Source organism: Monodelphis domestica, chromosome 6 (genome assembly GCF_027887165.1).
Source record: "Monodelphis domestica isolate mMonDom1 chromosome 6, mMonDom1.pri, whole genome shotgun sequence".
In the NCBI taxonomy this organism is placed as follows: Eukaryota; Metazoa; Chordata; class Mammalia; order Didelphimorphia; family Didelphidae; genus Monodelphis; species Monodelphis domestica.
This window is the reverse complement of record NC_077232.1, coordinates 65,237,884-65,526,241: the sequence shown is the minus strand read 5'-3', so window position 1 is coordinate 65,526,241 and position 288,358 is coordinate 65,237,884. Positions and strand designations below refer to the sequence as shown.

The window sequence follows — 288,358 nt, the reverse complement described above, 5'->3', positions numbered from 1 at the left end:
AAATTGGAAAGAAACTCAGAAATCACCTAAATCAAACTCCTGCCTCTGGGGGAGGAATCCCTCTGCCAATTCTTGATTTGACCTAAGGGCGGCAAATGTCTGGTAACTCCCATTTGGGCCATTCTAAATGTGAGGAGTTCTCCTTTATTTTGAGCCAGCTTTTATCCCCTGCTCCTAATTTTATCCTGGTTTTTCTGGTCATGGGACCAAATGGGAGAAGTCGATTCCCTTCTTCCTCATAATCAATCAGACACTTGAAGGCAGAGGTCATGTTGCTCCCAAGTCTTCTTTTTCCTACTTTTGCCTTCCAAGTGGAGTCCCAGTCATTGGAATGATTATTATCCCTTTGGACCACAGAATGGCCCCCATTGAGACACACATTCTGTCATGAGTGAGCAAGACAATTCCAATTAAGCAGACTGACAAGCTTTGAGGTACTGCCCTATATTCTAGGCAAACTAGCATAATAATTTCTTATTATTTGTACTATATCATATTATAATTTTTATTTATATATAAATGATATATGATTATGTATAAATATAATATATAATATTATAATATTATATTAATTTCTTACTTTCAGCTCCCATCTCCTTGACTTTGCACAAAATGTCTCCCATGCCTAGAGTATGTTCCCTCTTCATCTGAATCCCATGGAACCCCTAACTGCCTTCAAAGTTCGCCTCAATAAAGTACCTTTCCTGATCTCCAAGTTGCTAGTTTTCTTCCCCAAAATTACTTTCTCTGCCAAAAAAATTTTTTGGATTTATTTAAGTATTTAAACTTACTTCTCTGCATACATATTTTTCTCCCAGGAGAATGTAAGTTCCTTGACAGAGACAAACAAACTAGGAAGCAGAAGCTGGGGGCACCTATGATCTGACATCAATTTGTCCCTGGGAAGAATACACCTTGAGATTTGAAGTGCGTGACATTTCTCAGATTTCTCCTAGTTCTGACATCCCACTCTAGGAATCTGTAACATCATAATGCTCCCAGATGAATAGAATTGTTTTTGTCAGTGGCCTTAAGGAAGACCAAGATGTACTGGCTGGCCATTTTGAGAAATTAAGTTGCAACACATAGGAAGGATGAAAGAAACAAAATCTCAAATAATCTGAAAGGGCTGGGAGGTTAAGATGGAACTCTGGTATCATGGTTCAGTGGAAAGAGAATTGAATCAGAAGTAATGGATGAATCCTGACTCTGCCATTTAATTACTTATGTGACCTTGGAAAACAAGGTCTCTTTTATCTCTGGACCTGGATTCACTTATCTTTAAAATGAGGGGGTTCCACTAGATAGTTTCTAAGATTGCTTCCAGAAATAGATCTAGGATTTTATGATTCATCTGGAATTGAATGGGAATCCATATCAAGTCTTACTCTGAAGTCCAACAGATAAGCCACCCAAAGAAAGGACATGGGAGAGATGGTTAGCCCAGCAACCTTTACTCAGATCCCATTTACCTTGAAGACAACTCATAGCTGCTAGATAAATTTAGTGTCCCTTCCCATTTTGGAGGAGAGAAAGTGATATCTTCCAATCTACTCAGAGTGGCCAACTCACTTTCCATTGAGTTCAAGAGATCTGCCCACTGAGAGAGCATGATGATCATTTACCCATGGTAGGGCCTCAGATCTTCAGCACCTCATATGTACATTCTCTTCCTATTTCTCCTCCAGTTTTATCCCTTATCAAGTCCTCAGTGACTGCCATGTCCCTGTCATAACCCTAATTTTCTCCGATTTCATCTCAGCAACTCCCAGGGAGTTTGGTTCATTCCTTGACTTGAATGAAGTTAACTTGTTTAATGGAAACTCTGGGGATATCCATATCCTTTGAGATTCTGACCCTAATCTGCTCTCTCCAGGCAAATCCTTAGCTACTTCTAGAATTGGTGTTGCCCACCAAAGCTTTTCCTATGTGATATCAGTGTTAGTAACAACCAGTGTGGAAACCTCTGCTGTAGATGGGCAATTCCTCTGTAACATATGTCCTGGGCTCCTGTGATGCCAAGCTTCTTGGCCAAGCTCAGAGCTTGAACTCAGGTCTTTCTGGTTCCAGATCTAGCCCTCTAGCCATTATATCACCATCAGTCTTTACTCACATTCCATTTAATTTGAAGAGAATTCATAACTACTAGAATAAATTGGTGCTCCTCCAGAAACTATCTACTGCTTGCTAAATTCCAGACTTTTACTTAAGTCTCAGAATGCTGCTTGGCACAACTTAACCCCCAAACCTGACTTCTCTAGCTTCAGTAAAATAAACTACTTCCTCTTCATCCTGCTCTTTGGGAATGCTAGGGCCCTCCTGGCTGGATTCCCACAGCAATCCTCTTTCCCAGTCAAAACTGCCCTCCCAGCAGCCCCAAGTAGATTACTCGTTCTCCCTCAGCAATCCCTCCACACAGCTGTTTCCCATGACCCTCCCTGTCTCACTTTCGGGAGCAGCCTCTCCATCAGTCTACACCTCCAGGGTCATTTCTCCCCTCTCCAAACCCATCTTGTGATTCCCAGCATCACTCCTCTTCAGATGGGGCCATTAGGCTCCCATCCATCAACCACCTATCCCACATTCAGGGCTTCTAGCTCTACCGGCTCCAGTTCACCATATCCCCATCCCCACCTCCTCAAATATCTGAAAGCTCCTTGTCCAATAGGAAATCACCCCCCCTTGAGCTCACATTTCCATCTCCTGTCCAACACCAACTTTTGCCTTCATTGTCCATTATTCAGCCAGTCCTCCCACCTAAATTAATGAGGGACTCTTTCTGCTTCTCTCCATCCTTCCATGGGATTTTCTGTCCTTCCCATAAATTGCCATTCAGGCTTAATCAATGAAAGAAGGGAGGAAGATAGAGATTATATATACCACAGATCATGGGTATGTATGCCTTGGTGTATGGATTGCCTATGAGTGCTTTGGGATCCATTTTTCTCCACTAGCAACAGAACTGTCTTAGCTATTCTGCATTGGCATTAAAACACAAATTTCAAACTTACATATACCTATATGTATTTATATATAGATATAGATATAGATGATATAGAGATAGAGATATAGACATAGATAAAGATAGAGATACAGATACAGATAGATACAGATAGAGATACAGATAGATATAGATATGATATAGATATAGATTAGATATAGATATGGATATAGATACAGATTAGATATAGATATGGATATGGATACAGATTAGATATAGATATGGATATGATACAGATATAGATTATATATGGATATAGATATAGATTAGATATAGATATAGATATAGATATCATGCAGATATAGATTAGATATAGATTAGATATGGATATAGTTATAGATATGGATATAGATATGATGCAGATATAGATTAGATATAGATATGTATATAGATACAGATTATATATGGATATGGATATGATACAGATGTAGATTAGATATAGATGAGATATAGATATGATACAGATATAGATTATATATGGATATAGATATAGATTAGATATAGATATAGGTATGGATATAGATATGATGCAGATATAGATTAGATATGGATATAGTTATATATTAGATATAGATATGGATATAGATATGATGCAGATATAGATTAGATGTAGATATGGATTAGATATAGATATATAGATTAGATATAGATGTGGATATTGATTAGATATAGATATATAGATGAGATAGAGATAGAGATAGAGATAGAGGTAGAGGTAGAGATAGAGATAGAGATAGAGATAGAGATAGAGATAGAGATAGAGATAGAGATAGAGATAGAGATAGAGATAGAGATAGAGATAGAGATAGAGATAGAGATAGAGATAGAGATAGAGATAGAGATAGAGATAGAGATAGATAGAGATAGAGGGCACACACTCAGATTTGCTCCCATTCACAGTTACCCATGCATGCATTCTTGAACAAACTTCTGTTAGAATCAGCCAGGGGAGTTTCATCTTCCTCCGGAGGCTGGATGCTCCAGCTCAGGCCCCCTAAATCCCGACAGAGAGAGGCTTTTACTCACCCACACAGATGGGAGAATTCAGAGAGGGGGACTCAGCAACAGCAGCACAAGCATCAGAGGTCTCAGCTTCTGCTCCAGGGCTGGCTCGGGACCCTTCTCCCACCCTGCCACCCCTCTGGTTCCCAGCCTTCCACTTTTGGATTAGAGGGTGCCTACAAACTCCAAAAAGTGCTTTCATCACAAGCACCATCCCCTCATCAGTCAGTGGCTGCATAGTTTCGGGCCGGCTCCCCTCCAAGAGGCCATGGAATGAGTCTATTTTGGTATCCCGTGGCAGTGGAAACTTCTTTCTCTGGCTCTGTGGTAAGGACCTCAATTGGAGAGTGGTCAGCCATAATTAGAGACCCTGATCAACAACTCTCCCTCGCCTTCACCCCCTCCCAGGGAAGGAGCAGGCCAGGCCACAGCGCTGCCAGCCCTTTTCCTGGAAAAGTTGACCTGAGTCATTGAAACGGACAGAGAGGAGGATGTGAGGCTGTGACGGACACACTGACATCTGGAAAATGAAAGCAAGGTTGCTGGGATCATTTCCCATGGAGCTTAAAACAACCGCAAAAGAAGAAAGGAACGTTTTTTAAACAGTGAAGGAAGAGGTCGATTTATGGACCACAAAATGCCTGGAATGTGACCCTGTTTATTCAATACAGGTGTTTTCCTTACAAAAGTCCCCACCCAACCCGGTCTCCAGATTCCCCAGGGCCCATAAACCCAAGTGGGTTTGCCCCTGCTAAACCCGAGGGATCCTCATTTCTAGGGCCAGTCAGACTGGCCAAGCCAAGTGGCCTCTGGTCATCTGACACAAATTCTCTGGTAATGAGCCATTCTTTTTTAAAGATTGGTAGAGAAGGATAGCCAGAGCTGTTTCAGCTTTTGCTGCTAATAAGCCGCCATCTTGATGGAGACCTACAATGAGCCATTCTTGAGCTGGTACCAGTTTCAGCCCCTTGGTCAGCCCAATCAAGTTATTGACCCTAATCTCAGAAGAAAAGGCAGGGCTGCCCCTGTTCTAAGACTTAGCCTCCCTCATGAATAGGGTGGACTCCCTGGGATCTGACTTAAATCCTTCTTGCTGTAGGCTCAGCCTATTTACTATCTGGAAAAGAGATGAAAAATGAATGATCAGTAGTGTGCTGCCATGGAAAAAAGCTCTAGATTTGGGGTCAGAGGACCTGAGTTCAAATCCCAGCTCTACTACTTACTATCTTCGTGATTGTGGACATTTTCCCTTTAGGGGATGTTAAGTTTCTCCAATTGTAAAATGAGGGGGCCAGTAGAATTGCTTGTTGGCTATGGGGTGGGGACAGGGGATAAGAGGAGGGAAAAAGTATGAATCATGTAACCATGGGAAAATAATCTAAATTAATTAATGAGATAATTTTTTAATTAAAAAAATAAAAATTAAAAAAAAATGAGGGGATTGGACAAGATGACTTCTCAGATCCCTTCCGGCTCTAAAGCTATGATCCTGTCATCTTGTCTTAAGGATACTTTCTTTTTTTATTTTTTTAAACACTTACCTTCTGTTTTATAATCTGTACTATCAGTCTCAAGGCAGAAGAGCAGTAAGGACTACTAAACAGTTGGTATTGAGTGACTTGCCTAAGATCATACAGCTAGGAAATTTCTAAGGCCAGATTTGAGCCCCAAATCTCCCTCCTCCAGGCTCCATTCACTGATCTACACAGCTGCCTTCTTTTCACTTCTATTGACTTGAAGACCATTTTAAGCACTCTGGGGGCCATGGATTCTTTGTCCTCTATTCTATGGGTCCCACCTTCCATGAGCCTTTTCATATTCAGGTTAAATGATTGGACCTCCTTTCATCAGTTCCATTATAGATTTACAGATCTCCCTTCTCAAGAGAAACAGCTGGCCTTGGAACCAAGAAGTGCTGCCTCTGGTAGGAACTGCCTAAAAAAAGTCACTTATACCCTCAGGATTTTAGGCCAAAGATGTCAGACACACAAGAACACACATGGCCCCACAACATTCTTGGAATGCCACAGAACCAGACTAAAATATAATTGGGAAAGTTAACAAAATAAATACAAAATAAAACATTTGGCCAGCAAAGATACTGTAGTGGCTTGCTATTTCCTTCTCTGGGTCATTTTACAGATGAGGAAACTGAGGCAAATAGGATTAAGTGACTTGCCCAAGATCACACAGCTAGTAAATATCATAATTGAACTCAGGTCCTCCTTACTCCAGAGCTGGCACTCTATCCACTATACCATCTAGTTGCTAATGTAAGGTTTCATGGCCCCCTGTTTCTATTTGAGTATAACTAGTTGTTCTAAGTAACTCTGTGTTGGAGAGGTGTTGACCTGTATTAAAAGAGAGAGTTGCCCATATTAATGAAATTACAGATCCATTCTCTATGATATACAACCCATCCATATGTTAAACTAGAACTCAAGTCTCGGAGTTAATAGCCATAAACCAGATGGTCCAGACCTCTGCTCTGGGGTGTGATACCTCATGTGTCCACACTCCTCCAGACTAGACATTTCCCAGATAGTTGCCACCCACAAAAAGTAATTCCAGCCCCTGAAACTATCTGTTTTCTCAGGAATTAGAAGGAAAAGTTGGGAGAGAATTCTTTCACTCATCCACCCCTTCCTTTACGCTAGACATGAACACTCATCAAACCTCAGTTTACCTCTACAGAGGAGAGAGTTCCAGGTTATACTTTTTTTCTAACTTTAAATTTTTAGGAGGCAGCATATTGTAATGGAAAGCAATTATAGCTCTGTTGACCTTGGGCAAGTCACTTAACTCCTCTTGGTCCCAAATCCCTATGCCTCCGAAACACACAGACATATGCACTTGCCCACTTACACATACTCTGCTTCCAGGTCTCTTCTGCTTGGTTTTGGCTCCTCGGTTCCATGGGCCCCACCTTCCATGACTCTCTGCCGTCTCCTCTCTGTTTCCTGAGAGGTCCCACTCTCTTGGCTCCAGGGGGGCTCTCATGACATCCACTCAGGCTCCTCAGGTCTCACCTGTCAGTTGGCATCCAGGACCCAAGATGAGAAGGATGCACTAATTTCCTACCAAGGCTCCCTCACTCTCTTCACTCCATCCATGGCCTCTCTCTGTCCAGCTAGAGCAGGCTCTCAGTGCCTCCCTGGGGCTAGACCAGGCAATCACCCAAGACCTTAGGGCTTATGTTCAAGCAGGGAGCTGGCCACTAGAAACAGGGTGAGGAGTGAACAGACAGAAGGCAACCCAAATGTTGCTTACTCCCCCCACCCCCAAGGCAGTCCAACTGCCTTGCTTAATTTTTCATTGAAATTCCATCCAACAGCCCTGTGGCTGGCCACCCCCATCTAGCAAGTATCCTAACAGCCACCTGCCAGGGGCCAGCCTGGTAGCAGCCACAGGGAGAGGGGCAATGAGGCAAGACACAGGTACAACTTTACCCTCATGTATACTGTAATGGTCTCTTACATTTGTAGAGCACTTGATCATCTGCTTATAAATGGCTTTGCCATTTATAAATTACTTAAATGTGACTCTGCTTGAGCTACATAACACTACATAAAGTGGTTTAGTTAGAGGAAGAAATTATTATCCCATCACATAGACGAAGAAACTGAGGGCCAGAAAGGTAAAGTGATTTGCCTAGGATCACACAATCAGTTTGTGGCAGAGTTGGACTCTTGAGCCAGAATGCATTCCCTACAGCAGCAGTGCCAAACATGCCACCCATGGGTCAAATGTTTTGGGCAACACTCATAAGGACTGCCCAACTATCTTAGAATGTAATTGGGGAAGTAAAGTGGGTGCTTTTGATTATATTAAATTTAAAAGGTTTTGCACATGTGTAACTACTGTAATAAGATTAGAAGGAAAAAAACAAATTGAGGGGAAATTTTTACAAGTTTCTCTGATTAAGACCTTATTTCTCAAATATATTGAGAATTGAGTCAAATTTGTAAGAACATAAGTCATTCCCCAATTGACAAAGGATCAAAAGATCAAAGGATATGAGCAAGCAGTTTTCAGATGAATAAATCAAAGCTATGGAAAAATGGAATCATATGGAAAAATCAAATCATATGGAAAAAATGTTCTAAATCACTGTTGATTAGAGAAATGCAAATGCAAATAATTCTGAGGTATCACCTCACACCTGATAGATTGACCAATATGACAGTAAAAGGAAATAATAAATGTTGGAAGGGGTGTGGCAAAAGTGAGACTCTAATGCATTGTTGGTGGAATTGTGAACTGATTCAACCATTATGGAGGACAATTTGTAACTATATCCAAAGGGCTACAAAACTGTACACATTCTTTGATCCAATAATACAACTACTAGGTCTGTGTCCTGGAGAGATTCCAAAAAGGGGTGGGGGAGGATCTACTTGTACAAAAATATTTGTAGCTGCCCTTCTTGTGGTGGCAAAGAATTGGAAATTGAGGGGATGTCCATCAATTGGGGAATAGCTCATCAAATTGTGGTACATGTTGGTGATGGAATACTATTGTACTATAAGAAATGATGAGCAGGATGAGTTCATAAAAATCTGGAAAGACCTACATGAACTGATCCACAGTGAAATAAGAAGAACCAGGAGAACATTGTACACAGTAATAGCAATATTATATAATAAACTATGAAAGACTTAGCTACTCTCAGCAATATAATGATCCAGGACAATTCTGAAGGACTTATGATCCCCCTCCAGAGAAAGGAATTTTGGTATTGGAATGCAGTTCAGAGCATACTATTTTTCACTTTAGCTTATTTGTATTTTTATTGGGGGGGGGTGTTTATAAGAGTATTCTCTTACAAAATGGAGGTATGTTTTGCATGATAATACATGTATAGCCCAGAGCCATGTCCAGGATGGGAAAATAAAGGAAACAATTTGGATCTTATAACTTCAGAAAACATGTGTTGAAAATTGTTATTACATGCATTTGGGAAAAATAAAATATTTTAATTTGGTTGGAAAATATTTAACAAAATAAATAAAAATTTTAAAAACCATAGATAATGTTACTATGTGGTTGCTTAAGGTTGAGCTTGCAGGGATCCCTAAGTAATATCTGTTTTTGTTGTTTGTCAGTGTTTTTTTTTTAAGTTCAATACTCTGTGTATTTCATTCCATCTGAAGTTTTTCATCTTCAGTATAATAAACACAGACACAATAGATAGCACCCCAGGAAGATCAGAGTTCAAATCCAGCCTCAGACACTAGATGCATGACCCTGGACAAGTCACTTAAACCTGTTTGCCTCCATTTCTTCATCTTTAATATGAGCAGGAGAAGGTTCTGTAGGGAAGGAGGAGATTCTGGTATAAGATATACTGGTATAAGTGAGCCATTAGACTCACCCCATTATCCTTTGCAGGTTTGTTTACTATGTCCATTCAGTGTCTACATATATAAAACCTTTATCTAATTGTTTGCCTTCCCAATGATGGGAGATGTGGAGGGAGGGAAGAAGACAATTTGGAACTCAAAACATTTTTTAAATGTTAAAAATGGATTTTACATGTAATTGGAAAAAATAAATTATTGTATAAAGAAAAATATGTTCCATTTCCCTGTTGTGAGGATCTTAGGCACATTTCAGCACAAATGAGCTTTTCAGAAGTTTTCTTCTCTGATAAACAAATCTATTCTGCCTGAGAACTTTGGAGGGAAGAGAGCAAGGGAAGAAAACTTTCTGCCATCTTTGAAGTGTGAAGACTATACCTCAGTGAAACATCAGGCCAGGACTCCTTTCCCTGCCCATAGCCTTTCCTCCATTTCTCGTCAGCTGATCTGGGAGCCTAGCATTGCCCTAACCCAGTTATCAAATGCTACACTTAAAAGATCCCGAAATAGAAGGAGAAGGAGGAGAAGGAGAGAAAAGTTTGAATGAAAAGAAATCAACCATCAGTGATGGCTAAAGGCATGGGGCTCTGGGCAACTCTATGGCACACACCAAGAGGCTGTCATCATGGGCAGTGCCATGTCATCTCCTTAACATGGCCCTGAGACTCATATCCTGTAGTACTAGACACACAGTCCTTAAAGGAATTTGGAACATAATTTCCTGAGGGGTCCTTCATGTCCCTTGATGCCTCTGTGAAGATTAAAGGCAAAGGGGGAACCAGATTTGAAAGTACAGACTTAAACTCAGGAATTCCATTCTAAGACACCAGGCTATCAGGGATTTAAAGTGGATTCAAACAGTGTTTCTTTGGGATTTTCTCCAACAAAGCCTGGTAGACAGAGAGGGAGAGGAGAAAGCGGAGGTGAAGGAGGAAATGATTATCATTACTCATGGGGAGTTGAGGATTTTCTGGACTGATATGAAGAAAAGCCAAAGGGGCAGTGGGCTCTGATCAGTAGAATGGCCAACAATAATTCCATAGGATATCTGGTGATGAATTCTACTCCTGACAGAGAAATGATGGTCTAAATAAATATACAGAACGAGACTCACAATTTTGGATGTAGTAGAATGTAGGGATTCATTTTGCCTGATTGCACATTAGTGACTTTAATTTTATTTTTTTGAGGGGGGAGAGAAAGAAAAAAAAGTTTGTTAATTGAAAAAGATGCCATTTTAAAGACATTCTTGAAGTAGCTGAGTATGAGAGCTCAAGCTGAAGCCAGAAATGGCATCATCTGGAGTTGGGAGAACAAGGAAGGGCTCAGAGACTGAGGGTTTCCAGGAGGGCAAAACAGCAGGAATAAAGATGTGGGGAAGGTGGAGGGCAAGAAACATGTGGTTGGAGAGGAGATGTCCAGGGTTTGAAATCTTGAAAATGGAGCAGTTCCAAGTGATGAAGGGCATTTCTGTATGGCATTAATTGAAGGAGAGTAGAGAGTAAGCAAGCCAAGGTCTGGGCATTGAAGCATTATCAACATGGAGCCTAAGATTGTGAAGGATGATGACAGGGGACAGGGAGGGAAGGATCACTGGGGGATGTGTTCCCATTTTTCTCATAGAATTAGAGTCTCTACAATAGTCTAACTCTAAGTCTAGTTGGGGTTCCTCCTCCCACCTTCGTGAACATACTTGAACCAACACAATTCCATCTGTCAATCTCAGTTTCTCCTTCAGTCAAATGGGAAAGACCAAATTAGGGCCCCTCCCCTACTCTATAGCCTTTTTTGTGTGTCCTGGACAATTTGGACACTCTGGTGAAGCCTACAAACCCCTCCTCAGAATGTTTTCAAATGCATAGAAGAAATGGGATCACAGCTAAATGACTCAGGGGCTAGAATAGAATACTGGAGTCAGGAAGATTCACATCTGACCTCAGACTTTTACAGCTGTGTGACTTCTATATCTCCTCTATCCTTCTCAGGGGCATCAAGGGGTAAGCTATAGATCACCTGTACCTGAAGTTGGTGATGGGAAAGAAAAGCAAGAGAAGTACATAAGGGATAGAGCCAGAAGATGATTTCCCACCCTATCATGTGACTTCTATCTACCTCCACTTACTCATCTATAAAATGGGTGTAAAAATAGTATCCACATCCCAAGATTGCTGTAAAATTCATATGAGATTATATTTGTAAAGTACTTTGGGAACCTCACAGCACTATATAAATTCTAGGCATTCTTGTATTGGAAATCTACATCAAAAAAAATTTTTGACAAGTTGGTAGCCCCCAGTTAGAACCTCTGCTCCCTAAGAACACTAGATGGAGAGAAGCCAATGGGATTTTGTTCTTTTCTAACCCCTACTGATCATTTGTACTTTGGGATTTTTCAGTGAGCTTTTCCCTTTATGGTGTGATTGGAATTCTTCCCAAAGGGTAATTTTCCAAACCAAAGAGATCCATACCTCTCTATCTCCCTCTCACTTCTCAGGGACATCAAGGGCCAAGTTGTAAGAGAAAGAGCCAAAAGCTGACCTCCCACCCCATCAGCTAGGATCACTTTAATCCTCAGGAAGTCTCCAAGGCAACTCTAAAGGTTGGTTGCTAAACTACAAGCCCCATCTTCATTTTCTGAACAACTGGAAAGCATTCCAGAGAAGAGGACTCTATTTTAGCCCTGAGTATATGGGACTCTCTTGATGCCCCAAGACGTGACCTGGCACTGCCAATAACAACCCACTGTCAGTCAGGGTGCCCAAGACAATTGTATGCAGGTTGTATCCTCCCTTTATGCAGGTGAGTTCCCTGAGGGCAGCACTGGGTATTACCAGGGCTTAGCACAGAGCTGACACTTATTAAATAATTGTTGATTGACTGGCTGAAGGAAGGAGAGGGTGACCACTTGGGTAACAGACCAAGATTATTCAAGGAATTGCATGTTTAGATATGGTATTCCCAGCAAACTTAGTGTACTTTGCATCAATATGAAATATCCAGAGCATCCCAAAATCTTAGTGTACTTTTAAGCTATTAAAGCTTTGAGGAATCCTTGTATAAAGTATAATATGGAGAACATTAGACTGGAAGTCAGAAGACCCAGGTTCTAGAATCAGACTCAACAATAAACAGTCATGTGACCTGGGGCAAGTCATCAACTTCTCTAAAACAAGAAGGTTGGACCAGATCACTTCTAAAAAGCCTTTATGAAAGCAATAAATGTTATCCTTCTAAGGCTGAGCAAAATACTCTACACAAAGTCCTGTCCTCATGACTTCACAGATAATGAGGCACTGTGGGAGCAATGTAAAGGAATTAGATTTGGAGTAAGAGGATCAGGGCTCAAATCCCTGTGATTCAAATTCTGCAACTTAATCCCCATATAACATTGGGTAAATTGGGTAAAAAGTCCCACTAGAACTCAGTTTTCTTCCTCTGTAAAATGAGGAGATTGGCCAGTGAGGTCCAGTCTGGTTCTATATCTTTGTCTATGTGCCCATATCATCAAAGAATCATATATTTTTATGGATAACTTTAATAAAGGAATAATGGGTATATTGCAAAAGTTACAACACATGATACCAACTATAAAGAAGCCCACTGGTATTTGATTGGTAGCTAATATATGCCAGGCACTGTGTTAAGTACTTTAGAATTATTATCTTATTTGATCTTTTTTGTTAATTTTATTTAATTGATTAAGAAAATTTTTCCATGGTTCCATGATTCACGTTCTTTCCCTACCCTCCTCCCACCCCCTCCCATAGCCAACATGCAATTCCACTGGGTTTTACATGTGTCATTGATCAAGACTATTTCCATATTATTGATATTTGCACTAGAGTGATCCTTTAGAAGTCTACATCCCCAATCATATCCCTGTCAAACCATGTGATCAAAAATTGTTTTTCTTCTATGTTTCTGCTCCCACAGTATTTCCTCTGGATGTGGATAGCATCCTTTTTCACAAGTCCCTCAGAATTGTTCTGGAACTCTGCATTGCTGCTGGTAGAAAAGTTCGTTACACTCAATTGTACCATGTGTATCCATCTCTGTGTACAATGTTCTCCTGGTTCTGCTCCTCTCACTCTGCATCAGTTCCTGGAGGTCATTCCAGTCATTTGATCTTTTTTTTTTAAGGTGATCAGCAAACAAGGAAAAGAATCTATATATTCTAATACGGTCTTCACAGCAACAATAGAAGGTAAATGCTATTATTCCATTTTACAAATGAGGAAACTGAAGCAAATAGGAACAACTTGATGTCCCTCCTTCAATAGAGGAAGTCCAAAAAGCCATTAAACAAATGAGTGCAGGCAAGGCACCCAGTAAAGACGGGATCCCAACTGAGGTGTACAAGGCCTTAAATGGAAAGGCGCTCCAGGCATTCCACATAGTACTGACCAGCATATGGGAAGAGGAAGACATGCCCCCAGAACTCAGAGATGCCTCCATCATAGCCCTATACAAGAACAAAGGCTCACGAGCAGCCTGTGACAACTACAGAGGCATCTCACTACTCTCCACTGCCTGAAAGATCCTCGCCTGTGTTATACTCAACAGACTCCTGTCATCTGTTTCAGAGCAGAACCTGCCTGAATCACAATGTGGCTTCCAACCAGATCGCAGCACCATCGACATGGTCTTCACGGTGAGGCAAATGCAGGAAAAATGCCTTGAGCAGAACCTGAGTCCCTACATTGTCTTCATAGATCTAACAAAGGCATTCGACACAGTGAACAGGGACGCATTGTGGGTGATCCTCAGCAAACTTGGTTGCCCAGCAAAATTCGTCAAACTGATCCAGCTCTTTCATGTCGACATGACAGGGGAAGTCCTATCTGGTGGAGAGACTTCCGATTGCTTCAGCATCTCCAGTGGTGTGAAACAAGGCTGTGTCCTCGCTCTGGTACTATTCAACCTATTTTTCACCCAAGTATTACAACATGCTGTGATGGATCTAGGCCTGGGCGTCTACATCTTGATAGCTCACTATTCGACCTTCGCCGCCTGACTGCAAAAACAAAGACAACAGAGAGACTCATCCTGGAAGCTCTCTTTGCAGATGACTGTGCTCTCATGGCCCACCAAGAAAATCATCTCCAAACCATTTTGGACAGGTTCTCCACCGCAACAAAACTGTTTGGCCTGACTATCAGCCTCAGCAAAACAGAGGTGCTGTTCCAACCTGCACCAGGGAGGCCAATGAACCAGCTGTGCATAACTATTGACGGCACGCAGCTTTCTAACGTCAACACTTTCAAGTACCTGGGCAGCACCATTGCCAACGACGGGTCCCTAGACCACGAGATTAATGCCAGGATCCAAAAGGCCAGCCAGGCACTCGGGCAGCTGTGCTCCAAAGTCCTCCAACACAGCGGTGTGAGCACTGCGACGAAGCTCAAAGTGTACAACGCAGTGGTCCTCAGCTCACTCCTGTACGGTTGTGAGACATGGACACGGTACCGGAAGCACATGAAACAGCTGGAGCAATTCCACCAACGCTCCCTCTGGTCAATCATGAGGATCTGATGGCAGGACCGAATCACCAACCAGGAAGTCCTCGACAGAGCCAACTCCACCAGCATCGAAGTCCTGGTCCTCCAAACCCAGCTACGATGGTCTGGACACGTCCTCCGCATGGACCCACAGCAAATACCAAGACAGGTATTCTATGGTGAACTGTCAGCTGGACTCAGGAAACAAGGCCGACCAAAGAAAAGATTCAAGGATCAGCTAAAGTCCAACTTGAAGTGGGCTGGCATCACACCAAAGCAACTAGAACTCGCTGCCTCTGACAGAAGCAGCTGGCGAACCCACATTCACCAGGCCGCCACCCCCTTTGAAGATGAGCGACGTCGACGTCTTGCCGCTGCGCGTGAACGCCAACACCAGGCCACAACCGCACCTCCCGTAACAACTGGCGTCCCAGGCCCCATGTGCCACAAACTCTGCGCCTCAGCCTTTGGACTCCAAAGCCACATGAGGGTACATCAATAGATGGTAATGCACAAAGATAATTGTCATTCTCGGTCACCGAGAGACTACCACTACTACTAGAGGGCCACAGAATTAGTAATCTTCTGAGGCTAGATTTGAACTCTGGTCACCCTGATTCTATGCCTGGTGCTCTTATTTTACTGTATTTTTACTATATTTTTTTACATTTTGAATTTAATTAAAAATAAAATGTACTATAAATTTTACTAAATTTATTTATTTTACTTACCTGTCATTAACAGTAAATTGATTCAAGAAGTACTGGCATTTTTATCATGTTCAGCCTTCCTAATTGTGAGTTTCCTCCAGTTACTCAGATTTTCCTTTGTTTCCATCATTAAGATTTCATAATTTCTTCATGAAAATAATATATATGTGTTGTATTTTCAAATAGATTTAGTGCCAAAATAAACTACATTTTTAAATTATTAAAAATAGGAATTTTCCTTTTAAAATTAATTCTTTTGTCCCTATTAGTGTTAGGTTTATAAATGACTTTGGGGGCCCATCCTACCCTTTCTTTAACCCCAATTTGTTTTGTCGCCAAATTCTTCAGATTTTCTAAGCATATAGTCATGTCATCTGCAAAGAGTTTGCCTCTGATTTCTTTTTCATGTGTTATTGGAAAATGAGCTGGACTCAGATTGAATAGAATTGAAGAGACTAGACTGGGTTTCATTTAGGACATTTTTCATTACTTTCCGTGACCCCAAACTGTTCCTCACATCCAAACCTCATCTCATTCATAACAACGGCCTCTTGCTAATGCTGTATAGTTGCCAACCAGCGATGACCACGATGTCAGAAATATAATGACAAATGGCCCTGGCGATGGCGAGATTCCTGTGGGTGGAGTGGGGGAGGTAAGCACACTATGGCATATTAATCCTGGCAGCAATGTGACAGCTGAGAGAACTGGTATAAAAGACACTACTAAGGATGCTAAAAAAAAAAGGTAAATGGGCTGCACCATGTAGTGGGCCTAGCTTGAGCAGTACAGCAGGATCCCAAACTTACTAGAGTATAGGTAAGTCTTAATGAAAACTCACATTTTGAGTTCACATTGCATTTTTCCATTAGGATGAAATCAATAAACATATTTTATATAATTATAACTTTGAAGATTATGAATTCAAAGGGACCTCTTTAAGGGATTCCTTATTCTCTTTTTTTTTTAACCCTTACCTTCCATCTTAGAATCAATACTAAGTTTTGGTTCCAAGGCAGAAAAACAGTAAGGGGTGAGGCAGTTGAGATTAAGTGACTTGCCCAGGGTCACCCATCTAGGAAGTGTCTGAGACCAAATTTGAACCCAGGACCTCCTGTCTCCAGGTCTGACTCCCTATCTACTGAACCACCTAGCTGCCCCAGGATTCATTATTCTTACTAAGTGGAACCTGGCTATATATAGTAGTTCTTTAAGGTTTGCAAAGCACTTTAAAAATATTACCTCCCCCTCATAACAAGCCTGGGAAATATGTGCTATTGTTAATGGCATTTTTCAAAATGGGAAACTAAGGCAAGCAGAGGTCTTGTCCAGTGTCACACAGCTAGGAAGTATGTGAGACTGGATTGGAACTTAGGTCTATGCCAAAGAGAAAATGGTATCCACTGCCCCACCTAGCTGCCTCCAGGTAAAATAGAGTGAAGAAAGCCTCAACATTCTGGGTAAATCCATAGGCAATAATGACCTAGGAGAAAAAGGCATGGATGACTGGAGAGGGTGCCATTATGTTGTCTATTAGTAGCAGAAATCACCTTCTGATGAAATTAGGGATCTACAAGAGTACTTAATTGTTATTGCTGACATTTCCAAAACTCTATCAAGGATGAAGAAAATGGATGGTCTTTTTTTCACTACTTCAGTTTCTTGGTCATGTGGAACAGCTTTTTGCTTTTAAATAATTGTTTTTCATATCAAACTACCAAGAAATTTTTTACTGAATTAGAAAAAATTATAACAAAGTTCCATTGGAAGAACAAAAGATCAAGAATATCAAGGGAAAAAATGGGAAGGATGGAGGTCTAGCAGTACCAGATCTTAAACTATACTATAAAGCAGTGATCATCAAAACAATCTGGTACTGGCTAAGAGACAGAAGGGAGGATCAATGGAATAGACTTGGAATAAATGTCTTCAGCAAGATAGTGTGCAACAAACCCAAAGATCCCAGTTTTGGGGACAAAAATCCACTATTTAACAAAAACTGCTGGGAAAATTGGAAACCAGTATGGGAGAAATTAGATTTAGATCAACATCTCACACTCTACACCAATATAAATTCAGAATGCACAAATGACTTAAATATAAAGAAGGAAACTGTAAGTAAATTAGATGAATGTAGAATAATATACCTGTCAGATCTATGGGAAAGGAAAGAATTTAAGACTAAAGAAAAGACAGAGAATATCACAAAATGTAAAATGAATAATTTTGATTACATTAAATTAAAAATGGATTGTACAAAATCAATGCAACCAAAATTAGAAGGGAAGCAACAAATTGGGGGGGGGGGAATCTTCATATCAAAAACCTCTAACAAAAGTCTAATTACTTTAAATCAATTGTACACAAAATCAAGTCATTCCCCAATTGAGAAATGAGCAAGGGTGGTGCTACTGTATCATTTATAATACAGTGGCAGGGATGATAGACAATGTTCTGGGGACATTAACCAATATGACAATGGGATGGGCACAGTTGTTGTCCACATGTTGGAGGGGATGTGGCAAAATTGGGACACTAATGCATTGCTGGTGGAGTTGTGAATTAATCCAACCATTCTGGATGGCAATTTGAAACTATGCCCAAAGGGCATTAAAAGACTATCTGCCCTTTGATCTAGCCATAGCACTGCTGGGTTTGTACCCCAAAGAGATCATAAGGAAAAAGACTTGTACAAAAATATTTATAGCCATGCTCTTTGTGGTGGCAAAAAATTGGAAAATGAGAGGATGCCCTTCAGTTGGGGAACATTGAGGTATCTGTTGATGATGGAATACTATGTGCTCAAAGGAATAATGATCTGGAGGAATTCCATGTGAACTGGAACAACCTCCTGGAAGTGATGCAGAGTGAAAGGAGCAGAACCAGGAGAACATTGTACACAGAGACTGATACATTGTGGTACAATCAAATGTAATGAACTTCTCTACTAGCAGTCATGCAATGATCCAGGACAATTCTGAGGGACTTATCAGAGAAAGAAGTGTGGGAGTAGAGACACAGAAGAAAAACAACTGCTTGATCACGTAGTTTAATGAGAATATGATTGACGATGTAGATAGACAATGTAAATGATCATTCTATTGTATATACTATATTATTATTATATTAATAATTACATTAATTATTAATTCAATAATTAATGCTTGATATGATCATTAATTAATGATATATTATATTGATCTGTTGTTACTATAATTATTATTATATTAGTATATTGCATATACTAATAATATGGAAATAGGTCTTGATCAATGATATATGTAAAACCCAGTGGAATTGCTCATTGGCTATGAGAGGAGAGAGGGAGTCAGGGAGGGAAAGAATATGAATCATGTAACCATGAGAAAATATTCTAAATTAATTAATTAAATAAATGAAAATTTTAAAATAAAAAATAAAGTTTTTTCACTATTCGGAGGGGGGAAATCACATATGCGCTTTGTTGTTCAATATTTAGATCATGACTTGGTACTGAGTCTTGTCAAGGCTACATCTATTTTAATAATGATGTGATTTTCTCCCTTATTGATGTATCATATAGATACATGTATGAATGTATTTTATATGCATATAGGGAAATGATCCATGTGATAACATTGGCTAAAACCAAGTCAAACATGCTTTCTGGGTGTAAATCTGACTTGGTCATAGTAAACAATATTTGTAAATATTCTACTTGCTAGAATTTCTCAAACTGGTATTGGATGTAATATTTTTGTGACCAAACAATAGGGGAGGTTGCCCTATAGTAGTATTTTTGTGTTTTCTTTACCTAGCTTAAAAATCAAGATCAATTTTGCTTTACAAAAACCACTGAGTAGCATACTAAGTTCTAAATTTACTCACAGAATACAGTTGGGAGCCAGAACTACTTCTTTCCTGGTCCAGCAATGTTTGATTCCCCTCCACATATCCCCACAGGAATTCAACCCTCAATTGTCAGTAAACTGCTATAATATATTTCAGAAGAAAATTCCCCTTTTTGAGTCACTAAAGTCCTCCTAATTCTCTCTATCCATTAGAAGAGAGTCTAATTTCTCCTACCCTGGGGTTCTAGTAATTCAATTTTCTGCATTCAAGTACACAGCAAGAGGTCAGTTATCAATATTCTCCAGGGCTTACTTCACCCTAGGTCAATTTAATACAACTTATAATATTGTCCCTCTGCCTACGCAGCCACCAGAAACTAATATAGCTTGTAGTTAACTTGGTTCTTTGGTAGTATGACCCACCTCTGACACCTAGATTGGTACCTACCCTGCTCATTGGGTTGATAAGTTTCTGGTGATAAGGCAGGTTTTTATCCATTTCCCAATGAGTAGAGTCAGGGACCTGGTGACTTTTGGCTCCAGCGGCCCTTAGTTCCTGAAAAGACCTACCAAGAGATCATAGATTTAGGACTAGATGGAACTTTAGAGGCCATCTAGTCTAACCTTTTTTACAGATGAGGAAACTAAGACCCAAAGAGAATAAATTACTTATCCAAGGTCATAGATCTAGTAAGTATCTGAGGTAGAATTTGAGTTCTAGTCTTTCTGCCTTTGAGACCAGCACTGTATCCACTATTTGATACTGCCTCTCCAAATAGATTCTGCTTGGTATCCAGAATCCAGAATGGGGAACTTCTCTGGTCTTCTCCACCCTTATTTCCTCCCATGAATTTTGGCTCTTTGCCTCTCTAGTTTTTGTATATTAATTTAAAGTGGCCAAATTAATTAAATTAAATTCTTTCAGTGCCCACTCTTTTTCTCCTCTTTCTCCTTCCTTATTCATCATGTTATATCTTTAGACTCCCTGGGACATGTTTCTGGTTCTACTCATTGCTTCTTGGGTGATTTAGATACCCATCCTTGCATGGAGATGTCTGTTTTTCTTGATGTCTTTCTCTTGAGAACCATGGGATCATTATCAGGGGCCAGACCAAGTGATTTTTACAGGGTTGGGGGAAAAAAAGAAGCAAGATCTTCTTTAGGTAGTGTTGGCACATCTCAAAAGCTGCCTTTAGGCATAAACATGACTTTTTTTTCTTTAATCATTACTGGAATTCCTTCCTCTGAACCTGTTCTATTTAAGCTGTTAATTACTCATTAGGTAGTTTTTTAATTTTGTAAGTATTCTTCCATTTCCCTAAAGATCTACAACTTATTTCCATCAGACCAGCTTTTCAACTTAAATTCTTTTTTAAATTTAGTTTAAATGTCTTTTTTGCATTGTATGTTCTTTGTGGGTAGCAGCACACTACTGCATTGCTGTCACTGTTTTAATCCATCCAGATACTTTTTCTTTTTATAATTATAATTAGCCCATTTGCCTTTAGTCCTTTTCCCATTTTTAGTCTATTTCCATTCTTGTCAAAAGAGAGTGTAGTCTTCCTCATTCTAACTACTCCAGTTACTATCAGTGAATCTACCTTCATAATCTAAACTACAGTCCTTTATTTTTTTTATTTTAATCATACCTTTTGTATATACATTGATCCCTTATGCCTTTATATTGATACCTTATCTCTATACATATAGTCCCCCTATCAGCAGCACCTACCTCAGTGAGTCTTACTCATAAAAAACAGTTTAGAAAAATCAACCAACAACATCAATGTTATCTGACAGTGGTTTGCCATTTCCTTTTCCAGCTCATTTTACAGAAGGGGAAACTGAGGCAAATAGGCTTGAGTGATTTGCCTACAATCACACAGCTAATAGGCCATATTTTAACTTGCATCTTCCTAACTCCAGTCTCAGCGCTCTATCCACTGCAGCACCTAGCCTCCTTGCAGTAATCTATAGGAAATTGAATATAAAGGATAATGCCCTCTCAGGACCATTTCGATCTGAATCCCATCCAAAGAGATGAGAGATAAAAAGAATTATCATCATCATCATTAGTATGTATCTAAATCTTGAAGGTTTGAAAAGCATTTAATATCTTATTTCCTTTCCCAGTGAGGCTGGTTGGTGCTATCATGATCCCTACTCTACAGATAACACTGATATTCTAGTAAGGTTTATGATTTACCCAAGGTCACACAGCTAGAAAGTATCTAAGCAGGATTTGAATTTGAAATAAAAGAATTCTGGGCATAGGGAAGGGAAGAAGCCACTAGGTCTTTGCCTGAAGTTTCCATATTTTCTAAAAACTTGTGTTTGCCAAAAGGTCCATAGAGCAACTGGGACTGTGCTTAGATTACAGAAAGTCAGAACTAGCAGGGATTTTAGAGATCATTTAAGCCAACTCTCTTTTTTCATGGGGAAACTGAGACCCAAAGGGTTTGCTGAAGATCGTACAGAGAGCTAGAATTTGAGATCTGGTCTCTCACCTCCTAGTCCAAGGCTTTTTATCCAGGACAACATATTAAAAATAGATCTCTGTCCACACTCCATTACCCTCCCCTTTTTTCCCTCCAGTTTCTTAGCCTCTCACCTGTCTTCCATGGATTCCATCTTCTGAAAGAAAGGTAATTTGTACCAACCATCCCTGTGGGGTCTGCTCACAAAAGGCTTTTCCAATTTACTACTCTCAGTAACACATTGAGTCCCTTGTATAATAAGAGAAAAATAGAATGCCAAATGGTGCATTGAGAGGGCATTGGGCTTAGAATCAGGAAGACATCTTCATGAATTCAAATATTATCTAGGTGACCCTGGACAAGTCAACTTAACCCAATTTGCCTCTGTTTCATCATCTATAAAATGGAGAAAGAAATGGCAAAACAATCCAGTCTATCTCTGCCAAGAAAACCCCAAAAGGTAGGGTCACAAAAGTCTAACATATCTGAAAATGATTGAACAATAATAACAGAAGACCTTCACTCCAACCTGCTCCCAACCTGAACTAGAGTCAGAAAGATGTAGGTTTGGAATCCTTCAGACTTGATGTCTAATTCTAGGCAAGTATCTTAAGTTTTCTGGACCTCAGTATTCTCATCTGTAAAATGGGGAAGTCAGACTCAATGGCTTCTAAGATCTTTTCCAGCTCTAAAGCTAGTTGGAATCTCTACTAAAAATCCCCAAGGGGTGAACACTCCACACTGTCCTGGGACAGTTTTCCTTCACTGGCACAGTCTCTTTGCTATCCTTTGCCTTTCCTGTTTCAGTCTTCATATATTTCATCTTTCAGTATTGAATCCCCTATGATGTAGCCCTCCCCTCTAGGACATTTTATGGGAGACATCAACACCTGTGCCCCTGACAACACACCAGCCTGGAAAAGAAAAGATTATCAAGATAAGGGATGGACATAAAAATAGCCAGATAGCCACAAAGACAACTGGACTCTCAGGGAATGGGATAACAGATCAAGGCATCATGCAATCAGCTTGCATCCCAAGAGAATGCCCAGTGGTACTGAGGACTCTGCCTAGAGAGATGAGAAGATGAGATGAGAGATGAACCAAAGAAATGGCTCTTTGTGCTCTGGGAACACTCGTCCCCCCACCTCCACCCCCGACGTTTTCCCTCTTTGTATTGACCTTCAGCTAGAGACACAGTACTAGAGGGGGAGGGAGATGATGGGGATACAAATTTGCAGAGAAAATACAGAGAGAGGCCAATAATTCATGATGACTTTGAACTCTTTGGGGATTTTCTATATAGACTCAGTGATAGACAAATTCTTAGAACTTTACTTGTCTGGGGCAGCTAGGTGGCTCAGTAGATAGAGAGCTGGGCCTGAAGTTAGGAGTATCTAGGTTCAAATCTGGCCTTAGATACTTCCTAGCAGTGTGACCCTGGGCAAGTGACTTTATCCTATTTGCCTAGCCTTTGCCTTCCTGTTTTAGAGTTCTTACTAAGACAGATAATAAAAGTTTTTTTTTTTAATGACAAAATTTTAATTAGTCAAAAGTAATATAATTTAAAGTTGGTGAGGGGCCTTAGAGACCATGTAGACCAGAATTTCTTAACCTGAAGTCAATATAAGAAACCAAACCATTCCTCAAGTAACAAATGGTCAAGAGATATGAACAGGCAGTTTTCAGATGAAGAACTCAAAGCTATCAATAATGATATGAAAAAATATTCTAAATCCCTCTTGATTAGAAAAATGCAAATCAGTCTTCTGGGTAAACATGGCCACAGGAATCTACCTCTCCTCAGCACCTACCAATATAGTAGTAGTAGTCTCTCGGTAACCGAGGATGACTATTGTCTTTGTGTGTTTTTGTGCACAAAGACACCTGTGCATGAAGATTTAAGTGGAAAAGTCGATGCACAGAAAGACAGCCCCACTCTCTCGGCGTTGGAAGCCTGGGTCCAGTGGCACGAAAAGTCATTACATCTGGAGACTTCCTCAGCTGCATTGGATGGCCATGTTGTCTTTTGTACTCCAACAGGGCCTGAGCACTCCACAGTGCCTTGCTGCGTCGCCATCTCAGCCGTTGAACCTTCTTATTGGTTTCTTCTGTCTGTTCAGCTGAAGCAGTCTTCACATGCTGGGTGAGCAAAGCCCTGGTTCACCAGGAGTCCACAACAATCCGATGGCTACCCTCACAAGGTTTAGCTGGCCTGTCGAAGCCGTTGCCCAGGGTGTGGCCGCTGCCACATGCTAGCAGCTACTGGGAGCCACAAGTGAGAGCTGGGTGTCAGATGAGGGTGAGAGGCTGGAGAGCTGCCCTAAGAGGGTATGACAAGCCTCCATACCAGAGATACTACCCCTCCCTGAGCACCCCATACACCCCAATATAGACTACCTCAAAAGGACAAAAAACCTAATACATATGAATGAAGGGACTCCAGATTAGGGTGCAGCATTGAAGGTATGTGGGATTTGGGCATTCCCATACTATAATGGGGTGAAATAGCTCCCACCAAAATGTGAGCTGATCTACCCTCCCCCACCACACCTACGGAACCAGAGTTAGAACCAGCACACTAAAATCAGTGAGCGAGCCAGAGGCACCTCTAGGTTCTTGGCAGCTGACTAAGATCACCAAAGGCCTACTCTTGAGAGCAGCTAGACTTGAGACCCCAACAGAAGGAAGAGTGCAGACCTCCGTGTGGAGATTAGCAGAGAAGGGTTGCAAACAGTAGAAGCCGTAGGGTCTCAAAAAGTGGCATCAGGCAAAAACTGCACTCCTTAGCTCCATACACACAGAGCCTGTCTTCCTCACTCAGATTTCTGACTGGAAAGGGAAGGAAAAACCAGCACGGTGATGGCAAAAAATCAACTTCCCAACACCAAGAAGAAAAAGAAGAAGAATTTGACCCTGAATAATTTTTATGGAGGAAAAATCCAGACTACAGAGGAAATAGCAGAAGAGGACAAACAAATAAATGCATCCAAACCTTCCAAAAACAATGGAATTTGGCCACAATCTCTTAAAGAATTTAATTCGGAGCTTATCAAAAAGATGCAAGAATATTGACAAGAAAAATGGGAAATAGTTCAAAAAGAAAATAACAATTTAAAATACAGGAACTCCCAATTGGAGAAAGCAGCCCAGAAATAAAATGAAATGATAAATAAATTAGAGACCAAAATTAAACAGCTGGAAGCCATGAAAAGCAGAATAGACCAAACCAAAAAGGAAAAATTAAAAGATTATAGCAAAAAATAAAAAAGTTATGGTGGAAAACCAGTCTTTAAAGACCAGAGTTGAGCAATTGGAAGCCAATGATCTTACAAAACAGCAAGAATTAATAAAGCAAAATCAAAAGATTGACAAAATAGAAGGAAACATGAACTATCTCACTGAGAAGATGACTGACCAAGAAAACAGGTCAAGAAGAGAAAATTTGAGAATCATTGGTCTACCTGAAAAACCAGAAATAAACAGAAACATTGACATCATACTACAAAAATTATCCAAGAAAACTGCCCTGATGTTCTTGAACAAGAGGGCAAAATAGACACTGAAAGAGTTCATAGAACACCCTCTACACTAAATCCTCAAAAGACAACCCCCAGGAATGTAATTGCCAAATTTAAGAGTTCCCAAGCTAAGGAAAAAAATTTACAAGAAGCCAAAAAGAGACAATTCAGATATCCAGGAGTACCAATCAGGATCACACAAGATCTGGCAGTTTCCACACTAAAGGACAACAAGACATAGAGTATAATATTCAGAAAAGCAAGAGAATTGGGTCTTTAACCAAAGATCACCTACCCATCAAAACTGACTATATACTTCCAAGGGAAAGTTTGAACATTCAACAAAATAGAAGATTTCCAAGTATTTATAAAGAAAATACCAGAACTAAGTGGAAAGTTTGATATCCAAACACAAAGATCAAGAGAAACATGAAAAGGTAAATAAGAAAGAGAAAGGAAAGGGGGGGAATGTTTTTCTTTATTTAAATTTTCTTCTTTAAGAGCTTCAATAATATAAAATTATTCATATGAATATATGAAAATATTATTTGTAACTCTCAAAAATTATATTCACTATTAGAGTAATTAGAAGAATCATTCATAGGTAAAGTTTGGGGTAATAAGAGGTTTAAGATGATATGCAAAAAAAAAGAAAAGAAAAATGCAAATCAAAACAACTCAGGGGTACTGCCTTACATCTACTAGATTGGCCAATATGACAGTAAAGGAAAATAATAAATTTTGGAGTGGCTGTGGCAAAATTGGGATACTGATGCATTTCTTGCTGGTGGAGTCATGCATTGATCCAACCATTCTGGAAGGCAATTTGGATTAGAATGCATGCCTTTTGATCCAGCAATACCCCTACTAGATATGTATCCCCAAAAGATAAAAAACATGAGGAAGGACATGTTAGTAAAAAAATATTTATAGCTGTGCTTTTTTGTGGTGGCAAAAATTGGAAACTAAAAGGATGATCCTCAATTATGGAATGGCTAAAAATGAAAAAATTGAAGTATGTGATGGTGATGGAATACTATTATGCTATAAAGAATGATAAAGCAAATGATTTCTTTAAGAACTGGGAAAACCTATATGAACTGATGCAGAGTGAAATAAACAGAAACAGGAGAATATTATATACAGCAATTGAAACATTGTGGGACAATCAAATGTGGTAGACTTTGCTACTAAAAGCAATGCAATGATCCAGGACAAATCTGAAGACTCATGAAAAAGAAGTCTATCCACCTTCAGAGAAAGAACTATTGGAGTAGAAAGTCATATGAAAACATGATTTATCATTTGTTTATTTAGATATATGATATGGGGTTTGAGTTTTATAAGATTACACTCTTACAAATAATAAATAATGTGAAAATAGATATTTAATATACATGTACCTGAGTACAGTAGGGGAGTGAGACACAGAATCTTGCTGAGCCTGATTGGGTCAGAATTCCTAGGAACAGTTGATTAACTGTCACTCTGGACCTGAGAGAGGAAGGAGACAGGTGTATATATGTGAATCATCTTGAAACCCATCCATCAAGATATTGGCCTTTTTAATATCTACTGGCTACGGTGTGGAATTATTCTTCAGTCTTCTGCTGGACAGTGATTGAAGAGTGGAATATGTACTTGGAAGAGCCCATCTGTTGACATTACACCTGGGATTCCTGTTTCTGGCTCACCTAGGACTCTTTGTGAGATACTGATCCCCTGTAGGACTTGCCTTTAGATAACTTAGATTTTAGTCTAGTATAAGTCAGATATTGTTTATTTAGTGGGTAAAAGAATTCAGAGTTCACCCTTTCCCATTTCCCTTCCCTTCATTCCCTCTATGTTAAATAAATTCAATATTTATAGGTTTTCCCTCTGTATTGCTTTCCTTCCCCCATCCAAATTATATATACTTTTAACAATATACATGAATACATGTATAAACCAGTTGAATTGTTTGTCAACTCCAGAAGGAGGAAGGGGAGAGGAGAGAGGAGGGAGAGAAAATGAATTATGTAACCATGGAAAACTTATGTGTAAATTTGTTACTGGAATAAAATAAAGAAAAAAATTTAAACCTGAAATCAACAGACCCTCTAAGAATCTGTACAGAGATTTCTGTAGCTTAGATTACATCTTTATTATCACCAGTTTTTGGTTTCTTCTCTAATCCTATAGATTGTGACTCTTTTAAATCATTATTCTGAAAACAGGCATGTAGGTGCTCCTAAATAGTCAAAGAAGTAGAGGATACACAAAATGGTTAGGAACCCTTGGTCTGATCCAATCAACTTGTTTTCTAGATGCAAAAAATGAAGTCTAGAAACGTTGACTTCTTCATATCACAAAGGCAGAAAATGGAAGAGGCAAGAGCTGAACCATGTTCCCTTCACTCTGTATCCAATGTTTCCTTTTTACTGACCCCAGATTCTACATTTTACAGATGAAAAAGCTATTGGATAAGAGAAGGAACTTTATGTCAAAGTTAATGCTGGAACCAAGGATTATTGTTGTTGTTGTTGTTGAATCTTGTCCAACTTTTCATGACCTCATTTGGAGCTTTCTTGGAAAAGATACTGCTCAATATTTGGACAGTCGGTATCTGGAAGGAACTTCCAGCCATCCCTACAATGTACCACCACCAGCATTCTTCTCCCCCATTTTCAGTCCCCTTTATTTGTCATCTTCTATTAGAACATAGGCTCCTTGAGGGCATGTTTTAATGGATTGCTTGTTCAGACAATTCTTACTTGATGTAAATTCCCATAAAAATCTGACTTTACAGTCTAAAATAAACACTGATGTTAAATTTAGTGTACAGTACTGTGCTCTCCCTCTGCTCCTGCCCCTTGACATGGCACTTAGTGGCCTCTGTGGAGAAGAGAGAAATTACAAGAAAATGCTGCAAAACAAGAAGCTGGAGATTGATTATTTGTCAGTCAAATGAAGATTCCTTTTGGAATGTGAAGGAGAAGAGCAGTTTGGAGCCAAGCCAATGGTGACTGTTTTTTCTGGACTGGTTTTGAAGGTCTTTGGTTTTTCTGGCTGACCTGAAGGAGGAAGCTGGGTTTATCTCTGGGACTTGGGATAATCAAGTTGGAGGTGGCCTGGCTGATTTGAAGGCAGAAGAAGAAGGACAATAGTCCTTATATCTCTCTTTGACTAGATCTGTTTCATGCTAGTGACTGAATTGGCATTTCTCTCACTATCCTCCAACATAAGACTCACTGTAGATAATAGGGAAAACCCTATCTCTCTTACCATATCCTCTATCTTTCCTGTTTCACCCAATAAACATTTACTTGATACAAAGAAGAAAAAGGAGTATTTCCTCTGAAACATCCTAGCTCACCCTGAGTGACTTAGAAGGAGACTGAAGAAGAAGGGGGAAGGGGAAACAGAAGGGAAGAAGAGGGGAGGAAAGGAGATATAAAGGGAGGAGGGTAGGCAAAAGAAGATAACTACCTGATCCATTAGTTATCTGGTATACCATCAAATATACCCTCCCAATATCATCTATTACACCTCCCACCACCCTCTGACCCCTTCAGAAAAAAAACCCTCCAAGTGAAAGCAGAAGCAGAAAGACCGCCACTACTGCTCAGGGATAGGGACTTGCCTTGAGACCTCCAGTGTGGTTGCCCCTGTATCTATCCTCTCCTGTCTGGATCCCTGTCCAGTTCTCATGGGTCTGGCCTGCCCCACAGTGTTTATCCTCTCATTTCCAGCCAGATCCCTACATGGTTGACCCTGGCCCCTGTGTTCCTCCTGCTGCTCTGACTTCTCTGACTCCTAGTCTCTAAGTGTGCCACCTCCCTTCCTCCGCTGGCAGCCCCCTTCCAGCCTCTGTACCTTTGGCAAGTTCTCATTACTAAAAACCACTTTATATAGAGGTCTCCAAAATGGTCCACTTTGTAAAGCGAGAACTGTCTGTATTTGATTCCTCCTGCTTAGCACAATGCCAGGCGCATAGTAAACACTTAATAAATGATTATCTATTTAGCCAGAAGCTTTGGTGACTTTTCTCTTCCAAGCAATGACTTCCTGGCCCCAGGATTCTCCTAAGCTCCCTAAGTTTAAAAAATAATTGTGGGTCCCCTGCCAAGGCCTCAATTCCCCCCTCAAAGAGATTTCTGCACAGACAGCCTGATGAGCTCAGCAGAGACATGATTGGGAAGAAACTCTAGCATCTGATTCCCAACTAATTGAATTAGTGACTCAAATCTCAAGCAATAGCACCAGACTCCCAAGGTTTACCTGCCTAGGATAAGAGGGCTTGGATTCAACCCAGGGCAGAGCCCCTTGGGGAGAAACTAAGTCTAGGAAGAAATCGAGAAGCTTTCCCTGGACACCAAAGGAAATACTCAGGGTGCTATTAGAGAGGAAGCTCTCCTAGAGACCCCTGCCCCAGAAACAGCCAGAACACTGCCAGGAAACGCAGGTTTTAGTTCCATCTTGGACACTCAGCACCCTCATCCATCTACCACACAGAGCAATCCTAGGCCATTAATTGTTCAGCCTTAGTAACATTTCCTTGGGTAAAGCCTTTGAAAACTGCCCTGTGACCTTTGTGCTGCATGCTCAAAGGAAATGGGACTCCTAATTGGCTGAAAGAGTGCTAAGAATGATGAGCACAAGTTGTATTTGTAATAGTCTTTCGTAAAACCAGTGTTTGGTGGGAAACAGCTAGCTAAGCTCAGGGCTCCTCTCCCCTTTGAAGAGGAAAAAAGAAGTGGCCTTCCTTCTGATCTCAGATTCATACCACCAGGCTACAGATGTTTTAAGGGGAGAGCCTGCAGAAGACCATCACTGATAGTAAATGTCAAGGAAACCCATTTATCTAAACAAAATGGCAAGTAGAAATAAGGATCCTACAGGTCAGGAGGTAAGGAAAACACAAGAATAATGAAGTCCAATCATAATTGTTTGCTGCATGATGTCTTCTCTTGTGTGGGGAGGGAAGAGAGTGACTGGTATACCTGGAAATAAAGTGTATTAGTAAAAAAAATTAAGGATAAACGAGTTCTTCAGCTGGGAGCAAGATAAAATTTAAGGTCAGTCCAGGAAAGAGAGGACAGGGAAGGAGAAAAAAGAGAGAGGGAAGAAGGAGAAAGAAGAAGAAGAAAGAAAAAAGAGAAAGGAAGGGGGAAACAGGGAAAGAGAAAGAGGGAGAGAATGATCTCACTCATGAGAGGTCCACTCTCAGCATCCTCTAGTGTTAAAGGCCAACGAGGTCAAAGGACATAATAGGATTAGCTTCCAATGCATATCCTCTGCTCTGAGGGTACCATTCCACCATTCAAAAGTCTGTGCCTCTTTCTCTCTCTGGTTCTCTCTATGTGTCTCTCCACAAATCTCCTCCCTTACCCCAGCATGGTGACTGGTCCACAGCAACAGTTGAATAAAAGTATATAGAATTTAATTGAATTGTCTTCAATGTCTCTTCCAGCCCTGAGAATTTATTTTTCAGTGAGTTTCTGAGCTCAGGGGAAAAAATACATTTCCAATTGATTGATGGTGCTGAATTCATCATCACACACAGATATTAGACCAGATAAATAAATTACTCTTAGTCTCTGAAAGGCCACAGCATCTCTCGTGTTTATATTCAGTTTTAGACAGGCTCAGATCTCCAGAAAACCTCTGATTATCTTCTTTGTTGGAAATCACCAATCTGCTAGCTATACTTCATAACTCTGAATGAGATGATGGACCCAAATCCAGAATCCCTGATCACTGGCCAGCTTTGAAATAATATTAGCACCATTTCTCCAGAGAATGTCAGAGCTGGAAGAGGGTCCTTAGAGTTCACCAAGCCCAATCCTTTCATTTTTGCAGATAGGGAAACTAAGCCCCAGAGATGAAAAGTATTTGGTCAGAGTCATGCCATGTGTCCTGGATTGGAATCCAGGTCTTCTGATGCCAGGTAACATCCTATTGTTTTTGTCTTTGTATTTAGTAGTGTAGTTTAGACTAGAAGCCCTCTGAAGTCCTGCTGCAATTCTATGATATTTATGCTTTCTAGCTATACTGACTCCTAAACATCCTCCCCATTCATTACTGCCTCCATGTCTGTGCTTATGATATTCCCTGTACAAGTTATCTCTTGAATCCAGGTGCTCAGACTCCATACCTGGTGTTCTTTTCTACTCTGCAACTGTATAAAGCTGATTTAAAGCTCTCTTTCCTTATACCTCCCCACCCAATAAGAGACAGCTATGGAAACTTCCAGAAAAAAACAAATAAATTAATCTCAACAAGAGGAATCCGAAGTTGTGAATAATTGAAGAAGCCCTGTCTGCCCATCCAGAGATATTATTGAAAATGGATGGATAATTGTCCAGGAAGGACAGATCCCTAAGAAGACAGTTTGCTCCAACCACAGATTGGGGAGGAAGAGATGAAAATGCTGTTTTCATTCCATTTCCCAGCAATTAAAACCCGTCTTCTCTCTATCCACACATATACCCACACCTCCCCAGGAAACCAGCTTCTCCTATGGCAAGTTGCTGAAATTAGTTCCCAGCTGTGGGCACTACTATCTCAGGCCAGCTGAGACCTTTCCTGCCTCTTAAGAGGACTTTGTATGATGGGATTTTAATGGCCTGGGAAAGATGCCCTATTGTCCTCCCAAAAAAAATGATAGCAAGAACACTGAATCTGAAGGGGAAAAATGAGCTCCATCTCCAATTGTGTGACCTTGAATATGAGGTCCTTCTGCTTTCTGAGCCTCAACTATCTTTGCCTATAAAAGGAGAGGACTGAATTAAACAACCTTGGATGCTATGATCCTTATGCCCTCTCCCACTCTCCAAGAAAAGTTTTGTTGATCTCATTGTACTGATCTCCACCAAGTCTATGCTTTGGCCAAATTGAAATCTACATAGAAAGAAATTCATTAGAGAGAAGCAGGGATTCAAAGGAGATGATACCCAAAAGGATAACCAGCAGTCTCAGAGGGCTGCTGGCAAATGAGCAAAGCCTGGATAATAAATAAGATAAACAAGAGAACCTTATGCCAACAGGCTTTTCGGGTCAACCATGGGTCTTGCAGAGAAGTGCAAACTAAAACAACTCTGAGGTACCACCTCACGTCTATTTAGATTGGCTAATATGACAGAAAAGGAAAATGATGAATGTTAGAGGGAATGTGGGGAAAATGAAACACTAATGCACTACTGGAAAAGTTGTCAACTGATCCAACCATTCTGGATGACAATTTGGAACTATTCCCAAAGGGCTATAAAGCTGTGAATACCCTTTGAACCAGAAATACCACTACTAGGTCTCTATCCCAAAAAGATTTTTTTAACTCTTACCTTCCGTCTTGGAGTCAATACTGTGTATTGGCTCCAAGGCAGAAGAGTGGTAAGGGCTAGGCAATGGGGGTCAAGTGACTTGCCCAGGGTCACATAGCTAGGGAGTATCTGAGGTCAGATTTGAACCTAGGACCTCCCATCTCTAGGCCTGGCTCTCAATCCACTGAGCTACCCAGCTGCCCCCTACCAAAAAGATTTTTTTAAAAAAAGCAAAGGCTCTATATGTACAAAAATATTTATAGCAGCACTTTTTCAGTGACAAAAAATTGGAAATTAAGGGGTTCCCAGTGTATGGGGAATGACTAAATAAAGTGTAGTATATGGTTATAATGGAATATTTCTGTGCTCTGAGAAGTAACAGGTAGGATGATTTCAGAAAAACCCAGGAAGACTAATGTGAACTGATGCAGAGTGAAGTGAGCAGAACCAAGAAAACATTGCACACATTGCACAGCAATATCATATAATGATCAACTGTGAATGACTCAGCTATTCTCAACAATACCATGGTCCAAGACAATTCCAAAGGAATTATGATGAAAAATGCTATCCATCTCCAGAAAAAGAATCGATGGACTCTGGATGCAGATCAAATCATACTTTTTTTAAACTTTATTTTTATTGGGTTTTTTTAATCTGTTTTCTTTCACAATATGACTTTTATGAAAATATGTTTTGCATAATGATACATGAATAACCTATATCAAATGGTTTGCCTTCTCAATGTGAAGAAAAGCAGAGGGGGTGAGAATTTGAAATTCAACATTTTAAAAAATAAATGTTAAAAACTGTTTTCACATGTAATTTGGAAAAAAAAAAGTTTAATAGAGGCAGCATGACATAGGGGGTAGAGAACTAATCTTAGAGCAAGCAGAGCCTGAGTTCAAGTCCTGTCTCTGATGCATGCTGGCTGTGTAACCATGAGCAAGTCATTCAACTTCTAAATATTCTAGGCAATTCTCTAAAGCTATAAATTGAAGAGAAATTATCACCCTGTATTGGTAGAGGGTTTCTTCACCAGAAAGTCCGCTCTTATTATAGCTCAAATTATAGCTCTAACCCCTATTTTCATAGATTTATAACCACTACTAATAGTGAATACTGTCCTAAGCACATACTATATAGCCAATGGTAGAATGAAAAACTATGACATTAATCAAGACATTTTAGAACTGTGCTTTTGTCACTGGATATTACTTAAGTTTGTCACAAATAAAAACTTTCATATATATGGCCAACTAGCATTTAATGAGTGCCTACAATAAAGATGATACAATAAATACAATATTAGATGATACACATAAAGGCCAAAAAAACCCTACTACACACACTAAAAAAACAACTGCCATGTAATCAGTGGAGGGAATGATAGGGTTGTTCTTCATTAAATAGTACAACCTTCAAACTAGAATTAGGAGAAAAATACAGGATCAAAAGAGAATTGGAACCAAAGAAGGGTATAAGGACTTGCTCAATGTTTGAATTAGTTCAGGTCTCAACTTGGACAAAATTCAGGACAAGTTCCTGAAATAATCTGCATATTTGAATGTCATTGTGATATGAGAATAAGTGGTGAAAATGTCATTTGCTCCTACTATGATGTTAAGAGTCTTGGGCTCAAAAGATCTGAACTCAATCTTCTATGTATGTTCACTGATCAAGTCTCCATTTCCTTGCCTGTCAAATGCAGACTAGAAATACACACAGCCTGCTGTGACTGTTCCATCATTTTCTATCCCTCTGACTCTTTGTGACCCCATTTGGGATTTTCTTGGCAGAGATACTAGAGTGATTTGTTGTTTCCTTTTCCAGCTTATTTTACAGATGAGAAAACTGAGGTGAACAGGGTTAAGTGATTTTCCCATGGTCACATAGATAGTTTGTCATTTCCTTCTCCAACTCAATTTACAGATGAGGAAACTGAGGCAAGCAGGGATAAGTGACTTTCCCAGCAACACACAGTTAATAAGTGTTTTAAGCCAGATTTGAACTCAGACTTCAGGCCCAGCACTTTATCCTCCAAGTCACTGAGCTGCACTGTGTACTGCCCATTCAACCAGAGAATGATTTGTAAAAATTAAAGGGTTAGCAATCAACAGGCATTTATTAAGTGCCTACTATTTGCCAGGCAAGTGCTTAGGTACTAGGAAGATACATGCAAAAAATGAAATCCCTTAAGGAACTTGCAGTCTACTAAAGAAATTTTGCTATAGAACTGGAAGTAATAAGAATGGTGGTGGTGGTAATGGGAGGAAGAGGAGGAGGAGAAGTGGTAGTAGTAGTAGTAGTAGTAGTAGTAGTAGTAGTAGTAGTAGTAGTAGTAGTAGTAGTAGTAAGTAATAGTAGCAGTGGTGGTGGTGGTGGAGGTAGGAATGCTATGACTACTATTATGAAATGAAATAACCATTCTTAGTGATCCTTGAAGGATTACTATGAGGATGTGTAAAAATTGAATATGAATGAATTTTGTAATTTTCATTTTCTTTTTTTAATACTGGGACTTCCTCTCTCACCCAGTCTGGAAGTCCAGTTGCCACTCACAGGTCTGATCCCACTATTAACCAGCTAAGGAGCTTTGACCAGCCCAGTTCACTCCTTCTTCAGCAGCCTCCAGTCCCAGGGACTCACAATATTGGTGCCAGACCTACTTCAGATATTCGATCACAGCTCACTGTAGCTCCCCAGCTCCTGAGCTCAAGCAGTCCCAAAGCCTCAGTGTCCCCACTAACAAGAAATATAGTCAAGTGCCATCATGCCTGAGACATCCTGATTTTCAAAAGAATAAGTGAATCTCAGAAACTCCTAGGTGATGAGCTTTAATTCCCAGAAAAATCCTCAAAGATATGATAAAGATGAAAGTTTGTGAGGACTTAGTAAGAGAAGCTTGGTAGAAGGCACAGAGCCAGTTAGGAAAGTCAGATTAACCTCATTTCCTTTCCTAATAAGGTTACTGGCCTGAGAGATCAGGGGAATGTTCTAGATACCGGGGATCTGGATTTCAGCAAAGCCTTTGACAGCATCCTGTGGCATCCTTATGGGCAATCGGGAGAGATTTGGGCGGGATGCAATTGTACACTGGTTCATAGAGAAAAGATTATAGGCTGCTTTTAATATACCAGAGTCAACTTGGACAGAGGTCTCTGATAGCCTGCCTCAAGGACCCATTCTGGGTACAGTGCCCTTTAACATTCTTCTCAATTACTTGGATGAAGACAGAGAAGGTAACATCTATCCAATTTCCATATGACACGAAGCTGTTACAGAAAAGTAATTTGTGGGTTGGCACAACCAGGATTCAGTTAGGCAGTCAATAAACATTTATTCAAGAATATATGAACATATGCTAGACATCATAATATATTACTTTTATAAGACAAATAATACATATCATAATATACCATGTATATACCATATTATGATATGTAATATTTGTCTTATAAAAGTAATACTTGTATTATAAAATATGTAATACTTGTATAATAAAAGTAATACTTGTATTATAAAAAATATACCATATATTATGATATGTAATATTTGTCTTATAAAAGTAATACTTGTATTATAAAATATGTTAATACTTGTAGTATAAAAGTAATACTTGTATTATAAGAAATATACCATATATTATGATATGTAATACTTGTTGTATAACAGTAATACTTGTATTATAAAAAATATGCCATATATTGTGATATGTAATACTTGTAGTATAAAAGTAATATAAGCTCTGGAGACATAAAAAGAAGCAAAAGAGAGTCCCTGCTCTCAAGGAGCTCACAAACTAATGGAATCAAAAAGCATTTGACAGGAAAGGAATTTGAAATGCTAGCAAGGTAAAAAATAATAATAATAAGTCAATTTAAGCCTAAATATCAATTTTGAAAAAAAATCAGTTGCACAAGGATAGCACAAGAGAGCATAGCTTAATAGAGATTCTTGTGAAAATGTCCCAGGATTCCTAGTAGACTACAAACTTAATATATAAGTCAATTTCATTTGATTTTGGTTTACATGATTTCAAAATTAGCACATCATTTTAATTCAAAAAAGCATTTCTTGGGGGCAGCTGGGTGGCTCAGTGGATTGAGAGTCAGACCCAGAGATGGGAGGTCCTGAGTTCAAATCTGGCCTTAGACACTTCCCAGCAGTGTGACCCGGGGCAAGTCACTTAACCCCCATTGCCTAGCCCTTACCACTCTTCTGCCCTGGAACCAATACACAGTATTGATTTCAAAATGGAAGGTAAGGGTTTAAAAAAAAAAAAGCATTTCTTAGGTGCCTACTTTAGGCAAGGGATGGTTCAAAGCTCTGGAGAAACAAAGACAAAAATGAAAAAACAGCCCCCCAAGTCCATTTAATTATGAACCACCTAAATAGAAGAAAGGTATACAGAAAGAAGACTGGACCTAGAGTCAGGAATCCTGGGTTCCAAATCCCACTGACATTTACTAGTTGTGAACCACAGACAAGTCACTTGAGCTATGTGTTTTTTTCAATTTCCTCATCTATCCCACCTGATGGAATTGTTCTGAAGCTCCGATGAGATGGTGCATGTAAAGCTTTGAATATTTAACATGAAAACCAGTTATTAATTTGGTTAACATTATCAGAGCATTGATGATGGTGGTAGTGGTGGTGGTGGTAATGATGGTGAGAGTGAGGGTGAGGGTGAGACGGAGGGGAAAGAAGGAGGAATTTGTTCTGGGTGACTGAAGGGGGCAGAACTAGAACCAGTGGGGACAAATCACAGGGAAATAGATTCAAGCCAATCAAAGGGAGAATTTCCAATTAAGCTGCTTGATAAAGAAATGGGTAGCCTATTGATAGTGAGTTCCCTGCCAGTGGAAGTGCTCAAGAAAAAGCTGGGAAACATCTTTGTCCAGAATATTGTAGGAAGGATTCTTGCACTGAGTAAGGGGTTACACCAGATTATCTCAACACTCCCAACATTAAGTCCTCTGAAGCCATTTTGTAGAGTCTGGCAGCAGAATGGGAATTGAGAAACCCTCCAGCTCAGTGCTCAGCCCAGTATCCTGCACACAGCACATATTTAAATTAAAAATTGTTGTATCAAATCATATCTAATTTTTCATTTTAAAGGTAAGGAAATGGAGGCTCAAAAGGGGGTATGAACTTATCCAAAGTCATAAGTGGCTGGGCTGGGATTAGAACCCAGGCTTTCTCACCTCCCAAGTCAGTTTATTTTGCTATTTCCCCTGAAGTTAAGACAATAAGAATGGAAACAAGGGCATACCATTGAAAAATGAACAAATTAGGATACAGATGATGAAGGAGCAGTTGAAGTTGACCTCAAGGCTCTGACATTAATACTATTCATCTGAGGACTAGCAAAGGGCATAGTCTGGCCTTTGTTATATTGTTTCTGTTTCCTCCCTCCCCCTTCACCCATCTCTTTTCCCTACCATCTCTCATCCCTGCCCCTGTGGTTCTTTGACTTCCAATGTTGATTTACTATAATAACTTCCTAACAATTAGGGGGAAATGGGAAAAGAATGCAATGTGAAGTAGGGAGTTCCCCATCACCAAAAGTATTCAAGAACAGATTAGATGATCCCAGTCAAAAATGCTGCCCTTTACAACTTTGAGATTCTAGTATTCTATGAATCTATGCCAAGCAGTAGTGCACTGGCAGAAGACTAGCCCAGAATTCCTGAGAGGTTCCAATAATCAAAGTGGGGATAAACCACCAGGGAAGAATCTCTCTGTACCTACCATTATTATCTCTCCTCTTGGTCAGGTAGCCAAAACCTCCCTCTCTTTCTCTTCATTATCATGGTGTATCAGAGAAGTGCCTTGAAAATCAGTGGTGCACCTTGCTCTGCCTCCAACTTTCTGCATGAACTTAGCCAAACTTGGGCCTTGGTTTCCCCCTTTGTAAAATAAGGGCATTGGTCTATATTGTTTCTATGATCTCTTCCAGCTCTGACATTCTGATCCTCCCTACACACCCAAGGCTTTGGAGTATTCCTAAATGCCTTTGGAGACCAGAGGGGATATCTGGGTAGGTAATCATGGGCCCTGGAAACACATATGCAGAAATGGCAGGTGGGTATAATAAATATAAGGATGCCCATTTCTATAAACTTTAAAGATTCTAGAGTGCTTTCCTCATAACATCCTTAGAGAGGAGATACTATAAATAGTATTGTCCCTATTTCCAAAATCATTTCTGGAGAGTCCAGGGTAATACAACTAATAAGCATTGAAACTAGGATGACACCCCCTTTCCCCCCAGTCTATGTTTTCACTGTACCATGAAGGACAGAGAACAGGGATGGGGAAGGAGGAGCATGAGAAAGAAGGGCATTACAAAGGGAATGCAGCCATTGTGGGTTGGGAGTGGCTTCTTTCAAATAAAATGGGCCAGAAGAATTGTTTCAGGTAAGATGAGTTTTCCCTTAAACCTGTGGATCCCACTCCCTCTGCCAAAGGCAGAGGCAGAGATTTGTGATCACTAAAGAGCACCTGGGAGGAAGAAGACTCCCTTGAGACAAACCACCCCTGAAATAGTCATAAACGGGAAATTGAGGGCTTCATCCAAGTTCATGTGAAATATCTGACCTTTATTTTAAACCTTGCTGTGGCGCAAACACCAAACAAGATTGCTTTCTCAAACATGCTATAAAACCCATCGCTTGTTGACCCTACATGAAGGCTTAGCCCATCCCCATGTTCCAACAGAGAGAGCTTATGTTTCCTGGGAGATGCTTTCCTCTAGGGGTTCCAGGGATCAGTAATCTCTGCTGAGACCCTGAGAGCTAAGAGACCAACAGTACAAGCTGCTATGATGTTTTATTTGAAATAGAATTGCATATAAAAAAGAATGTACAATAATTAACCAGAATTAGCTCATTTCATATTATACATGACAGCAGTTTTGAACAAAGAAAAATATTCATCCATCTCTAGGAGGAGGCAAAAAACTCAGGGTATCCACTTGGCCTTCGAGCTTCATGGAGGAAAGTTGCTTTCATTAAAAATTAAGTTAGCCACGGAGATTCAGTTTCTCCACGATCTGGAAGAGAACAAACACTGGTTACGAGCCTGCAATCACTGACCCAATAGCTTCCTCTCCTCTCGAGGACTTGGAAGGAGCAAATCTCATTTTTGAAAATACTGTTCTAGCAATAATAACCTATGGGTTTGGAATAAAATTAGACTGGAAAAGAATGCAGAATTGGCAGAAACTTTAGTGGACATCCAGCCCAGTCTTCCCACCCTCCTCGCCTTCCTCAGCCCTGTGCAGGCAAGGAGTAGCCATGGTATGGTGGAAAGAGATGATGGATTTGGAATCAGAGGCTCTGGAATCAAACATCCTGGTTCTAGATACTACCAATGTGACACTGAGCAAGTCACTTAAACTCTTGTGGCTCAGTCTCTTCTATAAAATGAACAGGTTTTACTAAATGACCTCTAAGTTGTCTTCTACCTTTGGATCCTGTAATACTAAGAAATGCCAGCATAAGGAGACTCCCTGCAAGTGAAGCTGCCATGACCTTAGCACTCACCATCCTCCTGGGTTCAGCCCAATGCCTAGATGTCCCTCCGCCGTCTGCCAAATGCTTTAGCCCCAACATTGGTTGGTACAAAGTCACTCTTGGCCACTCCTCCAGACCTGCTTAGGAAATCGGCTAACCGGTGGGTCACGCAGGTGGCAGTGTTGCAGCCTCGTTTCTGAGCAGTGACACTGGTTTTCAGAAGGGAAAAGAAACGTTAGGTGCCAGACTCTCCTAATAGGATCCCATTTGAGGCTTGCTATTGGCAGATGCAGACACAAGGATGGGATGAAGCTACTCACTGGCAAAACAACACATAACAGTAGGGATGGTTTTTAACTCAGTTACCAGCAGCAAAGACGATAATAAGAACCATGAAGAAGAAAGCTGTTCCCTCCAGCCCATCCCATAAATTTTTAGGGATTCTACAGTGAAAACTTTAAAATCTCCTTTAAATCAACCATCAGTCACATGCTAAAATTTCTCTTTGCTGGGTTCGCCATGGATTGCCATCCTTCCCCTCCACCCAACCCTTCTCCAAGAACCTATGCCCAGCAAAGACCTATTAGCCATTGTAAGAGAATCAGAAGGGGAGTCTCTGATACCACTGCTGGGTCACATATACCAGTCTATTTCTAGTTGATTCGAACACCCTGGCATGTCCCTCCTTCCTATCCTTTCCATAATAAACATGCTCAGCTCCTGTTACAGCCCAGAGCCAGGAGAGTACAGGATGATTGACCTCATTCAGCCTCCCTGGTGACTTCCCCAGGGCCACACCCCTAGCCACACACCACAAGGGAAAGGGCTTACCTGAAAGAGTCCCCAGAACCCCAGAGATCGCTGTGGATCACCTTTCAATGAATGAGTGCTTGCTTACCTTTTCTATAGCCCAGGAACATCCCAATGGTGGTGCTACAGAAAAAAGCTCATGGCCAAAAACTGTGTTCCGTCCTACAGGAACTCAGACTAACTCTGAATCCCCTCAAGTCTAACCCTTGATGAGATGATAGGATTCAAGGGGGAGGGGGAAAGGGAGTAAGACCAAAGCAATCATCTTGACATTTCAGAGCCTTTTCAAAAAAATAGGTTTATTCAACATGGCTAAGCATGGCAGCTGTGCTCATGGGTACACTTGGCAACCTGAACCGGAGAGTGTCCTTTGGAAGGGAAAGGTCCTAGACAACGAGTGGTACCCTCTAGTAGCTCTTTCAATTGATTCACCCATTAGATAGAAGTCTGAATGCTCCCCACACACACAACCTGGACTGCTCTGTGCATAATCTTTGCCCTTCTCCCTTCAGAGTCTCAAACATTCTCTGTCGGCAGTTATATCTAATGAACACAGCAGAATCAGCAATCATGGGTTAGAAAAATAATAATACATGCATCAAGGTAAAGCCCGAAAGGAAGCAAGTTAAGGAGGAAGGAAATTAGAAAGGAAGTTAAGAAGATGACACAGGGAAAGGCAGAAAGCCAAGCGAGTCTAGTTGCTCCCCAGGGCATCCTCATAGTTGGCATAACGGTCATTCTCCAGGTCGCTCAGAACATCTCGTTTCTTGCCAGGAGTTCGGGCCCCGACGTCAGTTCGAGTGTAAGTCTGCAGCCTGTGCAGTTCCTGCGAGAGCTTGCCCAGCAAACAGGTACTCAGATTACTGCACCGCTTAGATCTAGGTCTGTTCAGGCTGCAGGGAAAAAACATGCCAGAAGGTAACATGCAATGATAACAGGCATTTGCACACTAGGCTTAGACTGATTTCATGCAAAGGACCAGGGACCAGGGTTGTTTGAAGGCGGGGGGGGGGGGGGCAGAACCAAAGGAGTTGGGGGACGGGATTGTAGAGAGAGACCATATACTCAGAGTTAAGAGAACATAGTCCGTGGGGGGGATGATGCCATTTGAAAAAGAAAGGGGTACGCAATTGACCTAGCACTGTCACTGAAGGTTCTCTCTAAGTCTAAAGCATTCAGCGTGCTGGTCAGCCCATCATGCTAAGCAGCAGGAGTTCATCTAAGAGGATGCAAAGGGCTCACATGCCTCTGGCCTGGAGGATGCTGAGAAAGGAGGAACAGGGGAACTGGATCTGGACTCCATGCCTCTAGGCAGCATGCACAATTGCAACAGAGAATCTAGGAGCAACTTCTGGGTCTGATCTACAAACATACCTTGAGAAACTGCTAAATTTTAATGTCATCCTTTCTTTGCCAAGTCCAACTCACCCTCTAGGGACATTTTTTTGGAATGTCATTAAGAATCACAAAAAGATAACTGGAAGAATGTTGAAGGGGTGGGAATGGTCGGGGGGGCTCCTGTCAGGTCAAAGTGTCCATCCCCCAGCCTTCATGTTGATCACACCTAAACCAGCTCTTGTAGGTAAGGGAGGGAGCCTTCAATTCATGTATCCCAGGAAAAAAAGATGAGCAGAATGTCTAGTTCTAGTTCCTAACAACTCTCACAGCCATGAAGAGCTGCTTTGGACCTGGCCTCCATTTCCCAGACTGCAGTTAGAGCCAGCCAACTCTTCCACTACCTTCAGTAGATACCTAGAACAGCTGGTCCCTATCCCCTGGATAACAAGGACAGCCTAAGGCAACTTCTGGCCAGATGTGTTCTTTTGTAACCATCATCATTGTACATTGGCTTGGAAAATAAATTAACTCCCTTGTGTTAGCAGGGGGAAAAAGTTAAGCATCAGAGTTCAGGTCTGTGGCAGGTGGAGAGGCCAGCCCCCACCTGACTGGTTTTGTCTGCTCCTATGATGGTAAACCTTACCTGTTGTCCTCAGTCACCTGATCCAGCTCGTCAGCTTTCATCTGCACAAACTCCTTCACCAAAGCATTCAGCAGGTGCCGAGCTTCATCATCACTGAGAGTCACGTGGTCTGGCATGGCAGACTCAAAACCAGGCCTACGGGGAAAGGGAACTCCTACAGCAGAGGCCATTGGAGAGCACCCCTCCCCAGGAGCACTTCTGGGGTGGGGCTCCCTCTTACCTGAATGGAGCAGCCTGGAGGCTGTCCATCTGGCACACAACCAAGGCAAAGAAAGCCAAGAAGGAAGAGAGCTTTAGGAGGATCATCTCGTCCTCTGTGGAGCAAGAGACAAATAGAAACCTTTGCTTCAGATCATTCTAATACCAAAACTCCAATCTTTACTTCACACTTTTTTTTTCCATCGAGAGGCTTCCAGGACAAGTAGAAAAGCAACTGTTAAACACTCATCATTTTCCAAGTGCTAGAAATATAAAGGCAAAAGTATGGTTCCTGCCCTCAAGGAGCATATATTCTAATGAGGAGGCATGTAAACAACTATGTCCAAACCAAAAAGGAAAGAGCAGTGAGCTGGGCATGAAGAGACCTATGTTCTAGTCCTGGTTCTCCCTGAACGCTCTCCAATGAGCCACCACCTCTGAAAGCCTCAGTTCCTTTTACCTTTTCTAGAATGAGAACAATAAGCCCTGCCCTTTCTATTGTCAAAAAGGCTAATCAAATTAACTAAAGACTGTAAAATTGTTTTGGAAACTGGGAAGTGTTATAGAAATGGGAAGGAGTCTCATTAGAGTCAAGAAGGCATCACTCCCTGCTGGGCATCTCTCTTTGTCCTGATTGGTATAATCACTGCCAATGGCCAGGCACCAAGTTTCAGAAAACAGGGAGGTCCAGCAAGTCTTGTAAGACTTTCTCTTTAAGAAACTCTAAAGGAATGAGGAATAAGAAGTTGTTTATTAGCTGTGAGAGAATTCCTTACCTTTATAGGAAGGAGGGTCAATTTGTTCTGTGCACTGATTTTTTTAAACCTTTCCTTCTGTCTTAAAATCTACACAAGTATCCATTCTAAGACAGAAGAGCAGTAAGGGCTAGGCAATTGGGGTTAAGTGATTTACCTGAGGTCACACAGCTAGGAAGTGTCTAAGGCTAGATTTGAACTCAGGCCCTTCCAATTCCAGGCCTGACTCTCTCCACTGAGCCATCTAGTTTCCCCTCTGCACTGATTTCAAAAGGTGCCCTCAATGGCCAATTATTAAAGACTTGCCCTGACTTTCTTAAATAGGAGTCTTGAATCTATCTTCTGTGAGGAATTGTATTTGGAAAATATTATTCCATTTAATAATCATCTTTACATCTTTCCATTTTCACTTAGAAATAAATATTGCTAGCCCCAGGAAAATGCACAAAGGAAGAATACGTTACATACAGATTAAATAAATTAATTCAAGCTGATTGGTTATACCTCCGATAGGCTTTTATTTAAGAACAAAGATTTTTCAAACAAAATTATTTCTAGAACATGTTAAAGCTGAGAAAATATTTTTAAAGCAAGCACTAAAGGCTCAAGGAATTGTTAATAACCATGGCGTTCCCCTTTTTCCAAATAACATCCGTAAAATTAGTTTCCAGAGACTTAAGGCTAAATTTGTTTCTAATCAGATCATTAAGAATCACATCAAATCACAATCAAATAATTATGAACACAGATACCTTGGTTGGAGGTGCCTGGAAAATCAGCTAGCTATTTGGACTCCTAGCAAAGGCATCTCTCTGAGACCTTCATGGTTTGGACTGCTAAATTCTCTCAGCCATCAGAAATAGAAGTTGCTTTTTTGCTCACTCAAATGCAATTCAATGCAAATACATTATTATTTTGAAGATGCTTGCTCAGACTAAATTGATATAATCCAATGTTTTCTTACAGTGAAAGATAAGATCATTAAGGAAAGAGGGCTCCTGGGGGTAGTTCTTAAAGCCACAGGTAGCACAGTAGTCAAGCCACAGGTGGTAAAGTAGAATATCTTACTAACAGTCTATCCCTTCGGGGAAATTTTTTTTTCCTTTTGAATCTCATAAGTACAGCAATCTTCTCCAAAATTAAATATTGTCTGAGCATTTCTATAGAACAGCAGAGATTTTAAAAAAGGAGAAAAACGCCAAGTTGAAGAAAGAACAAAAAAGCACAATGGAGGCTAGCACTTCTGAAAAGATTTCACATATATCCAGAAGTAATACACACAATTTTAGCTTAGAGAAAAAAAATTACCTTACCTGGGGAAGCAAGGTTTCCTGAAGAACTGCAGCCCTGGTAGCTGAGAGGCAGGTTTCTGCTGGAGTTGAGCTTCTAATCCTGTTGCTGTCCAATGCTGAAGCCTTCATGGTTTATATCTACCGCCAGGCAGATGAGTGTAGGCGGTTGAAAAGCTCTTGCCAGCCAATCAGAAAGCCTCTTGACCAATCCACCCAATCTGAGGTAGGACTTGAAAGCCTAGGTGCTCAAATTACGTCAGCCTCCAGTCATTCCAGTATCCCATTCACAAAACGTGCCAGGCATCTCTTCATTCATAGGCTTACATTTGCATTGAGGTCATTGCAATGAAAAAAGAGAGAGAGAAGGGGGGATGGAAGAAGATAAGAAAAATAGGGAAAGAGAAGAGGAAAAGCTAATTAATTAAAAGTAAGGGAAATTGTTTGACGTCATCAGTAATGGAAAGATACACTTTCCTGGCCTCCTGAGACAAGGTGAGAGCCACATCTCTTTGGATGAACACTTCATAAGGCAGAATGATATAGGTCTCAATTCAAGTGACATCCACAGCAAAAAGCTATGCATTGCAAGGGGATCTTGTGTGGAAGTAAATTCTAACCTCCACCTCTCCTAACTCTGTGGGTAGAGCGGCCTACCAATAACATCAGGGACTGGGCACAGAGCAGCACTCCCCAAAGCCAGCCTAAGGCAGCCAGAATCCTTGGCAACTGGAAACATTCTTTGCCTAATGATCTCCAGTGGCTCTTGTGGTTGACACTATGTTTGATATAGGTTGACAGTCTATGACTAGATAGCTACCAGTTAGGGAGAATGTGGTAGGGAGACCTGAATGAACAAGGAAAACTGTACTAGCTCACCTCCCATGTTGTGAGTCTGACACTCTTATAACCACCATCACCATCATTATCATAGTTGGTCTATACAAGGATTCTTGTAACTTCCATGGAATCATGAGCACCAACTACTATTGACTAAAGTGTTTATTTGTGCCTATACTTCCCTTCCCCTTTTAATTGGTTAATGGAGAGTCTAGCTGGTCTAGAGTGCAGGGGAAGAGTATCTAAAGAATTCAAAAAGAAACTTGACTTTGGGAAGCCAAGGAGTCAAGGTGAGACTCCCTAAACCTCAGTGGGCACTCATGCCTTTCCAGAGCAGGTCAGACCCTGTGAAGGTCAAGAGATTCAAAAGAACCTCAGAATTTATCTGAACCAACTGCCTCCTTGTACAGGTGTAGGCAAAATGCAGAGCTTTTAAGTGGCTTGAACAAGGTCACATTTCTAATTGTGGCAAGGTAGAATCCAGATCTCCTAGTTCCAGGGCTCTTCAGCACATCCAGACCCACTCAGAGGGAGGAGAGCAAAGGAACAGACTCTGACACAGACACCCAAAGTATTGGAGAACTCAATCAGACTGGACTAAGTCTTAAGGAGAATTGTCTGGGCCTTTTGACCTATAGCTGCCACTGCAAGTCTCTGGTTTCTAGAAAGAAAGGAAGGAAGGAAGAAAGAAAGGAAGAAAGGAAGAAAGAAAGGAAGAAAGAAAGAAAGAAAGAAAGAAAGAAAGAAAGAAAGAAAGAAAGAAAGAAAGAAAGAAAGAAAGAAAGAAAGAAAGAAAGAAAGAAAGAAAGAAAGAAAGAAAGAAAGAAAGAAAGAAAGAAAGAAAGAAAGAAAGAAAGAAAGAAAGAAAGAAAGAAAGAAAGAAAGAAAGAAAGAAAGAAAGAAAGAAAGAAAGAAAGAAAGAAAGAAAGAAAGAAAGAAAGAAAGAAAGAAAGAAAAGAACTTGTTCCCTTCCCCTTCCAGAGTCATCTTCCTCCAGGTTAGTGACTTCCAACCTCCAGCTTGGGATGCTCCTTTGGAAAGCTATTGGTGCCTTTGCAGGGGAGTCGTGCATAAGGGCTCCTACTCTGGAGAGGGCAGTCAGTCATCCCAGGGAGAAAAAGAAAAAGAGAAACCAGCCCGTTGTCTAATCTGTTCTTGGGAAGTTTGGGAATATGGTGTCAAGTGCCAATCACCCCGAATTCAGAGGGCTAAGTCTCCAAGAGCACTAGCTTTGACTGGCAAACAGAACCAAACCGTCCCTTGATGTAGCCTCTCTAATCCCTCCAGCTTTCCGGGTTCCCTGACTTGTTTTTACCTTCCTCTGGGCTCCAGGGAGGATTGGAGTCAAGGTAAGGCTAGTTATCACAGGACTGAGCGCAGGCAGCCGTCCCTTTCCCAACCTCTGAGATGGTGGGGTCCCTGGCAGAAAAGACCGGCATTGTTTCAGCAGCTCCCGGGAGCCCTCCTGGGTTGAAGCTGCTTCACTCTCCCTATCCATCCTCGACTCCCACCCCTACCTCTACCTCCAGCTCGGGCCTGAGAGCTCTCACTGCTTCTTTGTCCGTCACAGGAGCCTGGGAGCCTTCGGTTGGAATCGCTGCCGAATGCCGAAGAGGATCTCTTGGCAGTGCTGCCCTGTAGGGCAGGAAATGTTCCTCTGTTGCTCCTCTGCGATTTCTCACTGTGATCCCCTACCGGTCCAGCGCCCTGCCAGGCTCTAATCTGCCTAAAGTGATGAACGGCTTCCATGCAAGTGTCTGCCCCTGGGAAGGGGAAGCAAAGGGATCAGGAATGGGAAAATGTGAGGAATTAGTAGTCCTGCTCGTGCACTCACACTTGGGGAAAAGCAAGTTTTTTTGCCTTCGCCTCCCTCCCCACCGTTCTGATCCCGAAGCTTTGGATTATCCAGTACCAGAATTAAATTGTCAGCCCTACCCTAAGGGACGGTGGGCAGACTCTTGTTCCTTTCCTAGTGTGCTCTTGGTGCACTACGACTGTGTGTGTAAAACGCTCCTAGGAACGGTGTGTGTGTGTGTGTGAGTGTGTGTGTGTGTGTGTGTGTGTGTGTGTGTGTGTGTGTGTGTGTGTGTGATTGGACGAGCGCGCTAGTGCTGTATGCGCTCTGCAACTGTGCATCCTGGCCGGCTGCAACCCAACCGGAGAGAGGGTGATCTAACCCGCGGCTTGTGGGGAGTGCTTGGAAGTGCTGGCTCGCAGAAGGGGGCCCTAGGGCTCGGGATTCGGAGGAGAGAGGGGGGGGGGGGGGGGGGGGGGGGGGGGGGGGGGGGGGGGGGGGGGGTCGGCGTAATCTGAGCCTGAGCAAGTCGGGACCCACCCGCTGAGTTCAAGAATGAGGTCCAGATCATCCAGCGCGGACTTGGGTTCGTCAGTCACAGAAAGAGGGCTAAAGTGGCAGTTTGTAGACGTAAGCTTCCCTCTCCATCCACTTGGGCTATGTGCTACCGTAAGTGCAGGGTGTGGCGTCCGTCTGTTTGTCTGCATCGGTTAGTCTCTGTCTACATAGGTCTGACTGCCCCGACGTAGCTCTAGCCTGGGAACCACTTGGACCCCTAACTCGACTCCGTACTCGGATGGCTGGCGACTTGCTGAGGGTTGAGAAGGGGGAGATGTTCCCCTTCTGGTGGAGTGGGAGGGCATGGGTGAGTGAAGGGCAAGCCCGCAGGGCACCCGGAGCTCCACCCAGGCCAGGAACTGTCCCTCTCTCTGCATCGCTTAGGAAGTCCGAGACCTTACTCCCTCAGCTCCTCCGGGCAGACTTGGGGTCGTTTCATCAGGTCTTTCCTTATTGCCAAACATAACGGGAAGTTTCGACTCTGAAAGAACCCACTTGTTCCGCCTTAACCTCCGCTCCGTCCTTGATAGTGGGAATCTAGGTAGCTCCCCTTCTGCGTGCCTCCTATCTCCAACCATCAGTCCACGCGACCTCTGTGTCCTACCTAGAAGCGGCCCAGCCTTCCTCTCTCACCATCTCCCTTACTTCCACACTGGGACCCTGCGAATCTGCCCCCTAGAACAAGGGAGGCAGGTAGTGTACAAAAAAAAGGGCCTGGAAGAGGCTCTCTCTCCCACCCGGTCCGCGGCTCTTTAACTGATTCTAACTGCGCTATCTTGCTGGGTGATGGGCTGGAGATTGAGCTGGGAGAAAGGTGGAATTCCCTTCTATAGAGATGACGAGATTCTTGGGAACATGTGGGGCTCTCAAATTTGGTCCTGGGGTTTCAAACCACCTGGACAAAAACCTAAACTCCCAATTCTCTGGGATGCTGATTAACTTATACAAGTGGAGACCAACCTGGATAAACTCGTTGTGAACCAGGGGGGCTATGAGGCCAGAGGCTGAGCGCTAGGTAATGAGATTTGGCCGTGTCCCATACACAAAAAGGTCTGGACTAGCGAGGTACCAAGGGACCCGATTAAGAGCTCAGAGTAAGTAAGTGGTTCTGCAGCTTGAACCAAAAATCCTAGACTCCTAGCCGGCAGGGCCTCTTCCTTGGGCTTAGGCAGAGAGCAGAGCTCCCCCTCAGAATCTTTAAAGACCTTGAAGGTGCTTAGGATTCTTCACTCTGTAAGGATGAGCTTTGGGGATTCAAAATCCTGAATTATACACACTTAAAAAATTGTTACAAAAGAAAAACCAAAAAATATTCATTTTTAGATAAAGACATTGAGTGCTGAGGAAGGGGATACACTGCTTGAGGTCATGCGAGAAGGACTTAATGGTAAAGGTCTCTTTCTGCAACCCCTTTACTTTCTGTCAAATAATGCTTGACTGTAGTTTCCCAGCTCACCTGTGTCTTACTTAGAATCATAGTTTTAGAACTGTATTACACTCTGGAGATCATCTAATCAATCTCCCTTGATTTTTACAGGAGGGGAAACTGAGATCCACAGACAGGAAGGAACCTGTTCCAAGTTCCATCCGAAATAAGCTTCTGGGTGAACTAGAACCTGTCTCCGAATTCCCAGTGAGAAGATTCCTCTGTCATGCTTCCCTTTTGGTCAGTGCAACATCCAACACAAACAATAGGGTTGTTAAACGGGAAAAACTGTCAGGGCTCCTCAATTCCTTCTCCACTGGACCTCCAAAGCAATCAGGAGGTAAGCTCCTGGAAGGGGGGTAAGGGAGGGCAGAGGCAGGAAAATTCCAAGAGTCTGCAACCAGATGCACCAGCCCTCTGGGGAGCTTGAACTAGTTTTCCCAGGCACTAATTTCCCTAGCTTAAGACATGAACGTGGAAAAAGAGTCCTCCATACATAGGATATCAACCCTTTCTTTCCTGGCCAAACAGCTCCGCCAGTTTCCCGGGGCCCTCTCCACAGCTTTAGGTTTAGTCTGACTTGGGGGAGGGGGTGGGGGAGAGCCCTGCAAAGTATGGACTTTGTTTGATCTATGAGGACAGAGTTAACATGGTTTAATCCCTGGATAGGGTGCTGAAGTAACTGCAGGAAGATCCAGAGAGACGGGTGCACTTACTAAAAAGCTATGTGAACTCAGGGAAATCTTCAGTTTCCTCATCCCCACAATGAGGGCGTTGGACTAGATAACTTCTACTGTCCTTCCAGCTCTAAATCGATGATCTTATGATTCGGCTAGGAAACCTTGACCAGCCAACTTCCACACCCAGCCCCAGCCAGACCGGAAACCTTGGAGTAATGGAACTGGGAGTCAGTAACACGGGTTTCTAATCTTGGTCCAGGCACTAACGCACTGTAGGAACCTAGGGATTTCCCTACCCCCCCCCCCCCCGCATGGGCCTCAATTTCCCCTTCTGTAAGGAGACTGGGACTAGACAGTTTGTGAAATCTCCTTCAGCTGTAAAGTTTTCTTTGACTCTGAGTCTTACCGTTCGACCTTACACAAGTGTTCGGTCTTTCCTGGCTTTGTTTTGCATTTGTTGGTCCCTAAAGTCCGAATCCAAAGTCCTATCGAGTGTATCGAACTCAGGCAGAGGGGCATGGGTAATTTACCACTACCCAGCCAAACTCATGCCTATACCAAAGGGCTCGCCTTGGAAAGCGAGTTTAGAAAAGCTTCCCCGGAGGGCTTCTGGGGCTCGGGTCTTACTCAATCCCTCTGGGTAGAAATGGACTGGGGTCGGGGATTCTGCTAGGTTAGGCTGCTTGGGGAGGGTCAAGTTCAGGCTCGGTTTTGCTGCGAGGAGCTCGAGGCCAGCAAAACTCCAGATCAGGAGGAGAATAGTCAGAACCCGAGCCCAGCAGCACCGGGAGCCCCTTCTTTCTTTTCCTTGTCCTCACTTTCGAAGCTGAGCTCTTAGTTCGGCCGCTACAGCTGGCGCTAACCTCTGGCGCCCTCCCATTTCCCCTGCCCAGTCACAGGTACCAAATCTCTGCAAACAGTCTGCAATGGCCACACATCCTTCGCACCCAACTACAGCTGTTTCTCGCTTCCAAACCAAGTTCCAAACCCTGGAAAAAGCAGCTTTCTTTAACCGACGAGCGATTTGTTTTTTTTTTTTTTTTAATGGTCCCAGTGACTGAGAGCCTCCTTCCTAGCCCTTAAATTCTGGTGTTCTCAGTTCCCTGACAAAGATAGCAAACCTCCCCCCATCACACACACACCTTCAAGGTCACACTCAAACACACACACACACACACACACACACACACACACACACACACACTAGCTTCTAACTCCCCAAACTGAGGGAGCTACAGCCAGTTAAGAAAGAGATCGCCCCAAACCCCCGCTCCCGACCCCCACCACCCCAGCACCACCTAAAACAGGCTGATCCAAACAAAGTTCCGCAGTCTTGGCAGATCATCAGAGGGTCTATTGGCTAGTGCCAGCAACCTCTGCTCAGAGCAAGTGCCCTGAGTGGGTGCAGTAGTTATGCATCCCCCCCCCCCCACATAGGCTTTCTTGGTCAAACAAGGGACAGTTCTCTTTGACGGAATTTTAAAAAGAATTGGGAAGGGGGCATGCTCCTATTGCTAGTGTTCAGGAATTCAGACTGTGGTTGCCCTTTCAGGGCTGGGGCAAGTCTCTTTGCTTGGAAAGCTAAGACCTGCTTCTGATTTGCATTCATTTTTGCATTACCATGTGAACTCAGTGAAAGAGGAAGAATTTAATAAAAATAATTTTCTTGAGATACTGAACAGCTGCCCTCCAGTAGGCCCTGGCTAGATTTCTGTGCTACAATTCATCTCTCTCTCTCTTAGTCATTCCTTTACTCCAGGGAAGGTAGGATGCAGGAAGATTCTCCAGGAGAATGGTGGACTTTAAATATTTTATATCATTCCTTTTTAGGGTGGGTGTTGGGGGAGGGGTGACAATTCCATTTAGTTCCTACAGTAATCTATTTATGAAGCTAGTTTCTATTGATTTTAACCAGAGTACTCCTCTCTCTCTGGAAATTAAAAGACAAATATGCAAACACAAAGATCACTTTTGCAGACAGTCAGCAGAAAGCAGATTCGGGTCTACATACATTCATAGGGCAGAATCCTGGCTGTCACTCTTTGAGACTAGCTCCTCACTTCTTGAACAGAGCTATAAATCACACCCTCAAAATGCCATCTTTTCAAAGTTCTCCTCCCCTAAGATTATAGGTATTGGAAGGCTGTTTTTCAGAGCCAAGGTTTAAAATATGACCTCTAGACCAATCCAAGATCGAGAAAGGCATTAAAGAAAAAGATTTATCCCACCCTTCTCCTCCCACCACCACTCCCCCTCCCCAAGATTTAAGGGCTATTTAATAGAATCCATCCTCCAGGGTCCCCAAAGAAGGCAGAACCTCTGGAAGAACAGAGCCCTCTTACATCAGAGGGCCTGTTTCTTCAGGATGATGGATAAAGAGGATGAAGAGTCACAACCATGACCCAGAAGTATCCTCTACCTACCACTAAGGTTCTTCTGCCCTTCCTACCCCAGGAAAACCTGGCCAGCCCAACATGAACAGACATGAACTTCAAGCAGGTAGGAATCCTCCCTAAAGCTCTCTTGCAAGATTTGGAAACAAAACTGGGGAAGGGGTACTGTGAATAAAACTTTAGCCAAAGAGTAACGATCCCCCAAACTTTACATCCAACAAGGAACTGCTTGTAGCTGGAAGGGAAAGAGAAAATAAAGGTGCAACATATTGGCTTGGTCTTTTTTCAATATATTAACTTTAGTAAGTGAGGATTCTTCCTGGGGTGTGGCTTAGATTAGATAGCCCCTTGTGGTGCCTTACAACTTGAACATTCTGTGACTCCTTGATTATGTAGCAATGGAGTCAAGCACTCGCAGGCAGATGGTAAACTGCTCAGCAGAAGCCTTAGCTTTGACTTCCCTCAATGTCTTCTTCTTATTAAATCTACATTTCAGCATTGACACTAATTTATGGGCTGCCTGACTTCTCCTGGGTTCAGGCTTGGCACAAAGAAACAGGTAAGCAGGTCTGTTTGCTTCAGACTTTCCCAGTTCAGAAGAGAGATGTACCCAATGATAGGAGGCAAATTGTCTCCAGGTCCAGGGTAATCATTTATATATTATTTATAGCTTTATAGCCAGGAAACATGGATTTTCTCTTTTTGTCCTGCTAAAACAATTTAGAGGAATTTTTAATGTTTAAAAGAAAATGTGAGGGAGAAATGCTGTAAGGGTTGCAAACAAGGCAATAATCTTAATTACTTTGGCTTGCTACTATGGCTTATGCTGGAAGTTCATTTTTTTGTGGACTATAGTGTTTTCTATTGCCTAAATTTTAGATTTACCATAGCTCACAAGCAGAATGAATTTGAAGTATAAAGAAACATGAACTAGGGAGGTAAGAGAACTGTATTCTAGACCTTTCTTCACTATTAACTTGTAAGTGACCTTGATTACAAGTAATAATACTAGCTAGATTTATACCATGCTGTGAAATTTGTAGAGCTTTCTATATTTTATCTCATTTGACCCACTGTGCCCTGTGTCCCTCGTCTTCCAAATGAAAGGTTTGGCTGTGGACCTGTAGAGAAAGAATAGATCTCTAGAGCAAAAGAAGATGGGTTCAAATGCCATCTCTGTTGCTTACTGTCCAAGGGACCTTGGACAAATCATTTGACCTCCTACTTGTTCACTTTCTATTTGAAAAATTAGGGGGCTGGACTACATGGTTCAGAGGTACCAGTTCTCCATCACAGTTTTCTCGTTTGCTTCCATTTCCAAAGTTCAATGAATATTTAGTGAATATTCGCTTCTGTCCCCTAGCAGCAAGGTCAGTCAGTTCTGGCTTCTGCCTGGTTAATATGTCTTGATTTATGGATGCACTATTTCCTCCTGGGAATATGGCTCAGAGGGTCAGATTGAAGGTTAAGGGAAAGATCTTTTCCATCAATTCCCCAGTGAGCCACACTCTTTAGTGTCACAGCATTGAAAGTACTAGAGATGAAGAAATACAGAACCAATACAACAATAGCTGGAGTACCAGGTGATCTGCACTGGTTTTTGTCCACCTGATAACAAAAAACAAAAAACAAGGAACAACCTCAGTATCAAAACAAAGTATTTTCAAATAATCAAGTAACTGACACAAATATGGAATACCAATAGCAATCCCACTGTTGGTAATATAACCCAAAAAAAGTTGAAGACAGAAACAAGATCCAATATAACAAAATATTCACAGCAACACTCTTTAAGATATTAACAAATTGGACACAAAGTATTTAACCATCTATTAAGGGGTGGTAGAAAAAATTTATTATTTACGAATATATAGAAGTGGCATTGTATAGTAGCATGGTAAATAAGACAGACTATAAGAAACATGGAAAGATTTGTATGAACTATTGCCAAACAAAAAAATATTAAAACAACTAATCTCTTTAAAAAAAAATAAGGACAATTAAATGGCTCCAAGGTTTGAGAGCCAGGTCTAGACATGGGATATCCTGGGTTCAAATTTGGCCTTAGCCACATCCTAGCTCTGTGACCCTGGCAAGTCACTTAACCCTGTTTGCCTCAGTTACTTCTTCTGTAAAATGAGTTGGGAAGGAAATGGAAAATCATTCCAGTATCTTTGCCAAGAAAACTCCAAACTGGGTCATGAAGAATAGGAGATGACTGAAAAATAACTGAACAACAGAAAAATAGAGATGGCTTCCAGGGTGAGAGTAGGAAGAGAAAAAGTGAATTGATTCCATTTCTTCCACTTCAGATATTCACTTTTTTTTTCAAATATCTATAATCTGAATAATTTACATGTAAAAATTAATTAGTTTGAGAGAGAGAAGAGAGGGCTGAGAGAGAGAAAGAGATGCCAACCTATTTGTAGAAAAGAGTACTCTCCTGGGAGTTCCCTGAATCAGTAAAATCAAAGGTCCAGGCCCTATCCTATGGCACAAATGCCAAAGGTGGCATGCAGAGACCTCTCTGTGGGCACAAACATACAGCCCCAGTTCCACCCCCACAACACAAGGGACAGGACACTGGGTCTCTGAGCCACCTCACCACCTAAGTTTCCCCTACCTTTCCCACCAGGCTTGGGCAGCAGCCCCCTTGCTCTATTCACCCCCAATGTGACTGGACACAGGGGCAGGAGGTGGCTCTCCCACTCACACAACCTGGTTGGGAGCCCAGCCCCCAGCCCCCAGTGAAAGGGGGCAGGGCACAGGTATAAGGTCCCTAAAAGGTTCCAAAAGGTTTGCCATTGCCGCCCTATCCTATTTATCAGTAATAGTTCCTGAAATTTATAAAGAAAAGGAATCAGTTTCTTATTTCCAGGATGATGTTCAGATGGCCTATTGACTTCCTTTTCTTTCCACCCTTGCATATCTCATTTCTAGAAATTGTCTCCCAAGGGATCTCAGCAGCACTTTGAAAAATCTTTCTTACATGTGCAGTAATCAAACCAACACTCATGAGAAGATAAACAAGCTTAAGAAATCAATACCCTCATACCCCCAATACTGCCAGTCAGTTTAAATTAAAATATTAAGGACCTCAGAGCCTAAAAGGCTCTGAGTACCTGAGAAAAGGTCACTGGTGAATAAGAGGGGATTGATTTGTTTTTTTCCTGATCAGATCAGCTCTTTCAGGTGGTAGGAAAGCCTCTCCCTCCCCATGCCCAGAATTGCAGGAATTTCCTGTGGCTGAGGCCTTCAGGGTTGATGAAAGGAGTGATTATATAACCACAGATTTAGAGCTCAGAGGGAACTTTTTTGTGTCTTGAACCATATTTTGGTGATCTGGGGAAGCTTATAGAACTATGGGTGCCTCCTTAGAGTAATTTTTTCAAAAGCACAAAACAAAATACACAGGATTATCAAGGAAACTCATAATGCGATGAAGTTATCAAAAGATTTTATTGCAACATAGTAACATATGTTTGCTAATATATTAAAAAACAAGACAATGTATTTTAAAATATAAACTAAAGGTAAATTTTACTTTTAAAAGACATTGTTACTTTTTAGCTGTGTGCTCCTGAGCAAATCACTTAGCCCCAGTTGTCTAGCTCTTCCCACTCTTCTGCCTTGGAACTGATACTTGGGTTTCATTCTAAGAAGGTAAAAATTTAAAAAACAAACAAACAAAAGACATTGTTACTTAACTTGTATAACAACATTAAACTATGTCCTTAACAAGGCAAGAGAAAGACAGAGGGGGCAAGGAGGATGGGGAGATGGATGGATGGATAGAGAGATAATCAAATGAACATCCATTCAGTTTTTAGTTTTTCTTTTCTTGGTTACAAGTATAGATAACCCCAAAATAACTTATCTTTCTCCTCCTCATTTATACTGGGTACCAGAGCGAAGGTAAAGAAATTCAAAATATCTTTTGTTTTCTGTCTCCTCCTATGCTTCACCCTCTTCTGGGTATAACAATGTCATAAAAGCTTAGACTCACGTCAAGAGACCCTTGTTCATATCCAAGCTGGATGATCCTGAAGATAACTTCCCCTTCTTGGCTTCCTCCTTATAGATACTAAACTCATGTCTCTGAAGTTCCTTCCAGCTCTGGATCTGATACAGAATATGGCTTCTGTGGTAGAACAATGAATGAAAAAGAGAACAGGAAGATGCCATGTTTCACTCCCTTTCCTAGCCATAAAATCAGATACAAAGCTACAAGGAACCCTAGGGATTAATCTAAACCTTTCATTTTACAGATATGGTAAGTCAGGCATAAGGGATTGTGAGAACAATATTGGCTATGGGTTGGGCATTGTGCTCGGTGCTTTTCATACAGTATCTCATTTGAGAGTACAAATAAGGATATTCTATAAGATGGCATCAAAGTAGATTTTTCACTGGTGAAATATCACTTACAGAAAGCAACCAGGTCATTGAATTCAGTGGCAAAAAAAGAATAAGTTTTATTTATTTTTATAATGGCAAAAATGTAACTAAATTGTAAATACAGTAATTTGCCTATTGAATCTATCAAATACTGAAGACTCCTTAGGAAGTACTAGAGGACCCTCAAATAAATTTAAAGTAATTTGTTCAGAGTTGCCATTAATGGTGAAATTTCAGAGATAGCTGATAGAATTTGGAGAGAGGAGGTAAGGACAGGGAACCTTTTTCATAGTGATGACTCAAACTTTCTACAAAGCACAACAACCCTGTGAGGTATTTACTACCCTTATTTTACAAATGAGGAAACTGAGAATGAAAGAGCAGTTGGTATAGCTGGGAATAGAAGTCTTCTGACCTCCAAGTCCATTAGACCATGATATATCTCTTTAGGCTGCCAGTGCTCTGGGGAAGGCTCCCATCTAAACAACAGGGAAACATTTATGAATTATTTAAAAGGTACTGGAGTGCTAAGGACATGATCCATCTGGGAATATAGTCTGGTTAATCTCCTGGCCACTGAATGGAAACAAATAGGAATGTTTGGCAGGATGGAATCAAAGCAGATTGCTCATTGGTAAAATAATAGCTTACAGAAAGCTATGGCAATGGTTAAAGCAATGGCAAGGAGAATGGGTGATGAATACAGTAATTTGCCTACTGAATCCATCAAACATTGGTGACACATAGAAGACCCTCCCTCAAAATCAAATAATTTTTAAAAATTTAAATACTAAGTGCAAGTCACTGGCACTATTACTTTGTGATATACAGAGAGAGATACTTACTTTAAGAAGCACAAGTACATTGTAAATATATTAAATACTGATGGAACCTTGAAATGACTCCAAGATGGGCAGATTAGCTTATGTCCCGCCCCTTCTTCCACAAACATGTTTTATATGATTTAAAAGGGTAAGTCAACATTGAAAATAAGTCTCTTGATGCCTGGGTGTGTTCCTCTGGGTCTTACTAAGTTTGGTTAGTCTTTTCATTTTTCTCAGAACGTTTTAAAATTTTTATTTGTATTCATCAAACAGAATGAGTATTTGCATTATACACAGGAGAAAAGGAACAGACTAGAGAGCAGTGATGGCAAACCTATGGAATGGTGCCAAAGATAGCACCACACTCTTTGTGGACACACATGCCACCCTCCCCTCACACCCTATCCCACCCCCAGAGTTTGTTACTAGAAAGGCAGAAGGGCTCAGACAGAGCTACTTCCCTTCCCCCTCCATTATGCCTGATGACATTTTTTTTCCATCACCCTCCCCTCTGCCTAGCAGCCTAATGGGAGTGCTTCCTTCCTCCCCTGTCTGGGGTAAGGAGGAGGGCTGGGGGCTGGATCTAGCACTCCACCTCTAAAAGGTTCACCATCACTGCTATGGAGGAAACTGAAATTCTCTATGCTATGCAACACATTTTTCTTTTTAAGTCAATCTGTAGCTTTCAAAGCTTCTATCACCTTCCTTCTGTTCTAAAATCTCCATTTAAAAAACACTTCAATGACTCTTGTAACAAGTATAAGTAACAAGTATAAATCTCAAGCAAAATGAATTCTCCCAATGGCTCTGTCTGAAAATGTCTTACTCTACATTTTGAGTGGGGCTTCAGTGGGGAAAAGGGTAGCAATCCCATCATTTTCCCAGCCAATATCCTTCCATCTTAAAAATGATATAGAGTTGTAATTTTAATATGTAGCTACTTTTCTCCTCAGCTAGCTGCCACAAGGATGAAAATGGGAGGGTGGATGGTTAGTGGACCATTGGGGAAATTCCCCTCCTGACTTTCAACACCATGATTCAACCAAATGCTTACCCTAGGGTCTTCTGCTTAAAAAAAAAAAAAACTCTTTCCTTCTGTCTTAGAATAAATACATTAGATACTAAATATTGATTCAAAAGCAGAAGAGAAATAAGGGTTAGACAATTGGGATTAAGTGACTTGCCCAGGACCACACAGCTAGGAAGTATCTGAGATCAAATTTGAACCTAGGTCCTCTGATATTCAGGCCTGGGTCTCTATTTGCTGAGCTATGTAGCTGCCCCTACCCTAGGGTCTTCACACCTTTGAATATGCCTCTGTTAAGTGCTCTTCATACATAGGTGAGTTCCTTCAGGACTTCCATTTTGGGGATAGGCCCAAGTCAACTATGCTTCATTCCCACTCTGAATGTGTTCTGTCTCTCAGGACTTCCCTACCATGTTCCCACCTTTTACCTTTTACCTTCTTCCCCTTTTATGTGTCATGTTCTCTTTTCAGAATATTTTGGGAAGTCATCATACCCCTGCTGTCTGACAGAGTTGCAGTCTGGGATGATGAAAGCTGCAGAGCAGCCTTCAGAAAATATGAGGCACCTACTGAACCTCCTCTGTGTGACTTCTCCCTCAAACTTCCCTTACTAATGGAATTGTTATGATTATTGTTCTCTTCCCAATACCAGATAAATTAGATAAGAGAAAATACTTATGGGGTTAATACTTTAACCCCCTTAGAATAGTACCCAAAAAGATTACATTCACAGAATTAAAACCCAAAGATCACTACCCATTACCTCTCCTTTCTTTCTCTCAGCAGAGGTACATTCAGAGGTCCCATACCCATTGCAGGCCAAACATCAATCATTCCTTTGAAACACAAGTTACAGACACACTTTACTGGTTTGTTATGCTTACCATAACCAGGCAACTTTTCCAGGTGCTTGAATCAAACACAAGAAAAATTCAGCTTGGAAATTGAGGAAAATTCCAATTGTGATCTGCTTTAAGTTACCCTCTAACCCTGTACCTAACTATGAAATGTTTTGTAACCCATCTTCTAAGTAATTGTGATTAATTGTGAAAGCTGATCAAAAGCAACAATGATTCTCCTAGCTGGTCATCCCATAGGTCAGGGGGAACTAACTTCCAGATCACCCTGTTTATGTCATTCATCTATTTCTGTTATAGCAACAATGTTTCCTTGACTATCTCCTTAGCCTTTGCATCTGTTGTATGGAAACATATATGTTGAGAAATGATTGTGTGCCATAAAAGTAGGTACTCACTGAACGTATAAAATAAATGCAAACCCTGTGCATGGCAGAACTCTGTGTGATGCCTAAACACAGGATTGAGCACATGATGTCTCTCACCTCTTATTCGACTCACCACCATACCTAGACAGAGGACTCTGAACCTTGAGAGATCACAGTCTCAGCTCTCCAAAGACTATACGTTCCATATGGGAAGGAATTTTCTTTCTTTTTTGCTTGTATTCACATTCTGGGTATTTAATACAGTACCTGACACAGCAAACCTGCCTGCCTGGGGTGCCCTAGGGATGGCTGATTCTAAATAACATTTACTCAGTAATTAACAGCAAAAGGCAAACTGCCTAAAATATTGAGGTTTTGGCATTAAAGGAATAGAGACATTTTTCAAGTTCTGAAATATACCAGAAGACAAAATCAGTACATATTGTTTTCCAGTTTGGATGAATTAATGACCTTTGATAATTGGGGCTTCCTGTCAAAACACTACTCAAAGGTTAAATGGAATTTAGATAACTGAAATGGCTGAATATAAATAAATAACATAATTGAAATATCATGAAAATCACCTATGATGATTCATATTGTAATTATGCCAATAGAAAAACATTTTCCCTCAAAAGAAGGAAAAAGAGATGATAAACCAAAAGGACAAATATAGAATCCAAAGTAGTTCTCTCTTGACTAAACAATCCCCCAAATCCCCCCCAAATGTTGTAAATTTCAAATCTCTTCTCTCTCCAAGCCACTGCTTTCCAGTTCTACTCCCTCTCTTTGAACTGATTAGTTAACCTGATCAGACTCACTCAAAAGAGCTGCAATTTCAGCAGGAGACTTCCTTAAAACCTTTTCCTTCTTTAAAAAGCAAAACAGAACTTTTTGGCTCCTTAGCTGAGACCTGCCAGTATGGGAAGGAAGAGTGAGTGCCTTGTTGTGGCTAGTAAGAATGTATGAAGAAAGGGAGACATTTCCAACTTTATCACCCTGGCCAGGTCACTTAACCTCAATCACCTAACCCTTACCACTCTTCCACCATGGAACTGATACCTAGTATAGATTCTAAGAAAGAAGGTAAGGGTTTTTTGTTTGTTTGTTTGTTTGTTTTTTGTTTTTTAATATAGGGGAAAGGGCAACCAGGTTGTTCAGTAGATAGAGAGCCAGATCTGGAGACAGGAGATCCTGGGTTCAAATATAGCCTCAAACTCTTCCTAACTGTGTGACCCTGAGCAAGTCATTTAACTCCAACTTCCTAGCCTTTACCCCTCTTCTGCCTTGGAACCAATATGTGGTATCAATTGGAAGACAGAAAGCAAAGGTTTAAAAAGTAAACAAAAGAGAAAAGAATGCAGTGGGGAGAGACAGTAAATGAGACATCAAAGTACCCCACCCCACCTAGACCTAGGGCTGGAAAGAATGTCGAAGAAAGCCACATAGATGACCCTGGAGGGGTAAGGTAAGTAAGCTGGCATCCTCCGGGACACAGGAAGTGGAGAAAGAGAATGTAGAGGTCAGACCCAAGCTTGAAACCTTGTTCTGCTCCTTGTAAACTGCTAACTGTGATACCTTGGTCAAGTCTCCTCTTTGTCGCTTCAAAAGTGCTCATCAATCAATGGTGGTTCCGATTGAGTAGCTCTCAGTCCCTACCAGTTTGAAAGTCTGGGGTCTCTTTACTGGCTGTAAAATGGGAACATTGATACTAGCCTATCCACAAGCATTTGTGAAGTGCCTGCCTGCTCTGTACTGGTGTGTGAAACATAGTGAAGTGTATTCTTTTCAGAGTGGATTTGCAACCCCATATTTTCAGGACCCCCACTCACATTTAGTTCTTCCCTTTAGAATAACCCCCCCCAAGTTACCCCGTCATTAAAACATTTGGCCTGTCTGCTTCACATTTCAAAGACCTTGGGTAGCTTCTCTGGTCCCGAGGCAAGCTTCAGGAAGGGAGAGATACAAGAACAAAAACTCCCCAACCAAGGAGAATTTCCAACTCCGTAACTTTCTTGAAGATATCATGTACACATTGTTCTTTCTCCAGCCCTACCTCACCATCTCTCAAGACGGAGCCTGGAAGGCACAAGTCCAATAAGAGGAATCTGACAGGATGAAGGGAGGGAACGAGGGGACGGCGGAGAAAGGGAGGGTCTTTTGGTTTCTTCTGTGATTAGAAATCCTATAAATTGGTCTTTTGAATTCAATGCTTTGGTATCTCTGCCAATCCAAAATTGGGGATGTCCCCTTTGAGCAAAAGCTAAAATAAAGTCTTCTTTTATACTTCGGCTTTCGGACTCCGAGATTATGCATTCATTTAAGTGGAGGGGTCCACCGTTCGCGACCCCGTCCCACGCATTGGGAATACAGATACGGAGAAAGCCCAGCTCGGGCCTTCAGGGAGGTCAACGTGCCCAGCCTTGGCTAGCCAAAGGGAGCCAGCCAGCTCACTTGGTAACCGCTCTGGACTAGAAACCAATGGGAGGCGCCACAACGAGCGGGCAAGCGTGACGTCACGGACCGGCGCCCAATTGGGGCGGGGAGTGAAGCCCGGAACAGTAGGGAGGATGGAGCTGGGCTCCCGGCATGCGGGTTCTTAGCGGGGGCAACGGGGGCGGTAGGGGGCCCCGGGGGCCCGACGGGCCGGGAGAAGCTGCGCTCGGTGCCTTCATCCTCTTCTTGCTGCTGCTACTACTGCTGCTGTTGTTGCTCCGATCCAGGCGGCAGGCCCGCTTCCCCCCGGGCCCTGCGGGGCTACCGTTCATTGGCAACATCTTCTCCCTGGCCGCCTCCGCGGAGCTGCCACACGTCTACATGGAGCAGCAGAGCCGCGTGCATGGCCAGGTACTGCCACCGCCACCAGGCCTGCCTGAGAGCACATCTCAGCCCTGGAGAATGGAAGATTGCCGGGGCTTGAACTGCACCCCAGCTGACGGCCCCTTTTCAACCCTTGGAGTCCACCTCTGGGGCCGTCGGCTCCTCTTTCTCAGTGTCCGTCCCTGCGCCACCATTTCCTCTCTTCCAGAGGCCTCCCACTGTGGACATAATCCTCCCCCACTGTCCCAGTGTCCAATCCTGTGGACATCACTTCCTCTCTCCTGGTGTCCACTCCTCGAGCCAGCATTTCCTCTTTCCTGGTGTTCAGCCACTGTAGTCATCACCTCCTTTACCAATGCCCACCTGTATCTATCACCTCTCTTCCAGGGTCCATCCCTGCAGCCATCACTTCCTCTCCCTGCAGTCGCCTCTCTTCTCCCAATTTGCCACTCTTACCCCTCCCCCAAATGCCTTAGGTGCCCTCCTTCGTGAGAGGTGCCCTCTAGGCTGGCCCCCCTGGACTTTAGAATGGGTAACCCTCCACTGTATCTGCATTTAGTTAATCGTTAATTTGAACTCTCCTGTCCTTAGAATGTAGAATTTGAGCAGCAAGTGAGTGAACTGAGAACATCTGGGCCAGGGGTTCTTAACCTGGGGCCTCAATCTTCCTTTTAGAGAGAGAGAGAGAGAGAGAGAGAGAGAGAGAGAGAGAGAGAGAGAGAGAGAGAGAGAGAGAGAGAGAGAGAGGAGGGAGGGAGGGAGGGAGAGAACTTTTAATATAATTCATTTCTCTTATAATACTAAGTAGTTATACATTGAAAAATATGTTTCAGAGAAGGAATCTGGGGCAGTTAGGTGACCCAGTGGATAGAATACCAGACCTAGTGCCTGGAAAACCAGAGTTCAAATATAGCCTCAGACACTTATTAGCTATGTGGCCCTAGGGAAGTCACTTAATCCTGCTTGCCTCAGTTTCCTTATCTGTAAAATGAGCTGGAGAAGGAAATGGCAGACCACTCCAGTATCTTTGCAAAGAAAATCCTAAATGGGGTCACACGAGGAGTCGGACATGACTGAAACGAATGAATAGGCTTCACCAGACTGCTAGGGAACAATGACATAAATCCTGAGATAGGCCAAAATGATTTTGCGCATAAGGAACCTGACTCTAGGAGTACACAGTGAATGGTGAATAAGGAGCACAGGCAGGATTTGAACTCTCTGCCCTCTACTCCACTGCCTTTGGTGGGGAGGACTCTGCAGAATGAGCAGTTAAGGCCTGGGAGCACAATCATACCTTTCCTGACAACTGCTTTCTAAAAGGGAGCTGCTGGCCCTTTGCTGCCATTTAAGGAGCCTGGAGCTAGACAAGTGTGTCCAGGCTTGCTAGAAGTCCCTCTTCTATCCTTTATTTAAGTAAGATGACACCTGAAATCTCATTTAATCCATTTTTTAGCTATATACCAGGTGCCCCTTCGTCCATCAGTGCTCGTTTATTATGGGGGCAGGAGACAGAGGCAGGTGACCTGGGCCCATCCCCATTCCCCTCTCTGATTGCTTCCCTGGGTGATGGATGGAAGCATGGCTGGTGGTTATGGCTATTTCTAAGGTCTTGGGTTTAGAATCCTGGGCTGTTTCACAGGGGTCTGAGGAGATTTTGTAGTTGAAGGAGATGGCCATGGTCTGACCTGCCTGCCCTATATGCCCCAGCCTATCCTTCAGGGCTAATGGCTGCTTCAAGGAGGCTGTAGACTTGACTGTTAGTGGTCATGGATCAGAGATTTATTAAATGGGATGCTAAGCTCTGGGGAACAAAAAAAAAAAAGGCAAAAAGCAGTTTCTGCCCTCAGGAAGCTTCCCATGTCAAGCAACTGCCAACAAGTTTAAAAGCACATTTAGAAGCCAAGTGGCTCCTAAATGAAAGAGCTTTTCAATATTTAACAAGGAGAATCATCACTGGCAAGAGAGGTAGCCAGAATGGAACTGTGGAAAGAGTGGTCACTAGAGGGGGAGTCAGGGAGCCTGAGCTGCTCTCTGAGCCAACGTCTTCTATTAAAGGACATTTTAACCACCTGATGGGACTGTTGTGAAGAAAGTAACTTAAATGCTTTATAGGAAGGGCAGCTATTATGAAGGGTAGATGTGAAACTTGTATACAGAGGTGCACTAGTCAATAGGTAACAATAAAAGCTGTTCAGTTGTGTCCATTTGGGATTTTCTTGGCAGAGATTCTAGAGTGGTTTGCCATTTCCTTCTTCAGCTCCTTTTACAGAAGAAACTGAGGGAAAACAGGGTGATGTGACTTGCACAAGGTCACCCAGCTGATAAGTACCTGAGGCTGGATTTGAATCTGATCTTCTGGACACCAAGGCCAGTATTCTGTCCACTATGATGAGGAATGAAATAATGAATAATACAAATAAATAAAAATCTGTGCAAATACAGCACGAGTAAAAAAATGTTCAGCTTTGCCTGGAAATGAGCAATAAGCAGGAATATCAGAATTTCTTTTCCCACAAGCCAGACTAACAACAAATGGGGCACCTTCCACTGACCAAAAGGATCAAAAGTAATAGGAACTGTGCTAGAGCTGGGAGGAATCTCTAACATTTTTTTCTGACACCTCTCCTCTCATTTTACAGAGGAGGGCTTAGTGACTTCTAAGAGGTCACCTGGTCAGAGGTAGCTCCCCATCTCCTGACTCTTCACCCTATGCTCTCTCCTTCAGCCCACTAGCCCAGAGCTGAATGGGGCTGCATCGTTGGGGCAGGTCCTAGAAGAGAGGAAGGTTCTGTGGTCCTGCAAAAACCTCACCTGTTTCCAGCAATGCTTGTTGGCAATTAATGAAGCTTGGAAAGGCACCTCACTTATTTCCAGATAGTCACTTAGACCTCAACAAAGCCTAGGAGAGAATGCTAAGATTTCCCAAGTGATCTTTCCCCAGAAGACCTTTAAATTCTGCCTTTCCCCCCTTTTTCTGTTTCCAAAGATTTTCAGCTTAGATCTCGGAGGTTTGTTCACTGTGGTCCTGAATGGCTATGATATGGTAAAAGAATGTCTCATTCATCAAAGTGAAATTTTTGCTGACAGACCTGCCCTTCCATTGTTCAAGAAGTTGACCAAAATGGGAGGTATGTGTATTTTCAACTATTGGAGGATTTATTAAAAGCTCTTAAGCCTATTTCAGGCATTATTTGGTTTGAGAAAGCACAATCCCAAATGCCATGCATAGCCCAAAATACCCTGCTCCTATGGACTTGGGCAAATGAGATATTTGTAAGCGTCCCACAGAGCCTGTGTAGTTATTTCCTACTTTTCCTCCCTCTCTCCCTCCCTTCCACTGAGCACCCTCCTGAGTTGTAGCTTCCTTAGGTGGAAAACGTAAACAATATTTGTGCAACCTTCTTTCTTTAAGGGGTTATTGTTGGTATTGGATGACATCATTTGGGTCAAGTACTTCATCATCCCAAAGCAACACTTAAACTCTAAGTGGGGATTAGAATTATCATCCATTTTTTTAATCTTAGAATATCCCAACTTATTAAAGGAAAACTGATGATTTAATTCATCTCAACAAACATTTATTAATAGAGGAAGTGACATGTATACAAATAACTTCATACAGACTGGACAGGAAGTAAAGATGATTCAGGAACAGCCACTTCAGAGGATCAAAAGAGACTTCCTGGAGGAGGTGGGACATGAGCTCAGTTTTGAAGAAAGGGAAGGATTTCAATACTAGAGGTGGGGATGTATTTGGTGCACTGGGAACAACATCTGCAAATATGGAAAGATGAGAGAGCTCAGAATGAAAATAGAGAATGATTCTAGGCCTGGTTGAGTTTATGAAAGGGCATGGTACAGGGGCAGCTAGGTGGCACAATGGATAGAGCACCAATCCTGGAGTTAGGCTGGGATTCAATTCTGGTCTCAGAAACTTTCTGGCTATGTGATCATGGACAAGGCATTTAACCCCAACTGCCTAGCCCTTACTGCCATTCTGTCTTAGAGTTAGTACTAAGACAGAAGGTAAGGATTAAAAAAAAATAAAAGAAGAAAAAGAAAAAGCATGGTCTGAATTAAGTTGAGAAATATAGGCTGGAGCCAGACGGGAGAATGCTTATACAGTGAATTTATACTTTATTCATTAGGCAAAAACCATCAGATGTATGAGAACAAGAGGATGGTATAATCAGGTCTAAGGTCTGGGAGGTTCATTTTATAGACAAGGACTTGTCTGAAAGATGCTGGATCAGAGGGAGCAGGTAGGTGGGAGTTGGTGTGTGTTAGACAAGACTGATAGGGGACCTGAGCAGAGGCAAATGAGACGGAGAGATTGAGTAACATAGCAGAGCTTTATTGTGGGTAAGGTAGGAGGAGTGAGGGGAGAGGAAGAGAGAGCAAGGGAAGAGCCCCGCAACCTGTAGATGGCTAGGAGTCTCTACCTGGGTAGAGAAGGGGGTCAATCTTTTATAGGGTGGGGGTCTAGGATGAGGTAACTTGGGTTGACTCTATTGGACAAAGTTGGGGTACTTGGATGAAACTCATTGGATGGCCATAAGGGGAGGGGAACCCCAGTCTCTAGAGGTGGGAAGTTCTCAGGCCTGATGGTCAATGATGTGGGAGGTCATTTGTCTAAGCCTGATAGGGAAGTCTTGGTGTCCTGTCAGGTTTTACTATTGGGGCAGTTTCTGTCCCAGGCTTAGGCAGGTGCTGGGAGTAAGGGGAAGGAGAGGGGGCTTTGGTCCCAGGATCTGTCAGTATGGGCTTAAGCCAATGGTGGCAGTTGGAAGACAAGAGAGAACAGATGATGTCAACCACATGGCAACTGATTAACATGGTGGATGAAAGTCAAAGAGGTGTCTGAAACTTTTAATCTGAAGGACTCTGAGGCTAGTGGGAGAACCTCAGAGCTTGAACAGCCAGAAGAAGGGATAGGTGGGGCAGAGAAATGATGACTTTCATCTTGAGTCTACTGAGCTTCTGGTTGGAAGCAATGTTCCAGCGTCCACCTGGGTCTACAGCTCGTAGGTTCAGAAATGATTTGTGTGGGCTCACATTGGATGGCTAAAGCTGGGTCTGGGTGAGAGAGGGAAAAGGATAAGAGATCATCAGTCTTTCTTTTCAGGTTTGCTCAACTCTACCTATGGCCGGGGCTGGCTAGACCATCGAAGGCTAGCCGTGAACAGCTTTCGTTGCTTTGGCTCTGGTCAGAAATCCTTTGAATCCAAAATTGCTGAAGAAGCCAAATGTTTCATTGATGCTGTGGATACATACCAAGGGAAACCCTTTGATCTTAAACAGTTGATAACCAATGCTGTTTCAAACATCACCAATGTGATTATTTTTGGAGAACGTTTTTCCTACGAAGACACTGAATTTCAGCACATGATTGAGATCTTCAGTGAGAATGTGGAGTTGGCTGCCAGTGCCTCCGTCTTCTTGTATAATTCTTTCCCCTGGATTGGTATCTTCCCCTTTGGGAAACACCAACAACTTTTTAAGAACGCTGCTGTGGTCTATGATTTTCTCTCTAAAATTATTGAAAAGGTATCTGCCAATAGGAAGCCACAGTCACCTCAGCATTTTGTAGATGCATATTTAGATGAGATGGACAAAGGAAGAAATGACCCAGGCTCCACATATTCCAAAGAAAACCTGATTTTCTCTGTGGGAGAACTCATCATCGCCGGAACAGAAACAACCACCAATGTACTACGATGGGCAATTCTTTTTATGGGCCTTTATCCTAACATTCAAGGTGAGAAATCTGTTTGAGGCTTTGGGGCAGCTTTTATGTGGATGATGGGGAGAGCTCAATTACCAAGGAAAGAACTCCCACAAGTTGGGTTTAAATGGCAGAAAAAGAAATTTTCATTTCTTTACATGTCAAAAATTTTAACCTTCATTTTATTTTTAAAACCCTTACCTTCCATCTTAGAATCAATATTGTATATTGGTTCCAGGGGAGAAGAGTGGTAAGGGTTAGGCAATGGGTGTTAAGTGACTTGCCCAAGGTCACACAACTAGGAAGTGTAACTGAGACCAGATTTGAACCCAGGGCCTACTGTCTCTGGGTCTGGCTCCACACTGAGCTACCCAGCTACCCCTTTAACCTTCATTAAAAAAATTTTTTTGGTCCAATTCTTTCCTTCTCTCCCCAATCTGGCCCCTCCCTGAGACATCGAACAATCTGATATAGATTTTCCATGTGCAATAATGTAAAACCTTTTTTTCCAATGTAGTCATTTTGTGAAAAAATGCAGAAAGAAAGTTAAATATAGTATGTTTTGGTCTGTATTCAGACTCCATCAGTTCTTTCTCTAGAAGCAGATGGCATTTTTCAACCAGAGTCTTTGGGGGTTATCTTAGATCACTATATTGCTAAGAATAGCTGTCATTCACAATTGTTCCTGATATAACACTGCAGTTTCCGTGTACAATGTTCCGGTTCTGCTCAGTTCACTCTGTATCGGTTCATGTTGATCTCTCTGGAGCACCACAGAAGCTAAGCAGTACATTTTAATTGTGCATATTATCAGCAGAACTCTTCTGATCCAAAATCTCTATTTAACAGATAGGGGGGAAGGCAAGAAGGAATCTGTGGGCAGAGGGCAGCAGTCTGAAATTAAGCAGCCCTTACTAATGAGAATATTCTCAATGTTGTCCTGTGGCATCTTTAATTTCAGGTTACAAAGAGTTTCATGATGGAGGTCAAAGTAATGGAAAACTTTATGATTTTCATCAGTGCCTAATAACTTGAACCCTTTCCTCTAACAGCGCAAGTTCACAAAGAGATTGATTTAATTGTGGGTCCCAACAGGACACCTTCTTTGGAGGACAAGCCTCAAATGCCATATACAGAGGCAGTTCTGCATGAAGTTTTGAGGTTCTGTAACGTCGTCCCACTTGGGATTTTCCATGCAACGTCTCAAGATACAGTCGTGCGGGGTTATTCCATTCCTCGAGGCACCACAGTAATTACCAATCTTTATTCTGTGCACTTTGACAAAAAGTACTGGAAAGACCCAGAAGTGTTTTATCCGGAGCGATTTCTGGACAGTCAGGGGCAGTTTGTTAAGAAAGAAGCACTGGTTCCTTTCTCACTAGGTAAGATCTGTCTGGGGTTGGGGGAGGTTGCTGGAATCCTTAGCTGGTCTGGAGCAAGAAGCTTCAATGCTAACATTCATCAAAAAGACTCGCCCTGTTGCTTTGCCTGAGAAGGTCTTTGTGAATGGCCGAGAAGCCAGCTACGCTAATGTCAAATTTGATCATTTTGTAAGCTGGTCTTTGGAACAAACACTGTGTCTGAGGCCAGGCCTTCCAACTTGCTAGGGTCTGCCCAGAGCGTTTACTCCCCTTGCTCAGGCTTTAAAACTTCCACACCTGAAGGAGGCCATGAAGGCAGATCTGATCTGATCATGAACTATTCCAGGACTGGAAGGTAGTGTTACCCTTCAGTATGAGAAAATGCCTTCGCTTAACTGTTTAAAACCTGCCTCTATTAAAAAAAATAACCCTGGCTTCTTATTAAAATCTTTATTTGGTTACTTTTTTGAAAAAAGAAAAAGAAAAACAAAACTATACTTTAATTTTTTTTTATTTTTTAAAACCTTTACCTTCTGGCTTAGAATCAATACTGCATATTGGTTCCAACACAGAAGAGCCTTAAGGTCTGGATAGTAGGGTTAAATGACTTGCCCAGGGTCATACAGCTAGGAAATGTCTGAGGCCAAATTTGAACCCTGGAGCTCCTGACACCAGACCTGGCACTTTGTCTACTGTGGTATCTAGCTGCCCCAGTAATAGGATTCTTAGCACATCCATTATCATCATCATCACCACTGCTAATGTTTATAGAGTGCTTTCAGTTTGCAAAGCACTCAACAAACATTACCTCATTGATTATTACAACAACCCTGGGGCATAGGCACCAAAATTATCATCACCCTTTTACAGTTGAGGAATGAGGTTAAAATGACTTGCTGGAGGACACCCAGCTAGTAAGTTCCTGAGGCAGGATTTGAAATCAGATCTTTCTGGCTCCAGATTTAGCACCCTGTCCATGGTGCTAAAAGGCTAAAAAGCTGAAAGGCCAGGGAGAACATCAGTCAATCAACTTTTGTTAAGTATCACTCTGTTAAGTAGCACAGGGGATACAGAAAAGAGCAAAAGACAGCCCGGCCCTTCCAAACTAATGGAGAACACAACATGCAAACACACAGAGCACAAGCTATATACAGGATAAATCGGCAATAACAAGGGAAGGCAGGCACTGGAACGAAAAGAGAGTGGGAACCACTTACTGTAAAAAGTAGAAATTTAGTTGAGATTTTTAAAAGAAGCCCGAGAATTTAATAGGAAGAGATTATGAGGAAGAACCAAAGACAATGCCAAGAGATGGAGTGTCTGGTCATGAAACAGCCAGGAGGCCATTGTCACTGGGTGGAAGAATGTAGGGGAGAAAGAGGTAAGAATGCAGGGAAAGAAGGAGGAGACTAGGTTATGAAGGGCCTTGAATGATAAACGGCATTTTGTATTTGGGCCAAGAGATAATAGGGAGTCCCTGGAGTTTATTGAGTGGGGTGGGGAGTGACATAGCCAGACGTGGACTTTAGGAAAATAGTTTGGGTGGCTAAATGGATGGGCTGGAGTGGGGAGGGTTTGAGGCAGACAGACTCCCAGCAGGCTAGTTCAAAAGCCTGAGTGCAGGGTGATGAGGCCCTGGACCAGGAAGGGGCAATGTCAAAGGAGAGATACTGCAAAGGTGAAATTGGTAGGTCTTGGCAACAGCTTGGATGTTGGGGATGAGAGACAAGATGGTGTTGCCCTCTACAGAAATAAGGAGGATAGGAGGGAGGGAAGGAGAGAGTGGAGGAAAACCTGTTCAGTTTTAGATATATTTTGAGTTTAAGGGGGCTACTGACCATCCAGGTCAAGAAGTCTGAAAGGCACTTGGAGATGTAAGATTGGAAGTCAGCAGAGGGACTGGGGCAGGGTGGGGAGATTTAAGAATTAACATTGAGATGGTAATTAAATCCATGGGAGTTGGTGAGATCACCAAATGTAGTACAGAAGAAGAGACGAGGGCCCAGGACAGAACCCTCAAAGGACATTGATGGCTAGAGGGAGATTAGATGAGGCTGGGGGCAGCTAGGTGGCTTGGTGGGTAGAGAGCCAGGCATGGAGAGAGAAGTCCTGTGTTCAAATTTTACCTCAGACACTTCTAACTGAATGACTGGTGAAGTCACTTAACTCCAATTGCCTAGACCTTATTGCTCTTCTGCCTTGGAACTGATACTTCATATCCATTCTGAGAGGTGGTAAGAGTTTTAATAATAATAATAAAGATTAGGCTGGAAGAGAATTAGATTTAAGATTGTTTGGAGAAGGATTCAGCAAAGGAAATGGAGGAATAGTCAGATGGCTCTAAGGAGAACCAGGAGAGTGTAGGTATTCTGAAAAATAGGATAAAAGAAACTATCAAAGATAAGAGGGTGAGCAACAATGTGAAAGGTCAAGGATTGAGAAAAGATTACCATTTAACAATTAGGGAAACTGAGTCTCAGAGACAGCAAGACTTACTTAGTCAGGGTCACACAGTAAAGAAGCAGCAGAATCCAACTCCGAATCCCACATTCTCTTCACCATGTTGCCTGACCTAGCTTCATTGCTAGAAAACAACTGAGCAAACAAGGAGCCTTGTGATCTGTTTAAAGAGACTGGCCATTTGGTCTGTGACATGGAAATCGATTTTATCCTTTATCTTTAGAACAAACTCATAGCTCAGCGGGGATGCCCTGTTATAGAGCAGCTCTGGAGTATGCTGCTACCCAGTAACAAAGAAAACATCTCACCCAGGGCTTTCTCTTGCTGCCTGCCTGCTCTGGGCAAGCTGGACTTGAGAATATCTGCAATGCTAGTCCTCAATCAGCACCTCTAAGGTCCCTGAGAAACAAGGTTGTGGCCCTGGACACAGTATCTGTGCCAAAGAACCCTCTTCCTTCAATAGCTGGGCTTGGCCCGTAGTAGGTGCTCAGTAAATGTTCACTGAATGATGGATTGGGACCACTGAATTCTTTGTCCTAGCACCTCCAGTTAAATGATGAATAATAAATGTTAAGGTGTGTGGTAGAGAGAAGGCATTGATTGATTGATTGATCTTGAAAAAAGATTGATTTTGTTTTTCTCCTTCTCCTTAGGAAGAAGACATTGTCTTGGAGAACAGCTGGCCAGGATGGAAATGTTTTTGTTTTTCACATCATTGCTTCAGCGATTCCACTTGCATTTTCCACCCGACTTAGTTCCAAACCTCAAGCCCAAATTAGGCATGACACTGCAGCCACTGCCGTACCTCATCTGTGCAGAAAAACGGTAGTGGTCACATCTGGCCAAAAACCAGATAGTATGAAGACTGGGATATTCAAACTCTGAAAGGTTCTGCCAGAATTTATTATTTTTTTTTTTAGATTTTTGGAAATTTTTATTTAATTTTTCCATGGTTACAAGATTCATGTTCTTTCCCTTCCCTCCCCTTAGCCCCCTCACGTAGCTGACACACAATTCCACTGGGTTTTACATGGGTCATTGATCAAGTCCTATTTCCATATTATTGATATTTGCACTGGGGTGATCATTTAGAGTCTACATCCCCAATTTCTTTATCTGAAAATTGCTTATTCATGTCCCTTGCCCATTTATTAGTTGGGGAATGGCTTGATTTTTTGGTAACAATTGACTTAGTTCCTTATAAATTTGAGTAGTTAGACCTTTGTCAGAGGCTTTTGTTTAAAGATTTTTTCCCAATTTGTTTCTTCCCTTCTAATTTTGGTTGCATTGGTTTTGTTTGTACAAAACCTTTTTAATTTAATGTAATCAAAATTATTTATTTTACATTTTGTAATTTTTTTCTATCTCTTGCTTGGTCTTAAAAAACTTTTCCTTTCCCAAAGATCTGACAGGTATACTATTCTATGTTCATCTAATTTACTTATAGTTCCCTTCTTTATATTCAAGCCATTCTGAGTTTACCTTGGTGTAGGGTGTGAGATGTTGATCTAAACCTAATATCTCCTATACTGTTTTCCAATTTTCCCAGGAGTTTTTGTCAAATAGTGGATTTTTGTCCCAAAAGCTGGGATCTTTGGATTTATCATAAACTGTCTTGCTGAGGTCACTTACCCCAATTCTATTCCACTGATTGTCCCTCCCATCTCTTAGCCAGTACCATATTGTTTTGATGACCATTGCTTTATAGTATAGTTTAAGATATGGCATTACTAGGCCATCTTCCTTCACATTTTTTGTCATTTCCCTTGATATTCTTCCAAATGAACTTTGTTGTTTTTTTTCTAATTCAGCAAAAAAGTTTCTTGGTACTTTAATGGGTATGGCACTAAACAAGTAAATTAGTTTGAGTAGGATTGTCATTTTTATTATGTTAGCTCATCCTACCCATGACCATTTAATTTAATGAGTCAGAATTTAAACAAAGGTCATATTGTCATAACTTTATTTGAAACAAACTATTTCCAGAAGTCTAAATTGATCAAATCTGGCCTTGGATAGTTCCTCGCTGTGTGACCCTGGGCAACTCCCTTAACCCCCATTGCCTAGCCCTTACTGTTCTTCTGCCTTAGAACCAATACACAGTATTGCTTCTAAGACAGAAGGCAATGGTTTAAAAAAGCCTAAATTGAAAAATACAACTGTAAATGATTTGTACATAGGTTTCTAAATATATAGTTGTACCCCCAAACCTATCTTTTGAACTCTGACCCCTTTTCATCAAGATTCCTGATCTACTTATAAATGTAAATGCAGGAGGAATATAAATCCAGAGAGAGGACTTCTAGACAATTTCCTGCCTCCTCCTTGGGGGCAGAGTTACAGCAAGAATAAATATGGAGAACAAAGTTCTAAGGGTGGTGTTGGTAGGCACCAAATGCTGGCCCTTCTCCTTGGCTTCAAGGTCAGGCCCTTGTCAAAGTAAGGTTGTTCCTTGCCTCCAAACTGGAAGAATTGAGTTAATGTTAACTAATGACGCTAAGGTTCATGAAATAAATAAAAGCTTAGGATTCCCTTGTTCGTACAGATACCTCTCTGCCTAGTCTTCTCTTTTAATGGTTGTTAGTAAGCATAAACAGTAATAGATTATAGTAATCATAAGAATGCTGTCTCCTTGGGAGAAAAACTAATCAGTACTATTGGTTATTTGGCATCCTGTAAAATGCCAGTTGACTTTAAAACTAGCTGTTTTCATGGCTGTGGGCAAAGTTCAAGTGGTCCCAGTAAAGAGGATGAGAAGGGGAACATCCTCCCCATAACAGAAGGCAAGGAAAAAGTCCATCAGCTGTAATGGCCAGAGAGGAGGCCTGTTTGGGGGAACCAATGGGTGTCCTCCTAAGCAGGACATGGATCATAGGTCTAGTGTTGGAAGGCATCTCAAAGGTCAGTTGTTCAACCCTTTGTTTTACAAATGAGACAAACCTGGGCCCTCTGACTACAAACCAGTGTCCTTGACACACTGGCAAATGGAAGGATGGCAAAGGCTTACAAAATCTGAGGAGCAGTTTCCTGTCTTTCATGAAAGGGAAGATGCTTCTCCGCTTTGGTTATTGAAAGAGATCATTTTGATCCTTCTTCCCCTCCATTAATGGGTTTGCCTCAAAAACAGAATCTGGGCATAGAAGAATGCCTTGAATCTTATAGCCCAAGGGGAGAAGCACAATGGTGGTCCACTCAAGTTGCTAGGTCTTCCCTGTCTTCAGTCCATCTCAGCAAAGCCCTTATCCTAGCTCTTCTCCACTTCCTTTCAGTGGTTCAGACCCAAAGTAGGACTTAAAAATCCATAGATCACAAGAGGGAATGGTTGTTGGGTGGGGGTGGGGGGTAGAGGACATGCTTAAGGTGAAGACTTTTACTCGGTTGCTGAGCCCCAAATTTCAGAATGTAGAAATGTTTGACAATAAGCAGAATGAGTTTCATTCACACAGCTCGGTCCTGGAGCTAAAGTCTTAGCTGTTGTTCAGGTCAACCATCCCCACTTAAAGCCTCTCTTTTGAGTGGCTGTGGTTGGGACATCAGCTGCCATAATTAACAACCATGGAGGCTACAGTACCTCCCAATCTGATGATCACCAGCTCAAGCCAATGGGAACTCTCCGTATTTACATATGGAAATACAACTTTGATTTCCCTTTGGAAGTTAATATTCTTTCATATGTAAATTTTTAGATCCAAGTTTACATTTCCAACTCCAAAAACATATTTTTCTAAAAATTCATTGTCTTCTTGTCTTCCTGATTGGTCACTGTCTTTTCAGATCCAAACTGACCACAATATGCCCAGTGCTTGGGGAAAACATGCAGGCCCAATCCTCTGTTTTTAATGGCGTGGCCTCAGTTTCTGTTGATAATTTTGTTCCCTTTTGTTTGGCAGCTTTTGAGTAGAGATGGTAGTCATTGAACATAAACTTAGTGTGAACCAAAGGGGGGTTCCAGCGTTAAGAACGTTCGCAGGTTTAGATTACATGAATGAGAAGTCTGTCTCTACTGTCCAAAAGGAGGAAGGTCTTCCCTTTGTGCCGAGATCAGGTCCTTGAGGAGCTCAGTTTGGGCCAGCCTGCAGTGGCCCAGAAGCCAAGAAGAGATCAGGCTGAAAAGAGACAGATTGTAATGCCCAGTTAGGAAGAGCACCCTGGCCCTGAGGGCCTTCTGCAAACAGATGGGGGCAGTCTTGGCATGTGGGAGTCATTCACAGAAGTGGTTCTTCATCTATGCATGGGGCTAGATGACTTCTGATGCAAAGACGGTTCCCAACTATGGAAATAAGCCTTCAATTTATATGTGCTTGTTATTATACATATATAAACACACAAAATGTGTATATTATGAATATGTCCATATATATATATATATATATATATAACACATCTATCTTGAATAAACCAATTACATTGGGAAATCTCTATTCCTGGGCAAAGTATGGCCTCAAAAGCACAGAAATCTGCTCTCTAGTGAGGGCCATTTCTTTTAATTACCCTGAGAGACCAAGTTCAATTTAGGCTCAGGAGAACTGAAAGGAGAAACAAGGCTCAAAAAGCCATTTGCCCTGGCATGGCTAAGATCATCTCCGTTTGGGGATCCATTCTTGTTTAGGCAGATGACAAGTGACCTGGTCTACAAGCACAGCGAGTTTGGACTAGACCAACTCAAAGGTCTAAGTCAGCTTCTAGAATTCTGGTTCTGTAGTTCATTCATTAATGCCCCTGTAGTCGTTGTAGACTTCCCAGGAGGAACAGAGCCAAGACGCTCTGGGAAAGGTACCCCAGAGGAGCTCACCATGGACTGCCCCCCCCACACACACAGCAGAAAATAAAGGGACACTTGGGAACAACGGGTAGCTTTAAAATATTTAATATAGGCCAGTTCCTTATGAATATGGAAGTAACAAATCAGACAAAAATACTTTGCAGAGTTTCTCTGGGCTAGTTACCTGTTTGTAAGCCATAATCAAGGAACAAAAAGTTGGAAAGCTCTAATGTTGAAAAATCAACAGCCAATTGTCAAATTAATCCATTATTTTAAAATAAATCCCAATAACTGAATATTCTAAAAGAATAAAAAAGAATAACACGCTTCTATTGAGAAGCTAAATGAAAGCTGTACATCAAATTCCCCCTGCCTCCCCTTCAAAATCCTAACCAAAAAGGCCCCTCTTGGAGGGTGCTTGGTTTGTCCCTGGCAGACAGATGTGCTGTGCAGAACTGGGAGCAATGGTCTTCCACCAAGGCTGGCTTCTGGAGAAAAAGAAAAACTTGGCACTCAAAGGTACAACTAGTTAACTAGGGGTGAACGTCTAAAAGGCACAGCGCTACCGATGGTGGAAACACTAAACTTTATAAATGTGATTGCTGTGATGGCAGCAGAAGGAGCCTTGTGTGTTAACACCCCACAAAAGTGTCCTCGGGGCAGGTAGGTGGCTCAGTGGATAGAGAGCCAGACCTGGGAGGTCCTGGGTGCCAATGTGGCCTCACACAGTTCCTACCTGTATGACCCTAGGCAAGTATTTACCACAATTACCTTAGGCCTTATACACTCTTCTGCCTTGGAACCCATGCTCAGGATCAATTCTAAGACAGAAGGCAAGGGTGTATTTTTTAATGTTTTCTACAAACCACATTCCAGCCTGATGGTCATGGGTCCTTTTGGGGTGACAGTTTGGGCAGTTTGGGGCTACAGCTCCAAGTCCCATTACCCTTGCAAACCAAACACCTACTTAAACTTCAGAGAGAAACAAAGAGCTCCCCCAGCACAGCGCGACGGCTTGGGTCTAGAGTGAGCTTGATCATGAATGACTCCACTGGCACCTGTCAGCATGGGCTTTCAACACTTTGCCCACACACTGACAATTAGCTTTGGGTGCTCTCCCCATGCAAAATCACACGTTTGCAACCAGAAAGGTTCAAAAGTGCAGTAGAAAAGCTGCATGTACACGTGTTCTGCAACCATCTTCATCACTGCTATCCAAGACGTTTCAAGGAATAAGATGGTGGGAAAATTTATTTTAGGTAGCAAGACCAACACAGAGTCTGGCCAGATGGCTATGGTGATCTGGAAACTAAACCAACGACTGGGCAATAGGGATAAATACATAGTAGTCATTTTAAGCTTATTCTTTTCAGGATACTGCCCAGAATGCACCTGGAGGCAGAAGGAAACAGATCAAAAGATGGTAGGGATGGATATGTGGGTCACTTAAGTATTCTGCCACTCACAGAATGCACTTAAGAATACACAACTGTAAGGGAGCTGGGTGGCTCAGTGAATAGAGTGCCAGGCCTGGAAACAGGACTTCTGGGTTCAAGTCTGGCCACAGACACTTCATAGCTGTGTGAACCTGAAGAAATCACTTAACTCCAATTGCCTAACCCTGACCCATAAGGTTTAAAAAAAACAAACAAAAACACATACTTAAGTGTACTGCAACATACAGAAAACATTCAAGAATTCTGCCAAGGGCACTCATGAAGAGAATTCTAATCCTGAGGATGATATCTCCAAGTCTTTATTTGCACACAAATAATATTTTTCCTTTGGCTTTTCATGACTTTTTGTAGGAATGGTTTGCATTTTATTCTGCAGTAAGGATTAGAGGGAATTTCAACTCAATAAAAAGAATGAGTTTCCCTTTTTTGGCTTTGATCTGTCTCAAAATTTATAAATGTGAAAGGAATTCAACATTAATGAGGTTACAGCTCGGGCTCAACAGTGGGATGTGATGTGAGTTTGATGGGTTTAGTGGAATATGCTTTAAAAATATTTATCCTGAGTAAGAGTGAAAAAATGTAGCATTGCTGAGTTTTTAAAAAATCTCTTTAAAGATTAAATATTCTACCACAGAGCATCAAGGCTTAAATTTAAAACAGATAAAATGTGATGTTCAATGCAAACCTGAACCACTTCAGTAAAACTGCAACATGTAGCAGATGATGCATGTCAAAGCCATCAGAAATCAATGCACCTCAGTTCATCTGAATCATTAAAAACAACAACAGAATATAACGTGGCCATCAATGCTTCCAGATGGAAAAACTGAGGTGGGAGGGTGGCACTGAGCACACCCTGGAGGCCCTCCAACTGGCTGTTCTGCAAATACCAACTTCAGTGTTAGACTGAGACAGCAGTATGTAAGAACAGAAGAGTGAACCCCAGACTCGCACAAACCAAACATCCAGTCTCCTTCACAAGTGCAAAGTTCTTTCTCAACTTGCAGGGGCTGTACAGAAAGGAAGAGCTCTGGATTTGGCGAGGTGGTCTTGGAACCACAAGATCTGTCCCCAAAGTGGGGCTTCCAGAGACTCTGCAGTCATGGGACCTGCTGATGAAGGAGGACTGGAGCCAGCTTTCTGTTCCATGTGGTGAAGTACGTGGGAATGGGGATGAGTCTAGGGCAGTGAGGATCCTATCACAGTATGAAAGCTTTCCCACCTCCCAAGAGATGAGTCAGTCTAAAGCCAGCACGGTGAAGAAAGGGAGGCCAGGGTGCCGAGTCCTCTTCAAGCCCAGCTCCTCACCCGTTCCCTGGATAACAATGGAGCCTTCCTTCCTCTCGGGGAGTGGAGGTGATGGCAATGACGAACGAATGTGAAGATGGTAGCATTTCTTCCTCATCTGCTTCCTCCTGAACTTAGAGGTCTTTGGTGGGAGATGGAAGTGGACCATGGCCCTCCCCACCCAGCTTGCTGTCTCCAGCAGAGTCCTGGCTTCCTCTTTCAACTAGTCTCTTCCATAGCTGATGATTTTCATTTAGATGCTGTGTTAGCTGGCAAAACTTCCGGTGCTTGACCTTTTTTTTTCGTTGTAGTTCTGTGAAAATCAAAATACAACTTTAATGACAAAGATTCGTGTAGGACCAACTTACAAATGAACACAAGAACTTGGCCACCTATAAGGAATTTTCTGAAAGCTACAAGGGTGATGGGTGATGCTCTACATGCCCTGGGATGGGAAGGGGGAGGGGCGAATGGAGGCAGCTTACTTGGCCTGGCACTAGAAGGAGAAGCAGCAGACGCTGTAGCAGCAGTGGCATGAGCATTGTCCTCTTCCAAAGGTAATTCTTCACCAAATTCCTCACCTGCAGCATCATCACACTCTTCCTCAATCCACAGGCCAGGAAGTAAGCCTGCTGCATTGTAGGAATTACACAGGGGCCCCACTATGTGAGAGATAAAAGATTCCTGTAGCTTGGCAAGCTGTGGACAGTGGCGATCCATGAAGGGACTGACTGGCAGCCCAAGACTGGCCTCTTCATCTCCCTGAATGGTTTAAGAAACAAACAGAAGATGAATTTTTACACATCTGCTTTCAAAGCATGCTCCTAAGCTCCCTCCCTCATTCTAAATCCCAGGCTCCAATATGGAACAATTTAAATGTCTCATCTGAAAACTGGCCTTGTACTGATCAATCAGCACTGCCTTTCAAAAGGTTCATGTGGAAGTTGGTTATCATCAGAGTTATGATTTCCATTTAATGATGTTGATGAAACTTGAGTAACGAGGTCTAGTTGTGTATTGTTTGTCAGCTGTTTCATTCTCTGTTCTCAAGACCAACCTAATATTTTATTCTCTTTAAAAACCATGCCAGAATAGTCAGGAGAACCTGGGCTCAAATCTATCCTCATATACTTTCTGGCTGTATGACCCTGGGCAAGTCACTTAACCCCAAATGCCTAACCCTTGTCATTCTTCTGCCTTGGAACGAATACTAGGATCAATTCTAAGACAATATAAGGCTTTTTTAAAAGACCGCACTAGTTTGCATCTTGAAAAGTTTGCTGCAGCTGTGATTCTAAGCACTTAATCACATTCGGGTCTTTAGAAAGCATCTGGAGAAATTGAGGGGATTAGGACAGCAAGTGGTTAACTGTGAGAACTGAGTGAACCACACTGACTCCAACTTGTGACCCAATTCTGCTAGCTTAGTTCCCTTTCTATTCAGTTAGAGAGGGGCCTCACTCAAATTCTGTCTTGTGAAAAATTTTTACTCAGTTACGGGAATTGGGAGGAAATTTCACTGCACTGCTTGAACCTAGCCTTGCAAGTCTGGGAAACTGGATCATCTGCGACTGTTTTTTTAGGGACCCCCTTAGAGTCCCAAGTAATGTTCACCAGAAATACAGGCAGACCCTAAGACTAAAGGAAGGACTTTTCTCATAATGTACATCTCAAGCAATTTAAATGTCTCATCTGAAAACTGGCCTTGTACTGATCAATCAGCTGTTATTGCTTCCATGTTCCTTTGATAGTTTACAGATAATTGCAGAAGAATAGGGTGCCTCTTTTCCTGAGTTTGGGAAATTGTACCTGTTCACTCTCTCCTTCCCAACTGGCAAAGTCCCTAATCTTTCATCCAATTAAAAAAGAGATTATTTAACTTTTTATTTAGTCATTTATTTAATATTGTATTCTTTCCTTTTAATTAATTGAACTTATTTGATTGTTTTTAATGTATAAAAGTCTGTCTCCTCCTGTATTGAGGGTATTGCCCTAAGCTGAGGAAGGGGCTTGGACCTGATTTGCTGTGCAATTGCCATTAAAATTGATATGCTCAGAAAATCAAACCTTTGTTTCCTCAGTCATTTCATCTTTTGCTCATTATAGCATCACATACATAAGCAGATGTATGTATCTTTTCCTCTGAGTTGGTCCCTCGGTTTTCAGCAGTTGTTCCCTGTTTTATGTTCATTCAACAGTGATATGACACCCAAAAAAGAGACTGCTTTTTCTTTGAGAATCAGCAGTATTGCCAATATCCCTCTCCCTCCAAAGCGCTAAAAGGTCGAGTAAGTGGGTCATGAGGGAAAGAAATGAACTCTCTCCCCTCTCAAGCCCACCCATTCATTCTCAGAGGCTGACAGCTAATAGCAATATGTATATTTTGTCCTAACCTACATAGAAGGTTTTAGGCCGTGGTGATTGCAGCAGTGTAGAGCAGTCTGGACAGAGCTCTTCTGAAGGGCAATTTGAGATGCTGCCCATTTGGGGGGATGTCCCACCCCATTTCAAGGAAGTACTTGTGGAGTGCAGGAGGTTTATATCTCAAAACTTAAGACTTTAGTATTTATATTTTCTTCAAAAGGCAACACTTTCCAAAAAAAAAGAAAAAGAACAATAATTTGTAAGTCCTTAAAGAAATAGTTTGATGAACCTGCTTTGCTCCATGCTTGGGGAATTTGAGGCTGACTAGACTGTTCTGTTGCCCTCCCTCTAGATGGGGAATCTGGATAAGTGGAAAGAAGTTACAGAAAGACAGTTTCAGCTCTGCATAAAGAAGAACTTTCAAATAATTGTTATCTCATGGTCTGCTCCCCAAGGCAATGAGTGCCTATCCCTGGAGGTCTTCTAGCAGAAACTAAATGGACATAGGATAGCATGAGACATATAGGAAATGGACAGGACTCCTATTTGTAATCAATGGAAGAAAGGCTCTGGCATTAAGGAGGATCAGAAAAGGCTTCTTAGAGAAAGGAGGATTTTGGCTGGGAATTGAAGGAAGCCAGAAGATGGCAAGAATTCCATGCATGAAGGGCAGCTGGTGAAAATGCTTAGAGCTGAGAGATGAAGGGTCTTATTCATGTAACAGCATGGAGACTGATGTCATTGATCATTGTCATTTGAGTATGATTACACGCTGATCACAGAGTGTATCCTGCAAAGCCCCATGTTCTGCTCTCCGCTCTAGCCCTCAGTTAGCCCACAGCAGTAAACTAGAATGGGGAATATTGGGATTCAAGTCAGGGGGCCTGGAATTCAACTCTAGTTTTGCCATTGCCTAGCTAGGTTAGTTTTGTCTCAGTTTTCCCATCTGGAAAAGGGGGGAGAATAAACTAAAAGATCTCTAATAAACTATAAAATCTTGCCCAGCAGTATTTTGGAACACATACTCTGACACCCCCCTCCCCAGACTTGTCTTCAGCCCTCTCCTGGCCTGGGCTATCCTAGGGCACTTCGACAGTTTATACAGCTTGTGTGAGGTGGCAACCACTATTCTTTCTAGGAAGCTGGAATCCCCCACCCCCCACCCTGGCACAGTCATTTGACCTCCTAGTGCTGCACAAGGATCCCATGCGCTTTGCCAGCAGTTACGCCTATAGGCCTTCCAGACCAAAGTCGGAGATCCCTTTGATAGACTGTTTCCCCCAGTAAGAGTGAGATCACCCTGAAAGTAGAAACAGTCTCACTTTTTCTCTCTGTATCCCTATCTCATCACAAAGAGAACACATGCTTTAAAAATGCTTTCTCACTCATTCATTCCTGTAACCTCAACTTGCCTCAGCACTGGACAGAACCAAGGTCAAACTATTCTGCAGGAATAGAAACTGCTTCTATTCTCACTCTTCTGGTAAAAGCCAAATGGGCTCAGAAAGGGGGGTGGAAAACGGAAGGCTTCCCTTTCCTTTCTCAGGCCTTGATCTGCTGAGCCCAAACATCCAATATGGCAGCCATTCCTGAAGAAGAGCTTACTTGTGATAGCTACTGCTCCATGGACCACTCTCCACTCTGGACTTACCTGGTCATAAAACTCACTGACAATCCCTTCCGTCCACCGCACGTGCAGGTCTTGGGCTTTTGCTGGGCCATTGATATCAGCCAATTTAATGCACACCTGACAAACTAAGAGCCGGTCATCCTCACTATTCCATTGGATGCCAGGACTGTTCACATCATTGGCCTATTGAAAGAAAAAGGAGTACTCTTTAAGTTTCACACATCTTTGTTTCCCAATAAGCCTTATTGTGATTCTTGTCCAAATGTGCATGTGTGTATGTTTGAGAGAGACAGAGACAGAGAGAGAAATTTTGTTATGTTCTTAAGAACCAGCTATGCCAAGACCTCCAAGGTTCCATCAACAGTTCTTCTAAGGGGATAGGTTTTTTGTCCCTCAAGAAAGCAAACTTCCCCAAGTATCTGTCAAGCTAAAGGGTTCAATAAACCATTTTCAGCAATAAATATTAGAGATATAATAGGACCTGAATCTATGATTTTACTAGTAGATGGAATTTCCAGATGAAGAAATACCGTCTACAAATGCAGAACAGTACCTTCTTGGCAACTGAAAGCCATGAAAGTTGACTGAAAAGTGAAGTGATTTGCCCAAAACCTCAGGGCTGGAATACATTGGGAAAAGGATTTGAGCCCAGCTGGCCCAGAGGCCACAAGGTCATAATTCCTCTCACTTGTGAGCATAACTAATGATGACAATTATAGGCAGTGTTGCATAGCAGAGTTAGTCTTGGAAGCCAGAAGTCCTACATTCCAGGCCTCCCTGTGATAACCTATTGGGTCAGGCTGGGTGATCTGAATAAATATAAAACCCTTCCCTTCTCACTGCTCCAGGGCCTGGACCCAGGATTCCCCTATTACAGCAAACTCCCTTATGAGGATCTCCCAGTACCAACACAGGTCTAGCTGTTCTCTGGAACTCAGAGTCTTGGAGAAGAGTTGCCTAGAGCCCTGAGAAGTGATCTGTCCAAGGTCATCGCCAGAATGTCAGAAGCTGTTGCCTGGGAAATTCTGGGCTGACTTGCCCAGTTATGTTGAGGCCGGGGAAATAAGAAGTCTGAACTTCATGATCACCATCCTTCCTGTCACAACTGAAATTCTCTATTTCTAAGTTTTTGTATAATATATGATAATTAAGATGACTAAAACATTAGATATAAAAGAATAATAGCAAAATAGCCACTAGCCCTTGCATGAAGAGAATGAAATAGCTACAACAAAAATAAGAGTACTGATGCTAACAATGCCACAGCTAAATATTTGGGAAAACTAGCTACCTTGGCTTTGTGCAATGATGAGGCAGGATAGGAAAATGGAGAGAACATCTGATTGGGGAGTCTAAGGATTTGGAATTTTTTCTCACCTAAACCCTGGGTCAACTATAGGACTGTGGACAAGTCATTTCATTTCTAAAGGTCTCTGATTTTTCAACTATAAAAGGAAGACACTGGACTTTAGCTCATACATTTCAGTTCAAAATCTTTTCCACCAGCTAATATTAATAATAATTTATTTTTCTCTTTCTTAACAAAAATATAGATATCTTTTGTTTGTTTTTTAACTTTTAAAAATTTATTCTTTATTTTATTTTTTTATTCATTTCCAAATAATTCTATCACTCTTCTCTACCCAGAGAACCACACTTAGGAACAAAAATTTTAAAAGGAAAAAAGCAGTCCAATAGAATTAGCCAACATATTGAGCACATATAAGCTACTACATGACCATAGCCTGGACCCACTTTTGCTACGGAAAGAAAGCCATGCCTTTTTTTCATTAGGACCCTGGAGCCAAGCTTGGTCTTCAACATCACATCGTTTTCAGGTTGTGTTGCCATTAGTGTTCTCACCAGTCATTATTATAAAACAACAATTGAGAAAGAAGCTTTTGTGGGGTGCCAGTCTTGTGTTCCTCCATCCAGGAGCCAGGAAGAAGCAAGTTTCAGCTTACTGGTGCCAGAAAAGTTTTCCCTAAGCTGCTCACCAAGGCAAAACAGAATCTTCCTGCTGTCAAAATCTCAAGAAGGTAAGCTGTTAGTTCTGATGAGAATGACAGAAGTAGAATTTGGAAATGTCAGGAAGAAACTCAGAGGCCTCAGTAAAGTCAGAGATACTTCCTGCCAGGAAAATCTCTGTAATACAACAGAACCTTTAATGTATTCAGAGACATATTCAGAGAGTATTTCATTCTTTATTCTAAACTAGGATGAGCATTCACCCAAACTTTTAATATAATTATATAGCAAGACACTAAAAAAATTATATTGAATATTTACACTATGCCAAGCCCTGCACACAGAAAGAGAGGCAAACAAAGGCCATCCTGATCCTGGAGGTAATAGGGGGCCACTGAAATGATATGATCAGAACTGCATGTTGCAAAAGTGTCTTTGGCAGATGAGTGGCAGATGGAGTGGAGAGGGGAAAAATCTGAGGAAGAGAGAGCAACTAAAAGGCTGTTGATGTAGCAGTCCTGGCAAGTCACAGGAGGAGAGTCTGACCAAAAGTGAGAGGTGCATGAGCAGAAAGTGACTTTTCTGAAAGATAATGAGAAGGTAGACATGACAAAATCTGTCAATTAATTGGAAATGTAGGATGAATGAGAAGAGTCAAAGATAACACTTGGGTTGTGAGCCTTGATAAGTGGAAGTATGGTGGCACCCTTGGCAGTGATAGAGAAATTGGGAAAGGGAGAGGTTTGGGAAGGAAAGATAATGGATTATGTCTTTGGACTTGTCAAACCTGAGTGCCTATGGAGCACTGGGTTTGAACTATACAAAAGACAACTGATAAATGACCAGTTCTGGAGATGAAAAAGGGCTGGATAAATAGATCAGGGAATTGTCTGCATAAAGGTGGTGATGGACCCCATGGAAACTGATGACAGTCACCAAGGAAGAATAGAGCCCAAGACAGAGCACTAGGAACATATGGTTAGTGGTCAAGACCTAGATGAAGATCCAGCAATGGGTACTGAGGAGTCCTGACAGGTAGAAGAAGGGCCAGGAAAATACAATATCATAGAAATCCAGAGAAGAGAGAATATCCAGAATAAAAGGGTGATCACCAGTGATAAAGGTTGAAGAAAGATCAAAGAGGATGATAATCCTGAGACTAGTTTTGGCAATTGAGGATCAATGATAATTTGGAAGAGGACATATTAAGTTGAACAATATAGTTAAAAGCAATATTAGAGAGGGTTTAAAAGAGAGCAAGACCCAAAAAGATCAAAGATGGGGGAAAGGACCTATTTGCACAGAAATATCTATAGGAGCTCTTTTTGTGGTGTCAAAAAATTATAAATTTAGGGGATATCCATCAACTGAGGAATGGCTGAACAACTGGGGAATATGATTAAAATGGAATACTACTGGGCCATAAGAAATGTGAAGATGATGACCATAAAAACTTATAAAGTGAGACAGAGTGAAATGAGCAGAACCAAAAAAAATGGCGTACACAGAAACTGCAATAATATACAATGATCAACTGTGAATAACATGATTATTGTCAGCAATGAAAAGATCCAAGACAATTCCAAGAGATTTCTAGAAAAAAGCTATCAACCACCATATAAAGAACTAATGAAGTCAGAAATGCAGATTGAAGCATACCATTTTCACTTTATCTCCTTTATAAGTTTTTTCTCATGTAAGTGATATATGCCTTCTTTCACAATATGACAAACATGGAAATATGTACTGTATGACAATACACATATAACTTATATCATATGATCTGTTGTCTTGGGGAGGGAGGAGTGAAAGAAGGGAGGACAGAGAAGGGAGGACAGAGAGAATATGGATCACAAAGTGCCAGAAAAATAGTTAAAATCATATCAATATGTTTAAAATTTTTTTAAACAAAACTAATAATAAAATAGCGTGAGACAAGACACTTAATGGAGACAGTTTTCTCAAGGAATTTTGCCAGAAAAGAGAGAAGAAATAGAGGACAATTGCTAGAGAGGATGGTCAAATCAAGTATGGACTCTACACTTGGAGAGATGTGAGTATGTATGTAAATAGAGAGGAAGGAGTCAGTACATAGGGAGAGAATGTGCGGATAGCAGGGTCAATGAGCTAGAGAAGATGAGTAAGGAGATGATCAGAGATTCATGTGAAAGAATTGGCTCTGGTAAGCAGAAAGATCATCTCTTCATCTGAGACAATAGAGAAGAGAGTTGAGGAAGATGTCTTTGTGATAAGGAGAGGAAGAGGAGAAGCTCTCAGTGAAAGAACTCAATATTTTCACTTCATTGTCAATGTCTTCAGCTGACAGAGTGGGGAGACTTGAGATATATGGTTTGGAACAGCCAGTATGGAGAGTAGGAGGTAATCTGATTAGGGAAAAGTTGGTTGAGGCAGCTAGGTGGTGCTGGGCCTGGAGTCAGGAAAACATGAGTTGAAATCCAGCCTCAGACATTTACTAGCTGTGTGACCATAAGCAAGTCATTTAACTTTTATCTGCCCCAATTCACTGGAGAAGGAAATGGCAAACTACTGGAGCATCTTTGCCAAGAAAACCCCAGGAATGGGGACAGTTGGGTGGCTCAGTGGTTTGAGAGCCAGGCCCAGAGATAGGAGGTCCTGGATTAAATCTGGCCTCAGACACTTCCTAGCTGTGTGACCCTGGGCAAGTCACTTAACTTGCCCCATTGCCTAGCCTTTACCACTCTTCTGCCCTGGAACCAATACACAGTATTGATTCTAAGATGGAAGGTTAGGGTTTAAAAAAAAAAGAAAGAAAGAAAACCATGGCCAGTACTGGTGTGCCACAGTCCACAAGGTCACATAGAGTCAGACATGACTGAATAATTGAACAAATGAACAGAAGAATAAGTGCTTTGCTAGAATGATGATTATTTAACAAATTTGTAGGGAACCCAGTCAGCAGAGTTTAATAATTTCCTCCACCTCTCTTGAGCAACGTGTATATAGCAGCAGCAAAAGAAGTAGATAGTTGGGAGACTTGGCAAGATATGATCAGTAATAACATCACTGAGTCTTAAAAAACCTTCCCATAAAAGATTTCTAATTTTTTGCATTAAATAGCATACAGACACTAATATATTTCTGGTGAAGCTTTGAAGTGGCCCAAATACTATAAAAAGTACTTAGTAATTATGCTTTTAAAAAAGCAACTAAACTTTCCATACACTTTGTGATATCCTATTGGTAGGAGGGATCCCCAAATAGGACAGAGACAGAAAGAAGGGTCCCATCTCAACCACAAGATTCAAAGTAGCACCTTCCATGTTGGCAAAAAAAACCCTGGAAAAATGTAAATGTTCATTGATTGGGAAATGGCTAAACAAATATCTAAATATAATAGACTTTTAGTGGACCATTAGCAACAATATTGAGAATTTCAGAAAAGCACAGAAAAACTTACATGAACTGATGTAACATGAAATAAGCACAGTCATAAAAAAAATAATATAAAACCAAATACTGAGAATTGGAAAGATCTAAACACTGTGAATTGGAAGGATCACACTAAGCCTCTAGAACCAAGTTTAAAAAATCCACTACAGAGACGAGGATAGGCTATTGGAATGAAATACCTTATGTACTTTGAGATACAATATATGTGTTGGTTTTGCTGAACTACTTTTCAAAGCTTTGTTCTAAGAGATGGGTCACTTGGTAATGGAGGGATATATTCAGAAATTAGTGTACAGTAAAAACAAATGACAGACAGATGCATAGCTAGATGAACAAACAACTAAGATGCAGAAAGGGGACTCCCTTTTCAATCCAACTTACTAAAAAGAAACAAAACGTTAAAATATTTCTGTCTCTAAGTTTAAGTAGCAACTCATATGACAAACCTTAGTATTAAAATCAGCAAGGAAATCAAAATGCTTTTTAAGATCTGTAGCCAGAATGGCTTCAATCACTAAATAACGAAAGTGCTTGAATTCTGGTTGATTAAGGTTACTAAGAAAGTTGAAGTCAGGGCGAGAAAGAAACAGGTTCCAAGCAGCAGCAGCATGATGATTTTCCAGGACGGACCGATCATTGTACAACACAGCCTAAAAAGGAACAAGAAAACACGTAAGCCGGCATTTGAAGATATGATATTTTAATAAAACATTTAAGAGGGTTTAAGACCAAGAGAAGGGAAATGCCAAAATGCTACCATTATTTGGAATCAAATCATCTTACTTCTACAAAAGAACTGTGAGGTCTCTCAGTTTAACTCCACCTTTCAGTTAATTATGGAACTCCTCACCTGTGATCTGCTATAGAATACCACCTGCAAGAAGCCCACCTGATCATTTCTCTCAAGTGCATCAAGGATTAATGTCTAGATACATAAAGAGATTACTCTCGTGAAGATTTTGTAGAAATGGAACCATGAGATTAGAGTTCACATATGACTGTGTTTTCTCTTTTAATTGAAAATTTTTATTTAATTTAGAATTTTTTCCATGATTCTTTCCCTCCCCTCCTCCCACCCCACTCCCATAGCCCACAAGCAATTCCCCTGGGTTTTACATGTGTCATTGATCAAATCCTATTTCCATATTATTTTAATATCTGCATTAGGGTGATAGTTTTGAGTCTATGTCCCCAATCATAATCCCATCAATCCATGTAATCAAGCAGTTGTTTTTCTTCTGTGTTTCTACTTCCACAGTTCTTTCTCATAAGTCCCTCAGAATTGTCCTAGATCATTGCATTGTTGCTAGTAGAGAAGTCCATTAAATTTGATTGTGCCATAGTGTATCAGTCTCTGTGTACAATGTTCTCTTGGTTCTGCTCCTTTCAGTCTGCATCACTTCCTGGAGGTTGTTCCAGTTTCCATGAAATTCCTCTACTTTATTATTCCTTTGAGCACAATAGTATTCCATCACCAACATATACCACAATTTGTTCAGCCATTCCCCAACTGAAGGGCATCTCCTCATTTTCCAATTTTTTGCCACCACAAAGAATGCAGCTATGAATATTTTGGTACAAGTCTTTTTCCCTATGATCTCTTTGGGGTATAAACCCAGTAGTGGTATGGCTGGATCAAAGGGCAGACAATGATTGTGTTTTCTTAATCACTGGGGAAAGGTGGAGAGGGTGGAATAACACAAGTGATTTTTCTCCAAGAATCTGCTGGTATATTCCTCCTTTTTCCAGATCTCACTCAAAACTGAGTCATCTATAGCACAGACCTCCTCTGGCTACAAATGGATGAATCTGTATGCCCCTCTCACTGTTTATAATTTTAGTGCTTTTTCTACTTCCTCATGTAGCCCACTGGGGACTATAAGGTTTGAGCCCAAGTATATTGTCTCCACCATCATTCATGTAGGGAATTGTTGGTTATAGTAATTTTAACAGTTCTTTCCACTTTTTGTTTGTTGTCCTTGCAGTATTATCCTTAAATATTCCCTAAACATTTAGCAGCAAGGTCTCTCTCAGCAACCCTTTTGTCCCATCTATTTTTGGCTATACCTCCTGCTGTTTTTTAAGATGCTTGTAACTTCTGGAAGATTTTTTTCTTAGGTTTAATGATATTTTGTTTTTATATTCAATTTGTTTTTCAATATGCCCTCTTACTCCTCCTGCCTAGAAACCTTCACTTGTAACAAATATTAAAAAGAAAGCAGTTCAGAAAAAAACAACAACAAACACAGAGCCATAAGATTTTATAAACAAATTTTATACTAAATCAGTAAAGCTAAGTACCATATCTCTCCACCTGGTAGACAAATATAGTGTTTAGTGGCTGAGATGGTTTCTAGGCTTTTTTAATCTCCTTGTTATGTTGACTGATTTGTAGTGTTCAAACTTCTTTAGAAAATGGTAAGACTCCATGTCAATTTTCTTTTCTCTATTTTGGAAGCTAAAAACTGATTGAGGATACTGCAGACTTTTTTTTTTTACTTTTTCTGTGCCAAATGATGATCTCTGTGCCAAATAATGATCTCTATGTCAAGAGTTGATTTGGAAGTGAGTCTCACATTGATAATCAATTATTTCCTATCTATCAAGATAAAATCAATTCTTAATGTTATTCAGCATCTCCTCTCTTCTTGAATAAAATATTAATGCTAAAAAGGCATAAGGTTTCAGTGTAGTCTAAAAGTCTCTGGCCCCTGTTGTTTCTTACTCTTGAGCCAACTTTTCCCACATTTCCAAGATGCTCTTATCCCACTCCTTTGCAATGAAGTCATCATTTTTTTAAATATATGGTAATTGAAACTGGAGGGTCTTCTTGTTGTCTTGCCAGGATCTTTCTTGCTGCTCATTCTCTACAACAAATATCTATCTTTTTACATATCACATATTCTGCCATTTAAAATGACAGTCTCATGACATGTTATTTGTTTTTGGATAAAATTCACTCTTTACTGGCCCATCCAGAAGAAGCCTGTGATCATCTTTTGGTTTTGATACATCTCTTTTTGGTCTCCTGGTAACTGGTTTCAGTTACAGAGAGAGTAAATAGTAAATCTTTAACCACAAAAGTTCATTTTACCAGTCAGATTCTCATAATTTTTTAAAGGATTCTTCAGCCTGTAATAGGGTTTATATCAGGTAGGGGGGTTTAAATAATGACAGAAACATCAAGAGGTATTTAAGAAGTGAAATTATCTGAAGTTTTATGTGAACTATGGGTTCTTAAGTTGATATTCTTATAGCTCTGTTGTTAATAAGATCAGAACCATAAATTTTAAGTCAGTTTTTGCCACATGAATTGGTTATTGAAGAAGCAAAACTAATTTAAGAGAATACAGTAAACTGTATTGAGTCTGTTTTGTGAAATATTTTAGTATGAAAATCTAAGAATCTACAATGGAAATAGAATCAGAGAAGCAAATTCACCAAAGGGAAGACTCCTTCACAGCTGCCCTGAGAACAAGATATATTCCAAATGTCCAAGAGAAGATATTTCCAAAAGAACAAATAACTACAGGGGACAACTGAGAACTAAGATGAAACAAACTGATGAAATGGATACTGGCTGTGGGATACTGTGATACCAGGAGGCATGATGTTAGTTGTTATGTTAATGTTGATAATCAATATTGTATTACTTTGGTTTTTGTTAAACTGTATGTTTGCAGAGTTTCCTTAGCCACATGAGACAAATTAAATCTCTCCTCTAAAATTAATCTATGGTTTTAGATATTCTTACTATGGCTTGTGCTATGTTTAATCTATCTCATTACTCTTATTAATCAGTCAAGAAAAATGTACACAACTAGCTACCTCAGGTGAACTAACTATTCCACTTGGTTCACTTAGCTATAGAGAAACAGCCCCTTTAGCCACCCTTGGCAAATGGACTTTATTATCCTCAGCCTTAAAACCTTTTTCAGCCTTTGTATTAGGTGCTATGTTAAAATCTGTTCTAAACTTATACCACAAAAGCTTATAATAGTATAAACTGTTAATAATGACTATATTAAAGACCTCATAAAATTGGCTTATAGATAAGTGATCTTCAAAAATATTTGGACCACTATTTTATGGTTAGACTCAAACACTGAATAGCTCTTAGTCATAGGGAAGGAGTGGATTATTGCTGGTCTTTCATTACCAAACTTCCAACCAATCATATTGTTCCCACTGCCTCAGTTATATATCCAGTCATGTTGTCCTCAAGTCCATTATGTCACCTACCTTGTTCTGCTCTTTGTTCTGTACTTCCCAAAGCCTATAAAAGAAAACTGTCTCCTTCATTTGGTCAATAAGCTGAGATTCTATTAACTGGCAGAGTTGCACTTTTGATTGTGCTTGGAACTTTTGCCTTATTTTATCTTATTTTCATCATAACAATATTTTCCAAAGGTCAAGTCTTTACTTGTTTATTTGAAGAATTCTGTATTCTTAAAACATCTGATAGACAAATATCCATATGTTCATCTAAAATCATATTCCAAATTCAAATATGAATGACAAATCATTTGTTATTTGGAGATTATCTTTAATTCAGTAAGATGGATCATTTGAAAACTAACTACATTAATTTAATTTCCCTAGTCACTGCTGACAAAGCACCTGACCTCTCATCAATGATGAGAACCCAGTATTATCATTCAGTGCAATCAGTCTAGTGCTACTCACCCAGCACCAGAATTGCTAATGGCTCTGAGGGCTGACTACCTCTAATTCTTTCTGTCTGTCACAGTGTGTACATGTGTGTTGACACAATACAAATGAAAGAATACTGGTCTTGGGGTCAAGTGTACATATACTATCTGACAAGGATGTTTCAAAGAAAGTCCTTTGTAAATTTGAATGTGCTTTAGAAATGGAAGTTATTATGGATACTTGTGGTCTAGTGGAAAGGAAGTTACCAAAATAACATAGTTTTCCTAGTCAAATTCCACCTTATTTCTTCCCCTTCAAAGTCCTTCTCCTCAATAACTCTCCTGAAGCTGCTTCTTTTCCAGAGTTGCTCACACACACATGGAATTTTCTAGAGGGATCAAGGAATTGCAGCAAAGAAAAGAAAGCTAAAAGGGAAAGAGTACAAGAGAAAAAGGCAGGAAAAATTTCCAGAGCCACAGAAATGAGATTCAAAGCCAAGAGAGAAAAAGAAAGGGAAGCAGTGGAGGGGTTGACTATCTCCATGGGACACACATGTGTAACACATTATCATCCCTTTAAAATCAACATAGGGTCCAATGAGGGAAATGAGTATTTAACTGTTACATGATTACATTAATTTTTTAAAGTTTTAAAATTATTCCTCTCCAAGTTTTCTGATAAAAAAAGATACTCCTACCTGAGGATCACCGGTAGCCACCAAAAATGCATTTGTTCGCCCTGGGTGATCATAGTCATGCATAGCAGCTGCCACATAAAGAGCCATCAGTTCCAAGGCAGGGATGTTCAATGCCACACAACCATAGTTTGGATCTGTCATTGGGCAACTCTTGGAAGAAGTATATGAAATGCGTATAGGAGAGAGTCCCGTACTATATTCTGGGAAGGATAAACAAACATCAGAAGTAGCTATCACTATTTTCACTTCAAAGCAATAAAGATTTATGAAGCATGGAGTATGTAAAATGAAAGCTTGGCATTGGGAGACATACAGAAAAATAAGATTTAATGCCTGCCTTCACATAGATCCTAAGGTCTAGTATAGACAGTATAATACTGTAACTCCACTGGAAATTAAAATATGTTAGGAGCACAACAAGCTAAGTAATCAATAAACTCTAGGAATGAAATGCCAATTTGACTTGGAGAAAGAGGGAATAAGGAAAGCTTTACAGAGAAGGCAGTATCTGAACTGACCCCTGTTAAACTTTTATCATATTCAGTCCTATTTGCCTTATTTTTCCATAAATAATTTTATCATTCTCTCCATTCAATTAATAACACAGAGAACTAAAAGTTATTGGGCTGGAAGTGTACATAATGAACATTTTTGTTGTTGTTGGTCTTAGGACTTCACTGGTATAGAATCTACCATAGCAGACTGGTAATTGCTACACAATTTAATAGTCTCAGAGAGTTGCCAGGAGCACTGGGAGGCTAAGCATCTTGCCCATGGTAATCTTGCCTTCTTAGTGATGTGGGTCTATATTTCATACAGGGTACTCCCAAGAGGAAAATTAACTTCTTGCTAATCATGTTAATCAGGTTAAAGTATGAGGATCCTTTGTTCTGAAATTTAATAAGCTTCCCCCAATGGGATAGGAACTCTCCTTATTCTAGGTATTCCTCAACTCATTATTTCCATTTTAAGGATAATAGACTGATTCATAACCAGCTCAGAACCCCAGACTTCATGCTTGGACTTGGTCTTTAAAAGAGAATTCAAAAAAAGAGGCAGAAATAAAGAGCTAAGTGACTGTAAGATGACGACTAGAGAGACTCGGATTCAGTTCCCTGGAGTGGAATCTTACATATTTGCCATGTCCAAAAAAATTACATGGACCCAGGAGAAGAGGAATCATGTGGTTAAACAGGTACTTACAGCCCAAGATAGTGACAGAATAATGGTGGTTTTCCTAAGCTAAACAGAAACCAGAGCTGATAAGTAACAAAAAAAGAGTCACAATATGGAAGTACAAACCCAAGCTTTGCCCTTCATTAATAATGTAAATTAGAAAGGAGTTAACTCCCTAATTAACTCCCTGCTCTATTTCTTTTGCCTTTTGGGGATGCAAAGGTGAGATGACTAACAAGAGGAAGAACAAGATTCTTTCACTTCCCAAACTCTCAAAACTCCTCAAAAATAAGAATTGAGTGCAAGTAATTATTCTTGTTGCTACAGTCCAATACAACAAGTCTAATGTCTAATGAAATAACAACTATAAATTAATACCAGATAAGGCTAATCTCTAATACCTAATTCAATATCCCCTCCTCTACCAACCACAACAAATGGACAAAGTGGCACAATCTGCCCTCTAGGATCTACTCAGCAATGTCTTTAATGTTGTAATTGTTTTTGCCACAATTCCCTAGGCTCACCCTATCATTCTGTGGTAAAAAGCAGTTAAATGTAATTTTGCCTCCTACCACCTCTCCCAACTAATTTCTGAAGGATTTAGAGGTATTGGAAAGTAAAAGTATGCTCTGCCTTGGGCTTCAAGAATTCTGCTGGGGTTGAAGAGGAGGAGGAGAATCAGGGTAACCAGGCTTGAAGGAAAGGGTAGTGGTATTCAGCTAAACCCAACTGTGTTCTTCCAGATGCCTCTTGGGACAGGAACTAAGACCAGTGAAAATTTAATTCCCCAAAGCTAGAGGAGGCTATAAGAACTTTGAGGTGGTCTAGTTCTCAAGGGATTTACCATCAAAGGGGAAAGAGTCAGAAAATGGGTGATAGAATGATATAGGAGGGAAAAAAGACTGAAATTACCAAAGATTCAGGAGGAAGAAAACAGTTAAATACTCTGAGCACAAGTGTATAAACCAACAGGGGAGATATTAATCACATAATGAAGAATTGTCAAGAGGACATCTAAACAGATCCAAACATTTCTTGATAAATATTGCAAAACAAGGAAATTGATCCAACATTTGAGGAGGCATTGGAACCTGTAGATACTCTTTTCAGATATTTTGGTCATATTTTAAATCTTTGTGCTGAGACACTTCAGCAAGAGGGTAATACACAAAAATGAGTTTAATTTATTTTGCTAATGAATATATATATATATATATATATATATATATTAGTAAAACATTTAAATGTTTCAGTAGAGTCAGGGCACCAAAATCTTTGATCTTTATGAAGGCTCAATGGAAAGACCATTCCCTTACTATAGGGTAATCTAAATGTTTCTATTTACTACTGAACGTATATTTGTAGTACACAGGACCCTACAAAAGTATGATTGGTCTTTTGTGAGCATTTCTCTATGGGCAAGTGATCAGCACCTTCAGAACAACAACAACAAAAAAAGTAAGTAAAGCCAAGGGTTTGGCTGGGACTGTGGTGAAATGTTAAGTAGACACAGCTGGTATCATGCTTTCCAGTTTTATAAATAGGACAAGAATTTATGGAAGCCAGAACCTTTGGAAGGTGCTACAAGAGACCAGATCTTTGGTGCTGGAAAAGAATGAGAACTGGCTTTAGGTGCTGAAAAGAAGTTGTCATGAACTGCTTAGTTAGCCATGAGATCAATGCAATAGCTACCATATTTGAGATAGGTCTGGATAACCCAGTAGCACAGAAGGTGATGGAATGACATTTTACTTGATGGCAGAGTAGAGTAGTAAGAACGTTAAAAAAAAAATTAGATAAGGAAATTGTGCCAGATGTTTATTGCTGGAGTAAAAATCTCTTAGTATAAATTCCTCATGTGCCATAAACCTTTATGCATGGTATTTTTTATTTTATCTTTCTCCCAGGGTTGCTAGTGAAGTTCTTTTTTGAAATGCTTGCCTTTCTTCCACAAAAGGATTATATGGAAAAATGTTTTACATGATTGCAAATGTAAAATCCATATCAGACAGCTTACCATCTTTGTGGTGGCAGGAGAATTCAAAACTCAAAATTCTTCTAAAAATGCTGAAAACTATCTTTACATTTAATTGGAGGGGGGGAATGAAATTAAATTTAAAAAAGAAGAAATACTTAACCATTGTCTCAACTGACTAGGGAAGTTTTCTATCCATAATACAGAACCCCAGAAATTAAATTAAATAAAAAAGAAATACTTAACCGTTGTCTCAAGTGACTAGGGAAGTTTTCTATCCATAATACAGAACCCCAGAAATCAGGTAAAGATTATCGGAAATGGTAGAGAGAGAAAGAGGACACCATTCCAGCAACAGCTCCTATGCTATGGCCAATCATAAAGTCATCTTCAGTTCCATTATGAGTGTTTCCCTTATTCTTGCCTGAAGTATTTTGTGGCATGAACATTACCTAGTTATGGCAAAGTACAGAGCTTGGTACTAATCCTACATCCTCAAACCAAAAGCCTTTTTAATATAAGCACCATATAAAAATACCTAATTAATTGTGACTTTTCCATAGAGATTAAAATAATCAGCTACTCTTGGGTTTTTTTTTTAATCCTCATCTTCTGTTTTACTATCAATTAATTCTAAGACAAAGATGAGATACAAAGGCTAAGTAATCAGGGTCAAGTGAGTTGCCTAGGGTCACAAAGCTCAGAAGTGTCAGAGACCAGATATGAGGCTGAGTCCTCCCAACTCTAGCTCTTTGCACTCTGTTACTTTCCTGCCCCAGGCTAACCTAATTAAACCAAAAATTCACTAAAGCAGAGCTTACTGATTAGTCCAAAAGACATAATAGAATGTGTTTTCTAGACTATTTAATTTATTCTCTGCCTTATCTTTAAAGAAACATTCCTCCACTGAAGGTAGTACCTGTGCGAATCACCTTCACAAGATCCTGACGGATCTGTTTAAATCCAGGAATTGGCCGAGTTGTCAGGTACCAAACTGCATGTAGGACATCTGTAGCATGTATTCGATTGTGATCTATAAATCATCAAAACATTTGAGAAAAAAATTCATTTATTAGACATGAAAGAAGGATTGTGGAAAATGGGGCACTGGAGAGATGTTAAAGAGTCATGTCATTTTGTTCAAAACCTAAAAATATCTCTAAGAGGAAAAGTATTGTCTCCATTTTACATTTTTTTCTTATCTACTCTTAATTTATGTGGAAAAAAAAAACTTTACATGTCCACCCAGTTGAAAAATGTTTTGTTTTCCAAAGATTGCTGGATCACTTGATTTCTCAGTAACATTAAGGCAAGATTAAAAAATTGACAAGCATTTTTCTCATCTCATATTGCTTTTATTCTGAACTTAAACACTAAATAAAATTGGCATTTCCATATACAGTGTAGATCAGAAAGAGTTGTATGTGAAACTACAGATCCCTATTTTAGATAGCTGGCTGGCTGGATGGATGGATGGCTGGATGGATGGATGGATGGATGGAAGGATGGATGGATCTCTCTCTCCCAGCTCCAACAACAACAACCTAGAAAAACTAATAGCTTTCCTTGGTAATAATTTATCCTTCAAAATCTGAAGGAACCTAGAAGGGGAAATTCTATTTCAGATTTGATTCTTACTAACAGGGAGGAAGTGGTTGGGGGAGGGAACTTAGGGGAAGTTTTTAAGAAAGTAACCACTTTATCCTAATTTGTGATAGAGGAGAGGAGCACTGAGCATAGTAGGATATACATCTTAGATTATGGAAAAGCAAAGTTTAAAGGTTTCAGAAAAAGAAGAGGTAGCATCCCCTGGACAAAAGTAGCTCAAAGGAAACCAGTCCAAGAGGGAAGGGAGATGCTCAGGATTCCAATGAGTAAGAATGCAGGGACTTATCTGAAGAAATCAATATGGACATACAGGGAATTCACCAACTAAGGAATCAAAGGAAGTCAGGCCTAGAAACAGTAGAACGGAAGGAAGAGCTTTGCTTTGATGCTGGGATTGGTGAGAGAAGACCAAAGAGGATCAGATCAGGAAGGGGCTCTTTGCTAGTGGGTAAGTAGGACAGCGAGAAATGACCAGAGGGAAGAGGACTACTTATTACTGTTTGGACTTAGGTTCACTCTGAAAATGATGTAAGAGGGAACTGATACCCAATAAAAGTATGGAAGAAACCAAGAGAGGAGAACTTTTTAAATCAAACCCCCTAACCTAAATGTCTTGCACACTTGGATCCTGAAGAAACTAAAACTTTGATTGCTGAGTCACTCACCATTGACCATGGAATCAAGAGTAAGCGGTAACCAGGCTGAGGGGAGGGAGCTGAACTCAGTATAGTCAAGAGGCAGGGCTACTAGTGGTCTGCAGGGTCAGCCAGTTCCCCTGCCTTCTTCTAAAAGTTCATGGGATATCAGCTTGGAAATCTAACTCCTGGGGCTGACTTGATTCTTTGTATTTCTCTGGTTCCAGACATACTATAGTTCCCAAACTGGAATATCAATTCTTTAGTGCACAAGACAGGATTCTCATACTATGGGTTTGTCATTGCAATGGGAATGTAGAGCAGGCTACCCTTTATTTTACCATATTTCTGGGAAGATGGTACCTTTGATCTTCAAAATTTGACAACAGCCTTAGCAATGAATCTGTGCCCTTCATTAGTTCTACCAGAAAGTTTGCCCACCTCCAGGGCCTATGGGAGGTGAGGGACTCATGGGCAGGGAGTGCTGAGACCTGGAGCAGGTCTGAGAAGCCTTGTGCAATAACAGCAAGGACAACTTTGATGAATAAACAGGATCTTGGAGTTCTAGTCCATTTCCTGATCATGCTGGCCCTAAATATGTTGTTAACAGTCACATTACTTTGAAATTTACTACAGGAAAACAACTACAAAGGCTGAATAGCAGAGCGTCACCACACAGGAAATATCTCAAACTGGAGCAAAAGAAAATAAATGTATTTCTTCCAGTACAACTGAAGCCATGTCATTTGGATTTTAAAATCGGTCTATTGTCTGATAATGGAAAAATGGAAACTCTAGCTTTTTTTTTTCCAACTTGAAATCCTAATGAGAAAGAAATGTGCCATCTCCATTTTCTCTGAGAGTCAGGGAAACTGCTAGAACTGTATGTACCATTTCACCATTTGTTGCAGTTGAAAGGGACCTTATTCATTATCTAGACCAAATCTATCATATTCCAGAGAAAGGTAGCAGAACTTATTAATGATACAGCCAGGATTTAAACATGGATCTCCTGCTTCCCTTTCCAGTGTTCTTTTTAAAAAAATACTTTTACCTTCTGTCTTAGAATTGATATTAAGTATTGGTTCCAAAGCAGAAGTGTGGTAAGGACTAGGCAGTTGGGTTAAGGTGACTTTCCCAGGGTCATATAGCAAGGAAATGTCTGAGGCAACATTTGAACCCAGGCTTGGTTCTGTGTTCTTTCCATGGCACATAATACCTCAAAGTTCCACATATAAATCATTAGAAATTATTTTCCCAATTCAAAGTATAATTACATCAGGATTGCCCCAATAGCCTCACGAGATGATTCAACCAGAAGCCATAAATCTCACAAGCTTTTTTGTCACCAAATTTAATGTTAAAAGTCACATGTACTTTGGTCATTTCCTAATGAATGATCAAATGACTTGAAATCTGCACTTGAGATATGGAAATTTACTATTGTCCTTGATTTCACATAAAGCTTCCAATATGTTGAAGGAACTGACACAATTATTTGCAACGGACTTTAAAGGACCAGCTTTTTGTCTTTTGGAAATAGAGATACTACAAACTCATGAAATTTAAATCAGTCTTTAGAGTTCATCTAATCCAATTGACTCAGTTTAAAGATGAGGCTAAGTACTCCTGAAGTTTTGCCACCCCTCATTTCACAGAAGATGGATCTAAGAAGGGAAATAATGCCTGGCTCAAGGTTACATGAGTAAGAAAAGACAGAATGCTTTCTACTCTATCTGTAGCTGGTGAGTTGCTTTTTTGGTTTGCCTTTTGCCTGACTCCCACAAATTGTTCTTCCCTGAGTACCTCATTATTTGTAATATAAGCAGAAGTATAGTACACAATTCCTTCTTATTTAGCCTTATGATACGTAACAATACAAGGGTGAATGGAACATGTTTCTCTTTCCTTTGTTTTTACACTCAGATTACCTAGTAGTGTTCAAGTTTGTATGTGAACTTGGAAAAAAAAAACCTTTTCAGTTTAATCTGCTGTGGTCAGAGGCTGACCTGGTGATGGTGTTTGATTTGGGGAAAAAAATGGGGGCTGGTAAATCACTGAACTGGTAACAACAGGAATCTCCTCCTACCCCAGCAGGGCAAGGAAAGACAACAAGGAGATGATGGCATTTAGCTTCTATACATGTGGCCCACCTTTTCTCTATATGGTAATACGTCTGGTCAGCAGGACATAAAGTGTTAGTTCACCTGGTTTTCAGACATCCAAATCAGAGGGCTCCCCACTCCCCATGTGGGTAGAACTTGTTATATCCCCATGTGACCCAACTGCATCAGACTCTGGATTGCTTTTATCACTTCTTAGTTTGGGGGTAAAGAGGAGAGCAAGGGGAAACAATCCTGTCACACATAAAATGAACATTCAAATTTTAATCATAGGCACAGGGTGGTCAGAGAGAGAAAAAGACCTTGGAAAATGGGAGCGCACATGGACAAATGTCCCAACAAAGTTTGCAAACTCTAGGTCAGTGATCTTGACTTGACTGATAAAAGAGAAGGCTGGTAAAAATCTGGAGGGAAGTGATCATTACAAAGAGCCAGAATGGCAACATCAAGAACAGGTCATGTAAGGTGAACCTTGTTTCCTTTCTTGACAGGAGAATTGTTTGTAGATGAAGGAAATGCTATAGAGAGTATTTACCCAGATTCTGGTCAAGATTTTGACAGAGTTTAACAAGGGCTGGTCACTGGGCTCCACCAATGCCTGGGACGTGTTCAGTTGGCACCACCTGCTGATCATGGAGCAGAGGGAGAGGCATCACACCATACCCCAATCCCAGACCACCTGGGTGCTTACTGTGTGGCAACAAAAAGCCTTCTAATTAGTGGTTGAGCCAGAACTGCATAAGAATAACAAAGGCACCCACAGAGAAGCCTTCCCTTTCTTCCTGAGGGGCAGGTTCTTCCCCACCTGGTCAGCAAGTGACCTGAAGCACATGACACTTGTTTCTTTTGCCTCTGGTGGGTTTATTTCTCACAGATCCTAAGGGAATGAGTATCCCAGAGAGAATGACCTTGTGTCTTCAAAAAGTCACAGGATCCACCAGAGGTCCAAAACTAAAGGTCCCAGAAGTACAGCTATAGTAGCCAAGCCCACGGAGTCAGTGAAACCCTGAGCATCCACTTGCCTGACTTAGCTAACCAATGGTGGACTGACACAGCAGCTGAGATGGAAATAACTCATCCCCTGGCCACAACCAAAGTTGAACATGATGAGAGGAATGCTTTGTGGCTACCACTCTGAATCTAAGTCAACTATTCCCTGGGATCAAGATAGAGAAGGGAGTGCCTGCCCCGGGACAGACGGATGTTTTTATTCTTCTATCCTTACTCTAATTTCTCAGCAAGCATCTCTTAGTAAAAGCTAATAGAAGTAAACTGGCTATTTGTGATATGAAGGAGACATTAACTGGTCAAACATATTGGAGCACAAATCATTGGTTAGATGATGTTGGGGAGATGTTTAACTATGTAAATGAAATGGGGGGCATACTAGGTGAGAGCTCGATAATGACAGTTATTAGAGAAAAGTTTCACAGTCCATCAGAGCTTACCCAGAGGACTCCCAAGAGGGGAAATAGATCCAAGGACCTATCTTCCAGGGAAAGTGTGGACTGGGAGTCAGTTCAGGGCCCATCTCTGTTTCTTCTGTCTATCTGTCTCTCTCACTCTATACAGAAAATGCATGTGTATATATAAATATATATGAATATTTTCATGTATATGATGACCCAGAAGTTCTAATGTAAGCTTTAATTAACTTCAAATGTATAAATGCTAAAAACTTAGAAAAAGATCATCTGAAAGTTTATTAAAATTTATTTTACATTTAGTTTTGTGAATTTTGAACAACAACTTTTTATTTTTAACTTTAACAAGACAGGGCACCCTCCCATTATGCATCAAATGTTCAACAGGTTCTGGATGTCATTTTCTTAACCAAGTGGAGTGGCAGAGAAGGCTAAGGCCCTCTTGCATGGCCACCTTCTCTCATTTGTCAGATCAAAACTGTTGTGTATGCATCAAAACCTCATCTTTGAAAGATCTTGAGGTTAGGTCACAAATTCAGTCCTTTTTAGTTCCTGAGCTACAGATGATGAAAGTTTTTATAAAGTCTGAAAATCTACTAGCAATAAATAATACAAGTCAGTGTCTATGTTGAATTTTAATAAGAAACACATCAATATTTTAAAACATTTAAATAATTAATCTAAATAATTCAACTGTTTTTATAAGTCTGTAGCATTTATACTTGAAGCTATTAAAGCTTAAAACTGCACTTTTAGGACATAATTTCTCTGCTCATATGTATGCATATATGTATGTGTACATCTATGTTATAAAAATGTCTCATACCCCTTTTGTACAGAAGTTCAAGAAATATGGATTACACACTTAATATTGTCTCATGGATTCAGACCTGGTTGGATGACTGAAGTTAAAAAATAACTGCTAAGAGTTCAATGTCATCATGCTAGGAGGTGCCCAGCAGAGTGCCCCAAGGATCTATAACTTGCTTTATATGGTATAATATTTTTATCTGTGACTGATGAAGGCTTTGATGGCATGCTCATCAAATTTGCAAATGGCATAAAGTTGGGTTAGCTAACCCAGTGGATGCCAGAGTCAAGATTCTAAAGGCTAGGAGAAGGAAATGAGCATGTGAGGAGCCTCAAGGAGAGAAGACTCAGGGGAACATGGTAGACCTCTTCAATTACTGTGAAGGGCTCTCCTAAGGAGACAGTATTAGATTTGTTCTAGATGGCCCTAGAAGGCAGAACCAAGAACAATGGGTAGAAACTTCAAGGAAGGTAACATCCTACCTAACAACCAGAACTATCCCCAAATGGGTTGGGCTGCTTCCAGACTCGGTGGACACCCTCCTTGGAGATGTTCAGGCAGGGGTGAGATGACCACTTGTCAGGAAGATCAGAAGTGGGAGCCCTGTCATGCAGGATGGACTAGATGGCCACTGAGGTCTCTTCTAACAAATTCTGTCACTCTCTAATTCATCACTGGCATTGTGATATTAAGAAAGTCATTTAAGTTCTATGACCCTCGATTTACTCATCTGTAAAATGGAAGTGGTATTTATACTTACAAGGAATGTCCCGGTAGCCATTTTCTAATGCATGGAAGTATCTCACAAATTCTGGAACAGGGATTTTGAACATTTCCATCAAACCAGTGTCTTGAAACAAGGTATACATAGTCTAAGAATAAATTCAAACAATTTTCACTTTAAAATCAGCATTCCTAAGCTTTATAACTTTATAATGTTTCATTTTAAAGGCAAGTTACTTTTTAGTTTTTACTCGGAAATGTGTATTAGGTCATTAAACTGAATCAGTACTTCACTAAAGCCTCCCCTTCCCCTATTTGTCATCTTGGAAGACTATAAAAATTATTATTATTATTTTAATTTTTAAGGTACCATCTACAAATTGGGAAACTTGCATGTCCTAAGTTACTCTTCCACCTAAATGGGAACTCCTCAGTCAACTAGTCCAATTTCCTTATTTTACAAATGAGTACATTGAGAGGAGACATGGTTTGTCCAAGGTCACACAACTTAGTTGCCTAGTAGCACAGTCATTTGATAAATCTTGAATGACTATATAACCTGAAATATGGAATATGTCATATAATCTAGAAAGGAGAGGTAGGCAGGTTGCAGGGCAGGTTGGACATAGACATATGATTTAATCAGTACAGACACTCATTCCAAAGAATTTGGCTTGACCATCTACAAAGAAAAGACCAAGTGGATGAAGAAATCTACTGCCCAGATTACAGCATGCCTTTGTATGGACAACTGATAGAACTTATCTGTCAGTATGTTTATCAAAGGCAGACCACAAAGAAGGACAGGTTAGGCATAGAGTTAAATAAGAGGAGAGTGGAGTGTATTGCTTTTGGGAAACAGAACAGCTCTTTCAAAGAGTCCAAGCTTCTAAAAACAAATACTCATCTTTTAAACACTAAGTGAGGAGGTATGTCAGCAAGAAGCAAGAAATGGATTATGATAGCCTCAAAAAATTTGAGAATATCCCTCAAGGAAAAGGGAAAGATGTATGGAACTTTGAGGAAGAAGAAGAAGAAAAAATATTTTATCAAGGAAATGTATGATTGGAAAAGAATTCTGGGTGACCACTGGACAGTCAGGATGCCTTCAAGAGAAAGTGAAAAGCACTTCCTACATGTGGGGTGACTCCACTTTGGTGATCTTAGAGGAGGACCCAGAGAAGAGTTACACAGGAAGGATATGCACAGATGGGCTGCAATCTGCATCACTGCATCACAAAACTAATGATATCACAGATCAATGGGAGCTCCCAGTGAAAAATCTCATGCCACTGAAGTAAATCAACAATGGTTCTGTGACTTATCAGAAAGAGTTTTCTAGAGCATTGGCACTGAGAGGTTACCTAACTCATCCAGGGTTACCCTGCCCAGTAAATGCCAGAAAAGGCAACTGCAGCTACCTCAACCTGAGTCTAAATATTTACCCAGAATACTAGATTCTCTTTCTAGAGAAAGGTAAAAGTAATTTGAAAAATAGAAAATTCCTACTTTTTCAATACACTCAATCTATTTAGCTCTATATCTATATTTAATATCTATATCTATATTTAATAAAGTAAAACTAAATTAAGCCTTTGGCCAGCTCTTCAAAAACAGCTCATCTCTGGAATGAGACCATGGGGAAAATTTCTGCTTGAAATACAATATTTGTAAATACTAATGACTCCATAAAATGTTAAGAAGGATGGAGGGAAGAGGACAGAGATTAACTAGGAGCATTCATTCATCATTTTTTAAAAGAACAGCATAGTTAGTCATATAAGCAATTGCTTTGGATTATACTTTTAAACAAATTCAAATAAAGCTTATAAAATGTTTCTATATCTAGGAAAAGGTGCACACAACAGAATGAATTAATAATTTGAACTTGAACTAAAGAAGGAACCCACACAATGATAATAAAAAGATCAACAGACAAAGAACCAAACGCTGATCTGAGCTCTGCCACTGAATAGATGCATGAACTCTACTATAAAGTTCAGCATCTCCTGCTGTACAGTGAGCAAATTGGACAGATGGCTATATTTTTTTGCATAGGATTGTCCTTCTAGACCTAGCAATTCATGATTATTATATTTAAATGATCAACGAGAACAGTACAAAACTGGAAGGGGATGTCTTTGAAGGTATTTTTCATTGGAGATTTTCAAGTGGAGGCTAAAAGAATCTATTTTGGGGACATTTAAAGAGAATTCCTGTTTTAGGTATGGGTTTGAATCAGAATTTCTCTTAGGTCCCTTCTAGCTCTAAGGTGCTATAATTCTATGGTACAAAGTTACCCTTTATGATATATAACTATATTCCTAAGATCTGGGAGAATGAACCTAAATTCCATACCCTTATACTCTTTTGGTTTCATAAATAAAATTATAAAAAGATAGAAACTATTTTTTAAAAAAAGAAAATCTCTCAATAGGAGGATGAATGTCCATTGTTGAAAACAGATACAAATTATTCAATATTTTATCTTCTCAATATAGTGTACTTTAAATTAATATGGAAACTTTTCTATTTTATCTTGTTGGTTTTAGCACACTACATGAAAAATAACTATTAGATAAAATGACAGTTATCAACTATAACAATGTGATAGATGTCTTTTTAGATTTTACTCAACTTACTGAGAACAGAGATAAAAATCAGGGACAAAAATCATCTTCTCACAGACAACCTGCTTCTGTGAAAATAAAAAAACATCTACAGTTTCCTATTCAACACCAATGAACAGTAGTAAGCAAAAAATAACAGGTCTACAATAATGGTATAGCACCTAGTCTGTGCTAGGCATTGTGCTAAGTACTTTACAAATATTATCTCATTTGATTGAGAGTGCTATTTTTATTCCCTACTGATGCTCTTATTATCCCAAATTTACAGATGGGGAACATGAGGTAAACAAATTAAGTAACATGCCCAAAATAAAAAATCATAGTGTCTAAGACCAGATTTGAACTCATCTTCCAGTCTCTATATTTATAAGGCTCAGTATATGTTTTATATACCAGAAGCTCTAGTAAATTACCACTAATGGCTGGACTGAATTGAAATAGTATTAATACCCAATTCAATTTATACAAAATTTAAATATTCCAAATTAAAATATATGGAAATAGCTCATTTCAACAAATCCAACAAATGCTTAGCTCATTCCTAACAATTTTAAACTCTCAGGAATTAACACACCTCATCAATGAGCATTGAGTCAATTATGTCAGACATATTTGCATATGCATCCTATTATTTACACATGAGAATATTGTTGCCTTTTCAAAATTAGAACTGTACTATCTAGTCTTAAAAATATTTTTGCAGGTTAGCAAAAAAATTTTCAAAACCTGAAATACTTCTGGGATGTCTTTTAGTGACATCACACTTCTATGTCCTCTGACCTGTCTGATTCAACAATTTTATTAATGACCTATAGCTGGTGCATACAAATCTCCATATGTCAACCTCCTGTAACTCTGAAATTCTGACAAGACTGTCGCTTTTTCTTTATCTCCCCAAGTGCTCAGCACAATAATGTAAGTACAGTAGGAACTTCATGACGACTGAATAAAAAAATGACCCAGAATGAAAGATGCCATAGACAAATATACACAAGGCATTATAAAATTGTCAGATGACACAAAGATGGAAGGAACGGCAAAAATAAGATAGATAGAATACTAAAGATTTATAATGTCTGGAACAGGCTGGGTGGACTGAAGATAAAAAGATAAAATGTAACATCAATAAAGTCACCAAACAACAAAGTTTTAGAGTTGGATGGAACTTCAGGGGCCAACAATTCCAATGACCACCCAAAGCAGGATACTCATACAACATATCAGATAAATGGTCACTTAGCTTCCAAATAAAGAAATTCCAAAAGGGAAAAGCCCACTCTTTCAAGGCTAAGTCCATTCTACTTATGGATATAAGTTCTATTTGTTAGACAGTTTTTTGGACATTAAGCTAAAATTTGCTATCATGTTATCAATACATTATAAACAAATACTCCAATAGCTGTTGTTCAGACTTCCTAGCTTCCATTTTCAGGGGGCAAATGGGTAGCTAAGTGGATTGAGAGTCAGGCCTAGAGACAGGAGGTCCTAGGTTCAAATCTGACCTCAGACACTTCCTAGTTGTGTGACCCTGAGCAAGTCATTTAACTCCCATTGCCTAGTCCTTACCACTCTTCTGCCTTGGAACCAATCAACACAGTATTGATTCTAAGATGGAAGGTAAGGGTTTTTAAAAAAAGAAACCAATTAATCAGGGTATATCCATACAACCAAACACCACTCAAAAGCAAGTGAAAGGGCAAAAGGAAGACAGGGCTGTGTCTTCACTGCCAGAACTGAGTTGCTTTTGTGTTCTTAGTACAGCAGAGTAAAAACAACCATCAACTGTTGTAGCTAAATTGCTCTCTCTCGCTCTCTCTCTTTCGATGTAGTAAGGCAAGATCTGCCACTTTCTAGCTATGTGACCTTGGGCAAGTTCCATTTCTCCCTCTATCTCACCACATTCAATTGATAGACAAAAATCTGGAGACCTTAGCTGATAACAAGCTTAGTGTAAGCCAACAGTTTAACAGAGGTCCGAAAAGAATCTACCATGAACTTGGCCTACACTGAATATGGTTCAAATCATATTTTTTGGGGTTGATAATATCTTGGCAACCATGTCTAATTCTGAGTAGTTTCTTTAAGTAAAACATTGATAAACTGGACTGGGACCAATCAGAGAGGACCAGGATGGTGAGAAGAGTACATGAACAACAGTTGAAAATTTGAGGCTGTCCATCCTTAGGGAAAGTCCATAATGTGATACAACAGTTTAAAGTGCTGTTATTTAATTTTTGGGAAAAAAGTGTTTTATTGATACTTTTATTCTTTATAATATAATAGTCATCTCATTTTTTACCCTCTGACTCACAGAGAACTCTTTCTTATAATAAAGAAAAAGTTATACAAAGCCAAGCAATAGAGTGACTTTATCTGACAACTTATTAAACTTTAATTTCCTGTCCACTGTGAGAATTATTATTGAGAAAAGAGGAGATGGTTATGCCGCTCTGTGTTACTGCAGAGGATGGCATTGAATTTATGGGTAGAAGTAATATGATAGGCTTATTTCAGATTAAAATAACACATAATTCTATGATTACCAAGTTGTCCAAAAATGGAATGAATTACCTTGTTGGGTTACTGAAGTTATTCAAGTAGAAGTTGAACAATAGTCAGCAGCATGATTAAAGAGATTTGGAGATTAGGAGAGAGTTTGGACTGACTGAGTCCCTTCCAACTCTAAGATTTGAGAACTCTATTTATACAGCATTTCTTGCTAGAATAACAAACCTGGCTCAGGATCCTTCCCGATCTTCCTCCCATTGTTTCCATGACTTCAAAAATGGGGAAATTCCAGTTGTTCATTTTTGCTATTAGTGCATCATGATCCTCTCTTAATATTAGTTCCAGTAAATGAGCTTCATTGACCTGTGTACAAACACACATATAGAAACCTAAAAAAACTTGACTTTTTGACTGTAAGTGATAAATTCATCTTGACATTACGACCCAAAATAGATGCTACAAATCCTCAATACTATATTCTCAGACTGCCATCCTTAAATGCACCCCTTACCCTTATTCTCTCTTCCTATCATTTCTTATTTGGGCAGAATGAGATCTTCAAATAATTTTAAATAAGTTATTTTAAGATCTAAATATGATTCAGGTAATACTAGAAAGATGACCTCCCAACACTAGGGACTGAAAATTGAAAATATAGCATTATTTCTATAAATTTTTTAAAACTTTTCAAGCTAAAATCCACTAAATAAGTTCTAAAATTCATTATTTTTTTATTTCAAATTTATCATATAGTATAACCTGTATAAAACTGCTTACCATCTCAGGGAGGGAAGGTGAGAGGTAGAAAGAGAGAGAATTTGGAACTGGAAATGAGAAAATAAATTGTTTTTATATGTAATTTTAAAAAAATTACTGAACTTTAAAAAGTTATCATATGTCTTGAGTTATTAGAGGTAAACTAATATATTTCTATATTTTTAGGGTTATTGTCCAGAAAAAAGATTTTTTTTTGCTACTGTGTTTTCCAGCTCTTCAGAGTAAAAAAAAAAACAGAACAAAAAAGGTTAAGGTAAAAGCAACTTATTATTTGAACTGTTACACCAATTTTCCAAAATTAGAAAAGTACTACTCTTGACAACAGTGATCCATGTTACCTCAGCGTTTTCATAAGGACACTTTGAGTGCTTATTCTGCTGGCCCCCTAGTACCATCTCTTCTTTCTTCTCTTCCTTTTTTTTTCCTTCACCTTTCTCCTCTAAGGCCTTCTGGGAGTAGCACCTATCTAGGTCATTAGTTAAGTCCTCTCCTGGTTTATCAGAAGGCTTGTCCTGGGCATCTTCTGAGCCCTCTTCTCTTGCTTTTCCTCCATCCTCCTCCTCTTTCTCCTCTTCTTCATCTTTCAGTTCTCTGTCAAGTTTCTTGTCTGGCTCCTGCTCTGGCACCTCCTCAACCTCTTTGATTGGCTTTTGGGCAATATTGATGTTTCCCTCTTCAACTTTCAAAGAAATAAATAAAATTATAAGAAATACATTTACTTTAATCTCTGCAGACAATTTGATAAGAAAAAATTGTTGTTTTCTTGTTATATCTCAGTTTGGTTATAATTGTTTGTTAGAATATATTAAACCAGTGTTACCAGCTTTCACTCCAGACTGCTGAATGGCAGCACTAGCTAGTCAATGGTACAAAGATGGGTTTCTTTTGCCCAGTCCCTTCCAAGGGAGTCCTGGGTCTCAAAGGAATCTTTTCCACAAATAGCTTAATTTGTACATTTGAGAATGAAGGAACAATGGCTAGTTTGGGAAGAATGGAAAATGTTCAGGCAGTTAGTTCCTCAAAATGATAATGTTATCAATTTCCTAAGCAAATTACAAGCACAGTGTTATTTAGATTTCCTTTATATTTAAAATGCCAAGTTCATTCAATAGCAGCCAATCAATTGAATTAAGATGTACTTTCCTCTACCAAAATGACTGACTTTAAATTTTCTGGTCTACCTCTTACTGAAAAGAGAATTTGGACTCTGTTCCACTGAGTGATCTCAATGACAATTATTAACTAATAATGCCAACTCCATTAAGTGAATCACTACTTTTATGTTGGAGAACATCATTTTTAACATGTAAAAATAAGAACAGAATCAGTCAGTTCTCAATTATCTTGTAAAAAAATATTTAATTTTGAAATGCTATCTATGATTTTCTTGTACTAGAACAAACAGCTTTCTTAATTGTGCTAAGTTTAGAATAAGTCTAAAATCTATGTGCATTCCCTTAGTCTGTACCAACCAAGAGCAAGGGAAAGCAGCCTAATAGTCACATTAAGTGAAAGGCAAACCAAACCATTCTGGAAATACTATTCTGGCCAGGACAACCAAGTTTGGTAATATCTCCTCCAGTAAGTATTCTATGAAAATTATTTATGAAAACTCCCACGGCTATTATTAAAGAAACAAGGGTACTAATTTTTCTAATTATTTTACATTGTGATGCAGTCATTATAAATAAATTTCTGGTTGCAAAATATAAACTATTTCACAGATATAAAATAATTTATATTAAGTAAAATATTAAGTCCCTAAATTAAATGTAAGTATACTTAATTCAGATATTTATTATTACTATTACTAGTAGTAATACTGTTACCTTGTATTTGCACAGATGTTCTAGAATCTTTAGTTCACATTACCTATGTTATTTTCATTCTAACAATCTTGTGAAGCAGGTAAGACATAATTCTGTGCTAAACTAAAATACAAAGGGTAAAATATAAAGAAATTAAATTATTTGCCTAGAATTAACTACTTAGTGCCAGAATTGGATTAAAACTCCTGATCATGTTTTCTTTTTATCTGGCTATTTAATCTAACCTTGGATGGATTCTGGAAATCTGCAATGGAAGAGATTTATTTATTATAGAGTGAAGCTACCTAGATATACTTTAATCATGTGCTCTCCCTCATACTAAGTGACTTGCTATGTCTGTTTCCAGTTTCATGTAAAGAAAGAGCTAGACCCTAACCCGTCAAATACTTTCATTTGATTATACATTGACAGATAGTGATAGGGCTTTGTTTTTTGCAATGATACAAAGTTGCATTTGTTGACCAATCAGCAACAAAAATTAAAAATTAAAAAGCTAAGGCAACCAATTTGACAGTAAAGGAAAATAATAAATGTTGGAGAATATGTGTCAAAATTGGGATACTGATGCATTGCTGGTGTTGTGAATTGATCCAACCATTCTGGAAGGCAATTTGGAATTATGCCCAAAGGGTTTTAAAAGATTGCATGCCCTTTGATTCAGCCATACCACTACTGGGTTTGTACCCCAAAGAGATAAAAAAATGTTTGTGCAAAAATATTTATAGCTGCACCTTTTGTGGTGGCAAAAAACTGGAAAATGAGGGAGTATCCCTCAATTAGGGAATAGCTGAACAAAGTTTAGAATATGATAGAGATGGAATACTATTGTGCTATAAGGAATGATGAATTGGTGGATTTCTGTAAAAACTGGAAAGACCACCATGAACTGATGTGGAATGAAACGAGCAGAACCAGGAGAATGTTGTACACAGAGACTGTAACATCATGAGACGATCAAATGTAATAAACTCTGCTACTAATTGCAATTAAGTGATCAAGAACAATCCTGTGGAAATTATGAAAAAGAATGCTATCCACATCTAGAGAAAAAACTATGGGAGCAGAAGAAACACAGAAGAAAAACATGATTTATCACTTGGTTATATGGGTATAGGATTTAGGGTGGTGGTTTTTAAAAGATTACATATGGAAACTGGTTTGGAGTAATAATAATAATAATTATATATATATATATATATATGAGTGGCTTATTAGCTCTAGGAGGGGGGAGGGAAGAGGGAAGAGAGGGAACAGGAATCATGTAACCATGGGGAAATTTTTCTAAAAAAAAATCAGTAAAATAATGTGAAAATTAAAAAAAAAAACTTTATGGCAAAAAAAAAAAGCTAAGGCAATAGTTATGTGCTTGAAATAAGTATACATAACTTTTGAAATCTCACCTGGTTTTCCACTCTGGTCATCTGTATCATATTCAGATTCATGTATTGAAACATGCTTCAGTACCTCACGTCCACAACTTAAGAAATAAATTAGATAAAGGTATATCATGAGGTCGTTTCTCTTATTTTTTTAATCAAGATATTTTTACTTTCCCACCAAAACCCACTAAAAAATCCACCTAATGACACAACCTCCTTAAACTCAGGAGGTTTGATTGTAGGGGCCATCATAGTAAGCCCCTTTTTCTTCTGGGCAGCTGGCAGTACTTTTGCATTTGGTATTTCATTTGAGCACAGCAGCTCTGGAAGAACAGGGGAAGGGAAGAAAAGCAGCATTTATATAACATCTTCTAAGGGTCAGGCACTGTGCTAAGTGCTTTTACAAATACAATCTTATTGGATCCTCACAACAACCCTGGGAGGTGGGTCCTGTTATTATCTCTATTTTACAACTGAGGAGCCCAAGGTAGACCCAAGATAACCAATTTGCCCAGAATCACATAGCTAGTAAGCATCTGAGGTTGGATCTGAGCTCAGGTCTTCCTGACTCCAAGCCTAGCCCTCTATCCACTCTACCTAGATGCCTCAAACTTCCTCCTGGAAAAGGAGGCAGTGTATATACAAAGATAGTATTATATACATAAGAAACTAAGCCTCAGAAAGATTCAGTGCCTGTCTCAAAAAGAGTGAGTAGCAAGTCTCTGAATTCCATCAATGCTGAACTTTTGTGCACTGTGGGGTATAAGGGAAATTTTTATTACTATTGCAATGAATAAGTGACAACACAATTGAGGAAATATCAGTATTTGTAAATTAAACTACAACTAGAGTAATTACTTTCTAATGAATAGCTAGCTTTCTGTTGGGGGGAAGGCCACACTAGACAAATATTGGAACAAAATGACCCACAATTTAAAAAGGACCCAATCCATTCCACTGGGTCCTTTTCTTCCATTCTCCAGTTGATAACTTGCTTCTGCACATTTAAAAGGAAAACAAAGTCCTGGACCTTCTACATATCAAACATCCTAATGAATTACAGAAAAGAAGGAGCTTTGGGTTTGAAGGAGGTGACGGTTTGCAAGGCCAGGCCAAGGCTAAACCAAAAGACAGAGAGGGAAAAAGAGAAGAAATGGGTACACTGAAATCACCCCACTGCCTGGAGAAGAGGGTGTGCACATTCAAAGTGGGGTTGTCATCCAGCGTATATGAGGAGCTCAGTCTTTTAGATTCCTAAGTATTTTATGTTGTCTAGGGTGATTTTAAATGGAATTTCTCTTTCTAATTCTTGCTGCTGAAATGGATTGAAGATATATAGAAATGCTGATGACTTATGCGGGTTTATTTTGTATCCTGCAACTTTGCTAAAGTTGTTGATTATTTCGACTAGCTTTTTGGTTGATTCTCTAGGATTCCTTAAGTAGACCATCATAACATCTGCAAAGGAGTTCAGTCTTTTAAAGAGAGCAATACAATAGAAAGAGGCAGTAAGCCTTGGCTAGAGGGCCTCACTATGTCATCTCAGATGTGACATTTCCATTTGTTGAGTCCTATCTGCTGTCATAATTGAGGCCTTCCTCTATCTCCCTCAATAGGGTCAGGGAGGATCAGATAGGCCATCTGTAACTGCCAATGGCCAGAACTATCAACTCTCATCCTTATTTCTTTCTTTGTTATCTCATTCAGGGTAGTTACAATACCAGGGGGGAAAAAATACTTGGAGAAAGCTGACTGAAAAGCTGGCTCTGGGCCCTGTTGTCTCTTAAGAATCCTCCCTCCTACTCCCTGGGAACTGAGGGTTATTTTATTCATAGTGCCCAATGGAGGGAGGGGAATGGCAATGGTTTAGTCTTTTATTTCAGCAAGCGAAGAGGGGCTTATCAAGTTATTTAGGTGAGGTTATTCAGGAACAAAAAATACTGCAAAGGGCCAGGAATAACTACTGGAGCAAAGGATCCAGCGCACCAAGAGAAGAGTCAGGCACCGCCTGGGTTACTGCTGAAGAAGAGATAGCTCTGAAAATCTAGGATTTACTATGAGGCCATGCACAAACTGTGCCCATTCAAAGGCTTCCCAGGCAGTGAACACTGACTTACACAAAGGAAGCTCTCAGGGACTGATGGGCATCCAGGAATACTCTCATCTAAACCACAGCAAAGGTAGCTAAGGAGCCTAGACCTAAGAAGTACCTCCATCCCCTATTCAAAACTTCCCAGGTATATTGTAAAGTCATTGTTTATTGATTCTACTTTCTAAATGGGAGCGTTTAAGAATTGTTCTCTATTTCATCCCAGAGGTAGGTACCTTCATGGGAAAATGGTGAAGCCAATGTAATAGGAATGAGATGATAAAAAAAAATGCTACATAAACAGAAACATCACCCGGCACACAGGATGACCTCTATCTGACCTATTGTGGAACTAGGAGAAAGAAACAGAAAAATGCACATGTGTATAATGACCAAGAGGACCTCTACACCTTGATAATAAAATAAGTAAAAGTGAAGGAGGCTTACCTGTTACAGATATGGCTACCAGAAGTTTTAAACTGCTGAGGCAAATCTGGAGTACTTAGTGCTTTCCCAAGAGATTTGTGTAAAGGAGCACCTGACTTAGTAAGAGAATCAGTGGGGTCAGGAAATCCTATGTTGGACCGGTTGACTAGGGAACCAGCAGGCATTGGTTCATAGCTAAGTGAATTCACAGGATTCAGGTTGGGTGAAGCACCTAAAAAAAAAAATTAATGATGCATTTCTTCTGGAAATAATGTATGACAACATAGATGGTTCTTGACCCAGGGGTGCTAAACACCCACATTCTACTTAGGGCTCCCCTGGAACTCCAGCAGAATACCCAGAACAGGTGGAGAAAAGGAGCAGGACTGGCTATTCCATTCCAGCTGGCACCCATGGATATGTTTCTCATTCTAGTGTGAGCATTTTCACATGTTCTCCAGGGCTAGCTCAAGGCTTCATCTAGCAAAGTACCAAAGGTGAGTCCCATTTTTAAGGTTCCATGAGCAGAGAAGACAAGTCCTACACTGATACAATTCACATTAAATTTTTTCTCTTCTCCACTCCCTAACAATCTTCAGCATAGCTTAAAACCTCTTTTTTTAAAGTCCAAACTATTTTCCCATCAAGAAAAAGTACTGCTATCAGAAGTAACTATTGGGGGCAGCTGGGTAGCTCAGTGGATTGAGAGTCAGGCCTAGAGACAGGAGGTCCTAGGTTCAAATCTGGATTCAGACACTTCCTAGCTGTGTGACCCTGGGCAAGTCACTTGGCCCCCATTGCCTAGCCCTCACCACTCTTCTGCCTTGGAACCAATACAGAGTATTGGTTCCAAGACAGAAGGTAAGGGTTTTTTTAAAAAGTAACTATTATAGGGTATCCTCAAAGTCCACACTGAGACTTTTGGGATACGTTGTATATTTGGAGCAGGGCAATGAGAAATGCTATCACCAGAGAAGTCTCAAGTCCCATTAACTGCCCAAAAAGGGCAAGAAGAGAAGAGCTGATTTGGGATTCCTAGCTTCAGAGACCCTCCAAAAATTCACTCTACTTCTCCCCAGCTGTCCATTCTAATTTGAAAAAAGATACCAACTCTTTCAGGCCCACCAATAAAATCAAGCTGCCATGTTAATATGCTGGATGATTATGGCCAAGTAGAGGGGGAGGGTTGGGGGGGGGTAGGTAAAAAAGAATGAGGAATATCCTAAGCTGGTGTTCTGCATGTCTTTAAAGTTTATATAATCAACCTGTAGTATGGAACAGGTAGCATGGAAAGTTCTGAGAAGAGGGATAAAATGAGAAATCTAGAAAATCTTCTAGTTACTCTTAAATTAGGTCTTCTGAGGGTAGCCTCATCGTTTTACCTTTAATCTTCTGAATTTCCATAAGATCAAATATAGGCAAACATAACCCTGATGACCCATTACAAAGTAAAATATAGAATTTCAAACTAGTCAACATTTTCTATAATTTGCAGTACTGTTTCTACCCATTATTCTAAATAATGAAAAAATGTTTTTCTTCTAAGAATTTTTTAAAGTCCATTAAACATTTCAATTCAGAGAAAAATACTTAAGCTTAAAGGTTCAAGTGTAAGGATTAACCAGGGGGAAATAGGGTTTTTCACTCCCTTCTATTGACTATACCCAGAATTTTCCCCCAATAATTAATATTCTATGGAATGGAGCAAGAAGTGGGGGATAAGGGGCATTGATACTTCTCTGGAGAATTCCCTTCACCCTTATTCTTCTGCTGAATGCAGCATATTAAATTACTGGAACTGTAATCACACACCTTAGCAACTAATTCCCCATGACCAAATAAAAAGCAACATTAATTGCTAAATCACATGAATCTTTATGGCAATGTTAAGTTGAATAAAACAAGAAAAGAGAGACTGTAACAACTCCCCAAAATGTCATGTTTTCTGAGGATTCCTATATTTAAATCACAAAGACCAGAATCTTACCAGATCTCAGAGGACTCCTATAGTCAGTCAAGGTTACTGAAGATGACCTTTGCTTTGGGAATGTAAATACATTTGAATCTGGAGATTCTAGGCTAAAAGGAGAATAGAAGTTAAGTACCTGCTCAGGTAGTGGCTGGACTAGATGACCTCTGAAATCCCTAGTCACTCTGTGATTCTATTTCTCTAACTGTCCTCTACCTCCCACTCAGTCTGGACTTTTGTAGGATCTTTTGTGCCCAAAGATACAGCTTTCTTGGGCCCCAAAGACTTATCAGGTGGACCAATAATTAGTAAAGAAGTTAAGATATATAAACACAGGCATCATGAGAGTTACTCTCTCACAAAAGGATCCCCACTCACCTAAACACTAATATATGCCAAATAAAATATATCTGTTAACATAGAAAATTAAAGTAAAAATTGATGTAGCTGAGGGCAGAGGGCAAGGGGATCATCTCCCCATATACTCCAGATTTTAGAACTTAAATAAAATCCATTATTCTGCTGGTTAGTAACTGTCAAAAAGGAATTGTCTGGGGCAGCTGAGTGGCCCAGTGGATTGAGAGCCAGGCCTAGAGATGAGAAGTCCTGGGCTCAAACCTGGCCTCAGACACTTCCTAGCTGTATTACCCTGGGCAAGTCACTTAACCCCCATTGCCCAGCCCTTACTACTCTTTTGCCTTGGAACCAATACACAGTATTGATTCTAAGACAGATGGTAAGGGTTTGGGGGGAAAAAAAGGAATTGTCACTATTTGTACTTACATACCCTGTAATATTTCCATTAATTGATAACTAGAAAAAAAAAAGACTCACAGATAGTGGGCTTTGAAGGATCAAAGTTACTGAACTGGGCTCAGATGGTCTGAATTTGATCTCCACCCCAGGAGTCCAGATGTTATCAGAAAAGTCACAGGCTGTCATGGATAACCTTAGGCAAACCACTTCACTCTCTGGGAGTAAGTTTTCCCATATAAAAAATGAAAATTGCATTAAATAACTTCCCCAAATCCCTGTGTCTCTAAATCTATATTTATGGCCCTAGGACCTCAGCCAAATTATTTTCCATCTTTGAGTCTCAGTTTTATTACCTGTATAATAGGGGAGGAGGGGGACAAGATAATTTCTAAGGTCCCTCCTATTCAACATTTTATGATTCTGGAATTGGAATATCACTGTTCTTCCTTGAGGATTCTGGGTTAATTAATCACATAAAAGACATAAGATGATTCCTTAAAATATATATGCATATATTTTACTTTTATAACACATTCGTTTCCAAACACATTCTTTCCTCTCTCCCATACCAAATAAAGACTTCCCTTGTAACTAAATGATTTTTAAAGACAGTTCAGCAAGGCTAACTGATACATTTACTTTCCTAAGCCAGTATGTCTGCTATTCCAAACAATAGTCCTCCCACTTCTCAGAGAGACAAGACAGCATATATTTTCTCATCTCTTCACTGGGGTCCACTCTTGCATGAATTTATATGCCTTCCCTTGATGCTCTGAATTCTTCATATTCATCATTTCTTATGGCAAGTATACTATTCTCTACTCAATGACACTACTTTGCTTCCAATTCTTTGCTACCACAGAAACATGCTACTATATTTTCATCTATATGGGACTTTCCTTTGTCTTTTTGACCTTCTTAAGCTATAAGCGCAACAATGAGATCAACAAAATTCTTAAGTATCCTAGCCCCAGACCTAAGGTCAGGAAGACCTAAGTTCAAATCCAGCTTCAAACATTCACTCTAGCTGTGCAATCCTGGACAAATCATTTAACTTCTGTCTACCTCAGTTTCCTCATCTGTAAAACGGGGATGATGGCAATAACTTTTGCCTCCCAAGGTGATTGTGAAGATCAAAGGAAAAATATTTACAAAGGGCTTAGCACAGAGTCTGGCACACAGTAGGTGCTTTATAAATGCTTGTTCCTTTTCTTACTCTTCATTTGTTAAGAAGAGGTAGAAATGGGGTAAAAAATCCTATTTACCACTGTCAACATGGAAATATAGAGATCCCCATTTACTTAGTTTAAGGGCATAAACCCCAGGTTTTGACCTTGTCACAAGAGAGGTTTTCCCCTGAGGGAAGATTCCATTTCCAATAGACATCCACTTCAGCTTTGGCACAGTAGGTAGCGTGTCAGGGAGCTTCAAGCTGAAGGTCCTGAGTTCGATCCTCAGAAGGAGGGTGTGATATACTGGGAGAAGCTTCTGGAGACAAAAGAGCTACTTGACTTTGGATGGGGTCTACCTCCCACCTGAAGTGGATGTCTATTGTCTGGTGAAGTGGGACCTTCACTCAGGGGGAAACCTCTCCTGTGACAAGGTCAAAACCTGGTGTTTATACCCTTAAACTAAGTAAACTGGGGATCTCTATATTTCCATGTTGACACCGCCTAAAGGGAGACGCTAACTGACTCTTTTGGGAGCCAAAAGAATACTCCACTCTGAGGTGTAGGACTCAGATCAGAGGTGAGTGTCCACTTTGAGTCTTACATGGAGTGTACCTCAAAGAAAGGTTGGTTAACAGTAATGGTTGGCAGGGGAAGGTTTGGAAGTGGCAGAGAAGAATAGGCAGCATTCCTCCTTCTACGAGGCGATGGAAACACACTCTGGATTAGGTGACCAGTGATGAAAGATGTTGGGGGAAGGAAAGTTCCCGTGATCCAAAGAAGATGGAAAGACTTGGGAGAGGAGGAAGCAGAATGTGAAGGGCAGTTGGTTAACAACTGATCTAGAGATCCATACTTAATGGGAAGGGTTAGGTACAGAAAAGAGGCAGCCCTAGGACAATAGGAAAACGGTGTCAACATGGAAATATAGAAATCCCCAGTTTACTTAGTTTAAAGGTAGAAACCCCAAGTTTTGACCTTGTCACAGGAGAGGTTTCCCCCTTGAGGGAAGGTCCCACTTCACCAGACAACAGACATCCACTTCAGGTGGGGAGGTAAACCCCATCCAAAGTCAAGTAGCTCTTTTGTCTCCAGAAGCCTCTCCCAGTACATCACACCCTCCTTACCCAGGATCAAACTGACGCACTACCTACTGTGTCAAAGCTGAAGTGGATGTCTATTGTCTGGTGAAGGGGGACCTTCCCTTGGGGGGAAACCTCTCCTGTGACAAGGTCAAAACCTGGTGTTTATACCCTTAAACTAAGTAAACTGGGGATTTCTATATTTCCATGTTAACAAAGGTATTTTTCACTTGGGCCACCTTTGATTCTGAATCCCAGGGATTCAGAGAGGAGGAAGAGAAAGTGAGCTAGACACAGCAGAGGGAACTGGCAAACCCTTCAAACTCAGAATGTAGTTAGACTTTTTCCTCTCTAAACAGGGGTAAGAGGCTTGGGGTCAGGGGCCTAAATAGCTGTGGAAGGTTGGAGCTGGGGTTGATTTCCCTACTCTCTCTCATCCCAAAATGCATCTCAGTGGCAGAAATAAATTTGGTTTTCAGCCCCTGAGTGAAAAATTCGGAATGACAAAAGAAAGGAAGCAGAACACAGGGAAGAGGAATCCAGAGAGAAAGTTTAAAGACTGGTCACCTGATCTGGAATCTCCCACTATGTCCCCTTTGCAAAGTCCCTCTCAGAGTCTTCATTTTCTCCTATGTTAAATGAGGGAGTTGAATTTAAATTATCTCTAAGGTTGCTTAAAGCTATAAAATTATAGGATTCTCTTTATATTCATAAGCAGAAAAAGTGTTTTGTTAATAAGACTAGGATGATTTCTTTATGACAAATAATTCAGTACAACAAACCAGAGTTTGCACAAATCCTATGCAACATTAACTACAAGAATATTTCTTATTAATGCTGAAAAGTCATCAGTAAGATTTAGCCTTATATCTATTTACAACTCCATACATAATAAGAATGAGGGGAACTTTTCTTAATAGAGCAAATAGTATTTATTTAAATACAAAAGTAAACACAAAAGTATAATGGAGAAAAATGGGAGTCTCTCCAATAAGATCAAGTGTACAGCAAGAAAGACCTTCATCATCATTATTGTTTAACATTGGGGTAGCTACTTAAGCAAAGAATTGGAAACTGAGGGGTTGTCCATCAATTGAGGAATAGCTAAACAAGTTGTGGTATAGGATTGTGATGGAATGTGTTTCAATATCAGGATGACAAGCTGGATGACTTGGGAGAAATCTGTAAAGATTTATATGAACTAATGCAAAGTGAATTGAGCAGAACCAGAAGAACACTGTACACAGTAACAGCAATATTTTTTGACAAACAATTGTGAATGACCTGGTTATTCTCAGCAATGCAGTGCTCTAAGACAATCCTAGAAACTCATGATGAAAAATGACAAAGAATGGATGAAGTCTGAATGCAAACTGAAACATCCTATATTTCACTTTCTTTCTCTTTTTTTTTGTTTGAGACCTCTTCCACAAAATGCCCAGTAAGAAAAAATGCTTTATGTGACTGCACATGTAAAATCTATATCAGATGGCTTACTGTCTCAGGGAGGGGAAAGAAGAATATGGTAAATGAGAAGGAAGAAGAGAATTTGGAATGCAAAACTTCAAAAAAAAGAATGTTAAAAATTGTTTTTACATCTAACTGGGGAAAAATAAAATATTATTGTGTGTATATTTTGTTTGCACATAATTCTTTGCATCTCTTCTGTTAGATTATGAGTTTCTTGAGAAGGGACTTTTTTTGGCCTATGAAGCCTGAGCACTGACAAATGTAGTAAAAATTCACTGGGAAAAAATCTTTGCAACAAGTTTCTCTGATAAAGATCTGACAAAGGGTATCCCCAAAGTCTTACTGTGGTTTTGCACTAAGACTTTTGGAACATCCTACATAAGAAACAATCAAATTTAAAAGCCTGAGATTCCAGTAGGTACATGTTCTGAAGTTAGAAACAGGTAGTTTTCAAAAGAAGAAACCTAAGCTGTCAACAGGCATATTAAAAAAGTTCTAAATTACTAATTAGAATAATGCAAATTAATCTAACCATAGTCAAAGAAATAAAAATAGGGCAGCTTTGAGATTTCACATCCCGTATATCAGATAGACAACAATGACAAAGGAGGACAATGACAAATGTAGAGAGGCTATTGAAAATAGGTAAGCTGGTGCACAGGGTGGAGTCATTCTGGAGAGCAATCTGGAACTATGCTCTTCCCAGACTATATATCTTTGATACAGCAATACCAGTGCTAGGCCTAGACCCCAATTTGCAGAAAGAGGACAGAGATGGACATTTACATAAATATTTATAGTAGCTCTCTGTGGCACTCAACAATTGAAAACAGAAAGATATGGTGTGATAATAAACAAGATGGGCAATTTCAAAGGCAACTGAAACAATCTCTAAGATCTGATGCAGAGGGAAGGAGAACTAGAAGAACAATGATAGCAGAAAAATAATTTTCAAAAGTTTAAAATTCCCATCCATACAATGATGAACATGAGTCAAAAGAATGAAGAGGAAACATACTATTGACTTCATGAAAGAGAAGTGTTAAACTTAAAATGCAGAGTCATTCATGGCTAAGGTGGGAATTTGTTTTTGCTAGACTATGCTGCTAAATATTGAGGATTTTATTGGGGGGATTATTTTCTAATTGCTATGTGGAAGTGAGGGAGAGGCTGATTGATTTTTTTTTAAGTTTGTTAATTTTTTTAAAAAGTATCTCATCCTCTCATTCACCTTCCATCTACTTGCCATCACTGACACTTAGCTCCCCACCCCCATGACACTATCTCCCTCACCATTCCCTCTAGCACTAACTTTACCTTCACTTATTATATTACACACCCCCTCATCCTAGTACACCAGACCTGGAAGCGGAGCTGGAATAATTCTAGCTCCTCATTGCAACTTCCAAAGACCCCTCTACCCCCATCCATCAGCAACCCCTTCTTCCTTGAAGTTCATTTCATTAAAATTTTCCAATTAATGCAGTGTCTGTTATATACCCATCCCCATAATGTCCTCCCTTCTTCCTCAAGGAGGGCATCTGGGTCACTCTTGTCATCTCCTATCCAGCTCCTTCCCTTATACAAGGGGATTGTAACATCTGTACTGATGCTTCCTAAAATTCCTGAGCCTTTCAATTTCTCAGCCCCTTTATATCCCCTACTCACTCTTCATTCCAACTTTACTCTCAGATCCCTTGCCTCCATCATCCTAACAATGTTTGCCAACCCTTAGTCTTGCATTACTCCAATGATCCACAGAGATGAGAAGGGAGAGCATTTCAAACACATGGGAAAGATGTTTAGTGGCAGGAGATAGATTGTCATGGGAGACAACAGTCAGGAGGCCTATATTACTGAATCAAAAAGTAAGTAGAAAAAAAGTAAAATGTAAAAAGGCTGGAAAGATAGGGAAGGAAGGACCTAATTTATGGAATGAGGCTATGAAAACCAAACAAAGGATTTTTACATTTGTTATAAATGAGAAATCATGCAGCAAAAATTACTTCCAGGAGCCTAAGGGTAATAGATAACCTTAGTACAGTTTAACTTTAAACAAAGACAATTTGGCTTAAAAAACTTGGAAATGTTCTTTATTCATAGAGTTGTCTTTGGAGAGCCAATATGGAGTAATGGTTAGGGAACTGGCCTTGGGTTCCTGTCTCTCCTCTGGTACACACATACCAACTCTGAGATCCTAAGCAAGTGAAATTACTTCTAACTACCCCAGGCAATCAGACCCTAAAGATGCAGAACAGCTGCTTCTCTGCCTACAATGGAGGAGGGGATTTCTCATCAGGGTGTTGAAAATTGAGGAAAAGTGAAAAGAAAGCAGGACAAACTAAACTGCAACAGCAACAAAGAAGATCCCTCTCCCTTTTGACTGTCCAAAGTCAAGGTAAAGTCAAATCTGTAGAAACTCTGCTCAACAAAAGGCCTTCTAGGATCCAGAATAACAAGGAACCTTTCAGAATCCAAAGTCAAGGTAAAGTCAAATCTGTAGAAACTCTGCTCAACAAAAGGCCTTCTAGGATCCAGAATAACAAGGAACCTTTCAGAATGCATGCTACGGCCTCCCATTTTACAGATGATGATACTAAATTTCAAGGACACAGCTAACTAATGAGGAGCTGAAAGAATGATTAGTACCTTCAAATAGGTGATGCTCTGCCTTCACCAACACAATTTTAACTTTTTATTCTGCTTCTCAACAAACATTAGGCATGTGTGTCAAGGAGCTGGGCACCTGTTCAGGTCAATGAGGAGGGCAAAGAGAACCAAGATGCATTTTACCTTGAAGTACTTTGTTGCCAGAGAGTGTTCCTTCTGTTACCGTACTCCCATCTTGAAGGAGATTGTTCAGGAGGTGGCAAGGGGAGACCTGAGGCTCTTGAATTTCTCCTTAGTTGTAGCATCAGTAAACTATTTCTATTATTTAAAATCTGTTGAATAAACAACAGTTAAAATCATTACACTATGTGACATACAGAGGTACATCCATGTGTTTAACATATTTTTCAATAAACCACAGAGAAATTAAATTATATCCTTTCTGAGAAACTGAGTTAATTATTCCTACAAATTTCACATTTCATCATATTGTTCTATTTTTCTTCTACTTTTTTTAAACTGTGTTTTTTAATTAATTAATTTAGAATATTTTTCCATGGTTACATGATTCATAGTTCTTCCCACCCCTCTTCCCTCCCCACTCCCAGAGCTAACAAGAAGCCCCACTGTGTTATACAATATCATTATTTAAAATCTATTTCCATATTATTCATATTTGCAGTAGAGTGATCTTTTAACATCAAAACCCCAATCATATCCCCATCCAACCACGTGATCTATCATGTGTTTTTCTTCTGTGTTTCTGCTCCCACAGTTCTTTCTCTGAATGTGAATAGTGTTCTTTCTCATAAGTTCCTCTGGATTGTCCTGGATCATTGTATTGCACTAGTAGAGAAGTCCATTACATTCGATTGTACCACAGTGTATCAGTCTCTGTGTACAATGTTCTCCTGGTTCTGCTCCTTTCACTCTGTATCAATTCCTGGAGGTTGTTCCAGTTCACATGGAATTTTTCCAGTTCATTATTCCTTTGGGCACAATAGTATTCCATCACCAGCATATACCACAATTTGTTCAGCCATTCCCCAATCAATGGACACCCCTTAATTTTCCATTTTTTTGCCACGACAAAGAGTACAGCTATGAATATTTTTGTTTAAGTCTTTTTCCTTAGGATCTCTTTGAGATACAAACCCAGTAGTGGTATGGTTGGATCAAAGGACAGGCAGTCTTTTAAAGCCTTTTGCACATAATTCCAAATTGCCCTCCAGAATGGTTTGATTAATTCACAAATCTACCAGTGTGTATTTGCCATATCCCCTCCAGCATTTATCGATTTCCTTTCCTGCCATATTGATCAATTTGCTAGGTGTAAGGTGGTACCTCAGAGTTGCTTTGATTTGCATTTCTCTAATTAAGAGGGATTTAGAGCACTTTTTCATATGCTTATTGATAGTTTTGATTTCTTCATGTGAAAACTGCCTATTCATATCCCTTGACCATTTGTCAATTGGGGAATGGCTTGGTTTTTTTGTAAATTTGAGTTAATTCCATATATTTGGGAATTATATCTTTGTCAGAGAGTTTTGTTATAAAAATGTTTTCCCAATTTGTTGCTTTCCTTCTAATTTTGGTTGCATTGGTTTTGTTTGTACAAAAACTTTTTAATTTGAAATAGTCAAAATCATTCATTTTACATTTTGTAATATTGTCTATTTCTTGCTTGGTCTTAAATTCCTTCCTTTCCCATAGATCTGACAGATATACTCTTCTACATTCTCCTAATTTATTTATTATTTCATTCTTATCTTTAAGTTATTTACCCATTTTAAATTGATCTTGGTATAGGGGGTGAGCTGTTGATCTAAACCTGATTTTCCCCATATTGTTTTCCAATTTTCCTAGCAGTTTTTGTTAAAGAGTTGAGTTCTTGTCCCAAAAGCTGGGATCTTTGAGTTTATCAAACACTGTCTTGCTGAATCATTTACTACTAGTCTATTCCATTGATCCTCCCTTCTGTCTCTTAGTCAGTATCATATTGTTTTGATGATCACTGCTTTATAGTGCAGTTTAAGATCTGGTACTGCTGGGACTCCATCCTTTACTTCTTTTTTTCATTAGTTCCCTTGATATTCTTGATCTTTTGTTCTTCCAGATGAACTTTGTTATATTTTTTTCTAATTCCATAAAAAAGTTTCTTGGTAGTTTGATAGGTATGATAGATATGAATAAGTAAATTAATTTGGGTAGGATTGTCATTTTTATTATATTAGCTCATCCTACCCATGAGCAATTAATGTTTTTCCAATTATTTAGATCTAGTTTTAATTGTGTTAAATCTTCTACCTTTTAAACTAATTACTACAGTAAACTCTGACTTCTCTGGAATCTAAAGGACAGAAAGCTGAAAAAACTAGATATTTCTTTAGCATGTTCTATACAAACTCTACTTTTTGGAGAAGACACAATCAACATGAAAACAAGTTGATATGAAGGATTTGTCCTTATGATGCCACTTTCTGAGCATATTTTAGGTCTAGTTCGGTCCAACCTCAAACATCTAAAGAATAACAGTAACTGATACTGCTCACCTCCACTTCTGTTGGGAAGAGATCTCTTCCTCCTCTGAACTCTACAGCATATTTCTTCCTTCATCTGAACAGCTAACCTTGTATTATCATTGTGTACAGACACATTCTCTCCTAAACTCTTTGCTCTTCAATAGCAAAGACAAAATCTTGGGGCAACTAGGTGGCTCAGTGGATGAAGAGTCAAGCCTAAAGACTGGAGGTCCTGGGTTCAAATTTGACCTCAGACACTTCCCAGTTGTGTAACGCTGGGCAAGTCACTTAACCCCCACTGCCTAGCCCTTACTGCTCTTCTGCCTTGGAAACAATACTTAATATTAATTCCAAGATGGAAGGTAAGGGCTTAAAAAGACAAAAATTTGTTTGTCATGTCTCTAGTCATTATACCTAGCTTAAGCTTTGGAAATAATAGATACTCAACAAAGAATTGCCAAATGAATGTGAATATTCATAATATACCTGAGACCACAAGACTTAAAAGTACTTTGTGAATCATCAAAAGTTATATTTTCTAATTATCATCTAACTCTTTGAAAACTGATTACCCAAGCATAACACCTATGGTATTTCAATTAACATAATATTGCACTAGAATAGTCTTCTCTCCTACCGTCCTAAGTGAGGAGTTGATTTCCTCAGTAATAACAGAGAACAACACAGATCTGTTTCTTAAGAGCTAATTTCTTCTGGATGCTTGTGCTTTACTTCAGAATTAAAATCTTCAAAATAACAATTCAGAGCATTCCAGGAGGTAGAACCTATGAATTTGTAAAAGCTTAAAAGTCTCTTTCCATATAAGTGTTTGTAACTATGGCACAACAAAAGAAAAATAATAATGAAATTCTACAGAAACCTGACAAATAATTTTTTTCTAAATTGGTTTTCAGTAAAGCATCAGCCTTAGTAACCCTAAGGCATCCAGTATTATTAGACTGCTATTTTCAATGGCCAGGGAATAACATGGAATCAATAAAAATGGAAGCTAGCATTCCATAATCATCTCTAAGCTCACTGCACTACTCAAGCAAGCTTATAATCAAATTCTTCTTTAGTTCTATCCAGATTGTCTCTGGTGGTAAGGTCACTGAATCTTGTTTAGTCCTCTTTATAGATGGCTAAGAAGTTATTATATTCTAGAATGCTCTGGTAAATTGCCCTCTGACATTTTCTTTTCCTAAGCTGACCTACTCAATTGACACTCACAGGGATTATTTCCTATTCCATTGATCATTTATGTTTTCTTTCTGTGAACATTTTCTCACACACTTTTAAGAAACGGAGAAATCAAATCAAAACATTTATGAGGAAGCATAGTCTAGCAAAAAGGACCCTGGACTCTCCCACTAACTCAACTCCAGACAATGGCCTTTTCCAATTCCTCATCCTTATTAAGTGTGGGTTTTGAGATTGGTACAGACAATCTCTAAGGTTTCTTCCTACACAAACATTCTCAAGTTCCAAATAATCTAATTTTAGCCTTGAATAATGTCTAATAATGGAATGGGATTCAAGTATCAGTTCTTGTTAACTGGATCTTGTGGTTGAAGTGCTAAAGCATACGAGGACATTTTCAGACCTCCATTCATAGCAATGAATAATACATCAACAAACATAATCAAATATTTTTGGATGGTTAAGTGGCTTATGTGATCTCTAAACATCTCTTCAGGCTCTAAGATTCAATGCATCAGTGCTTCCAGGATGGTTTCCTTCACGCTTAATTCCTTCTCTAGAAAGACTGTACTGCCACGAGAGCACTACACCAAAGACAAGGCACTTCATCTTTCTATGACACTGTCCCCTCCTGCTCAGACAAGGAGACCTCTCAGGGCCCTTCCAGCACTCATTCTATGACCCTGGAAATGCAGACTTAGAAGCAGCATGAGGCAGTAGGTAGAGCTGCCCTGAAACAAGGAAGGCTTGGCCTGGAGTTCTGCCAAGGACACATCCTGACTGGGTGACCCTACACCAGTCATCTTTCACACTACCAGCTAGAACACAAAAATGACAAATAACTCAGAGGCCATGAGATAGAAATGAACCCAAATAACTACAATGAAACCTAGGCTATAACAAGAGATGGGAGGAGTCAAACATGGGACCTGATGGACTCAATGAATCAGTGATCTCTTCTGGCAGGAGGAATTGGGGATCATAACAAACAAAGAAACTGCACTGGGCTTCAAAGGAAGAAAGCAATTTCAAGAGTCAGAAATAGGGGCTTAGAGTTCTGGGCACAAAAGACCTGCAGAAAGAGAGTCAGGACAGAACAGAAGCAGAGTGGGGATCCACCAGAATTTCAACTCTGTCACAACCCAGATAGCATAAAACATGAGGCTGAAAAGGTAAGATGAAGCCCGACTGTGGAGAACTTTGAACACCAGAATAAGGAGTTTGTATTTTATTGTGTAAACAAGAGGGAGACACTCAAATCTTCTGAGCAGAGGAATAATCAGATCAAACATAGCCATTAGGAAAATTATTTTGACAGAATTTGTGGGATGGAGAAGGGAAGAGTGCTCCTATAAATTTATGGTGGTAATATGTTTTAAGTAAATCATAATTTGAAATTTACATATGATATATATACAGAAATACATATATGTATGAAGATACATATATATATATATATATATATATATATATAACAAATCTCAAGTCACTAATCTTACTCACAAAGAAATAAGATATTTAAGGAGACATTATTTCTGCATGTAATGATGAAAAAAGTCAAGGTGATAGGATCACAGATTAAGGACTTTGGAAAGGACCTTTGGAAGGACTTTAGGAGCCATCTAATTCAACTCTCTCATTTTACAGGTGAGAAAACTGAAGTATAGAGAGGCTAAGAAACACGCCCAGAGTCCCACAGCTTACACGTATCTGAGATAGGATTTGAAACCACAACCTCCTGACTCCTAGTCCAGCACTTTACTCACTACATCATACTACTTTTTCAGGATGAATTCTAAGTTATAGTCATTGCCAATGAATATAAGCAGAAGAAGACTAGGATCCAAAGGATAATAAGTTTGAAGAAACGTTTGGATATTATTTTTTTAATTTCATAAAAATCATTCCCTTTAGGTTTTAGATATATACACACATACAGAGCTCTAAAAAGTAGTGCTAAACTTTAGTTGGTACAGGATTTGCCTTCATCCTATGTAAGTAATAACAGTTATGGCAATGAAAGTCATAAATGCCATGCTTAGCATGACTAGTGGAGGAATATATTTCATTCTATATGAGACACACATGAAGTTATCTAGTATAACAAAAGAAAAATGTAGATTATAAATATCTCTGGAAAGGTCTAAAAGATGCAATCTAGTATGTAATTTATAAATTAGTCTTTACAAAAGTATTCTATTTGCTATACAAGATTTCTAAAGAGAGTTTATATCTGAAAATCTCATGAAGAAGTTATTTTTAAGGCTGTACAATTGATTATCCTACTGTTCTCTGACCTTGTTAGGTTTTGTGTCTTTTTCATCTGGGTCCTCTATTTCACAGCAAGGATTAAACCCAGAAAACAGTGGGAATGTGTTGCTATTTGGCCTACATGATTTGGAGAAAGCACCCATCAAGCTATCCATGCTTCGAAGAGCAGTGATCACATGTGGGGGAAGGGCTGGATCCAGCATTAGTTCTGCCACCATTTGGCGAGCTTCATTTAGCATCGAAAGATCAACCTCAGTTCCTCGAGAAGTATTCTAAAAAAGAGAAAAATGCTTAAAATTATATTAATTCTATCATTTGATTACATAAAAAGCTTCACATTAACAAAATTTTTCTACAATAGACCATAGCTTATATAGTAAAATCTCATTAAATTAGGTCACATTCAAGTGTGTATTTCTTTCACTTTGATCTGGTATACTTTATTTTTATTGAGTGAAAAATTGGGGGGGGGGCACCATATAATCTTTAAAATGTAATTTAAAATTTTAATCCAAACTGGAACATAAATCTCTTCTATGACATATCTGAAAGGTGATTATACAACCTAGATTGAGAATGTAATACATTCAAAAGCAGCCCATTCTATTTGTGGTTTAAACTCACTAAAGCTATATCTCCAAATCATGCTCCTAATAAAGGTTTTCTGCTTCTCATTTGATAATTTACCATGAGAATAAGTCAGGATTTCTGACTCTAAAATTCAGTATTCACAGAAACAAGATATAAAAGTGATACAGTTTTCATCTTTACCAATCCAGACTAAATTCAATGCCATTGGGTAATCTATAAGATTATAATTCGTCCAAATGAAAAATTGAAAAAAATAATGTACTTAGCTTCAGAACCCAACAGTCTATTTTAAATACCCCAAGAAATGATACTGATGGATGTATTTATTTATCTTAAGAAAAAATGAAGTTGGGGGGGGGTGTTCACAATTCAAAACTCTACACGATTTTAATAAAGTCAATACCAATAAAAATTAAGCAGACTGCAATATGGCAACACACTGAAACTTCATAAATCTCAAATATAACATCATTTACAGAACAAAATCTCCAGCCTATTTTGATAGAGAAATAGCAAAGGATGGAAATAGGCTCAGAAGGAATAGATTATTATCATCAATATGAAAATAAAACTGGGGAATGGATGAATAATCACTATTTAGGTAAGTATAATTATATTTAAACCAAATATTACTATCATGGAATAGGACATGAAGGGGCAATGTAAGAGAATTCATATTTGATGACTACCTTCACCCATCATTTCCCATGTTGATTATCACTTGAGGGCACTCTATAAGATGCTCAAATGATCTTGTGGGAACTAACAGTCACCCCATTCCTCTTCATTTCATGGGCCTGAAGCCCTGACATGGCTCTCTCAGCTGGTCTAGATCACAATCTCTCCTTTTGGGCTCAAGACTAGACTATTCTGTGGGAGATTTGTAAGGTAAAAAGTGGGAGAAGAGCCACAGAGAGTAAGCAATTCATCAGTATTTTAGAGAGATGCTCATCAATGTTAATAACTCACTCTAAGGGAGAGTTAGATGCAAGTGTGATGAGTAATTGATAATATCATCCCTTCAGAACCTTCTAAGCTTTTCTATCTGCCAACCTCATCTTTCCTTCATTCTCGCTCTCCTTGGTACCTTTTCTCCATTACCTACTTGCATCTCCTCTCTCCTCGTCTATGAAAACTGTTTCCTGATGCTCTTTTTTTCCTTTTCCCCTCTGACTACCAATTTATCTCTGTATGTCTATCTCTTTTTCCCTCCCCCTCCCTTCATTTTCCTGTCTTTCTCCTTTCCCTGTCTCATTCTTTCACTCAGAGGGCCACAATTATCAGGAACTCTCTCCATCAAGCAAGCCTGCAGCAACTCTAACAAAACCATTTAGCAGTCAACCTTCTGACCAATATTGCCTCTCTGTGGTTAGATAAGCTGTCCTAGAATGACAGACTCACAATCTACCTCCTTTCCAGTTTTACAAGGCCTGCCAGAGGTTGAACTCTACTTAATGGCATAGGTTCTAACATCCCAGGGTACAGAATCAGAATAAGATTTTAATAGCCCAAATCTGTTTGTAAGGGGAAAGTTCTATCTCCTTCCCCATTCCCATCAGAAATGCTTCAGCAACCAATGGATAGTCAATGCCTAGAGGGGTCACATTCCCTGGGCATTTCAGGGGAGGTTAGAATAGTACATCAACATTTTATTTCATAAACACTAGAACTAGAACTAGCTTTTCCGAGAGAAACTAGAGTTTCTCACTCAATGAATTTCCCTATTCCCTATCATAGCTCTTCAATTTTATCTCTCAAACTTCTGGTTATCTAAGATCTGTCATCTAGATACATATCTAATTTCAACTCTTCCCTTCCCAGCAAACTGTCTCTTATTCCCTATTTTCTCTCTAACCCTGAATTAGCTGTTTCAAAACTCTTTTCTCCTGACTTCCTCTATACCATATTCTTCCCTCTCAGCAGAAGTCCTTTCCTACTTTACTAAGGAAATCAAGACCTATCATGAGCTCTCTTCTCTCCTCTATTCCAACCCTCAATCTCTCTTTTTTTACTCTGGCCTTTGAGAAACACTCTAGCTTTTCTTGCCTAGATCATTGGCTTTATTTTCCCATAGTTACACTCTCATTTTGTTCTTTGATGCTTATAGATATGTTCAGGTCTCCTTTAGTCTTAAAAAGTTTTCCCTTAGTCCCATCATCTCCTCAAGATGACTTTCTATTTCTCCCTTCCCGGTCAGCTCCTAGAAAAGCCAGCTCCACTGATCTCCACTTTCTCATTTTTTTGCAACATGACTTCCTACCATAATATCACATTAAAAGGCCCCTTGGGAGGTTACCAACTATTTCAAAATTGCTAAATCTGATGTCCCTTTCTCAGTACTCATCATTCTTAACCTCTCAGCAATTTTAACACTATTTACAACCCTCTTCCCAAATACCTGTTATTCCTTAGCCTTAAAATTATCTTCTCTAAGCAGATGGCTCTGAGATGTATAGATTCCTTTAGTCTCTGTCCTACATTGTCACATTAACTGACTTTTGGACTCTAGCTTTACCCAAAAACCATCCTTCCTCTCTTCCCTGTTACTATCAAGGGACCATCATCTTTCTAGTCACCTAGATAATCAACCTTAAGGTCATTTTAACTTCTCATTCACAGTCACTCCATGTAATCAATCAGTTGCCAAAACTTGTATTTTCTACCTTTACAACATTTCTCATTTCTTCCCTTTCACATAGCCAACATCCTGGTACAGCTCTTCTTCTACCTGCATTACTACAATAGCCTTCTAACTGATGTCACTGCCTCAAGTCTCTCCCCAGTTCAATTCATTCTCTACTCAGCTGCCAAAGTAATTTTTCTAAAGTGTAAATGTGATCCCATCATTTTCTTGTTCTATAAGTTCCAGTGACTCCCTTTGTCCTCCAACACCAAAAGATAAACTCCTCTGTTTGTCATTTAAAGCTCTCAATGGAAAAGCACATGGAAAATGCCTTGCAAACCTTAAAAAATTATAAATGCTATCTATTGCTATGATTATTGTTATCATCACTAATAGTAACCTGGCTCTGTCCTGCCTCTCTGATCTTCTTACACTTTACTCTCCTCTACAGAATCTATCATCCAGACTTACACATCTGTGTGCTCTTCCCACTCATAATACTCCATCTCTTTTCTCCAGGCCTTTGCACCAACTTTCCCCCCTATACCTGGGAGGCTCTCCCTCCTTGCCTCTGCCTCTTATTATCTATCCTTGGCATCCTTCAAGTCTCAGCTTAAATTCTACCTTCTTCAGGAGGTATGCCCCAGTCTACATCCCACCCCAGCTGCTAGTGCTTTCCCCTCTAAGATTATCTTCTGTCTCGCTGGTATACAGCTTCTATGTTCAGAGTTACCTTCATGTTATCTCTCTCATTAGAAAGTAAATTCCTGAGGCAGCTGGGTGGTTCAATGGATAGAGATCCAGGGCTAGAGACAAGATGTCCTGAGTTCATATCTGACCTCAGACACTTCATTGCTGTGTGACCTTGGGCAAGTCACTGAACACCCATTTCCCAGCCTTTACAGCTCTTTTACCTTGGAACCAATACATAATATTGATTCTAAGATGAAAGGTAAAGGTTAAAAAAATAAAAAACCGAGTTGCTTAGAAACAAAGGACAAGTTTGCCTTTCTTTGTATCTCTAGCACTTGGCTTTGTTCTGAGAACATGGTGAGTGTTTATTAAATGTTTGTTGTTGAATAACTAACAAAGATCTCCCTTGATTCTCCTCCTACCTATCCAGATCTCCTTTTCAGTTTCCTTTGCTGAACCATCACCCATTTCCTGCTCCCTAAATGCAAATTTCCCCCACATTCTGTCCCAAGCCCTCTTCATTTCTCTCTCTACTTCTCTGTGGCCTCTTCAGTTTCTTGGGGTTAAATTATTTTCTCTGGACAAACACTTTCTATAAAGACAGATAGTATATCTTCAATCTTACTCTCTTTCCTGAACTTTAGTCTCATAGCTCCAACTAGTCCCACTAACATCTCAGACACATCACCAAAAAACATGCTCTTCCTACAAGTTTTATATATATATATGTATATATACATATATTTTTTTAAACTCTTACCCTCTGTCTTAATATTTATTCTAAGAAAGAAGAATGACAAGGGCATGACCAACTAGGGGTAAATGACTTGCTCAGGGTCACCCAGCTAGGAAGTGTCTGAGACCAGATTTGAAATTTTCATATTTCTGCTGCAGGAGCAACTATCCTTTCAAACTCCCAGGATTGCAATCTTGAAACCATCTTCAACTCCCTCCCTGTCTCTCAAACTCCAAATCCTCCCAACTATGAAGCCTTGTCAATTAACTTCTAAACCTTTCTCATATCTGCCCTCTCTTCTCCATTCACACAGTTACTACCCTCTGTGAATCCCTCATCACCTCTCACCTAAACCATTATAGTACTCTCCTAACTCATCCTTCTACTTCTAGTCCTATCTTCCTTATGTCCATCCTGGCCTCTGCTGCCAAAATCATCATCCTGACCATGACATCACTTCCCAGCTAAAAAATAACCAGTGGATTCCTATCACCTCGGAGATAAAACACAAACTCTCCAGCCGGGAATTAAAGTCCTTTACATCTTACTCCAGACTTATTTCATTCTCCCCTACTTCTGTTCCCCACACATTTTAACTTCCATCTATGTGTCTTTACACGGGCTCCCCCACATGCCTGGAATACATTCCCTTCTTATCTAAGCCTCTTCAAATTCCTAGCAGCCTTTAAATCTTCTTGTTAGGACTTTCTTCCTCCTTGGCCTAAATTTTATTTACATATCTGTTTCACTTCCACTCTCCAGAATACAAGCACCTTGAAGGCAGGAGCTGTTGCTTATTTTTGTCTTTGTATTCTTGGTTTCTTTGCACACACTGGGCCCATAATACATACTTGCTGGATTGTAATCTCATTCAACAATTTCTTGCAATAATAATCCATCCCTATTCATCTCCAGGTTATCTATTCCCTGGCCCATGCTATTACTATCTACTCCACTTCTAGTCTCTTCCAGTATATCTTAGGAGTTTCATTATACTTCCGCCTACCTAACCTCATCAGACTTGTCCTTGAACCACTCCTATAGTACCCTTTTCTCCAATTCTGCCTGCTAAGATCCTCCCATCTTCAAGATTCAGTTCCAACTGCCACCATGTTTCACAGAGTGCTCACCAAGATAACACACTTGACCTTCCTTGACTGCGGCTTCCAAGATCAAATTTGTTTCTCCTTTCTCTGAACTCTAACAGGACTCTTGTTGCACTTGCAACATTCTAGTTCTTACTGTAGTGAATTGGTATGCATGTTTTAACTTCCCTACTAGATTATAAAGTGGAAGGGAAGAAGAGGAACTGGGCATATCTCATTTATTTTCAGATATCTTTTAGGGCTCACAATGCTTGATAGAGAACTGGTAACTGAATAGGATGATACAAAACATCAAGTTTTGTGCCTCTGTTTCTTAAATTTAAAAACAGTTGAAGAGAATGAATTTTTTCTCTGTTCCCTCACAGTTGATAATACTCAATAAAACAAAAATGGGTCCTTGCAATAATTTGGTTGAAGCCTAAGCTAAGCCCAGGTTATCCCATGAAAACGATATGTCTTTTAAGCCACAAAATCACAGAACCTAAGATTTAAAAAATACCTCAGTAGCCATCTAAACTAACTCAAACCCAAAAAGGAATCCCCACTACAACATACCCGACAAGAGGTCATCCAGCCTCTTGCTTGAAGAATTATTTTTAAATGAGCTTTTTGGGGGATCACTTGCCTCTTTTTCCTACAAGTGGAATGCAGAAAAAAGATCCATTTAATTGCAGGTTCTAGTTAGTTAGATTTCAGAATATCAAGTTCTTACTATAGGAAGCTCTGATTCTCTATTTAAACATTTCTTTCAAATTTCTCACAAACATTACTCTTCCTAATGCTAGCATACACACTCACCTGATAATGGGGTTTAGACCACTGCTTCAAATCCCAATCCCAAAGAATCATCTGGGGGAAAAAAAAGAATATTCATTTGGTTACAAATTAGCAGGAACTAAAGGGCTGTAAAAGCAGTTTCACTTTTTCAACATCAGCTACTAACAAAACTATTTTTTTTCTTTTTCAGAGTAGAAGCAGACATTAATGGAGGCAAATCTATTTTTAAACTTTTAAACCATTTTTTAAAACAAATACTTCATTAATTCAAATTAACTGGATGCATAAAAAAGTAAAGAGAATTAGAAAAAAAGCAAGCTAATTTTAGCCAACTGCAACATAGTTACTACTATCAAAGGGTCAATAATATAAAGGCAAAATCATGCTATTGTTCTAAAAAATTAAAAATGATCACGTATCACTCACTCTCAGCAAAAAATAAAATGCCAGCTAGTTAACATTTTATGCCAGTGGGTGGTGCTGCTTCCCTATGATATGTAAGCTGTTGCTATAAAAAGCAGCCCTCATTTAAACGGTACACATTTCCTGTAGTTAGACTAAGCATAAATGAGTAACTTTCTCAAAATGACTTTCAGACACTCTGTGTTTTGGTCAGTTCTTGATTCTCCAAGAAGAATCTATGAAAGCTGCCTCCTAAAGGTACTTTCCAATCTGTTTCTCCATCCTGCTCCATCTGTGTGCACTTGGGAAAGTAGGAGGAGCCTTACAGAAATTTGATTTTTGTGGTCCACTTTCTTGGAACATTATCTTTTCCATAAAGCAAGATTGAACTGCCAATGTGGAGAGATTTCTTGGACATGGAGTTAGGAAGACCCTGGTTTAAATCTCAACTCTATGTGACCAGGAGGCAAATCACTTAACCTGTCTGAGCCTCAAACAATTCTCTAGAAATTGATGGACTGTGATCTTCTTTAGCAAAAGGAGTTCCCAGAAATCACAAATCTTTGACATATTGATATGGACAGTAGACTATGTCTCTTCTTGTATTGATCAAAATAGAACATAAGGGAGGGGAGGGTTAAAAATCAGCTAGTTCAGTGATCTGGACTAGCTGATTTTTAGGCCCTTTTAATCTTATTTATTTATATAAATTTCTTTATTATTAAGTCAAACATGAGGGACTAATAAACTATGCATAAGGATGCCTTCAGGCTGCACATTGACAACATTATCTGTGTTCACCTATATTCTTACTTTGTCAAATATTGCCCAATTACTTTTTTTAAACCTTTACCTTCTGTCTTAAAACCAATACTAAGTATTAGTTCCAAGGCAGAAGAGGTGTAAAGGACAGGTAATTGGGGTTAAATGACTTGCCCAGGACCACACAGCCCAGGACCTCCCATCACCAAGCCTGGCTCTCTATCTACTCACTGAGCCACCTAGCTGGCCAGCTACCCCAATTACATTTTAATCTGGGGCAGTGTGTTTGGTTCCTCTGCTCTGGTGATGAGGAACTGAGCTAGGCCTGGGGCCACACGAATGGAAAGAAGAGTACAAGAAGTAAGATATGCTGTTCAGTTCCAAGTCAGTGAGACTCAGCAGCTGACCAGAAATGGCAAATGAAGAGCTGAGGCTTAATCTAAGCCTTCAAATTTGGGGGATGGGAAGGACGGTGGTGTCCTTCCTGGAAAGGGGGTGGGGGGAGGTAATGAGTTTTATTTTGCATATCTGCATATCCATCAATCAGAGAGCATCTAGGATGTCCTTGCTATATGCCAGGTACCAGGTTCAAAGTTTGGTTATCAGAACTGAGTCTAAGAGGTACATCAAATACCCACAGCCAGCCTAACCTCCCCATTGCAGTGCCTCCTAAGGGCTCTGTGCTCAAGTATAAAAAGCTCACTCCCTCTTCTGACCTGGGGCCAACATGTGGCTCAAGGGCTCTGGAACACAGGACTACCACCAGCAGGGTTCTGTTCAATCTTTATACCAATGACTCCAAAGCACAGATGGCAGTAAACTGGGACAGGCTGACTAATAGATGAGATGTCAGAATCAGGATCCAAAAAGGATTTCAACAAGCTAGAACAGGAAGTGACAGCAAACGAAATAAATTTTACAAGGGTCAATATAAAGTGTTGCACTTGTTTTACAAAAAGTTAGCTAGACAAGTACAGAATGAGAGAGATGTGAATAGAAGAGAGTTCACACGCAAAAACCCTTCAACTTCAATGCAGCTCAATGCATGATACTGTCAAACAAAAGGACTAAGATGATGCTATGTGGCATTTACAGAAGTAGCATCCAAACCAAGGGGGGTGATGGTCACTGTCCCCTTCTTGGCCAGACTACATTTGAGTAACACATATAGTTGTGGAAGCCCCATTTTGAGAGGGATGATGCCAAGCTGGGGTCAGTTATCCCCAGAGAAACATGACCAAGAAGATGAGGAGACCAAAAACCACACTGGGGTCATCGGAAGGAAAGGAAAATGTTTAACCAGGAAAAGACAAAACTGGGGCTAGGGCTGGGAGAGAGATGGTAGCTGTTATCTCATATTTGAGGAAGAGCTAGACTTGACTTACTTGAAACAGGATGGATCATCTTCTTATTCCTAGAAGTGATCATGCAGAAATTGTACAAGCCACTGTCAGAATACTATACTAGACTGTGGTTTTGGAGAGAAGTTGCTGGACTCAATGACCAGTGGGGTCCTGTCTAACTGTTAAGATTCTGAGTCCCTTCTTCTCCAGGAAGCCTTTTCTGGTCTTCCTTATTCTTAGTATCTTCCCCTTAAAGGGGCCTCCAATTTATCCTGCATACATCTCATTCGTAGGTAGCTGATTCCCTATTTGGCAAGGAGCAACTTGAGAGTATGGACTATTTTCTGCCTTTCTTTGTATCCCCAGTATAAAATTTATCATCATGCAAGGCACACTCAAAGAACCTAATAAATTCTTGTTGAGCTGACTTGCCTGGCACAGTGAGTACAGGGCTGGCACCGGTATTCCTGAAGGTTGGGCTGTTCTGAAAGTTTTCCTTGCATTTTTTCCAAGAAATAAACAACATGGAACTGACTAATTAGGCTTCCAGAAGAGTCTTAGCTCTACAACTGGAAATTGCTGCCATCAACTGGCCAAAGGTAGTCACAGCAGTCCCTAGTCTGAAAGCCATCCTCGGAACTTCTGGTCTACACTTAGCATAAGGTTCATTATTCATAAACCTGCACTGGAGAATAAGTTTGGAAAGCAAGCCTAGACACACAAAGGGGACTTTTTGGATACCAGGAACAATGTTTTTGTGAATTTCATTTATACATAGAGAGAGAACAGAATTGTGGAACTTTAGAGCTGGAAAAAGACCTTAAATATTAAATGACCTAACCCCTTTATTTAAATAAATTTAATAAATAAATTAAATTAGTAAATAAATTCAGTAAAAGTGAGAATATAAACTATTTACCATAGGCTATCAAGGCATTAATCTCATGAAGATATTTGATTCTGATAGGACCTACAAGCAATTGCTGTATTGCACTGTATGCTCAGCCACAAACTCTCCAAGGAGGCCTTAATTTTCAGATGATGTGTTACAAGTTGGATTATGAGAATTTTCCAGGTTTTTTGCAGATTTTAAAAATATTACAACTATACAACTACTATGTGATAGGACTTATTTTTGTCATTTGTAATAAGGATTTAAGAGTCTAGAGTGATATTTTGAAAATACATAAAACTTGAAAATGCCTCAACTCAACTCTATTACAAGAGCTACTGATTTAATAGAAATCCGCTATGAATTCCTGTTACTGAAATTTTATAGCATGAGAATATAGTATAAATATAATATAAGAACATAGTTTAAGAATGTAAAGTTGTTTTATATTAATAGTAAAGTCTGAGCATTTATTCTCCCTTTAGCAATCTACAATATTCTTAAACTTTGCTCCCAAAGAATGATAGAATTAGAAGAGTTCTTAATTGGTCATCTGATCTCATTTTATAAGCAATGTAATTTATTGTATGCTGGAGAAAGGAGAGATCCTGTCATCTGAGTATTCATGTATCCATTACCCAAGTTTTCATAGTAATCAGTGTAAGGAGGTGTTGGAGCATGCCCAGATCACCTTAGACGGAGGGGACCACCTTCGGGGAGAAGATATTTTGTGTTCCCCTCCAAAGTGGGTGACAGTAACATCTGACTATTGAGTGAGAAGAGGCTGCATCTTTAAACACGACCAAACTGAGACACCAGCTCTCTTTCCCCTGGTGCTTTCCCCCCCCCCCCCTCTTTTTCCTGTTGGTTGTCCAGAGAAGATGAAAGTCAAGGTTCACTCAGAGCAGGGTACCATGACATGAACCAGTGAGAGGAAAGGAAGAGATGCTTCACTTCTGACCTGGGATTTCTGTTTGGTCTGTTCCATTTAGAATGTTCTCAATTCTAGGTACATGTGGTAATCCCCACCAGACCTGGAATTGAGCCAGGGTGAGCCTGGAGCCAGGACACTGAGCCAGATGCACAGTTGGCCAGTCTAGCAGGCTGTGCCTGACACCCCAAAAATGCCTGAGACTCAAGCCTATGCCAGGCTGGGGACTGTGCAATTTAGGAAACCAGCTAACATGGAACCCTGATTCCTTTCTTCTTCCCAGACTATAAAGTGGGGGAGGGGTGAGGGAAGTTTATTCTGCACAGGCTGAGGGATATATTTGTATATTTGTCTTTATACCTTTCAACAAGTAACTATTCCCTTGTGAAACCTAATCTGATAGTCCCCATGAGTGGGCATCAGTGGGGACTAGAACCAATAGTGGAGAGCCTAGACTGCCAGCAGCCCAATGGGGGCGGGGGGCGCAGGTAAATGTAACAGGCCTTTCCTTCAAGCAGAGGGAGTCAAGGAGTCTCTGTAACACTAGGTTATTGTTGTTTGGGTACATGTCTTTGATTTAACTGGTGTAGTAAGAAAATTCCTCCTACCGCTGCTGTTTAGCAGCTGTTTTCCAAGTCTCAAGAGTGTTTCCTAAACAGCCAGAGGTGAAGGGATTTGTACTTCATGACCCTCACCGCTGGTTAGCAAATTTCCTCATTGCTGTTCAACATTATTGCTCAAATTCCTATTCTAGAATCACATATTGTGGGCCTAAGATGTGGGAAAGTAGGTGTCACAAGGTATGTAATGATAGGTGCATAAAAGGGCAAACTAAAAGGCAACAATGGATAAAACCTGAATGTGGAGTCAGGAAGACTCATCTTCTGGAGTTCAAATCTGGCTTCAGACACTTAGTAGCTGTGTGACCCTGGACAAGTCACTTCACCCTATTTGACTCAGTTTCCTCATCTGTAAGAAGATCTGGAGAAGGAAACAGCAAACCATTCCAGTATCTTTGCCAGGACAACCCCAAATGGGGTCCAAAAGAGTCAGACATAATTGAACAACAACAAATAGGAGCTCAACCTGATAAGGAGTTTTCCTACTCCTTGGGCTGTTCTCTATTAACTACACTAGGTGATAGGCATTTTAGGTTGGGTAAAGAAGCAAAAGTCTTCATTATATGAAAATATTCATTAGTGATCATGAGGAAAATTATTTCTCATTCTAATATTTCTCCCTGCTTAATACTAGTACCTATCACTCCCTTGCTCCCCATAATAGGGATTTATCAGTCTCTCAAATTGTCAATAGACACTTAGAGAACAATCTGCAAGTCAAAGGATAAAGGGAGGCCTTTGGAAAGAACTAAGAAGCCCTCCAATATTTTTGTAACAATGACCCTCTTTCTTAGGACCACAGTGAGAAAGCCAAACATGAATTGAAAGATGTCTTTTACGCCCATCAGACAACTCTGTCCAAAGATCATATCTCTACCAAAAATCAATGCTTGATGAGATCCTTATTCATTCTAAGAATTAATATTTAGCATTGTTAACTCTAAGATAAAATAAACTTATTTTCATAATTTTTGTTTCACTTTCTAAGATAAAGTCTCAATCAAACCTTATTTCATTGTTTACTATAAATAAAATACAGGACTCTGTTTTAGATAAACTCAATAAATGGCTTATTCTGGTGTCAATTGCCTTTCTATTTCTGCAAAGGAACATACATTTAAAATTTCTGCCCTTTCTTCCATTTTAAATCCCCAATAGGCATTTTAGCAATAATTTTAAACAGCAATGAGGAAACTTGCTAAACAAGAGTGAGGATCATTGCTAAAATTACCTTAGAACAATCACATAATGTAGTTCTTTATATTGTAAAAGTTCACTTAAAAGCTATGACAATTTGATTTAATATTTTCAGTAAATTTCTATTGCCATATATTTCTAAAGGCACATATCATACATAATCTAAAATACACCAGCATTTAAAAAGTAGCTTTTTCCCCTCTAACTAGCCTGTGAGGACAGTATTATTATATGCCAAATTAAAAAAAAAAGTTTAAAAATAAATCTTTAATTGACTTGGTAAAGAATTTGCCCAGCACTTTTCACAATGCCATCATTTAAATGCAACTTATTCTTGCTATAAAACTGTATTTTGATTAAGTAAAAAGTTTTTGATTGAACATGATTAGACGCCAAAATTGCCTTGTACAGCTCTACAAACCAACAAAACCACAGGGAGACGTCAGCAGTATAATCAGGAGATATTATCAGGTTCAATTACGTCAATGAGGTTTATTTCATTGTTCCCCATGCAGCTCAAGAGAAAAACATATATGTACTAAAAGCCAAATTTATAGAACTGTCAAATTTCTTTTAAAATTTTTGCTGATAGCTTTTGTCTTGGTATCATGTTAATTTCTGATTAAGGTCTTAGTGCTCAATGAAGTGCTTACTAATTAGATAAATATGTCCTTGCCCATCTCCTTCTCAGTAAGACTTCCCTAATAATAAAGATTTATAAAGGGAAAAAAACTAAAACTGTTTTATTTAAAATAAAATTTAAATTTAAAATGAAAATCAATATATTCTGTTCAATATAGTTGTGAAATAACTGTTAGAGCAAACATTGGAGGAGGAGGATCCTGGGATCATGCCACTTCAAATGGGTGATAGATACAGAATGAGAAGTCTGGAACATTGGATTCTAGGATCACATCTGGTCACTAACTTGTATGATATTGGACAAATCATTCAGTTTGCAAGAACCCCAACATGGGTTGCAAAATAGGGAGATTAGTCTAACCTCACTTCCAACTCTAACATTCTAAGCATAACATTTGCTACACACACACACACACACACACACATCAGGCAGCATGGAGAGGGCACTGGCCCTGGAGTCAAGGGGATCAAGACCTTGACCCAGCCAAGGGTCTTGGCCCTAAGACCCTGACTTAAACACAACTCAGAGAAGTCACTGAACCTAATTAAGCCTACTTCCTCATTTGCAAAATGGGGACTTTACTAAAAGCAAAAACAACACAAGGTTTTGTGAGGATCAAATGAGCTAATATATTTAAAGCATTTTGCAAACCTTAAAATGCTCTGTGTAACTATTAACAATCATTATTTCTTAAAGAATTTGTTTAAGAAGATCTCAAATTGTCACTCTACCCCTTCAATTATACCCCAAAATTTCTGTAACTGTGCTTTTCTTTACTTCATCATAGGAAAAAGATAAATAAAACAATTTTATAAAGATTCATAATAAAAAAATTAATTTCCCAATTGGTTGTCAAAAACATAATTCTTGTTCTGCTCCCTAAGTCAGGAGATGAACAGCATGTTTCATGTGTGGTCCTCTGGAATTGTAATTAGTCATTTCACTAGTAAGAGCTCTTAAAACTTTCAAAATTGTTTGTTTTTTCAGTGGTGTTATTACTGTTCTGTTTCTGCTCACTTCTGTCTTCATCAATTCATTCTAGTGTTTCCCCCAAGGTGCTGCATCCTAAGACCTCTCCATCTGTTTTGCAGATTTATTGTCTCCCCCATTTCTATGTGAGCTCCTACAGAGTATGCACTGTCTTTCTCTTCTATTTGTATCCCCAGAAATTAGCCTAGTAATCTGCACATAGTAAGTGCTTAATGATTTATTCATTCATTTAAGCAGTCTTCCTAAGTTTATCTAAAACTTTCCCTTTCATCATTTTTTACACCTCAATAATATTCCATTACATTCACATCCCATTGTTTGTTCAGCTATTCCCCAAATGATGAGCCCTGATGTGAGTCCTTTTCCTCTGTCTTTATTTGATCTCTTTGGAGCTATTAGTACAATAAGTGGGTCAAAGATTATGATCAGTTTAGTAACTTTGAAGGTATAATTGCAATTGCTTTCCAAATGAATGTACTAATTCACAGTTTGACCAATACTTCATTAATGTGCCTGTTTTCTTCCAACATGTTATTTTTCCATTGGGAGGGAGTTAACTTTTAAATTCTAATAAAGTGTGAGGTGGAACTGCAAAGTTGCTTTAATTTTCATTTATCTATTTATAGTTTAGAGGGTTTTTTTCCCACATAGCTATTGATAGCTTGAATTTCTTCCTTAGAAAATAGCTTGATAGGGGCAGCTAGGTGGCTCAGGAGCTAGAGAGCCAGTCCTGTAGTTGTTGGAAGGTTCTGGGTTCAAATCTAAACCCAGATACTTTCTGTGTAACCCTGGGGAAATCACTTTACCCCAGTTGCCTAACCCTTACCACTCTTCTGCCATGGAACTGACAGGAAGGGAAGAAGGGAAGGGGAGGGGAGGGGAGGGGAGGGAGGGAGGGAGGGAGGGAGGGAGGGAGGGAGGGAGGGAGGGAGGGAGGGAGGGAGAGGAAGGAAGGAAGGAAGGAAGGAAGGAAGGAAGGAAGGAAGGAAGGAAGGAAGGAAGGAAGGAAGGAAGGAAGGAAGGAAGGAAGGAAGGAAGGAAGGAAGGAAGGAAGGAAGGAAGGAAGGAAGGAAGGAAGGAAGGAAGGAAGGAAGGAAGGAAGGAAGGAAGGAAGGAAGGAAGGAAGGAAGATAAATGTTAGAGGGAATGTGGAAAAACTGGGATACTAATGTACTGTTGGTGGAACTGTAAACTGATACAACCATTCTGGAGGCAAATACAGAACATGCTCAAAGGTCCATAAAACAATACATATCTTTTGACCCAGCAATACCACTATTGAGTCTGTATCCCTAAGAGACTGGAGATAAGGGAGAAGGACACAACTATACCAAAAAAATTTTATCAGCCCTTCTTGTAGTGACAAAGAATTATAAACTGAGGGGTTGTCCATCACGTGGGAAATGAATGAACAAGTTGTGGTATATGGTTAAAATGGAATACTATTGTGCCATAAGAAATGACAAACAGGATGAGTTCAGAAAAACCTGAAAAGACTTATATGAACTGATGCAAAGTGAAATGAGCAGAATCAGAAGAACAATATATAGAGTAACAGAAATATTATTCAACGATCAACTGTAAAGAACTAAACTGTTATCTGTAAAGCAAGACCTCAAGATATTCACAAGTGACTCATGATTTAAAAAAAAATGCTATTCACCATCAAAGAAAGAACTGCTGACATCTGACTGGAGATTAATTCATGTCATCTTCCACTTTATCTACTTTATAAATTTTTTATTATATGTGGGATATGTGTCATTTGTCATGGCATGAGCAATATGGAAATATGTACTGTGTGGGGATTATGGGAAGATGGTGGAGCGGGGTATGAAACTTCCTTGCTCTCCCAATACCTGCCACAAACAATCAAAAATAACTCCACAGAATCAATGCTAAAAGTGGCAAAAACAGATAAGAGTCAGGAGAGAAGCTAACCAGCCAGTGACAACTTAGGGAGGAAGGTCTCTGACTTCCCTGGCGTCAGCCTCACCAGATAAATCAAATACACTGAAGCAAGCAATTCAGATTCAGCAAGTGGTGGCCAGCCCCAGGGACAGGGGCAGCCTCACCTATCTGCTGGACCTGAGAGTTTATATTCTAGTGGAAGATACTGGTGGAATCGACAGACAGCAAACCCTGAGTGTGGCTGTGCAGACCCACAGCAGAGGGTCAAATACTGACCAGGGATTAATTTGGGGGTCTATGTGCATGGAGTAGACACTGCTCTATCTGAGGCTGTGGCATCAGGAGAGGAAGAATGAGAAGGGAGCACACAATAGAGTGTTGTTGCTGAGGGGTTGAAGTCCTGTGGCTGCCACCACAAGAAGCAAGCTGTCTTCCTGCAGTGGCAGAATTGCTGGGGGACTCTGGTGAGAGCACTTGAAGTTAATCACAGACAAGGGCTTGAATGGGGGTCCAGGAATTATACCTGGTCTTGGATTATAAAACTTGGAGGAATTAAATGGGACCCAGGAAATAACAAACATAAAAAATCCTGAAACCTAAGACACCATCCCCTACACCCTAGGAACCCTGGAACTCTAGCTAATAATGAAGTGTATTGGACTGGCTGATAAATTTTTTAATGACTAAGCAAAGTAAGCAATTATTAATAACTAATTGGAGGAAATGGGAGGATAAGGAAGGGGCTTTTGGAAAGATGGATAGAATTCAAATTAAAAGGTAAGAGGGAAGTGATGAGAGGGCAAAGGGAGAAGGTATGGGAAGGATTCTACAAATGAGTGCAAATTGGAGATAGTCAACAGAAGAAATTGGATATGTGAGGAGGGATATGGCAAAAAGAGAGGAAGAGAAGGACAGTGAGGAAAAACAAAATGGAGGGAAATATACAACTAGTAATTATGACTTTGAATGTGAATAGGATGAATTCACCCATAAAACAAAAATGGATAACAGAATGAATCAAAACCCAGAATCTGACAATTTGCAAAAAACACAATTAAAAATGAGAGACACACATAGAGTAAAAATAAGGAGCTAGAGCAGAATATAACTATGCCTCAGCTGATAAAAAGAAACCAGGGATAGCAATCATGATCTCTGACAAAGTTAAACCTAAAATAGATACAATCAAGAGATAAACAGAGAAACTACATTATATCTAAAAGGTACCATAGATAATAAAGTATTATCAATATTAAACCTATATGCACCAAATGTTACAGCATCCAAATTTTTAAAAGAAAAACTAAATGAGTTACAGATAGAAAGAGAACCAAACAATAAGAGTGGGGGACTTCAATTTTCTCTTCTCAGAAACAGAAAAGTCTAATCAAAGAATAAATAAGAAAGAAGTCAAGGAAATCAGTAGAATCTTAGATAAGTTAAATATGATAGATGTTTGGAAAGAATTGAATAAAAACAGAAAGTATATCTTCTCAGTGGAACAATATGGTACTTTTACAAAAACTGACCATATATTAGGGCACAAAAACATTATAATTAAATGTAGAAAAGCAGAAATATTAAATGCATACTTTTCAGACTATCCTGCAATAAAAACTACATAATAAGTAATGTTGGAAACACAAAATCAAAACTAATTTAATACTAAATAACTTAATCTGAAAGAATGAATGGTTTATACCAAGACAAACACAGGAATTGTATGAACACAACTACAATGCCCTTTTCACACAATTAAAATTAGATCTAAATAATTAGAAAAGCATTAATTATTCATGGGTAGGATGAGCTAACATAATAAAAATTACAATCCTATCCAAATTAATCTACTTATTTAGTGCCATACACATCAAACTACCAAGAAACTTTTTATAGAATTCGATAAAATGGAACATGGAAAAAGACTTGAACAATGATACATGTATAACCCAGTGGAACTGCTTGTCAGCTCAGGGAGGAAGGACAGAAGAGGTGTGGCAAAAATCAAGAATCCTGTAACCATGGAAAAATATTCTAAATTTTAAAAAATAATGAGTGATTTAAAGATCAAATCATAGAAACAATAATTTCATTAAAGAATAATAATGAGACAATATTTCAAAACCTATGGGATACAGCAAAAGCAGTAATTAGAGAAGAATATATATATATATCTGAATTCTCATATTAAAAAAAAGAAAAAGGATCAATAAATTTGGAATAATGCAATTTAAAAACTAGAAAAAGAACAAATTAGAAATCTCCAACTAAACACCAAATTAGAAAACCTAAAAATTAAAGGAAAGATCAATAAAATTAAATTTAAGAAAACCATAGAACTAATAATGAAATCTAGAAGTTGGTTTTCTGAAAAAAATTAACAAAATAAACTATTGGTTAATATGGGGGGAGGGAGAGGGAGACAGAGACAGAGACAGAGACAGAGAAAGGGAGAGAGAAGAAAACCAAATTGCTAGCATTAAGGATGGAAAGGGTTATCAGACTACCAAAGAATAAGAAATTAGAGCAATCAGTAGGAGTTCTTTTGTTCAATTATATGTAGAATGGAAGAACTCTTAACAGAAAAAATCAACTGTCTGAACTATCAGAGGAGGAAATAAATAATTGAATAAATCTATATTAGAAAAAGAAATTGAGGAGGCTATAAATTAACTTCCTACAAAAAAAAAGCATCAGGACCAGATAGATTCTACCACACATTCAAAAATCAACTAATTCCAATACTAAATAAATTATTTTTAATAACAAAGAAGGAGTTTTGCCAAACTCCTTTTATGAAACAAAATGGTACTGAAACCTAAACCAGGAGGAGCAAAACCAAAGAAATTAAATATGGATATGAAAATCCTAAATAAAATATTAGCTAGGAGACTATAATAATATATCACAAAGATTATACACTGTGATCAAAAAGGAATTATAACAATAATGCAAGGATGGTTTAATATAAGGAAAACAATCAACATAATTGATTATATTAATAACAAAAGTAATTTTTTTAAAAACCATATGATTATAACAATAGTAACAGAGAAAACCTTTGGCAAAATGCAACACTCTTTTCTTTTAAAAACACTGGAGGCAATAAATTTAAGTGGATTTTTTTCTTGCTGCCTTGTGAGGTCATTTAATTCCAGTTGTTGTATTCTGGTTCTTAAAGACTGGATTTCATCCCTGGCTTTTTGGTCATCCCTTTCCTTCTGGTCTGATTTTCTTTGGAGGTCTTCTTTCATCCTCTTTACCTTGTCTTTCATCTTCTTCACCTCATCTTTCATCTTCTTCACCTCATCTTTCATCTCCTTTGCCTCGTTTTCCAGCTGGTTGATTTTGGCTTTCAAGACACTATTTTCTCGTTTTAGTTCAAGTGTCTCTGTTTCCAGATGACTTATCTTAATTTTTAAGTTCTTTTCCCAATTGTCTTCAGCCTCTCTTAATTGTGTTTTAAGTTCTTCCACAGCCTGTATCCAATTTGCTGGGATTTCTGATTTATCGTTTGCTGATCTCTCCCCCTCTGTTCCATTTGCTGAGTAGACGCTGTCTATTGTAGTTTCTTTCTTCTTTTTCTGTTGTTTGCTCAAATTCACCCCTTCTTTACTCCCCGTATTTGTCTGTGCTCTTGCTCCTCTCATTTTTTTTTGGTTTGGGGGCTTCTGTCAGTCTCCCCTCTTGGAGCTTTAACAAGAGATCTCTGGGTGTAATCTCTGGTGGGGAGGTTTGTTGGGGTTTGAGCTTCCCTGTCCTCTGGAGGATTTTGATTAGATTAAAGTCCAGCAGTCAAGGAGGATGGGTGTGGTGCCTGGGCTTCCCTGAGTTCTGGAGACTTTTGATAGGATTAAGTTCAGCTTAGTTGGGTTGGGTGTGCTCTGAGTCCAAAACTTCCTGGAAGGTTGGAGCAAGTATGGAGGATCTCCACAGCTCTGGCCAGGCTGCCAGGTCTATGCACCCTCTCTAGCTCCTTCCCCGCCGTCTGTGTTGGATGCTCTGAACTTATCATAGCCCTGGTTGCAATGTATGCCCTCCAGACCAGTACCTTTGCCTGCCCAGTAGTTCCCACTGCCGCTGGAGTCTGGTAGTCTCAGAGCTCTGGGTGGGAGGGGGGATGGGTCCTGGGACCTTCCTTCTGTCTTCCCCTTAAGCCCAAATGTTCTCAGATTCTGGCTGGTGGGGGCATACCTTTTGAATTAAGTCCAGCAAGATGGTTCCTTGGCTCTGTCTTATTGTAAAGCTTGTTTTTCAGTCCCCTGGGAGCATTCAGTTTATGATTGGTTAGGAAGGGTATTCAGAGGTCTGAACTTCTGCTCCTTCTAGGCCGCCATCTTATCTCTTCTTTGGGATTTTTTTCTTAAAATGCTACAAAGCATCTACCTAAAACCATCAACAAAAATTATTTGTAACAGGGATAAATTAGAAGCCCTCCCAAGAAGATCAGGAAAGAAACAAGGGATGTCCATTACTACTGATGTTATTTAATACAATATTAGAAACATCTGTAATAGCAATAAGAGAAGAAAAAGAAATTGGAGGAATAAGAATGGGTAAACAGGTAATAAAACTATCTCTGTTTGCAGATTACATGATGGTATATGTGGGAAAATCCTAGAGATTCAACTAAAAAGTCAGTTGAAACCATCAATAATTTTAGTAAAGTAGCAGGATATAAAATAAACTCAACATAAATCATCAGAATTTTTATATGTTACTAACATGGCCCTGCAAGAAGAGATAAAAAGAAATATTCCATTTAAAATAACCACAGACATATAAAAATACCTGGGAGTATGCCTGCCAAAATAAACCAGGGAATACATGAGCATAATTATAAAACATTTCTTTTATAAAACACAATAGTCAGATCGAAATAACTGAAGAAATGTTCATTGTTCATGGATAGACAGGCAATATAATTAAAAGAACAATCCTACCTAAACAATTTAATGCCATCCCAATTAAATTACCCAAAGATTACTTATTGAGCTAGAAAAAATAATAACAAAATTCATTTGGAATAACAAACGACCAAAAATCATCAAAAGAATTAAGAAAGAAACTGTAGAGGAAGGAGGTCTAGCAAACCAGATTTTAAATTGTATTATGAAGTAGTAATTGCCAAAATTATCTGTACTAGCTAAAAATCATAAAGGTAAATAAGAGGAATCGTACAACATACAGCAACAGCAGTAACAAATTATAGTAACTTTGTATTTGACAAAAGCAAAAATCTATATTTGAGAGATCTGAAATCACTATTTGGTAAAAACTTTTGAGGCAACTAGAAAATAGTTTGTCAGAAACAAGGTATAGATCAATATATCAATCACTAAGATAAGATAAAAATTAATAATAATATTAATAATAATATTATATATACATATATATACATATATATACATATATAATACTATATATATAATAATAATAATAATAATCTAGACATAAAAGGAGATATCATAAGTAAATAAAAGGAATAGAGAACATATCTATCAGATTTATGGTTGAATATATGAATATATGAAATTTTCCCCAGTTATCTATATCCCTTCTAATTTTAGCTGTATTGGTTTTGTTTGTGTAAAATCTTTTAATTTTGTGCAATCAAATTTGTCATTTTTCAATTATAAGCTTGAGCCTCGTCATGAACTCTTCCCTTATCCACAGATCTGAAAGGTAAATTCCTCTTTACTCCTCTAATTTTTGATGACTTAGTAATATGTCCACATAGAAAAATATCTTGGTATGATATATTAATCTATATATAGTTTCTTCCAAACTACTTTTCAGCTTTCCCAGAAGTTTCTGTCAGTGAATTTAAAGAGATGAATTCCTGTAGCTAGGGTTATGAAGACTTATCAAACACTAGGCTACCTAGACTTTGCCACAATGCCCACCTGCTGCCATTATCTTTCCCCCAAAATCCCACTTTTCAGGCCCCTTTTAAGGGTTATCTTCCACCATTACAGTATAAGTTCCTTGAGGGCAGGGACTATCTTTTTGGTTTGGATTGTATTATTAGCATTTAGAACAATTCCTGAATCAAATGAGAGAGTATTTGCAGAGAGAGTATTTACAAAGCACTTAGTGCAGTGCATAATACATGGTAGGTACTTAATAAATGTTTGTTTCCTGTCCCTCCTTTCCTAATAAATGCATGCTACCTGCCTGCCTACCCAAAAGCAATTGGTATTTCTCCAGTTGTTTAGGCTAATTTTTATTTCCATAAAGAGTATTATATAGTTGATTTCCCACGGTTCCTCTGTTTATTTTGGCAAGTCGACTGCCAAATATGTTACACATTCTGTAGTTATTTTTAGTGGAATGTCTCTATCATTCCCCTTTAGTACTTGTTGGTAAAGCACAGAAATGCTGATGATTTGAGTGGACTTACTTTACAGTGAAATTCTGCTGACATAATTACTTTAATTAACTTTAGTGACTCTAGAGTTCTCAAAGTTTATGTTCAGATCAGCTGCAAAAAAAAAAAATCATTTTGTTTCCTCTTTCCTTATGTTTAATTCCTCAATTTCTCTTTCTTGTCATTTCTATAGCTAAAATTTATAACACTATAACAAAGAGTAATGATGCTAATGGATACCCTTGACTTATCTCTAATCTTACTGGAAAGACTACTGGTTTATTCCCATTACCATATAATATTGGCTCTAGGTTTCAGACAGATGTTATTTGTCATATAAGGGAAAATCTATATATGTCTGTTTTATAATGTTTTAACAGAAATGGATGATATTTGGGAGAACAATTTGGAACTATGCCCAAATAGGTATAAAATTGCATAACCCAGGACTCTGCAAATGTTGCTGCTTCATAGATCTAGGTCTCAGGATTTCAAAGAAAAGGAAAAGGCCCCATGTGTACAAAAATGTTTACAGATCTTTTTATGATGGCAGAGAAATGGAAACTGAGGGGATTCCCAACAATTAGGGAATAGAAGAACAAGTTATGGTATATGAATGTCATGGAATAATATTGTGCTACAAGAAAAACCTGGGAAGACATGTAAACTGATCAAAGTGAAATGAGCAGAACCAAGTCAATTACACAGTAACAGCAAAAGTGAAAGATAATCAAATGAGGACTTAGTAATTCTAATCAATACAATGATTCACCAGAACTCCAAAGAACTCAAGATACCTACCCCCAAATAAAGAACTGATGGAATCGGAGTACAAAGTGAAGCATTTTTTCCCTTTTTAAATTTTTCTTGCTTTTTTTTTTTTCAGAACACGGCTAATATGGGAATATGTTTTGCATGGCTTGTTATGTATAATGGGTATAGTATTTCTTGCCTTCTCAATGGGTAGGGGAGTAGGTAGAAGGAAAGAGATAATATGAAACTAAAAAATTAACTGATTTTTTAGTTAAAAAACAAATGGATGATATATCTTATCAAAAGCTTTTTATGCCTCTTTTAATACAATCATATGATTTTTGTGATTACTATTATTAAGACAGTCAATTATGTTGATAATTTTCTGATAGTGAACCCCCCCATTACTGGTATAAATCCAATCTTGTCATAATATATAATCTTTGTGATATAGTGTTGTAGTCTCTTTGATAATATTTTATTTCAAAATTCTGTATAATGTTCAATAGGGACGTTGGTCTAGAATATTCTTTCTCTATTTTGACTGCATGATTAAAATATCAAGACCACATTTGTGACATAGAAGAAAATTGACACAGTTTCATCTTTTCCAATTTTTAAACACTGTATAATATTGGAACTTATTAGTTTTTTAAATGTTTGATAGGATTTGCTTGTAAAGTTATTTGATCCTGAGTTTTTGTTCATTTAAGGAACTCACTTAGGACTTGTTTAACTTCCTTTTCTGACAGCGGGTTATTTAAATTATCTATTTCTTATCTGGATAATCTAGGGATTTTACATTTTTGTAAGCATTTAATAATTTCATTTAGGGTATCAGTTTTATTGGCATATAACTGAGCAAAATAATGTCTAATAGTTTCCTTTATTTCTTTTCCATTTGTTATGAATTCTCTTTTAAGATTTGATACCAGTAATTTGGTTTTCCTCTTCTTTAAAAAATCAAATTGGCTAATGGGTTATCTATTTTGTTGCTTTTTATTTTTAAATAATTATTAATCTTATCTATCAATTCGAATGATTTTAATTTATTATTTTGTTAATTTTTTCTTGATTTTCAAAATGTCTATTTTGGTGTTTAATTAAAGCTTTTTAAATGTGATGGTCTTCTCAGCTAGTAATTATGACATTGAGTGTAATGGGATGAATTTACTCACGGAAAGAAAAGGGATTAAAAAAAACCTGACAATGTTTTTGTTTACAAGAAACAGTCAAAATGAGAGAGACATATAGAGCAAAGGTGAGGGGCTAGAGTATAATATACTATGCCTCATCTGATCCAGAGAAGACAGGAACAGCAGCCATGATCTCTGACAATGTTAGATCTAAAATGGACATAACTGGAGGGAATGAACAGGGTAACTTAATTATGTTGGGTGTGGGTTACTATGGATAATGAAGCCTTATCAATACTGGATCCATATGCCCCAAGTATCATAGCATCCATATTTTTAAAGAAAAAACTAAATGAGATACAGATGGAAAGCAATAACAAAATAATAATAGCAGGGGACTTTAATTTTCTGCTCACAGAACTAGATAAATATAATAAATAAGAAAGAAGTTGTAGAAATGAATAGAACCTTAGACAATTTAAGTATGATACATATCTGAAGAGCTGACTCATATCTACATAAGGTTAGTAGTAGAGCTAAACCTAAGCATACACATAATCCAAAAATAGTTTCTGCTGGGACAATAGGTTAGATAGCATAAACATTCTGCAAACGTTTTACTTTAACAACCATAGCACTATGGAGGTATTCCTAAGGGGTTGTAACATTGGAACAAAAGCTCAACTGGTTATGACTAAGGTGAAAAGACTTGGTTTTTGAAAGAGTGTGGTCCTGGTAACAGATTTGTGATTGTTGTCTAGGGACCAATCAAGCTAAATATAGACCTGGTTATGTAGTTAACTAAGATTCATGTGGTCAAGAGATCAAATTAAATGCTAATAGGAACATGGAGAAAGAGGTCCAATATTACAATTGCTAATGCAGCTATGAATTGTTTTATTAAGAAAACAAGAAGGAAATACACATTAAGAGCTGTAAAGCTGTTTGTGCTCATTGACCTAAGAATCCCATTAATAGGATCAGGTTCCAAGGACATTATTGAGAGGGTAAAAACTATATACGTATGAAAATATTAACAAAACCTTTGTTTGTAATGACAAAATAACCTTAAATAGAACACATGCAATGAATGGGAGAAATGACTGAACAGACTACAATTTGAATGTAATGGGTTATATTATATTATTGGAAATGACAAATATTGGAAATAAAAAGAAAATATAAGGGAACTATAGGAAAATATAGGAAAAGAAGAAAAGAGAATAAGAATAATACATCCTATGATTACATTTTTTAAAATAACCGTAAAATCAAGAGAAAAATATATCCAAGTAAAACTAATCCAAAGGCAACTCAAAAACAAAAGATATTTATATTGACATACATATGTACATATTTTAAAAGAAATTGTAAACAATGTAATTTGTGGTTTTGCACATATTTTTATGTATTTTTTTGTTTTTTGGTGGTGATAGATAATTAAAATTTTTAATAAATAAATAAATTTGATGGTCTAGATGTTTTTTCTGTTTTTGAACAATGAGGTCTTTATTAGAGATTTGTTATTAACTTTTTGCACCATTATAATTATTGTGTATTAATCTGCTCCCTATTTACCTGTTGTGATCACCACATACACTATTTTGCACTCTTTTCAGTCAGCCCCTTTCCCTTCTCTTATCCCCTTCTCCTTCTACTTTCCTATAGGGTATGGTAGATTTCTTTACCCAACTGATTATATATGTTCTTACCTCAATGAACCAATTTTGATGAGGGTTAAGTTTAAGTTCTCCCTTCCCCACTTACCCCATCTTCCCCTCTGTTATGATTAATTGAGCCATAGGGCTAATGAGGACCATTTGGAGTAATTGGGATCTTAGCAGCTAAGGACAGGGTAAAGAATAGTGGGTATGGTTTCTTTAAGGCCAGACAGAATCTTGGGAAGGGTACCTATGGGAATTCTGGGTAGCCTAAGTCAGTTGGGGTTTTCCAACTGCCAACAGACTCCTGGAGGATTTTTTCCCCTAGGAGGAGGTTGGTGTTTCTGTACCCTGGAACACTGAAAAAACCCAGTGGCAGGTAAAGAGGGAGAGCAGGTTAGAGTTTCTGGAATAAGTTTGTAGGGGAAATCAACAGAAAAGAAAAAGACAGAGACTGTTTTTCCTTTGTGTGGCTGTTGAGAGAGCCAATCCATTTTGGGGCCTGCTTAGGCTTAAGCTTAGACCCCTTTAAGACTAGGGAATCAACCCTAATCCTCAATCTTTGTTACCTTTCCTTACCTTTCCTCAAACCTTTTCCAATATTTATTAGAGGTTTTTTTTTTTTTACATCTGTCTCCAGCAGTTATCCTTGTGTAGGCCCAAACATGGAGCTTCAGTAGCCACAAGCTATTAGGCACCTGCCCGATCTACTACAAGCAGTAAAAGATACTGTATCCAATTTTCCCCCTTAACATTCCTATATTAATATTCCTGGCTATTCCTATTTGCAACATTCTTGGCCAAAGATTATATTAACAATCCTAATAGCTTTGAGGTTACTGGCATTTCTCATCCACAAAACAAATATCTGAATGGTTACTACATCTTTTCTGTAGGACTCTACAAGTTTAAAAGCTGATACACTCCTTTGCAGTGGGTTTGCTTCTCTTTCAAAGATTGTGTTGAAAAAGGGGGGCGGGGGAGGGAGGTTGAAATGTTCTTGTGATTAAGATTCCTCTCCCCATATATCTGTCCATTTGTAAGTACTACAAGATACAGCTCTTCACTGATTCTTTCTATACATATCTTAGTACCTATATTCACATTCTGACCCTTAAAATGCCTGCTAAATGAATATTTGCTAAGCATGCAGAATGATGGCCTTGTTACTTAAAAACCTTCCACCAGAATGCATTCTCAGTTACTGATATGAAAGTGTTCCAGAAGGTTATGGTTCTACTCTAAAGAGCTGAATCATTTCCCCCTGATTTTCTGGCACCATCTTCTCTATAAACAATAATGTGATAAGTTTTTCTTCATGTAACTAGTTTAACATATTTGGTTATTCAGTGAAAATGTGATGATGCTTTTATAGGATATCAGTAAAATGTTAGAGCTTGTTGAGATTATCCAGTCATCTTAAATTTATAATTTGAGAAATTGAGATGGTTACATCTAATTATAGGCATATTTGAAATGAGATAAAATATCTTACCAAGTTTTTCCTCTATAGTGGTCTTTTGGATCAAAGGTTTTCAGAAGAGCAAACTGTACTTCATAATTCTCACTTATACCCAAGATAATTTTCTAAACATTTGGAGGATGGTTCTTAAATACAAGAATATATTTGGATCCATGCTGCACTTGGAAATACATATCTGACAATATTTTATTTTTTTGTCCACAGAATGACCTACAGGCAAAAAATTCATTGGGTTATTCTAAAAATGTCTGGATAATCTAAAGTTTTCAATTTTTCATAAAATGCTTTTGTAAGAAAAGAGAACTTTATCTGAATTTTTCTAGACCTTTACTTTTCTGCAAAGATTACAAAAAGGCATCACTTGCCCTAACTTTTCACTCTCTTTACAGTCAACAGCTCTTCATTTTCTGTAGGACATTTGCAGTTAAATGCCCTAGTGAAAACTAAAACTTAGCAGTTAACAAACTAAATTTATTAGTTCCCCAAGGAATCATCTATTCTCATATGTATATCACACTAAACTAATCCTTACCAATTGCCTAGACTTATAATTATGCAATCATCTTGGACTATTCTCTTTTTCTTCCACATAACCAATTTTGATTTGCCAACACTTCAAGTTACTGGTTTTTTCACAGTCACCACATTATTTTTCATATTCTCATTGCTTCCTTCCAAGCTATGAGTCAAGTAAGGGCTAAAATAGGGGTTTTCACAAAATAAGAGAGCAGCTTTTAATAACTTAAATTTTAATGAAAATTGCAAATTAATATTATCCCTTTAAGTCAGAGAAAAGAAAACTTCTAGCAGCTTTTAACAATTAACAATTTAGTTTAATTAAAATAGAGAAAGTAAAAGAATATAGTAAAATGAATATAGTAAAGGAGAGAAATATTAGAAAGAGGTAAAGAAAGAAATTTCCTACTGTCCTAAAACTAATTATCCTATAACTGCCTATAATTACTAAAACTGCCTATATTTACCTGTAACTGTCTATAACTATGGCTAATAACAACCACCCCACAAAGTTCCAACCCAATGCACTCCACCAGCAACCAATGCCCAATGACCAACTCCTGCCCAGCAGCCAACTTCCCCATAACTCGAAGCCCTGACAGACCTACCAACTGACTATGACCTCTTTTATAACCTTCTACCTTATTTCCTGTCTCTATGGTTCCTCCTTCCTGTCTCTATGGGCTGGTTAATCCCTACATAGCTCTATGGTAAGAGGACCTCCAGGTCCCCTGTTAAATTAAAAAAAGGAATAAAGAATTCCTTTTTACACTATAGAACTGCTACAAGTCTCCTATCACCTTCTTCTTCTTCTGCCTTCCCCAAACTACTTTGAGGTTGCTTTTTTAAATTATTCTTACTTTCTAATCATATCACTCCCTAGCTAGCTCAAGAACTAGAACAACCTATCATATATGTTCATTTAGTCAAATTTATGTATTATTAAGAATACAAAATAAAACTGAATGTCTTTTTAGTTACATTCATATGAGTAAAAAATAAAATAGTGTACAATTGGTACATATAGCTACATTCAGAGATGTGACATGTAACCTCTTTCAAACTCTTTCATGTCATTTTTATAAAAGCTGACATAAATTTAGGGGAAAACAAGCTAAAAATAGATACTCTTAACCTGGACAAAAACTGAAAACCAGCACAAAATAGGGAAGCCAATCTATCACTAAAGAACATTTTTCATGAATGTTCACAATTTTTGTTTAGGACCTTTTATTGATTAAATGGAAAAGATTCCAAATTGCCAGTAGCATCTGTTTGACATAGCTAGGCTTTAGTTGAGTAAATAACTATTGCCATGGTAACCTAGCATAAAATTAAGCAAACAAAGATACTAGCACCATAGCAACTTGATTGAAAAATCACAACTGTAGGAAATCCTCTTTCATTAAAAAAAAATGCCAAGTGATCATCTTATGGAACAAAAAGTAATGAATCTGTTCATGCTTTTCATAAACAAACTGACCTTTAAAACAAATTCATAAAGCTGAAACAACCTATTCTGTAGTGGAAGATAGGAGAAGGTATGAGGACTGGAATTGTGATTGTTAGAAAAAGGAATTCTCAGGTAAGGAAACTTCCTCTGCAAACTGCCATCTTAAAGAACTGACTGGAGAAGTTGGATGATTTACCCAAGATCATACAGTCAGTTCATGTAAGAGGCAGAATTTGGACCTCAGTCTTTCTGACTTGAACGCCATTAAATCATGCTGGTTATCATTTAATCATTGCTGAGTGAGTCAATCTACTGAAGTATGAGTCCCAAAGGTCAACCCAAAAGACCACTCGCTTTTTGAACATGGGAGTATCCATGCCGTATTGGTTACCAAGCCCAGTCTCAGCTCCTATTCCTTAATTCCTATGATTCTCTTCCCCAAAGTTTGAGATTCAAGGTCATAAACTATAAACTCCGTTCATCTAGATGAGAAAAAAAATCAATGAAAAAAAAAACCAAGGCCTCTATTTCTAAGGGGTCATATGACCTCAGAGGGAAGAAAGCCATAAGGCCTTTGCCTTTACTATACAGTATTGTGGGGAGAGCCCCAGAAGCAGACTTGGACCTCTACGAAAAGAGTTCTGGCTATACAGTCAATCACTGAAGGCTCCTTTCAACCACATGTTTAGCCTACTAGGCCTGGTCACAGAATGTCCAGGAATGCTCCAGAGTCTCTCAAAGGCACCTCCTTACATATTGCCACAATCCTCCCAGAAACAAATAGCACCACATTCTCCACATGAAAAAGCTGCACCAATAAATAAATCAAAAAACAATTATTAAGTACCTTTTATGTACCAGGCACTTTGCTAAGTGTTGGGGATATAAAAAGAGGCAAAAGGCAGTCTGGCTCTGACCTTAAGAAGCTTACAATATAATTGGAAAGATAATATATAGACACAAACAAATTATATAAGGGATGAATAGTAAATAATTAATAGATAGAAGCACTAAAATTAAGAGGAGTTGGGAAATGCTTCCTGTAGAAGATGAGATTTTAGTTGGGACTTAAAGGAAGTCATGGGGGTCAGGAGTCAGAGCAGATTTGGCAGAGTATTCCAGGGATGGAGGTCAGTAAGAAAAAGTACCTGAAGACAAAAGATGGAAAGTCTTGTTTGTGGAACAGCCAGGAGGTCAGTATCACTGAATCAAAGAGTATGTGGCAGTAAGGTATAGGAAGGCAAACAAAAATTAGGAGGGAGATAGAATGGTTTTTGAACACGAAGCAGATATTTTTGCATTTGACACTGGAGGCCACAGGGAACCTGGAATTTACCCAGGTGGGAGTGGCATGATCAGACCTACACTTTAGGAAACACACTTTATATTTTTTAAACATTTAGTACTTTGGATTTAAACTTTTAAAAAATTAATTAATTAATTTAATTAACTGAGAATATTTTTCCATGGTTACATGATTCATGTTCTTTCCCTTCCCAAAGCCAACAAGTAATTCCACTGGGCTTTACATGTATGATTGTTCAAAAACTATTTCTATATCATTAATATTTGCAATAGAGTGATCGATTTAAAGTCAACATCCCCAATCATATCCCCACCGAATCATGTGATCAACCATATTTTTTTCTTCTGTTTCTACTCCCACAGTTCTTTCTCTGAATGTGGATAGCGTTCTTTTTCATAAGTCCTCCAGAATTGTCCTGGATCATTGCATTGCTACTAGTAGAGAAGTTCATTACATTTGATTGTCCTACAGTGTATCAGTTTCTGTGTACAAAGTTCTCCTGGTTCTGCTCCTTTCGCTCTGCATCAATTCCTGGAGGTCTTTCCAGTTCACAGGAATTCCTCCATTTCTTTATTCCTTTCAGCACAATAGTATTCCATCACCATCAGATACCACAATTTGTTTAGCCATTCCCCAATCAATGGACACCCCTTCATTTTCCAAATTTTTGCCACCACAAAGAGTACAGTATAAATATTTTTAAGTCATTTTCCTTAGGATCTCTTTGGGATACAAACCCAGCAGTGCTATGTGGATCAAAGGACAGGCAGTCTTTTAGCACCCTTTGGGCATAATTTCAAATTGCCCTCCAGAATGGTTGGATCAATTCGCAACTCCACCAGCAATGAATTAGTGTCCCAATTTTGCCACATCCCCTCCAACATTTATTACTTTCCTTTACTGTCATATTAGCCAACCTGCTAGGTATGAGGTGGTACCTCAGAGTTGTTTTGATTTGCATTTCTCTAATTATGAGAGATTTAGAGCACTTGTTCATGTGCTTATAGTTTTTATTTATCTGAAAACTGCCTATTCATGTCCCTTGACTTTTGTGACAAGGAAATCACTTTTAAAAGACTGATATATATTAATTTAAGGTCGCCAAGGAATTCAGCTATGTAATTCCTAAATGAAAACTCAAGTCAGCCGTCAACCTTTTATAGAGTTTAATTACAGACAGGAGGAAGAAAGGAATTAGAGAGAGAGAGAGAGAGAGAGAGAGAGAGAGAGAGAGAGAGAGAGAGAGAGAGAGAGAGAGAGAGAGAAAGGGGAGAGAAGGGAATAGGGCTTAAATACCCCTTCTGTTTAGGCTGGGCCAAAAGGCCCAAGCCCTTAGATAGCTGGGGCAAAGAAAAGAGATCAGTCCCTATTACTCACGTGACCAAAATGGAGAAACAGTCTCAGAGGCCCCCACCTTCAGCTTCCTTCAGAGCAAGCTTCTCAGAGCACCTCTCCAACCACTCAGAGCCAAAACTCTCCCACCAACCTCCCGTCCTCAGACCCCTCTATCTTTTAAGGAAACCATCCAAGTTCCCTCCCCTCAGTTCTCACATCTACCAATCACTGTCTATCATTTTCCCTGTGCCAATGGTGGCTCTAGCTTAACCCAGGACCACCCAGAGGTCTGTGGCTTTGCACATGTCTGTTGAAGGTCATATTCTCAAATAATTAAATCTTGATCTTTTGCTACAGCCCTTCCTAAATCCTGTTACCCTGAGTAGGGTAGAGATTGGAATAATTAAATTTTGATCTATGCTGCAGCCCTTCCTAAATCCTGTTAGGACTGAATAGGGTGGAGATTTTATTTTCCAAGACCTGGTTCTGTCATTCTAAGTATCTCTATTGTATCAATTCTAAAATCAATCATGACTCAAAGAAATTCCTGTTCTGTGCTTAAGCATAGGTCAAAGCCCTTTCCATTGTTCAGCAAAAGGTTTCTGTCCTAAAGTAATCTTAAGAAGGGAGGAGGAGGAACCTCCCATGCCAATGGGGTTCACATTCCAATAGACTATCACTAAGAAATTTTCCAAGTATGAAATTTCCCAATGGTGAAATTTCCAACATTTATAAGTCTAAGAAATTTTAAGGTTTACACTTTATCAATTGGAGAATGGCTTGATTTTTTTGTACAATTGATTTAGCTCCTTATACATTTGAGAAATTAGACATTTGTCAGAGGAAGATTTTCCCCCAATTTGTTGCTTCCCTTCTAATTTTTGTTGCATTTGGTTTTGTTTGTACAAAACCTTTTTAATTTAATGGAATAAAAATTATTAATTTTACATTTTGTAATATTCTCTATCTCTTGTTTGGTCTTAAAATCTTTCCTTTCCCATAGGTCTGACAGGTATACTATTCTATGTTCACCTAACTTACTTAGTTTCCTTCTTTATATTTAAGTCATTCACCCATTCTGAATTTATCTTGGTGTAGGGTGAGAGATGTTGATCTAAAACTAATATCTCCCACACTGTTTTCTAATTTTCCCAGAAGTTTTTTGTCAAATAGTGGATTTTTGTCCCCCAAACTGGCATCTTTCGGTTTATCATACATTGTCTTGCTGAGGTAATTTACCCCATGTCTATTCCACTGATCCTCCCTTCTGTTTCTTAAGCAGTACCATATTGTGTTGATGACCACTGCTTTACAGTATAGTTTAAGATCTGGTACTGCTAAGCCCCAATCCTTCACATTTTTTCATTAGTCCCTTGTTATTCTTGATCTTTTGTTCTTCCAGATGAACTTTGTTATAATTTTTTCTAATTCAATAAAAACATTTCTTAGTGATTTGATAGTTATAGCACTGAATAAGTAAATTAATTTGGGTAGGATTGTCATTTTTATTATGTTAGCTCATCCTACCCATGAGCAATTAATGTTTTTCCAATTATTTAGATCTAATTTTAATCATGTGGAAAATATTTTGTAGTTGTGTTCATATAATTCCTGTTTGTCTTAGCAAATAGATTCCTAAATATTTTATATTGTCTGGGGTGATTTTAAATGGAATTTCTATTTCTAACTCTTGCTGCTGAGTTGTGTTGAAAACATATAGAAATGCTGATGATTTATGTGGGTTTATTTTGTATACTACAACTTTGTTAAAGTTGATTTTTCCACTAGCTTTTTAGTTGATTCTCTAGGATTCTTTAAGTAGACCATCATATTATCTGCAAAGAGTGATAGAGGAAAAGCACTTCAGTGGCTGAATATAGGATGGATTGGAGTTAAGAGAGACTTTAAAGCAGGGAGACCCACCAGGTATTTATATTCAGTCACTTCAGTCATGCCTGGCTCTTCGTGATCCCATTTGGGCTTTTCTTGGCAAAGATACTAAAGTGATTTGCCATTTCCTTCTCCAGTTCATTTTACAAATAAGGAAACAGACAATAAGGGTTAAGTGACTTGCCCAGGATCACAAACTAGTGTCTGAGGCTGAATTTGAACTCAAATCTTCCTGACCTGATTTTGGGCATGGCTGTCTATCCACTGTACCAAATAGCTGCCCACCAGTAGGCTATTACAACATGAAGTGATAAGGGCCTAAAATGGGGGAGGGGAGTTACTGTCAGATCAAAGAAGGGACAGGTGATACAACAAAAGTGAAATTGATAGGCCTTGGTAATATTGGATGTTGGGAAGTTGGGTGGAGGGTAAGAATGAGGAATCCAAAACGATTCCTATATTGTGAGCCTGAGGGGCTGGGGGGGGGGCGGTGATTTTGCCCTCTAAAGTAATAGGGGACAAGGAATTTGGAAAGAAAGATAATGCGTTTTATTTCAGACACATTGAGTTTAAGATATCTACTGGGCATCAAATTGGAGATTTCTGAAAGATCATTGACAATACAAGACTGAAGATCAACAGAGAGGTTTGGACAGGATAGATAAATTTGAGAATCATCAGCACAGGGATGGCAATTAAATCCATGGAAGCTGATGAGTTCACCAAGTGAAGTAATATAGAGGAAGAAGAGAGGAGCGTATAGAACTCTGTGAAGACCTACATTTAGAGAGTGTGATTTGAAGAGGATTCAGCAAAGAAAATTCAGAAGGAGGGAAGACAAAATAGGGAAGAGAAGACTCAACAAAAAGCAGTCCCCCAAAACCTATGAAGAATAGAACATCAAGGAGCAGAGGGTGATGAAGAGTGTCAAAAGCTGCAAAGAGGTAAAGAAGAGAGAGGCTTGGGAAAAGGCTATTTGATTTGTCAAGAAATGACAAATCTTATTCTTAATTTAACTTCAAAGTCACAAATTCAAATACTACTTCACTTCTTTCATGAAGTCTTCCATGAATTCTCTCATGCTACCCTGAAATGATCCCTCCCTTCACTGCACTCTCAAGACCATTTTGTATGTACTCTATGCATTTTTGAATATTTTTTGCATTATATTTGGATAAAAGCACTTTTTCTTCCATTTGAGCAAGAACTGTCTTATTTATCTCTGCATGTTCCTCAGCATCTAATATATTAAACAGAATAGATAATCAATAGCTATTTAAAAGATTAAACACTCTATGGATTGAGCTTACAATCTAACAGGAGTTAATAAGAAAATGTATAAATATAATTCTGTTTCTTAGAAAAATCCTTTCCCTATCTCTAAAAGCCAATGGAGTTCTGACTAAAACAAGAGTAATCTGTCATGAATTCTGAAGGGAAATCCATAAGTAAAACTATCAAAGTGTCTCTACTATTATATATAATTTTATATTTAAATCTAGAATTAAAATGTTTCCTAGATTGTTTTCATCAACACAAAAGCCAGAACATCACTTGGTCTTTTTTATCCTCAGGTACCATTAGAATGAGAATTAAAAAAACAAATTTGTGCTTACTCTATAAATATCAATAAGCCCCATCCCTGAAGAGGCACTTCTTTCTGGACTCTAATTTACCCCTGGGAGGAATGCTTATGATATTATACATAATCATATCTGCTCTTTCTGACATCTTATAGTTTTCAAAGAACTCCCTTGCCATGCTTTATGTCATTTGATCATCACAATAAGCCTATGAGGTCAGTAGGGCAGATACCTCAATTTTAGAGTTTAATAAATTAAGTGGTAGAACTAAGAATGGAATGAAGATTTACCTAATCCAGTGTTTTCATTTCACTATTACCTCAACGTTAAGATAATACAATTGAAGTTCCAAAAAAAAGGTAATTTTGGTAGTCTATGTCTAACTTTCCCAGGTAGACAGATTAATTTCAGTAAAATGCATGATATCTTGAGGCAGTGCTGAGGCTGCATGACCTTTATAGTCTTAACTAGGAGATCCAATGGAACATTTTGAAAACTATGAAGTTCATTTATGTGATTTAAGAATTTGGATGTAAAATTAAACACAATACTGAAAACTATACAGAACAGAACTTAGTTATTCCAAATTTACTTCAGGATATTTCAGTGACTAATGTTACAGAGATCATCATCATGAGCATCAATTATCATTTTAACTATGATATACAAAAGTATGACTTAGCAGAGTTCTGACAGAATTTCTGCCCTGACTAGAAAGAGAATGCCCAGTTGAACTGGGACAAATTCTTAAAGTTGTGAAGATAAGCTTAACTTTCCCCTTGTCTATTTTTAGCTAATCAAATCAAGAACTTAAAGTATCCCTACTTACCATTAAGTACAGAGTTTACAAGTCACTTACCAGAGTAAGCATACACCTCCCCCCTTTGAGCAGTGCTAGGAAAATTGAAAGACTGCAATTGGTTTCTGGGAAGAAGGGGGAGTGACAGGAAGTGACATGGAAAAAGGAGCATAAAAGAAGAGATCAGCATGGTCTGCGAATGATTCCTTTCCTGGCCTTTGGAGTGAGTGGCTAAGATTCCTTTCCCAATGTTTGGAGGAGACTTTTCCCCTGGATCCTGCCTCAGCTTGCTGGGTGAGTGGCTGAGATTCCTGCCTTGGCTTTGGAGGAGGCTGCGCTGGTAGACTTCTGGCTGAAGATTCCATGTGGAGATTGAACTTGGGGAAGATCAAGGGGCTGAGCCAGACCTCACCAGAGAAGGGCTGGTAGGCTTGTTAAGATTGTCTCTTTTCTACATTTCCACTTTCAATCTTTCCACATCTTTGTAAATAAAAGCTGCTAAAAGTCATTTTGACTTAAGCTATAATATTTTAAAATCAGCAACCATAATATTATTTTATAACTCTTATTTAATATAAAACCTAAAATTAAACCTTACAAAGTCTAAGCAAAACAGATCCTATGATTTGTAACTTAATGTCTTTCATGATTTGGCTCCAATTTATCTTTCCAGACTTGTAACCAATTATTCCCCCTTCCCACATTTTACACTCCAGCCAATTTGTTCTTCCCACATGTCTTTGTTTCTCCCATCTCTGGATCTTTGCATAGGCTGTCTATTCCCCACCCCTAGACATACTCTCTCCTCACTTTCTGCCTCAGGATTCCTGATTTCCTTTGAAATTTCAGCTCAAGTACCAGCTCTACATAAGATTTCTCTTTATCTCTTCTGTTCCAAAAAATTATTTTGTAACTGTTTTACATGTATATGAATATTTTGTCCTCTGAGAGCACATCAACTCCCTCTTGAGGATGGGACTATTTAATTTTTTACTTTAAATCCAAAACCTTAGTGTTTCGGTGCTTGGTGTACAAGAAGCATTTAATAAATAACTGATTGATCAATGATTCCTAATGGTTTTACTTCTGACAACTGATTCTGATAAGGTATCATTAATCCTGCTTAAATACATACTGCTTAGTACAAAAATCAAAACATATGAAATAGCCAATATTATGGAAATGCTCACAATGAAAAGTTTCTTCAGTCTACAAAAGGATTAAGGGCAGATTACCTTGAAGTAATAACTTAACTGGTACACTTCAGTGCTGGTTTACAAACATATTAAAGGACAGTGAAACAAAGTATTATTAGCAGACACAGTAGCCCAATGAAGATGAATTAACTCACACCCAAAAAGCTTTACATATAGCTTTGCAAGAACATATCACTTATATAAAGTTAAACTACCTCCAACCTCAAACCCCACTAATAATATTTTAAATAATCCAGTTTTTTTTTAACTATCTATTTGGCTTGGTCAAAGAAGAGATTCACAGCCCACTTTACTTTGTCTAAAGACTTAATTGTTTATAGAAGCCACTCTAAATATGTTATTCAACATTATCCAAACAGGAAGTTCCTGAAATACAAGCTTCAAAGTCATTACTTTGGAAAGATCTAACTTGAACGTCAAAGTTTTTGTTCCAATACTGGTCAGCATTAATATTACCAGGGTTTTTTCTTTGATTTATTTACATATCATCACTATTCAGTAATCTGACATCCCTAGCAGTTCTGAAAGTGTATGGGTCAGGCCAGGAGGAGCAGGGAGGTCTTGCTTTCCTATTCCAGAGAAAGAAAAGCTTTAAGATTTTATGAGCATTTTACAAAAAAAAAAAAGAATAACAATAAAGTGCTATGAACATTTTACTAAAAATATGCCCACATATGATATTTATATACACATACATACAAACTCATTCATTAAATATAAGAAAACATTTCTCTTTTTCCCAAAATAAAGACGCCACAGGTTATCTGGTATCTTATTGAAGAAAACAAAATAAACTGAGGAAATTTTAAAAATCTGTTTCATAAGTCATGCTCACATTTGTAAAACTAGGTGTAACAGTTCCCCTGGAAAAGCTGGACTAACAGCTTCCGAGGTGGCATATGGTGCTAAAGACCTTGGGAGTTGGATTTCTCCCAAACCAAGAAGAGAGGAGGCTTATTGAGAGATCAGGACTGGAGGGTGGAGTTTGAAACAAGAGAGTTTTTAAAAAGCTCTCATGAGGGGTTAGAGGGAGTTAAGAGAACCCTGGCAGCCCAGTTACTACAGTAGCAGCCACAGTGCTTGAGAGATCATAGGTGGACACCTGGAACCTTTTTCCTTTCCCTGGCTGATAGGTTGGCTTATTAAGAGAATCCAGCTAAGAGTGAATTCAATGTTCTTGGAGAAACCTGGGGGGGGGGGGGGGGGTTGAATCTCTCCACTTTGTGTTACTGACCAGAAGCAATGGGTAACAAGGTGATCAACAAGGATTGTTTGAATATTTAAACATTTGGTTCCTCAAAGCTGAGATAGGTTTTGTGGCACCCTGAGTTGGTGTTTTGCTAAAGAGGAAGTGTGAGAGGGAAGGAAAACTGGGGATACTGAATGAGGCTGAAATGGCTGAGATCATGATCCTGGCTTACTAATCAACAGATTTGGGGAGGGAGAGAGGGTTCTTGGGTATGTTGTGACTTATAGTTGTGTTAAGTTTTTTTATGCTTTGAAGAGGAAGGAAGCTACATGGAACTTCCACCTTCACACTAGTCTAAAAACCCTTAGGAGCTAATGTCATTGTATACAAAGAGCTATTTGTTTTTTGGTTTGGGGTTTTTTCTCCATCCACTAGAGAGAGGAAAGGAAATGGATACCTCAAGAAAAATTTCAACACTGAATTCAGTACAAATTAATTTAAGTGCTTCCATTTAAAATCTAGTCACTGGAATTAATGACAAGCATCATAATCTATTTGCTAAGCAAAGAAAACTGCACAGTAAAAAAGTGAATAAAACTAAATATTTAAAAGAAAAAAGGAGATAAGTTTATAATGTAGGATATTATATCTACTGAAGCAGAAGAGTTTGGCAAGTAAAAGGGATAATTTCTTCAATACATTTGTAATCAGTTATTGGTCATTTTATTTAGGGCTAAATTATACACACTGAGTTAAGTTGTGGCATGTTTATAAGCAGAAACCCCCCGAAAGTCAAATACTTTCCTCAGATGAATTAGTGAATAGAGGTAGATAATTTTTTACACTAGGTCTGTAATTTTATTTTCAAATATGAAACCCACTTTACCAATTAAGATAAGCAGTTTGGCTGTAATATCATCTAAAGTATTAAGAGGTTTCTACTTGCCCATGTTAACAAAGGCAGTACATGTAAGAGCCAAATCTTGAATGAAAGTCTTCCCGACTCCAAGACCAATATACAACATGCTAACATCCCTACAGAATCATAGGATTAGAGCTGGAAGTCTAGAGATCATTCATGGTGCTCTCTTTTGTTTGATGTGTGGGAAAACAGAGGCCAAGAGTATTTGAATGATTTTCCCAATCACACTGGTAAGCAGGAGAGTCAGAACTAGAATCTGGATCTCTAGACTCCTGGCCCTGTGGTCTTTCTACTACATTATGCTGCAATTATGAGGGGAAATAAATGGGCAATTGGGAAGGAAGCAAATTACTACCAGTGTTTTCTTCTACCACAGTGCTTGTCAATGACCTAACATATAATGAAGTTGTACAAAGATTTACTTTGTCGATCTAATTACTTTAATATGAATTAATTTACTAAATTTATCTTCTTTAAAAATTCAATTTCTTTTTCCTTTGGGTTATATTTGATGTTGCATTAATACAACGAATATTTATTATGTATTTATTCTAAAATGGGGACATGTTAGGTGCTACAATGTAATCTGAATGACTTCCATTCATCCCCAAATGAAAATTCTATTAAAGGTCCATGTACTCCTATAATATGATAAGCATTAAGAAGAAGATATGCCACTTCTATAAAGTGGTTCCATAAAATCATATAGCTAACTTAACCCCAAAGAAAACTCCAAATGTCTGGTTATGATAAAAATCTCTAGATTCAGTATTTAGAAGACTCTTTTTAAATGTACAATAATGTATCTATACAACCTAGTTATTTCATGCCTAACAATAATAATAATAATAATGAGAGAGCCAGATGGATGGATGGATAGATAGATAGGGTTTCTATAGCACTTTAAGGTTTACAAAGCACATTGCAGATGTTCTTTTATTTGATCCTCACAGTATCCCTATGAGGTTTATGCTATTATTATCCCCATTTTGCCAGAGAAGAAAATGAATCAGAGAGGCTAAAGAACTTGCCCAAGATGATACAGCTAGTGTCTAAAACAGAATTCAGGTTCTCCTGACTCTAGAGACAGCCCACTAGCCATGGGTCCCCCAGCTGCCTCTTCCCTGGGTAATTAACACTATACTGAGCCATGAGATAAAGAGAACTGATTTACTAACCCCATGGAGCTCATAATCTTACAGTGACAGGCCATGATGTCTCCAGGAAATTACAAAAGAAAATAATGCAAAATAAATTCACAAGTGATAGCAAATCAAGAGCGAGGAAAGAAGCTTCAAAGAAAAAATACAATGTTCCAAGGAAAGAAACAGGTAATGGACATTGAGAGAAAAGAATAAAGAAATGGGAAGTTTTTCATTTTACAATTTTTTTTACTGCTCCTTTTTCTGGGTGAAATCATTTAGCAAATATATGAAGTTGCTATTCATTTACATATAAACAGCATATCCACAAATATATATATATATACATATATATGTTGAATGTGCGTGTATACATCTACTCATATACTACAAAATTTTATTTGATGGCACTTCTTAAATGGCTTTGTACAGCAATGATCAAGTTTTTCCTTCAAGTCAATCAGATGAACATTTACCTAGGGCCAAGGTACTGCTGGCTTTACTGCCTCAGCATTCAGAAACTTTGTATGTGCCTGTGTGTGTTTTTCTATAACAGCACATTGGCAATGATGTTCTCATTGAAGCACAGCCATGCGGATGTAACTTTTGTGTCTTTATATTTGTTTTTTACAGTTACATTTTCTATGTGACATTGTTTTATGGTGTATGACAAATCCAGTGTCAATCTAATCTCTACATGCTCTTTCTTAAACTGTTTTGTGCATGTTCTCTGCACTCAAATGGAGGAAGCCCCTTTTTAAATATAAGGAAAGAATCCCTCTGTAAGATTCATCCATTCAGACGAATAGCAATGAACTACACACATTGTACAAAGAAGTATAGGAGGTACTTGAATGAGACAAAATAATTAATGAGATACTCTACCACCATGGAACTTAGAAGACATGTACCCATATAACTATCAAGGAATAAGTACGTAAGAATTAGTAAGATCTGTTGTTTCTCGTCTCCAAAGAGACTCTAATTCTAGTCCTCTATTGTTCTTGATTATATCGTTCCAGCAATACGTAGAACTGTTAAGTTTTTTTTCTTTGTAAAAACTGAAAGGGTAGAGCCAAGATGGCAGAGAAGGTACAATGACCCATCTGATCTCTACCAAATTACCCTTTAAAAAGCAATGATATAAAACCTCAAAATGAATTCTAGAGCAGCATAACCCACAAAAAGACAAGGTAAAGTAATTTTTCAATCCAAAAGAACTTAGAAGGCTGATACAATTGGTGCACTGGGGTGGATATGGAACATAGTGCCAAGGCATGTCCCACAGATGCAACACACCTTGGGTGTAACTTCAAGCAACAGTCAAGGCTTCTGGAACTCTCAGCCACAGATGGTATGGGGCATTGGACAACTACTCAGATGGAGATCACAAGGCTCCCTTGGCTAGCTCTGGGTGCAAGTCTCTTGTTACTTTGCCCATACACAAAACCAGGTCGCAGTCCTGGGGAACAGTCACTGGGTGAAGAGGAGCATCGGCATATAATACTTGAAGCTGCAGGGGACCCTGGTCACAGTTACAAGGGGGAAAAATGCCTAGGGTTACTCACAGACTAGAGCACAGGCAAGGAGAGTATTAAATACAACTCTCCTTACATCATAACACCATGGAAGAGCTGAAATCAAACAGATTCCCAGTGCCAGCTCTGAAGGCAGCTGCACAAAGAACCTGAAGCTAGGAAGAATGTTCCCTTAACCATAGATAATAGTTTTTAATTAAAAGGAAAAAAAGTCAAGAAAATGGGGAAGCAACAACAAAAAAGAAACTAAACATAGAAAGTTATTTTAGTAAGAGTAGACTCAAACTCAGAAGAAGACAAAGTCAATAGTGCTGAATCCAAAGCCTCCAAAAAAAAAAAATGAATTGCTCTAAAATCCAAAAACAATTAAAATCCTTTCTGGCCTTCTCTATTAAAAAGAAAATGAGACAGAAGAAAAATTGGGAAAAGAAATGAGAGTGATAGAGGAAAATCATGAAAAAAAAGTCAAAAATAACAAAGGAAATTAATACCTTAAAAAACAGAATAAGCAAACTGGTAAAAAAAAAAAGGAACAAAAATCCAAAAAAGAGAACTCCTTAAAAATCAGAATTGGCCAAATGGAAAAAATGTAAATGCATAAATAATAATAAATATTTTAAAATACTAATAATATGGTATTATATAATTATTGCACTATATCATTATATAATATTATATAGTGATAATTATCATATAAATAAATAAAAATGCCCTGAAGAGAAAAACTTCTTGAAAGACAGAATTGGCGCTTTGGAAAAAAAGTTTAAAAAATTGAGGTAAAGAACTCTATACAAAGTAGAACTGGTCAAGTGGGAAAACAAGTATAAAGACTCACTCAAGAAAATAATATCTTAAAAATTAGAATTGGGAAAATTGAAGCAAATAATTCCATAAGGCATTAAGAAATAATCACAAAGTCAAAAGAATGAAAAAATAGAAGAAAATGTGAAATATCTCATGGGAAAGACAACTGACCCAGAAAAAATTCAAGACATATAATTTAAGAATCATTGAACTACCTGAAAGCCATGATCAAAAAAAGGGCCTAGACATCATTTTTCAAGAAATCATCAAAGAATATTGCCCTCAGAACCAGAAGACCAAATGAAATTGAAAGAATCTCCCAATCACCTCCTGAAAGAGATCCCAAAAGGATAACTCCCAGGAATATCCAGGTCAAGGAGAAAATATTGAAAGCAGACAAAAAGAAATTCAAATATCATGGAGCCACAATCAAGATAACACAATATTTTACAGCTTCTACATTAAAGGATCAGAAAGCCATATGATATTCCAGAGGGCAAAGGAGCTAGGACTTCAACCAAGAATTACTTACCCAGCAAAACTGAGCATAATCCTTCTAAGAAAAAAAAATGGGCATTCAATGAAATAGAGGACTTTCAAACATTCCTGATGAAAAGACCAGAGCCAAATGGAAAATGTGATTCTCAAATGCAAGACCCAAGACAACCATAAAAAGGTAAAGAGGAAAGAGAAGCAAAAGACATATAATAAAGTTCAATTGTGTATATCCCTATATGGGGATATGATTCTTGCAACACCAAAGAACTTATTAGGGCAGTTAGAAGGAGTATACACAGAAAGGGGACAAGGGTGTGAGTTGACTATGATGGAATAATATTAAAAATATAATAAAATTAAGGCATGAGGAAGAGGAAAAGGAAGTGAAAATAAAATGGGGTAAATTACTGTACATAAGAGAGTCATGAAAGAACATTAATAGTGGAGGGGAAGATGGGGGAAGGTAGAGAGGAAAAGTACTCATCAGAATTTGCTCAAGGAGGGAAGATACAAAATCAATTTCTAACACAATGGAAAAATAGGAGAAGGAAATAAGAGATGGGTGAGGCTGATAGAAAAGAGATCAGATTGGGGGAGGCAGAGGTCAGAAACTAATCAACGGGCAAATAGGATAGAAGGTAATGCATGTTAATTATAATGGTGCAAATTTCTGTTACAAGTTTCTCTAATAAAGGCCCCATTTGTCAAATACATAGAGAAATGCATTGAATATATAAGTCATTCCTCAATTGGTAAGTGGTCAAAAGATATGAACAGGCAATCCTCAAAGTAATTAAAGTTCTCTGTATTCATGCAAAAAAGGCCTAAATCAATATTAATTAGAGAAGTGCAAATTAAATTAACTGCCACGTACCACCCCACACATATTCGATTGGCTATTATGACAGAAAAGGAAAATGGCAAAACTTGGAGGTGATAAGGAAAAGCTAAGACCTGAATGCATTGTTGGGGGAATAGTGAACTGATTCAATCATTCAGGAAAACAATTTGAACCTATGCCCAAAGGGCTATAAAATAATACATATCCTTTGACCCAGCAATACTATTCCTGGTTTGTATCCTAAAGAGATAAAAAAATAAAAGAAGGGCCTACATATACAAAAAGATTTAAAGCAGTTCTTTTTAGGGAGGCAAAAATTTGGAAAGTGAGAGGTTATCCATCAATTGGCCAATGACTGAATACGTTATAGCGTATGATTATAATGGAATACTATTGTGCTATAAGAAATGACAAGCAGGAAGAGCCCAGAGAAACCTGACAGACTTACATGAACTGAACCAGAGTGAAATAAGCAGAATTAGGAGAGGATTGTACAGTGACAGGAATGCTTTACAATGAACAATTATGAATAAGTTATTCTCAGCAATAAAATGATCCAAAACTATCCCAAAGGAATCATGATTTTAAAAAAAGGCATCTACTTACAGAGGGAAAAAAACTGAATTCAAACCAAAGCAAACTTTTTTCACTTTAATTTTTTTTTCTATTTGAGTTTCCTTCCACAAAATGGGAAAATGTTTTACATGATTGCCCATGTCAAAACCTATATGATATTGCCTAGCATATCAAATGGTGGGTTGGGAGAGGTGAGAGGAAGGGAGAGAATTCAAGACTCAATATTCTTTTAAAAATGTTGGAGGGGGCAGCTAAGTAGCTCAGTGGATTGAGAGCCAGGCCCAGAAATGAGAGGTCCTGGGTTCAAATCTGAACTCGGACACTTCCCAGCTGTGTGACCCTGGGCAAGTCACTTGACCCCCATTGCCTAGCCCTTACCACTCTTCTGCCTTACAACCAATACACAGTATTGATTCTAAGACGGAAGGAAGGTAAGGGGTTTTTTTTAATGTTGGAAACATTTTACATTTAAATAGTATAAAATAAAATAAAATGTAATACCTTAAATTATTTTTACTTAAAAAACTGAAAATTCTATTTCTATTTATTTAAAATGTGATAAGCTCTTATAACTTATTTTAACCATAAAACTATCAATTCAAAAATCTTTCTTATCCTAAAGTCTCTCTCTCCAAAGCAGACAAAAAAAGACAGAATGATCACCTATTAGAATACTAAAAAGTATTTATACATAATGTGGAGGGTTTGAACAAGATAATGTCTGAGATCCCTTTCCAATTCTCAGAGATCATGACTCTAGAAAATAAATTAGGTCCAATACAAGTTGATAAATAACTCCCTGACCTACAGCTAATTCATTGTTGCTTTTATTTTTTTAAGTTTATTTTTAAGCAGTTTTTTTATTTCTTTGATGTATCTTCTCTACTGGAAAATTAATTACCCAAGCACTGAAAACTTTCATATTCTATTACTCATGTAAAAAAAAACAATCAATTTACAATTACCAAAGCTAAAAGTTAGGAATAAAACAAAAGAAATAATGTTAAAATAATGTATTTGTGTTATATCAAGAAACAGGATCAGAAAGATATATGAAGATCTCCTCCTAGTTCCATTCTTCCTACTACACAAAGTACAGGGTATAGAAGGATGTCTGGTCATCAAGTATAATGAATCAAACAAGTGAGGCTTTCCTATATAAAAAAAACCATAGTTAACACGTATAGAAAAGGTTTCTTCCCTTAAAGTGTAACTGGAAGATGGCTAAAATGCTCACCCAATCTATTGGGATCTGAATTTAAATAACTAGAACAGGAAGGATTGGCCAAAGGGGAAAAATTTTTTTTTTTGCAGAACATTCTGCAAAATTAAAACAAGATACAAATCTAATTAGATCATGAAATGAAAGGTAATGATCAACAGGATGTAAATATAGGTGAATATTAACTATTTGCAAATACTAAAAATAACATTGTGACTTTAAAATGTCAGCAATGCCAAAATGTGGAATTTTTTTTCAGAAAGATGTGAAATCCAGGGAAAAAAGCATCAGTGTTTTAATTCATGGGTGGGTACTGCTTCCTCAGGCCACCTGCTTCAAATCAAAATAGATGCCAATACAAACTGGTATTCTGGTCAACCTGGCTGAAAAAACAACATACCCAAGAGAACCATCAATAAGTCACAGAACAAGTACCCAATTATGCAAGGATTTTTGAGGTTGGGGCTTCAATGGGGGGGAGAAATTCCCACAGAATGACATGCTGTAAAATCATCCTCAAAATTTTAGAACTCAGTAATTAAACAAAAGACCCTTTAAAAAAATTTTTTACTTGCTTTTTATTATACTACCAAGTTCACTACACATTAAGATAAAATACAATTAATAATCTTTATTATATGAATAATAGTTTTAAAGGAAATTCTACATATGCTAGAAAAAATAAAACTGTAAAATATACTGCTGAGAAATAAAATTATATTTTTAAATTTTATTTTGATTAAATTTGGAGATAAAAGATTAAGTTTCTGTTTAAATACCTGAATTCTTAGAATTCTACACATTGCTACAGAAAATAATTTCTGAAAAAATTGCTATTGCAAATTTGGCATTTTTCATATATCATGTACATCTATTTCATATAAAAATTGGTTAATAAAAAAATAAGGAAAATGTCAGACTTACAAAGAAAGTAATAATGTAGTGTAAGGGATGACAACTAACAAGTTTTTTTAAGTCTCCAGGTAACTCAAAAGGGAACATTTTTGGGAAAGGAATTATTTCATACTACTATGGGAATGCATAAACACTTAAACACCTAACCACAAGCTAAATGTTTAGTTGTTTTTGATTTATAAATAGTCATGCAAAGCAGATGATATGTTCTTTCAAATTTCTCAGTGTCTCCCCAAGTTCAACCCACTACACACATTGTCAGGTCCCTAACCAGACAGCATGGATGAGGAATTTGGTTCCCTACCTCCCCTAGCTTTACTTCCTGTATCAGGTTCTGCCTCTCCTCACCACCCAATATTATGAGTAGATTATTTCCAGTAATTCCTAAAATAAAAGAAGTAACAGGAAGAAATTTCAAAACAGAGGAATTCAAGATATCAGGGAGAAAATTTCCTGAATATGAAGTGAATATACCTATGAAAATTTTTAAATGACCATTCATTTTAAGGGAAAATATTAAGAAAGAAAGTCAATAGGAACCAAGCCCCCACTGCATTCCAACTTTTTAAGTCTGTACATCATCTATTAAGGAAAAAACTCTAAGGATAGATGTTCGAACAGCTCCATCATGTTAGATTTAGTCCCCCTAAATGCAACCAAAAAGCAAGGTTGATATTGATAGTTATTCTTCTGTCTGAAAGTTTTTCATCTGTGTATGTGAGCCACCTGATGACAGAACCAATTTTTGAAATTTCGGTTTTACTTCAATTATACAGGAATCTCTTTAGCCTTTATTAGAGCTATGCAAGTCCTGTGGGTGCCACTTCCAAGTTTCAGGAGGCAAAAAGGGAGGGTAGAAGGAGAAAGAGAAAAAGAAAGTAAGAGCAAAAGAATAAGAAAGAAAGAGAAAAGGAAAAGTTCCTCTGTAGTTGGGACATATTAGTGTGTCATTGTCTGCCCAAAATATAGATTTTTATTTTGCAAAGTAATTAAGTCCTAATGTTTGACTTTTTATATATTACAATAATAATAATTCTAAATTGGGGTTAAACTAGATGGCTGCATGCAAAAGCTTGATTTGGGACCAAAGCATTTCATTTGGGTAAAGAAATCATGAGTGTCTGAGTCACTGGGCCATATGACCAACAAGATGGAGAAAGATATTTTATCCAATCCACATGACCTCTGAAACCTGCATAAAATAAGAATTATACACAAGAGGTAATACCATTTTAGATGTCCCCATTGTTTCGGACACCAAGAACCTTAATGAGATTAAACAGCTAATGAGCAGAGATGACTGTCCCCCTTTGGTAGGGATACATATGCTGCATCCAGGTTGACAACAGAACATAATTGTGCCCATCATCCTTCCAGAGCCTCAGAAAACCAAAAGGGAGAAGCTTGCTCTAGCTGGGCCAAAACCCTCTGCTCTGCAACAGTACTCTGCTAGAAGTCTGAGGAAAAGAGGGGACTGGGATAGGACATCCAAGTATGTGGGTGAGAGTCCACCTCCATTGCTCACTAATTTTTTATCTCTATTATTTTATATTCTGCTTTGTATAAGAAGAAAATTTGGCATCTGCAAATCCCTTTTTATGTGATTAAAGCTGTATAGTAAGAAATTAGGGAAAAGGTTTGGATCTCTGTAGTGGGACAAACTCCATTTCAGCATGGCTTGCAGTAAGTGGGAAGATAAGCAGTCAGTGACTCTATGCAGACGTCACAAAAGCAATGGAGATACAATGAACACATAGTAACCTCTAAGTAAGCACAAGTTTCCATAAACAAGAGAAGAAGCATAAAGGTTAATGACATAGATGTAACTTGATCTCCAGACACTGAGTAGAGATAAGCTCTACAGTCAAAAGTGAGAGGAGCCGGGGAAAAGAAGATCTGTCCTACAAAGCTGCAACTGGGGCATTAGTCCTTTAAACCTATTACCAATAGAAGCCTTCTCTAAACCTTAGGTGTGAGAGACATCACCATTCAAGCATGTATATCTCACATGGGGAAATATCATCTATTCTTTATACACATTTCATATGTTGGCCCTATAAAATGTTCTACATCAGCATTTTCCCTGAAGAAAACTACATTTAGAAACCATTTGTTCCATATTTATTGAATATTTGTTCCACTGAATTAAATCAAGGAGAGGAGAAATAGATCAATAAACCCCCTTCAAAAAGCAGTTGAAATACACCAAATAGGATTGAAAAGATTCAACTCTCTAGGGTTTTCAAGTGTCACAATTCTTGTTTATGAAGCAAGAAAATATATGGATGGACAAAAACAAGTTATTTAAAAAAAAAAGAAAGAAAACTTAGCAAAATGGCATTAATTGTATTCTATTAGTTTAAGAGTTAAAACTCAACCCTTGGGGCAAGATGGCAACTAGCCAAGGAAGCAGATTTAGGGTCAATATAAGATTGGATTTCTTCATATTATAAGTATCTGGAAATGAATCTATTGCATAGCTCAAAAGGCAATGAATTTCCAATTACTGGGGGTATTAGGTCTCAATCTAAATGGTCGATTATTGGGAATGCTATAAAGGATGACTGAAGCTGAGGGAGGTCAGATAGCTTGTCCATGGTCACTAAGTTGGTACCAGTAAAAAGTGAGGCTCAGATTAGTGAAGGAAAAAGAGAAGGTGAGGAATAGATGTACTAAGGTAGGACTAAGAGAGCTGTGCTAGAAAGGCTACAAGTACATTTTCTTGGGAGTAGAGAGCTAACGCTGGAAAGAAATGAGAAATGATTCCTGTGAAAGCAGTGTAGAGGGATGTGTTGTTCTCCTGAACTTCAGACAGAAAAATAAGGCTGTAAATTGTGACCCAGGAAAAAAAATAACTAAGAAGCCATGTAATATAGAAATATATTGTGGAGAGAATGCTAAATTCATCTCTCCTTCAGATGCTCAGCAACTATGTAATCATGAGCAAGGGACCATTTCCTCATCAATAAAATGGGAATAACTTGTATCACCTACTGAATAAAATGATTATATTAAGCAACTTAAGGTAGCATATAAGGGTAAATTATTAATATTAGTCCTAAGAAATGTGACCCAAAAGGCAATTAAAAGACACAGTGGATGTGTCTAGCAACTGACATATAGGTGACTATTAAGTATTCTGAGGCATACTTTTCTTAACATCCAAATCACCTTCTGTTACACAACCCTGACATGCATACAAGAAGTGGTTTAAAATATATCATTGAACTTTTTTACTGAATCAGAAAAAATTTATAACAAAGTTCATTTGGGAGAACAAAAGATCAAGAATATTAAGGGAACTAAAGGAAAAAAGTGAAGAATGGGGGCCTAGCAGTACCAGATCTTAAACTGTACCATAAAGCAGTGGTCATCAAAACAATATGGTACTGGCTAAGAGATAACAGAATGGAACAGACTTCAGGTAAATGACCTCAGCAAGATAGTGTACGATAAACCCAAAGATCACAGCTTTGGGGACAAAAATTCACTATTTGACAAAAACTGCTAGGAAAATTGGAAAACAGCATAGTAGAGATTAGGTTTAAATCAGCATCTCACACCCTACACCAAGATAAATTCAGAATGAGTGAATGACTTAAATATAAAAAAAAAAAAGAAACTGGGTAAATTAGGTGAACATAGAATATTATACCTGTCAGACCTATGGGAAAGGAAAGATTTTAAGACCAAACAAGAGATAGAGAATATTACAAAATGTAAAATTAATAATTTTTATTCCATTAAATTAAAAAGGTTTTGTGCAAACGAAATCAATGCAACCAAAATTAGAAGGGAAGCAACAAATTGGGGAAAATCATTATAACAAAAACCTTTTTCAAAGGTCTAATTACTCAAATTTACAAGGAACTAAATCAATTGTACAAAAAATCAAGACATTCTCCAATTGATAAATGAAAAAGGGATATGAATAGGCAGTTTTCAGATAAAGAAATCAAAGCTATAATAAGTATATGAAAAAGTGTTCTAAATCTCTTATAATTAGAGAAATGGAAATCAAAACAACTCTGAGGTACTACCTCATACCTAGTAGATTGGTTAATATGACAGCAAAGGAAAATAATAAATGTTGGAGAAGATGTGGCAAAATTGGGACACTGATGCATTTCTGGTAGAATTATGAGTTAATCCAACCATTCTGGAGGACAATTTGGAACTATGCCCAAAGGGCTTTAAAAGACTGCCTGCCCTTTGATTCAGCCATACCACTGCTGGGTTTGTATCCCAAAGAGATAATAGGGTGAAATATATATATATATATATATACATATATATATAATATTTATAGCTGTGCTCTTTGTGGTAGCAAAAAATTGAAAAATGAGGGGATGCCCTTCAATTGGGGAATGGCTAAACAAGTTGTGGTATATGTTGGTGATGGAATATTACTGTGCTAAAAGGAATAATGAACTGGGAGAATTCCATGAGAACTGGAAAGACCTCCAGAAATTTATGCAGAGCAAAAGGACCAGAACAGGAGAACGTTGTACACAGAGACTGATACACTGTGACACAATCAAATGTAATGGACTTCTCTACTAGCAGCAATGCAATGATCCAGGACAATTAGGAGGGATGTATGAGAAAGAACACTATCCACATCCAGAGAAAGAAGTGTGGGAGTAGAAACAGAGAAGAAAAACAACTGCTTGATCACATGGTTCAATGGGGACATGATTGGGGATACAGACTCTAAATGATCACTCTGTTGCAAATATTAATAATATGGAAATAGGTCTTGTAAAACCCATTGGAAATGAGCACTGGCTTTCGGAGGAGGGGAGGGAAAGAACAGAAATCATGTAACCATGGAAAAATAGTCTAAATTAATTAACCTTTTTAAAAAAAGAATTGTAAGCAAGTCACATGTGATTTTGTATCTTCCCAGAAAACTCAGATTCCCTGAGCAGTCCCTCTATTTAAGAGTCAATTTCCAAAAATTTAAAATGTATGAAAGAACAAACATATGGTAGAGGTCCTTCTGGATATAAATCTCACATAGCAAATAAACACTATGCTTTTCCTTCACTTGTAAAACACACACAGACACAAACACATTTTAAAATTCGAAATAGGTTTTTTCATGGGCATGTAGGTGGCTTAGTGGGCTGAAAGCCAGATCTGTGTTTGGGAGGTTCTGGATTCAAATCTGGTCTTGGACACATCCTATCTGTGTGACCCTGGACAAGTCACGTAACACACACACACACCCCATTGCCTAGCTCTTACCTCTCTTCTGTCTTAGAATCAACTGTATTGATTCTAAGATGGAAGGAAGGGGTTAAAAAAAAAGAAAATAGGAAGTAAGCCAGTCACATAGCTAAAATGAAAGAAAGATAATACATAAACAGTCTAAGAGATCTACACAAGATAGCATCCATGAAATAAAATAACCAAAGGAGGGCCTTCAGGACTCGAGGTAGACCCTTTATGAAGTGTTATGGAAAGTCATGCCACAAAAACTGCAGATGGCACAAAGACCCTGATGGCCTGCAATTTGTACTACTGGAGAGCATATCCATATAAATGAGATCACAGATATATCAAAGTACTAAAGTAGTTAAAAAATAATCTTCGTTTTAATAAATTACACAATCACTCATAAAGCAATTATGTGCATGGAACTGTACTAAGCCCTGGAACTGCAAAGACAAAAATAAACCAATCCTTGCCCATAGGAAGCTTACATTTTTCCATTTTATCTCAATGAGCTCAAAAATTAATGATTATGGTTTTATATTTGAAAAGATGAAATGGGTTGTATACTCAAGTATCTTTAAGGGGAATCAGGAAATCTCCCTGGAGTAATTCTATGTCTGTAGTAAGTCTACTGTGAAAGCTACTATAAAAGGACTTGAAAGGTCAACTTTAAATTAAAGGGGAAATGTCGAGTGTTACCATGAAAACAATTCCTAATGAAAACTGTATGATTTTTCTCCTCTGGTAAGTTTAAAAAGTCCAATATGTTGTCTTCTTTTCTTTTCTTGGAGCACAGCCTAAATGCTTAAAAAAAAAAAAGACAAAGTCATAACAAACATGTTTGTAGTATAAACAAACATGCCAGGAGCAGAAGAGGGTCAGAAATGTTATGTCAGAAATGAGCTGGCTGCCCCAATAGCACATTTCCAGCATGGGCCCCACAATGCAGTGGAAGCCACTTTATATCTAGTGTCCAGCTTTTCAGAAAAGAAACGACTTTACATTTCTCTTTGTTATTGATTTGGCCAAGTAACCACCTGAGCCTTCATACCAATTGTGGGAAGTATAAATAAAATTTTGTGAAAAATTACATATGAGAAAATCCCCAAATACCCAAATCCACACATTGGCTAAATATCATTACCTAGCTAGGCACTCAGTGGAAACTAAGTTACCAGAATAAATAGTTCTAATAAAACCACCAAGTACAACTAAATGGCATCTACTGTCACCACATTAGATCCATGCTTCTGGAGCAGAAATGGCTAAATCACATGATGGGTGACTATGGAAATAAATATATATGGGAAGGAGAGAGTAAAAATTCCTGCTCTCTGCCACCTTCTTTCTCCCCTCCTCCATTCTTATGTTACTACCCTAAGGACAGGGTTGTTCTGGAGCCAGATTAAACCTCTGAGGTCTAATTTTTAAATTTTCAGTGTGAGAATTTATACCTTGAAAGTTGGCAACTGCTACAGATCAGGGTTTGATTTATTGTTTTGTTGACTGTCTAGACTTAAGAAACTGTTTAAAATGCAGATTAAACTTAAGTGTGTCATGTGTACATTACCCCACTCCCACCCTCCAGGTTGTTAAACATTTACCAGCATGCACTTGCCCAAGGACCTGATATGCCTGAACTTAACAGTTGTGGACCCAAAGCTCACTTGAGTAGCTAGACTCATCAATAATCTTACACCATTTTTCTCCATATAAGGACCAATACAAATCACAGTAACAACTATGTGCTACCTCAGTTATAATCACCACTATACAACTTGAATCCCTAGGGTTCATGTCTTAGAGTCAAAATAACTGCCCTGGGAAATCATTCATTAGAAATGAAAAGTTGGAATGCTCTTCCCAAAATGTTGCTTGCCTAGAACAATTAAATGATAGCTCCTTCCTCTTCAATCTAGCAGAGAAATCTCAGTCTAAGAGTTCTTAATATTTTGATAACTGTATTTCAACATAATAAATTTCCTTTGTAATCCTATGTATTTTGTTTTGTGAATTACGAAACACTCTGAGAAGAGATCTATAGACTTCATGAGACTACCTATATGGTCCATGACATAAAAAGGTTAAGAATTCTTGCCTTATAAGGTAATGAAAAATTCTTTGTGGGGAGAAAAAAAGCTTCAAACATAAGGTCTTGTACCTACTACCAAAAGATCTAAATATGAAGCATCACACTCACTCTAAGTTTGTACTTTGTGTAAGTAGCATCACATCCACTATTAGGTATCATACACAGATATTTGAGTTTGTCACCTATGTACATAGGTGCTAGTTCCCCAAGAGATCCCATTAGCAAGCAAAATAAAAGATAATAATAAAGACAGAAAATGATAACTCACCTTTTTTAAAATCACTCACATGAAGAATAATAAAATTAGCATTTCTATGGGGCTTACTAGTACCAAGCTAAGTGCTTTTGATTCTCAGAGAAACCCTTCAACATAAATGCTTTTATAATTTCCATTTTACAGTTGAGGAAACTGAGGCAAAGAAGTTAAGTGATTTGCCCATAGTCATAGAAGTAGTGTCTGAATCCTAACTCCAAATCCAGAGCTCTAGCCATCAGCTGCTCCAAGAGTAGAGAACCTTTTCATATCCAAATGATAAAACACATAAAATCAACAAGTGAAAAAACAATGTTATGTAGGGTTATTTTTATTGGTGACATAAAACATTTATCTAATATTTTAATATAAAATATAAAACTATTCAAAAAGTTCTAAAAACATTCATTTGACTTCATACTATTGTTAGTTATAGGAAAGAAGGGAGGCAAAATGAGAGATTTTAAAAGTGAAGTTTTGGGGGGAAAAGATAATGAATGAAAAAGTATTTAAGCTCTTTTATACATAAAGTAATCTATACTCATAAATCTGTCCTCAACATCAGAGTTTTCATGACTAAACTATTTCAAATGGTCACTGTACAGTAATCACCTACTATATGCTACAGCGTGCCTACATTGTGTTAGCCATTGGGATACAGAGACCATGAAAAAAATCCCTCCTCTCAAGGAACTCACAATCTAATGGGGGAGACAACATGCAAACATGTTTAAGCAAGAAACATAAAGGATAAATTGGAAGTGATCTTAGAGGAGAGGCACAAAGATGAAGGAAGATCAAGATCAAGAAAAGCTTCTTGCAGAAAATAGGACTTTAACTGAGACTTGAAGGAAACCAAGAAGCAAAGATGAGAAGGGCTCTAGAGCATTGTAGGCATGGAGGACAGTCAGTGAAAATTCCCAAGTCAAAAGATGATGTGTCCTATTCAAGGACGGCAAGAAGGCCTGTGTTATTTGATCCCAAAGTATGGGGCGGGGGGAGTAAAAGGAGTAAAAATAAAAAGAGTAAAATATAAGACAATTGAAAAAACGTTTGTTCCTAAATACTCCACTCTACCTAACCTTCAAAAATCCCTTAAAATCCCTTACTCTGATCTCCTGATGAAAAACCATTGGCCATGGCTACATAACCACTGCTTCCATTAAAATTATGATGTTTAGGTTTCTATGGTGACAAGTGAGCTTCATTAGGTCATTAATCAACTGAAGTCATTTTGAGAACTGAAACACAGATCAAAAAGGGGAAAGGGAAGGGAATAAGCATTCATATGTGAAATGTTTTTAATTTTTCTTTTACAAATACCTGCTTTAACCAAAAAGGAGGTATTCTTTGTAATGGGTACACTGGATATTGAAGGTCTAACCTTCAGAGCACATGCAGAATTTATATTCCTGATACAGAGCATATATAGCATTCCCTGCCTGGTTTCAATAATACTTCAGCCATCAGTGACTAAAATGTTGATGCTATGCCAATAAAAATTTTCCAATTGCCTGAAAAGCTAGAATTAAGGGTGCATACACAAGACCTGTTGGCTTTTGTGAAAGGAAGCTTGCTATGAGTTCTCAGATAGAGAATGGGGAAACTACGTGATTTCCTACCTTCCCATCAAATGAAAGTATGGTGCTATTACTATTCTTTCATATTTGTTTTTTTCTACTCTTACGTAAATGGTGAGTTTCAAAAGGTCAAAAAGAGCCATCAGAAGTTCCTTCAATGATCAGAGTTGGAAGCAGCATTAGCTGAGTCCTAAAAGAATCCAGCCCTAAGGACCAATTTGCCTAATCTAATAAACATTAGTAGGGACTCTGAAAGAGTAGAAAAGGACTTCTAGGGTCAAGATCTGCAAGGTACCACTCAATCACATATGTTCTCTACATGTGTGACAAACTATCTTTGTACTTTAAGCTTAAACCACTTTCCTTAGGAATCTTCTCTGTAAATATCACTTTGTGAAAGCGAATTCAAATCAACTGGTTAATTGATTTTGGGGGAAGCACACTGAATGGGGACCTAGAGAGAGTATCACAACCCTAAGTCCCTCAGACTAACCTGATGATAGAATACTTAAGGTTGAAATAGTCAGTCATCTTTGAGAAACTGAATCTGGCAGAGTCAGTCAATAAAAATTTATTAAACATCTTTGCCAGACACTGCTAGGAAAACAAAGAGAAAAAGAAATATAATATTTTCACTTAAGGAATTTACAACCAAATAGAGACACATAAGACAAAAAAATGCTAAAGGGGGGGGGGGGAGTGCAGTTACCCAGCCAGCAGTATGAGTCAGGGTTGGGAGAATAAACTAAGAGGGGGTACTACACATAGACAATGACACTGTTCTTTGATGTGTAAAACTAGTTCTCTCACCACAAAATACATGAGCAATTAGCAGTATTTTTCATTTATTTTCTTTGTTCACTATGAAATAACAATTATCCTTCAAGAGAGATTGTTGTTATTGTTGTTCAGTCATTTTTGGTTGTATCCTCCTCCTTGTGACCCCATTTGGGGTTTTCTTGGCAAAGATATTAGAATGGCTTGCCATTTCCTTCTCCAGCTTACTTTACAGATAGGAAACTGAAGCAAAGTTAAGTGACTTGTCAAGGGTCACACAGTTAGTGTTTGAAGCCAAATTTGAACTTCTTGACTCCAGGTCCCGCACTCTATCCACTGTCTCACCTACCTGCTCTCAAGAGAGGCAGAAGCATTGACATCAACAGATAAAATTATTTTACAAATAATAGAAATCACTTTATCCATTGATAAAAATATTTTATAAAGTTACATATACACTACATTTGTCTGATATAGTTTGTGTAGTTAAATAAAACCTGACTGACATAGCCAAAACTGCACTCCTAAATTCCAGTTTATGAAGGCAATTTTTTTCATAGAAAACTAATAAATGAGAGAGAACAGCAGCCTCCTAATAAATCATTTCAAGTTGATGTGCATTTTAAAATTTTCAGGGAATGGTTAGAAATCCTCCTAATTTAAAATGTTCTGAAATATTCTATGGAACGTAGAATGGGCCAATGATCCTTATTTTCCAATAACTACATTCAGTAAAGATCAGCTAGTCCAGAAGCACAACAGACCTGAAAGAGCCATATACATTAGTACACAAATATTCAAATGGCCCCTTAAAATAGGCAAGTTATTCAATCTCTCTTAATTCTTGTCTTGAAGGATAACAATATATCACAAAGTTTATTTAGTCATACAGTATAAAACTTCAAATGAAGAAGCTGAGTCTTCAGAGAAAACCTAATCCAACACCATTGTCCGGGGTAACATAGCTAAGAAGTGTCTGAGATTACATTTGAACCCAGGTCCTCCAGTCTCCAGGACTAGCTATCTTCTAAGCCATCCCCCAATTCCAATTTAACAGATGAAGAAACTGAGATCTCCTTCCCTGAGGAAGTTTTTCTATAGTGTCAGCTTGATTGCTTAAACACGGCTCTATCATACCAAAACTGCATCTTAAGTAATTTTTAAATGATCAGTGATCTTTGTGAATATTAATAGCTATAGACATGTCCTAAAAGCCTTAATGTAACTACAAGCTCTAATTGTTTAAAGGGTTTTAATTTTTTACTAAGACTCTTAGAATACTTTGTATTAAAAATGGAAAAGGATACCACCATCTTAGCTTTTTAAGTTGTTTTACAATGTTTCTTTTAAAGCAGCATTCTTAAACTTCCTGGTTTCAAGACCTCTTTATATTCATAAAAATTAATGAAAACCCCAAAAAGATTCTTTAAACATAGTGAATATCTACTTTTAAAAATTAAAACATGATATTTTTAAATAATTTATTTTAAAATAATAATAAACCCATTATATGTTAACAGGGATGTATGGGGTGCTCAGGGAGGAGGAGTATCTCTAGTATGGAGGGCTTGTCATGCCCTCCTAGGGCAACTCTCCAGCCTCTGACCCCCACCTGACACCCAGCTCTCACTTGTGGCTCCCAGTAGTTGCTAGCATGCGGCAGGGGCCACACCCCGGGCAACGGCTTTGGCTTCGACAGGCCGGCTAAACCTTGTGAGGGTAGCCATCGGGTCGTAGACCCTTGGTGAACTAAGGCTTTGCTCACCCAGCATGTGAAGACTGCTTCGGCCTAACAGACGGAAGAAACCAATAAGAAGGTTCAACGGCTGAGATGGCGACGCAGCAAAGCACTGTGGAGTGCTTAGGGTGTGTTGGAGCACAAAAAACAACACAGCCATCCAACGCAGCTGAGGAAGTCTCCAGGTGTAATGACTTTTCGTGCCACTGGACCCAGGTTTCCAACGCCGAGAGAGTGGGACTGTCTCTGTGCATCGACTTTTCCACTTAAATCTCCTTCACGAACAAGTATCTTTGTGCACACTCATCTACATCACAGATGAAAGCACACAAAGACAATCATCATCCTCGGTTACCGAGAGACTACTACTATATGTTAACATAAATATTATATGAAAAATAACTTTTCCCAAAAAATTTTCATAAGAAGTATCATTTTAAATATTTTTTCTGAAGACCATTAGACTGGGGGGCAGCTGGGTAGCTCAGTGGATTGAGAGGCCTAGAGACGGGAGGTCCTAGGTTCAAATTTGGCCTCAGACACTTCCCAGATGTGTGACCCTGGGCAAGTCACTTAACCCCCATTGCCTAGTCCTTACCACTCTTCTGCCTGGGAACCAATACACAGTATTGATTCCAAGACAGAAAGTAAGGGTTAAAAAAAAAGACCACTAGCCTATCTGTTTCTACATTCAATCTGTTGCCATATTGGTTAAAGCATATTAAAAATCCATCCTCATGCAGATATATAGTTAGAAGAGAAAGGAATAGTTTAATATGCAATAATGTTTTATTATGAAATTTATTCTGACCTCTTCAAGGACCCACTCCAAAAGGGTCTCAGGGGTCCCCATGGATGGGTATATGGGCAACTCTTTAAGAATCCCTTATTTAGGGGTCTTGTTGGTAATAGTATATAAATTAGTGAATGAATGAATGGTGGTAAAGGTAAATGTTTACAAGGATAAAAAATTAAAAACTCAAATTGGAGTCTTTGAGTCACTCCTTACTCTTTGAGTTACTTCTTACTGAGTAACTTTGAGTTACCCCCATTGCCTAGTAGCCCTTAATGCTCTTCTGCCTTGGAATCAATACACAGCATTTATTCCCAGATGGAAGGTAGGGGTCAAAAAAAAAATTTTTTTTAAAGAAAAGAGGGAGCCAACCTCAGAATCATAGAATTTAAGAGTTGGAAAAGACTTTGGTGACTATCTAGACCATTCCATAGAGAGCAAGCAAAATGACCTCAGAAAGTCATATATTTTTGTATCAAGATATTTTAAGTTCCATGGACAAGGAACTAAGTCACCTTGTACTCCTTTAATACCCCACAGAAAGGTGAGATACAGTAGACCATTAATATGTTCTTAATTGACTAACCAAAAAAGGATAAAAATAAGGAATTTTTGCTTTATTACTTCCTATTACTAATAAATCTCCAGAAAAGAAATTCCCTTGATGGATTTATATATCTTTTTTTAAAAACTAAGTGAAAATATAAGTTAAAAATATTCTCGAGAGTATTCATTGAATAAGCTTAGAGAGGTTAATTGATTATATTTGGTAAAGAAGTAGGTATCCATATTCCACAGAAATTTTAACTTCCGGAACAATAATGAGAAACCTATTTCTACTCTTTTCATTCTCCTTAGTGCCAGTGGCATCATAGATTTTTTTTTTACTATCAGTGCCATAATCTCACTGTCTGTCTACACAGTAACTCACGAAAATTTTCTTAACCCATTTTGTTGTTGTCTTTTCATGTAGCCATATCTGACCCTTCATGACCCCACCATGGACCATAGCACACCAGGCCCTCCAATCCTCCATTATCTCTCAAAATTTGTCCAGGCTCACATTCATTGCTACTGTAACACTATCTATCCATCTCATCCTCTGCCGTTCCCTTCGTCTCTTACCTTCAACCTTTTCCAGCATTAGTCTTTTCCAATGAGTCAAGCTTCAGCTTCAGTATTTGACCTTCCAATGAATAATCTAAATTAATTTCTTTAAGAATTAACTGACTTCATCTTCTTGCTGTCCAAAGAACTCTCAAAAGTATTCTTTAGCACCACAATTTGAACCTGTCAATTTTACAGAGCTCAGCTTTCCTTATTTTAAATCTATGGGCAATTTCAAAGAACTTCCAAGGGCCCTCATTCAGAACAACATGGTTTCTCCATCAGATCCATCACCTAAGGCTGATAACAGACTGTCTTTCATGACAAAACAAAAACTTTATAGTTACACTGGCAATAGAACTGACTCTATTATATCAATAGATGAAACCTAGAGAAGATTAAGATAAACAGTTCTAAGATTCCATTTTCATGAATTTTATTGGCATGCATTTCATCACTGCCTTACTGAAGTGTCATGCATTTTAAAAAATTCCACACATGTGAAGATTGGATTTGGCTCTCCCCTGATTGTAACAATGAAGGTACTTAGCTCTTCCTTGATTGTGAAGATTAAGTTGTAATCCCCTGTCTATTTTTAGATTTTAATCCCCAAAGTGTAAAGCACAGTACTTAAAGTTGAGTATGGAGATTTACCCATTTTGGATTTTAACCACCAAAAAAGGTGTGAACACCCATTTCATACATTGAGTGAGAGGTCTGTGACCCACATGTATTAAAGAGTGGGCAGTCCAGGGGTAGAGCATTGGCTGTGATTGGTAGATGTAAGAGGAAGTGACACAAGAGGAAAAGGTCTTTAAAAGTAGAAACAGAGACACACAGACTTGGAGTGAAGACAGACTTGAAGGGAGTCACTTGGAGCAAAGTCACTTGGAGTTGAGGCTGATAAAAGAATCTGCTGATTGAACTGACAACATGATGAGTATAAAGACTGACTTCCTTCCTTGCCCTTTCTGGAGGTATGAGCCTCCATTGTTTTGAGACTCCTTTCCCCTGACTGGGGCCTTAGAATTTCTACCTGGCTCAGAGGAAGCCAGAGCTCGCTCTCTCTCTCTCTCTCTACCCGTTTTTCTCTTCCTTAATATCTTCCCTCTATTGCAAAAATAAACTACCATAAATTCCATTTTACTTTAGTAATTCATTTTGGGGATTTAGAAATTAAATCTCTGGTGACCAATTAAATCTATTCAGTCCAACCATAAAACTAACACACAAGAATCATAAATCTGATACTGTAACTGACAGGGATGGTAAATTCTAAGTCTTGTAAAGAAATAGAAAAATAAATCAAAATACGAACAATGCCAATTTTCTTAACCACCAATAAACTATTTTATTATTTATTAAAATTCCAAGCCAAAGGTAAACAGACAAAACAAGAAGGGAAAGTAAAATTTAAACAAAAATTACTGCCAGTAATTAAATTAATAACAATACTCCCAAATTATAAATTTGCAGAAAGATATCAAAAGAGCATTCTGATCTTATCAAAAAGATTCACCCACATTTCATTTGTTCAGCCTGATTGAGAGGCAAGGTATTTACTTAGAGGATATTTGCTTGACAAAAATGATTTGTTTACCACTGAAATAGACTGAGTTGCAACAACTTAAAACTAGAAACTTTAGAAAAGGATTGTAATTCATCTAGAGATCATCTTTCTAATAAGTCCTATAAAAACAATTGATGGCAACTATGAATGAGAGTATGCAAATTTTAAATTTGGGGGAAACATCTTGTTGAGTCAAGTTTGCTAGGAACAATAAGAACTATTTCAATTTGGTGACTGCACTGAGGTTGACAAATTTTTTTTTCAGAAAAGAGGGCAACAGAGCTGAAAACACCTAGAACAGAAACAAAACAATCAAAAAATATTTGGGCTTTTCCAGTTTCTCCATTCCACTATTTTAAATGTAATGGGCAGAAAAGGACATGTGCAAAACTAGCTGTTCTGCTCCCAGCCAACTCTGTGTGTGACTCAGCACTGAAGGGACTTGGCAATTTGGGGGTTATGAACTGGCACTTTGTAGAAGGTGACAAAACCTGGGAGTTCTAAGCAGGGACAGGGGCAGAATGCTGAGGAAGAAGGTAGAAGACCCACATCAACTAAAAAGAAAAGACAACTCTGGACTTCCTCTCTCTTGGTGCTCTCAGTAGACTTCCCAGAATGGGATGAAGGGGAATGGGTGACAATATTTCACTCTACCCCTTAACTGCTTTCACAGAGAAGCTTGGATTTAGCTAAACAAGCTTGTGCCTCGCCTTTGACTGCCTCTCCTGCTTTGTTTCCTAAGTGACTAAATATCAATCACTTAAAGTGGGCATGTCCAGGTTTGGAAGTATCCTGAGTTAAGAGGTCCTGGGTTCATTTGGTAACCTTGCATGGCAGCAAAGGAGTTTCTTCACTGGCGAAGATGACCCCTGGCAGAAATATGCCCAGCAGTTGTTTAGACTGTGAAGAAGCAGGATGAATGTGAAGTGCCTATTCAGTAGTCCCACAAATTGCTTCATGTTCATGCTACAAGACATAAAATCTCTCAGCAGAGTGTGCTAGCAGTTATCATTTACTCATTGCTTATCTTATCATTGTGGAATCTTTTATGACTTTTAGCATTTCATTTGTGTGTAGGAAATAGATATCTGTCCCATGCCTGATTAATAGTTTACACTGAGAACTTTTCTACTATCCCTCCTCCTTTTGAAGCAGATCCATAAATGTGAATCAAAAATTAAACCTTAAGCAATTGGGGCAGGGGGGTTCCATAAAGAAGCCAAAAAGTGTGAGAAAAATGAGCCTATAATCTCTCTCATTAGAAGACATTTCCCCAAGAATCTGCCCCTCTGGACTCCAACGTGTGGGTCCTAGTGTGAATTTTAGATTTACTCCACCCTGCTTAGTCTAACAAAACAGGAATGTCTACACCCCTACTTAAGAATTAAGTGTTGAGAAGGATGGCCTATGACAGACATGTGCTAGCAAATGACAAATCAGAAACAACTGACCGATCCCTGGGCTGTCCTAAGTCAAGCTTAAGCTACCATTGATACATGTGAGATGCAGGAAGTGATGTAAAAAACGGTCTATATATTTCATGTCACCTCCTCTTTTGGCCTCTCTTTTCACAGAGACATGGCTCTGGCTCTTTGGCAAGATGTGGCTCTGGCTCTCATGGAGATGTGGCTCTCGCTCTGTCTCTCGCTAGTGGAGACGTTGGTCTCTGTCAGCAACGTGGGGGGTGGGAGGGGCTGGGTGGCATTTAGTGTCTTGGGTCTTGGTGTAGGTGTGCTAGGTGAGTAGTTTAGACTGATTCCTTTTTCCTTTACCTTCCATTCCTCTAAGATTCCTCTTAGGAATCTTCTTTTTTTTTTTTTAGTCTTTAGAGCTTTATTAGATTTGTCCTTCCTGGTGGGTTATATAGAGCATAATCCATGTTTCTTGTCAATTTAACAGTAGAATTTTTGGGAACCAGTTCTTTGCCATGAGTGACTGAGAAGCCATATGATGATGAAAAGTTCTCTGTTTGGCTGAGGAGCAAGAACTAATAATAATAGCTAACATTTATAGAGCCCTTACTCTATGCCCAATTCTGTGCTTTACAATTATTGTCTCATTTAGTCTTCATGACATCCCTGGAAGATAGATACTATTATTAGCTTCATTTTACAGATGAGGAAACTGAGGCAAACAGAGGTTAAGTGACTTGCCCAGAGCAACACAGTAAGCACCTCTCAGAATTACTATGTATACAAAAGGTCCAGGCATCTCCAATTTTTTTTCTCTAGAGGCTTTCAAGTAAGCTTGATTGCTTCAGGCTGCCAGGTGGGGGACTTTCATGCCTAATTTGCTACCATGTTTCCATGAATATATGGTACCTCTGTTTCTCCCTGTCTCCTTTATGTTTATTATTTCCCAGTCTTAGATGAGTGCCTTCCCCAAGATAGGCACACTCAGGCAAGTTGTGAGATTAGGAGAGCCATCAAATGATCCAGATGTTAACTAAAATAGCAACAGTAGCCAGGTCTTGACAAGATCTTAGTTTTTATTTTTGATGTTAAGCTTTAAGCCAGTTTTTATTCTCCTTTCACCATCATCAAGAGGCTTTTTAATTCCTCTTCACTTTCTGTCATCAAAGTGGTAGAGTCTGTATATCTGAGATTGTTGATAATTCTCCCAGCAAACTTAATTGTGGTTTTTGATTCATCTAGCCTGGTATTTTACATTATGTACTCTGCATATGAGTTAAATAAATAAGGTGGCAATATCCAGTGTCATCATACTCTTTTTCCAATCTTAAACCAATCAATTATTCCATTTTTGGTTCTCACTATTGCTTTTTGACTTGCATGTAGTTTCCTCAGGAGGAGAAATGATCTGATACTTCTGTCTCCTTGAGGACTTACTTCATTTTGTAGTGATCTAGTCAAAGGCTTTAATGTAGTCAATGAAGCAGAAGTAGATGTCTTTCTAGAAAGTCTTTATTTTCTCCATAATCCAGCATATGTTGGCAATTTGGTCTCTAGTTCCTCTGCTTCTTCAAAAACCAGCCTGCTCTTCTGGCCATTTAAAATTTGCATATTGCTGAAGCCTACTTGCAGAATCTTAAGCAAAACCTTGTTGGCATGTGAAATGAGCACAACTGTTTGGTAATTTGAACATTCTTTGGCATTCTACTTCTTTAGGATCTGGATATAAATTGATCTTTTCCAATCCTGTGGTCACTGTTGAATTTTCCAAATTGATCAGCATATTGAGTACAACACTTTTTTCTTAGGAATCTTCTAATCTTCTAAGGAGGCCTCATGGCAGAGGTCTTTGAACTCCCCCTAGCACAGGCTAGGCCAGAGAAATCTTATACCCTTTTCCCTCCCTCTTCTTCTTAATTCCTTCCCTCTGTATTAATTAAACCACCCTAAAATTCCAAAATGACGAGTATTTTATTGGGATTTGAATTAATCCCTGGTGGCCAACTAAATTTAAATTTCAGTCAAAAACCCCTAAATTTACCCCTTATACTAGGCAAGGGAGCCCTGTAGTAGAAAAGAGAATAGACACAGCACTCTTATCCACAAATGTCCTTAAAGTTAGATAAAGATGGAAAGCAGCAAGGTGGCTCAGTGGATTGAAAGCTAGCACTTGGAGATGGGAGGTCCTGGCCTTAGATACTTCGTAGTTATAAGACACTGGGCAAGTCAATTGCCTATCCCTTTCTACTTTTCAGCCTTGGAACCAATACACAGTATATTGATTCTAAGAGAGATGGTAAGGTTTGGTTTGGGTTTTTTTTTTTTAAGTTAGATAAGCATGGCTGTATCTCAATGTAATAGGACTAAATATTTACAATTTACCAACAAAAAAGGTCATTTCCCCCTAAAGAAGGCATGTACTTTAACTGAAGTCTGTTCTTAGAATATTCTTAAAGTACAGTTGTATCATAAATCCCAAGAATGAAAACTAGAAAATGCACAGAACCTCCTGTATTCAACTTTTAGGGGAGAAATATACATATACACAGAAAAGATAAAAAGAAATTAAATAATCTAATAATATTTGATGATTTCAAAATGAGACTATTTGGTTCAAAAAAATGAAGGAAAAACAAAAAAAAATTAAAGAAAAGCATCACATTTTGTTAATGAAATTTGTCGACTAGTTTTTATAAATTAAAAATTGCAATACAGAATTTCTTGGGTTAGTTGATATTAATCCAAAACCAATCTTCAACTATAAATCATGAAACATTCTCATTTACTTTTCCTAATTTCATAATTTTAAAAAGTAAATGATTTATTATTTTGTGATATCCCAGAAAGGCAGAAAGATACACAAGGTAAATTAACAGAATGCCAGCACACTTAAAACAAGCAAAACAGGCTGATATTTCTTACACCAAGAATTACTATCATTTATTAAATAGGAAAACTAAAGTGCCACTCGCCAATGTCATACAAACACAAGGCCAAAATAAAAATTATATGTTTTATATTCTAATATCATTAGGTTAAACTTATGATTTCTACAAATATAATAAAGATTAACTAAAAGTATTACTGTTCTCCCTATAATAATTGCTTAGAATAGTATGCATCTGGAGGTTCTCTGGAAACCAAATTTTACCAACAAATGAAGTTTAAAACTTCAAGGAGAACATGTTGGGAGAAAAATGTCAAAGTTTCATGAAAAGAAACACTACTAAACAGGCCAGTTACTGGAATTTCACACCAGGAGAACAAAAAATATTATCCTTCTCAAAAGAAATTATACTTGTTAAACTTTTAAAAAGTTAACTCAAGAAAGGTTATCACGTGTTAGCAGTCAGAACTAAATCTGAAAAATCTTTGTTGAGAGTAAAGACAATACAAACATATAACTGTATAAATAGTTTTAACCTTAACTGACATTGTTAGATTCTAGGAAACCAATACATTAAATTATGATCGCTATTGTTCTCTCTTAAGCTTAACTTATCAAAACTGTTTGACATTCTTATCTAATCCAGCTTTCAAAATATGACAGGCAATTTATTTTCTCTCATTAATGGACAAGCACACATGCCTGAAAACTCTAAATAGTCATTACAGAGCCCAATCAAAATCAGGTGAGTGGGCTGGAGTAAAAAGTTGGGGGGGAGGGGGGATCTAGCATTTATAGACCACTTTAATATTTGTAAAATATACTACATATGTTATTTCATTTGATCCTCTAAACTATCCTGGAAGGTTGGTGCTATCATTATCCTCATTTTACAGATAAAGAAACTGAGGCAAATAGGTTCGATAATTTATCTATGATCACATTGCTAGTATGAGTCTGAGGACAAATTTAAAATCAATCTTTCTGACTCCAGGTCCAAGACTCAAACTCTGTGCACCACTTAGCTAAGGAGAATTTTGGTTCCCTTTTCTTCCCCATTGGGGGAAAAATGCCTTATAATTTTATATTTGTATATATTATATTAGTATACATATTATATTAGTATATATTATAATTAAACTAGGCAAATATAGAGCGTGCCCTTAATCTAAGAATTTAATAATAAAAAGTTTCCATTGAAGGAACACTGCAGATTCTATCAGTAGCACTAAAAGTTAATAGGACACCATCATACAACCATTTGATTATACAATTTTACTATATATCAACAAGATCAAATTTATAAATGATACTTTTAAAAAGGCAACCAACTATTTACATAGAATTATTTTTAAATACTTATGAAAATAAATGCTCACTTATCATAGTCACTAGAAACTATATCAGGGACAAACGTGTCCTTTACACCACAGATACAGTGAGAAGGTAAATATATTGTCATTCAAGGACCTGAGGAAACTATATATCCTATGATTTGGAAATGGAACATCTTGGGGATCATCTAATGACCTAATTTCATTTTTACAGATGAGATAACTCAGATCCAGAGAATTTAAAAGATTTGCCCAAAGTCAGAACAATAGGAAAAACAGGGGATTTAAGATTTGAACTAAAGTCTTCTGGATTTCAATCTGGTGCTCTATACTATACTATAATGCTTCTCTTCAAATTTGTATCAGTAATCCACTGATCTATTATGAGCAAAGCAGGGTATTATTAGGAGCAACAGGAAAAAAAGACACATAGACTACCAAAGAACTTATAATCAAGTTAGGAAGTACATGAGAAATTCAAAACAGAACATGAGATGATACATGATTGATATTTATATGAATGATTTAGGCAATAAATTATATAAATTCAGAAGAAGAAACTTTTATTATGGGTTAGGATTAGTTTAGAAAGCTTTCTTTAGGAAACAGGACTTCAGTTTGACTTTAAAGGATGGATAGGATTTACCTAAATCTAGTTTTTTAAGTAAATGAATAAAATTTATCTGATGACAGCTTCTATACTGTGGTTTTAGAAAGGAAATGTTCCCTTTATATTATACTTCTTCATTTGTGTTTTACAATAATTGGTTGTGAGCTATGTAACCATGAATAAGAATAGTGGAAACAAAGTTAAGGACCTTTTATGTGCTACCTAAAGGTTTGGAATGAGCACCTATTATGTCATTTCTTGAAGGTAAAATTTTTATTAAAGGTCATTCCATTGAAATAGCTAAATTATGTCTTCAATGAAAACTTATGAAACTATTTAATGATATGAATGAAATATTATGTTTATTGAGATAGTACACAAGAGTGAAGGGCAATTATCCACAAATTGAAATGAAGATATCCTCTGCTAATTCCTTTGGCCTTTCCCTAAAATAGGTTTATTTAGATATTCTATTTCCTCTTTTGTTAATTACAGTTTATATTTTTTTAATATTCTTCCATTTCAGTTAAAATGTTTAATTTATTAGCATATAATTGGGCAAATAACTCCTAATAATTGTTTTGACTTCATCTTTATTAGTGGTATGTCCACCATTCTCGTTTTTAAGTTGGTGATTTGGTTTTCTTCTCTTTTTTCACTAATATTAATCAATGGCTTATGTATTTTATTGATTTTTTCATGAAACCAACTATTTATTAAACCTTAAATTCAATGGTTTTCTTACATTCAATTTTGCTAATCTCATCTTTAATTTTTAGCCTTTCCTACCTGGTATTTAATTGGGAGTCTATTATTCATTCTTTTTCTAGTTTTTAAGATTATATATCCAATTCATTGATCCATTCTTTTGCTAGTCTTCCTGTAATTACTGCATTTGTCATATCTATAATTATCATTCTCTTTAATAAAATTGTTTTCTGTTTCTATGACTTGTTCTTTAACTCACTCATTCTTTAAGACTTATTTATTCTCCAGCTAATCTTTAATCTGTGTTTCCATTGTCCCTTATTAAACATAATTTTACTGCATTATGATTTGAAAAAGATACATTTACTATTTCTGCTTTTCTTCATTTAACAATAAAGTTTTATGCCCTAACATATAATCAATTTTTGTAAAAGTATCATGTACCACTGATAAAATGATATATTCCTTTCTATTGCCATTCAGTTCTCTCCAGATATCTAGCATATTTAACTTATCTAAGATTCTATTCATCTCCTTGACTTCTATCTCTCATTTTTTTTGTTAGATTTATCTAATTCTGAGAGAGGACGTCCCCCACTATTTTAATTTTGCTATCTATTTCCACCTGTAATTCATTTAGCTTTTCCTTTAAAAATTTGGATGTTATAGCATTTACTGCATATAGGTTACTATTTATATTGCTTCATTATTTATGGTACCTTTTTAATTCTTATTTAATTAAGAAAAATTTTCCATGGTTCCATGATTCATGTTCTTTCCCTTGCCTCCTCCCACCCCCCTGCTGTAGCCAATGCTCATTTTCATTAGGCTTTACATGTGTCATTGATCAAGACTTATTTCCATATTATTGATATTTGCACTAGGGTGATCATTCACAGTCTACATCCCCAATCATATCCCCATCAACTCATGTGATTGAGCAGTTGTTTTTATTCTCTGTTTCTACTCCCACAGTTCATTCTCGAGATGCGGATAGCATCTCTTCTCATAAGTCCCTCAGAATTGTCCTGGAACATTGCATTGCTGCTAGTAGAGAAGTTATGGTGCCTTTTAGTATAATGTAGTTTTCTTGTTTATCTCTTCTAATTAAATCTATTTTATCTTTAGCTTTGTCTATTGCGACTCCTGCTTTTTTTGCATCAGCTACAGAATAATAATTCTTCTCTGGCCTTTTATTTTTACTCTATTTCTTATAAACAACATTGGCAGATTCTAGTTTTTGATCCATTCTATTATGCATTTCTGTTATATGGGTGAGTTTATCCCATTCACATTCAAAGTTATAATTACCAGTCATGTATTTCCTTCCATCCTATTTTTCTTCACTGTTCTTCCTCTCTTTTTACGCTATCCATTCTCAGAACACTAATTAATTTCTGACCATGGCTTCCCTAATCTGCACTTCTTCTTTGAGTCCCTCCGTTAACATCTTTCCTTGCCTTCCTATTTCTTAACACACACACACACACACACACACACACACACACACACACACACCCCTTTTTGTTAACTCTTACTTTCTGTTTTAGGATTAATACTATGCATTGGTTACAAGGTAGAAGAGCCATAAGGGCTAGACAATGAGGGTTAAGTGACTTGCCCAGGGTCACAAAGCTAGGAAATATCTGAGGCAGATGTGAACCCAGGTCCTCCTATCTCTAGACCTATTTCTCAATCCACTGAGTCACTTTACCTAGCTCCTCCATACACACACTTCTTAGAATCCCTCTCTTATCTTGTAACCTAGCCCTCTTATTTCTTAATCTGAATCCCCAACTAAAAGTCTCTCTTCTCCTATACCACACCCTTCTATTTCTATGTAAGTTAAAAAGATTTTTATGTCCTTCTGGATTGCTATTCCCTCTTTAACTCAGTTCTGATGAAAATAAGTTTCTAGCGCTATCAAACTTCCATCCCTTCCAGCAATCCACTCTAACAGTTCTTCCATTAATGTCTCTTTTTCATGAGATCATTGTTCCATTTTATCTCTTTCTACCCAATTTTATTTTTTAGGATCATTACATCATATTCAACTCAACCCAAGCCTAGTAATGTTATCATGCTTAAGAGTTATAGATAATGTTTTCTCATACAAGAAGGTAACAGTTTGACCTTATTAAATTCTTTATAATGAATTGGTCCTTCACATTTACCTTATATTTCTCCTGATTCTTGTAGGTCAAATTTTCTGTTCAGGTCTGATAACCTGAAAGTCTTTTAATTGATTAATTTTTTTTCCCTTTCAGGATTAAACTCAGCTTTGCTGAGAATTCTTGATTGTAAACCCAGGTCCTTTGCTCGTCAGAATATCATATTCCATGGCCTTCATTCCTCTGCCTTTAGCAGAAGCCCCTAAGTCTTATGTTATCCTGACTGTGGCTTCAAAATATTTAAATTGTTTCTTTCTAGTTGCTTGTAGTATTTTCTCCTTCACCAAAACTTGGCAATAATGTTTCTGTGACTTTTCATCTTGGGATCTATTTCAGGTGGTGATGAATGGATTTTTATTGCTATTTTACCTTCTACTTCTAAAATTTGGGGACAATTTTTCTTAATAATTTCTTGACATATAGTGTCTAGACTCTTGGTCAAAATTTTGAGGTCTTTCAACAACTTTAATATTGTCTCTCCATGATCAGTTTCTATTTTACATTCTCTTTTATTTTTTCTTTCTTGATTTTGTTTTATTTCTTGGTGTCTTATGACGTCATTATCTTCCCCTTGCCCAATTCTAATTTTTTACCTTTAACATTTTTTTCAATTATATGTAGGAACAGTTTTTGACAATTGTTTTCTAATCTTTTGTGATTGAGATTCTCTCCCTCTCTTCCCTTCTCCCATTCCCAAGGTGGTAAATAGTTTGATATAGGTTATACAAGTGCTTTCATGCAATACATATTTCCATATTCTTCATAACATGAAATAAGACACATATCACACATATAATTTTTTAAAAACTCATGAAAGAAGCCTTTTCAATGATTTTCCTCCCAACCTTCTCCCCACACTAATCCAGTTTTCCACTCAGCTGCCAAAGTGATTTTCCCTAAAATTATGTTATTCCCCCAAACTCCAACTCCGATGTCTTTCTTTTCTAAAAAAAATTCCTCCAATAGATACTTAAAGCCATTCAAGCTCTTTAGTCTTCTTATATTTCACTTCTCTCCATGTACTGATCCAGCTACATTGTCCTGCTTGCTGTTCTTCACATAAAACACTGCATCTCCAGTCTCTCTGCCTAAGCAATAGTTGTGTCTTAGGCTAGGATTGCTCCTAAACCACTACTCTAAGGATCTCTGGCATCACTTAAAATTCTGTTTAAGTGCTACAACCTCTCTGAGGTGTTTCCTAATGCTCTGTGGCTGCCCTCCCCTTTATGGTAACTTTCCATCTCCTCTGTATCTTCTATATTCTGAGCTTAATCCAATGATTGACATATAGAATCACTTAACAAATGCTTGCTGACTGAATGATACATAAAACAAAAAGTGTATGTAGGGAAAGGCTATGTGCCTTTATGTCACTGAAATTACCAGAAATTATAAAATATCACCTGTACTACAATTTGGACATAAAAATCTAAAGTCCCAATAAATACTACTGATGATTATGTTATTATATTACCATTTGAAAACCCATGTATATATTCCACATTTCAGTTAAGTTTTGACATCTTGAGAACTGTACTGCCACCTTTGGGATAAAATGCAGTGCTCAGACACACATAAGATACTAAAAGAAATTAATTAAATTGGCATTTTTTATTCTATCCCAAAATGTTTCTTCTCATTTAATCAGTAGACTCTCACTATCTATTACATGTGCATTCCATAATTAAAAAGCCATGTACACATTTTTACAAATGAAGGCAAAGAAGTTACCAAAAACATTATGTAAAATTCCCTTCACAGGTTTCCATTATTATCTTTCATCAACAAAGATAAGAAAAATAATAATACTCATTTGCCAAACAATGTAAAAATGAGAATCTTTTCTATATGTTATTTAGAAACGGCTAAGTGCTTCCCTTTATGTCCTCTGGTTTTATATAACGTAGAAAATTAAGCAAAAGTTCCATAATTTTTCTACATAGGTATTTATAGATATCTGTTCTACAATAAAACAAATTAGAATTTTAACTGGATAGTTCCTAAAAGACTAACACATTTTAATATTACACAAGCTGAGTATATGATGCATACTTGGAAAATTCTACTGAATTAACAAAGATATTAGTTAAGGTAATTAATATTAATTAGGGTAATTAATATCTTCAGCAAAATTACAGTCTACAAAACAGATACCCAAAAATCAACAGTATTTTTATATAATAAACAAAACCCAAAAAGCAACAACAGAAAGAGAAAACCCATACCAAATAACTACAAAATGCTTTATATTACTGGGAACCGACCTATAAATGTACACGAATGACTTTCTATAGAATCAATTACAAAAAAAAATCCTTAAAGGAATAAAAAACTTAATTATTTAATTATACTAATTATTAATTAATTAAATTATTTAAGGAATATTGAGATCTTGTGGCTATGCTATGCTAATAAAACAACAATGAAAGAACTGACTAAATTAGTTTACACTTTTAATGTTATGCCAATAAAATTACCAAGTTCTTTATAGAACCTAATAAAATAAAAACATTTCATTTGAAAAACAGACCTACAAAATCAAGGAAAAGAATGAAAAGCAGAGGTGGAAAGGGAATAGCACTTCTAGACTTCAAACTATATATAAAGCAACAGCTATTCAAATCTGTATTTGGTGGTTAAAAAAACAGAGAGATTAATCATATTGGTTAAATCATATTGATTTTTTTTAAAAAACAGAGAAATCAATCAACAAAACACTAGATGAGAAAGAATCAAAAACAACAAAATCCAATATGATAAAATGGAAAGCTTAAATTAACTAAGCAAAAACTTTGACTTTAATATTAAAGACCATACTATAAAAATCATTTAAGAGAAATTGATAATATATTTCTCACAGTTATGGGTAGGAATTGTATATTAAATAAATAAGAGAGGCAATTACAAAGGATAAGATACATAATTTTGATTATTTGAAACTGAAAGGCTTCTGCACGTAAATAATGCACCTAGGATAAGAAAGTGATTAAATGGGGGGGGGAATCTTTTTATAAATTTCTCTGATAAGAATTTGATATTCAAGATTTATAAGTATTTGAAAAATTCATCCCCCAATAGACAAGTAGTCAAAGGATTTAATAAACAGTTCTTAAAGGAGGAATTGAAAAGTATACAAAATCACATGGAAAATGCTCCAAATTATTAATAGGAGAAATATAAATCAAAACAACCCTGAGGTTTCACCTCTTTCCCTAAAAATTAGCAGAGATGATAAAAGATCACAGTAGTCAAAGCAGGATTGTGGAATAATAGGCATAGTAATACATTGGTGGTGGAGCTATAAAATAGTACAATCATCTTATAAGGATTTAAATGTAAGTTTTTATGCTAATATGTAAGTTCTAAAGTAATATTGTGGTCACCAATTCAAAAATATTACAGCTTAAGTCAAAATAACTTTTTAGCCGCTTTATTTACAAAGAGGTAGAGTGAAAGTAGGAAAATGTAGATAAAGAGACAGATTCTAATAAGCCTACCAGCCCTTCTCCTGAGGAGCCAGGCTCAGCCCCAGCAGGGCTTCTCCAAGACTCTGTCTCCATGTGGATTTTCCTGGTAATCCTCAGCCAGAAGACTTGGCAGTGTCTTCAGCCAGTATTCCACCAATGCAGCCTCCTCCAAAGCTAAGGCAGGAATCTCTGGAACCAATCTCTCCAAAAGTAAGGAAAGGAAGGCCAGCTACTCACCCAGCAAGCCAATGCAGTCTCCTCCTACAGTCCAACTCACTGACACAGAGAGAACTCCAAAGGAGAAGTTCAAAGGAGAAAGTCCCTTGGACAGGAAGTTCAGGACTTTCTAGAGTCCTTTTTCCATGTCACTTCCTGTCCCTTCCCCCACTTTACAAGAACCAGAGTCTAGCTCTGCCCAGGGGTGGGGCAGTGCCCTCTGGAGTTGTCACCCCACTCCAGCAAGTGACTTGTGAACTCTCATACTTAGTGACTGGTAAGGTACTAAGTAGGGGTACTTAAAATTTTGACTGATTAACTTAAAAGTTGCTGGTTGATAGACAAAGAGAGTTTGATTCACTCTCAACAATCTTGAAAAGCAATGTAGAATTATTAGAATATAATAGTAGCTACTAATGTCACAACCTTTGAACAGGATAATCCATTATTAGGCATATAGTACCCAAAGATGTTATCAATAAGAAAAAAGTACACATATCCATCAAAATATTAATAGTAGCATTTTAATAGCCAAGAATTGGAAGCAACATAGATGCCCATTGCCTAGAGAATGCCAAACAAATTATGGTATGTGAATACAATGAAGTATTATTTGCAGAAGAAATGGCTGATATGATGAATATGGAGAAGCAAAGAAAGATCTACATGAAATGATGCAGGGTGAGATAAACAGAGCCAGGTAAGCAATATACACAATGACTATAATGACATAAATGGAAAGAACAATACACACACAAAATCAAAAGTGAATGTAACAAAAATAATAAAGATTAAGCATGACTAGAATGAAGATATATGAGAGCCCTTCATGAATATGAGAGATCCACAGTTATTACACATTGCATGTATTTTCTGATTTTTTAGTGTACTTATTGGTTGTGCTGATCAATTTTCTTCTTTTATCTTAAAAATAGTATTTGCTTTATGAGCAAGCTCTCTAGAAGTAAGGGGAAGAGATACTAGAGATAATTATGATAATATAAAAAGGGTATCAAAATAAAATATCTAAAATTTAAATTTTTCTTAAATTAAAAAAAAGAATAATAACTACCTGAAAGCTATGAACAAAAAAATGAGCCTAGATTTCAGATTTCAAGAAATATTCATAAAAAAATTGCCCACATCTCTAAAAATTAGACATCAAAGTGGAAATTAAAAAAATCTACCTCTTGAAATGTCTTTTTAAAAATCTTCAAATGAAATATCCCAAAAACATTAAAGGCAAAACTCAGTTTCGAGGTCAAAGAAAAATTGCTGCAGACACCCAGAAAAAAAAAAAAGAATTCAAGCACTGAGGAGCCATACACAGTTTAGTGGCCACAACTATAAAGAAGTGGAGACCTCGAAATAAGATATCCCAGAAGGCAAAGTATATAGATTTATGACCAAGAATAAATTACCCAGAAAAAATGGGTATGAACCTATGAGGAAAATGTCCCATTTAAAAATAAAATTCCAAGCACACCTGATTAAAAGAAAAGAGCTGCATAAAAGCATTAAAGTGCAGGCACAGGAGCCAAAGGAAACAAAAAGGTAAACAATCATCAGATAAGGAAGTTAACAAGGATAGGTTATATACAGTCTAATAGAAGATAAACAATGTGTCCTCTCAAACCCCAGCAGCATTATCTAGGGCAGTGATGGTGAACCTATGGCAGGGTTGCCAAAGATGGCAAGCAGTTATCCCTGTGGATACTCAGTCACCCTCCCTCCTGTAAAAATTAAAATTAATATGCAATAATTTCAAATATTATATTTTAAAAGATTTATTAATGATCATTAGAAGTAAAGGAATAAAACAGGTAACAAAATAAAATCACATGCCCATGTCTAATCAACCTGTTCAAAAAGCCTACTCCCCACCCATTATTGCCAGAGTTTCTTACTAGAAAGGCAGAGGGACTCGGATGGTGCTCTTCCCTTCCCCCATTCCACTGTGCCTGACAACATTTTTTCACATCACCAGCCCCTCTACCCACCGGCCCAATGGGAGCACATAGGAGGTAAGGAGGTTGGTGGCTCACAGGCAGCAGAATTAGAGGGGAGCAGAGTACTTAAGCCATTCCCCTCTCCCTCTCCACATTCACTGAGGACATTCCTCACTTCACCCACCCCTCCATCCAGCAGCTGAATAGGAGCACTTTCTCCCTCCCCTATACAGGGGTAAGGTGGGGGTGTGGTGACACACCCAGCATGTTGGAGGGGGAACATAATACTTGATCTGAATTGGAGAGGTACAGGCATAGCACTCCATCTCTAAAAAGTTTGCCCTCACTGATCTAGGGTCATAGAGGGCTTTAGAGTCTATTCTATCTTAATTGTCTTAAAGGAGAAATAGAAAGTGTAGGGGAAAGGACTGGGAAAGGGGAGGTGATCTTAGATGCATGGAATTCTACAAATCTGTTTGATAATGAGAGTTTTCTCCCTTCTTTGTACTCTTTTCCTCCTTTTATCATTGTCAATCAACAAAAATGTAATAAGTGCTTATTTAGGCAAATTAAATCTATTTGAAAACTACAATCATCTGTCCTTATCAGGACAAGGTTGGGGATAGGACCTGAGACTTCATTGCAAGAAAGGTACAGGCAGGAGATTCTACCAGAGAAAATCTGTACTCTCAGCAATTTACAGTCTCAGAGAGACCTAAAGCAGGGATGTCAAACTCAAATCAAAACAAGCAAGGACCACTATAACAGACAAGAGGATCCCTGTAGTCACAAATCAATTTAGAAAGGCAGAGATTAACATAATCTATGGTCTGTTTTATTTATTTCATTAAATATTTCCCAATCACATTTTAATCTTGTTCCATCACATTCAGGAGTGCTGTATTTGACAACCCTGGCTAACAAGCCTGAAAGATTAAGTGATTTGCTAGAGTCCCAAAAAGCCAGTAAGAGTAAAAGGCAAGATTTAAACCCAAGTCTTCCATGCTTCAAGGTCAATTATATATTATGCTGTACACTCTCTCTTTGTAACTATTAACAAAATTATAATAGAACAAAGTTATTGAAGCCTAAACATGAATAAATATTATACTTACTGTAACTGCATTAATTCAATGCTCTACTGACACATAAAAGAACCAACAAATCAATACATTTTAAAAACAGGAAATAAAAGCAAAATTTTAAAAATAATTTTACAATAGTATCCTATTTTTAAAATTACACCTCTTTGATTTAACACATAAAAGGCTTTTTTCCCTTGATAAACACTTCACTTATTCACTTTTTTTAAATGGTCTGAAAAATACCTCCTCATACTACAGACAGGTGCAGAACTAAGGAAACCATTACAAATACTAGGAAAGTCTTTTACTTTAAAAAAAAAAACAGTTCAACTAAAATATACACAACCTCAGACCCAAAGTTTCCACTTCTAGACATATAACCCACAGGAGTCAAAGGTAGAAAATGTGGTCCCATATACACCAAAGTATTTATAGTCACCCTCTTTGTAGTAGTAAACAACTAGAAACAGTAGATGCCACCAAGTGAGTTTTAGTAACTCTCTGCTTATTAGGGGCATACACAAGTGTCCAAAATCAACTTATGTTTATAAAAAAAATTGGGGGGTTATTTGTTTGTGGACTAAGAAATAGAATGGCAGGTCAATAGAATAGACTAGATACACAATATATAAGGGTAAATTACATTAGTAATCTAATGTTTGATAAACCCAAAGATCCCATCTTTGGGGATAAGAATTCACTATTTAACAAAAACTGCTGCAAAAACTGGAAAACAACATGGCAGAAACTAGGTATAGACCAATATCTCACACACTATATAAAGATAAGGTCAAAATGGGCATATGATTTAGACATAAAGGGTAATACCATAAGTAAATTAGGGAAACATAGAATAGTTTACCTGTCAGATCTTTGGAGAAGGGAAGAATTTATGACCAAATAAGAGATAGAGAACATTACAAGTTGTAAAATGAGTAATTTTGACTATATTAAATTTTTAAAAATTTGTACACACAAAGTCAGTGTAAGATTAGAAGGGAAAAAACAAACTAGGAAAAAATGTTAATATCGAATTTCTCTAATAAAGGTCCCATTTCTCAAGTATAGAGAGAACTAAGTTAAATTTATAAGAATACAAGTCATTTCCCAATTGCAAATGGTCCAAAGATATAAACAAGTTTTCAGAACAAATTGTGGTTATATGATGGTGATGGAATATAATTACTGAGCTGTAAGAGATAACGAAGAGGACAGTTTCAGAAAGAGCCAGAAAAACCTACATGAATTGATGCAGAGTGAAGAGAACATTGTACACAGAAATAGCAATACTGTACACTGACCAACTGTGAAAGACAGTTCTTGTCAACATTACAATGACCCAGGACAATTCTGAAGGACTTATTACAAAAAATGCTATCCACCTCCAGAGAAAGAACTGTTGGAGTCAGAATCCAGATTCAAGCATATGATTTTTTTGCTTTAGTTTATATGGGTTTTTATTTGGAAATTTTGGTTTTAAATGAGTATTCTCTTTTTAAAATTAACCATCTCTAGGAAAGGGAGACAAGGGAAAGAGGAAGACAATTTAGATCTTATTATTTCAGAAAACTTATGTGGGAAATTGTTATTACATGTAATTGACAAAATAAAATCTTTACAAAAAATAATACTCAAATAAGCAAGATGTTAAAATATAATAAGAAGTAGAAATAAACAATAAAGCATACAAGACAAAAATAAATAAATAAATCTGGTTAACAATTTTGGTATGTGAATACACTATAATATTACTGCTGGATAAGAAAATATGAATACATCAAAACCCAGAAATGCTTTGCAGAGTTAAGTAAGCAGATACAGGAAAATAATCCAAAATGCCTGCAACAATGTAAATGAGAAGAAAACAACAAAACAAATTAAATGATACTGTGAAACTATAATGACCACAATCATACCAGGTGAAAAAAGGAGATGAAAAGCTGCACCTCCCTCCCTTCTTTGCAGACATGGGGAATCAATGAAAACATAACATTGCATATATTGTCAGACTCAGACGTTTACTAGTTTGGCTAAATTCTTTTCCCTTCTTTTTTATTCTCTGTTACAAATGGTGGCTCTCACAAACAGATTTATATATCTAGGGGGAAAAAGGTATTAAAAACAAAAATATTTTTTTCAAAATGATTCAAACTCATTTTAGCAATTTTCTACTTTCAAAGAGAACACTGTAGTCTAAAATTCTCTTTTTCTCAAATTCAGTACTGTCTTCTGCATGCACAAGGGACAATTCTGAACTAAAGTCATTTTTTCCTTTGTTACAGTCAACTTCAGCTTTGCACTGTCATCATCAAAAACAAAAAGCAGTAAGTTAATTACTAGTGAATATGACGCAAACAGTCTCCCTGACAACAGCCCAAGTTCGGGAGTGCCAGTTCCAGGATTTCTTCATCTGTTTACCCTGGGTCTGATGATGTAGGCACTAGCCTCTTGTTTCACTAAGCAGTCAATGTAACATACACACAACACTGCTTACTTAACCATTTGTTGGTTGCCAGAGCAATTTCAGTTCATCCACATTAGTGTATGACAGAGATGTAAGGCTAAAAGAGAATGCAGAGGTCATGTAATACAACCATAACATTTTACAGTTGAGGAAACTAAGGTCCATGGCTGCTGCTTTTCACACCATTTCTATACAAATATCATGAAAATGTAACTATGTCTCAGTATGTGGAGGTATCCTTGGGCTCTCCAACATGATGCCAGATAAGCTCTGAAAGGTTTTACCATGTTGGAATGGATTTGAGTACAATCCTGGCAACAAGTTGAGTCTCTTTTCTGAGTACTAACCTAGCTAAATATGGAGAGCCTCATAACCAATAGGCTGGACAATTGGTGATGAATTAATTGGCCATGCCAACCCAAAAAAAAAAAACAAAAAACAAAGAAAACCACAAACTGAAGTCCACATCAGCTTCTTTATTGATGGCTCAGAATTGTGGTTTTCAGAGTTTCTGTAAACTTTTAACTTTCCTATCCATAAACTAAAAGTGAAATCCCTGTCCACCAAGTAAGCCTACTACTGAAAGAATGAAATCGCAGCCATCTTGATACTTTGTATAATAAAGTATATAATTAGATAGTTTTTTAAAATCACATAGTACATTTACATTCAAGACTAACCACTTCCCCAAAGACATTAGCCAAGAATTTTTAGATGTTTAAATGTAGAATGTTTTTGATAATACTTTTTTTGAATACTTGTTTTGAAAATGAGATAAAGCATTATTTATTTACTTTCCACCTTCCAATTACATAAACGTAAAATTTAAGTAAAATTTAACCGAGTAAGAGTACAACTTAGTTGCTATGTGCCACATGTTGGGGGAAAGATAATATGAGGGAATATTCTAAGAAAGTCTGTGGGGGCCTAGGAAACTAAGAACAAACTACAATATACAAGAGAATACACTCAGAGATTCCAAAGAACAGCATCACTGATAATCATAAGATTGCCCTACAACTTGTCTGGGGACTAAAAGTAGTTATAGTTTACCATGTAAACCAGATGAATCCTGTATAGAATAAAGAATCCTAAATTCAATGATCAAACTGAGCCAAATGCATGTTAGGAAAGCTTCAAGCCTAACTTTTTCTTTTTAATTGAAGATATTTTAAATGTATTTGGGAGGAGGGAACCAAGATGGCAGACAGGTCAGCATTTTTGCAGAGCTCTTCTAATTCTCTCTACAACAGCTTTCAAAAGTATGTTAATCAAAATTCTGAGGCCAAAACTCAGAGTGAATCATTTTTCCAGTTTATGCTTAGAAGACAGAAGTAAGGGGTCTACAGACAAAAGAGTGATATCTAGTTGGGAACGCGCATGACAAAAGAAGTCATGGATCTAGGAATGATAAGGAGACTGAACACTTTGTCAGAATGAGATCCCAGGAATTTTCTGCACTAGCACTGGGTGCTGAATTGGGAGTCATTGGGCCACACTGTCACTTATTACCCAATTCCAGATCATGGTTCCCAGGCAATTGGCTGCCCTTTACCTAGTCAGGTTGCAGCCCTGAGGGAAGAGGTCTTCTACCAGTGTAAGGACCAGAATGTAGGCCAGGAGGTCAGTGACCAGACTTCTCCCCAGATCATACCACTTTGGAAACAGAATTGTGAATCAGTGGGATAGATTAGTATACAATATACAACAGTAAATGACCATAGTGATTTAGTAGTTGATAAACCCAAAGATATACCATTGGGGACTAGAACTCATCATTTGATAAAAAAAAAAATTCTGGGAAAGTTGGAAAGCAAGATGGAAAAAATTAGACATAAACTAGCATCTCATATCATATACCAAGATAAGGTCAAAATGAGTATATAATTTAGACATAAAAGTTGATGTGATAAGTAGATTTTTGTTGTTGTTCAGCTGTTTTCAGTCATATCTGACTCTTCATGTAGCAAATAGGACACTGGATTGGGAGTCAAGAAGACCTGGGTTCAAGGCCTACCTCAAACACTTTAGCTGTTGTATGATCCTGGACAAGTCGTTTAGCTTCTTTGAGCCCTCTGTTTCTTCCCTCTAAGAATACCTTCAAATTATCCTGTGCTTGTTCATGGGTGTGGGAGGGAAAGGGGAAGGAAAAGGAGAAGGAGATCAGGTAGAGAGAGGGAGGAAGGAAAGAAAAGGAAATGAGAGGACAGAAGAAGGGGGGGGAGAGAGAAAAGAAGATAGGAGGAGAGACAGAGACAGGGTTTTTTCCTTTTCTTTGTATCCCCAGTGCTTGATTCAATGCCGGGAACATCTTAATTTGACTTCCAATCACCTGGTTTGAACCTTTGGTGTTATCCTTTAATCCTTATTCTCATTACATACATCTCAATCAGATGCCAAATCATGACACTCCTACTTCCACAGCATCTCCATTATATGTATTTTTTGTTCCCCTCATACAGCCACCACCTTATTTCAAGCTCTCACACATATAACACCACATCTCAAGAGGTATCCCAATGGCCTCCTGATTAGTCTCTCTCCAACCTATCCTCCACACATGGACCAGAGTGACTTTCCTAAAGGTCAAGCTTGGTCATATCAAACTCAAAAACTCCCATGGCCCCCCGACTGTTTCTGGGGTCAAGTTTAAACTCCTCTGATGAACTTTTAAAGTCCTTCCCAAGCTGGCCCCAAGTGACCTCTTGTACTTTATCACACATTACACTTCCATCTCTTACTCTGGAGTCCAGTCAAATTAGCAGCTTCTTGCTGCTTCTCACATGACACTCCATTTTCTGTTGCCATTCCTATTTACTAACTGCCTGAAATACACTCCCACCTTGCCTCTGCTCCTTTAGAATCACTTGTTTCTTTCAAAAACTCTGATCAGACAACACCTCCTATGTCTATTCCACAGCACCCCAAAACACCCCCAGATGCTAATGCCTTGGTCACCAAAAAAATTACTTTGTATTTATTTATATTAGGCAATGAGGTGGAGCAATAGATAAAGCACTGGGTCTGGAGTCAAGAAGATTCATTTTACATTTAAAGAAACTGAGGCAAGTAGAGATTAAGTAGCTTCCCCAGGGTCACACAGATAATAAGTGTCTGAGGCTGCATTTGAACTCAGGTCTTCCTATCTTTTACTCAATCTAACACATTGCTGTTTATTAAAAGAATACACCCATTTTTTAAATTTAAAAATGGAAAACATTCATCATTATAGGTATATGGCATTATTCTATAATTTCAGTATCAGAAAAGCACTATAGCTGTTAGCAAGATTTTGCTAAATAATAAAGCATCCAGGTACTTCCCTCAAACCACTTCTTTTCTTGATAACTCATCTTTCACAAATCATTACTCTCCCAGTAATATTATATACAGGTTGTCCTAGAAGTCTCAATACAATTTTAGACTCACATTGCTTCAAGACTTTGGAGACAACCTGAAAGGGACTTACACGAACATTCAGCAGCAACCAATATCCTCTATTTCTTAGAATGTGAAACATAGCAGCTAATCTTTATTTTCTGATCCCTTTCATGAGCTAAGTAGAACACTTCTAGAATGCCATCAAATTACCAGTATCTCTCATAGGGTCACTATCCTCTATGCACATATACCAACATACACAGAGGAGGAGCTGTCTCTTTACAACAAGTTAATGCCCATAGCAACTCCCTAGATACTTGCACCAATAATATGAATGATCTGAAGGTGCTGTACAGTCTAGAATCCTATCTGCATGGTAATATCTCATATCCACTGAAACAGATTATCACATAGGTCCCCTTCAGTTCTAAAATACTATGCAACTAAAATCTAGATAATAGGGGGCAGCTGAGTAGCTCAGTGGATTGAGAGCTAGGCCTAGAGACAGGAGGTCCTAGGTTCTAATCTGGCCTCAGTCACTTCCCAGCTGTGTGATCCTGGGCAAGTCACTTGACCCCCATTGCCTAGCCCTTACCACTCTTCTGCCTTGGAGCCAATACACAGTATTGACTCCAAGATGGAAGGTGAGGGTTTTTTAAAAAATCTAGATAATATTTTCTGGCAGTTAGTAAGGAATCTTCAATATTATCTGCCTGCTGTAATGGTGGGGGTTTTTTAAATATATCACTGAAAAAAGCTTACACATTTGAACTGAGAACCTGCATGTATAAAAGGGAACCAGAATCGCTAATCACATTATCTGGAAATGAGAAACTTATTGGGATTTCATATGAAGCAAATGAAATCATGTTATTGGCACCCTGTGCATTTTAAATGATAGACTCAGCTCCATAATTTGGTGACAATTCTCAAGGGAGTCAACTATCATTATTACCACCAGAGATCTCAAATAAAAATAAAATGGTTATGAAATTAGGAAATAGGCACTGGCAAGCAAAATAAATAATTTTGTTCAATATGAACAAATTACAAATCTGTTGAGTAGGTAACACCTTTCTAAAAGATACTTTATGTAATTTAACAAATTGACAAATATCTTATTTAGCAACATTAGTACCATAACAGATAAGGGTTATTGTTATTGTACATTAAAAAAGAATAAGCTTTAAAAAGAAATAGATCAATCTTAAGCTTCCTTTAAATAAATAAAAACAAAAATGAACTTGAGTGAAATTACATCAATGAATAAATCTTACAAAACATTTGTCAACACTCAGTCTTACCCAACTCTTTGTAACTGCATTTAGGTTTGTATTTGTTTTTTTTTACTAAGGTCCTAGAGGGGTGGCTAGGTAGTTCACTGGAACATAGAGACCCAGGCCTGGAGATCAGAGGTCCTGGGTTCAAAATAGGTCTCAGACACTTCACTTCTTAGCTGTATGCTTCTAGGCAAGTCATTCAACCCCAAATGCCTATCCCTTACTGTTCTTCTGCCTTGGAACATATACTTAGTATCAATTCTAAGTCAGAAGGGAAGGATTTAAAAAACAAAAAGATTAACTAGAGTGGTTTGCTATTTTCCTTCTCCAGCTCATTTTACAGATGAGGAACTGAGGCAAACAGTGTTCAACAGCTTACCCCCAGTCTCCCTACTAGTGTCTGAAGTCAGATTTGAACATAAGAGGTTAAAATCTTCCTGACTCCAGGCCCTCTCTCTATCTACTGTGCCCCCTAGCTGCCCCTCTAAAACATTTACTACTTCTCAACTAATCTTGAACTCTTCTCTCCCCAAATTCTTTACTATTTCAGGATCTAGAAGTTATCATTGGAGTCGTAGAAAAATGAAGCCAGAAAACCCAGGTTTGATTTCCCACTCTTTTGCTAGACAAGGGAAAGTCATTTCACCAAAGTTATTTTCTACATCTATAAAATGGGAATAATCCCTAGTGTGTACCAGATACTTCCAAAGGTAGTTATAGAATGCCCCTAGGAAATGCTAAAAATCTAGAAAAATGTCAGTGATGATGGTGATGAATACAACCATGAATCTACTCCCTTTGCCAGGAACTTTGACTAGAAACAAGCAGAGTAAGAAATGTGCAAAGATCTGCAGAGCCAAAGGGACCACACATTTCAGGCAGCTAACCCAGCTTTTTTTTTTTTAACCCTTACCGTCCATCTTGGAATCAATACTATGTATTGGTTCCAAGGCAGAAGAGTGGTTAAGGGCTGGGCAATGGGGGTTAAGTGATTTGACCAGGGTCACACAGCTGGGAAGTATCTGAGACCAGAATTGAAACTAGGACCTCCTGTCTCTAGGCCTGGCTCTCCATCCAATGAGCCACCCAGCTGCCCCCTAAACTAGCTTTTAAAGAGACAGTCAAGCTAATCTCTACAACTCTAGAAATGATCTCTCTGCCTTGGCTACCAATAGAAACAATATGTCTCAGCTCTCCAGAGCACAAATAATGCCTTAATTTATCCACCCCTACAGGGACCATTATGAAATCTGAGATGCTAGAAATGGAGTCTCAACGTACTGGACAGTCAAGCACAAAAAGACTTAAGAAAAGCCCTTTCGGTTGCAGTATCCTCAGATAATAAATACATGCCAAGATCTCAGGTTAGAAAATTGTAGGCAATCTCAGTCTTCTCTGAAATGGTGACACCTCAACTTGTAGCCATGTGCAAAGATTACCATGAGGTGCCATAATGAAGAAGTATTTGACGTATTCTATTCCTCTAAAAAATATTTTTAAGTAAAATTCAATATGCAATTTTGATAAAAGTCTGCTTTTTCTTTTCAGTAGAATATTTTTGTTGCAACTTAATAAAATTGATCTTTGGACAAAAATATATACAAGAACTTAGATGGGCAAGGGGTAGCAAAGAGAATCAGTTAGAGGTTCACAAGATCAAAGAGTATTTTCCACAAAGACAGCAGTTTTAATTTAAGACCTGTGGGCACCTGGTTTAGAAGTATAGGTGATACTGTCCTGCATATCATGAAATTTATAATCTTTACTCATTTATTCATAAAAATCCAGTGAAATTTGAAATGGCCAAAACTTACAGGAAGTTCTGGTTTAGTGAAATACATGTTTCTCTATTTGAAAAATAACGTCCTCCAATCACAAGGGACTTATGAGAAAGATCACAAGAACACTATCCACATCCAGAGAAAGAACTGTGGAAGTAGAAACACAGAAGAAAAACATAGTTGATCACATGGCTTGATAGGTATATGATTGGGGTTTTGGCTTTAAAAGATTACTCTATTAAAAATATGAATAATATGAAAGTGGGTTTTGAACAATTATACATGTTTAACCCAATGGAATTGCTTGTCAGTTCCAGGAGGGGGGAGATAAGAGGAGAGGGAAAGAACATGAATCATGTGTAATAGTGGGATTGAGAGAGGGAGCCTCAAATTGCTAGGAACAGGAAACCAGCTGCTAGAGGGGGATGATTAAAGTGTAGCCACTTCCTCTTTCCCTATTAAGCTTAATGGAGTGTGGAGCTGACCCAGAGTGAGTCAAACCCCTACCAACTTTCTACTGTTTGAACTTTGAATCTTCCCTCCTATTACAAACTTCAGAGACAGTCTTTGGAATACTAAATGATTAATTTATTCTTGGGGAAAGAAAGATAAAAAGGGAAGGGGTAGAACAGAGGGACTGAGGAGACCCTACTCCTATCTTTTCTATAACTATATTTGATAGGAGATCAAACTGTCTTTCAAGAGTAAAATGATTATTCAGGATGATCTTTAACAACAAAGCAGAAACCCTTCTTCATCAAAAGTCAAGTAGGAAAAGGTATATGGAAAATCAACTCTGCTCCCTAGCTCTATTCGGCCTCTGGAGAGAGAGAGAGTCAGAAGTGAGAAGTGAGAAGAGTGACCAGCCAGTTATGGCCAACAATTTTCTACTTTGAATCTTCTCTGGAATTCCATGGAATTCTTCCCCTGCTGGCTCATGTGATTCCATCTGCTTCTCTTGGGTCCATTTTCATTACCTTTCACATTTTCTCTGCTTTTTGACCATTTCTCTTGACTACACGTTACCATGGAAAAATATTCTAAATAATTAAATAAATTTATTTAAAAATATATTGTTCTGAAGCAGAGTCAAGATGGTGGCTTAGGGGCAGCAAAAATTCAGACCTCTGAAAACCCTTCCTCACCAATCAAAAACAGCACTTCCAGGGGACTGAAAACCAAATCTAACAACAGGACAGAGCTAGGGAACCCTCCTCCTGGACCCAACTTAAAAGGTAAGCCCCCCCAAAAAGTTGGAACTCTAGAACACACAAGTTTAAGGGGAAGGAAGAAGGAAGGTCCTAGGTCCCTTCCCCCACCTACTGCACTGAGCCTCCACAGTGGCTGGAATCTCTGGGTGGGCAAGGGGCACTAATCCTGAAGGAGAACCTTGCTAGCAAAGCTGTGCCAGGCTCACAGCTTAGAACACAGAATATAGAGGCAGCTAGAGGAGAAGCACAGAGCACATAGCCCAGTCACAGCTGAAACACTCCATCTTCCCCCCCCCACCCACCTCTTCTGGAGGTTTTGGCCTCAGAGCACATCCAGCTTTGCAGATCAATTCCTCCACCCTGGCTCAATCTCATCAATAAGGGCAAATAAGTAGCCTTCAGAAGGAAGAGAAGCTCAAGCTCCAAAACCCCTCCCCCACAGACTGATCTGAAAGCCTCGCTGACTAAGTTCCAAGGGGCAAAGGCTGCAACAAACTATAGGAAACAACCTTGACGAGAGGGCAGAAAGCCCAGCTCCTTCTCAGCTTCTGCTGTCAGCTAGGGAAGATCAGACTACCTGATCAAACAGCAGAACAGAGAAACCCCTTCAGGACAGAACAGCCCAAACTCACAGATTCAGCACAAAATGAAAGGAGCAAGAATACAGGCAACTATGGGGGGGGGGAGGGGGAAGGGGGAAATATGAGTAAACAACAGAAAAAGAAAAAACAAATTACAATTGACAGCTCCTATCCAGGCAATGAACAAAAAACAAATGAAACAAAGGAGGATCAAGAAACACCAAGCAAAAACACTGAAACTCCAGCGAATTGGACATAGACTTTGGAAGAACTCAAAATACAATTCAAAAAACAATTAAGAGAGGCTAAAGACAACTGGGGAAAGAACTAAAAAGCAAAATAAAGCATCTGGAAACAGAAAATAGTGTCTTGAAAGCCAAAATTATTCATTTTGAAAATGAGGCAAAGGAGATGAAAGATGAGGGAAAGAAAATGAAAGAAGACCTCCAAAGAAAATCAGACCAGAAGTAGAAGGATAACCAAAAAGCCAGGATTGAAATTCAGTCTTTAAAAGCTAGAATACAGCAACTAGAAGCAAACAACTTCACAAGACAGCAGGAAACTATAAAACAAAATCAAAAGAGTGAAATATTGAGGAAAGTATGAAACACCTTATCCACAAAACAGAAGATTTAGAAAACAGATACAGGAGAGGCAACTTAAGAATCATTGGTCTACCAGAAGATCATGACAAAAGAAAAAGCCTGGACATCATTCTACAGGAAATTATCCAAGAAAACTGCCCCAACATTCTAGAGCAAGAGGGAAAAGTGGAGATTGAAAGAATCCATAGATCACCTCCTGTATTTAATCCCCAACTGACAACACCCAGGAATGTTATAGTTAAATTCAAGAACTACCAGACCAAGGAAAAAATATTACAAGCTGCTAAGAAGAAGTCATTCAGATACCATGAAACTACAGTTAGGTTAACACAGGATCTGGCTGCATCTACACTGAAGGAATGAAAGGCATGGAATATGATATTCCATAATGCAAGGGAACTAGGTCTACCACCAAGAATCAACTACCCAGCAAAACTTACTATATTCTTGCAGGGGAAAGTATGGTCATTTAATAAAATAGAAGACTTCCAAGCATTCATAAAGAAAAGACCAGACCTGAACAGAAAATTTGATGCCCAAACACAGATCTCAAAAGGATCACCAAAAGGTAATTAAGAAAGGGAGAAAATAAATAAATAAATAAATAAAAATATATTGTTCTAAATAAGCTTCAACTTATTACCTAAACAAGAGTTTATATTTCACTTTTTAAAAATCACTGGCTTCACTGCAAGAGTTCCCTACAATGATCTGGCTTGCAACTCCTATAACCTCTTATAGATGGTCTTCATGAGCTGCTACAGTCAAATGAAAAAATAAGAACACAAAAAATCTTGCTTAAGTATCTTTAATAGGCATTCTTCCATTTCCCATATATTTTATCAAGTCTGATGGAAAAAAATTTTTTTAATCAGCATACCAGCATGTCACTATTCAGTCTTTCAGAAAGGTCTGATACAACTTTAACTGATTTGAAGAAATGACTTCAGATCCATTAAAGGAGAATTTGGCAGATTAAGTTTATATTTGTGTTCTATAAAATCAACTCAAAGTTAGTCACAGGTCTATTCACAGAACCCTACACAAATAAACACTTAATAAACTTAATAAACATCAGCTCAATGAATGGTCTCATCTTCCTTTGTTGATCTAAACAAATGAAATGTATAAGATTTGTCAAAAATCATATTATAATATGATATAAAATAAAAGCAAATAGTATTTTCAAGTTTGCAGAATACTTCATAAAAATTAACTCCTTTCCCCCTCACAACAATCCTGGAAGACAGATAGTATTAGTATTCTCCCATTTTACAGATGAGGAAACTGAAGCTGAAAGAGGTTAAGTGACTTTCTCAGGATCACAGAGCTAGAAAGTGTCTGAGGGATTTCAGCTTAGGTGTTCCTAACTCCAAGTCCAATGTTCTATCCATAACACTGCCCAGCTGTCTATTTTAGCAAAATCATTTGACTAAAGTGATTCCCACTATGGAAATAATCCATTTAACATTTATACTTTATATTTTATAATCTTTCATACTTATTTATAGAATTGTGTGATATTTTATGTATTATTAATAACTTGTATATAATATACTACATATTTAGCTATCCTATTGCATTATAACATACTAATAATTATTTATATTGTATATTTTACTTTACTTTTATAGAACATATTATTGGAATCTCATGTTAGATTTATTTAATGAGAAGTGAAAAATGCAAGAATAATTTTTAAATTGCTGTTCCTTCCAGACCTTCTGGCAAATCAAATTAACTCTCTGTAACATTATCTTTCATTCAAATGCCATCATGAAAATGTCTAATTTATGAACACAAAGTTAAAAGATCCCTTAAAAAAAAAGCTCAGAATTCACTTGAATATAAGGTACTAGAGGAAAGAAATTGATTTTATGTCTTTGTGTCACCAGAGCCTAACACTGTGCCTTGCACAGAGAAAACACTTAAATGTTAGTTTAAATGAAATTAATTCTAGGGAATATCAACATCCACAGATTCCAGGAGGAAATTTAAAGAGAGATATATCCATTCATTACTTGTACCTAGAATTTTGTAAGTATAAGAATCCTTTGCATATCACATAGGACACATGGTGTCCTATGATCTGGAAAAAATGCACAAAAAAATTTTGGAGAGAAGTCTGAATTTTTTTCTTTTTCTCTTATGGGGTGTTTATAGTACACTATTGTAAAATTTGGGTTAAGTGTTTGGTCACAGGTTATGTTTAGGTCAATGTTAAGTAAAAAATATTGTAAGAAAAAGACATTTAAAATACAAAATTATTTTTAAAATTTTAAATGAAACAAATTTGAGGATAATAATACTGAACATATTGCATACATAACAAAAGACAATAAAAAAGTAACCTTTGAAATTCCCTACTGGTACTCACCATTAATCTGTAGTACATCTCTGCAATATAACATTTTACTTATTTTAACTTTCAAGAAGAAATTGTGTGTATTTATAATATTAAGAGATAAAGTATATTTCTATTATACAATACTATACATATATTTTATGCATTTCCAAGTTCCTAAACTTTTTGTGTCGTCTTCTGGCCTTCACGTGTCATCTGTGGCTTCTACAAAACACTCAAAAAATTCTCATTTAGTTTTTTGTATCAAAACCACGATGGGTAAAGTAGTGATATGGAAGGAATACCTATATTTTATATAACTATGCCTAATACAAAAATCTGAACTTAGAATAAGGAAGGATGCTAAATAGTAATCCATAACTCTGGCAAGAATGACACACAAAACAATGTAACTTCCTTATCTAACAATGTTACTGACTAGCCAGCATTAATCACATACCTCCCAGGGCCAGAAGTGGTGTTGGACCCTAGAGCTATAAAAACAAAAGGGAAAGTGATAGAGAGATATGGGGATCAAGAAAGGTTTCCTAGGAAAGGTGGCACTTAGTTAAACCTTAAAGGAAAGTAGGGATTCTGGAAGATGAAAGTAAGGAGAAAGTGCACTCAGGACTGAGAAGGAGCCAGAGCAAAGGCATGGAGGAGAGCCAGGTACCATAAGACCAATTGGCTGAACTGCAGGAACATGACATTGAAAGTGATGTTTTGACTGGGCTGTTAAGGGCTTTCAAAGTCAAACAGCGGAGTTTCTATTTGTTTATTGGTATAATAAAGTTATCTAAGGAGTTTCTTGAAGGGGAGAGGCACCTTCAGATTTGTACTTCAGGAAAATCATTTATCAAATTGGTAAGTATGGAGTGGCATGGAAGACCAATTAGAAGACAACTACATTAATCCACATTAGACATGATGAAAGCCTGAATCACAGGCATGGCTCTCAAAATGGAGAGGAGATAGGGAGGTAGAAATAACAAGATTTAGCAAGGGAGTGGATACAGGGAGGTGGGGAATGAAGAGCTAAGGACAGCCTTCGATGATGAAAATCTGAGTGACTGAAAGGATGGTGGTGACCTCAACAGAAATAAGGAAATTCAGATGAGAGGTGGGATTTGGGAACAAAAATAAATTCAGTTTTAGGTAGGTTTATTTTGAGAAATATACAGTTCATCCTATCTGAAATGTCCACTGAGTAGTTGGTGACATAAACGACTGGAATTTAGAAGGACCAGGGCTGGAAATAATAAGCCATCTAAATTACTCCCATTTTCTACTTTTCTATATTGATTTAAATAAAACTTGATTTTCTCCATGTGTCAGCCTGAAGATCTACAAAGCATCATCTTAACCTTAGCATAGTTATAGGTGAACAATCCACTTGAAAGCTGCACAGACAGGAGGGTAATTGTCAATGACTCATAGCTCAAAGTGGGCTATGGTACTGAATGAGCATCCTGATGTCCTTTCAGCAATTAGTCTCATTCAACTTAACATCTTTTTTGATTATCTGGACAAAGGAATCAAGAATGTGTTCTTAAAAACTGCAAGGAATCATTTACTGGTTGGAACCATTAGCATGCTATGAAGAACAAAACTAAAATTTACCTTAAACAAGAGGAGGAAATCCTTAAAAGGAGAATGAAACTCTGCAAAGCAGTACATTTTAGCATGAAAAACAAATGTTTCAAATAGAGTCCTAGGAATGAAGAACTAAACCCAAGTCCAGAAGTAAGGGGCTTTAAATATAAATGAGTACAAGAGGAAAGGTGTTTGGGCTTTGTTTTCTTTTTAAATTTTCATAAAATATGATGTGATCGCATTAAAATTCAGTAAAGGTATTGTGATGAGATTGAGAATGAAGACACCTCAATTATAATCCTGGCTCTGTCACTCTAGTTACCCCCCTGACCTCTGTCTCCATTAAGTGGTCCATACAATAAAGAAGCTAGCTCTTCTCTCAATGACTATAGTTTCTTCAAGATCTCATTTCTGTAATTTGTCATGGGATATTCTTCAGATATCTCTTCCATGAAAGTCCTACCCTGAAGACTCATGGTACATAGAGGCAACTGTAAAAATTAAATTAGTTTCTCTACTAAAAGTATTATATTTTTAGAGGTTTATTAAAGATTTATTAGAAATCAAGGATAAGGAAAATTCAAAATAAGAAAGCACATGCCTAGGACACATAGCCCATTCACAGCCACTTACATCTTGCCTGAGTGTGCTAAGAAGCGGAAGAAGAAAGCCTAAGTAGGCGGTACAGTCAGTTTAAATACAAATTCTGTTCTTGGGCCAGGTGGGGATCTCAGTTGAGATTATAGGGCATTCTGGGAAGTGCCAAGGACTTCTGGGGATTGAAGTCTAGGGTTAAAATCTCCATTGTTACACAAACATAGGTCCTCTAAATTATTCCAAGAGAGATCAAGATCTTGAAAGAACTATGGAGTTGAAGAGACATTGAGTGCAGTCTAACAATGACTACTGACTACTATGTAAAGGCCAATCTAACTAATACTGGAAAAGATCATCACCAGTAAACTGGTTATCAGGTGGTATTTTTTTGGCCTCAACAACTAAACCAGTCTACAAGGGGGTAGAAGGACACTGATTTCCATTAGTAGAGGGAATATTCACACCAATAAAATCATTTTAAATTTTGAAGCATTTCTCAAATATTTTCAAAGTTGTCATATTAAAAATAAATTTTTTTAAAAAAAGGAAGGGACAACAAGGTGGCTCAGTGGATTGAGAGCTAGGCCTGGATTCAGGAGGTCCTAGACTCAAATCTAGTCTCATATACTTCCTAGCTGTGTGACCCTGGGCAAGTCACTTAACCCCATTTGCCTAGCCCATACCACTCTTCTGCCTGGAAACAATACACAGTATTGATTCTAAGATGGAAGGTAAGAATTTTTTTTTAAATCAGACATTCTGCTTGTTGCCACCTAATTATCTCAACTGGAATCAGATGTTGAAGTAAAAGTCAAGAGATAGTGTAGTGTACCTTATTAAACCAAGAACTCACAATTAGAGCTTTCCTAAAATGAAACATACTGGGACCAAATAGGAGGTTCCCAAGCCCTAAAAGATCTTCAAGTGGAGACTGGATGGCCACCCATTGTAGATGCTATGAAAGCAATTTGTATTTTCAGTAGGGTTAGACTAAATGTTCCCTCAGGCTCCTTCCAACTATGGGCTATGATCTCTCTATATAGTACTCTCCTCTCTATATACAGTACTCAGTACTCTGTACTGTGTTCAGTTTTAGTTATTAAATAAATTATTATTTAAATAAATTAAATTATTAAATTACTTCCAAAAATGTAAAGAAACTGGAGAGGGTTAGAGAAGTATGGCATAATTAAAGGGATAGAAAATAGGCTATCTAACGAAAGATTAAAAGAACAGAGAATAGAAGGTTAAGATGCAATAATTATTCTCTCAAGAACATGAATCGTTTTTACAAGGGAGATGCTATTCTCCATGTCTATGGATTCCTAACAAGAAATGAGTTTTAAACTAAGAAAAGACTTCAGGTAGATTTTTTTAACTATAATTGAAGATAGGGAAGAAGCCTAACTAAATGAGAATATACAGTTAAATTCAAAATAGAACTTGAGACGTTTTGATTTTCTGACGTTTCCTTGTTGTTTTACATGTGCTTAAACCAACTCTGCTTCAGTCTATTCAGTCTTCCATTTTAACACTAAGTGAAAGTCCAAACTTGAACTTTCTGTCCATATATTTCTTATTAGAATCTGTATGTCATTGAGTTGAACTTTTACTGACTCCCTGTTGCTTTTTTTTAATATTCTGAAGACTGGTTCAATCACTACAGCTCCTCAGTTAAGTCAGAGTATGAAAAAAGAGCCTGTCTTTTATAGTTATGCAAAGGATCAAAATTTCCCCAAACCCAGTCTTTGTCTTACTATGTAATAAATAGGAAAATTCTAAACAAAGGGAAGTTTTAAAAACTTTTATAATTCTCTGTAATCCCAATAAATTCTCAAACTTTCTACCTTTATCACCTAATTAAGGAGTAACAGCATAGTGTAGTCATGTGGTGACTAGAGTGCCAACACAAATCCAAATTTGGAATCAGTAAATTCAGTGTTCAAATACCACCTCAGTTACTTGCTAGCTGTGTGACCCTAAGTAAGTCTTTTAACCTTTCTCAGTCTCGGTTCTCTCATCTGTAAAATGAGGAGTCTGGATTATGATTGTAAATTATAAACGCCCACTTTACTAGAAATATACAAATAAACAGAAGCCTTAAGAATGCTCTAAGCTGTCATGAATTCCTAGGGTAATGACTTGAGAAAAATCAAAATTTGGAGGACCTCTATTCATATGTTTTCCCCTTTATACATTCTTTATACTTCTGAGAGATTTTATTTTTTATGGAAAATAGACTGACTTTTGGTGGCTGATAGCCAGGCAAATGCAGCAACTCAAAAGGGTCTTTAACTAGTTAATATTCCTACAGCTAGAATGTAGACCATGAAATTTTGAATCAGAACTTCCCAGGGAAGAAAACCAGCCAAATACTTATAACAGGAGCCTAGCCAAAGGAAGGAAAAAGGAGCAGGCCCCTATTACACATTTTTAATAGGGAACCATCAAAGGTTTCCAAACTTAGCTAGGAAAACAGAAGAGGACACCTTTTCCTCAGAAACAGAAAGAAATTAAAAGGGAACCATTACTGAGTTATTTAGAGACTGGAGATGAAATGGGAGGGTTCATTTCTGAGGGTCTCTATCTTCCCACATCACCAACCAAAAACAGATATGCCATCAAGGTTTTAAGGAGACCAGAGAATATTAAGAATACCAATTGGATTTAGTGATAGATGGAACCCTAGGTATCAGGTTCCCCAACCCTCCAAAAGAGGTGATGCACCTTCCCTAAGATTTTATGGGTATTAAGTACCTAAACTGGAATTCAAACACAAATTTGTCTTCTCACTCTAACTCAAGATTTCTTTCCACTACCTTTCATTTTGCTAACTGAAATTAGAAAGGAGATTTATGGTGAACTAAGTCAACATGCTTCTAAGACTATCTTCAGCAATACTTTCTGGGCAAAAAGCAAGGAAGAGAAATTGGTTGGTAGAAGTAACTTGTTCAGTCCAGGAACTATACAACTAGTTGAGGCAGAAGGCTAAATGGATCAGGGACTATAATTAAAATAGCTGTCTAGGGACTATAGAACAGATTATAAAGTTAAATGTAGCTAAAAGGGGACCGAGAGATGTAGATGCCTAGAGGAAAATCCAATTGAATGACAAGAAATTCCAACCAAGGAAAGCATAACTTCAGCTGGTGTGAGAGATTAGAAAGGATAAAAAGCTGTGATTAGAGAAGAAGGCTTCTAGATATTACTAAGTACTTGAAGCAGTGCTGTTTATGGCTGAATTCCTTTATATAACAATTCTAGCTTATAAAGGAGATACAGAATTCTATTAACTCCCACATAAAGTGGCAGCAATATATAACCTTTAGGATGCGTGTTGTGGATTTATGGATAGAATGACAAAGAACTGGCAAAGATAAGGTGAAAGGGGTTTTTTTTTTCTTCTTACACTATACTCTTCTAGATGATATTAAAAATGATTGGTGATTTTTTTCATGTATTCATGTTAAACTCTAATATCTAGGATCATCCCCCTTGCCTTCTGTCTTAGAATTGAAACTAAGTTCCAATCCCAAAGAAGGGTAAGGGTCAGACAGCGAGGGTTAGTTGCTTTGTCCAGAGTCACACAGCTAGAAGTGTCTAAGGACCTCCCAGGCCTAGCCCTGGCTCTCTCTCTCTCCACTGAGCCACTTGCTGCCTTCATTGTCTGTTATTAAAGATATCAAAACATTTGATCATTTCTAATCCTCTGATGATTTCCTCATTCTCTGAAGTCACTCAAGAGCAATGGCTCTACAATAATATCTGCCAATTCTTTAAAGCACTTCTCATTTTTAATGCTACCAATGGCAGCTAGGTAGACCTTAAACTTTACCACTCTTCAGCCTTGGAACCAATGCACAGTATTGATTCTAAGTTGAAAGATAAGGATTTTTTTTTAATGCTACCCAAGTTTGTAAACACTCATTTTTCCTTGTCTCCATTTCAATTCAGCTTTCCATCACAAATGGATCTTGCTCCAAACAACTGTAAACAGATAACTTTTTTTGAAAGGGATAAGGAAAGGGAACAAGCATTTAAGTACCTGCTCTATGCTAGGCACTGCACTCAGCGTTTTACAAATATTATCTCATTTGAAAAGCAGAAAAGAAAGACAATAAAAACATCTTATAACTATCCTTGAGTATCCTTCCTCTTTTTTTTAATTAAAGCATGATCATGTGCAGGCATTATCAGCTGGATACTATAAATTTCAGCTAAGTGGGAATCAATTTAACTGTGAAAAACAATGATAAAAGCACATGCCTTTGAAGAATACAGATAAGGTATTGACTGTGATTAACTTTGGCCTTCACTTTCTGATGAGAACACAGAGTAAAAAATGAGTACAGAGTTTAGGGTCTGCCCTACTCCCCAAACCTACTCACAAACTCTCTCTGTTCACCTCTGAAGGCCACAGACCATGCCATATTATATCAGAGCCAAGGTCCAACTAGTCTAGAATTCAGTTGATAAGAACCTTCCCTTTTGTGTCATGTTGGGGTGTTAGATATATCCCTGATAGTAAAGAAGATGTACTCTAGTTAAGCACGAAACTGTAATTTAACCATTTTTTGAGGGAAAGCTAATAAAACAAGATTATACTTGGCTTCCTACACAAAATTAATGGGTGGGGGGAAATAAAGTCCAAATATTTTTAAAAGCAATATCAAATAAATTTAATTTTTTCTTGAAAAGCTATCATTATCACTATCAATTATTGCTCTGTTTATTACAATAAATTTATTCAATAGGATAGAGTCCTTTCCATTATCTCCTACTACTTCCAAAGAATAGCCTCAGAAGAACATGCATTTAAAATTTTTATATATTTTTTGAGTTTTTGTCTTCCCCTTCACTATCAGCTCTTAACAATGTTTAGGTGAAGTGCTTTCCTCAAATATTGTCTTCTTGCCCTTCTATTTTTCAGCTTCTAACCTGTTTAAAGCTGAGAAATCAGATAAAGTTTTTTTTTTAAGTATATATAAAATAAATGTAAAAAAGGACCTGGAAAAGGAGATGCTTTTCTAGAATTAAAACACAAAACCTTTAGTAACTAGATTTTGTGGTATTTTGGATACCTAGACTTTTTTGTCCTTATATCTTGGTTCTTAAGTATGTTCTAGACAAATGACTTCCAAACAAACAAGGTGATTAACTACATATTTCCTGCCACATCTCTTTGATAAGAAATTTGGTGAAACCATTATCAACTGAAATCATATTTCCTTTTATTTACCCCAAATCCTCATTTTAATCATTTCAAAAGGGTATTCTGCCTTTCAATATTTTAGAATATGGCAAACAAATATTTGAAGATACTTTTCTTCTAGAAAATTTTCTACTTGTACTATGTATGCTTATTACTTTGATATTGGTGTACATAAGATTTATCTTGCATGGGTGGAAAAATAGAGGAAGCACTAAAACTATTATTAAGTATCAAAAAAAGAAAGAAAAGTCATAAAATCCCATGCTTTAAACAGCTATTAAACAATATAGTAAATACATTATGTTTAAGTATATTGATGTGTTCTTTGGTGAGTTCTAACATGAATACTCTTTCCAGTAATCTTTTGTTATTGTTGTTGTTCAGTCATATCTCTGTGACCCCATATGGAGATTTTCTTGGCAAAAATACTGGAGAGGTTTGCCATTTTCTTCTCCAGTGGATAAAAGCAAACAGAGGTTGAGTGACTTGCCCAGGGTCATACAGCTAGTGTCTGAGGCCACCTTTGAACACATATCTTACCTAACTCCAGGCCCAGTGTTCTATTCCCTGAGCCATTTAACTGCCAGAATAATAATTAGAAGACACAAAAATATGTATACTTACTTTTTCCCCTAAAATACTTTTTAAGAAGCATAGTAAGATTTTTCATTTAGCAGTCCAATACAAATGTATCTCTTGTCTTCTGTAGATGTAAGTATTGTTGATTGTATAATGATAGTTGGAATGTGGATTCTGTGGTTTGGGTTTTTTTTTTTTTAAGGTAGACAAGGGTTTAGCATAATGATCACAGCACTAGGCTGGGAATATTGGTTTAAACACCAATCTTGACCAAGTCACTTAACTTCTTAAGTTTCCGTTTCCTTAACCTTACTCCTTTCATAGGCATTATAAAAATACTGAAACAAATGAGGTGATGGATGCCTTAAAATACTGTGGAAATATAAATTATGATATTATCACTAAATGAAAAGACGTTTTACATCTTTCAGGTGTATTTAAAGGTAGTTTCAGATCCTTAGAATGAGCAAAAAGCAAAAGTCAGGACTTTCCTAGGGAAAATAAAGGAAAGTGGAATGTGTTTGAAAGCATTTTAGGCATTTGCTTCCAACTAGGAAGAAGTCTTACCATCTCATTCATGCCCTTCTCTCTACTCACCAGGCCACTCCTCCAGATCAGATTCCTAATTGATTTCCCAACATCCAGTCTCTACTCTCTCAAATCTATTTTCTACAGTTGCCAATGATATTCCTAAAGCACATTTCCCTATCAATAAGCTCCAAGGGTTCTCTATTTCTACTTCTAGAATCAAATATAAATTCTTTCTCCTATACCACATAGCACCTTTTCAGGCTATTAAACATTGAACCACTTCATTCACATTATCATATGGCCAAACTGGCCTTCTATTCACACATGACATTCCATCTTGCACCTCTGGCCCCATGCCAAGACTGTTCTCCCTTCTCATCTGTGGCTTTGAGAATCTTTCATTTCCTTAAAAACTCACCCTATATACCATATGTCCATGAGACCTTTCTTGATCTCCCAGCTCCCAAGCCCCTCTCCACAAATGATCATGAATTTACTTTGTATACTTTTAGTATACTTCCATTTGTTTTTTCTCAGATATAAGTTCCCTGAGGACCAGATGGTTTCATTTCTGTCTTTGTACTCCAAGAATCTGGAATAGTACCAGACATAGAGCAGGGGCTTTATAAATGCCTGGTTGTGATCATTACTTCTCCAATGACATCATATGTACAAATTCAAGTGACATTTACTTCTTAACAACAAAAGAAACTGCATTTAGAGGTAAAAAAAAAAGACCTTGGAAAACATCAAGTCTGGCCCCCTCATTTTATAGATGAGGAAACTAAGGCTCAGGGTCACAGAGCTAGGAAGTATCTAAGAATGGATTTAAGCCCTAAATTTCCTGATTCTAAATGCAACACTGTATATAATACACCATCCTCATTCTTTTATACTCCCCAAGATTCAGTATAGTCCTTTTCCAAATACCAACAGTCAACAAATATACATTCAATAAATGTTAACTGTTCAATTTCATAATCACTTTACAAAACCTCTAAGAAAATTTAAGACATCCCCAATTAATAAATGGTCAAAGGATAGGAACAAGCAGTTTTCAGAAGAAGAAATCAAAGCTATCAATAGTCACATTTTAAAAATGCTCTAAATCACTATTGATTAGGGAAATAAAAATAAAAATAACTCTGAGATACCACCTCACACCTATAAGATTGGCTAAAATGACAGAAATGGAAAATGACAAATGCTGGAGGGAATATAGAAAAATTGGGCCACTAATGAATTGTTGATGGGAGTTGTGAACTGGTCCAGTTTTCTAGATCTGTATCCCAACAAGATCAAAGAAAAGAGAAAAGGGCTCATTTGTATAAAAATGTTTAAAGCAGCTCTTTCATTTCAGTGGTAACAAAGAACTGGAGATTGAGGGAATGCTCATCAATTCAAGAATGGTTGAACAAACTGTAATATATGATTGTGCTATAAAAAATGAAAAGCAAGATGATGTCATAAAAACCTGAAAGACTTAATATGAACTGGTACAAAGTGAGGTGAGCAGAACCAAAAGAACAATATCCACAGTAACAGCAATACTGTAAGGATGATCAACTGTGGAACTTAGCTACTTTGATCAAGACAATGATCCAAAATAATTCAAAGGACTGATGATAAAAAAAATACTATCTACCTCCAGAAAGAGAACTAATGAATTTTAAGCACAAACTAAAACATACTTTTAAATTTTCCTTTATTTTTCTTGTTTGTATATATGTTTTCTTTTGCAATATAGCTAATATAGAAATATATTCTTCATGACAAAAGGTAAAATTGATACTATATTGCTTTCTTCTCAATTGTTTAATAAAGAATGATGAAGGAGAAAATTTGATCAGTTTAAAAAATGAATGTTAAAAATTTGGATGCAATTGAGGAATATTTAATGAAATAAATGAAAATATACTTTTATAAGAAAAATTAAAATACTATGAAGCAAGGGCCAACTAAGATAACTCTGTTCTTAGCCACTAAAATTTTTCTGTAAAAAATGCTCCCTATAGAATATCTCAATCTGAAAAATAGTATTTTCATGAATATAGTAAGAAAATGTTAGCAATGAATCTTCAGTTGTCTATTACAAATGATCAAAGGACAGCAATGAAAATCATTCACAAAAAAAGGGACAAAGAAAACATTTCATCTTTCTACCTCAGTTCTAATAGTTTAATAAATCCATGTACAGTTTCTTTAAATAAAAAAGTGAAGGGCTAATACAACCCAGAGTACATAGTCATTCAGTTAGCCCTATACTGTAGAAGGGCCCATTGTAAACAACCTCCTAAAACAAAAGAGTTCACAAGCAAATAGGACTGACTGCTGACATCAGTATGGTACTGACGCATCTGTCTATTTGCCTTCAGGTTGCTAGGATTCAGTAAGCCCATTTACCTCCACAGCTTGAAAATGTACAACTCTTTGATGTTCTTTTGATTCTATACTAAAAGATGATTCATGCTCCCAAATATTTAAGTATTGCTTTTAAACCAAACCCATATTATTACTGACAATTTATTTTTTAAAAATCATGAGAAACAGAAATGACCAATTAAACTAGATATTTAAAAGGTTTGGGTTATTTTGTTGTTGTTGTTGTTTGTTTGTTTTAATGCTGGTAATGAGGAGCAGCTAGGTGGTTCAGTGGATAAAGAGCCAGGCCTGGAGACGGGATGTCCTGAGTTCAAATTTGGCCTCAGATAGCAAGTCACTTAACCCCCATTGCCTGGCCCATACTGCTCTTCTGTCTTGGAAATTATAGTATCAATTCTAAGAGCCAATACATAACACCAACTCTATAGGTTTTAAAAATAAAAATAAATGCTAGCAATAGTGCCAAGAAAAAAAGGCATTCTTTTAGTTATTTACCAAAATGATAATCTTCAAACTATCAATAAATCAGCAATTTATGCAAAAATACAAAAACATAATCCTATACTCTCAAGGAAGCTCTATCCTACCAGAAAAAGCAACATGTAGTTGAAGAGGCATACAGAATAGATAAAAAGTAAATACAAAGTAATAAAAGACAAGAGAGATCCCTGAGAGGGAGACAGAGAGACAAAGAGAGGCAAAGACAGAGAAAGATAGAGAGAGAGGGAGAAAGAGGAAAAGAGGGACAAAGGAAGGGAAGAAGGGAGGGAGAGATCAGAGTGATACTTCCTGAGGGGTTGGGGAAAGGCTTCATAGAAAGTAGAGTTGGAGCTATTTCTTGAAGGCAGAGATCAATTCCATGAGGCAGACAGAGGTGAGGCATAAGCAGACTGAAAAGGAGGACTCCAGTGGCACTCTTAGAAATGGGAAATGGAGTGTCATATGTGACAGAAAAAAGGCCAAGTTAACAGTACTGAATAGAACAAGGAGGAAAATAAAATCTAATGAAGCTATATATAGGTGAAGGCAGATTAAAAAGGGCTTTAGAAATCAGAGGAATCTATGTTTTATCATAGAAGCAATAAGGAACTGCTGTAGTTTATTAAATGAGTGAGTGACAGAGTCAAGTCTACACTTAAGAAAAATCACTTTTCACTGCAATGTAGAGGATGGATCTGAGTGGGGAGAGACTTGAGATGAGGATAATTAGGAGGCTGCTTCAATAGTCTAGGCAGGAAGTGGTGAGGGAATTCACTAAAGTTTTATAAACATGAGTAGAGAGAAGGTAAGATTAGAGTTTTGTTATAGAGGTAGAAACAACATGAGATAAGAAATTAGTGCGGAATCAAGGAAAATGCAGAGGTTACAAAGTTAGAAGATTAGAAAAATGGTGGTGCCTTTGACAGAAACATGAATGCATGTAAGAAATGTGATTTAGGGATGAGATCAGGAGGAAGAGGAAGACAATGAGTTCTGTCTGGGACTCACAGAGTTGGTGTCTCCAGAATAGCTGGTTTGAAATGTCTAAAAGGCAGCAAGTGATGTGGGACTGCAGCTCAAGAGTGAGACTAGGGCTTGATATATAGAACTGGGAGTCATCAACATAGATATATCCAGCTCAACATAACACAATATGTAAGCTTTTTTAAAATAAATTAAGCCACTTCTTTGGAATTGGCCTGAAAAGAAGAGGAAGCTATGGTCTAGTGGCTTCTGAAACAGCTTTTTCATTCCTAAATCCTTCTTCAAGTCCTAAAAACCACTGGTGGGCTCCAGGTTCAATGTCACCCAATAGGGTACAAAAAGAACAGGAAAGTGCAGTGGAATGATGAGAATGAGCAAAGAGCTAAGAGCAAGAAGTGATCCCTCATCCCAAGTATTCTGAAGAGGAAAACCATATATCTTGTGCCTCACATTGATGCAAAGGAAGTTGGCCAACTGTGTCTAAATGCCCTCTGGTGGGCAAAAAGTGTTACTAAAGCTTTTTATTTAGAATTAAAAGCACGGAATGATGTAGTTATTAATAAGCAAATTTGCCAATAGTAACTTTCAAAACTCAAATTTCTCCTCTGATATATAAGACCATAAATCCTTGTGAAGCCCATACAAGCAAAGCTCCTTAAGCCATCATTTTGACTGCCTCTCACATGGTATATCAGGACTAAAAACCCTTCAACTTCAAAGTCCTTCATACTCTGAAATAAACCTACCTCAGATTATTTGTTTATCCTAATTTTAGTGTTTTGAATGAAAAAGTATATATAAAGACATCTTTCTTCACTTATCTCTCTATTCTCCCTCCCTAGTCCATTCCTACTTTACCTACCTGGAACATATTTATTCTCTGCCTCAGTTTCCTAAGTCCTCTCCTTTTCGCTTTTTGAAAACTTATTGGAATTATACATTCTCCATGAATACTCTCTTAAATAATTGGGAATTTGATAGGAATTAAAGTGTTCATTCATTCACCAACCCAGACTTCGTAAAGAATTAAGTTATTATGACTATCTTGAGTGTGATCATTAAAAAGCTGTCCAGCCCACCAAACAGATATATTTGTCATCTGGTCATTGAGCCAAGTAACTAACCAACACCATTTTTTGCTCATTTGATACTGGCTCTTACTCAGTTTAGACAAGTGGCTCTGTACTAAACTATTCCTTTAGACCAAAGTCTGATGAAGCTATATAGAGAGAATGAACATGAAAGAGAGCCTAAAGGAAAATGAAGGTATTGACAAAGTGTGGGGGGTGGTAACAAAATTTTAGATTTTTAAAAATTCTATTCTATTTAGCCCTTCACTTCCCTAAGTCATCTGGGACCAAACTGCTAAAATATCAGGGAATCATAACAAGACAGTCTTTATTTAAAAAATAAAAAGATATTTCACCTCTAGAGAAGTGAGTCAGTTTTTTTTCTATACCAAATATAAAGAAAAAAATTTAATATCTGAGAAAAATCCAGGTTAGCAATCACAATAATTTACAGGATAAGGAACTTAAAGGTCCAAATAACTTGAGTCCAGAATAATTTACATTGCAGTCTTAGTTACATCTGCCATTTTCATGGATTTTATTCAAGTATCTGGATACTATGGAAAAAATTTCATTTGTCACACAAGTAGAGAGATCTTCATAGGACTATACTCTGCAATTAGGGCAAAATTCTTTATCACATGTAATCTACTTAAATGGGTAGAAGAAGAGAAGGAAAAGAGAAAAGGGATGGGGAGAAGAGTAGAGGGGGAGGGATACGGAGAGGGAGATGGAAAAAAGAGAAAAAGGGAGAAAGGGAGGGAATGAGGAAGAGGGAAGAGAAGGAAAGGCAAAGAGGAGGGAGGTAGGAAGACAGGAGGGAGGGGTGGTGGCACTGCGTGAAGAATGGCATCTTTCTGCTGTTTGAGAAAGCTCATAGTATAGCATTTCAGTCAGTAAGCAGTAAGCAGTATGTTTGCTTCAGTAGATTTCAAGCTAATTCAATAAACCTTTAAATACCAACCATGTGTAGAATACCACAGCAGATTCAGGGAAATACAGAAATGTTAAATAAAGCATGCCCTGCTCCCGCTCATGAAGATTTCAATCTAATTGGAGAAGGGGGAAGGGATAAAATGAGTTCACAGGATCACAGACATTTTGGCCATTATTAATATCCTTCAAAGATCTTAGGTGTTTGAGTTTTCGTTTCACATTTGTTCCTTTCCTGCTCATTCCCCTGCCTTGGGGAGGTGTTTGATTGGATCAGTAGTACTGTAGAGTCAAAATCCCTATTCTCTTTGAATGGCTATTTAGTGTTAAGTAAATACTACTATCTAGAACAAGTAAATAGACAAAAAGTAAGACAGCATAGTAATTTGGGGCTATCTGGTATAGGGAAAAATAGTTCCTGATACCTCAACTGCTCCCAGGAGCACAACTGTGTTACAACACAAATATGCAAATATTCTTGGTGATGAGCTTGAAAAAAAATCAAAAAAGATAAAATTCAGGTCAAAATATTCCTTTTTAAGGAGGTCAAGAAGCATGTTACATTTTAGAAAGTTTTTCCTCAAAATGCTTTTTTTAATTTTATATTTCACTGCTCAAGGGAACAAATTTTAGCTATTTAAAAAATTCATTTATTCCCTGAAGATGCTTATATTATATATATATATATATATATACCTCTATATCACTCTTTGATGTGTTATTAAAAAGTAGTACCTACTAGTAAATTGGTTTTGAACTTGAACAGTCTCTGTAAAAATAAAAATAGGACTAAGCATAGGTGTTTCATAAGTTTTCAGGGAAATAAAAAACTATCCACTCAGTTTTTTTAATAAAGGATTTTCCATATACTTGGAACTCCAGAAAGGGAGAATAAGTTAGAACTTCGCCTGTCCTGCCTTGTACCCACTCTCCAAATCTAACCTTCCACTTTTTGCTAACCAAATGAACCATGACCCACAGGTCTGGGGCTTGCTACTACTTTGAAAAGTATGAGAATCTACTGTTCTCTCCCTAGCAGTTTTTCTCCTCTATCTAAATAACAGTGACTCAGTAATTGGTTGTCCAAAATAGAATATACCCATCCATTTCAGCCCTACCTTCCCATCCTTATCCCATTGCCATCCCCTTTCATTTCTGCCCCGCTGGAATCTATCTTCTAGTGTTAACCATCTTTCCTATTATACCTCTTCTTCATATTCCTCTCTTTTCGCAATCGGGCAAACTCGTCTCTTCCCAGAAGACATTGTATCTTTAACCAATCTCACCTATACTTGATGGGCTTTCTCTAAGTCTCTTTCACTAAGAGTAGACATGCTTTTTTGCTCCTCATTGTCACTTCCAGTCCTTTCCCCTACAACCATTATTCAGCCACTGCATCCAGATATAGAATCCTAACCAGGACCTGATAACAGCTATCTATTTACTGCCAATTTCTTTTTACTTTCTCAAATCAATATCTGCCTCAGACTTTCCCTCCTCTGGAAGGCTCTCAGTGTGTATGTTTGTGCCTTTCAAATACCTTGGCATCCCAGTTACTTATCCACCTCAGCCACACACAGGAAAGGTCACCCTCTAGAGATCTCACCATCAACCATGAATGTTCTTCCACAACTGAAACGTTAGACGTTGCAATCTCCTATTACCCATCAATCTCTCCCTTAAATCTTTCTTTGCCCTGACCCATGACCTCCAATCATTCTACCAGGCCATCACTCCTATTATGTATGTGCTTACTTTCCTCTCTTCAAAATATTGACTCTACAGTTAATTGGTTCAACTTTACACTGTCCTTTATCCTTGAATCCTTTACCCTATTACTGTTCATTGCTTTTCAAATCCCAACCCTAAATGACTCCTATCATCTGCCCTTTCCATTACTACACATACACTGGTCAACAGTGGTAGCAACAGGTCAGTTCACTTTGCTGATTAGTTCCCCCACCAAGTGTTATCTAATCTCCCTTGAGCCCTCACTTCTACATGCCAAGACCCTTATTCTTCCCCAATTGACTCCAGAACATTCTCCACGTTGTTCTAAACTTTCCTCTCTGTATCAACACCACCTTCCCCAGGCTCCTCCCCACTCTCAAAAAAGGAGCTGGCCTTCAGTGAAAAACGTCGAAGCCATCTATCACAGGTTCCTCTTATCATGAATTCTATTCCTCAGATCCCTTCAGTGTCATCTCCCACTTTCGCTTCTCTTCCTTTGCCTTAGAGGTCATGCCAAGGTCATTCCGTTCCTATATCCTCTGTCATGAATTTTCATTTTCTGCTTATCACTGTGACTCCTACCTACAAATGTACCCAGTCCTTCTCCCTGCCATCCTTCAAGACAACTCAAGAGGCCTTTGCTGATTCACCTTATAATGGGGGAGACTGGCCAGTGCTTTTAGCATTCAGTTTTCTGCTTCCTACAAATCTACTTGAAGCTTCCAGAAAGGTGCGATGACACACAGAGAGGGGCCCTGGACCCAATTCTGAGTGTGGGTGGGCATTCTGTAATAATTTTCTCTCTACTTAATACTTGCTGAAGAGTTTTTTAATGACTGCTTGAGTCAGAATTGAATATGCAGTTAAAGGGCACAACCAGACAAAATCACCTTTCTCCCTGGAGGCTTTGAGGGAGGAGGAAGAGCTCCTGTAGCCCTGGTGAGGGAGCCCTTCAGCCCCATGTCTTCTTTCCTATATATTCTTCCTTGATCCTTGGGGAATGTGTCTGAGACAGAATGACCCAGGAGTCTCAAAAGCTCAAAAAAGTCTGCAAAAGGGGCAACTGGGTAACTCAGCAAACAGAGAGCCAGACCTAGAGAAAAGAGATCATAGATCTAAATCTTCCTAGCTGTGTGCCATTGGGCTTAACCCCCACTGCCTTAGCCCTTACCATTCTTTTGCCCTGGAATTAATATTCAGTCTTGATTCCAAGACATAAGGTAAAGATTTTTTTTAAAAGAGCCTGCAAAAGTTCAGCAATGAGGGTCCATAGAACCATCTGCCATGGACTTCCAGCAGCTGAGCCCAGTGCAACCCCAAGGAATGACCTGCTTGACCCAGGCCAAAAGATCAATCCAGCAGCTATTCTACAAACAAGGAAACAATAATCCATTGGCCATAACACACCTGGAAATATGTTTATTTGGAAAAAAGCTTTGTAATTTACCATTTTAAGTTTGAGCTCACTCTCTTCAGGAACTGAGGTGGCAAAAGAGAATGCCCCCAATTCTAGGGGAATCTTTTATAGCAATACAATAAGTTTTTGACAAAGATAAGTATATGTCCTGGTTCAAGGAGACAATTTTGTTATTCTATTCTTTCTATATTTTTTCAATAAATATCCCTTTGGAAAAGTTAATTAGGAGCAGTTAGGAGGTTTAGTGGATAGAGCACCAGACCAGAAGATGGGAGGTCCTGGGTTCAAGTCTAGACACAGACAGATACTTCCTAGCTGTGTGACCTGAGCAATTCACTTAACCCCAACGGTCTAGTCCTTGCTGCTCTTCTGCCTTGGAATCAATAGTTACTATTGATTCCAAAACTGAAAGTAAGGGTTTGTTTTGTTTTTAAAGAAAGAAAAATTAATTCATGCTAATTGGCTCACAGAGATATTGGTCAATATCTTCTTGAGGCAGTAATTTTGGAGGCAGCTATTTCTCTCACTAACATTTCTCCAATATTAACTCACATGACTTTTTTTTAGTACATAAGAGTTCTAGACCTGGGGTGAGGGCTAGAGTTCTCAACTACAGAAGAGACCTAAGTTCAAATATATCCTCAGACATTTACTAGCTGCATGACTCTGGACAAACCGCTTAACCACTGTCTAAGTTTTTTTCATCTGTAAAAACTGGAATAATGATGATAGTACTTATACCATCCTACCCCCCCCAGGGATTTGTGGGGAAAAAATGAGCTAATATTCCTAAAGCACACTGCAAACCTTATAGAGCTATATAAATGTGAGCAATTATTATCATTAGTTACTAGTTGGCTATTCATGGGGGAATATTTGGGAGGAAGACTCAGGAGCTACTTAAGGAGTACTTAAGAAGATACTCTGAAACAGTGATGGTAAACCTTGAGATGGAGTGCTGGCCCTCCCCCACACCACCCAGTCTGAGTGCCGTGCCCACCTGCCCCCAGGGACCACATGCCATCCCCCCCCCCAGCCCCACAGGCTTCTGGGTGGAGAAATGGGTGAAGTAGAAAATGCCCTCAGTGAGCATAGAGAGGGGGAGGGGACTCTGCTCCCCTTCAGCTTTGCCACTCATGAGCAGCCTACCTTACCCCTGGGTGCTCCCATTGGCTGCCAGGTAAAAGGGCAAGGGATATGAAAAAAAAGTCATCAGGCATGGTGGAGAGGGGGAGGGGAGCAGCTCCATCAGAGTCCCTCTGCCTTTCTAATAACAAACTAGGGGGGGGCAGCCATGTGCCCACAGAGAGCACCCTGTGTGCCATCTTTGGTACCCATGCCATAGGTTCACCATCACTGCTCTAGACCATCAGCCTAATACCCAGAACAGGGGGCAGTGGAGAAGCCCCACCCTGGAGACCTGACTTGTCATTGTATGAGTTGGCTAAGAGCACAGACAGCTACTTCCTAGCTATGTGACCTGGGCAATTCACTTAATCCCAATGGCCTAGTCTTTGCTGCTCTTCTGCCTTGGAACCAATAGTTAGTATATGTGCCTGTGAACATATATATATATATATATATATATATATATATATATATATATATATATATATATATATATATAAACACATATATATGCTATAAGAAGGCAGAAAACACTATATACCCTCCAAAGACTGATTCAGATTCATCTATGATCAATTTCCATTATTCCCTAATTGATCATGCTTCTCCTCATCCCTTTCCTCAGTAATTACTTTGTACAAATTTTCCATTTACTTATTTGTGCTCACATTGGGCCCATGTACCCTCAATAGAAGAACCTCTTCAAAGGCAAGAAGTTTCCTTTTCTTTGCCCTTGTATCTCCCAGGGACCAAACTTATGAAGGTATAACACCATAATTTTTTTTCCACTTGTTCTGCATTTCGATTCTGAACATAAAGTTAGCTTTTCACTTGTTAAAAAAAATGCCTGACACAAAGAAGCCACTTGATACTTAGTGAGTGAAATGAAAGGCAGCAGAGGATCATCTAGTCCAATCCCTCCATTTCATATATAAGGAAATCAAGGCAAAAGAGGTTAAATGATTTGCCCAAGACTACATAGGTAGAGAATAGCAAAGCTGGAATTCAAGCCAAGGTCTTATGACACAAAATTCAATATTCTTTCCAATATGCTAGATTTTATTTCAGAGAAAAATTATTCCAGTGTATAGGGATAAACCACATTATAAAGATCTCACTTCTGAGTTACTATAAATCTGAGACTTTCCTACAATGATTCTCCTCTTTTCTGAGAAGTTTATCCTTAAACTCCCCCTTAAATATATTATCAAAATAAATGGAATTCCCATAATCATAGGCCCATCTGACATGGTAAAACTATACCCAAAGCATTCTTCTGATCTACCCATGTAGAATCCCACTAAAGAAATAGTAATTAAATTCATTTGGAATGCCTTGTCTTTGATGAAGGTCTGTGCGATCATCATTTCTTTTTCTAGACATTCATTAATCATCCTTTGAATAATGTCCTTGAGTTTTCCCAAGTATCAAAGTCAAGTTCATTAATATATTGCTTGTAGACTTCAGTATATAATCACTTTTATCATTATCAGGAAAACATTTGTCTCTTTCAGGCCTATGGCAACTACCCAGTTCTCCACAATCTTTCAGAGATCACCTACAGCAGCCCAGCAATCACAACTACCAGTTCTTCCAATGACCTTCATTCATCTGATCCTGGTGCCACATACTCATCCAGGGCAGCTTGGTGTTTTGTTACTTTGTCCTCCTCAGTCTAGATTTTTTTAAACCCTTACCTTCCGTCTTGGAGTCAATACTGTGTATTGGCTCCAAGGCAGAAGAGTGGTAAGGGCTAGGCAATGGGGGTCAAGGGACTTGCCCAGGGTCACACAGCTGGGAAGTGTCTGAGGCCAAATTTGAACCTAGGACCTCCCGTCTCTAGGCCTGGCTCTCAATCCACTGAGCTACCCAGCTGCTCCCCTTAGCCTAGATTTTAACTCCTTATTAGCCATGTCTATCCTTTCAAATTCAAAACTATTCTCCTTGGCATAGAAGAGTTACCTCCACACGGAGCAATAGGTTCAAGCCCTTATTCTTCAATCCTCTTTTCTATAATAGTAACTCCTTAAGTTATTTTTGTTTATTTTGGGCTCTAGCATTCCTACCCACCCTCAGCTCCCCTAAGATCTAGATCCCTCACACAATTCTTAGCCTTATTCATTCATTATGCATTACCAGCTCTTGCTTTCATCTTCTGTAGATGTCCTTTTAAAATTAAAACTGGCTGATGAGTTCACTATGAACCCACTTGTCTCTTTAGATAACTGACCCTTTTTAATCTCATTGGAAACCTTCCTCTTTTTGTCTACTTAATTTCATTCTTGAGAGCTTACTAATCCTCCTAAAAAGTTTCTCCTAGTGTGTGAAAATCAGATTCAAAATGTCAGCATCCTTCACAGCTTTCTTCACTTTTTGAAAAATGAAATCATCATTAAGACTAGTCAGAAATCATCTGCTCTAGACTTCCAGGTAAACATGGCTGCAATCTAGACGCGAATCACTCCCTCTCCCCCAGCACCGAACAAAAGAGCATAAAAATCATCTTTGGAAGAATGGAGGGACTCTAAAGTAGGGCACAGCAATGAAGGTATGTGGGGTTTGAGCATTTCCACACTATAAGAAGGAGAAAAAGCTCGCATCCAAATGTAAGCTGAACTACCCTCTGTAAATCTTGAAATTTCTCAGACTTGTGAATGTTAAAAATTTCCACATTGAGGAATCCTCCATTGGAACACATTCCCTACTGGGAAACATTCCCCATTTTGATGTGAGAACTCGCCAGGATCAGAAATGGGAGGACCTCTACTCCACCTGTACTTAAGACTGCTTTAGGGGAGAAAACTCCTTGCTAAACAATGAAAGTACTTGGACCCATGCTTATAATAAGACAAGGAGTTCTTTGAGCCATGTCTGTTTTTTAGAATTGATACAAAGAGATGCTAGGTACCTAAAAGGGTTGGGCAAGTTTTCTCTTAATGAGATTAGCTGACTCAGCTGTGTTTTCACTGGTTCAGACTTACTGAGGAGATTAGTCAACATAGCAGCATTTTTTCTGGTTCAGACTTACTGAGGAGATTAGTCGACTTAGCAGGAATTCAGATGGGCAGTCCTTTGGAAATCGTCTACAGTGACTGGTAGATGTAAGGACTATGGGGAGGTGACATAGGAGAAAACCCCCTATATAAGAAAAAGCAGAATCTCTTGAGAAAGAGATCCTTTTGAAGGATCTCTGATGAGGATCGCTTGGGAAGAATCTCTTGAGAGAGACTCTGGAGAAGGGAAGCTCTTGGAGGGCAATCTCTAAGGAGGTCTCGCTGGAGCTCCTCTAAGGGGACTCTGTCGCTCTGGAGGCTCTGGAGAGAGGCCCTTTGGAACAGTCTCTGGCTGGAAGGCTCTTTAAGGAGGACTCTGGCTGGAACTCTCTCTGGTGAAGTCAGCTGAGATGGAGCTGGCCTGGCGTCACTAGAATCCTTGCTTAGACAGACCTTGTGGTGAGTGTTAAAGGACTGACTAACTGATCTCTCTCTCTTAAGACTCAGGTCTAGGCCATGTTGGCTTAAGGCCCTTCATACTTATTTCCTTTTTCTCTCTTTCTCTCTTTTCTTTAATTCCACATTTGTATTAATTAAAATCTCTATAAAACCCAGTTGACTTGGGTATTTGAATAATTGGGAATATTTCCCTGGCGACCACCTTATATTTGATTTAAAAACCAAGACACTGTAGTGAAACATATTTTCTGCGCTCAAATTTACTCACCCTCTCTTATATCTTCCACCATTTTAACTCACTACAGTTTACAACATCACTCTTTTAACTGTTACAGTTTAAGGCCTTCAACTATTTTAAATCTAACACCTCCCCCTCACCTACAGAACCAGAGTAGGGACCAGGGCACTCACCAGAGATAGCGAGTGAGTGAGGAACGTCTCTGTAGTGACTGGGGGGGGGGGCACACCAGGGTCCTTGGGATCTAACTAGGACTGCCAGGGACCTACCCCTCAGAGCAGTTTTATAGGAGACCCCTGCACACTGGAGAGAGCACAGACTGCAGAGGCTCTTGCAAACTGCGAATGCCGTGGAGACGCTAGAAACTGCCTGAGACAAAAGCTCCGCTCCTCACTGTAGTGGGGGGGGGGGGAGCCAGGGTCCTTGGGAACTGACAAGGTCTACCAGGGAACTACCACTCAGAGTGGTTTCACAGGAGAAGCCTGCGCATGGGAGAGAAGAGACCACAGATCACGTGGGCAAGCGCGCTAACAAACTGCAGAGGCTGGGAAGAACCAGCCTGAGGCAAAAGCACCACCACTTAAATCCACAGAAAACCTGCCCATCTCACACAGACCTCTGACTAAAAAGGAAAGGGAAAATCACCAAAGGGATGGTTCATAGTGCCCAAAATTAACCCTCCAAGAAGAAAAAGAAAAAAGTGACTATTGAAAACTTTTAAGAGGGAAAACCCTGGCTACAGAGGAAAAAGAGGATGAAATTCAAACAAAATCAAAACATTCCCCCCAAAACTGGAAATTTTCCACAAGCTCTGGAAGAATTCAAATTGGAGCTTATCCAAAAGATGGAAACCTTCTGGCAAGAAAAATGGGAAAAAATTCTGAAAGAGGTCATCAGTCTGACAGACAAGAACTCCCAATTGGATAAATAGCTGGAAGCCTCAAACAGAAAAGCAGACCAAACTGAAAAGCAAAATCAGTCCTTAAAGATCAGAATTAAGCAACTGGAAGACAATGATCTTGCAAATCAGCAAGAATTAATAAAGCAAAGTCAAAAAATTAATGAATTAGAAGAAAACATAAAATATCTCACTGACAGGGTGACAGACCAGGAAAATAGAGGAAGGAGAGACAATTTGAGAATCATTGGTCTACCTAAAAAAAACAGAGATTAACAAAAATCTCGATGCCATACTACAAGAAATCATTGAAGAGAATTGCCCTGATATTCTCAAACAAGGAGGCAAAATAGAAATAGAAAGGGTTTATAGAATACCCTCTATACTAAATCCCCAAAAGACAACCCCCAGGAATGTAATCGCCAAATTGAAGAGCTTCCAAGCTAAGGAGAAAATCTTACAAGAAGCTAAAAAGAAAAACTTCAGATACAGAGGAGCTCCAATAAGGATTACATAAGACCTAGCAACGGCCATGCTAAATGACCACAAAGCCTGGAACACAATATTCAGAAAGGCAAGAGAAATGGGTCTTCAACCAATAATCAGCTACCCATCAAAACTGACTATATACTTCTAGGGGAAAGTATGGGCATTCAACAAAATAGAAGATTTCCAAGTATTTGTAAAGAAAAGACCAGAACTCAATGGAAAGTTTGACATCCAAACACAAAGAGCAAGAGAAACATGAAAAGGTAAATATGAAAGAAAGGGAAAAGGAGAAAAGTGTTTTTTTCTTTTATTCAAACTCTCTTCTATAAGGGCTACAATTAGATCAAATTATATATACTAACATATGGGGGAAATGTTATGTATAACTTTCAAAAGTTGTATGCATTAATAGAGTAATCAGAAGAATCACTCATAGGGAAAGATCGGGGCATTAACATAATTTGGAGGGAAAAAAGAAAGAAAAACGGAGGGAGGAATCAATGATGGTACCAAGATATACTTGAAGAAATAGAAATAAATTAAATAGAATAATCTTTGTTACACAAAGATACACACGGGAAGGGGAGGGGGTAGAATTCTCTTATAAGAAGGAGAGGGAAAGAGTGCTAATTGGTAGTACTTAAACCTTACTCTCAGTGAAATCAACTCTGAGAGGGAAGAGCATCTAGATCCATTGGGATCTTGAATTCTATCTTATCCAACAGGGTAAGGGAGAAGGGAAAACTAAGGGGGGATGGGAGAGAGGGAGTACAAAAAGGGAAGGAAGGAGAGGGGGGAGGGGAAGGGAAAAAACGGGAGGGGCCAGAAAGGGAAGCATAAAAAAGGAAGGGACTAGGGGGACTGAATTAAAGTAAACCACTGGTTTAAAAGGTTAGAGCAAAAGAAGAAAGGTCAGAATTAGGGGAGGATATCACAATGCTGGGGAATTCACAAATGACAATCATAACACTGAACGTGAATGGGATGAACTCACCCATAAAACACAGACAAATAGCAGAATGGATTAGAATCCAAAACCCTACCATATGTTGTCTTCAAGAAACACACATGAGGTGGGTAGATGCTCACAAGGTCAAAATTAAAGGTTGGAGTAAGACCTATTGGGCCTCAACTGACAGAAAGAAGACAGGAGTAGCAATCATGATATCTGACAAAGCCAAAGCAAAAATAGACCTGATAAAAATGGATAGGGAAGGTAAATACATCCTGATAAAAGGGAGTATAGACAACGAGGAAATATCACTAATCAACATGTATGCACCAAATAGTATACCACCCAAATTTCTAATGGAGAAACTAGGAGAATTGAAGGAGGAAATAGATAATAAAACTATACTGGTGGGAGATCTGAACTATCAAATTTAGATAAATCAAATCAAAAAATAAATAAAAAAGAGGTAAAAGAAGTGAATTAAATCTTAGAAAAATTAGAGTTAATAGATATATGGAGAAAAATAAATAGGGACAAAAAGGAATACAGCTTTTCAGCAGCACATGGCACATTCACAAAGATTGACCATACACTGACTAGGTCATAAAAACATGGCATACAAATGCAGAAAAGCAGAAATAATTAATGCAACCTTCTCAGATCATAAGGCAATGAAAATTATGATCAGTAAAGGTACATGGAGAACCAAATCAAAAATCAATTGGAAATTTAATAATGTGATGCTCCAAAATTGGTTAGAGAATAAATCATAGAAACAATTAATAATTTCATTGAAGAAAAAGGTGAGACATCCTTTCAAACCTTATGGGATGCAGCCAAAGCAGTACTCAGAGGAAAATTCATATCCCTGAGTGCATATATCAACAAATTAGGGAGGGCAGAGATCAATGAATTGGACATGCAAATTAAAAAACTTGAAAGCAAACAAATTAAAAACCCCCAGAAGAAAACCAAATTAGAAATCCTAAAAATTAAGGGAGAAATTAATAAAATTGAAAGTGATAGAACTATTGAACTAATAAATAAGACAAGAAGCTGGTACTTTGAAAAAACAAACAAAATAGACAAAGTCAATCTAATTTTTAAAAAGGAGAGAAGAAAAGCAAATTAACAGTATCATAGATGAAAAGGGGGACCTTACCTCCAATGAAGAGGAAATTAAGACAATCATTAAAAACTTCTTTGCCCAATTATATGGCAATAAATATGTCAATCTAGGTGATATGGACGAATATTTACAAAAATATAAATTGCCTAGAAAAACAGAAGAAATAGAATTCTTAAATAATCCTATGTCAGAAAAAGAAATCCAACAGGCCATCAAAGAACTCTCTAAGAAAAAATCCCCAGGGCCTGATGGATTCACAAGTGAATTCTATCAAACATTCAAAGAACAGCTAATCCCAATACTATACAAACTATTTGACATAATAAGCAAAGAGGGAACTCTACCAAATTCCTTTTATGACACAAACATGGTACTGATTCCAAAGCCAGGCAGGTCAAAAACAGAGAAAGAAAACTACAGACCAATCTCCCCAATGAACATAGATGCAAAAAATCTTAAACAGGATACTAGCAAAAAGACTTCAGCAAGTGATCAGGAGGATCATTCACTATGATCAAGTAGGATTTATACCAGGAATGCAGGGCTGGTTCAATATTAGGAAAACCATCCACATAACTGACCATATCAACAAGCAAACCAACAAAAATCACATGATTATCTCAATAAATGCAGAAAAAGCCTTTGATAAAATACAACACCCATTCCTATTAAAAGCACTAGAAAGCATAGGAATAGAAGGGTCTTTCCTAAAAATAATAAACAGTATATATCTAAAACCAGCAGCTAATATCATCTGCAATGGGGATAAACTAGATGCATTCCCAATAAGATCAGGAGTGAAACAAGGATGCCCATTACCACCTCTATTATTTAACATTGTACTAGAAACACTAGCAATAGCAATTAGAGAAGAGAAATCATCTGCTCTGATGAGAGAGAAAGAACCAAGCATGTGATAGGCAGCATGGTACAGTGGATGGAGCACTGCTGGTCCTAGAGTGAGGTATTCATATCCATTTCAGACACTGACTAGCTGTGTGGCACTGGGAAAGTCACTTAAGCTCTCTAGGCTTCATTTACCTTAGCTGTAAAATGAAAGGGTTAAACTCAATAGTCAATAAGCTTTCTTCAAGATCTAAATCTCTAGTCCTCTACCCAGTCAACCAGAGTCTCTCATTACTACTAAATCATGCCTGTGTGATGAGCTCCTAATATCTCCTGAATTCTTCTTTCTGAACAAGTGGTTTATAAAATATGATGATGAAAATATGGATAACATTTCTGCTTCCATGGATCTTCACCCAAATAACTCTCTTCCTCTGGTTAAATTATATTGCTGCATTTTGTCTTTACATCACTGTCATTTCTGGGTATATTTGTTTTTCCTCCCCATCGTGGTCTTAACAAAAGAAAATCAGTTAAATAAAACCAACCAATCTACTACATTTGACAGCATAAAAAATAGTCCATACCTGCAATCCCCCACTTTAGCTAAGAGATCTTTCAGCCTTGGCATTCCAGATGCTGGGATTACAAGTAGGTACCACCATGCCTGGCTCTCTTAATTTGTAATAGGATCATAATCCTAACACTGGAAGGGATCTAAGGACAATTGGATCCACTCTCCACTGAGACCCAGGATAATTTAAGTGGCCTGCTCATTCTTCATAGACAGGGCAGGATCCAGGGGTCCAACTCTAGAGTCAGTACTCCTTCCACTGTACCATGTTTTTCCTACGGCTATCTCTTATACTCTAATAGGGGTAGAGAGAAGTACAAAATATTCTCCCTCCCCCTTCCTTTCAATTTAAGACTCTTAGGATTCAATTTTCAAAAGTTCAGGCTAATATGATTTTTTAAATATCAGTTATTGCGGTTTATTCAATATTTGGGTTAGTATAACACTTGAGGAATTAGTTTAATTGTTATACCTATATAGATCCTTTTTAAATAATACTGAAATTTACAATGACATACATATAACAGACAAAATCAGGTCCTCTGGAAAGGTGATGCATAAGGCCATACTGTAGAACCCTAATGAGGGGGAGGGGGAGATCCCAAAGGTAATCAATCCATCAGCATAGTATTACTAATGTATTGTGTTACATGTCCAGGAACCAAAAATTGACTTTTGGACCTAAGGAAACTGGTAGCATCTACAAGGCAGGCAGTTACATACCTGTGGAGAGTTGACTTTGCTTGACCACAAGCACTTCATGACTTTAGTGCAAGCCAAGTCATAAACAGCATCACTATGCAAACAACGTGGTGTATTTATTCCCCATCTCTAACTTTAGGAGTAGAATAGAGTATGTTCATAGGTTTCATATTTCTGTTTTATATTAGTACTGAATCACTAATCAGACAAAGGATTTGACCCACTTGAAATGCACATCATACATAATCCCTTAACTACTATCATGTTCTCTAGACAGTAAAGTAAAAGCATATTAGAAGGCTTTAAAAATGCAGCTCCTTCTGGATCTCCCAAAGAGTATCTGCCTTAAATGAGCCTCTCCCTCCAAAATCAGGGTTACCTTCACCACATCTGAAATGCCATTCTATCTCAAGACACATGGGACTTTAAGGAAGACATCTTCATTAAATGCCATATAGGCCCTTAATCAGAGTGGAAAATGGATGTGCTCTCCAAAGATTCTTCATGATGCTTTCTGATAGTTCAGTCACAGACAAACCAATGGCCCAAGAAGAATAGCCCTTCAACTTGATCACTTCAAAAGCATTTTCAACCACTTGTTTATAAACATATTTCCAATGCTCAGAATCATAGTCAGTTCCTAAGGCAGGATAAAGATTCTTCAGCGAAAAACCAGCAACATCCAAACTAATCCACACAGGAACAATACTAGGGTCTCTATATTCCCCAAGGACCCATTCATGACAACTTGAAGAATGGACATCAAGTCTCTCCGCCATCAGGTAATGGAAACAGGCACAATCCAGATTGAAACCATTTTCAATAGCATAGTTTTTAGGAAAGCCACTTAGCTTCCAGGCCATATATGTCAAAATATCCACTGGTTTGGAGGCAATAAGCAGATTGCAATTAGGTTGAATTTAACAATATTGGGAATAATGAATTTAAAGATACTCAATTACACTGGACCAAATTCAGATGACCTTCTCTTCCTTGCTGACATGTCCTAGCCATAATAACAACCAGCTTTGAGTTTTCAGTCACACTATATATAGTCTTTACCAGAGACTATCTCTGGAATTCTGAGGAAAAGGCTGCCATGTTGGAGATCCATCATCTTTCCTTTTAATTTGTCTTCTATGACATCAAGTAGGGTAAATTCATCAGCCAAATCCTTTATTAAGATACTGATGGCACATGCCATGTCAACTACACCAACCTCAACAACAGTGACGTTGTTATAGGGAATTAGGTCTTCCTTTAGGAAATTCACAATCAGCTGATCCTTGACAGTTCCCATCTTCTTCAGGCTACAAGGAACTCTGAGATGAACATGAGGCTACTGCTCCCAGACTTGCACCAGCTAATACACTTTTTAAAAGCCACATGAAATGCATGCTGTTTCCCATCTGTCCTATATTTTAAGTCATGATCCAGGACCCTAAAACCTGTTCTCAGACATCTTAATCATATTTCTCCTCAGGGCTACCCATCCAGATGGTATGATTGCAGGTGTCGCTCCTCAAGAAAAAAAACAAACAAACAATGTTTCCACTTGCTTGTCAAGATCTGAAATTATTGGAATGAATGACAAATTCTTTCATTCCACAATTAGGCACATTGTCCCATAAGGGTACTTCCCTGTGAGCCAAGAGAAGCACAGAAACTAACAGAACATTCACTAACAAAAATGGTATTTGAGAAAGTTAAATTGTCTAGTCTTCGCTCTGCCACTAATTTGCTGTTTAACCAAAAGCCCTAGTCTTTGGGCCCCAGTTTTCCTTATACGTAAAATAAAGTATTTTCAATAATGATGATAAAGACCTCTTCAGCCTTAAATTTCTATGAACCCATACAAAACCACCTGATAAAGGTGGCCTAATGTTTAAAATTCAATTGTGCCCAAATGAAATTAGTCTAAAAGTCTGAATTCATGATACCAACTCCCCGCCCCCCCCCAATTTGGATAAGGAGAATATATTAAAGAGTAGGATGATACTGGCACTTAACAGATATAAAATGCTTCTCAGGTCAAGACTGAAGTCATGGAATTTGCCAAGCAGCTCTAGCCTCTTTCTGGATAATTAAGTGTCAGTATCATTCTTCCCTCCCCTCCCCACTCCCAGAGACAGCAGAAAATACAACATATGTTATAATTGTGCTATCACACAATACATATTTCCATGTTCGTCATGTTGTGAAAGAAGAAACAAGTCGCATAAGAAAAAATTCATGGAGGAAATAAAGTGAAAAAGGGTTTGCATCAATCTGCATGCAATTATCTTGGATCCTTGCATTGTAGATAATAATAAAGTTCCTTTTTTTTTTAATGAAGAGAGGAGGAAGGGGAGGAGGAGGAAGAAGAGTACAACAACAATTTTGTCAATAACTAAAAGATAGAGGACCAGAGGTAGAGAGTTGCCCAAGATGGCACAAATGTGCCAAAGCCACTACTCAACTCAACTATTCTCACTCCAAATCCAATACTACATAACACTATACCACTCTACGTAGAATGTCAGCTCCTCAAGTGTAAGAACTGTCTCATTTTCCTTTACACCCCAGCACTTTGTAGTGCCTTGCATATGGTAGTAACTTAATACATGTTTGCTGAATTTTTTAACCCTACTCAAAAAAAAATCTAAATGTGCATATTACTCAATTGATAGTAAAAATTACATTTTTTTGGAGGGGGCATGGAGGAAACTGGTCTCCCAAGCACAGCAGCCACTCATTCACTGGCCTAAATCACAATACTTATCTATGGAAGCTTTAACCTACTCCACATTTCCAAGGAGTATTGCTTCAGCCCTCCTTAGGCAGCCTGTTGGCCCTTCATTCCCAAGGGTGCTCACCATATTAGTGCCAGATTTAGTGCCAAGTTCTGATCAGCTTTAGCCCTACTGCAGCTCAGAATTTCTAAACTTAAACCATTTACCAGTCTCACCCCAAACAGCAAAGATTGTAAGAGAAAGTAGCAGGGACTACACCGAACCTATATTCTATTTTGCCAGAAAATGAAATAACATATTTTGGAAAAATATATCCAAAATCTTTTACATAAAAATTGTTATTTTGAACAAATGTCTATTCATCCAGCTATATCACTACTAGTTCTATATCCCAAAGAGATCATGGATAAGGGGAAAGAACATACATGTACAAAAATATTAATAGCAACAATCTGTGGCAGCAAAAAAAAATGGAACCTGAGGGGATGTCCATCAATTGGGTAATGGCTGAATAAATTGTGGTATGTGGTTGTAATGGAATATTATTTTACCATAAGAAACAACGAATTGAGAAATTGATTTTGGAAAGATTTGTATGAACTGATGCCAAGTGAAGTAAACAGAACCAGAACCGTGTGTGTATACATAGTAACAGAAATATTGTACAATGATCGAATATGAAAGACTAAACTATTATTATCCGCAATTAATACTATCTCAAGGGACTCATGATAAAATGTGCTATCTACAGCCTTAAATGGTACTATAGAGTATGAATGCAGACCAAACCATGCCATTTCTTGCCTTATTTTCCTTCATGATTTTTTTTTCTTACACATGCAATATTATCTCTTTTATACAACATGAGGAATAGGAAAATTTGTACTGCATATAACACTGGAATAACCCATATCTTATTGTTTGCCACTTGTGGGGGTGGGAGGAGAGGGAGGAAGGGAGAAACCTTAGATTGCAAAAGGTCAGAAAGCAAACATTAAAAATTGTTTCTATATGTAATTGAAAAGAAATAAAAGGGAAAATGCCTATTCATTTACATATTTCAAGCCAGTAAAATAAATTATTAGAATCAACAAAAGTAATTTTGAATGATATCTTTTTAGGAAATCTGATATGTTTATTTTAGATCCTATCAAACTCATCATATAATACAGTATCAGTGAAATGAGATTGGAAAAAGTGTTTCTATATACCATTACTTAATTTCACAAATACAAGATAATAATTAATAATGTAGGAAGTCTTAAAAACTCAAATGATCTTTTGGATTTTAAATAAATTGTACTTTATATAAAGTGTGTAGCTCTAAGCTATAAAATGTTTAACATTTGCCTAAATATTTAGGAAGTACTTAATTCAATTTAGGAAAAATATTAAATGCATTCATTTTCAGTACTTCAACATTTTTATCACCTACATCTGTATCACAAAGTGATTGAGTAAAAAGCTGAAAATGAAGTTATGCAAGAAATACTTGAGATGTCATAAACTGTAGTTTGTTGTATTAAAATGTCCAAAGCTTGTATAAAAGCAGCTGGGTCTTTTCCCCCCAAATTCTTTTTCATCTCACTTTTAGCTGACTATTGTAAAACTTAATATAAACCTAATATTTCTTGTTGAGTTTTCATTAACCAAGGAAAGCAAATCACAGGCTATCAACAATGACTAGATTTAAATCTGAAACCTCTTAAATGCTTTGTGAAAGAATTTTTAATAATGTTAAAAATCTGCATTCAGGTACCTATTTGTGAAATTACTATAACTCTTACATAGTTCAATTATTTACTGTTAGTCTTCTACATGGTACTTAACATAACCTGTCATCTTACTTATGCTAAATCCACTCTGACATCAATTTTTCAAGACATATACACTACAATTTTTCTTGCAGAGATCTTTTATCTCTGATACTTAAAATACTGTGTTAAAATGTTTTTAGACCATAAAAATCTTGTTGGGTAGACTGTCAGTCTCTATGTTAAGTCTTTTTGCTTAATTTTCTGTGCTAGAACACTCATGGGCCAGAGGTATAATGGGAAATAATCAATTACTAAAACAAAAGGATAGAGACTGGTCCTGTTATTTCATTGATCTAGGGAACTCCTCAATGAGGAAACTCTCACTACCATTGTGGGTTGGCACTGGAGAGGAGAGTTGTTAAATTAGCGGTCCACAGCTGCAAAATTCAGAACAATTCAAAACAGATTAAAATGTAATTTGGAATTGTTTAACAAAACAACTAAAGATACAATTTGTTGTTCAGTCATGTCCAACTCTTCTTCACCCTTTTTAGGGTTTTCTTGGCAAAGATACTGGAGTGGTTGGTCATTTCCTTCTCTAGCTAATTTTACAAATGAGGAAATTGAAGCAAACAGGGTTAAGTGGCATGCTCAGAATCACACAGCTGGTATGTATCTGGAGGCTGGATTTGAACTCAGGTCTTTCTAACTCCAGGCCAGACACTCTATCCAACGTGCCATTTCCTAGGAAAGAAACTTAGAGGCCCAACCCCTTTATTTTACAGTTGAGAAAACTAAGACACTGGGAAATAAGGAAACTCTTTCAAGGTCACAGAGAGTAAGTAGGAGAGCCAAGAAGAAAAAAAAATTCAGGTCTCCACTTAGAGTCAGTCAATCAACAATCATTTATGGAACACTTCCTATGGTTCAGGAGCTGAGCTAGGGATATACAAACAAAAATGAAGCAGTCCCTGCCCTGGAGGAGTTTCTCTTATATCTGGGGAGATACATGTATCTATAAACTGGCTAACTTGTTTGGGAGGAGAAGAAAGGCACTAGTAGCTGGAGATTCAGGATGGGCTTCAAGTAGAAGAGAGAACTAGAGTTGAGCTGTGAAGGCAAGTAGGGATTCTATGTAAGAGGAAAAAGTGATGGACAGTCCATGGGCCTCAAGTGGAAAATGGGATATTCCTGTGTCACAACAGTAAGGTTCCCTGGGCTGGGAGGTAGAGTGGATGATGGGAAGTAAAGAAACCTGGAAAGGGAAGCTGGAATCAGGTTATGACCAGCTTGCAAGGTCAGATAGGAATATGTATTTGATGGAAGAAGTAATGCAGAACCACCCCAAGTGTTCTGAGCAGGAAAGTGGTCAGACTGATGCATGGCACCATAACACCTTCTCTTTTCAAATTATTTAAATAACTGTGTTTTGGGTTTTTTTATCATGTAACTTTTGTGACAAAAGCAGGTCTCCTCACTCCTAGCCTAATGGTATAGGCACTATACTAATCTTCCTAACTTTTTATAATCACTTAAATGACATTTTTTATACCCCATAGTTTTTGTAGAAGAGTCAGCCCTGGAGCCCAGGTCTATCTCCCAATTCCTTGCTTGATTATTCTCAATTTTAACCAGGTAAATAAAAGTTTTCTCTTGTGTCTGTCAAATCAGGATTCCAACTCAGAGCTCTTCACTCCTGGTCTAGGAATACCCTAAGCATATCCCTGGGCCAACACTTTTCCAATCATTTAAATGACTATTATCTAGAGTGTAGTTTCCATGACTGAGCTAGGAATCAAAGCTAGGCCTCCTCATCTCTGTTTGGAGCTTTCTGTTTCCCTTTTTCCCTCTTTCCTTTCTTTTTTTTTTAAACCCTTACCTTCTGGCTAAAAATCAAGGTTCCAAGGCAGAAAAGCAGAAAGGGCTAGGCAATTGGGCTTAAGTGATTTGCCCAGGGTCATCTAGCTAGAAGTGTCTGAGGCCACATTTGAACCCAGGACCTCCTGTCTCCAGGACTTCCTCTCTAACCATTGGAACACCTAGCTGCCCCTGTCTATCTTCTTCTAACTATTTAAAAGACAGTGTTTCCAGATGACAATAAAGTTAGACATTTAGGCAGCTCTTAAAACTCTTTGAAAGGATGTTACCCAATCTCCTGTGAGCTTCCCATATGCCCATCCAACAGATACTACAATGATTAACCCTAGACTTACAGATGGGGCTCAATAGGGTCCTACCAACTAGTGTCAAGAAACAGGGACTAAATGGAGGTCATCCTGGCCCCAGGTCCAATGTACAAGTTCACAGCAGATGAGAGCCCAGTTCTATTTACTTCCATCGTAGGGCATTAGACACTAATATCACTAGGTTCTAACCTTTTAAACAACAGTTATCTGTGTCAGGTAGTTTGAGGATGAGAAGCCAGGCCTCCTGACTCCAAGCCAATGTTCTTTCATAAAATATACTTCACATCAAGTCCTTATAATCTAGAGCAAGAGTTCTAAAACTTTTGGTGTCATGGACCCCTTTGGCAGTCTGATTAAACCTACGGTCGTTTCTCAGAAAAAAAATGTTTTTAAATGCATAAAATTAATTTATATTGAAAAGTGTAATTTTTTTTCTCTCCAAGTTCACTAAGGCCTTCCCCCCCCCCCAAATCTATCCATGAACATCAGGTTAAAGTGATTTGTGGCTTCCTTTCAATTTCTGTAACATTGTAGGAACTTCTCAGATTATTATACAACAGTTTACATTTCAATAATAAAAATCTCATTTTAATCCCCATAAAAATTCTAACTTTCTCTAAAATATGGGAATACACTTTTCTATTCAATGCAAAATTGCAGATCCACTATTTAACCCCATGAATAAGACCAAAGATTTTTGTTGCCAAGTTTAAAATGTCAAAGTAAATGTACAATGACGGACCCAGATCTTTGGACAGCTAGCACACATATTCGTGGCCAAAAAAGTCCAAAGCAGAATTACAGACGGCTTATGCACCATCATTTCTATGAGAAGCACAGAATGCTATTTTAATGCATTCTTATAGAAACACAAAGGCTACCTGGCCTAGAAACACCACAATTTAAATAAATAGTGGGTAAAGGGGCTACAGCATGGTGGTACAAACAGTAGAGAACTGAGGCAAAAGTCTGCTATTCCCAGCTATAGGGACAACTTCAGTGAGCACTTCAGCATCTTGCATGGCTAAACCCCCTTTCCAACTCTAAAATATTCTCTATAATTTTAAACAAAATCAAATCAAACTTGTCTTCATTGAGAAGGGCTAGGGACTGGATCAAACTCCCTCTGCCAATGAAAAGAAGGGAGCTGAGTGACTCATCCCACCCCACCCCACCCCCCATCAAAGTCCACATGTGGCAAGGTCAGCACTTGAATGCAGGCCTTCCTCATTTCTAACCCAGCTCTCTATCCACTGTGTCACAATGCCTCTCATAGTAGGGTTCTCAGGGAAAGTAAATTCAACATGGAATTGACTTTTTCAACTATCAGTAGACATGATTGATCATACCAACAGATCCAAGCTAGAATATAGTAAAACTGCAATGATAAGTCTAATAAAATTTGCACCAAATAAATCATTAAATTGCCTATTCATTTGGGATACTCTATCCTTTAAATGGTCATTGCTTAAAAGAAAATGCTCATTTGATCTAATGATATTCTTATTAAATCAGCTAATACTATTTATTCTACAGTGTATATTCATTCTTTCCCTGAGCAATTTTTGCTCATACTCTGATTCTTGATTTTTCTAAATAGTGTCAGTTATCACTCACCCTAAAATGGAAAAGTGGAAGGCAGTCAAATGTATTTATCAAAGGATCTTACTGACCACAACCGGGCCCCTGGCAGCATCTGAAGCAACTCCATGACAAAAGGACTAAATTGTCTTTTTGCACAGATATCTACTTTTGTTTTTAAAAGAACCAGAGCAAGCATTCCTCCCTACAAAACCCTCAAATACAAGCTACTGGAAGTTGAAAGGCAAGTAGATTTACTGGGTTACAAATTGCAAAGAGTTCGTTCCCAGATTGAAGTTTCAATTCCTTAAAAAATAGATTTGCTTAAGTCAAACTGTCTCAGGCATCTTTCCAGTCATTACTAAACATTGCTCAAAGGTTACACATGGCAAGAAATAGTTTCTATAAAGTAAAATTACTGAACGATGAAGAAATGCGTATTACCTTGTTTTGAAAAAAAAAATCTATTTCATTTACAATGCAGAATGGGTTGGGGGAGAGGGTGTCCGAGGGGGAAACTGATCACACGATCTCTAAAAACACTTCAACTAGTTTTTTCATCTAAGTTGAGAAATCTTATTGCCAAAATTCCAACAGAACTCTAGCTAATAATGTTCTTCTATGATAACAATAACTTAAAATCAATCTATACAACTTTCAAGTTGTGATTAAAGTGCCTTAATTATACTTCATACTCATTCTTCTGATGCTTATCATTCTAACAACGGTTGGCGCTCAAAAGATGTGCCTTGACGTTTCCCTGGGAGTGATCAGCCAAAATACAAAACCAAGTCCCATCCAATCCATATTTTTAAGGACACTTTTGTTTGACAAAGTTTTCGGAAGATGCAAAAGAGTTGGGGTTGACTGCTGACTTTTTCTACAAAGTTAGTAAAGCGGTGGCTCAGTACTGCATGAAAAATGAAAATGTTTATTCTTACAAGAGTAAAAATGCAATTCATTTTAAAGTTCGCACGATTACCTAAGGTTTATTCCGGGAGGGGGTGGAGGCACAAGAGAAAAAGGATTGCTTTCTGGTAACATACCTGTTCTCTGGAAATGCAAGGCAACGAAGGTCTCCGGGATGTTTGGCTCCTGAAGCTGGTGGGAGTCTCGCCTATCGGTGCACAGCTGGACCTTCTCCTGGGTCTGATCACAGGCACTTTGCCCTCCCCGCTTAGGCGAGGCAGAGAGGGAGCTTCCCGAAGCGGGAAGAAGCGATCGAGCCCCAGTGCCAGCCCAGTGCCGATGCCCCCAGCGAGCCAGGAAAGCAAGGGTCGGAGGGCGGCGGGCAGGAGGCTGAGGCTTGCCACGGACACCCACCAGACCACGCCGGAGAAGAGCAGCACCAGGACACTGCGCGTGGGCTGCACGGGCTGCAGTAGACTCAGGACCCCCACGCAGGTCAGCACCAGCAGCAGCCTACCCAGCACCAGGAGCTGCCCCCCGGGCCCGGGGCCCCACTGCGCCAGCACCAGGTCCCCCACATAGCAGCAGGCGGGCAGCGCCAGGAGTCCCCAGGCCGGCCGGGCGCCCCGGTGGAGGCGGAGGCGGCGACGGCGCGGCCGGGTCAGGAAGCAGGTGAAGAAGAAGAAGGCACAGGCGAGGCTGAAGAGCGGGCACAGAACGTGCGAAAGCCCGCGGAGCAGTAGCCCCAGCGGGCGGTCGAGGCGGGTGCAGCCCTCGGGCCAAAGGAGCCGGGCGAGCACCAAGCCGGCAAGGGCGCCCAGAGCGGAGCTGGCCGGCGCGCCGTCGGGGGCGCGGCGCGGCGCGGGGCCGGCCGGCGGCGACGAGGAGGAGGAGGCGCGGGGCAGCAGCAGTTCCACGTTGCATAGGCGGCAGACGTGGTACAAAAAGCCGCGCGGAGGGTCCTCGCGCAGCGGACTGGCCGAGCTGCGCACGTAGCCGTTCCGCAGGCTCTCCCGCGGGGGCCCGGCCCCGTCCCGCCGCGGGAGACGCCTCATGGCCGCGCCGGGCTCAGTCTAAGGGGCTGAGGATTAGCTCCTCTCCTCTCCTCGGCTCCGCTCTCGGAACTTGGGACGCCCAGGGGGGCTCAGAATTCCGCGCCGCTCCTCCACCCCCGCCGCGCCGACCCGACTTGGTCCGTTGGGCTGCTGTCGCGCGCTCCTCCTCCTTCTACCGCCCTCCCCACTGGGAGCGCGCCCCACCCGCGTGCCCGTGTGCCTGCCCCACAGTCGCTGCTGCCCCCGTTCAGCCCGTCCAGGACGAGGGCCACTGCCGACCGACTGACCCCACTGACTGGGCATGCCCAGTTGGGCCGAGGAAGAACTGTCTGGCAACCTCAGAGGTCCCCTAACCCCACCCCCACTACACACACACAGACACACACCAACCCCAGGGAGGGGGAGGAGAAGGGAGTGACCCAGTGATGGGGAGGAGATCCCAGGGCTGGACCTTAAGAGGAAATGATGGACATACTGAGAAGGAAAACTACTCTTAGCCTTTGACCCCCAACGGTTTCATGGCTGGGGGGCTAAGAGGGGTAGGCGGGGGATGAGGTCTTCAATGGGATCCAGGGGCTCCCTGCTAGAAAAAGACATCGTTCCTTCACAGGACTTTGTTCCCTTCCCTTGTGATATCGCAACCTCAGGTTCAAGGATCCTAGAATTGCTAACACAAATATCTAAATGGTCTAGATTCTAGAGTAACCCTTGAGTTTTACAGATAGACATACTGAGTCTCAGAATGAGTGGGAGGGACTTGCCCAAGATAGGTATTGAAGAGTAAAGAAGACCTTGACATTAAGCCCAGGTCCTCATGACCCCCTTTTGAGTTTGTTCCCTCCAACATGCAGCTTTGATGCGATAGAAGTCTTTGTAGTGAGATGCTGGGGTTGGAATCCACAATGAGCAACACTTTTTAAGCACTTACATATTTGCTGGCACCTGAGTTCCAATCCTGCCTTAGGTTCTAGCTTTGTGACTCTGGACAAATTACCTCTCTCTGCCTCAGTTTCCTCACCTAAAAAGAGGGGAGGGGGTGTGAAGTGAGATATCAAAAGCCCCACCTCTAAATCTGTGATCTTAGGAATAAGGGGGGAGATCCAGCACACAGTGGGTCAATCATCACTCCACTCCACATAAAATAATTAACAAAAAAACTCTAGCCCTCATGCCTTTATCAGATTAGAACATCTCTACTAAGTCAATCAGTCAAAAAGCGTTCAACTAATGTATGTCTGGTCACACAATGTGAGTTTTGTATAAAACAGCAAATTAACTCCTAACTGGGCATTCAAATGTCTGGCAAAGAAGAAAGCAACTCCTGATAAGCCCTTAAGAGAGAATGGGGGAGGAGGGGGCACAGTGAGGTGGCTCAGTGGATGGAGAGCCAGGCCTAGAGGTAGGAGGTCCTGAGTTAAAATCTTACCTCCCTGAACCTGGGTAAGTCACTTAACCCAAATTTCCTAGCCCTCACCCTCTTCAACCTTGGAACCAATGAGCAATATTGATTCTGAGACAGAAAGTAAGGGTTTTTTTTAAGAGAGATAAAGAATTTGGGGGGTCCCCAATAGAAACTCCTTTCCACCTGGACCTTGTGAATTTTGAAGAGTCAGAAAATGTTGACTTCTCTTCAGTCCCAGCAGTATCCCTGAACCGTAACAGCTAATAGACAGGGCTGTATTGGGAGCCAAGGATAAACTATACACACTGAAGCAAAACAGATTCAAGATCAGCAAAATACTACAAGGGAACGTGCTTAGGGAGAATCTAATGACAACCCAATGAGGAGGAGAAAAAATTTCAACAGGAGCAAATATATATATATATATAGGGATATGTGTGTGTGCCAGTGCCACTTAGACCCTCTAAACCTGAGCCTGCTTTCCTCAGGACTTTATATATACATTCTGGTGGGAGAGTGGGTGACAGACTTTGGGGGGGGGGGAATAATTTGTGCTGACTTCTTCATACCACCTTCATAAATACTCTTTTTCAGATCTAATTAAATCTAGTTGACTAAATGATGTCAATTGACAATCATAGAAGAAAACCCACTAATGGGGGCTTATAAACTATCATACTAAAACCCTGAGGGAATGTTGCCAACGTGGGTGACACAGCCTTCCAACCCAAAAGGGAGAGCAGCTAAAAAGCATGCGCTCCACTATGATTACTGATTCTAGCAGAGTCCCTTCCATTTTAGAGAGATCAGGATTCTAAGCAGCTTCTCTCCAGCTCAACAGTACCATGAAACACAGAAATACAGACACACACCTCCACCAACACTCTCTGGTGAGAGCTTTGGAACAACCTCTTCCTCCAACTATGTTTTTTCTCAGGCTTTTCATCTGCTTTTCATGTCTTACCTGCAAAAAAAAAAAAGAGGGCGAATAAAATAAAATCTTCTGCCCACTTCCCAGATTGCTGTCTCCCCAGCCTCACCTCTTTCAGGGGACAGTGATAAAGATCAGCACTCTTGGTTCTTCTGTGTTGTCTCCACTCACCGTTCCTATGAGTTCCTAGAATAAAATGACCCAGGTCACAACATAACCTACGTGTTATATCATCCTATTAGACTGTAAGGTCCTTGAAGTCAGGAACGGACACTTTTATCTTAGCATTCCCCAGAGTTTAGCACATACCTGGAACATAAGGAGCGATGCATTCATTCAACATATTCTAAGCCTAACTTCTTTCCAAACAGAAGCTTGGCTTCTTTGGGGCATGTCATCCAGGCTATAAGTGGTAAAGCTGGGATCTGAGCCCAGGTCCTCTGACTTCCTTCGAAGCCTGTTTTTTTCCTACCTCACTATGCAGGTCTGATGTGTGTAAGAGGACGGGGAGATTAAACCAAGTGTCTACTGAGGATCTTTTTCATCAGGAATAGAAAATAGTGGGTTGGAGGTGACATGATAGGGGGGAAAGAATGCTAGATTGGGTTTAAATCCTGACTACTTAATAATGGATAACACCATGCGTCATAACCTCTGGGCAAGTCACTTAACCTCTGCCTCAGTTTCCTCAACTCTAAAATGGGGATAATAATGGCTTCTACTTCACAGGGTTGTTGTTGAGGATCAAAAGAGATAATATTTGTAAAAAGTGAGCATTTATTCGGAGTTTACAACATGGAGAGCACTGTGCTAAGGGCTAAGAATACAAATACAAATAGAAAGACAGTCCACGGGGACAGCTAGGCAGCTCAGTGGATACCAGGTCTAGCAATGGGAGGTTCTAGGTTCAAATTTGACCTCAGACACTTTCCAGCTTTGTGATCCTGGACAAATCATTTCATCCCCATTGCCTAACCTTTACTACTCTTCTGTCTTGGAACCAATACAGATTATTGATTCTAAGACCGAAGGTAAGGGTTGTTTTGTTTTGTTTTTTAAAGGAAGTCCAAAAAACTGGCTTAACAGGTCCAAAGGTACCTGGCCCAAAGGCATAATAGAGAAAGTCTGAAGTGCCACAGTGAATGGAATGAGACAAGGTAGCATGGAAGCCCTCCTTAATGAGAGGACCCAACAAAAGAGAGAGGCCAAGGGAGTAGAGGCTACTTCCAAAGTGTAAATTCAAGGACCTAAGGGGAGTCAGGTGGGAGAAAGTGCCAGTGGTAGAAGCAGTAGTTGGCAGGATTGGTTTAGAAGTGGGAAGAAAAGAGAAGGGCACCACAGCACTAGTACAGGACACCTAATAGAAACTGCTTTGGAGAATGGTTTGTGCTTCTTGGCCTTGTCCTTCTGCCTCATGGTGAGAGCACTAGTATTTCTTCAACAGATAAAAGGGGAGGGAGAGGGAACTAGCTAAGTACTTTTTACAAATATTATCTCTTTTGATCCTCAACAACAAGTTGTTGTGAAGTAGGTGCCGTTATTTATCCCCATTTTAGAGTTGAGGAAACTGAGGCAGAGGTTAAGTGACTTGCCCAAAGTTATACTAAAAGGAAGTATCTGAGACCTTATCTCAACTCAGGTCTTCCTGACTCCAGGCCCATAACTATCCACCACAAAGGTGATAATGGGATGGCAGACTTTTCAACAGAGCAAAAACATCTTACAGGGAATTTGGATATTTACTGAATCCCACAAAATCCATTCCCAACTGATCTTTGCTCAAAGCCATGCCCTAAAATACATTTTACATGCATGTACAACAACAGAGACTTTGGATATTTAAGCAATTTAGGATGGGTGGCACAGTACATAGAATGCTGAGTCTTGGGGTCAGGGAGACTCATTCTCCCAAGTTCAAATCTGACCTCAGGCCCTATATGACCTTGGGCAAGTCACTTAACCCCATTTGCCTTAGTTTCCTCATCTATGAAATGAGCTGAAGAAGAAAATGGCAAACTTCTCAAATATATTTGCTATGAAAGCCCCAAAAGGGGTCACAAATAGTCAGACACAACTGGAAAACAAGGTAATAAAGTATATAATTGGGGATTCAGAGAAGCCAAAAAAAAAAAGAAAAGAAAAAGAAAAAAGAGGGAGGGGAGAGGAAAATATGAATTTTCCTGTCTTGTCCCATTTATATGACAAAGAAAAACATTAATTTTTACAGTTAGCTTTCACAGAACTAGATCATTTCGTTTAATCCTTTTGTTTTACATGTCTTAAAACTAAAGACAAGAGAATTAAAGTTAAATGACTTAAACAAAGTCATTCAATGAATTACTGGCTGAACCAGCATTAGAATTCAGCTCTCAGCTCTCAGGTCCACACTTTTTCCCTTCCACCACTAAATTTCCCATTTTGACTACCTATTTGAAAGCCTCTGCTAGAAAAGCTACACCCTAATAACTCCATGGGCTACCTTTTCTTCTATAATAATTATCTTTATCTTGCATCTCAACAAAACATATAATAACTATTATAAGTAATAGTAGGAAATCACAAAGAAGTTTTATCCTTCCATTAGGAGGTCACCAAGTTCCAATCTTCTCATTTCTTATGAGGAAACTGAGGCCTAAAGAGATTAAATGACTTGTTCGTCATAGTCACTACAAATGGCAAACAGTAAGGACAGGATTAGAGACCAGGTTCCCCTGACTCCAAATCTGTTTCCTCTGGTACTCTTCCTACTACTGCCTCTCAATATATTGATTTTAACAACCCATCAATAATTTTTAAAACTAAGAACTCATCTAAGGTAGGAGAGGCATCCAGGTGAGAAGGAATTAGTCTGCCTCTACCTTTAAAACTTGCTTTGTATCTTAGAGCAAGTTGTATCCTCTTTAGGCCTTAATTTTACCATCTGTTAAATAATCAGCTAGGACTCAAAGATCCCTAAGATCCCTTCCTGCTCTGAACCTATTCTTATGGCAAAAGGGGAAACCCCCCCCCAAGACACACACCCCCAGTGACTATAAGGCTCAATTTGTGCTCTCAAACTACACTAAGCTTGTGATGGAGAAAAATGAACCCAAAATTCAAGTACTCAATAATCAGTGAGGAGTGGAGAGATAAATGCAAAAGTTGATTTTTAATATTATTGCCTTCCCTGATCTTCCATCAACTACTCTCTTTTTTGACTGCCATTCAAAATTTTATGGATCTTCTTGAATTAATGATGACAACTGGCATTGAGATAGTGCTTTAAGCAAACTCTACCCATTATTTTGTTTTTTATCCTCCTAGCAATCCTGTGAGGTGGGCCGGGATTATTATTCACAAATTTTTAAAAACTGAAGTTCAGATTAAGTGATTTTTCAAAAATCATATGGATAAAATAAAGGATTAGAGTTCCCATGGTTGGATGGGATGAATAGATGAGAATACCAAGCCTCAGCAGGTTTAGAAGATGATATTTCTGATTGTATGCCTCTGAAGATCACCAAAAGATAATTAAACTTACAATTTGCAAACATGAGTGGGCTAGCTAGGTTTATAGCAACTCCCTCTTCTATTTACAATCTTTGACACAAACTATTGCTTGGCCACATTTCTTAGAGGTCAAATTAAATTATTGTTCTGCCAACTCAGACAGCCACAGCACCAAAGGGCTTATATTGCTCTTGACTTTGGGTCCAAGAGTTTATAACTATTATCCAATGTGTAAACATGCCCTAAAGCACCAGAATACCTTGGCCACATACCTGACCTCCAAAGAATCTCTTTCTGCTGCTGTTGACACCTTTTGTTGATTCCCCTCTCTCTCCCCAGAAGGAGGATGTGAAGCCTCTCCTGACCCCAACAATTTACATTAAAAAAAAAAAAGAGTACCCAGTCCTTTTCTAAATTCAAAAGCTAGTAGTTAGAATCTGTTTTCAAGTTTCAGCAGCTCCACCTATTGGTAATTTTATCACAGTTATCAAAATGGAATACAGATATAGCAAAGAGTCAGCTTTTGGCTTAAGAGGTCCAGTTCTTGGTTGGATTTCACCTCGCCAGTCAAGTCAGGTGATAATACTCTGGCCAGGCCTCTGAAACCACCAATTGGTTTCACCCTTAGTGAGGTCTTGTGCCTGTCCAATTACAAGAGAAGCCTTTCATTGTTAAAAAATAAAGTTTTTTAAAAAGCAGTTGAAGAGTTGTGAATAGTGGTTAATCCATTTCAAGGTTCTTTTCACCAAGGTCTTTAAAATGAGTCCCTCTAGCTATTATCATGCTAGAAACCAGCTAAGCTGAAAAGTATGACTTGATTTGAAAAAAGAAAAAGGCCCATCACAATAAAATAAATATCCATTCAAAATATAACCCTTAGGGATTAGAATGGGACTTCCTTGACTTCTCAAAGAAGAAAAAGTTAATAAATTGGCTAACACTTCTGAAGTTCCAAAAAAAATTTGTTAATCCTTCTTACACAGAAAATGTAAGACATTGTTAAACATGTCATATCTTCTTACACAGAAAAATATACTGAATTTCAGGGGGAAATGAGCCTTTGTTTCATAATTAAATTTCAATAAAGCCTGAAAATAAAATCAGAGCAGATATTTCAAAAACAGAAAAACAAATTCTAAATTGCCAAAGAGCTAACATTCCAAACACTAGTGATAATTACAGTAATTCACATTTATACATAGCCACATAGCATTTTCCTCACAATAACTGTGAAGTCAGTAGTATTCATATTATCATCTTATGAATAAGAAAACTGGCCCTCAGAGAAGGCAAGGACCTGTCAAAGGTCAGTAAATGAAGAAAGTAAGAACTTGAATCCATATTTCTTGCCTTTAAGGTCCAATATTTTTTCCAATAAGCACTCTCCTTCACTTATCTGATACCTATATCCCAAGTGAAATACAGAGCAGTCTATGTTTCCCTTTCCCTCCACATATATTTTTTACCCCACTTAATTCCCTCTTTTTCCTTCTATCTTACCCAGTTTTCCTCACATATTCCTGCCTTCCTCAACCCAGATTTTTCTCCCTTAACTCAAGTAAATCTTGCATTTTAAGTTGTTATATCAATTGGATAGTTTCATATTTCTTCTATTTTAAAAGGCTTTTGATTTGTCCATTAATGATAATGATTATATTTAGGAAGGAAGGAAGGAAGGAAGGAAGGAAGGAAGGAAGGAAGGAAGGAAGGAAGGAAAGAAACTGAATTCTCTTTACTTGAGGAATCCCTTAATTTTGTTTGTTGGATTCTATGTTGTTTGCAGGTCAATGATCCTCAATGAAAAATTGGTTTCCCCACTCTGGAATGCAACATTAACTGTTTTGGGCTATGTGGCCCCTAGTAACATTTGTGAGTGAAGACCTATAAAAAGAATTCTCTTCTAGGATCAAAGGAAATTGGCACACATGATTGATTTACATGGTGGCATCTGAGATCCAAATGACAAAGAAAAGTTGACTGAGACACCTGTAGTTTATATTTTAAATTTATTCATTACTGCTTTACCCACTCTGTCTCCCATGAAAGTATATCTTCCAGTAGTGCAAACAGTTCTCCTTTTTCCACCTCTAGGTTCAAAAGGAATTAAAGATATCTAAGTCACAAGTTTGGTATATTTTTGAAATTTAACAACTAGTTAAAGCCTTAAATCAATACCTGATTGTTAATCTGAGATTTCCCAGAATTTGGGGTTAAACCCAAGCCTTGACCCTTGAACAATAAACAGCAATACAAACTCTTTCCAAGTTGTGATGTTCCCCTCTGAGACAAGCAGGAGTTTCTTCTGCTCTGCCTATCCCAACAGACCTACAGGATCACAGCCCCAGTGGGGGCTGCCTACCGTTGACACTGAACTTGTGGTTAATTGTGGAGTCCTGCCACAAAACCACCTCACTACCACAAGCTGGATTCTTGCCCAGAGGAATGACAGACTGCCAGCCCAGGCAGGCATTGAGAGGCAGCAGAAGCAAACTGCCTTCCCAATTTGCTCACCCCAAACAGGAGTCACTTCCAGGTTCAGGGTGGAGCCAGAAATGGATCAGTCTAGTAGAAAGAAAAAATTAATGTTTTCTCCTCCCCCAGACCAGCTAGAATTATATTAATTTTACTTACCAGGAAAAATGGAACAGAATTCATTTAATCAATTATATAAGTGTTTCTTAAATATATGCTATATGCATAAGATTTCTTTTTTAACCAACAATAAAAGTTCTTTAAGAAAATGAATATTTTATTTTCAAAGACCAGGAATCTCTAAGTTATTTAGGTGCCTTTTCTCTGCCTTCTCCTCTGGTTTGATTCTTGTCCATACCTCCTTTACGTGTTCTATAAAGGACCCACTAAACACACTGGAAGCTGTCCTAAAAATAAGCAATAAACATTAGCAAAGTAATTATTTACCAAGATATGCTAGTATATACTGAGTGAACTATTTACATATGAGAGGCACCAGAGTGTAGTGGAAAGAAAGGCAGGAGTCAAGAGATCTGGGCTTTAGTCCCAGCTCTGTCTCTAATTCATTCCCTCACCTGCAACAAGTTATTTCCCCCAATACATTCATTTCTTCATCTACAAAAAGTGAAGATCCTACATGATTGTCTCTACCATCATGCCTGCCAGGTGTATCATCCAATGATTTTTGAATATAGCAATAGATGAGTGTTATCTAAAGTATTTTTATGCTCAGAACTAGACTTCCGACCTAGCCTGTGACAGTGTGCATGCTGCTGGTATGCCAAGGGACAAACTCCTGACTTATGAAGATAAGATCAAGGCAGCAATGGATACCTGTGCAAGGAACAAAGTTTGCACCAAAGCTTCTTGGGAGACAGACATGTGGTTTCAGAGACTCTTTGAGAGAGGCACAGAGACAGATAAGTTGCAGACTTGCAGGAAATCATTCCTTCAACATATCCCCGACTTCCCACTTGCCTCCCTAGAAGTCCAATGGATCTTCCTCAGTGAAACTGGGCCCCTTTCTCTTGGTCCAAGATGAGATATGAGTTTTAGAACATTGTCTAGACCATATTCAGGAAAACCAGAGCAAGAGACTGTACAATTACTCAGTGAATGTGAAAACATCTGTCAGATGATTCAGATAAAAGCAAAAGGATTGGGTGGCCTTCCCCCACTAAGTAACCTGAATTAGCTGCAGTTCTCCTGTTTACTGACACTATGATTGGACCACTCTCAGGCACAGCTCTCTAGCAGGGCTTGGTAACCATATTTATGTAGGTATAAAGTGTGTGTGGGGGGGGGGGGGGGGGGGGAATGAGAGGCACCACTACATCAATGAAATATTTTAATTGTGCATATTTGGACTCTACAATAACGTTTAAAGTGACGACTGACACCCACTCTTTGGTGAACAGATTCCGACTCCCCAGTATGCCTCTTTTGACCAGGAACCTTCAGTGAGATGGTCAAATTCTCCTCTTGAGATTATGACTTTCTGCAGGTGAAACATTTCACCTGGGACCTTCTCTTACCCTCTCCAATGTTATCCTGACCAGAAGCCCACTTTCTTCTTTAAACAAATACCAGCCAACCAGGAAACCCTGAGGTTTTATTGTGCCATAAAACAGGCCAGACATTTCCAAGCCTTCATAAGAATGAACCTGACTAAACTTTTCCTAAAAATAGTTTCAAAATAAACTCTGGGTTAAAATTCCTTCATTCAAATCAACTTCCTTCTTCAGTTCTCTGCTTTTCTCAGAGCCATACCCTTCTGGAAACACAAATAATACATTTCAATCTCAGGTCCCCATTTTCCTCACGAAAAACTGAATGCAGATCCCACATCCCTACAATCATTCTAATAGGTCCAAGAGCTGAAACATTTTTGGAGCTCTGTGAAGGAAAATCAGTCCTGTTCTCTGGAGATTCTCACCCATGCCCATCAGTGATGGCCCAGAGAAAACTTCCTTCTACGCCCCAAGCTGGCAAAGAGCATAGCATGTGTGGAGGGAGCTTTTTTGGAAAAGAGCTGGCTGCCCCTTCCCCCCTTTCTTTCCTAACTTCCAAAGCTGTGACATTTTCTCTCTTCATGGAGCCATCAAAGAGAAGGCTGCAATTTCACATCATCTTTCCCCTCCTGTCTCTAGATGAAGCCGCAGTTCGTTTGGATGGCTTTTCCTGCTAGAAGCTACAAAGAAACAGGCAGAGGTAAAAATAACTGCCATGAGGAAGTTACCCAGTTACAAATGTCTTAGAAACCTTAGGGTAACAGTTATTCTTGGTTTTCATTAGATGGCAACGAGTTAGGTCAGATCTTTCTTAGCTTCAGTCTTCACCCCTCTACCGACATATCATTTTTGTTTTGGATAATAGTCCTGTCCAATCAATAGTACTGCAGAACAAATTGGGGGGAGTGGTTTGCATACTTGTGCATGTGTGTCTGTCTGTGTATGTGACCTTGTGTGCATATATGTGAATATTAATGTGCTGTGCATGTGTGTGAGTATGTATTCTGCTCATGTACATGTATGTGAATGTGTGCATTCATATGTAGGGGCACAGGTATGAATGTGTATGTTGTGTGTGCATATGTGTATACTGAAAACAATTTGTTTAGGGGAGTCATTTTGGAATGGGGGACTCGTCCTCCAAAGAGTTCAGACCTTGACCCTGGGACATAGCCATATCCCTTAACCCCCTAACTGTCAGGAGGTAGAAGTAAGAAATCCTGGTCCTAGGAGAGGAGTATAATAGCAACTGGATACCCAGAATTATAAAAGGGATAAGAAACAATCATCACTATTTAGATTTATGTGGCCCATTTGGTAACCTGATATTTGGGCTCATTTATCCAAGAACAGACGGTTATGTTGTGGCATGATGGGTCGTGGTATGTGACTGGCAGACTGGAGGACAGCTGTGGGACTAATGTGTGCCCTCTAGATTTCAGTACCCTGAGGCAAAGTCCTAGTCACCCTGCCCTAGTTGGAGCTCTCTTCCTTACCCCTCTTCCTATATCCTCCATAAACATACCAAATTTCTAGCATCATACTCCACACGAGGTAGCAGTGATGATATGAAATTCAGTGCTTAATCATAAATAGCTGACTTATTAGGACCCAGCCAGATCTCATTTATATCCCAGTTGGATATTCAAGTCTTTTAATCTCCATCTCAGTCTTTTCTTGTTTTACTCAGATAAGTCGTCACCTAACATTAAGTCCCAAATATTCATCCTAAAATTTTTAAAATGCTAAAATATTCTCTCCACGTATGCCAAATCTTCATCTGTCTATCTGTTATGCCAGTAAGAAAGTAAAGAAGAGTATTAGACCTGAAGTCAGGAAGACCCAGGTTTGAATCCTACCTTAGCCCCTTTCTAGTAGTGTGGCTCTGGGCAAGTCACAACTTCTTGGTGCCTTAGTTTTCTCATTTATAAAATGAGGGGATTAGACTTGATGAACTAAAAGGTCTCCTCCAAATCTAAATGTCTACCCTATGATGGGCATCTCTCAGCCCCTTACTGAGGCCCAAGGGAAGTGTTACAGATGCAGATGGTAAAGTAAAAGTTCAAGGAACTTTCCTAAAAATTAGCAATAAGAGTATTAACTTACCTTTTTGTATGTTTTAAGACTTACATAGTAGCACAAAAAGAGTCCAGTATTTAGATAGTAATAATATCCCTCCCTGTATAACAAACACTCCAAAGTTGAAGGGATTTTAGAGAGAAGAGAGTCTAATCCAATTCAACAACATCCCCGAGAAGCAGTGGCTTATTCTATTTTAGAGCAGCCAGCTCTGATTTTTTAGGGAAATCCTCTGTATGACATATTAAAATCTGCCTCTCAGAGGGGACTAAATGGCTCAGTGGATAGAGTACCAGGTCTGAGTTGAGAGGAACTGGGTTCAAATCTGACCTCAGACACTTACTAGCTGTGAGATCTTGGGCAAGTCACTTAATCTCCTTTGCACAGTCCTTACTGTTCTGTCTTATAGTTGTTACTGTAAGGGTTAAAAAACAAGTCTACCTCTTCCTAACTTCCATTCATTGCTTCTAATTCTCCTTTTTGGTGCTGAACAAAATAACTTTCCTTCCTTTTATAGATGACAACCTGTCAGGTATTTTGGATCTTCCTATATGAAGGCTACATTTGTAAGGCAGCTTGAACAGAGCCAGCCACAGAGCAGTTTTCCCAGTGGTAGGGATGGATTTGCCTGGATTCCCCAGTGGCAGACATTTGCCAGATGTCTGGCTGGGGCCAGAGCTGCAGTCTGTGGCAACAGAACAGGCTTTGAATAGTATCATATATTACAATTACAAATCATAAGAAAAATTAAAAGTACAGTTATAAGGAAGGGATGTATTTGCCTTCCTATCATTTCTTGGTTCCTCTGTAGTTTTACCTTATTTAAAGACAGGAGTAGAGGCAATAAGGAAAATACAAATCCCTTTCCTTAAAGCCCACTGTTGGGGCAGCTTGGTAGCACAGTGAATAGAGCACCAGGCCTGGAGTCAAAAGGACCTAGGTTCAAATGGGATCACAGGACCTTCCTAGCTATATGAGCCTGGGCAAGTCACTTAACCCTGATTGCCTAGCCAGGGCTGCTCTTTTGTCTTAGAATTGTTACTAAAACAGAAAGTAAGGATTTAATTTAAAACAACAACCCAATATTGACACACCAAATAATGGAGGCAATTTTTAGGAAGTTGGTACACAAAAATGGTTCCTAAGTCCCTTCCTCCTTGTTCCAGACCAGATCTTACCAGCTGAGGTCACATTTCCATAGAAGCAAAGAGAAAAAAAAAAGAGGGAGAAAGGGGAAATAACCCTTGCACAAATAACCCACCGACTTTACCTGCTATTCTGAAGACAAAACATATACTGGAAATGGCTCTAGTTCTAGTCATAAGACCTGAGTTCAAATCTTGATCCATACTATGTACTATCTGTGTGACCTTGTTCTTAACTTTCCTGGATCTCAGTTTCTTCACCTATAAAATCTGAGGTCCTTTCTAAATCTTAGTCATGCTATTATTTCCATATGTACAGATACATAGGGGATAGAGAGTGGTCCTTTGATTTCATTGGAATAGAAAATTCTTGGTTCAGGAAACTCCTAATACAAGTCAGCATTTGCAACTTAAAGTCTTAAAGAATTGCTTTAGAGACAACTAGGGAGCACAGAGAACAGTGTCAGGCCTGGAGTCAGAAGAACCTGGGTTCAAATCTCACCTCAGATACTTCCTGTGTGACCTTGGCCAAATTACTTAATCCCCTCTGCCTAGCCCTTGCTGCTCTTTTGTGTTAGAATTCATATGAAGACAGAAGGTAAGGGATTTTTTTAAAGTCACCTAGAATATGTAAAGATTAAGCAATTTGTTCAGTGTTACACTGCTTTCATGTGTTAGAGGCAGGATTTGAATTCAGGTCTTCATGGTCAGCACTCTATCCCCTATGCCAGAATGACTCTACATGTAGTTTATATTTATGTATATATGTACATTTTATATGGATAGATGTAGATCCTATATATTCATATGTGAATATATGAATCCTTTATGTATAAATATGTAGATGAAAAAGATGCTGAATCTGATATTCCTGATAAGTTAAGGCTTTGAAAGTCAGAAGATTGGAAAGAACTAGCTTAGTACAATGAAAGAAACCCTAGCAGTCAAGTTGGGAGCCCAGAGTTCTCTTCCTGCTTCTGTCATTCACTAGCTCTGTGACCTTGAAAACTTCCCCTTCTCCTGGCTTCAGTTTCTTCCTCTGTAAAATGAGGGGATGAACTACATGATCTCTGTCTTTTCCAGCTTCGACAGGCTATGATTGTGGTAAGGTTAAAACTGTAACCCAGATTTTTATATTCTATATTACCAAAAAAAAATTCAGAACAGAGGAAGTAATTGAATAAGACTAACTTCTACAAGAATAAAGTTGTGAATGAAAGATTCAAGCTCCGAATTGCAAATTAACATGAAAGAACTTGAGATTTTTTCTCCCTCTCTTGATTGTAGGATCTTTTCAAGGTAGATACAAATTAAAAGATTATGAAATTAAAAAAAATTATTTATAGAGGCCCTTAACCAAATAAATAAATGCAGCAATATTAAACCAAGTCATTGCCATTATACTTAATTTTTTTTAAATTCAACCTCTCCCTTCCCTCCTCACACAATAGAAGGCATCATCGGGCAAAGTATATAGATTATGCCTTTCATATTTCCACTTCTCAGTTCATTCTCCCAAAGGTGAACATTCATAAGTTATTCTTCAAATATTAAACCTGTAGCTGAGTATAATATTTTCTTGGTTCTATTCATCTCACTCTTCATATCTTATGTAGTTCTTTCCAGGTTCTTTTTCATTAATCTGCTCATCATTTTTTTTGGCTCAGTAGTATTCCATCACATTTAAACTCCATCAGTTTGTTTAGCCATTCCACAATTGATGGACATCCTCTTGATTTCCAATTCTTTGCCACCACAAAGAGGGCTGTTATAAATATTTTGGAACATATAGGTTCTTTAATAGACCCAACTATATGTAGTTTTATAGTTCTCTGGGTGTTATTTCAAATTGCTCTCAAAATGGTTATATCAGTTCACAGTTCCATAAACAGCATACTACAGTCCCCGTTTTTCCACATCCCCTCCAATAATGGTTATTTTTGGCCTTTTGTCATTTTAGCCAATCTGATGGGTGTGAGAGGATACTTTAGAATTATTTTGGTTTGCATTTCCCTAAGGAATGATTTAGAACATTTTTTCATGTAGCTATATGTAACTTTGATTTCTTAGTCCAAAAACTATCTGGTCACATCTTCTGCCCATTTATCAATTGGGAAATGGCTCTTATTCCCATAAATTTGGCAAGTCCCTCTCTATATTTTGGATATGAGACCCCCCTACCTGAGAGACTGCCTATGAAAAAGTTTTCCCAATTTTCTGCTCTCCTATTAATCTTGGCAACAATTATTTTACCTTTTGTACAAAAACTATTCCATTTAATGTACTCAAAATTATCCATTTCACATCCCACAATGCTCTCCATCCCTTGTTTACTCATAACTTCCTCTTCTATCCATAAATCTGATAGGTAATGTTTCCTGTACAATGCCAGCTCCAAAATCCTAAATCTCAAAAAACTACAGACTTCTTTCTCAAAGTAGAATACAACACAATTTAGAAAACAAAATAAGAAGCAGCTAGATAGCACAGTGGATACAGGACCAGGCCTGGAGTCGGAAAAATATGAGTTCAAATCTAGTTTCAGACATTTTCTAGATGTATGACCCTAGGCAAGTCACTTAACCCCAAATGCCCAGCCCTTACTGCTCTTCTGCCTTGGAATCAATATTTAGTATCAATTCTAAGACAGAAGATAAGGATTTAAAAAGAAAGTGAAGGCACTCTACCTACATAATCAAATATTCTTATTAAAATTTGATGTCTTATTCCCTAAATTCCTATTTTTATGAGAAAATATGTACATTCAAGAATATTCATAGCTGCACTCTTTGTGGTGGCCAAAAATTAGAAAACGAGGGGATGCCCTTCAATTGGGGAATGGCTGAACAAATTGTGGTATATGTTGGTCATGGAATACTATTGTGCTAAAAGGAATAATAAAGTGGAGGAATTCCATGGAGCCTGGAACAACCTCCAGGAAGTGATGCAGAGCGAGAGGAGCAGAACCAGAACATTGTACACAGAGACTGACATATTGTGGTATAATCAAAGGTAATGGACTTCTCCATTAGGGTCAATGCAATGTCCCTGAACAATCTGCAAGGATCTAAAAAACACTATTCACAAGCAGAGGATAAACTGTAAGAGTAAAAACACCGATGAAAAGCAACTGCTTGACTACAGGGGCTGAGAGGAAATGACTGAGGAGAGACTCTAAATGAACACTCTAGTGCAAATACCAACAACACGGAAATGGGTTCAAATCAAGAACACATGTGATACCCAGTGGAATCATGCGTCGGCTATGGGAGAGGTGATGGGGGGGGGGGGTAAAGAAAATGATCTTTGTTTCCAATGAATAATGTTTAGAAATGACCAAATAAAAGAATGTTAATAAATAAATAAATGAATGAATGAATGAATAAATAAATAAATAAATAAATAAATAAATGAAAAGAAAAAAAAGAAAATATGTACATTATATAAAGAAGAAGCACACATTTCATGAAAGAGTCCAAAACCTGAAGTTGAGAGTTCAAGTCAGCTTGAGTTCAAGTCAAATTCTAACACATCATTCACTCACCATATGACCTTAGGTATGTAACAGTCTCTCTGGACTGCCTTTCAAGGTGGGGCTAATTCACTAAAGACCCTGAGAGTTCTTCTCAGCTCTGGAAAAGATGAAATAATCATGGGATCAAAACTGAAAGGAGTTTTTCTGCTGCAATGGCAATTTTATAACTGATGAGAGATGGGAAAGAATTTGTCAAAGGCAAGTTGTAGCAACACAAGAGTGACAGAAACAACAGCTGAAAGAGGATACTTTCTTTTTTTAAAAACCTTTATCTCCTTAGCATTGATAATAAGTATCAGCTCTAGGGCAGAAGAGCTATACTCAGCTAAGTAATCCAGGTTAAATGATTTACCCAGAGCCCCATTGGTAGAAAATATCCAAGGTCAAATTTGAACCCAAGCCCCTTATCTCCAGGCCTGGCTCTCCACTCACTAAGCAAATTAGCTGCCCCAGAGAATACTTTCAAAGAGACTAATTCTAAATCTTATAACTCCTGGTGACTCCACCTTTCTCAGTGTTGCCATTAGGCTTATAGAATACAGCAAAGAGAAAAATAACTATGCCTATTCAGAGATCAAAGAAAGAAAAGACCCACATATACAAAAAATGTTTATAACAGCTCTCTCTATAGTAACAAAGAAATGGAAACTAAGAGGTGTCCATCAACTGAGGAAAAGTTGAATAAATTATTGTGTATGCTATTGTAAGAGATGATGAAAAAGATGGTTTCAGAGAAACTTGCATGAACTAATACAGAGAACCAAGAGAATAATATTATAACAACATTGTAATGAAGAACATCTTGGAAAAACTTTAAGAATTTTGATCAGTGAAATTATACATTACAATACCGAGGGCTCATGATGAAACATGCTACCAACTTCTGATGAAGAAGTGATGGGCTCACGGTGTAGACTGGGACATATGCTTCTTGAACATAGTCTCAAAATTATTTTTGATTGATTATGCACAAGAATTGTTACATGAGTTTTATTTTTCTTTTCTTTTTCCAATGGTAGAAGTAGAAAAGAGAGAAAATAGATGTTCATTCTTTTAAAAAATTTAATTTAATTTAAAAATCAAACAGAATAAAACTATTCCTACTCAGAGAAGTTGGAAGAAAAATAGTGAATCATCTCTCTCTCTTTCACACCTATTTGCTTTATTGCTTTTTGAATATGGTCTATGTTGTTTGCTGGGAACTGTTTTTGGGGGTTTTTTTAAGTGTGCTTACTAGTTGCTTGTATTTTAATGATGGTTTTCTAAAGATAAAGCAATTTTATTGCACCTTAAATTAGTTTTTTGGGTTTTTTTTTTTTTGCTATGAAGAATGTGGATGGAAGTGAAATAATTTTGACAAATTTAACCTTTTTAACTTGGCAATCAAAAGATTTCCTGGGTCCTCAAAACAGTTCTTTGTTTTATTTTGTTTTGCTTTTTATTTTTTTTTAACACTGAATCTCCCTATCTCACTCTGCTTGGAAGTGGAACTGCTATTTATGGACTCGATCCCTCTATTAATTGGCAAGGGATGTTTAACCTACTGTTTCAGATCAGCTGGTTTGACCTTCTTTAAGCAGCCTGGTAGCTTGGAGTGTAGACACCCTCACTTTTAGCCCACTACAGCACAGAACTTCCCAACTCAAGTAATTCACCAGCTTCAGCTTCCTCAGGACAGGATTCTAGATGTATGCCATAACACCCAGCACCTCAGTGCATTCTTATGAATTTTCATTAGTTATTTGTATTTTTAAGCTTCCTAACTTTGAAAAGAAAAAAAAAGTACCCTTGCTCTAAACTAAATTCCTCATGAGTTAGTTTCTATCTCTCACTTCACAGACTTCTTTGAGTCCGTAAGACCTTCAGGTTTTCTATGCACACACGAGAAAGCAGAGTGAGAGACTAGAGAAAGGTACCTCAAGAGGCCAGTCCTCATTCATGCTCTAGTGGTTGAAAATGGATATAGTCAGGAAAAATCAATTCAACACTCTTCTAAGAAGAAGGAAAAGGGGGACAGCTGGGTGGATTGAGAGCCAGGCCCAGAGATGGGAGGTCCTGGGTTCAAATTTGGCCTCAGACTAGCTGTGTGACCCTAGGTAAGTCACTTAACCCCCATTATCTAGCCCTTACCACTCTTCTGCTTTGGAACCAATACACAGTACTGATTCCAAGACAGATGGTAAGGGTTTTAAAAAAATAAAAAGAGAGAGAAGTGCTCCTCAATCAAACTAACCTTCCAAAACAGCAATTTTCCTGTCTGAGCCTCATTTTCTTCTGTAGCATGTGGGGGGCCAAAGGAGGTGATTTTTCAGGTCCCTTATAGCTCTGACTTTTTTTTAACCCATACCTTCAGTCTTAGTGTCAATTCTAAGAAGAGTGGCAAGGGCTAGGCAAATTGGCAATTAATAGTCTTACTCAGAGTCACACAGCTAGAAAATGTCTAAGGCCAGATTTATACCCAGCTCCTCCTGACTCCAAGCTTGATGCTCTAACCACTGTCCTCTAATCTAACTACCCTCCGCTCTAACTTTCTACCAGGATAAACTTAAATCTCCATAAGGGAGGCAACCATAGCATTTCAAATATGTGACTATATTTTCAGTTTTTCTTTGAACAAATGCAGGTCAAATTTGTACGAATCCATGCACACACACACACAAAATGTCAGACTAGTCAAAGAAATGAAAATTTCATTTGCATCAAAAAAAAAGTTTGCTTCCTGACTGCTGCAAAAGCTTAGAGTGTTGCTCAAAGGAACCTGAGACTGAAGATAACCAAAGCCTCTGACAGCAACTATGTGGTGACAGGTCTAGTGATTTGGGTGGTTCTGCAAGTTGGTTTCTGGGAACTATTATGCACTTGATAATATTCACATTCCTCCTGTTGTCATTGCTTAGAATCAAGCCCTGAGCTCTTGGATATAGCCCAAAGGTTTCTCCCACTCTTATAACTGTGAAAGGTGGTAGGAAAGAACAATGGGGTAAGTGGGCAGCAGACTAGTAAAAGCAGGGTTTACTTTCACACCAGGAAGAACAGAGGAGCCAAAAGGGTCAGGGCCTTACATTCCAGGCTGAGTTAGCAATTACCTGTCTCATAGCTGGGTCAAAACTATCTCAATAGTTACCAGACTAAGCTATCTAAAAATCTACCTTTTCATCAGCCATCCATCACCATCTTACTTTCCAGTTCTGTCACCATAATCAAGTGAGCAACTATGTGATGTAGTGAATAGAGTGCTGGGCTCAGAGTGGAGAAAACCCAAGTTCAAGTCTAGCCTTGGACAATTACTAGCTGTGTCATGCCTAGCATATCTCTTAACCCTGTTTGCCTCAGTTTCCTCATCAGTAAAATGATCTAGAGAAGAAAAAAGCAAATCACTCCAGTCTCTTTGCCAGGAAAACTCCAAATGGGGTCATGAAGAATTGAACAACAACAACAACAAAAATGATCAATTCAGTACTACCATTGCTAAAACAAAGGTTGTGCCAATCTATTCCCCTGTAACTCCACTCACCATCTTTGTCGTTCTTTCAAGCCAAAATTCTCATCCCTGGCCATCACTCTCCTATGTGTTTTATCTCTGCCACTAACATATGAGGTCCTGGAGGACAGGGACTTTCCTTGCTTTTGTCTTTGGATCCCCAGAGCTTAGAGTTCAGTTCTTCTATTTGATTCATAGTTAGCATTGTAATAGAAGGATTGGGATAGGAACAGGGGGGGAATGAAAGGAGAGAGAGGGAAATGGGGAGAAAGGGTGAAGAGATTCTTATTCCCCCTCTCTTTTCTGAGAGAGAGGTAGCCAAGGCTTGTCTCCCTGACAGAGGGAATGTCTCCTCCCAGGATAGTTCTGGGAGATCGAAGACAAGATGTGGAGAGATTAGCTTTGGTAAGATCACCCACTGCCTCCCCTTTGGTCTCAGCTATTTTTGAGAGGCAGGATGGATTCTTCTGCCTCTGGTCTCCTTAGGGACAACCACTGTCACTTCCCTTCAGAAACCTGGATTCACCCCACTATCAAGGAGAGATGTTGTTCCTTGGGTTAGGCAATTTGGATCACTGTGATCCTGAGCTAGCCTTCCCTTTTTAGGGAGAGATGTGATTCTCCCCAAATCTTCTGTCCCCTTTCCTAGTGTCAGAAACCAGCCAAAGCTAATTCTAAAGTAGTAAACAAATTATTGGGGTTCATACAGGGAAGGAGAAGTAGGGGTGTCAGGCAAGGAAAGTGGGGGAGAGAGGAATCCCTAACTCTTGTCTCCTCTGGCAGACTGGCCTCCCAAGTTCTCTGCATTCAAGGCACTCATCCTTGAACCCTCTTCTGGACAGTTGCTGGTTGATCCCTATTCCTCAGCTAACTAGATTTTTATTCAGGAGTACAGGAACAGGTCAGGGAGAGAGAGAAAACTCAGGGAAAGATCTGGATGACTCTGGCCAGAGTGAGTCCAAATCCAAAAACCCCTTGAGAATTCAGGTGGCTGTTCTTGAAAGAGTCTTAGTGGAGGTATTTTTGGGTCCCAGAAGGAATAACAGGTCCAAACGGATGGGTTCTTTCTCAGCTTCCAGGAAAAACACCTTCTTCCTCCACCTCCCAGGCTGAAAGACTGTTGACAGTTGTCTTCAGAGTTCTAACCCCTTTAGAACTCCTAGGCTTCTCTTTCTGCCCCTCCATCCACTGCTCTTCAGCTGATCTCTCCTTCAGCCTGGCTTCTCATTGCAATTTCCTGGATCTCTTTTTCTTAAATTACACACTTAATGTTTTTTTTATTCATTAATTTATTCATCTTTATCACCGAGGCCTTCACTATCATTCTATCTTTCATGAGAAAAACTAAGTCATTCTGAAAAACAAAACTACCCATCTCCGTCCTGCCACTGTATTAGGCAGCTAACATTTATAAAAAGTCCAGATTATTGGGACTTTGGGTCAGGAGCCTGGAATTGGAGTCCTGGAATCCAATCCACTAATTCATAATATGATCCTAAGCAAAATCTTTTACTTTTCAAAGTATCTGCTTTCTTATCTGTAAACACACTTGCTTATTTCAAGGAGGCATAATTTCCATGATGTGGGTATTCTCTTAAACAATACAAAGTTCTAAAATACAGCTCTCAGTAAAAGAGAGCTAAGATCACTGGCAAGTGTTCCCTCACAAGATTGCTGTGAAGATGAAAGAGACCAGGATTGAAAAGAACTCAGCATCATTATTACCAAGACCACCCAGCCATCACCATCATTACTGCCCATGTCCTCTGCCTTGCCTGTGGTCCTTGTGAGCAGTATCGACTGAGAAGCTAAGGGTTAAAACTGCTAAACTTGAACTGGGAAGGTTAGAAGTAAATCAAATTGGACCAGCGTGCGGGTCAGTTTCATGAATAAACAGAGGAGTTCAGGCTCCGGGACCCTATAATGTTAAGTCAATATTAGCTATAAAGGAAATCCTGTTTGTTCTCTCTTCTGCTGTAGTTGCCCTTCTGAAAGAATTCAAGTAGAGTTTCTTGGTGAGTTGCAATACTATGAATACCTCCTTCTTCTACACTAAATATGTATGTTTGTGTAGCTAAAATAGAAAGGAAATCAACATTGCTCCTCACTGTTAGATGCCCAGGAATAAGAAAGAGATCCCCTTATTTCCCAGAAGTACAAAATTTTTAAAAAATGTCCCAGACTTTAAGAACTAGGTTCAGATCCTGTGCAATTCATTCTCTGGTGACTTTTTAAAAGAGGATATAGATTCTCTCTTTAAAAAAAAAAAGTATTCTTTCTGCTCATTAGCCAAAAATGAAAGGTAATCAAGTCTAAGATATCCTAAATTTGATTCCAGGGTATGAGGGCAATGTTTCATAGCCTCTTTGGAGTTCTGACAACTATATCTTGTTTGTTAGATTTCACAACTTTCCTTCCCTATATCCTCTTGGGAAAAAAATTCCCTTTGTATGGAATATTCTTACTATTTGAATTTAAATGAATAACAAAAGAATAAAGGGGAGGACTCTAGTGAGTTGAAAAGATCCTCAACACTGAGAAGATGTCATGGAAAACTACAAGAAAAAATATAGGCAAGACTCTATGAAAAAGTACAAGAAATTCAATCAATGTAGAAGTAAGGAATCCCTACACTAATGAAATCATGGATCTTTAAGAGCATCAAAGAAACTAATTAATATTATTAATAATAACATTAGTAATAGTTAGCATTTATATACCACTTCAAAGTTTGCAAAGTAGATTCCATATGTTATCTCATATTAACTGAAGTTTCTCTTTAGGCTTTTTTTTAAAAAGGATTTCACAATACCCCTAAAGAGAGATACTCCCCAGGTTATCACAAATCCAAGTTGAGAATCCTGACTCCAGGAGCTTAAAGATAAGCAGTTAAGCCTTCTCTGTTCCAGAATTGATAGTAAATTCTAGATTTAGTGGTTCCCACAACTATGAAATAGTTTGCACTGTCGTCCTCCCACGGCAGTTATGTGGAGAGCCCTTTAGAAACATTAAAAACACTGTTTGCTAAAGCAACAGCCTGTGTATATGAGAGCAGGTTAGGAAAGTTTGATTCATCTGAACCAACATAAGAAAAAATTCTGAAAGTCACCCAAAGGGTGACATGGTTCAATAAGTAAAGGGAAGGAGCTTTCCCAGAAATCTCACCATCATGCAATGGAAACCCCATTGTGGAAAACCAGGTTCACCTGGGATCATTTCCAGAGTAGTGTTTGTGTTCCCTAGCCTTTAAATGCCCATTGATCTAGGTGCCAAGAACTTCAAAAACTCATATAGCTTTCACAAAAATATGTGGTAGAAAGTATATCAAACATCTAGGCTTGATCAGTCAAGGGTACCACTGTCACATTTGAATAATGCTATTGAGAGGTCAAGATAACTTGATGCACTCAAAACTGACCCCTAGTAGGAAGCTCCAGTGGTGCTGCTCCAAAAAGCTACAAAAATAGCAGGACTATTTGACATATGACTGTGGTTCAAATGGGTAAAATGGTATGCCAGTGGTAGTCAAAGTTCAGAAATTATGTCTATAAACTGGATTCATGAAGTCAATCAGTAACTAAGGAAATAGTTAATTGAGATACAATGACAAACTAGAAAAACAGGCTATATTAGAAAAGAATAATGATCACATTGCTATCATGATCACATACCATCATGCAATACAATCTGATGTCTGACAGATAAGGCAGCAAGATTGGCAAAAAAGATTAAAACAGAACCTATAACCTATGGCATAACTAATTCCATTAGTGCAGTCAAGTCATCCTCTTTCAAAAACTGAAGACTCTCCTTACAAAAGGGGAGTTATGTACTGCTAGGATGGAATGTGGTTATTGGAGTAATATTTATGCATATAGGGATATGACACTAAGAGACAACATGGCTTAGCATCTAGAGAGCTGGCCTTGCAGACAGGGAGACCATGGTCAAGTCCCACTTCTGATACGTGTTGGTTGTCTGACCCTTTATAGGTCGCTCGGGAACCTCAGGGATTCAGGCAACTCAATTATAGAACCACTGCTGACTTGCACTGGTAGAGAGAGTTTCATACCCAGGGAGTTCCCTAAACCAGTTAAATCACAGTTCTAGACTTCCAAAAATTGTACCTGTAAAAAACTATTTTGAATGCCTACATATTTTTCCTTTCTAATCGTCAGAGATAGAGTTGTCTTGAGTCCTTCATTATTATCAGAATAACAAATTGCTAATTAATATGATTGGTAGATTGATAGAAAGGAAGAAAGAAAGATTGATCGAGATAGATAGATAGATAGATAGATAGATAGATAGATAGATAGATAGATAGATAGAGGGAAAGATCAATTTAGAGCATTTATTAGGTACTTACCATATGCCAGAGTCTGTGCTAAGAAGTGAGCATACAATACAAGCAAACTAGATAGTCCCTACCCCCAAGGAGTTTATATCCTAATAGAAGGCATCATATAACAGCAAATAGGAAAAGGATTAAGGAGAAAAGGTCTGCCTTTTTCAAAAGAAAATTTCTCTGCCACACAGAGCAATGCAAAAGGCAAAAAGAAGTTTAGAGAGAGTCCAGACATGAGTGAGGTGAAGAATGACTAAAAAGGTGATACTCAGGAGAAGATCCCCCACCAGGAGAGCAAAGCCCTTGGGTGAAGGGTTCTCCGATGTGTCAATAGGGTAGATAAGGAAGAAGAATCCAGAGATATCAGCTGTGAGTGAAGGGAAGCTATCTATTGTATCCAACCTGATTGTGAGGCTTGGGATAGTAAGCAATCACTAGTATTATGTGATGCTATAGAAATTGTTTTCTCTATTCAGCATAGATCTATGAAATAAAATGTCATGGTCTTTTGAGAAGTATTCCATTAGTTTCATAAGATCTTTGTGCTAAAGAAGGGATGGCCATCTTCTTCATGTAGCAGAAAGTCTTTTATGGATATTCCTGTAGCGAAAGGATAAGGAGTACCATAGATTTCATTTACTATATCTTATATGCCACCTTATCTTTCAAGTTCCCCTCTGACTCCAAGTGCTTAACTGAAAGCTATGCCAAGCAAAGCATTAGCTCTGATAGATCTTACCAGAAATGATAAAACTTCCCTATAGGCACAGTGATAAAGTTTATATCTATTATCTGAGGACCAGTCTAGCTAAAGACCTAAGCTAAAAGGACACTAAAGGGATGATAGTTTTTGGTCACAGAAACTCATAAAAACTATGAACTAAAACAACTAAGTTTCATATCTTGTCAAGTTTTAGAATAAGTAAAGCACTCCACAAATGTGAAAGTGTTTTCCCATACATTGTCATATTCAATCCCAAAGCAATTCCAAGAGGGAAGCAGTAAAGGACTTGCTTTCATTTTAAAGATAAGGAAGCTATGGGTCAGAAAGAGGAAGTAATTGGTCCAATGTCCCACTGCTAGTTAGTAGCAAAGCCCAGCCTGGAATCTCGTTCTCAGACTCACAGATTTTGAGCTGTGAGGAAACTTAAATATACCATAGTTCAACTCTCTCATTTTATAGATGAAAATGGCAAAGCCAGAGAGGTTACATGACTTATGTGACCCAGGGTAATAGAGATTAAGAAACAGAAGAACTGGGATTTGAACCTGGGTTCTTTAACTCCAGACCTAGCATTCTTGCCAAATCCAGGTATCCTATTATCTTTCCCTAGTAAGTGCTGTTCCTGCCCTTACCCATCCACTTTCAGTTTAGTAATATAATAAAGTGCCCTCCTCTCTACTGTAGAGCCGTTAGCCTGGGGAGGCAAGAAAGGAAGTAGTATTACAGCTAGAACAGAAATACACTTGGCATAAGATCAAGAGAGAAGAGGATGTCAGGATTGACACTGATAACACTACTTACTAGGAATGAGTGCTGAGTCCACTCACCATGATCCAAAATAGGCTAACTGGGGCCAAGGGTCCACCAGGAACTAGACAACTAAGCCCAGAGAAAGGTAAAAAACTCTTGAGCTCCAGTT

At 38.4% G+C, this 288,358-nt stretch overlaps 4 protein-coding genes, 2 long non-coding RNA genes and 1 pseudogene across 10 annotated transcripts in view; 3 read left to right on the top strand and 4 right to left on the bottom strand.

Annotated features, from left to right (window-relative positions):
* The window catches only part of INSC (INSC spindle orientation adaptor protein), a 172,361-nt gene extending 167,952 nt beyond the window's left edge, over positions 1-4,409 (bottom strand). The window contains exon 1 of the mRNA XM_007497036.3: positions 4,028-4,409. The gene's annotated coding sequence lies outside the window, so the exon portion shown is untranslated. The remainder of the gene's footprint in view (positions 1-4,027) is intronic.
* A 35,108-nt stretch (positions 4,410-39,517) lies between these two features.
* On the bottom strand, positions 39,518-47,514 carry LOC100029093 (calcitonin gene-related peptide). 2 transcript variants are annotated; one of them, XM_007497040.3, is made up of 6 exons: positions 47,409-47,514; positions 45,278-45,575; positions 43,232-43,325; positions 43,012-43,146; positions 40,251-40,429; positions 39,518-39,757 (listed from the first exon to the last, which is right to left on the bottom strand). In XM_007497040.3, exons 3-5 carry the CDS (start codon positions 43,315-43,317, stop codon positions 40,276-40,278), a joined length of 375 nt encoding a protein of 124 aa, XP_007497102.1. In that variant the 5' UTR covers positions 43,318-43,325; positions 45,278-45,575; positions 47,409-47,514; the 3' UTR covers positions 39,518-39,757; positions 40,251-40,275. The 2 variants fall into 2 exon arrangements, with proteins under 2 accessions (XP_007497102.1, XP_001378944.2); XM_001378907.5 differs by lacking the exons at positions 39,518-39,757; positions 40,251-40,429 and adding an exon at positions 41,310-41,923.
* A 15,427-nt stretch (positions 47,515-62,941) lies between these two features.
* Positions 62,942-75,332, top strand: LOC100029137 (vitamin D 25-hydroxylase). 3 transcript variants are annotated; one of them, XM_056802162.1, is made up of 5 exons: positions 62,942-63,266; positions 66,229-66,370; positions 68,368-69,000; positions 70,020-70,216; positions 73,442-75,332. In XM_056802162.1, the coding sequence occupies exons 1-5, from the start codon at positions 63,009-63,011 to the stop codon at positions 73,541-73,543; spliced, it is 1,332 nt and encodes a 443-aa protein (XP_056658140.1). In that variant the 5' UTR covers positions 62,942-63,008; the 3' UTR covers positions 73,544-75,332. The 3 variants fall into 3 exon arrangements, with proteins under 3 accessions (XP_056658140.1, XP_007497100.2, XP_056658141.1); XM_007497038.3 differs by having other exon boundaries at positions 62,943-63,266; positions 70,020-70,349; XM_056802163.1 differs by lacking the exon at positions 66,229-66,370 and having other exon boundaries at positions 63,136-63,266; positions 70,020-70,349.
* A 2,307-nt stretch (positions 75,333-77,639) lies between these two features.
* PDE3B (phosphodiesterase 3B) lies at positions 77,640-262,467 on the bottom strand. Its single transcript, XM_003341455.4, has 16 exons — positions 261,405-262,467; positions 138,751-138,801; positions 132,230-132,475; positions 126,394-126,542; positions 119,142-119,233; positions 117,176-117,386; positions 114,661-114,737; positions 111,770-112,110; positions 110,880-111,017; positions 105,554-105,665; positions 99,112-99,225; positions 95,039-95,238; positions 90,135-90,338; positions 84,310-84,471; positions 80,780-81,056; positions 77,640-80,607 (listed from the first exon to the last, which is right to left on the bottom strand). Exons 1-16 carry the CDS (start codon positions 262,320-262,322, stop codon positions 80,429-80,431), a joined length of 3,471 nt encoding a protein of 1,156 aa, XP_003341503.2. The 5' UTR covers positions 262,323-262,467; the 3' UTR covers positions 77,640-80,428.
* Positions 116,253-117,165, top strand: LOC103093833 (uncharacterized). 2 transcript variants are annotated; one of them, XR_469343.3, is made up of 2 exons: positions 116,253-116,819; positions 116,955-117,165. It is a non-coding gene; the product is annotated as an uncharacterized LOC103093833 (long non-coding RNA). The 2 variants fall into 2 exon arrangements; XR_469342.3 differs by having other exon boundaries at positions 116,253-116,876.
* LOC107649386 (uncharacterized) lies at positions 158,605-167,516 on the top strand. Its single transcript, XR_001623103.2, has 2 exons — positions 158,605-158,719; positions 166,882-167,516. It is a non-coding gene; the product is annotated as an uncharacterized LOC107649386 (long non-coding RNA).
* LOC130455013 (L-lactate dehydrogenase A chain-like) lies at positions 243,334-261,397 on the bottom strand (annotated as a pseudogene).
* Positions 262,468-288,358: the final 25,891 nt, after the last annotated feature.

Excerpts from the sequence above, each read along its gene's own strand:
- PDE3B (XM_003341455.4), bottom strand. The coding sequence starts at position 262,322 with ATGAGGCGTCTCCCGCGGCGGGACGGGGCCGGGCCCCCGCGGGAGAGC. Across the intron at positions 112,111-114,660 it reads TGACCAGAGTGGAAAACCAG|TTGAAGAGGGAAACATCAAT; the intron begins GTGAGATTTCAA and ends TTTCTTTGAAAG. Across the intron at positions 80,608-80,779 it reads TCCTTCTAGTGCCAGGCCAA|AACTACAACGAAAAAAAAAG; the intron begins GTAAGCTGCCTC and ends TGATTTTCACAG.
- LOC100029137 (XM_007497038.3), top strand. The coding sequence starts at position 63,009 with ATGCGGGTTCTTAGCGGGGGCAACGGGGGCGGTAGGGGGCCCCGGGGG. Across the intron at positions 66,371-68,367 it reads GAAGTTGACCAAAATGGGAG|GTTTGCTCAACTCTACCTAT; the intron begins GTATGTGTATTT and ends CTTTCTTTTCAG. Across the intron at positions 69,001-70,019 it reads CCTTTATCCTAACATTCAAG|CGCAAGTTCACAAAGAGATT; the intron begins GTGAGAAATCTG and ends TTCCTCTAACAG.
- LOC100029093 (XM_001378907.5), bottom strand. The coding sequence starts at position 43,317 with ATGATCCTCCTAAAGCTCTCTTCCTTCTTGGCTTTCTTTGCCTTGGTT. Across the intron at positions 43,147-43,231 it reads CTCCAGGCTGCTCCATTCAG|GCCTGGTTTTGAGTCTGCCA; the intron begins GTAAGAGGGAGC and ends CTTTCCCCGTAG. Across the intron at positions 41,924-43,011 it reads CAGGTGACTGAGGACAACAG|CCTGAACAGACCTAGATCTA; the intron begins GTAAGGTTTACC and ends TTTTCCCTGCAG.